This window comes from Phyllostomus discolor, chromosome 14, assembly GCF_004126475.2.
Source record: "Phyllostomus discolor isolate MPI-MPIP mPhyDis1 chromosome 14, mPhyDis1.pri.v3, whole genome shotgun sequence".
NCBI classification, from domain to species: domain Eukaryota; kingdom Metazoa; phylum Chordata; class Mammalia; order Chiroptera; family Phyllostomidae; genus Phyllostomus; species Phyllostomus discolor.
The window spans coordinates 14,718,621-14,944,057 of record NC_040916.2 but is presented as its reverse complement, the minus strand read 5'-3'; the positions used below and the strand labels follow the sequence as shown (position 1 = coordinate 14,944,057).

General features: G+C 43.8%; 2 protein-coding genes, 1 non-coding gene and 1 pseudogene across 11 annotated transcripts; 1 reads left to right on the top strand and 3 right to left on the bottom strand.

Annotated features, from left to right (window-relative positions):
• Positions 1 to 5,434: 5,434 nt before the first annotated feature.
• On the bottom strand, positions 5,435 to 59,334 carry EDEM3 (ER degradation enhancing alpha-mannosidase like protein 3). Of its 8 annotated transcripts, none has more exons than XM_036014990.1 (21): positions 58,948 to 59,334; positions 54,855 to 54,900; positions 44,263 to 44,363; positions 43,702 to 43,741; positions 43,094 to 43,206; positions 41,938 to 42,091; positions 38,933 to 39,067; positions 36,189 to 36,294; positions 32,940 to 33,037; positions 30,861 to 30,986; positions 30,591 to 30,674; positions 29,232 to 29,315; positions 28,585 to 28,709; positions 24,627 to 24,792; positions 24,220 to 24,374; positions 23,222 to 23,321; positions 20,995 to 21,186; positions 19,408 to 19,573; positions 15,768 to 15,953; positions 14,484 to 14,531; positions 5,435 to 9,215 (listed from the first exon to the last, which is right to left on the bottom strand). In XM_036014990.1, exons 1-21 carry the CDS (start codon positions 59,106 to 59,108, stop codon positions 8,794 to 8,796), a joined length of 2,808 nt encoding a protein of 935 aa, XP_035870883.1. In that variant the 5' UTR covers positions 59,109 to 59,334; the 3' UTR covers positions 5,435 to 8,793. The 8 variants fall into 8 exon arrangements, with proteins under 8 accessions (XP_035870883.1, XP_028386487.1, XP_035870884.1 ...); XM_028530686.2 differs by having other exon boundaries at positions 23,165 to 23,321; positions 58,948 to 59,333; XM_036014991.1 differs by having other exon boundaries at positions 23,222 to 23,318; positions 58,948 to 59,333.
• On the bottom strand, positions 53,396 to 53,527 carry LOC114512219. The gene has a single exon (XR_003685793.1). It is a non-coding gene; the product is annotated as a U11 spliceosomal RNA (small nuclear RNA).
• Positions 59,335 to 76,733: 17,399 nt separating the features above from the next.
• Positions 76,734 to 196,320, bottom strand: NIBAN1 (niban apoptosis regulator 1). Of its 2 annotated transcripts, XM_036014994.1 has the most exons (14): positions 196,082 to 196,320; positions 149,801 to 149,931; positions 146,824 to 146,955; positions 143,461 to 143,575; positions 138,850 to 139,017; positions 102,142 to 102,257; positions 95,890 to 95,994; positions 95,421 to 95,583; positions 93,418 to 93,605; positions 90,608 to 90,769; positions 88,890 to 89,000; positions 86,195 to 86,302; positions 82,384 to 82,495; positions 76,734 to 79,197 (listed from the first exon to the last, which is right to left on the bottom strand). In XM_036014994.1, exons 1-14 carry the CDS (start codon positions 196,134 to 196,136, stop codon positions 78,083 to 78,085), a joined length of 2,781 nt encoding a protein of 926 aa, XP_035870887.1. In that variant the 5' UTR covers positions 196,137 to 196,320; the 3' UTR covers positions 76,734 to 78,082. The 2 variants fall into 2 exon arrangements, with proteins under 2 accessions (XP_035870887.1, XP_035870888.1); XM_036014995.1 differs by lacking the exons at positions 138,850 to 139,017; positions 143,461 to 143,575; positions 146,824 to 146,955; positions 149,801 to 149,931; positions 196,082 to 196,320 and adding an exon at positions 106,639 to 106,852.
• An 18,260-nt stretch (positions 196,321 to 214,580) lies between these two features.
• On the top strand, positions 214,581 to 214,679 carry LOC114512194 (annotated as a pseudogene).
• The last annotated feature ends 10,758 nt before the right edge of the window (positions 214,680 to 225,437 follow it).

Genomic DNA, 225,437 nt, shown 5'->3' with positions numbered 1-225,437 from the left:
ACTGTTTCCACCGGTGAGATACTCCACATCCATCTCCACTCGGACCAGTGAGAAGTAGGGGATGAATCGCTCAGCCAGTGTTGCCACTAGTAATGGCCAGAATTTACTCCCACAGTTAGGATTTACAGATGCAGCTCAAGGACAGCAATCTGGTGGGGAGGGGGGCCACAGAACGGAGGGGCTCCAAAGCAGTTACATAGCATTTCAGCGGATGATGGCTGTTGTGTAGAGTTCCCGCCATGAGCGAGGCACTGAGCTCACCGCCTAGAGCACGGCCACCGTTTGAGATGCGTCCTGTTATTATCCCTACTTCACAGAGGAGGAAACAGAGGGACCAGTTCAAGGTCACACGAAGTAAGTCGTGGAGCCAGGATTGTAATCTCATCGGTCTGGCTCCAGGGTCTGTGCTCTTAACTTGCACACTATACATAATAAGGAAAAGATTGGGGGGGCGGGGGTTGGAAATGCCATCCCCAAGATCCCCTTGGTGCCACTGCTAGAACCTTCCAAGAGACTTTTCTCTCGCACCCTGCTTGGCTTGGCCAGAGTGTTTCTTTGAGTTAAGAACCACCGTGGGCTAGGCCTTGGTTTTCCCATGGGTAACACTGGAATAATAACGGTACCTGTTCGACGGTTTTCTAAACACTAAGCATATGGTGAACATCCAACAAGTAAACCTTATCCTGGCAGGCTATGAGAGAGTTTAACAGAGGTCTAAAAATACTGCCTTAAAGTGAGGTGTCTCTGGCTTTGTTAGTCCAGAATTCTCCGTTATTGCCTTACCAATACAAACAGGAAGCTCTCTTAGAATGTCAAATTTAGAAATTTCAAGTTCAGTGATTTGGATCTAAAAGAACCATTTCTGCCATCGCCACCAAGAAAGCCTGGGAATCCTTGGGTCTGAGACCCTCAGGATGGCCCACCCAGCCCTGGCTGGTGTAGCTCAGTGGATTGAGCACCAGCCTGGAACCAAAGGGTCGCCAGTTCTATTCCCAATCGGGGCACATGCCTAGGTTGCTGACCAGGTCCCCAGTGGCGGTCGGGGGTGGGGGAAGACATGAAAGAGGCAACCACATATTGATGTTTCTCTTCCTTGCTTTCTCCCTCCCTTCCCCTCTGTCTAAAAAATAAATAAATAAAATATATGTTTTTAAAAGATGTCCCGCCCACCCAGCAAAGGACCTGTATCTTGGTCACACCACTTGCGCTCTGCCCACACACGTTCATTCAGATAAATAACAGCACGAAAGAAAGTACACAGCACATTCCTGCATTCACGGGGCTATTCACGGGGAAAGGAAGAGAAGAATAAATGCCGCCAATGGGAACAGCCAGTTTTCAGAGAAATAAAAGACATTTTCGCTCCCATGTGCTGAAAGCTTAAATGAGGAACAATAAATTATCTAAATCAGTAGTTTTTAAACTGTGGTCGATGGAGCCCTGGGGTTTTGCAGAGGCACCCCAGGGGCAGCAGCGAGCTAGTCATTATCCCACTGGCTGAATGTTAACTTGCACAGGCGCGCATGCGCCACGGCTGTTCGGCGTGGGAGCTACGGCTGCGGCCGAGGCACCGGGACCGTCCTGCTTCCTAGAGGCATCGTCACTCCTGGATATGTGTGACCTTGGTCAAGTCGATTCCCACCTCGGCTTGACTTCTTTTATGTCCGATGCGGAGAACCAGTGACGTGGCGACCACAAAAACCTCTCGGCTCTACAACACTGAGGCCACTGCACGAGTTGCGTTCTTTTCAGTGTTTACTTCCCACGACAACAGTATTTTGGGATTACTTTCCATACACCTGTCTTTAAAGCTGGTCTTTGGCTTTCATCAATGATTACCAATCCTGGGTCTTTCAGGAGGAACGCGATTTTTCTCCAGTGTCTGTCTTCTGAATCTGACTGTAGAATCCATGAAACAAGACCCGGAACTATGACGTCATACACCCCAGAGCTTGATCCAGTGCAGGGCGCCAGGAAGGGCGGTCTATCTTTGCTCGATTGATCTGAATTCCAGAGTGTGCTCTCGGATATTAAACTTTTTATAGCATCATTTAATGCACGCACATTATATTTTTTATTGTGCCATCCTTTTCTCAACCACTCATAGACATCTGAATCATAGACACTCATAGATAATCAATATCAAGGTAAACCCTAGGATACGTGCAGGCAAATTTCTACCGTGATAAATTCAAATACAAGTCATGCAGCATGCAGATAGGTTGGTGGTTGAGGTCATTATCATCTGCATCCATTTTTTCAGTGCAATATGGGGTGAGGTAATCAGGTGAGTGCAGGGGAGGAGTGGGCGGTGTTTGAAAAGAAAGGGGGTATGGAAGTTGTCTCAGATCAGGAAAATAAATTAGCTAGAGAAATGTGGTTGGATTCGGGCAAGTACTACATCTCTCTGGAGATCTGTAGTCATGACTTACAGTGAGGCCGGTCAGCAGTAGTGTAACAGGGTACAGCCAAGAGGGGGGCCCCAAATAGGGATTTGGAATGGGGTCCAGAACTCAAGGTGTTCAGGAAATATTAGGATGTCCTCACCCCCTTCCTCCACAGGTGTGAGTTGGGGGAAGGGACACATGGAGCAGGGCGATTGAGAGCTGTTTTGCATAGCAACAGCTTTGCAGCTAACCTCTGGTGTGGTCATTTAACACATCTACAACCTTTAACTGGTTGCATAGATATGTTAAATAGCTGTGTCCATGCTATGAGCCAGGAGATGGGAGTGACTTCAACCCCGGTTGTAACTGGGGGCAGGTCCCCTGAGTTACAGCGCCTGCATTGGTGCTTGGAGATGATTGGCTCCATGACATGGGGCCATGCCTGCCCAGACTCAGGATGGCAGCCCAGTAAAGCTGGAAGGATATGAGAGTGCTAGCAAGTGTAACCAATTGTGGGGGGAGTGAGAAACAAGGCTGCAGAGGATGATTGGCTCGGGGATTTAAACCCAGACACGGCAGCCATTGTGGAGAGAATCACATGGCTTTGCCAGAGTGGGAACTCCCACGGCCCTGGGAGGGAGAACCATGCAGTTCTGGCAGAGTGGAGACTCCCACAGCCATAGTGCAGAGAGAGGACCACTCGGCTGTGGCAATAGAAAGGAGAGCCACAAGGCTTTGCCAGTGTGGGGACCCCCGCAGCTTTAGAAGAGGGAACCACCACCCAGCTTTAGCAGAGATCCCAGCGACACAGCTGATGGTACCGGGGACCGAGAGAGGCCTACCAGCTGAGCACGGATTACTGGAAAGAACTGGGGGCTGCCTGAGCCACGGACTTCTATTTCCTTTCCTGAGATACGGTACCCCAGACTGGGCAAAGGGGGGAAGGAAGGACTGTGTGTGTTTGTGGGTGTTTTAAGGGACTTTGGGATTTTGATGAAGACATTAGGTCACTACTTTAAGTTTGTACAGCATTAAATAAACATTTCCTTTCCTTTTCACGAATCTCTGGCATTGAGAGATGTCTTTCCTATAAGGTGGCAGACATAACGAACCTGGGGGATTCCTTTCGGTAGTAGTATATTGCCTTCGGCCCCCTTTAACACCCCGTCTATTCGGTAGCAGTAGCAGTGAGGGGGTATGATTTCACCCAGTTCCAGCAGATACTTAAATTTAGGTGCAGAATCAGTGAGTGGTGGCGTTTAAGAAGAGTTAAAGTTTTGCCAAATTAGCGCAACAGAGCACGAAAGGTTCATTAAAGGTGGCTGGGTGGGGAAGCAAGGCCCCCAGAAAGGGTGATGGGTCTGGAGAAAGTAGGATCAGTGGATTGGATGGAGGTGCTGAAAATTACGAGTGGACCAGTGGAGAGAATAGGAAGTGATGACTAGGGACTGAGACTACAGAAGTTTAGATTCGTTTTTTTAAATTGATGCATTAAATCAATCGGGGCCGGATGACAATTAGCATAATGCCTCGGGTCAGGCAGGAGAGTGGCTGGATGAGCAGATCGCAGCCTTCCTAAAGGTGACTTGAGAACTTGGTTTACTCTTCATGAGGAAGGTGCCGACCGGAGGGGGAACGAGGAAAGGGAGTATAAAGACTAAATGCTGGCAGTGGTCGTCAGATTGCCTCCTGGGCCTGAGGCCAATGGTTTTCCTAGTAGGTTCGGGAAAGACGAAGGTGGGGATTCCTATGAAAGATGTACCTGGCGTTGCTGTGAAACTCCAGCAGGGGGTGGTAGTGATGTCAGAGGGAGGGTAATAGCTGGCTCCTTAGAATAGAGATCTTCTACCTTTGACTAATCTTTTTAGGCCCTTTGGTTCTCTCCTCGGCCATGTGAGGGAGGTTTTCACTCTTTCTGATTTAAGAAATCCCATCTTATTCTGCCCAGATTATCTTTTTAACATGGCCCGTTGCTATTTCACCAAGATGGAGCCGAGGGCAGAAATGTGCTCTGTAACACACCATAGGGCTTTTGAACTTGAGCATTGCTCCTGTCCTTTGGGATGCCAAGTGCATTCTTCTAGGACTTAAAGACAGTCCCCAAGGGTCAGAGGCCTCCCTTAGGCATCACCAAAGAGAGTAGATAAAAACGGTGGACTCCAGGCTTAGAAGGCTCTGAGAAGTAAAAGCCTTACTAGCAGGCAGATGCTGACACACCCTTCTCAATGACCCCTTCACTTCTCTTAGCAGACAGACCTCGAGTTTGCTTCCCTCAGAAAAGCAGCCCCCGCCCCGTGAAATCTTCCAGGAGATACTATTGGATCCTAAGTCTTCCTGCAACAGTGGTGCTTTGTCCTAGAGGAACGGAGGCCACTGCCCAGGGAACCTATGACTGAAAGTTATCATTTCCAAATGTCAGTTCCTGCTGGGAAGGTAATGGCTGGGCAAAAAAAAAAAAAAAAAGGTGAGTCGAATCCAAACTGAAGGCGAAGGAAGGGGTGAGGACTGACAGGAGGGAGACAGCGGCACACTGGAAGGGGCGAGGGCCCTGCTCCACTGCCCGCTCGCCAGTTCGCTCTCCTTTAACGGAGGCAGTTCTGGGTGAGTAATGGCGGCCCGATGAGGTCCTTCGCCACGCCTGAGCTCAGGGGGCCTGGGACAGCGCAGACGGAGAGCATCGCAGGCTCTGCAAGCGGCTTCGGACAGAGGACGACCCCACTGGGGCTAGCGGGAGGGGTGCATGTGACTTTCGATGACGACACTGGAAGGATGACTGAGCTAATTAAATACGAGTGAACCCGGAGCATGAACATGCCGGCAGTACTGCCACTGTGGGCCACTCCCTCTACTCTGAGCGTCGCTGGCCCTTGCTGAGTTGGACAACTGTTGAGTGTAAGTTTATGCTTCTATTCCTGGAGATGCCCCCAAATTTCCTCCCCTGGAGTAAGGTGAAAATTAAAGGGAAGACGCAGTGGGAAAGTTTTGAGAGATATCGAAGTATAAACATACGCAAAGTGATGCTAAAAATTCAAAATGAAACTAGACGGGAATATTTACACGTTTTATTAAATCTTTACAATCAGTAATTATAATCAAATACACAATTATATACAAGGATTATATACATTTTGCCCAGACTTTTACATCACAGTACATAGCTCCCCTTAGAAATATTGTTTACATTTATCACCAAACAATAAAACCCGACGACAGCAGTGTTACAGCACCTGTTAGTACAGACGTCTTTTTCATAAATTACATCATAAGAAAATATACGGCTGTAAATTGGGCTTTTAAAAATGTCTTTTATAAAATCTGAACATACAATGTTTCATTCACAGAATGGTTTTTTCTATGTTCTGACGGAAGCCTTGCGCACAAAACGACGGGCTGGAGTATTTAGTGAATCTGCCCCCGCGACACCTGGGAACTGTAAGCCCTGTGTGAGTTACTTCTGCCGGGCTCCTCTCTGGCATGGAGTTTGGTGCGAGAACAAATGCTGGTTTTACTGTAACAACCACCGTGTTCTTGTTGGAAGCCTATTAAAGTTGAAAGGAGAAAAGAAAACCTGCCCAACGAAACAGCCTACCCCACACATGCCCAGTAAACCACAATTCTTTCACGCCTAAAACCTCACGGGAAAAGCGTTGCCCGTTAGGGTCTGTCACTTCAGTGGACTTTCATAAGCAGCAAAACTACAGCTGTTCTTAGTTGGTAAACAAGTTAAGTTTAAAACGTGAAAATACCTGAATTAAATCCTTGTTCTAATATCTCACTTTTAACTCTCGGGGAAAACCCTCCCTTGATTCCGGGCTTGTAAACATTGTAGAGATGCTTCTCAGTCACACAATGTCATGGCTGTGGTGGATACTTCAGCTCTATTTCTGTGCAGTCAACACTTAACTGAGGTAGACCAGATGTTTCTAAAATCCAGGGTTTCGCAGAATCCCCTGAATCTTTAGGAAGTAAGTAAAATCTCTATAGATGGTATTTAAAAAAGCAAAACATAAAAAAGCCCTAGTGCTTTGGAATTTTTGAATGAGCTCAGAAACAACTTCATGGCATTATGACAAATAAGAAATGTAGAGTCAATCTCAATGTTGCAGTTTTGAAGCCAAACCTTATACCTTCTTTTCTTAAACGGGGGGGAGGGGGGAAGAAGTCAAGTATAATTCCTTCTGGGTGCTGAGTATAATGTGTTAATTTTTTTCCTTCCCTTTAAAAATAAAATTTTTTTTAAGGATTCGCTTTTCTAAACAAGTGAGCAAGTTGCTTCTAGACCTCAATGAATGGCAACAGCTCCCCCTTATGGCCAAAGGAAGGGAGAGCAGCAGTAAGCTGGCTTCACCTTATATGCCACAAAACCTTTGCTGGGAAAAAAATTCCATTGTTTTGACAACTTTAGAAAAGTGAGATTTAGACAACAATGGCTCTGAGATATAAACAGGAACAAATCACTAAACATAAGGCTTCTCTAGTCAAAGTCTCTCAGAGGCACATTTGCTCCCTTTCTCCAAGCCCCAGTCCTATAAATCCAGGCAAGTCAAGTGATGAAGCTTCAGCTGTTTTGGCAGCTTTGTAATCGAGGTGAACAAAGCACTACGTCTACCCTTTTGCGTACTCTATGTATTGTAGTTCTATCTTCTTACACCAAATTTCACATGCAGCGACTAAAAATATCCATCCTGGTGTCAGGTTTAATTGAGGGCCAATGAAGTTCTTGTCTACGACTCTTCCCCCGCTGCCCACCCCCCTCCCGCGCCAAAGTGAATTCTCTGTGAGATTTGCTACTCGTTGACCCAGTAAGGTTTCGCTGGAATTTCTGGAAGCAGCTATTCACCCCCTTGTAAAAGAGTGTGTTTACCTGGACCTAAGACATACTGTACAGGAATATACATGGACTACAAGACAGCGCTGCTGCCCCTGTACCGGCTCCACACCCACTCGCGGGCCACCTGCACCTCACCGCCGTTTTAGGAGGAAGCCACCAGGTGATGTTGTGGCAAAGAGAGACAGTGAAGCCTCACAGACACCCTTTAGAACTGATTCAGGTAAGTTGTTAAAAATAAATAAACGGAATAAAGCCATTATTTCAACTACAGGGCTGTTTACAGATATCAACAACAAATTAAAAATTAAATGTGGCCAGCACCAGACTGCCACCAAAAAGAAAAATTTATTAAACAATATGGCTATATGTTAGTTGCTACTGTGTAAGGTTTTTACACAGGTTACCATAGACTAATTTTCAAGTCCACATCAGAAGAAATATTTGTTTAAAAAAAAAAAGCGAACTTAAAAACCATGATTCAACAGAAAATGTGACAGATTCCTTAGGTGCAACTTTAGAAATCATAGTTTAAAATGAGCAAAAAATATGTATTAGCCCAGGATTTTCAGGTGACTACCACAGTTCTACCCTAACTTGCTAAGACAGAACTGGAACAAAATGCACTTCCCGTCAGCTCCACGGCCGTGTGGCTCCAACGGCAACCTGGCCGTGGGAGGGAGTAAGGCTGCCGGCTGGAGGCGACCACCTCTCCGAGAAATGCACTGGACAGGCTCAGCACTTACCCTGCAAGGATACAGAACATCAAGTTCCTTCGCAGAGTAGTCACAGCTCTCCCTGTGGAAGGCCCAACGGCAAGTTCATATTGCAACATTAGTTTCTCCCTTGCTCCGCTTTTCAGGAGTAGTAAGTAACCAATTTCCACGATATATCATTATATGACCTTTTTACCTGGTCCCAATGATTAGTCATTATGCAGAGAACTCACTGCAGAGAAAGCACAATGGCTTCACCTTTGGTTTAAATGAAAAGGACATCGTTAAGAGGGAAGAAAAATCAAGTCACCTTCATCATTTGTTGTACAGCGAAGCAAGTGAAAGAGGTGAACGAAGACTGTTCTCACCGTCACCTGCCTCCTGACCGCTCGGGTCACGTCGAGTGTTTCCGTGAAGGCAGCACGCCCGGAACGCCCGGAACTCACACTCGTTCCCCCAAAGAGCCCGTGAGCCCGAGGCCGAGAGCACGGCGCTCCCTTCAATCAGAGAGCTGCACGAACTCCTGTCCCCCACGCCACCACCAGCCGCAGTTGCTTCTCGTCCCCCCAGAGCCTGTGGAACCCTGGTTCCCAGGCGAGTCCAGCAGTCTTCCCCTGGCCTGGGGTGCTGCCATCTGAGGGGGACTGTGAGTTTCCACTTCCCGTGGGACGGTCTGAAACAAGGTCGATGCTGACACAGCAAGCTCCAGGCTCCCATGACACCAGCTATCCCGGTCAGAACGTGGTCGCTCGTCACCGTCCTCAAAGCCTCCCTCCCACTGGAGAGCCTGCTTCGTCTGAGGTGTCTGTTAACCACAGTTCCCCTGCTCGTTCTAAATACCTACCGCCCCGTTCTCAGCGAGTCATAGTTCGTCCTTCTCCATCATTTCAAATGCTTCTATATCTTCACTCCAGTCTGCTAGTATGGAGTCTATGGGCTGGTCCTTGTTACCCCAGCTAACGTTGGGGTTGGAGTCTTCCTCAGTTTCCGATTGTTCCTGAAGCTGGTTATCTAAATCTGTACATTCACCATCAAGGCTCGTAGGTTCATGGTTTTCTAGGGGATCGGAATTCTGTTCAGAAGGAGAAACGTCTGTAGCCTCGTCTGCAGCCTCGCCTGCAGCCGCTGCAGGTGGTGACTCGGGGGGCGAGCCCAGAGAGCTGTCTTCAGGAGACTCTTGGTCAGCCAAGTCCACCTCCTGGGAGCCCGGCGCGAGCGGTTCGGTGCTCTGATTCTCAGAGTCACCGTCAGAGAATGGCTGCTCTTCACTTTCCATGTCAGGGTCTGTGTGCAAGAGAAACAAACTCCATGAAGCTTTTCCCCTTAAAAAATCTGTCACACTTTCAAAAGCATTCTGGTTCTTACAGTCAAATGAAGACATAAAAGTTAAATGCGATTATATTTTTCTGTACACTTATTTTGCAAAATGGAACATTAGAAAATAAACATTCTTCTGAACTGAATGTCTAATAAGTGATAAGACTGCCTTCAATGGAGATGAGTAAATACCAAGAAATACACTAAACAGTAATACTATTAAAATGCATATAAATTTGCATTATATGTCAAACACTTATTAAATATCTAAATTCAGGGAAGATTGCATATTAAATAGAATTTTAAATAGCACATACCATTGCTATATTTTAAGATAGTAGTCTTTTGGAAAATGAAAATTCCCACTTGGTAAGCCATAAAAATGCAGATACCATAAAATTCTGGGTGATTTAAGAGCATTAATGTGATTAAATAAAATACTTTCATAAAGATAACAGATTATATATACAACTTCTATTTCATTATTGTTGGGTTTATGAATTATTAGCTACAATCATTTAAAATCTCCTGGAAGGCTGAACAGTAAGTCAAACCCTCTCATAATGAATACACGGTGAACCCAGCAGAGGCGTTTCACGCAGGGTTCCAACAACGTGTCGCTTCGGCAGCAGCCACGCCCACAGGCGGCACCCTCCCAGGGTCTCTGCGGTCAGGGGGCCAACAGCTCCTGAGTGTCCGCTGTGTGGCATTGGGGTAGAACGAACTGAACCAACCACCAGACCTGCCTCTCTGGGTCTTGCAGCCCAGGGGCGGGAGAAGGACCCTTCCACAGCATCACACAGTAGGCGAAGCACTCTGTGGCAGTGTTCTGGGGTTAGAAAAGGGTAATGAGGGGCCCTGAAGGTTTCATCAGAGGCTGACACTAGAACTGAGATTTGAAAGGTAAGTGGATTAGTCTGTCAAACCAGGGAGGGGAGATGGGCCTCTTCTAAACCAGAGAGCGTGAAGGAAACACAGGCCTGCAGGTAGTGTAGGTGGGGGCGCGCATACACACCAACGGGTGAGGCAGGATTACCGGTCCTGTGTTGGGGCAGGGAGAGGTGGGGCGCGAGGATGTATTCTCCCCGCAGCTGTGAAAGGGCGCATGGCAATGACACAACCAGGAAGCCACGTGGGGGCCCGAGGAAGAGAAAGCGGGGAGCTGGAGGCTCACGGCTCCCTGACGCTAGGCTCCCGGAATTCGAGGGAGCGCAGCCACCAACAGAAACCTTCAGGTTTCTTCTCTCCAGATGGCATTCATCTAATTCAGAAGGACAGGAAAAGGTGTGGTGCCTTCTCATCTAGCAATCAAGACTGTCCTTAGGCCAAAACAAAAACAAAACAAAACAAAACAAACAACAAAAAACCCCACCCTGGGGTAACCTATCATACAACGTTATTTTAGAAATCTAGCTAATACAATAGGATAAGAAAATAGTCCATGTAAATATACAAAAAGGGAAAGAGCAAATTGTCTTTATTTTCAGGTTGTGTTGTGTATTTAAACTCGAAGCAACCCTTAATTTCTGAAAACACTATTAAAAGTATTTTATAAGGAAGGTAAAAAATAGGCATAAACCAATAAGTTACTATAAAATCTTAATGAAAATAAAAACAAGATCTGATTAAATTTGTAAGTGTATGTTCCTAAGAATGGAAAGTCTGAATATTTAACAAAATTTTCCCATTTATACATAAAGCATGCAATTATACATTCTAAAATAAATCCCATTTCTACTTATTTCTGTTTACTTTTGGGACCAGGTAAGAGTTATTTTTAAATTCCTGTGGAAGAATACGCATCAAAGGGAAGTCGAGAAGTTCTGAACAGAGTTAGTGAGAGGAGCGTTGCCTTATCAAATGTTTGAATTTATTCGGAACAGCAAAGCGTCTCATTATCGGCACAGGAATAAAGAGATCAGAGGGCAGGACGAGCGAGCGCAGCCTCAGATCGAGTGCGCAGGAATGAGTGCCCGATGACAGCAGACAGGCGGCGCAGGGCAAGCGAAGGCGAAGACCCGTTCAGAGTGGGGGGGGGACAGGGGCAGGTCACGCCGCCACACCCCTTCCTTCCCCGGGGCCTCTCCTCCCGGGAGGGAGTTTGAGGTCCTAAGAGCTAACAACTGCACTGTTAAGTTCAGGAACAGTGTATCAGAAACACTGGAGGCAAAGGAAGAATGAAGAAACTCTCAAGATGCAAGGAAGAGAAAATGAAGCTCCGGTCATGCAAGGCCAAGGGAACCGCGGGCCAAGACTCAGGGGCCGCTGTTCTGTAACCGCTCACTCACCCCCACAACCGGCGCTTACTGAACGCCAGGAGCCCAGAGGGGAGCAGCAGGTAAAAAAGCACCGTGTAATACGGGTGTCAAAGCGGGAACTGTATCAAATAGGCGCCCTTCACTTTTACCGACGAGAATGAGAGAAAACGTCATAAGGAAGATGGCATTTAAACTCGGCATTCAGAATGGCTAAACGCTGTCAGAGAGAAAAAGACTCAGGGGCTTGAAGGGACCATGCAGGCACCTCCGGAAAGAGGGAGGTGGCTTTGCCACTGCAGAAGTGCGAGAGAATACGTGACGTGGTTGGATCGCGGGCAGGTGACCATAGTTCTGCTACCGGGAAGGGTCCCGGCGCTAGTCTCCTGGCAGTGAGGCCATCTGCACATACACCAGACTTTCTCCTCAGAGTCAAACTCTTTGCAACAGCAACCTGACTCCCAGAGTTCAGCTGCAGGACACAGTTACCCCGACCGGCTTCAGCGGGGGAGGCTTAGGAGAGGTAACACGGCCAGTTCAGGCCCAGCCCCCGTGCCTTCTTTCCCCCACTTCCCCATCTGCCCCCACACTTCTCCATCTGCCCCCGGACCAGACAGATGCAAAGGCAGGAGCAGCCCTGCACACATCTGCCCGCGGCTCTTAAGGCCCCACGGGCCCGCCCCGCAAACTGCAGGCATAGACAGACCTGTGCTAAAATACAGACTATCTCTCCTTGAGAAATAATCCTGAGAAAAGGAAACTGAATCTTAATTGTAAACTGTTTCAGCTTGGAGCCAAAAGTAAAAACTGTCTTTCGCTCACGGGCACTGGATTAGGACTGGTATTGAGTACTATCATAAACTTCACATTCAGGAAAGATGGGACACGTGAAAGATACGGTATTCAAATTTCCACGGAGAACTTCACATTTTAGAAGTGTGGCTGTTAGACCTGAAGAGGCAACATTTCCCCTTGATAAAGGACTCAACTCTCGCTTCTCAAAAGAAAGTGCGTCCACTAGCCCACATTCTATTTACAAAGGGCACATCACAACCCCCCAGTGGGGGCCTGAAGCCAAGGACAGCACCGAACCCTCTTTGTACTTTCCTATACACAGACCTACAATCAAGTTCACTTTACAAATCAGACACAGTGAGGACTAACAACAATAACTAATAATTATACAGAACAAGTGTAACACTATCCTGCAGCAAAAGTTATGTGGATGTGGTCTCTCATTGTGGAACTGCCCTGGCTACTAAGTGATGAGTGGGCAGGGGAGAGGGCGAGTGCAGATGGACCTGTGGATGGCTCACAGTCAGAACTGCGGGTTTCTGAGACTTTCCCTTTACCGTTTCTGGACCGCGGCTGACCAGGGTGACTGAGGCCGTGGAGAAGGAAACTGCAGATCAGAAGGGACTGCCCCATGCGGTGTCTGAACACTCTTGCTGGGAGACCAGGTGACTGAGGATATTTCCACAGTAATGCTGGGCCTTACCATTGGAATGAGGGCGGGGGGGGGCTTGCTCTGGGCCTTCTCCTTCTGTACTACTGTGTGGGAAGGCCTGCCCAGTCAAACCCGTGTGCCTTTAGGAGGGAAGTGCGTGTCTGAGGAGTGAGGCGCTCTGGAGGGCACCGGGCTGCTCGGAGGTTAAGGAAGGTACTATCTGGTGCACTTACGACCCTCGATGGTACAGTATGTCCACATACAAGCTGGGAGATTAAAAGGGGTGCCTTCTTAGTCTTGTTCAGTGTTTCCCAAAGTGTGCAAGTGCCTGGGATGCTTGTTTACAATGTCAGATTCTGACTCTCTGCCTTCAGAAGGTCTGACTCAAGGGTCTGCAGTCGGACTCGGGAACTGACCCTTCCGACGAGCGGACTCGGATGCAGGGACAACATGACACGTGCAGCCACGGCGCGGGGCACGCTGACGGCGGCCACCGCGGACACTCGCTTCTTAGCAGACGTTCCCAACTGAATAAAGCACTCAGTTTCCTAACACCATCATCAATGATGTTTTACATGAATAAATATTAACAATTACACTGTAACTTGTTGCTGATTTAGTTACTATAGCTCTACAGTTCTTGAAATAGCTACACAAAGGGGAGTTTTTAAAGACTCGCTAAAAAGATCACTAATACAGAACCACAGTTCAATACATTTATAGACTAGTAAAACTTTAAAATACATGCTACAGTTTAAATAAAACCCCTTTACTGCCAGGTTCTTAAGGGAATACTGTTCAGATCATTTCTGTTGGTAATAACAGAATTCTTTTTTTTTTAAAGATTTTATTTATTTAATATTTTAGAGAGGGGAGGGAGGGAGAGAGAGAGAAAGAGAGAGAGAGAGAGAGAGAGAGAGAGAGAGAGAGAGAGAAACATCAATGTGCAGTTCCTGGGGGCCGTGGCCTGCAACCCAGGCATGTGACCTGACTGGGAATCGAACCTGCGACACTTGGGTTCGCAGCCCGTGCTCAATCCACTGAGCTACGCCAGCCAGAGCAGAATTGTTATTTTTGTATCATCTATCTCTGTTATGGGAAGCACATGCTTTTACATAATCTTATAGTCCTAAGCTCATGCACTCTTACAGACATATGCATTTTTAAAACAAGTCAATATTTTAAATATTTTACACTGTGTTCAAGTAAAAAGTGACCAAAAGTAATACATGCCAAAACAACCATGTTTTTGTTAGTGACTCTTGCATGAACATGGACTAGTGAATCCTTATTATACAGGACATTTAATGTAGACGTTTTAATATAACAGGATCCATAAAGAATTATCACAGAACACCTGACTAGTCATGAAAAAATTCAGATTGTATTAAACCAGATACTATCATGGTATCTGCTTAAACAAAATCATATATATGTACATGTACGTGTGCATATATATGTATGCGTATTTATACACATATACACATACATATATACATAGGTAATTTAAGGCTTATTAATTGAGATACTTACTACTGTTAATAATGTAGCTTGGAGTCATTTTACCTTTTAATATTGCTGCTGAAATTCCAATGGTAGCACAAAATAGGAGGGGAAAAGCAAAGGCATTAAAGAGTCGCATGGAATAGTAATTTGCCTGCGGGATGTGCCTAGATGCACACACGAGGAAAGGTCTGAGTTGAGAAAACGGGCGCATAACGAACACCAGGTACGCAGGAGGATCGGGGGAGACGAGGACCCTCTGCCATAGCGTCCACGCGTAGCACCTTTGCACACACACACCCTATTCATCGCACTGCTCTCCTGCAGCGGGCATTTGAAAGACTCTCAAAGGAGAAGAAAGCAACATGGAAAGACAAGAGCAAACACGGATTTGGATAGCAACAGATTACTGCAAAACTTTGTTTTCTTCTTTTTTTTACTGTTCCACGGGGAAGTTATAATGAATGGAATCAGTTTCCTTCATATCTGTCAAACACACACCCCAGGGACTCAACAGCCATATACAAATTGCACAGCTCCCGCCGTGGGTGTCTCTGGAGGGTCGGAGAGACTGCTGCCCTAGGCAGGGTCGCAGTCCGCGTCTGATGGCCCACCTCCCCTCAGCTCTCCCTGCTCCTGGGGGTGGAGCTATAAAGAACACTAGTAAGACCTTGCATTTACCCAATCATTTGGGTTTCAAGGATCATTCAAATCACTCACACACACTGTGGCCTCAGGCATGCACCCTCATGCGTTAGTAAGGCGTGCCATCTTGTTCTTCAGACAGCAGCCGCCTGCAGCTCCTGTGGCCTACACGCGGGTCTATCTCAGTGGGGAGAAGCCGCTGGGTTTCTACTGCCTGCACCACGGCCGTGGCCACGTGACCACAGGCAGCTGGTGAAGCCCAGTTTCCATTAGACTGGAGACAACACGGCTCTGCCCAGCCCCCTTCCCTCCTCACACAAGACACGCAAGACGCAGCGTCAGTGGGACTGAGTGCTGAATTCTGTGGGTGGTAAAATGACTCCGCTGAGGTTGTCATCTCTAGTATTTGTATCACCGGGCAGAATCAAAGCACAGATTGTAAATCACACATTAAAACAGAATTCTAAAAACATCCTCACTTTGCAAACAAAGCCAAATCAATGTTATTACTCTTATTTCCAAATGAAAAATTTATTTTGAAACCGTCTTCTAAAAATTGTGCTTATTTTACCAGTCAACCAAATTAAGTTTCTGTCACTCGCTTCTGTCATAAAACTAGTCAAGCTGAGGCTAAACTGCGTTAAAGAAAACAAACCACTTGACGCTCACCTCGGTCTTTCGCTTTGTCTGAAAGCAGCACCTCCACCTCCTCGTACTCCCGGAGAGCATCCAGAATGATGCTTCCTTCTTTGCTGAACAAGAACAGCATGGGGATCTTGATGTCATCGGTGTCCTTCCCGTCCCCGGCCATCTGGAACAGAGGGGCAGTGTCACTGCTGCTCCCCTCATTGTCATCTAGCCGGAGAAATGGAGAGAGCGACTAATGAAAACCGTCGTCCCCTGGAGAGGTCCATCTGCCCACCGTTCCTGCGCGGCACCTGCCGGCAGCACGCACTCTAGGCACCAAGAGCCAAACCGGCAGGCTCGCTGGGCCCGCGAGTTCTACCCCCAGAAGTTCATCCTGAGGAAGTGCTGCAAGAGCAGCACGTGGTCTGGGCCCACAGAGGTCTGCCACAGTGCCTACGGACTGCACTCGTGGACAACTGTGAGCCACCATACACACGTTACCACGGACTACTGGATGGAACACACGGAAGAACAAAATGTTACTTGAAAAAACGAGAACATAAAATTCTATGATATGATTAAAAATTTCATACACTTATGAAAAAGACTAGAAATGGGAAAAAATCAAAGGGTTAGATGAAAAAGATAGAACTATGAATGAGCCCTGGCTAGTATAGCTCAGTGGACTGAGTGTGGACTGCAAACCAAAGGGTCACTGGTTCGATTCGCAGTCAGGGCACGTGCCTAGGTTGCAGGCCAGGCCCCCACTAGGGAGGGCACGAGAGGCAACCACACATTGATATTTCTCTCTCTCTTTCTCCCTCCCTTCCCCTCTCTAAAAATAAATAAATAAAATCTTAAAAAAAAAAAGAACTATGAATGAAATTTTACTGCTGTTTAAGATTTCCTCTAATGGCATAATATTCTTTTACCAAATTACAAAATGATGACTGTGTTTTAAATACTAGTCACAAAGAACAGTTAGGACTGTAGCGGTTCTCCCGTGTGAGGAGGAGTGGGCACGTCTGTCACTGTGCACGGGTGAGAGCACCAGGCCCTGGCTGGTGCAGCTCAGTTGGCTGGGCACCATCCGCAGAGCGAAGGGTCACCAGTTTGAGTCCCGGCTGGGGCACGCGCCTGGGTCTCGGGTTCCTCCCCAGATAGGGTGTGGCATGAGAGGCAACAGACAGATGTTTCTCTCTCATATCAATATTTCTCTCCTTTTCTCCTTCAAAAAAAATAATAGTAGTAGAACAGCTAAATACTGTTTTTAAAAAATATTTTATTTAGGCTAGTAACCCTGGCAAGTGCCCTGACCAGGAATCGAACCAGCAACCTTTCGTTTCACAGGCCAGTGCTCAATCCACTGAGCTACATCAGCCAGAGCGCTGAATACTCTTTTACTGGTGACACCAGTCATGTCCACCCTTAATCTCACATGCCAGTCTCCCTGGAGAGCCTGCCCGCCCTTCTCAGAGGGCTTGCTGTGATGGGCCCTGCTGAGTGGAAAATATCATGTAGGACCCACCCCTTAGCAATCACTGATCAGACAACGGAGGGCTCCTGATCCTCGGTCTCTCTGGGGGACCCGCAAGTGGCACGAAGAAATCAGTGGGAGTGTTAGCAGTGGGAATGGCCATCTGGGAACTGGTGAGCAAAAGGGGAGCAGGCTGGGGAGAAGCTGGAGAGGGAAGCCACACTACAGAGGAATGCAGAGTTCTGCCCTCTGCGCCTCAGGCGGGACCCAGAGACAGCGAGATGAAAAACGTGACGTTTCCTGAGGACTTTTAGTGCCACTGCCACTTCCTCAGAATGTTCCGTTTCATTTCTTACTCTTGGTTCAATGACAATAATCCGCTTTCCATATCATAAACCAACCTCTCTTCCTAAACCAGCTTAAATAAACTGTGTCTTGCAGCCAGATGATTTCTAAGATAACCTGCACTTCTAGCACTTGCAATAAAAAATAACAAAGTCCTCATTTGCTCATTTATATTCAATTAAAACCACTAAAAACCAAATACCTTATCAGAAACAAACAAAAGATACTTAGGGAAAGTAAGTTACAACAGGGGCATGTTTCCCTTCAAAGATTAAGTTTTGAATAAGGATCATTGCCTCTTAACTTATTAACTCACAGAACTCAGTGGAGGATTCTGTAAGAAACAGAAAACGCCTGCCCTGACACACCCTGCGGAGCAGAGAATGCGTGAGAATCAGAAACTTCACCGCCAACAGGGGAACTCTCAAGTCTTCTACATATGTTCAGACTTTATTTTTAACACACCTTTCCTCTCAGTAAGAGATATTTGAAATGATAGTGTTGTCAAGCTATTAAATTCTTTAAAAAAGTCTCAGTGCGGAAAATAGTGAAGGATAAAAGAATGATTTAAGTCGGGCACCAGCAAACGTTTTGTGTAGTTTGCCAAGCAGAGAGTATTTGCAGCTTTCCAGGTCCCTGCCGCTGCAGCCACACCCCACCACCGCCACCACAGGGAGGCGGCACGGGTAAGACATAACGTACTGGCAGGCGCGTCCCAATAACCCTCTTTCCAGAAACAGGCAGTGAGCCGGAGCTGGCCTGCAGGCTGGAGTCTGCCAACCACTGACTTAAGTAAGGAAGCAGAACTCTCCCAATACTCACATAACTAATGGAATTTACGCATTCATTAAGTTACCAACACCGGAGTGTCCATATGTGATAAGCAAAAGGAATAGTAAACACCTTTCCACTGAAATAAATCCTAATGTTTTAAATGTCATAATTTTTACTTACCCTAAATTCAAAAAGGAAATCTCTACTGAACAGAGAAAAGATTCAAAGTGGATTTCCCCTGTGAGAGAAGCTGGCAAGAGAACCGACTTTGCGTTTAGGACGTGACGTCAGGTCTTTGGTTCTTTCTAAATGTGAACTCCTCCCGAGTTAAAGCACAGAAAAAGTTCTGTTTCCCTGACAGTCACAGCCTGCTGGTCATGCTATTAGGTGATTTTCTATGAAAAATAAAAAATCAAAGCACACTGGTTGAAATACACGAGTGCAATGATTGGAAGTTTGTGATTTCAGTGGGAAAAATTTTAGCCCAAGGAGCTAAAAATTTACTAGCAGCTAGCGCACATCCTTACAATATGACAGCTATTATACTAAGACATTTTATATATAGTATCTTCCAACCTTATAACCTCCTGAAAGATATTTATCACCATTTTCACTGCAGCTCAAAAAACACTCCACTGGAGACACAGACCAGTACAGCTGGGCTGATGCGACACCACGCTTTGGTGGCAGAGCCGGGCGCGCCGGGCGCTCCGTCCGCCACGGGCCGACTCCAGACCCAGGTGTGCATGGCAGAAGAGACACTCCCAGCGGCTCCCACTGGAGGCGGCGGCGGATGCACTTCTGCCCCTTGGGGGCTCTGGGTCTTGTGGGCACATTTTCTCATCCATGATGTTGGCTGTCTTTACCACCCACCTCTACCCACCTTCACACCTGTCCCTAAGTACCTTCAGAAAAGATAAGAGACCTACGGAGATCACTAAGAGTCTGTGGACTGCCTGTTCAGTATGCCGTCTAGTCAAGTAAAAATACGACACACTTTTTGTGCAATTTTGGGAAACAGAAGGACAAGTCCTGCAAACGACTCCCTTCCAGCCAGCGGATCGGGCGGCTGCGAGGACGACGTACCGATGACAATGCCGCCGATGGCTCCCGCGTTCTGGATGTGGCGAGCCTTCTCCGCAAACATGCACTGTCCTCTCTGTATCAAGGCGATCTTCCCCACCACTGCCTCGGGGTTGGTCAGCTCTGAACAACCATTGTATGGTTTGCTGCTTGCGACAAATCCTCTTGTCTGTCAAAATATAGATAACAAATATTCTTTTATCTTCTCAAATCACTACCTAGTCATTAAAATAGTTCCATATCTAGAGCTTTAGGTAGATCTCATTTTTTTAGTAACGCCATCACGTCCAATATATAGTTAACATTAACTTCTGCTTTGAACATTTTGCATGTCATAGCATACCGCCAATCTTTCTATCGTGCTTGGAAGTTTATAAAGCACTTTACGTAAATTACTAAACCTGATCCTTATAACAACCCTGAATGAAACGATACAGATAGCACCTAATTTTGCACATGCGGAAACTGAGCCTCGGGCTACATAATTTGCTCTAAGACACAATGGCAGTAAGTGGTGGCGCTGGAGCCTGAGGGCAGACTCACACGCGCCCACGCCCACACACAACACGGGTCTCAAGGTCAGTAGTGCTAAAGTGTTTTCATACTCCTCTGGAACAGCAGTTTTTAACCTTTTTCACCTCATGGCACACACAAACTAATTACGGAAATTCTGCAGCACACCAAAAAATATTTTTTTGCTGATCTGACAAAAAAATAGGTATAATTTTGATTCATTTACACTACATGGCTATTGTGGTGTTGGCCATTGTCGTTTATCTGACAGTCTAAGGGAAGAGAGGCCAGTGCCCCTGACTGAACAGTCAGGTGCTGTGTGTATTTTAAACACACTCGCAGCACGCCGGCTGAAAACTGCCGCGCTAGGATGGAAACGTGCTGGGGGAGGGCACGGGTCTGCACAGAGCCTGTAAACTGCACGGATGGCAAACATCTAACACAGTGCCTGGATGCAGCAGCAACTCAGTGAAGAGTCGCTGAATGGGTGAAGCAGTCTATGAACCTACCTAGCTTTAAAATGCACACAGACTTTGTCTAAATCAGGGGTAATAAGTTTTTAAAAGCATGTTTTTAGAAGTGTCCGACCTTTTGGAATCTCTGGGCCACAGTGGAAGAAGAGTTGTCTTGGGCCCCACATTAAATACACAAACACTAACAAAAACTGATGAGCAAAACAGGTCTTAAGCAGAGGTTTTAAGAGGTTTCACTTGAGCACCTTGGCACGAGGTGGAGCCTACGAGTCCAATTTTTGTCCAAAGAACGTTTTAGCAGTTGTTAAAAAACAAACCTGAAAACCATTTTAGATTCACGGTACTAATTTAGAGAAGAGACCAAGAATTGGAACAGTATCCAAACAATATTTTAAATAAAATTCTGAAAACATAATGTCTATATAAACTAAGACTCGAAAATTTCAAGATATGCTTTTAACTTTATTTTATTCTGGGATATTGAAGATTCGGGTCTTCAAAATGAATTTAAACTGCCAAGTCAGAAAGGAGACTAAGAAACTAGACAACACTCGAACAGCATCGTTAGCTCGGCTTCCGCAAGCGCGATCAGGAGTGCGCTCACCTCCTTGTGCTTGGACAGGTCGAGCCCGAACTGGGCCGGGCCGGCCGTGAGCACCACCCGGCCGAAGAACGGGCGGGACACGACCTGCACGGCCCGCGGGGGCAGCTGCTGCTCCTTCTGCTGCTGGCTGGACAGCTCGATCATCTCCTGCATGAACCGCAGCCCGTCTTCCGCGTCGATGGAGCTGGCAGCCTGCACAAGAAACACGGTTCATCCTTTCGGGGAACGGCCCACTTTTCTTTTCTTTTTTGTGTTTCTCTTCTGCAAACATTCAACTTTTTGATTTCTCAAGTCTTCCACTGTAAATCTTTTCTTTTCAGTTTTGGCCCCTACCAAATATTTATGGCCCAATTTGTTCTAAAAAATATTACTTCTAGAAACATTTCCTGAAAATTCCATCTGTCGTTTTTACCAATATCTTTCAATGTTCTATAAAAACTTTCGACACAAACTGAGAACTGACAGCCACCCAGTGACTGAATGCTCATTCTGCCGGTTTTCGCCACGGCCTCCCCTTTCAGGAAGCCAACCTCACACTTGATCCGTGCTTCCTTTCTTGGAAACTATGAACCAACTACCAGATTAAATTCAAAACATGTTTATCAGGCGACTATTCTATTCCAGCACTTGACCAGACACTGGGGAGACAACCTGTAAGAAGGTTATATCTAGAGGAGAGAGACATGTAAAATTAGCTACGTTAAATTTTTCAGGTGGGAAAGTGGACAAGGAAATGACCAGTGGTGCCAGTGTGGATCTGGAAAATACTTGGAATGACATTTGAATGGAGTTTTTACAGAGGAAAACCTGAAGAATGCCCGACTACGGTGGAAAAAAGATGGATTCCTGCCACTTGACAAGAAAAGCCAGGGGGGCCTGATCGGGGGGGGGGGGGGGGGGGGGGGGCTGGGAGACAGAGATGCTGAAGCCTGTCCTGAGATGTCCTATTCTGGTGACTCAGAGGAGGGTGGTGTGTCTGCTGAGATGGGGACACGGAGGAGGAGGGACGGACTGAGGCGGGGGCCGGAAGAGGTGATTCAGGTTGGCACAGGCTGAGGCTGGGGTGCAGAACGTATGACAGGGAGGTCCAAGCTGGCTTTAAGAGTAAAGTCAGGAGTCAGGGTTACTAAGACTATCTAAGCCGCCCAGTGTGCAGAGATGGCGGCTGAACCGCAGGGACAGGCGGGCTGCTGAACACCACCACAGAGAGAACACGGGGACCCGGGCCCGGCGGCTGTGCTGAGGGACAGCTACAGCGGCAGGAGCGGGCCGTGGGAAGATGTACGCTGCTGGGCGCCCCTGGGGGCCAAGGAAGGGGGATGCTCTAAAAGGGGGTCAGTCAACAGCTGCAGGACAGCTCCATCCTATGAGGATTAGGAGGCCACTGGGTGGCAATGATGTCACTGGTGGCCTAAATGTCACTGGAGATGCCACTCCTCCTGAGGAGTGGAAGGGTGAGTGACACATAAGGAAGCAGGCAGAATGTTCTTTGAAGAAAGGATGGACGTGGCAGGAACAAAGAGGAGACAGAAATCTGAGGGGTAGGGGGAGCTGTGGGAGGTGTGAGTGTAAGGTTTACAGATACCTGGTTATGGTTCTAGGTTGAAATTACTTAGCAAACTATGTCGTTTTCTCAGAAGTAATGTACCAATAAGATGAATGCTTTAAAGACCTCATGCTATAAATACTTTTAAAATCAATAAATCAATAAAAATTTCCCCAAAAGACATGTTAACTTTTTTATACATAGACAAATGAATGCAAATTTTGATTTCTATAGTGAATAAAATGCTTAGATTCAGTAGCTCTTTGGAAACTAAAACAATGTAAAATGTAGATATAAATATTAAACTAATTATTACACGATTATGCTGTAAATAAACATAGTGGAAAGACAAGAGATTGAGAAACAGAGAACTCAGACGTGAGTCCTGTATTTGACTTGATTGACTAAAGCGAACTACCCAGCCTATTCGAGATTCAGTTGCACTGCAGCATGCAGGGGCTGAATTAGATGGCTTTCCAACGTATTTTCAAGTCCTAAAACTTTGAGTCTATAACTTTAACCCATACTTTAAATGGTTTTTAAAAGCCCACTATCATTATCTTATTAAAGCAAACGAGACCAGAAACAGCAGAGTTGGACCTAGTTAGTACAGCAATGTCTTACTTGGATTGCATGTTGAACCAACTGGACTCTCCCATCTTTGAGGTGAATCAAACTCACCCCCATCTTCTTCAAGATTTCTAAGTGCTCGGGGTTAGTGGCCATGAAATCTCTGGCTCTCAGAGGGGGTTTAGCTCCACTCCTGAAACTCTCCTCTCTGCTAAAAGCAATTATAGGCAAGGCTTAAAAAACTACAAGTCAGAACTGGGGAAAAACATAAAGCAAATAAAAATAATGTTAGATACTTGCAAAATTGCTAGTTTTAGAACTAGTGAAAATGGACTAACTGGAAACAGGCATTAACCTATATATGTATCTTAGGATATTAATAAGTGGTATAGCTTTTAAATATAATTATTTTACAGTTGTAAGACCATGTATTATCCGTAAGGTAGTATTAGTAAACAGAATTATAACCACTTGAAAGCACAGAGTAGGTTGGCTTTGGGATGTGTTACTACTGATTTCTTCCTTAAAAAAGAGTTTTTTTCTCCCCATATTTTAAAAGCAAAACAATAGTTGTATCAGTGACAGATAACACTGACTAAAAGTTTTTAATTTTTATTTCCTATTAATGGCCTTTCTAATTTAACTACTTGGAATAAAATGAACTCATTAAGGCCAAAATCCTATTTAACAACTAAGAATAAGCACCTTGTGAAAAAACAAAATCAAACAAAGGAAAAGCTATATTTCCACTACACAAAAGCTACAGGTAAAAGGAAGAATATTTTCTACATATATGAGATATATGAAAATATTTGATGAAACTATTCTGTGTAAAAATGAGCTATACAAGCTGAAATTATATGCTGCCCACTGACTATTAAGTTCATTAAACAGCATAAACAGGAAATTTTCCTAATAATAAAACACACTGCAGAATAAGCTTTGCTATCTAACTTTACTAGCAGTTTTTGTTTGAGTCAGTGAGACCGCACACCTCAACACTTTTGGGCTGAGTGGTACCTGTCCGCCCTTACATGTCCCCTGTGTTCTCTGTCGCCTACTGAGAATAGCCCCGATAACGGTCGGAAACGTAAAACAAGACATCTTACACTCTGATGATGCCTCGGGGGCAGCTCTTATCCACCACATTTTTCAAGGGCTCGCGAATGCTCTGAGCGTACAGCGGGTCATTAGGGAAGAGAATCTGAGTGTTTGGACAAGTCCAGTCGAAATTGCTGTCATCCAGTTCTATATACTCTGAAGTCTACAATGTAAAAGAACGTTACGTGTGACTATTTCACCTAACATTATACTTTGTTCAAAGGAGATATTAAATAAAATGTAAGTGTACACAGGATGCAATAAAACAAAGTTAAGAAAACATCGAGTGTACTTTTCCTCCCACCACACTACAGTTATTGAATTCTAGTCATGGACTACTTTCCACTTGGAAAAATAAAACAAACACAGAGAAGTAAAAGATGAAATAAGACTGTGATCAAAAAACATAACCTACTGTGTTCTTCTTGGAGGTGCTTTGATTAGTAGTGGAGAGCCAAAGAGGTAAGAGGTGAGCTTCTGTTGTGAATATATAATCTTCTATGTCAAAAATAATATCTTCTTTATCCGCAAATAACAGGTAAAGATATTTAAACATTTCAGCCAAGAAGAAAGAATCCATCCTAAAATAAGAGGTCACAAATAAATTTAAGAGCATAAGAATACCCTAATGCCAACAATCTGAAGGCCAGAGTCCAGGGGCTGATCTGTCTACACCAATTCAGACGTCCACACAACAGAAGAACTCATCTATCCCTGGCGGTGACGGCCTGGGCTCCGAGTGTTTCCCAAGGAAATCAAGAACCCCAGTGCACCTGCCCCCCACACAGGCACACTGGGTCTTGCCTATACTGCAGGCCAGATTCTCCCACTGGCCTTCCAGCGAGGGAGAGCGCGCCACTTCCTCTACAGGGAGCCAGCAGCCGGGAGGTAATGCAGAGAAACGCTACTACTGAGAACCGTATAATCTTCAACTAATATTAACTGAACAGGATGAAGTAGTACAACTTTGATGGGGTTTACTGTGCAGCTATTCAAGTGATAAACAAAAAGGCTTTAAGGGCAAGATAATCAGGTACAAAAAGTTGCATGAAAAAAAGAATAACAAAATCACACAGAGTATAACTATAAATACCTGTGAAGAAAAATAAAAGCAATAAAAATATGTAACATTATGGACTAATGTCATAATGTTTTAATAAATAATTTTTTAAAGCTTTAATAAAATTCAAAGTGGCAGAAAACGAACATGGCTGTTAGATGGAGTGACAGTAATATGAAACTTAATTAAAGGACTGCCTCCCAAAGCATCTTGGCTTTTGACAGTAATAAATAACTTGCAGTTTGCTGGACAGGTTGAACAGTTTCATACCTCTGGCCAAGCACAACTCCTGGCACACAGTAGGCACTCAACAGACATTTAATGAATTGAATGCAAGTCTACACAGCATTACTAAAGAATGAACTGGAGAGGTGGTGAAACACAGTGGCAAAGAACATGGGTTTTGGAGACAGAAAAGACCTTCCCCTGACCGTGCCGATGTTATACAGGGACTGTGAACTTCAGCACATTCTTCTGTGAAGATCATCACTACACACCTGACACTTGTGTGAAGATGAAATGAGGTGCTCTGTGTCAGTTATGCAGCATAGTGCCCGGCGTATACACACGGGCTCAAAAGTAGAACCACCATTCTCCTCCCTACACATAAATGATGTTTCACTCTGAAACAACAACTCACCTGACATGCTTCAAAACCTTTTTGAACATTTCAGATGTCAGTCTCTACAGAACAGATAAAACACTTCCCTCTCCACCTGCCGTACACCTACAATGAGTTAACATTTTCCAAAGGACTGACAGTTATTATCATGAGCAAATGCTAGCTTGAGAACTGTAGACTCATGAGCAGGATGCTGATTTTTGACAAATTCTAGAACTGATTACAAAACAGAGAAACACCTGGAAATACTCGGGAAAGAATAAAGACATGGGTGGTCACTACGTATGAGTTTTGTAAAGCTGGCACGTTGGGTATCTTATCTACCCAATTTGTGTTAAAAGTCAATAAACACATACACACGTGCAAACACACGGGCATTAAAAATGTCTGGAAGACTGTCCATCAAATTTCCAGCAGTGGTTATCTTAGGGTGGTCAAGTAGGGAAAGTGTCTTAGGGAGGTCCTCATACTCTTTTTGCCATCTAAATTGTCTCCAGCGGTCACCTACTACTAGGAAAATACAGACACTGGGGAGCCAGACAACGGCACTGGAAGGCCCGCCGGGGAGGGGGCAGCCAAAGGCGGAGAGCCCATAACAGAAAGCCATGAAGTCGTGGTCCTGGCCAACATTCTTCCCAAAACTGTAGGTGGAAATTTTTAAGGCATGCTTATCTAAACTGCAGATCACCGAAAACAGGAAGCTGAGCTAATACATTAGATGACTGAGATGAGAATCAAGTTCTCTTTTTGGTCTAAAGCACTAAAAAACCCCCAAAACAAGAAACCATGAAATTTTGCTGGGATAAGTAAAAAGTTCTAAGTTTCCACTAAAAAAGAGTCCAGTAGCCCAGGAGCAGCGTGGGGAATGCCCCTTTGTCACCAGGTCGTAATGGAGTATCTGGGACCGGCTGGCCAGAAGTTCGCTGTGAGCTGAACATAATAAAGCTGCCTAAAAATCTAAAGCACGTCCAGTAGCACAGTATGACGAAGATCAGTGGTTCTCAGCCTTTTCCTGGGCCCAGTGCATCAGAGGGGTGCATGCTGCCGTAAGCTGATGACCCAGCGACCCTCAACTGCATGGAGTGTAAGCCCATCAGCCCCTCAGAAAATGAGCAACCTCGGGCCCGGATCCAGACGGCAACGGTGCTGATGTGCCAGGCATGCCTAGAGTGTGGTTAGTTCTGGACATGCTATTTTAAGAGACGCTGTATATGCTGGAATACAATCAGAATGGAGCGAAGGCAGTGGGTAAGAGGTCCCGAAACAATGCCATATAAGGAATACTCAGTGTGGGGGGGTATTACATTTAGAAAACTAGAACTTGTTGAACAAGTTCTCTAGTCCCTCAGCCTGCTACTCCTCTTTCTACTGCAGCACCTATCACAAGGCTGTGCTTCGTAGTGAATTCCTTACACACCTATTTTCACTGACTACAAGTCATGAGAGGACAGGGACTGATTCTAATTTATCTTTCCATCCTCAAGGTTAATGAAGTGCAGTGCCTCGCATACAGTAAGTGATTAATTAGCACTGTAGTCAAAAGCCAATCTGCCTTGATTAGAATGACTTAACCTTACCAATTGTGTGCCCCTGGGCACGTTCCCTAACCTCTCTGTGCCTTGGTCTCTCCGCGTGGAAAAGGGAGATTATACCAGGAATGCCACATCAGAAGGCTGTTGTACACACCGAAAGTGCTTCGTCAGAAGAGCGCCTAGGAGGACGCAGGGAGCAGTGTGGACTCACAGGCCGTCTGCTCTGTGTGCCCGCTTTCGGGAACCCATCCTTGCTCCTGCGTCAGCTGCGGTCAGGGAAGGAGGTGTCAGGACGAACAACTACCCAAACACTCTGAGGGAGGGGCCAAGGGACAACCGGGAGTAGATGAAGGACACAGGACCTTCCACAAACTGTTCAGGGACTACCACATCTCACTTTGCATTCCATGTCCCTTTAATATGCTTCATGGCACTTACACAATGTTTTAAAGCCCGTTTATCTGCCTGTCCTCAGCGATTCAATGACAGAAAAGACATGTCTCCATATCATTAATCCTCAAAAATACTACAACTCTGGCACATAAAACACCTGGGTAAATATTTGTGGAATGAACATTTGCTAACCAAATGAACAAAGAAGCTTTACTATTCTTTTAGAATAACTGAAATGCTACTGAACATCACCTTAACCAAAGCGCGTTTTTTGTATCTTGAGTAATTCGTGCGTCTACACCTATCCAGCGCCCAGTGACACAGAAACACCCACCATCTTTCCCAGCCTCCAGATCTGCAACAGAGTGAGTAATACACACACTGACCATGACATGGTTTTTGCGGAATTCTTGGCCGAACACAGATCATAATCCAGATTTTTCATCAGCACCTCGATAATTTCTAACATTTTATATAGCATAAAAGAACTATTGGCAAAGGAAAAATAAAACCTCAATATTCCTAGTACTCCTAATACCAAGGTTCTGACATTTAACAGTCATTTGTTCATCTTTTTAAAAATCGTCTGAGCATCTTCTCTATGCCAGGCACTATGATAAAAATACACTTTTCAAACAATTTAAAACAAGCCCATTCAGGAGAGTTAAAAATAAAACCAACAAACTACGGTTTGCACCTTCACACACCCTCTGCAGAGGATTAAGGTGTCCGAACTCGAACAGCCGAATTTTGGGGAATGCGTTACCTGTCCTCATGACTTCCAGTACGGACATCCTTCATGGCAGCAAATCCGCAAGGCACTCTAGCATATTTATTTAAATTTTCAATAAGTGTTTTCCCTACTTCAAGGTAGTAAGGGTCTCCTGTAGCCTATTAAAAAGGAGAATATATACACATATATAGCTTATATATTACCATACATTCATTTATCAAATATTTATTGAGTACCTACTAGGTGCCAGGCATTGTGTCAGGCACAGGAACACAAGTTACATAGAACCTAGCTCTGAAAATAAGCCGTGGAATCTGCTTTATATAATTACTTAAACACACCACTGGAAAGCCATCCAATTGTGTATCTTAACCTTGACAAAAGTTTCCAATGCCCAGAAGGTTTTCTGATTAAAGGAAGGCAAGAGGCATGCTGTAGAAAGCAGCTCTAGAATATAAAATTTCTCTTTAAAGAAATGATTACATGGCTATCGTGAAAAGGCATAAAACTCAGCTATCAGTTCTTGCCTCTCCCAATACCTCTAGGAGCTGGGTGAGTAAGACCCCTGATGTGTCCAACCAGCACAACACTGAACGAGGACTCTGAGAGCCCAATTACTCTTATAACAGAGAAGGGCGGTGGGGAGACAAAACAGTGAAAAGGAAGGCAGATCAGCTTACTTTATACAAGAAGTAGGTGCTTTCTGCAAATTCTGGTCTTAGAGGATGTTGAGCCCAATGTACTCTGAAATCTGTGGTAAATGCCTAGAGAAAAAATATTCAAATAGGAAAAAAAGTGATTAAAAAATAATAAACTAGGCCTAAAATATACAGTAGTATAGAAATTAGACCAAAACCAAGTAAAAATCATTAGAATACTGATAAAAATTTTCATCTGTACAATAAAAATTTTCACTGCTTAAAAACCACGATTCATCTTTGCTAAGGCTCCTATCAGTAACAATTAAATGAAATGTAAATAATCACTGTGGCCGCTGAGAAGCTCAGAAAAACTGTGAAACTGAGTAGTGACACCACATGGGGCCTGACAGTCCCACACAACTGTGTCTCCTTTCTCCCTGTCTCTGCTGTTCTCTTAATGAAGTCCCCAGTCCTCATATTTCTATTTTTGCTTATGCTTTCTTTTAAACAGCCTCACATTCTCTGTGGAATAAGGAAGGCATTATTTAAAAATAAAAGTAGTCTCGCTCGAAACCTACTCGGTAACAGAGCCAACTGATTTAAAGGCAAACGAAAACCCTTATGAGAACCAAATAAAATTCCAGTTGCGATAACATGTATTTAGTTGAAGCCTTAGTTTATGCTGAGGGAATATGAATTTTCTACAATGCTCAGTCCCACTCACCTGAAGGCTGATAAAATGCTACTTTCTAAAGCAAACCCTTGGGGAAGCATTCATTCCTAAGCACTTGGTGCAATGCTTGGGTTTCTCACAGGGGACAGTGAATAAGCAGGGACAGAATAAGGCTATACATGAATTTGGAGATTTTTAATGGTACATTTCTGGAAAGCCAAAAAGTATATTACTAAAATCTTGCCATATGAAGCTAGCAAGAATATCTATTACTGATACAGTGTATACAAAGCAGGGGGAGTAACCGTCAATTAGCATGAGGAAGAGCTGCATTCCCCGTATGTCCAGGGAACATGTGTGATTGGCAAGAGTATACTCAGGGTATATCGTTTCTATAAAATAAGCTTTAGAAAATAAAAAGTAAAAAGGTCTCCCTGGTGGGTATATGTAAAAGTTAGAATGAAATAATATGGAATGCTATGGATTAGCAAAGGTTGAGAAACACTAATTCAGGATTTTTTTTACATAAAATAAGTAAGTAAAGTGTCAGAATTACCATAAACCAGATTTTTCTGAACACATGAAGAAAAGAAAAAACATACAATACTCTGTAATCCAAAAATAAACTACATAACACAGAAAAAATAGAAAAAAATGGACATTTGGTCTTTAAATTAGAAATTTACTGTATATTTAAATTAGAATTCCAAAGATAATGTACTTACCTCTGGTAGAAAATTGTGTTTTTTAATCACCTGATACAACATTTCATGAGTTTCAATAGCAGGTCTAATATCCCCCTTTAAGACCTAAAAGTCAACATAACAACATTACCTGACTTTTTAATCTATAATCACTTTATAAACAAGAAAGTACACCTTAATACAATTTTAAAATGTGACTCTGTTGGTACTTCAATTTCAGAGATCACAAGGGCGCTCGGTTACAGTTATTTCACTTCAGTATCAGGACAGCAGAGCGTCTGGTCGTTTTACCTGCAGACCTGGAAAGAAGGCGAGCAGCGCGTCCATCCAGGTGCGCGCGTTCAGCATGGGCTTGTGGATGTGCACGTCGAGCAGAAGCGGGGGCTGGCTGATGTACCGCATGATGGCGTCGTAGTGCTGAAAGGGCACGGCAGGTGTTCAGCAAAGGAGACGGAAAGGGGTGAGCTATTCTAAGCACAGGATTTCATTAAACAGCCTTGTAAAGAAATTAAACCTGAATTCATGCACTATGAATAAATTTGCAACACCATTATTATGTAAATATTTAAATTATTTTAGACGCAAATCTTTCTAAAACATCCGGTATATGCACCCTGTGTCCTTGAACTCTGATGCAGAATATGGAAGACTGTCACTGATATGGGACCTTCCGGGGGAGCAGATGTATCACTGTCCTGTGGGATTAGCCCACGGTGATATACCCCTGTGGACCAAGGACGCTCTTACATCCTCTTGAAATGTAGCTACAGGCTTCTAGATTAACAGAATTAGTTTAGTTTTTTCCTGCATCTAGGAATTTTGGACCCTTGGCTAACAATATGCTGATGCTCACCATTACCCAAACTAATGCATCTAATTTCCATTGCTACTCTTATGGTCTGCTAGGTCTGCCACTTAGACTCCTAAAAACTCTTTTCCCCCTTCTTTTATCTTCTACTAGTTATTCCTCGACTGTAACAAGCTGAGCTGTTCGAGTCCATGAGTGATAATGAGCCAAAAAAAAATCTCTCGTCATTAACCTCAAGAAAATCTTGTTATATAATCCAACAGATGACTTATTACTACTCTTACCAGTTTTGTCTTCCTAACTCATCTACTATTTCATCACTCCATATGCATTAACTCATTTAATCCTCCCCAAACTCTATAAATGCAGAGTACTAGAACTCACATTTTGTGGAGGAGGAACAGAGGCAAACAGTGTAGAGTTATGTGACCAAAGTCAGAAAACCAGTGGTACAACCAGGATGGAACCCCAGGCAACAAAAGTGCTGTACAGTCGTCCCTCGCTCTATCGTGGTTCACTTGTTGCAGCTTCACTGTAGCGCGGGTTTTTTAAAAACCTCGACACAGTGAAGCCGCAATAAGTGGACTACAATATGGCGAGGGACGACTGTATACTTCACTGGTGAGTACCCATATAGAGTTTTATATGTTGCTAAAATTACGTAGGTTTAAGAGTGTAGAAAGTGTTTAAGAGCGTATGAAGTGTTTATAAGAGTGCGGGAAAGGTTAATAAGAGAGTAGGAAAGGTTTACAGGAGTGTGGGAAGGGTTTACAAAGCCTTAAAATATATATAAATAATAAAGTAAATATAACGCCACTGCTTCGAGGATTTCCACCTATCTCGGGGGTCTCTGGAACGTAATTCCCACGACAGGTGAGGGATCCCTGTACCTTTAACCACTGCATCACACTGTCTCACCGTGATGTGGGTGAACGGATGGGTGGGCAGAGAAATGGTAGATCACTTCAAAAAGGACAGTGATGTAGCTGATGAGTCTGCTGTATTAATTTCAGTTTCCTTCGATTACAGACAAAGGTGATCCAATCAGGTTCGATAACACTGCCTCATTCCCCTAAAAATATGCCTGTGGCTCCGACCCAGACTTCAGACTTACAGACCTCTTTTGAAATGAATACCCAGCAGATTCTCCAAGTTTCCACAGCCCTACATACCTGATATGATCAAGGACCATGCGAAAGTTCCAAAAAAAAAAAAAAAAAAAGAATCCAAAGGCAAAAGCTAACTAGTAATTTATTCCGATAAATTCTCTTCCTTGTCTGAAATATTAGGTAAAACTCAAATCTACATATTACTTACTGGCAGCTCTTGAAACCTCCTGATAAGAGATGACAATAAAACTATTTTGTGGACTAATTTTGGGGATGTATGTGGCTCTTCCCCTTCCCTGCCCAACACCACCAGGAAATACTAACCAAAAAAAACCTGCTACACATTTAAAAATAATTATTTTCAGAATGTCCCTCAGATCGCTGGGTTTCTACCAAAATCTGGCACTCACATGAAGTTGGCTCTAGAGTTAATACAAAACTGGATCAACTTACTGTATTAAATCTTTCCAGAAAACTGTCATCTCCAAGCAAGACATAGGCTTTCAATAGATATTCGTAATAGGAATCAATGCCCGCTCCAACTCCGCTATCTATGGAAAAATGCATATAAATGTGAGTCTTTATTAAACTAGTCAAAAATTCTTTTATAGAGTACAAAGGAGGGTACTAATACACTAAGAATGAAAAATCAGTCTAAACATGAAACTGTTTAAAGTAAAAATTACACACTTACGTAAGTATTAACACTACTATATGAATAATAGTTCCTTCACTAATAGTTTATATATTTAAAAATGCTACTTGGCAAAATTGCCTACAAAGGCCTTATTTAAAAGCAGGAAATACTAGCTTTATGAATTTTTTTAAGATCATTTTCTCAGTGAGGAATTCCAAAGAGGAAGCACTAAATTATGTATTTTTTTTTATGAGACCCTTAATCAGGAAGACATCAATCTTTAAAGTTACAACAGGTATGAAAACAAGAGTGCCACTATTTGGAGTTGTCAGTTCTAATTGCTAAAACTAGCACTGATTGTTGGCTTCTTCCTCCAAGATCATCACAGAGGTTCAAAGACAGAAACTAACAAGAAAATTACGGATCCTGGCGGCAGGGGGTGGGGATTGGGGGCGGGGAGGGGAGGGGAGGGGAGAGGGACGAGGGCTGCTTTGGCCTGCAGCAGAGGCAGCCAGGCACGGCTGTGAAGGATCAGACAGGAGGGACACTGCTGGAGCTCGGCTCCTGCCTCTCTCCCCCCCAGGCCCAGCCCGAGACACAGTGTCTCCTGTCACGCCTGCCACAACTCAGACCCACAGGCATTCTCAGGGGTAAGCCCTGCATGGGAAACCGAACAGATGAAGTCAGAACTAACTTCAGACCTTCTCTTCCCCACCGTTTCCCCTCCAAACTCCTAAGGCTGCTGAATTACAATCTAAATGATAATTATAGTAACAATCTCAGAAATCCCTACACCTAGGGCACCTTCCAGGGCAACCAAATCAGAATGTCCCGAGTTCCAGGCACTGACGTTTTTTTAAAATTTGGAATTCATTTCTAAAATCACTGGGCTGGAAAGGAGTTGGAGTGTGACTTTGCCACAAAGTACATGACAAGGAAACATGAACTTATTAGCCCAAAACACTTAAGCAGCATGCCTTTTTAAAAAGAAAAACACTAGAATAAGAGTTTATCAGAAGAAAAAAAACTCAGAATAGGCATGCTAAAAATTTAAATTGTCCTAATGGATATATTAAAGGCATAGGGAAGATATTAGCAATACAAAAAAAGAAAAAACTATTTTAACTGAGCAGAAATACATGGAGTAAGAAACACAACCGTTACAATAACATCACAGGGAGGAGCAAAAGCCGAGGAACATCCTAGCAAACTGAAGACCACAGGAGTCTTCTTCCAGAGGAAAAACAGGGCGGGGGGGGGGGGGGGGGGGAACAATCTGGATGTTAAGATATATGGAGGATAGAAATGGAAGCGATTTACATAATAGAAACTATAAAAAGAGACATAAATAAAAATGAAAAGGACAAAATATCTAAAAAATAAGGGCCAATTTCTTAGCAATTACAAACAAAGATTTTAAATAGAAAGGATTCAGAGAATACCAAAAGGAGAGATAAAGGTCCACAACTAAAATTGTGATAACACTTATGGAATTTTTTCTTTGGCTTTGATACTCTTAACCTTTCAGAGAGAAAGAGCAGATCATATACCAGGGCACAGAAATCAGAACCAATAGCAGATTTTTAATAGGATGTAAGAAGACAATAGACTGCACTTTCAAGAATGTGAAAGAAAAGAACTTAAAATCATATCCTGCCTAACTGTTGCTCAAACACGAAATCATAATAAAACTGCTGTCAGGCATGTAAGGCCTCAGAAACTACTAAAAGCCACTGAAAAAAGTTGGGGATAAATACTTAAATAAGAAGAGACAAATCTAAGAGATGTTGCAAGTAATATACAACATATAGGTGACCAAATACCTTAATAAAGCTTGTTATCTTTAAAGAAAGAGGGAGAAAGACCAAAAGGAAAGAGAGAAAACGTCTTCACAGTGAACAGAATGCAGTCACCGTCATGAGTCAAGGCAAAGGCAGATGGGGACTGGAGTGGGGCGGAGGGGACGGAGGGACAGGAGAGTGTGCTGAACTGAAGTCCCCGTCTCAGCAGGAGGCAAACGTAGGGCTCAGTTAAAAACACACACATCAGAGAGAAGCAGAAAAGATGGACGTGCTGAAAGAAAGGTGGTGTCAGTCCCTGCACACGTAATCGCAGAGGCGGGGGGGTCGAGGACCACGTGCAGAAGTAACGTGCTGACAAGCAGTTGCTTCTGTAGCAGAGGGTCCATTTGCGGGTGCTTGTCACAGATCAAACATGACCAAGTGAAATGGGCCATTCATGGGCCGGTGATGAGAGTGTCATAAGCCAACAATTAGAACTGATTTAATTATGATTAATTAATTTGCACCTGAGTTCCAAAGCAAGTTAAAAAAAAGAGAAAGAAAGAAAAATTGTAGAATTCTGAAGCCAGGATTCAGATTAGTTTCAGAAACCATTTAGATAAAACTTAGAAAAATTGTATACAATATTGAATAGAGGCAATAATTTTCATATGTTCAAATTAATAATTATATTTTTAATATATTTAATAGCAGGCAGTTCTTTTTTATTTATATATAACAACATAAGACTTTTGGGAAACAGAAAATTATGTAAGCAAGATAATGTCATCAGGAACATCTAGTATATTTCCATTCATCTCTGCTTGTTTTATAAGGTGTCCTATAAAGATGAAATTACATTCTTTATACAATCCTGTTTGTTCATATAACACTGTTACATGCTTTGTCTCAGGATGTGAATTCATATATAAGAACTGGTAATAACATTGTTGAACACAGAGTTCCACTTACACCTTCCTGTGAGACGGCTGAGGACGCAGATGGCTGAGGCCCTCGAAGAAATCCGTTCCACTGTCCCCTCTACGCCCTCTTTCTAGAAATGCTATACCCAGTAAGCTATGAAATAGTAGCACGCTAAGTTGTCTAGAAAAAGTGTGCTATTGTTTGGCACACCAAGGAAAAAAATCAGGCTATATCAGTTATAATTCTGGCAATCTTGTGAAAAATGTGCTTTATCTTGCCCCACAGGCTACTTGAACAAATGAAAATCCCAATCATTCTGAGGACGTGAAGGCCTGATTTAAAAAAACCCAACTTACATACCTTTTCGTACCCAGTCTCCAGTATGAATATTTATAGTCACACCCACTAAATTACTACTTCGCTGTCTTTTTTCCCAGAGAAAATCAAGAGCTTTTCTTGCATATTCCTATAATTAAAAAAAGGAAAAGCATACTTTAATAACTTTATGTCTCTGGCAAACAGGAAACAATGAAACAAATATCAAAGGCCCACAGAATATTTTAAGGAGTAACTAAAATTTCTAAGATAAGCATTAATAATATATGTTACATTTCCTCACAAGTCACATCTTGGCTCTTTTTCAGCCAATCAAATCTAGTTAAAAAGAATGACTCTGAAAATGCTATTTAGTGACCATGATCTCAGTTTGAAACCATCTGGATTCAGCTACTCTTGTAGCACAAGTTCACATTGACACACACATATTATTAAATTATGTTAATTGTTGGCATAATTAAATGCACTTGATAAAATAATTTGTCATTTAGATGCAAAGTGAAAATCTCCTCAGATATTCATATTTAGAAAATAGTAAGAGCTTTGAAAGTTTATACACCATCTTTGAAACACAAACAGGCATTTAAGATCCCACTTTTGCCCTGGCTGGTGTGGCTCAGTGGACTGAGTGCCGGCCTGTGAACCAAAGGGTTGATGATTCATTCCCCAGTCAGGGCACATGCCTGGGTTGCAGGCCAGGTCCCCAGCTGGGGGCACGTGAGAGGCAACCACACATTGATGTTTCTCTCCTCTTTTTCCCTCCCTTCCCCTTTCGCAGTAAATAAATAAATAAAATCTTTTAAAAAATCTTTCTATTTTTTTAAAGAGAGAGGTGAAGGAGGGGAGAAACAGAATTGTGCAAGAGATACATTGATCTGTTGCCTCTTGCATGCCCCCAACTAGAGAACTGGCCTGCAACCCACGTATGTGCCCTGACTGGGACTTGAACCAGTGACCTTTTGGTTCACAGGCTGGCGCCCAATCTACTGAGCCACACCAGCCAAGGCAAAGGTCCCATTTTCTGAACAACTCTTCTTAGTTAGAGAAGAGTCAGTAAATCAACTAGTGTTCATTTGACAACCAAACTTTTAACCTTATAACAGTTTCTTTTTGTTTTTCATTTATTTTTATCCATTGGACACTAAATTCCTGATCAAATTCTTGGTTTTGGACAGGTACTAGATAGTTTCTAAGTTCAAATTAATTTGAAAGCATAAATCAACTTAGCATTGCAGAGGTTCTAAAAAAGAAAGAAATCATAAACCAACATGTCACTTTGCAGATATTTAATTCTTGATTCAAACTATTTATGCTGATTTTTAAAACAAGGCAGATTACAGCTTTAATTACATGCTATAGTTTCAGACCTGGAAAGTTTCATCAAGACCATATTTCCCGATCCTATCCTACAGCTAAGAAAACAGTTCTAGTAAAGTCAAAGATTTAATAACCAAAGCTTAAAACTAAATTATAGGACAACTAAATGAGGTCTCTTTATAGATTAGCCCAAAAGTCGGCAAACTTTTTCTGACAAGGACCAGGGAGTAAGTCTTTGAGGCACTGTCACAATTTTTCAGCTGTGTCACTGTAGGACAAATGCAGCCACAGACAAAAACAAATAAATGAGCATGGCTGTGCTCCAGTAAAATTCCATTCACAGGAACAGGCCCTGGCCGAAGGCGGCTGAAGACCGTAGTCTGCCAATCCTGGGTCAGATCAGTGCTCTATCAATGGCCTTAGGTTGCTTATAATAAATTACTGACCATTCAAGAAGCTTAAGAAATCATGACTCTCGACAGAGTTACTCATAAACACGAAACAGCCCGGTGGGAGGTGTGCGGGCTTTGCCTTCAGGAAGGCAAGGCTTCTAACTCCACTTCCGTTCGGTCACCCACCAGCTGCGCATCCCACCCTCTGAGCCTCACTTTCCTCATCCGAGCCTCAGAGTCTGTGGTTCAGACTAGTGTGCCAAAGTGTCTCTACTCAACAGTTACCCAGGTGTAGAATGAAAACTAAACCGAGCATGACAAACCTGTCCGTGAGGCACTTTGGCACACATACACACACAATCTGACTTGTTTTATTTACACTCAGATCCAACATCTCTAAAGCAGATACATTTCCCCCTTTTTGCTTGTTTCATGTGCGCCATCTGATGAATTCATCTGATGAATTTTTTAAAAGACTCCCGCCGCACGTATTAAAAAAGAGGATGTTTTGTGTTAATATTGCTCTCCAATGCTGAGCTTAAACAATTAGATAAAAACAAAATTGAAGTGTGAGACATTGCTAGTCCACAATAAACGACGTGAGGGATATTAAGTTTCCCGGATAATTAATAACATTTCCCCTGAAGTAATCAAAGATAAGACTCTCAATCAAGACTTAAATGCAAAAAATTCATCATGTTTTAGATTAGCGAAGTTTTCAGAAATGCGTTAGAACATCTCAAAGTCTGACAAATACAAAACTTGGAGATGTCATATTTCCTGTAAGACATTTGTGGCATCAAATTCATAGTAAAATGTCTTTAAAAATCTGAGAATAAACCTGAATTTTATAGTTTGTGGAAAAAATGCAAAGTTGTAGTTCATGTATTTGCCTCACAATGACTTCTATGTTTCTGACAAAAACTGTGATGGGATTTACACAGTTCACTAAAATAACAGTGGTCCTCTGACCGTTATTCCTAATAACTGACCCAGGGAAAATGATACAAAGTTAGTTACGCCCAATGCCCAGGAGATCAAAGACTGTGAAAAGCAAACCTCGAATATTGTTGCTCCCGTGAATCGACTTAAAGCAGCAAACTCAAGGATCAAGGTACCTGCACACGCTGTACAGGTGTCGGTCTCAGTCCCTGTCCGAGCTTCTGGTTTCCTGATTCCAAACTTTAAATTAATCTAAATAAAATCAGAAGATGGTTATTAGCAATTAAACAGATAATGACTCCTGGATATTTTTCAATCAAAACTTCTTATCAGCCCTGGCTGATGTGGCTCAGTGGACAAGGGCGGGCCTGCGAACTGAAAGATCACCGGTTGTTTCCTAGTCAGGGCACGTGCCTGGGTTATAGGCCAGGTCCCCAGTAGGGGGCGTGAGAGAGGCAACTGATGGATGTATCTCTCGCACGTTGCTGTTTCTCTCCCTTTGTCCTTCCCTTCTCCTCTGAAAGTGAATAAAATCTTTAAAACAAACAAACAAAAACCTTTAAAAAAGACTTCTTATCAAAACGTGAACATAATTCACAAAATAACTAAATACTTGAATTCAATCTGATGATCTTTGTGACTTTCCAATTACGATTATCTGGGGGAATACATTCTATGCACACAAATAAGTTTTCATTTAGTTCCTTCCTCAATGATATTGAAATTCAGTATCATTATAAAAATTACTTAGAGAAAATAACTTCTATAACAATTCTGTTTGCAGGACAGTTTGAGCTAATTAGTACAAGAATTGGCAACTAGATAGACCAGCCCTAGAAGAAATTAGGTTTAATTGAGAATTTGTGAAAAACCAGTACTATATTAAATAGGTCTTCACAGAGAAAGCACTGATCAAGTTATGGTATGCATTTAAAAAGACATTAAAATTTTGTTTTCAGGTTTAAAAAGTTTTAAAATATAAAATACATTGCCTTGCTAATGGACTAACAAATAACACACAAAAAATTATTTTCAAAGGACTATTTTGTTTTATAATTCAAAGACAGTCAGACTGCCTTTTTATAATACCACAGTATAAACCTTCGTTAACCAAACTAAACTGACTAGAAACTGATTAAAAATAGAATGTTTTTCTGTAGTCCAAATAAATAACCAAAAACCAAGCATATGCCAAGGATTTTGCATAAAAACAAACAAAAAAAATCAAATGTTGAATATCATGAGTATGTTTCCAACTCAGTTATTATTCGAATTCTTATAAAGAGAAGCTCAAATAACTTTATTTCTACTGGTGTGCAGAACTCAGTAGCTGGGTATGCCTATGACCTTAACAGTGTCAGTCCACAGACTCCTGGGACATCTGAGCCCGGAGACAGGACACACCGGGAAAAAACGACGAAAGTGACGTGTAGGTGAGGCAGGGTCACTATGTGGGCTTCAGTACTGCACAAAATGATTCCATTTGTCCTTGTTAAACTGACAAAAGAATGGTAACACACTATTATAATGGCAACAGTACAGTGGCACGTGCTTTTATACAACACTCAGGAACTGCAAGTGTAGAAACTTTCTGGAGAACAATTGGGCAATAAGTACCTAAGAGGCATTCCCTACTTCTGTGACTTTATTTCTTCTTCTAGTACTGTATCCTAAGGAAGAAACAGGTAAAAAGATGTGTATAAAGAAGGACTATTTCAAATATCAAAAACTAGAAATTTAAATACGACACTTAATAGTAGTCCATTTCAGAAAAAAATAGTGTTGGTTACAACCCTCTAAATGGAGGGGTAAAGTCCATGGGCTGCGACCTCTGATTTGAAGAGCACTGTCATCTCCAGCCAGAAGTGTCCTGATGAAGGAGATGAGTCTTATTTTATTTACATTGGTAGAGAAGTTATTTCAGACTATAGAGATGATGCTTAAAGGCAGAGCAGTGAAAAAAATAATAATAAAACTAAAGCAAAAAAATAAAACCCTAGGTGCTCTGAGGGACACTAACAGCTTGTTTTGAAAAGGAGGGAATAGTCATGTCACTGGGATTCTGGGTAGGAGAGAAATCAGACAGGAAGCCGATTGCTAAACCATAAGGAATTCTGAAAGTTAAAAGGCACTTAGTACAACAGGAAGAGTCAGTAAAATTTCTGAGGGCATTTTGATAAAAATATTTTAGTAAGATTAATTTTTAAGGTTCTGAAACATAAACCAGAGAGAAAACAATAAGATAAGAATTTACAATGGCTTCAGAATGAAATTATATCAGTTTTAACTTGTGTAGTAGCAACAAGAGAGGAATAAAGAAGCTTGGTAATGGCTGAGGTGTCTGTCTGGAATGAGAGAGAGAGTAATAGTGTTAATAAAGAATGAAGTAAGTCAGAAGAGAGAGTTCTTTCTATCTTCAATGGCCTCTTCCCCTCCACTTTAAACATAACCTTTTTCTCTTGGGGGGAGAAACACGAAGCTCCTTCAGATGATTCTGCTGCCAACTCGCTTTAACCAGCAGAGAAAGAATCTCTAAACAAAGGGTCCTACACTTTCACGGCCTGAACGCCTCTTCCCCCTGTGTTCTACCACATTACTTCTGCAAGGCTCTCTCTGTGCACCTGGCACTAATGTTTTCTAGAACACCTCCTACCGAAGCTTTCTGTGTACGACTTTCTGACACCATGCACTACTTTGTGGTCTTCCTCCTCTATCTCTGCTCTCTCCTCCCAGCTCCGCTTCCTGCTCGCTCCCCTCCGTCCGGTGTCCTTCACTGCCCTCTCCCTGGACAGCCCACAGCTGCTCTCACTGCCTCAGCTGCATCTTCTGCACAGATCATTCTGCACCCAAACTGCAGTCCAGCAGTTTCTTCCTTCGGTGCCACAATCTAATGTGTCATGAGTGACACACAAAAGGCTTAAAACTCATCTAAATTCTCACACCACTCAAATCCAAATTAGCTGAAACGTCAATATAAACGTGTTATCTAGCTATGGGGCACTTCTCTCCAGCCTCGAGCGGGTGACGAAGAATGGCTGCAACCACAAAAATTCACTGCTGGTTTCCACTTTAGATAGCAAAGGAAGCGCTGAAACGCTTCCACATTTCTCGGGATCACTTACCCGTGGATAAGGAAGGCCACTGGTAGTATTGAAAGCTGGTAAAAGTTTGTAACCCAACTGCTTGGCCATCTGCAGGAGCTCACCGTTGTACCACTGCATGTACTCGCCCTTCTCCTTCAGCATGATCGCCAGCGAGTGTCCCCCCAACAGGCCCCTGCAATCACAGAGAGGAGACGCGGTCCACATCCACGGCACCTGCGCGTCACCACCCACACGGACGCAGGCGTCCTGTCGGCAACGACCTCGCACACACGGGGAAAGACCACAGAAGAGCTCCATCTTTCTCTTAACTCTGCCTACTCCTTTACGGCAGACCTTTATACTGGGCAGCCAGTATAAAAAAGAATACAGGTGTTCTACCTGCTGTAAAGGGTTTGGTATTCTTAAAAACCTTATGTTTTCCTAGAGAAAAGAATATCAAAGTAGTCACTTATTTTAACAAATTTGAAAAATTTAACTTCAACAAAACTTAAACTAACACCATCATGAAAGCTTTAATTCTTAGTGTAACATTAAAAAAATAAAAAACAACCCCCACTAACATTAAATGTAACAAACTCTGAAAAGCTACATAACTATTTAAATTTTTTAATTTAAAAAAATTATTTCTTAAATTTAATTGTAGACTCACTTTGACAAAAGGAAATGAGTTACAATAAAACAAGAGTAACTTTATTAAATATAAAAATTAATAATATTGAAATTTGAGTTAATAAATCCTATAATTCTGTATTTTTAAATGTTCCAAGAGTACTTTAAATTGTGTAGCTGAAAGATAATCCTATACATTTACTTTTATTTGGCTTGAAGAGGTGCTAGCAAAGGCTAGCAAACCCTACCGCTAGTGGAAAACCCGTAATGTAGCTAATATGCCAATGTTCAACCTATGGTCCTTTCGTAACAATATACAAAAATCAAAGGGATTACCTCTGATCTGAGTCTGCAGCTTTTCCCAAAGCCTGCTGCTGCCTGACCCTGATTTAATGCAGGGTCCCCCCACAGCCTCTGTTTCATAACATCCCTCTGTATCATAATTTCTACATTTTTAATATAAAAATAAAAACTGTCTTGCTTTCCTCATTAGCATCAAGAAATACACACTATACCCTGAGCCTTTCTGTTACTGAAGCTGTAGCCTTAGTGTCCTCACACTTACCCGAGAACTCTGATGTTTGTTTCAAAGACTGATACGACCACATCATTATCTAAGTTAACATCTCTTAACACTTTCCTCACTGCATCTTCAAATTCTTTAGTTTTATTTAATACCTAGAAGAAAAGAAAATAAACCATTAAAATTAGCTCTCCTTTCCTTGACTGTTTAATCTTTTCATTTGATAATATTTTATAGTGCTTTTCTTCACTTGATTTGACACTTTCACTAAAAATTCTACCTAGACAGAAAACATTCCATAAGAGTACCTGATTAAAATTCCAGTAAAATTCAGGGTAAGCTGCAAGTAAAATATAATATGAAACCCAATTTTAAATTGACTGCTTTCCCTTCTCAATCTCAGAGTCCATATAAATTCTGCAGCAACAATCTCCCTGACTAAGGTGCCATCATATAAGCTGACATACTATAAATTATTTGAGTATCTCCATGATTCTACATAATTTCAATTGGCATTCACGTGACATTATTCATTCAATACTGTGAAGGATTTATTTAGAAGCAAAGATTTGAAAAGCCTTCAGAATTTCAGACTGTGTGTCTATTATGAAATTTATAAAATAAGTAAATTCAAGAAAAATTAAACCTACCACGAGAGTGTCCAAAGAATCGATCAGTGTCAGGGAAAATCTAAGAAACAAGTACAAGACACAAAACATCAGAATTCTGAGTACTTTATCCATGAATGAATGCACAGGCAGGTGTGTCTACACCCTGCTGACCGGCAGCTCCTACTCCCTAGCACTCCACGCATCAATAGCACAACGGAACCCACAAAGCACTGGAAGAACCTGAAAAGCCTTAACATTACATTTATTTTCAGCTCCACATCCCTCAAAATGAATAGAAATATTCATTAGCCCTTTTTAAAGCAAATAAAAATGTTAAAGCCTCAAACCTTCTAACGTGTCGATGGGTTTACGTACATGTTAAAAGTGACATTCATCTTACTTCAACAACTCAGCTTTCCACTGATGGAAGAGCCAAACTGGTGCTTTTACAAGAGACAGCACAGGGAATGAGGAAACTTAACGTAATACTAAAGTAGCCCCTGAAATGCAGGCAATCCCCAGGAACACCACTGCCAACCGCCTCTGAGAACCGCAGGCCTGGGGGCTTGGTGACGCCATGCCAGGCGTGCTGACACTCACTTGCCCAGGGCGTCATCCACATCACCCCGACTCGGCTCCTGGCCTCTGACGCGGCCTCGGCAGGTCAAAGGCATGAGCTCATCCGCTGGGTAAGCATGTTCCTGCAAGGAGAAGCTGAGTGAGTCACTAGGAAAATAAGAGAAAGCATACATCACTTAGAGAACATAACTTTTTCAGTATTTTTATAAAAGTGAAATAAAGGTCAATCAAAAAATTCTACTATCCTTACAATCTATTGAATTTTTTTTTTTAACCAAAAAAGCTTGGTTGTAAATGTAATACATGCTTGAAAAATTATATAAGAAAGCATTTCTTTAAAATCTCATAATTGGCCCTGGCCAGTGAGGCACATTTGGTAGGAACATCGTCCCGTGGTCACGGGTTCAATTCCCAGTCAGGGCACGTACCCAGGTTATGGGTTTCATCCCCAGTTGGGGCACATACAAGAAGGCAGGGCTTTGATGTTTCTTTCTCACATCAATGTTTCTCTCTCTCCCCTTTTCCTCTCTCTAAAAGCAATAAAAAATATCCTTGGGTGAGGATAGAAAAGTTAAATTAAATTAAAAATCTAGTAATCTGCTTCCCCTCCACCCAATCCCACTCTCTCGAGATAACTACTGTTAGGACTGGAGTTTGCCCTCCCAGATTTACCAGCACATGTCAACATGCATGAGCATACGTCATGTTAAAATCTTATTCACAATAGGTGTGCACATCACACGAACGAACACAGTGCTCCACAATCTGTTTACTTAAATCACGGTTTTTCCATACGAGAATTTTATAGACGTCTTATTCCTCGGTACTCATCAGCTTCAGAACTCGTCAAACCCTGTACTCGTTGCATTTTGATAAGAAAATGCAGTATTTCCCACTACTATTTCCCACTCGGCACTTGCTCGGGACGCGTCGCACTTCTAGAACCAGCGTGAGTCATGGCACCACCGCGCACGAGAAAATGCTTCGTCGTCTGGTGCTCGCCGGTTTCAGCACTTGTCCGGAGTTCTGGGACGAATTAACTAGTGCCACGGTGCCACTCCAACTGCAGAGTCATACTTCTGCACGGGCTGATGTTATGCAGTACGTATGTTGTAAGCACTGTTCTGTACACTTCAGTTCATTTAACTGTCACACAACCCTCTGAAATAGATTCAATTACCTCTATTCTATAGACAAGAAAACCGAGGCCCGGAAGAGGGAAGTGAGCCCACGCCATGCAACGGGCAAAGGACAGATCCAGAATTCACACCTCACCACCTGACCCCAGAGTGTCCACACTTCTCAGTGCCTTCTCCTCACAGGAGTCCAAAGTACAGACGTGCTCACGTTTACTTGTTCCTCTACTGATAAACATGCAGGTTGAACTCAGCTTTTCACTACATCACAACACTGCAATAAACATCTATATGCATGTATATTTTGCACATATGCTTGTACTGCTATGGATTAAATCCTTAGGAACAGACCCCATGGGTCAAAGGTATGGCTATTTAATTTTTGGTAGCTACTATCAAACTGAAGACATCAATTTACACTCCTTCTTGTCCCTCTGATACTTGTGTACCTATATGATTCTTAAAGTTCAGCAAAAATATTCCTGATTTCATGTCCAATTCTAACTTACTACCTGTTATTAAACTCAGTTACGTTAATTCCAAACTTGCAGCACATTAGCAAAATGAGAATAAAAGATTAAGAATAAAAAGAAAACGAGAATCGAGGGCAAGAACACTGAACAGATGGTCAACAGAAAGGAAAAGACACCCTCCTCCCAAATAATCCCAATAACTGAAGTAGGATAAAGAATACAAAAAGCACTAAAGATTGCAACCCTTTAGGTATTTAAAAAAGTTCAGTGCTCTGTAATAATTCACTTCCCAATTTAAAGGTTCCAGGCAACAAACGTTTTGATATAATTAGAATCCACATGCAACTATTAAATTTTGAATTCAATATTTTGTCATTTTAATTACTACATTGATTTTCAGTATAAATTAATAATTATTTTAACATGTGTCTTTTACACGTCAAGTTGCTACTTTTTCAGTGTTAATTCCAATGGCACTGTGACTCCCAGAATATCCAGTATTTCCATTGCTCTGTAGTTTTGTACATAACACATAGAAAAACACTGAGAAGTAATTCAAGAAAAGTAATATTTTTTAAACTTGCTGATGTATTTTGAAAGATATCACTCAAATGTTAATTTGACTTTTAAAAGTTCCTTTAACATCCAGAGTTACGGAAGCCACTGTTTAGAAAGCTGCGTGCTGCTATTTTGGGGGTTTTGCAACACACACACCTAGATGGGCGGCGTGTCTGCAATTACATGTGAGACTCCAACCCTAAGCTTATCCAGATAAGAAAAATATAAATAGCAACTGCAAAGCAGAATAATCAAATCAGGGAGTTTTGAACCAGGTGTAAAAAATACTTCGTGTTCCTGTTTCAAGATTAAGAATAAAAAGAAAACCGCAGCCTTTTCTTTGGGTTAACCACAAAGCAAACTACAGTTGGTTTGCATAAATCCAGAATAACGCAGACGTGGCAAGCAAACAGCCATACTATGCTTCGAACATGCTGGCTATCTGAGGTGCAGTAATGCTTTCTCTCCACAATGTGATGCCAGAACTAGGGGTAAGTAATTCACATTGCTATGACTCAGAGTCATGAAGAACATTTAATAATTATCACTCAGGAACAAAACTCAGGTGATAAGGATTCAAAATGAACTAAACAGAGTATGTGTCTTGCTAAAAGCAAGACAGAAAACATAAAACAAAACGTGGCAGACTCTCCACACAGATTCTCAATTATTACTAGCACTTTGAGGTGATCAAACTCCGTCTGAAAACACCCGAGTCAAAGCAGCCTCAAAAACTGACTTTTTGTAACACCAACACCAAAAACTATACAAAGGGAAGAGACTTCATTCTACTAAAGCACTAAAACAAAAGTATAATTAAACTGAGTTACTGAAAATATCAAATCTATTTCATTTCCAATAAAGTTATGTATATTTTTAAATGTTTTATTCTAGATCAATAAGGACCTCCCTCCTTGAGGCAGATAAGATATTCCTTCCTGAAATAAACACCAAACGATATTTAATAAACTATCACACACCAATAGCACATGCTAATTAGTGAGTGAACTTGCATAATTTATCAGTTATCTTTTCATCCCAGGTCAAATCTCTCTATTCCCTTTTGTTCACTATTTATATTCACTTACCAAACTATTTTTCAGGTTTAAGATTGCATTTATTTGAATCTGATCAGTGATAAAATAAATCAACCTTATGAAATGTTATCTGAAATAAATGATAATAATAAAGTTATAATGAAATGAAGTCCTGCTATTAACAGATTTTTTTAGGAAGATTACATCAACAGATGCAGAAAATGCACTTGACAAAACTCAATACTCTGTAGTGATGCAAATGGTCAGCCAACTAGAAACAGAAAGGAACTAAATCTAGTACAGGGCGTCTAGAAAACCAACAGCCAACATCACACTTAATATATTGTGAAAGGCAACTGCTTTTTCCCTAAGATCTGAAGTAAGGCAAGGATTTCACGTCTTTTCAACATAATACTAAAAGTCCTAGGCACTGCAAGAAGAAGAAGAAATAAAAGGTGTATCGATGGAAGAGAAAGAAGGAAAAGTCTCTTTGTAGAGAACATGACTGACCATGTGGAAAATCCTGGGGAATCTACCGCCAGAAGCTACTAGAAATAATAAGTGAGTTTGGCAAGACTGCAGGACACAGAACTGACAGGTGAAAATGTTTTTGTATTTCTGTATGATATTGATGGACCACTGGAAATTAAAATGTGAAAAAACTGCAAGTTATAATATCAAAAATATGAAACATTGATGAATAAATTTAACACAAGATGTGCAAGACCCGTCTAATGAAAACCACAAACACGCTGACGCGAACGAGACGGACGGAGACCCTGAGCTGGAGTGGGAGGCTCACGAGCGCGGAGCCGACCTCCCAAAGCTGACCGGCAAGCAACAGGACCGGCAGGCAACAGAACCCCAGTCGATGGCTCGACACTTTTCCTTGTTTTTTAGAACTTGACTACATGATCTCAAGTTTACACGGAAATGCAGAGAACCTCACGTGTTCTAAACAATTTCAAAAAGAAAGCTGGAAGACGTAACATCACATTTAGGACACTGTGAGATTGGTATACAAGGAAGTACTTAGATCAGTGGGGGAAAAACTACAGAGTCTAGAAACAGACGCACGCATTCAAGGCTAGCTCATTTCACACAGGCGCCAAAGTAATTCAGCGGGGAAAGGGTATTCTTTCCAATGCTGGAACAAACAGTGCTGGAACAACTGGGCATCCACACAGGAAAAAAAAAATACATATAAATCAACTTTTACTTCACACCACATACAAACATAACTTAAAATGGGTGAGAGAGCTAAATAAACAAGCTGAAGTTATAAACACCTAGAAGGAAACGAGAAAATCTTTATGACTCTGGGCTAGGCAAGTATTATTTAGGTAGGATATAAAAGACATGAATCATAAACGAACAAAGGGTAAATGGGACTTGGTCACGATCGAGAACATTCGCATTTCACATGACATCGGTAAGAAAACTCAAAGGCAAAGCACAGGCCAGGGGTGATACAAAGACAGGCCAGGGGTGAGGGGTGAGCAAAAGTAGGTTTACGGTTGTTGAGTCCATAAAACAGTTTATTCTTGTATCATTACTGATTAGTTATGGAGTTATTATTTATTATTATTAACCTACTTTTGCCCACCCCTGTATATGTGATACAGGACTGACATCCAGAATATATAGCTCTTACGACTCAGTAGCAACAGGACAAATGACCTGATTTTAAAATAGATAAGAGATTTGAACACACACACTTCAAAAAAAAATAAATAAATAAAGGATACACAAAGCACACGGAAAGATTTTCAACATCATTAGTCATCAGAAAAAATCAAATTAAAATCACAACAAATATCTCTATACACTCACTAGAATGACTAAAATTAAAAGACTGAAAATGCCAAGCGCTGGAGAGGATGTGGAGTAACTGAAACTCTTACACACTGCTGACGGAAAATGCAACCTGTAGCAGCCACTTTAGAAAAGTTTGGCAGTTTCTTATAAACTTAAACTTACCCTTCCCATATGACCCAGCAAGCCCATTCCTAAGGGGTAAATACATGAAGAAAATGTGTGTCTACACAAAAATTCACATTCACAGGTTCATAGCAGTCTCTTTAATAACAGCCAAAGACCAGAAACAAGCCAAAAACACATCAAGTGTTGAATGGATAAGCAAATGGTATTCTATCAAATCAACTACATACTCCTGAGCAAAACAGAGAAGTGACAATATATCCAACAACACGGATAAATCTCAAAAGTGTCATGCTAAACCACAGAACCCAAATGGAAAGAGTACATCCACTATGGCGGCAATCAGATGGCATCCTAGAAAAGGGAAAGCTGCAGGGACAAAACAGCAGGTCACAGCGGTGCTGGAGGCTGGTCAGGTGGGGAGAACTACAGAGGAGGACAAGGGAGCTTTTTGGGGTGGCGGAAATGCTCCCTGCCACACCTGTGAGGGTCAACAACTGCATACGACAGTCAAAGTCAGCACTTAAAATCAGAAAATTCTTCTCTGTGAACTATACCCGATTAAGCAGAAAGATTTGGTTCTACTGAGTTAAAATCTACTTGGTTCTTCTGAGTTATATGGAGTATCAGAGTGTGATGATAAAACAATGTGAGAGGATACTACATAATTTTTTTTAAGATTTTGCTTATTTATTTTTAGAGAGGGGAAGGTAGGGAGAAAGAGAGGGAAATATCGATGTTTTTGAGAGAAACATCATCGATGGGCTGTTTCTAAGGCGCCCCCTACTGGGGACCTGGCCCACAACCCTGGCATGTGCCCTGACAGGGAATCAAACCAGCGACCCCTGGTTCACAGCCGGGAACTCAATCCACTGAGCCACACCAGCCGGGCCAGATTTTCTTATGTCATTTTGGCAGTTTCATGGTGTTCTAGAAGTACAGGCCAAGGAACAAGGAACAACAGTTAACAAAAAGTAGCCCCACAATCATCCACACACACAAAAATGGCAAATTTTTATCTTCCCTCCTCCGAGTCATCTGTACCACTTCTAGACTACTTCATTTACAGGATTACTCCTTTTAATGAACAAGCTATAAAAAGAAAACACTAGGTACAGATTATCAAATAGGGAATATGAAAAAATTCCGGAGACAATGATGGTCGCCTAATGCGAATGTACTAAATGCTACAAAACTGTACACTTAAAAATGGTTAAAATGGCAAATTTTGTTATGAACATTTTACCACAATAAAAATGGTTTAAAATAAACATTAGTAGGAAAAAAGCAGCTCTGAGAAACTGCACATAAATCCAGAAAGAAGACACATTTCAGAACAGTTCCTCTGGCTTGAAGGATGAAAAGACTCATCTGTTTCTGCAGAAGCGGTTGGTAGGTACGCTTCTCCTAGTCAAGGGAAGTGCGCATGCTCCTCTAGAGTCCATTTGAAATGCTCAGGGCTCCACCTGAGTCCAGCGTTCGCTCACCACAGCCTGACTGCGCTGTCTGCAGCGGACAGGGAAAATGCTGGAGGACAGGCATCAGACCAGAGCTCAGCTCCAGCACGGTTCTGCAGCTGGGAGCCTCAGCGCACGTCCTCCTGTCGTCTAAATTAGTCTGCAGGCTGACCTCAGCACAAACACTGAGAACGGGCGAACAGAAGACCTAAAGTGCCTGCCTGTAGTCTGGGGTTAAGGCAGGGCACACAAAGACTGCCAAAACAATCAAATTCCATGTTATTTAGGGAAAAGAGAAAGCCATCGGTGCAATTCACTGGGAATAAACTGCAGGCTGACTGGGGCTAGAGACTTGTCAGACATAGCTGTTCTAATGTTAACGTGTATGCCCGTCACTGATAAAATCAGAAAATTCCTGGATGCAACACCAGGGATGGCACAGACATAGCCATCTACCTAAGGCTGGCAGAGCACCGTTCCTGGGAAACAGTGTTAACAGAAGCTGGGGAACCGAAAAGGAAAAAAAACACCCTCAAAAAGTACATGCCTAGAACAGGGAAGGACGTGTACATTTTAAGGCAGTTCTGTGTACAATCTGGGGAATGAGGTGCTGAATGGTAAGAGGCAGTGTCAACCTCAGGCAGAGGATGACCCGTGACAGCAGCAGTGACAGAAGCAGCAGCGGTCGGTGGCAGCAGTCAATTCACACGGTGCTTCCTACTTGCCGGACACCAGCGGGAAGCACTCACATGCTGAGCCCTTACGACAACGCCGTGAGGCAAGCGGAGCATTTCAGAGAGATGGGGACAGTCTCGGGAGGCTGCGGCCCAGCTGGGAGGCGGCAGGGCCGCTTCCAGGTGTCCTGGTCCACGTCCAGGGTTCTCGCTCTTAGTCATCTCTACCGCCTGTCTCTGGAAAATACCACTGTTTTCCTGGGAGCCAAGAAGGTAAAAGGGATCTACTCTAATTGCAGACTAGATTGGAGAGTAATATGAAAAAAACTAGTGAAAGATGACAAGCTTTCAGCATTTACTAAAGGCCCACCATGAGTCAGGTGGCTTTGCGTTTTAGCACAATGGGCAACTGACTATTAAAAATCAAATTAAATTTAAAGCTTATATATATCCCCCAATTCACCATAAACTTATATTTTTAATGAAGTTTATAAAATGATTTCCTTGAATTTAAAAGGCAAAGATGTATCACAATAATTGAATGCACAAAATTAAGCATTATTTGACTGAATCTTCACAAGAATTCAATTTGGTTCTTTCAAAAAAAAAACAACTTAATAAGTATTTACATACCAGGCATGGTGCCAGGCACAGAACATATAAGAGATGAACTTATTAAATATTAAATAAAAGGGTCCCCGTCTCCAAAAAATCTTACACTCTATAATCTTACGCCCTCTGCAACCATGCCCCTTTCCCACAGAATAACGCTGCTCAGGGTTACATGGCCTGTGCAGGGTCCAGGCTACGAAACCACCGGGATGGGATTTGAACTCAAACCCGTCTCACCCCAAAACCCACACACTTTTACTCTAGAGCACGCTAGCAGCACTTCTGAGGGTGAGAACTAGAAAAAATTTTCCACTGACTTCAAATAACAAACACAGGGTACCTGCTCTGTGTTTAATATTTTAGAACTGTTTCATGTTAGTGGAGAACCTGAAAAGGGGAAGCGTAAATTCTAGACTAAATCTCGGGTCACAAAACTCACATAAAATGAGCATAACACAAGTACACTATAAGGATCACGCATGTTGTAAAACAGGTGAACGTTTTAAAATAAGTATTGCACCAACTGCAGTTGGGTGACCCTCTACCAGGAAAAGGGAGGAGAGGGTTAATTCCAGTAGTTGCCTGTCTTTGGAGACGAAATCCCTCTCCTTTAGGTCTTGTAAATGGGTAGCTGTAACAGGAAGTGACCCAGCCAGGGTCCAGCAAGCAGGAATTGGAAGAGGAAGTCCCCTCAGGGCTGCCCTCAACACCTGCTCTGCCACAAACCCATTTGTTAATTGCATTCTATACTAGGAAAAGTACATATGGTTTTAAGATTTTATTTATTCATTTTTAGAGAGAGGGGAAGGAAGGAAGAAAGAGAGGGAGAGAAACATCAATGCGTGGTTGCCTCTCACATGCCCCTCAATGGGGACCTGGCCCGAAACCCAGGCATGTGCCCTCACTGGGAGTAGAACTGGCGACCCTTTGGCTCGCAGGCCCACGCTCAATCCACTGAGCCCCACCTGCCAGGGCAGGAGAAGTACAGTGATAAACCTTTCTGCTGTTCACCCAGTAAGTGACAAGGTATTAAAGACACTGTGCTTCATTAAAAACAGACCCTCTTCACAGTGGGATGTATTGAACTGATGCAGCCATATAGCATTTTATTTAACTTTGGATCCAAAAGCAGGCATTTCTGAGATGGCTAAGATTTGAGGGTATGGTATGGACCCACTTGGCCACCTCAACACCATTAGCTGAGACTTGTTCAATTATGCTTTGCCCAAACTGAATTAATCAGGGATAAATGATTTCTTTATCCCCATGGGCACCAGGACCGACAACCGCCAGCTGCCCAGACACCAAAAATTACACTTCCAAAGCCTCTTGATGTCACCCCGCACGTACAGCAGGCTCGCGGCCCCACGAGTACCACTCACTGCAGAAGCCCCTTTTTTAAATAAGATATATGATTCTGAAAAAAAAAGCGTATGAAGGAAATGGCTGAGATCCTACAAAATAAATTTAAGCTTTCAATACGGCTAGAAGTACCTAAAACTTCATCACCATCATATTCTAAAAACATTAAGAAGTCAGTATATACTCTTAAAAAATGTGCAATATAAAAGGGAACAAGGACCAACAAATGTGTTAAAAAATACAAAAATGGAAAAAGTATATGTACTTGGATATTATGTTTATATATGAAGATATTTGAGTAATACATAATGAAAAATGAATTCACAAACTCACCTAAAAAATATTTAAAAGCAAACTACAGTTAGTTCTCCATCGAATCTCTCCCAATTACAGTTTTACAGGCCTTAGTCATAACAGAAAACACCCTGACATTTTAAGGAATAAAAACAAGGTCATAAGCAGTAATTATCAGAATAACTGGATTGAAGTCTTTACAAAATTACACATGAAATTTTCTTTTGAACTTTAAAATCTGCTTGTTATCTTTCTAAAAATTAAAAAAAAATTTTTTTTGCAGTCTACTGAAGGGAAGAAGCGGGGATAAATGGGGTGGGGGGCAGCTGTGGCGTCCCCCCAAGCCCCACCATGGGAAACAGACCCTCCTCCCCACCTCCCACCTTCCCTGTACAATGAGGGACTTACATTAATTGTGGTAAAAAATAAATAAATAAAATTTACCATTTTTAACTGTAACTTCAGCAGGTTTAAGTATATTAAGTGTTGTGCAACACATGTCCAGAACTTTTTCATCCTGAAAAGCTAAAACTGCTATTGCATCTCAAATTAGCCCTAAGACATTCTAAAACCGTATGGATCAGAAAGCAAAATATATCCAAATCTAAGCCCACCATGAGGACATAATTTGGGCAGAGAGGACAAGAATACAAAACAGTCTGTCTCTTTTAAGTAATGGTTTTCTTTATAGAGCATATAAAACATGACTGTAAATATATGTGTTTTTTTACTTAAGAAAGTAATCTCTCTTAATGCCAGAGACAACATCTTATGCATGTTTGCAGCCACAATGTCCAGCTACAGAAAGCACTCAATGAACACTGCTGACAGCATTAGGGGAAACTGTTCAGTTTCCTAATCTAATTCGACTTAGTCTTATCCATTCAATAAACTGGTCCTCTAACAACCACTCCCAGGAATACTCTGTTAGCCTATGTTTGCACCGGTTTTCAAAAACTTAAGTTTAAAAAAAAAAGTGCTATTAATTCAGGTTTCCAAATTCCCAGGACTGTGCTCACATAATAATCTGTTCACATGAATGGAGTATAAAGATAAGCTTTCTACTTACCATATAGTTACCGTAAGCATGATCAAACATTTCCAGTACTTGATTCCTAATTTTAAAAGAGCAGAAAGAGAAAAAAGTTCAGTATATTCCACTTATTGTCTTCCAAAAAGTAAATGTTCCTTCACAAGCACACACCAGTAGAAAAAAAAAATAAAAACATTTACTCGGGAAGGGACAGGAAGTGCACCAGGGCTAGTCAGTGAGCCTGCGTGACCCACCAGAGCTGGGCCAGGCCGTCAGTATTCCTCCCCAGCGACTCATGTAAAATTCATCTTATAATTTTTCCAAAGAAAATTGATGAATGATGCATACCACGCAGAAAGAAGGAAACCTGATACTGAGAAACAATTACCTCTTAACAAAATTATTTACCATCTGTCCAGAAAAGGGGAACGTTGCTCGAGCGCCCCCAGAAGAAAGTGCTACTGCTTACACTGTGTGTTCTACCAAAGACAGTTGTGGGTGAGTGTATACACTGACAGGAAACAGCGATACTATCAAGCCTCTGCCTCTCCTCTCAAACTGGATAAAATCACGAGTGTCTAGTCTGTCACGTTTTCAGAAGATACATTTGATGACTTTATGGTGTACTCTCACCTCCTTTAAAAAACTGTAAAAAAAACAAATAAAAAATATTCACCTCTAAAATGAGAGAACTTACCCTCAAAAAGAGATCTGCATGCTTTGGCTGTTGGTCAAAATCCCCAAACTGGCTGTTTAAAATGGTGATTTCTGATGTCCACACCAGATTTACTAAGTCAAATCTGCAAGGCTGGAAGCAAGGATCAGCCTCCAATTAAACTCTCTCAAGTTTGGGGACTTGAGAACTATCGGAAAAACTGTAAAAGTTAATGTTATGGCTAAAGTTTCTCAATAATTAGGAAGGGAAAAAATATTTAATAGTACCTTATTAACTCTTACTATGAGTCCCAAGTACCTAATGGCAAGAATTGCAGAAGTGTTAGAGAAGATGACCGGGTGTGTTATACTGCAACTGTCGGTTTAAAAACTGTAATCATGGATGATGAAATACTGGTGATAATAAAGTTAGCAAACAGAAAAGGACTAATTTCCAGATCCTATAGCCACAAAATCAAAAATCAAACTTGTGAAGTGAATAAACTAAGTCCTGACAACTTTTTATATTAATTGTTCAGCAACACTTACTCACCAAAAACAAGACTTTATCCCTTTACTAAAACATAATTCTTTGTGTTTATATGTATAACAAGATATGGCTTGACTTATCTAAGAAAATTACCAAGTATCTTAAAGAATCCTTCTCAACATTTATTGTCTTACAAGTGATAAAGATATCTCTAATCAGCTAATAAACCAAAAACATATAAGTTAAAATTTCCCTTTCAGGCAATGATATCAATAAATGGAATATAGGAATTCTTTTTCCTTCCCCTGAACTAAAATGCAAGACTGTTACCAAGAAGCGGAAATTCCTGTGTCAATGGCAGTGCCCAGGCATATGTACTACGGACAACATAAGCTTTAACCTGTTAACCCACTTTGCAAGCACTCAATTTTCAAGACTATGAGGATATTATAAATGCATACAAGGACACATTATTTTTCAGTCCTTACAGTTATACAGCACATGACCAGCAATTCCACAACACATACTTCAAACTGAAGATACTTAATGTCCAGTTAACCTTCTCTCTTACTTTAACATAAAAGTCATAACAAAGTCTATTTAAATACAGAATGGTAGGGTAATTACTATATTAAACAAAAAGTGTTTCTGTAAAGATGTATATCTATTTAACAAATCCAATTAAAATATACTGGAAATCAGATCCATAGTTCAAAAATTATGTCTCTTTCTTCATTTCTAAATAATTCCTATAAGTCAGCTTTTTCTAAAATTACATTGCCTGCCAACGTGCTACAGAAACTGGATTGTTTTATACTTCTTTTATATGAAAAGGTAGTACGAACTGCTGTAGCATTTAAAACACAAAAGCAAAAGATAAGTTGTTCCAGGAAGGTGAAGGCTACATAGGACTAGGTAAATAATTCCAGGAACTATTAACTTCAAGAAACTATTCAACCGCTTATTATTCTGGACAATTCCAGTATTTATCGCCAGTTTGATTCCAGGGGAGGAGAAAAGGGGTGGGGAATTTTGCTTTCTATCATAAATCATTCTTTGGGCTTTACGAATATCTCACAGGTAAACTTCATGAATCAAAGGTTCATTTGCTGAAAATTTCCAGAGGGAAAAGCAGTGAAGCAATTGTGTATTTGTAGTTTATAGCCCTAAACTCTTATTCCACACTTACCGTATTATAAGGAAATCTAAATCAACAAGCCTGAGTTATTGTAACTTTCCTTTCACAAATGATCTCAAAACTGATCTGAATTGGTTGGGTTTTTCCAGTTAAAAATTAACTCGGGTCAAAAGTGACATACTCGTCAACAAACAAGATACTCGCTTGAAGCTTCTTTCTCCAACTCTTACGGGGTTGAATACCGGCTCTACCATTTAGTAGCTCAATGACTTGGAACAAGTCAACCCTGAGCCTCCATTTCCAAATCTGCAACGTGGGGATCACATCCACCTCATTAAGAAACAGGGCGGATTACAGAGATAACACGGAAGTGCCTGGCACCACATACAGTTTTTAATACCAGTGACACATTCAATTCAAAAGAGAAAATTAAAGATGCTTATTAGAGGTTAGTGGTGATTTTAATAGCTGATATTTAATCTTTTTTTCACCAAGGTCTTTTATTGCTATTTTACTTAAAAATACAAGACCCTTGCAACAATATGAACAATAGGAAGTATATAAAGTAAAACCTGATGGTTTTACCTGACCTCCCAACCCCTAAAGGTAATCATCTTTCTACGTTTTTCTGAGCTTAGACAATTTCTTTCCTATTAAAAAAAAAAAAAAAAACATGGGAAGGTACTATACATATTATTCTACAACATTTTTTGTTGCTGTTGGTCTTGGGATAATACATCCTGGATAGCCTTCCAATGACCTACCTCCTCCTTAATGTCTAAACGTCATTCCATAATATGTCACCCCAAGGAACAATTTTGTTCTTTCAAAATGCACACCCTTGTATGCCTACCTCTACATTAACAGTGCTTTTATTTCTACAGGATAGAGTCCTGGAGGTGGGATTACTGAATCAGAGTACATACAATTTAAGTTTCAGCAGTTAACAGCAAATCACTCCCACCAAGGTTTACTTCTCACACCTCAACTAGCCAAGTGCTCTATCCATATGTTTTGTATTTATCAATCTGATGACTTAAAAAACCAGCTGTCTCACTGCTTCAAGATGCCTTTTTTACATTTATGAGGTTGAGTCACTTTTCATGTTTATTGATCATTTGCATTTCTTCTTGCATGAGTTAAATCTCCAAGCCTTTTTGCCCATTTTCTACAGGTTCTTGGCTTTTTCTTACATTCCTGGGACCCAGTGTATGTTGGGAATATTGACTCTGAAATGCTGTAATTCTAACTGATAAGTTTATGACACTTTCAGACTGATAAAACTACTTGAAGTAAAGTGAATAGGTATACTTAATTGGGGCTTTTGGAAACACCACCGAATATTGTTCTGTTGTGAATATGCAGCGCAAGAAACGGTAAAACGTGTCATGCCCAAGTGCCAATGACCGCCCTCTTTCTCCGTAACAGGTGCAAACGTATTTCCTCAACTACTGTAAGATCAGCAACATTTTCCCAGAGGGGAGCTCACCTGCGCGAGAAATCCGATCATATCTCACAGGACAAACAACCGCAGGATTCTCCCGCGCAGTAACAGGGGCTGTAGCCCACTTCGCGGGCCACTGACATGGCAGCCGCGTCGACACACGGCTGGCCTCAAGGAACCTACACATGTCACCGACGACCAAGGCGACACCCTTACAGTCCCCTGGGGTCAGGACGCAGGTGCCAGCCCCCACCTCCCCGGAACCTCTCCACCCCGCTGGGGTCCTCTGGAGGCCACAAACATCCCATCGCGACGCGAGGCCACTAAATGCCTGGCTCGAAATGACAGGCACCTGTGGTCAGGCACACAAGGAAACCCACCCCAGTCTGCCAAGCACCCTTACCCAAGCTTCTGTTTTTCCTCCCTACTCATGGGCGCGGCCGCAGCCGTCCACACGGACGTGGCCATCACTAGGTACAGCGCGGCCGTCGTCGCCACCAAGTTCCATGGTGCTCGCTGGGGGACCGCGGACCCACAGCCCCGGCCGCCACCGGCTTCGCTCATGGCCCCGTGGTTCCGCGCACGCGCAGCGGCTACGCCCGGCCGGTGGGACACATCGCCGGACGCAGGTGGCAAGAGGGCTGCGAGCCGTGCCGAGGGCGGGATGCGGAAGAAAGCGAGCTGTCGCCGTCGCCGGACGGTCTCACGAAGCCACCGAGCAGGTCCCCAGCGCCGGCGCCGCCAGCACCCTCCGCCCTTCCAGCCCGAGCACCTCCCCCAGCTTTCCGGTGTCGTAGTCTAGGAAACCGCCTCCCCCGGCGCTACTTCCGGGTGGGGCGCCTCGGGACCAATGGGGGCCGCATCGCGGAGGGGCTGGCTCCGGGGGCCGGGGGCCGCATTGGCCCCGAGACAGGAGACGTGGACAAAAGGCGGGACTGCGGACGCCTCTGGCGCTTGGGCCCTCCTCCGACCCGTGAACTTGGAGGCTGAAGACTACAGGTCCCAGCGTGCACTGCTTCTTCCCTGGAGGTCCGGCACCCCGACTCCGCCTAGCTGAGTTCCCACTCTGGGTGGGCGCTCCGCACCCTGGGTCGGGTGGCCCTCGGAGGGTCACGGGCAGTTCCTGGGATCCGCCTTTGCCCGGCTCCCTGCGGCCAGCCCTTCCTTCCCGGAGCTGGGCAGCTCTTTATCCGTCTTGCCGCGAATGACGTTTCCCTGACGGTTGGCCGGACGAAGCTCACATGTCCCTGGTTCGGTGCCACACACTTTAGGGAATAGCGTTGTTTGGAGTGATCCTCTGCCCTCAGGGAGATTACAAAACTGTAACAGCAATAAAGAATTGAGGCTTCCACGTCAGTATGCTGGGAGTTTTACTTGCAGTCTCTCATGCACTCTTCCCAACTGTGATAGGTAAGACCCTTTGCAACTTGCAAACGAGGAAGCTCAGGCTAGGGAAGATAGGGAACAAGCCTTGTCACACTGCTAGGTTAGATCGGAGTCCAGCCAGCCTTATGACCCTGGGAGCCCTTGCTTGGAACCACGGCGTAATACCACGAGAGTGAAGGAGAGCACGTGAGGCCTCAGACTTGATTAATAACGGTTATCTAAGAAGCTCACTGGAAGGACAGTGGTGTGAGCTGCAGAGAAAGTTTAATGCAGGAGATTGGAACCTGCAATTTATTTTTGATGACAGAGTCCTGTGTTAACCACTCATAAAGTGAGGCATAGGCTCCTCTTGAGAAACCACATAATTTTTAATCTGTGATAATTCAATAGGTATGTGCAGAGTTTGGGAGCTTGGAGGTGAGTTCTGCGACCGCAAGAAATCGCTTACTCACCCACTCAGACGCATTCAGCTCTCGTTCTGGAAACTTGTCTTCCTTGAATTCTGTCACCTTGCATCAGCCACTTCCCTCTGGGACTGGTGACATCAGTGACTCCTGTTCCTTTCCTGCCTCTCTTCTCTGCATGTTAAGGTTTTCTTTTTTTTTTTTCTCTTTATACTCTGATCCTTGGTGATTTCTTCCACTCAGGTGGATTCAACTGTCATATCCTTGAGGTTGATTTCTAAATCAGTATCTGTCCTGATCTCTGGACACACATCTCCACCTCCCTAGTAGAAAGTCCCTTCTGTCTGGCCCAAGGGTGACTCCAGTGTCACGGGTTCACTGGTTCAAATGAATGCATCAGAATCATCTTCAACCCATCTTCCTCCTTTGTGGTTCATGCCCAATCAGCTGCCAAATTAAATAGATTCTACATCTGCGATCACTGCCTTTCCACTCCTACTTCTGCTCAGTCCCAAGCTCCATCACCTGTTTCCTGAGCCATGGCAATGGCCTGCTAAATTATTTCCCTGCCAACCTACTTTTCTGTACATTGCTCCCAGAGTTAGCACTCGAGGACATCTGTAAACTCTCTGAACACATCATCTCCCTTCTACCCCTGCCCTGCCCTGTACCCCAATACGATAACTCATAGATTCTCATATTACATCTTTTCTATGCCTTTGCTCTTACTGTACCTTCATCCATCCTGCCGTCTCTGTAGAACACTCCCCACCCATTAAGTCTCAGACTCCATCTCCAAAAAACCCTTTCAAAACCTCCAGTCCTTACAAGGCATCCTGGCCCCTCTTCTTCCATTGTGCTCTGTGTCTTTATTATTGTTTCTCAGTCAGCCACATCCACTAGAATGTGACTGTTTGGAGGGTATTGACGTTAGCTTATTTACGTGTCTGTTCAAGGACTGAGCTGTGTGCCTCTCCTGTTACAGATTCTCCATAAGTGTTGGTGGACATGCTTGTTTCCTTACTCCTTCAGTTTCCTTATCTACTTACCGTGTGAAAACCCATGAGGTCATTGCTGTACGATATTTAATTTAGTCCTTCTTATGGACCTGCAACCCTATGTTGGTTCCGCCCTGGATCCTCTTTGGCAGCTTTAATGATGAAGTTAACTAAATAAATAATACCTGTGCATTGTTCTGGGTCCTGGCATTGAGAACAGGATGAGATGAAGGTCAACACCCACCATCCAGTATTTGAAAACTAAGAACAAAGGGAACAGCGAAATAGTCGGTGACATTTAATACTGGCCTTTCCTCTGTAGAATTTTCTCTTTTTTTCTCCTGTGGCCTATTTGTTTGTTTTCAAACTAACACTGCATTTTAGAAATGTATAATGAGAACCTAGAATATGTTCTTTGTTGACTTGCTAAATAACAAGCATCTTTTTCTCCCTCACTGAAATTCAATTTCTAGCCAATGATTGAGTCCATTTCCGCCTGATCTCTGCAAAACCCCAAGAGGGAATGTTGGGACTGCAGTTTGTCGTATCTGAAGTGGAGCCCCTGGAAGTGAAAGAAAAATATATTTGCACAGCACATTACAAAAGAGAATCCATTTTAACCCCTTAATGGAAAGAATAGAAATTCTCAGCGAATGGGCAGTTTGCAGACACTAGGAAAAATTTGTTTCTTCTTTAAAAACCTACACACATTGTTTTAGAACCTATACACTCAGTGATGAAAAGGATATGGGAGTTACACAAGAGAGACTTGGGCGCGTTACGCAGGGGGAGAAACGCTTGTGTGAAGCATTAAGGAGAAGAGGGATAAGGACTTTTAAAGAATATGGACTAGATTTTAGATGGGTAAAGCTCATTGAAAATGGCAAGAAATAAGAGTCATTAATAAGATGCCCTTTAACCAGTTAAGAGTTTGTTTGCATGGCCTTGTGGCTTATGTAAACACGCATGCTCACTTGGTGTTCCCTTTGTTTACTTGCCTGGATGGACCAGGAGTTGGGGCAGGGTGGGAGTCCTGATTAGAATCCTATGGATTCACACACAAGGGAGAGTCTCCACTTTAATATTGTGGCTCAGACAGAGTCCCTAGAGGCTGCGACCAGCTGCGGGACACTGACGATAGAGCAGCAGTTGCCGCTAAATGATTTGAATTCTTTAATAGGACAGATCTGTTTACTCCTCAACTCTGGGGTGGAATTTGGGAGTGGTGATTTTGTCATTCTTCAAATCACTTTTCCTATGATATGATAGCGTGTGGCATTTACAGAACACTTTTCTTTTTGAGAACCCAATCTTGCAAACACTAAAAAAAAAAAAAAAGACAGTACTTATTCTACATCCACAGCTTGAGACTGTATGGCGCTGGAAAAAGTATTTCATACGAAACGTACTCGGGGAGTGTCGTAGGCTGACTCCATGCCTGGCTGTCTGCTTGATTTATCCAAATGCAAAGACAGAGGGTGGGGAGTTTGGGCGATGTACTCCCCCTAATGATGTTTCCAGATCACGATTTGAGATCTTCACAATCACTTCAGCTCCAGATTACTGTTTCACTTCTCTCACTAACACCCGCGCCAGCTCTCTCAGGCGAGAGATTTTGCTCCTGAGTCATGTTTAACGTTAAGCTCACTCTTGTGGTTGGGTCTGTCGGTTAGTAGCCATTTTCCATTATGTATCAGAAAACAAAACAAAACAAAAAAAAAGTGACATGGCTCTTCACAAGCTGGTGCATCTTGCCCCCGGCCCCTCTCCTAAATCCTCATTTTGCACTATTCACGCAGATCTTACTTGACATGTCAGTGTGGGCACACAGGTGTTAAGTCTGCCCCATTCAACGGCATTCCACACAGGTAGCAGAGGCGGCACAGGGGCCAAGAACAAGCGTTCCCAGGGTTCCCAGCCAGCTCTGCCACTTCATAGCTGTGTTATCTTAAGCAGATTACTGAATTTCTTTGTGCCTTAGTTTCCTCATTTGTAAACAGGAATAAGAACACAGTGGGCCCTCTGTATCTCTGGATCCTGTATCCAGGATTCAACCATCCGAGGTCAGAAAATACTCCCTCGCGAACTTACATTGTTGCTGGCATGTGGTGCATGGTTAGACCAGACCTATAACGGTTGCCCCTGTAGTGAACATGCACAGACTGTTTTTTTCCTTGCCGTTATTCCCTAAACAATACAGCGCAACCATTCACATAGCGTTTGCATTGTATTAGGTGTTATAAGTAACCTAGAGATGATTTAAAGTGGACAGAAGGCTGTGCTTGGATGTATATGCAAATGCTATGCCATTTTACATGAGGGACACGGGCATCTGCCGATTTGGGTATATGTGGGAATCCCGGAACCAATCTCCTAACCATACCAAAGGCCAGCTGTAGTACCTCACTCAGTGTTTTTTTGTTATTGTTTTTTTCCAGGAAGATTAAATGGTTTAATTGTTGGAATACCTTCCTTACAGGGGTCTTGTCGAGATAATAAGATGATGTGTGTAAAATATCTAGCAGTTTGAAAGGGTTCAATAAATAGCAGCTATCAATACTCTCATTATAATGGACTAGAAAGTCACGGTTGAAAGGGAGATTCCAGGGCAGATGCAGCTGCCCCACAGCCCCCAGGGACCTGGTTTTACTCTCAGCCCTGAATCTTTTTCATCACTCGAGCCATTTATTGCGTGCTGGGGCCACTCACCAAGATGGAAACCACAGGATGGAGAGCAGTTGGGGAGAGGGGATAGATGATAAGTACGGTCGAGACTGCAGAAAAGAAGATCAGAAAGTTGAGAAGTGAACCAGAGAAAAGAGCCACAGAAGTCAAAGGATGAGGAAAATGTCCACAGGGGTGTGGCCCGGGGTGTCCTAAGCTGCAGGAAGTTCAAATAAGATAAGGACAGAAAGGTATTTATCTTACTTGCACATTCCCTCAGGGTGGGTTATGTAAGCCCTGAATGCTCAGTAAATGTTGACAGAATAATTAATCCATTAAGCAGTTGGAGAGGAGCAAAGTACAAGTAAAAATGGATATGTCAATGAAAGGATTAAGCAGATTTGCTTTTATATGAACAAATGAAACGTGAAATTCGACAGGACTTATGAGGCCACGTTATGAAGTCAACTGAACTACCTTTACACACAGGTAAAGTGAGCGGCCATTCCCATGAAGGAATCGAAAAGATGACATTTCGACGTACCTCCGTATCCATTCTTCTGCTACATTACAATGCCTGAAACGTTAGTTATTCTGGAAGCTTGTGCGTGTTGACTGGATAATGGTACCTGGGAGGGGGCCATGTTAGCTAGCTAAAATGTTTGCAGAAATACCGTGAACGTCCTACTGTCATGGATTGTTAGTTTAAGATTAAAATAATGACTTTTTCTTTGCAACCCTTTTAAGTTTATGAAGGTTTCATAAACACTGTATTGTATCATTTAATAAATAGCAACCAACAATTCCCTCAAGCACCTAGTCATGGAAGCCTTCTTTCTAAGTTAAAAAAAAAAAAGTCCTTCTGTCTTTTAAAGAGATACCGTCTCATATATGAAAATGCTTAAAAATAGACAAAAGGTTTGAATATAGCACAAATGATAGTGACAATAATGCTAAACCCTTTTATTAGTAATGTTGTTACAGAGCAAACTGGTGGGCAGTGAAGGAAATACTGTTACCAAAAGGACCCCCCTTTTTTCTCCAGGAATTCCCCCCACCGTACTAGGTTCACTTTGCCCACTACTAGAGGAAAGACATCTCTCAGTGCAAGAGATTGGTGAAAAGGAAAGGAATTATTTATTTAAAAGTTATACAGACTTAGAGTAATGACTTAATGTCTTCATTAAAATACTAAAGTCCTTTAGAACACCCACAAATGCACACAGTCCTTCCTTCTCCCTCTGCCCAGTCCAGGGTACCACATCTCAGGAAAAGAAGTAGAAGCCAGTGGTTCAGGCAGCCCCTCCAGTCTGGCAGCATCCCCGCTGTGTCACTGCTGTGATCTCCAGTTCATTCAGGAGCCATGCGGCACCTTCTCATGGCCCACCAGCAAGAGTCCTTTCTCCCCTTTTCTTCCAGGCAAAGTCTCTCCTACTACCTAAGCCACGTAGCAAAAGGGAGCACCCCAAAGCCAAGTGGTCCTAACTCTCACCAAAGCCGCATGATCCTCCTCGGTATGGCTGCTGCACCAGGATTTAAATCCCTGTGCCAATCTTCCTCTGCAGCCCCACTTCGCACTCCTCCCACAATCAGTTACACCTGCCAGCATTCTGGTCTTCTTCCAGCTTTATTGGGCTGCTGTAGTAAGTCCGGGCAGGCATGGCCCCATGGTGTGGAGCCAATCACCTCTAAGCTCTCACACAGGCTCTGTAACCAGGAGGGCAGATTGCATCCCAGTTACCACCTGGGTTGAAGTCACTCCCATCCCCCTGGCTCAACACATGGCCACAGCTATTTAATATATCTATGAAACCAGTTAAAGGTCATAGAGATGTTAAATGACCATGCCAGAGGTTAGCTGCAAAGCTGTTGTATTCAAAACAGCTCTCAATGGCCCTGCTCCATGTGTCCCATCCCCCAGCTCAGGCTGGTGGGGGTGAGGACATCATATATATATTTTTCTCTAATATTTCCTGAACACCCTGAGTTCTGGACCCCATTACAAATCCCTATTTGGGGACCCCCTTGGCTGCACCCTGTCACAGTATAAGCCAAGGTACTATAAGAAAGAGATCCCACATACAATGATTTATACAAGAAAGTTGTTTATCTCCCAGATAATATCAGAAACAGGAGGGTGGTTCAGGGCCAGTGGGTAATTCTACCCCTCAAAGTCATCCAGGACCTCAGGTGCTATTCTGTCCCTGGTAGGCATTTCTGTGGTAGAAGCGGGTTTGCCAGCATCCCATAAACCTGGACAGGAAAGAGAGAGGGCAAGGCAAGCAGTTTCCTTTATAAAGGATGTGACCAGGAAGGTCCACACCTCACTGATGCTCACGGCTCATTGGAAAGGAGTTAATCAACTGACATTTTTAGCTTCTAACTGGGAAGGTATATGCCCAACTTAAATGTCAAATATATAATTAGAAAGGAGAAGAGGATACCAAATATTAGGAGACCATTGTCATTCTATGCCAAAGCCTTGCTTTGGTATTTTTACAGTCATGGTTATATGTGGTGGAGCTTTGCCCGCAGAGCCCCCTGTCCACCACGGATGAGAATAAGTCTACCAAGACATGATCTGCTTGGGGAGGAAAGGTGGCCAATCTCCCAAAGGAGAAGGACTAGGAGCCTGTTCCTCAATGGGCTTTTATTGGGTTCATTTGCACAGGAATACAGGTAAAGCTCATTAGTCATTGCCAGGCAGTAAGGATCTAACAATAGATGACAAAGAACTCTGAGGGCCTACTTTGAGTCAGGGTCAGATAGCTAAAGAGCTATAAAACTTTGAGGAACGAACTCACTTCTTGCTTGGACCCTTATCATTTAACTGGGAGCATTCTAAACAAAGCAGGTCTCACAGGATTTTACATATTCTTTCTTAGGCCTGATTGCCCCAGGGAACCCGCCCTTTCCAGCACAGGGCTGCACCACCCTCTGTCATTGCTTCAGGCTTAAGTCAGGCAGGGGAAGTAAGGCAGCCAAGACATTAGGAGACTTCTTGCAGACAGAATGAGGACTCAGGCTTTGCCAAAGCCGAGGGGCAAGGGTCCATCACCCCCTTTTGCTGTAGCCCCCCAAGGTCCTTCCCTGGCAGCCTCCCATGTGACCATGCCTGTCTTAAGTTGTTCCCCCCTTAGGGAATTGTACCTGTCATTGTCTAACTGACCAAGCATTGGGGGCCAGTTATGGATGAAGTAAAAGGAGCAGAAGTGGTGCTCCTGCCAAGGAGATAAGCTTTTGTCTCCTTAGTGTCTTACAGTCCAAGGTTGCTCCCTCAGCCTTAGCCTTGGTGGGGGTTACATCTTCTGAAACCAGGCAGGGCGGTTCCCAACAGTTATACTCACAGTGAAGATGCAAATATGACTTTTTGATATGCTCATGGATTCCTAAAATGGGCTAACTGAAAAACCTGTGCCATTTTACTTTTAATTTTGCTTATTGTGTGTAGTTTATCTCTCAAATTCTTAAGTATTATCAACAAATAATAGGATCTCCTTGGAGAGGTGTTTAAAAAAAAATCATTACTTTGTCTGAGCCTTGGGTAGATTTTACAATTGCTTATCTGGAGGATTTGCCTTTTCCTTTCTCCTCTGTCTAAGATGCAAAGAGATAATGTGTTACTGGAAATACTTCCAGGCAGCTTCCCTTGAGAGTGCTTCAGTCTCTTGGTGATAAAAGATGCAGCTAGTAAACAGTAAAAGCAGTATTATGAGTCGCTGCAGTCGCTCCTGGAATAAAAGAATTAAATATAATAGGATTAACCAAAAGTACTAGAAGGTTGTTATTCACTGGTCTGCTTGGACAGGTGGAGTCTGTTAGAAGTTGATAAGAAATCTGAATGGTTTGCCAAGTTATTTAATTTGCTGGATATTAGGTTTTGGTGAGAAAGCAGGGACATTAGGAGGGAGGCACCCAAGGAAGTAGGAACGTACACTAGTTAAACAGAAGTGTTCTCTTAGCACTTCCACTCCTTCAGGGTGCCAGGGAAGCTGGAGTTTAGACACCATTTTCATGCATTTATGAAGTTTTCTTTGTTTTTCACTCCAGAAATCTGATTCATGATTTCATTAATGGCAGACTCTAGAACCACGCTGGTGAATATGGTAGCCACTTGCCACATTTGGCTCTTGAGCACATGAAACGTGGTTATTTCATCAACGTATACTGGATTTCAAAGATCTGTTATAAAAAAGTAATGGAGACTATGTGACAATTTTAACATTGATTACATTGTTTAAGTGAGCATATTTTAGATATGTTGGGTTAAATAAAACACATTATGAACTAATTTCACCTGTTTCTTTTCACTTTTTTAATGTCACCGAACCCCCTGGCTGTGGGGGGGGGGGCTCTGCCCGCAGGCCCCGCCCCCAGCCGCCATGAATGAGAATAAGTCTACCAAGACATGATTGGCTTGGGGAGGAAAGGTGGCCAATCTCCCAAAGGAGAAGGGCCAGGAGCCTTTTCCTCAGTGGGCTTTTATTGGGTTCAGTTTGCACAGGAATACAGGTAAAGCTCATTACTCATTGTCAGGCAGTAAGAATCAAACAATAGATAACATACAAAGAACTATGAGGGCTTATTCTGAGTCAGGGTCAGTTAGCTAAGGGGCTATAAAACTTTGGGAAACAAACTCATTTCCTGCTCGAACCCTTATCAGAAAATTGAACGCATTCTTAGCAAAGCAAGTTTCACAGGATTTTATGTAGTCTTTCTTAGGCCTGATTGCCCTAGGGAACCCGCCCTTTCCAGCACAGGGCTGCACCACCCTCTGACCTTGTTTCAAGCTTAAGTCAGTCAGGGGAAGTAAGGCAGCCAAGAGATTAGGAGACTTCTTGCAGACAGAATGAAGACTCAGGCTTTGTCAAAGCTGAGGGGCAAGGGTCCATCACCCCCTTTTTCTGTAGCCCCCAATTCCTTCCTTGGGGGGCCCCTTTGTGACGGTCTCTGTCTTAGGTTGTCCCTCCCTTGAGGAATCTTACCTGTCATTGGCTAACCTGTCAGGCTTGGGGCCAAGCAGGGTGAAGTAAAGGGGGCAGAGGTGGCGCCCCTACCAGGGAGATAAGCTTTGTCTCTTTAGGGGCTTAGAGTCCCAAGGTCTCTCACTCAGCCTTAGTCATGGGGACTTACAGCTTCTGAAACCAGACAAGGTGGTTCCCAACACCCGGCTACAGCTGGGGTAGACAGACGCCTAATCCAAAGTGGGTCTTACAGAGTCTCTTTCCCAGGAATTTGGAATCAAGATTCAGAAGTTATAGTCTTTGCCGGTTCCTGGATGTGGGAGTAAATAGAGTCAGGGGCTGTCAGTTAGTCACAGGCCTCCCTGTGCACAGGCGAGTAGAGAAAGCTACGCTGCGGAGAGGAGAATGGGACGGCTGTGCACAGGGAAGCAAAGACGGGAGACCGGGTCACCTGAGGCATAGAGACAGATGCGGAAATTACCTCCTGATGAATTTCAGGTTCTTTAGTTCCCACGAGATGCTTACTCCTCTTTTCGCCTAAGCCAGTTTGAGTAGGGTTTTGTCACTGGCATCCAAAACAGCATTTTCTGAGAGTAGCACTTGGTGACTAACATCTTACTGGTGCAGCTAAAATACGAGAACAAAGCACTGAGAAACAAATCCTAGCTGCAGGCCGAGGGATGGGAGGTAAAGGTAACCTCATCACTTACATCCCAGCACCGGTTTGGTTAGCAAGAGGTCTTCAGCACAAAATTTTAACGCATAATCCCATGGTCAAGGACTTTAGTATAGCCTTGCTAATTCCAAACTAGTATTTTTGAAAATAAATCTTGATAATGGCAGCTGGGTATAATTTATAAAGGGTCCACAGTTTTAATTAAGTGGAACGGAGCTTTGCTTTTATGATGACTGTTATGTAACTAAAAGTGAAAAAAATATATATTTCACTTAAAGGAGTGTCTCTCCAATTTTTATGGTTTCGTTAGATTTTATAGAGTAATTATGGGATTGTCTCGTTCATGGAGATTTGTTTAAAATGCTTTGTGTCCATATGTTTAATCTCATCCATTAACGGAGTCTAGCAATTTTATCTTCAGGTGTTTTTACCCACCTAGAGAAAGTTTCCCCTTGTGGTTTTGATCTAGGAATCACTATTTTTCAAAGAATCAAAAAAAAAAAAAAGAAAGAGAGGAAGGAAGGAAGGAAGGTAGGTTTATACATCAAAGGCTATTCAGAAGAAAAACTTAAACTTCAGGCTTTTCAGACTTCAAATAAACATCTGTTGTGTTTTCCACAGCATGCCTTGCTGTGCGTTAATGAGTGTGATCTCTTTCGTGTTTGTAATTTCTGAAAGCATATCAAGCAGGCGGGAATGGCCTTAAATAAATCGAGTTGTCTTTCATGTTAGACCTCTGGGGAGATTCATCAGTAACACGCAACTGAAAGTTGACCCTAGGAGTTCCTACCTCCCCACTGGGCCGTCTGTCAGAACTTGCCACGCCCCGGCGCCTGCGTCCCGGTGGTGGGAAGGCAGCGCCGGCAGGATGGTCTGGCAGATGCCAGGGCATCACCTAGGGATTCTGGGGAAGAGGAGTTGAGTCAAGAGCAGAACTTCAAAGAAGCAGCTCAGCCCTTCAGAACAGTACCCGTCAAAGAGTTATTTTAGGGAACCAATTTTACCCTGGCAACTGTGTTTTTTTCCTCCCCTTTCGCTTTATATATCACTCTCCATTACACGTGGTTGTTAACGGCCCTGAAGATAGGAGGAAATGCACCCAAAGAATTCCTCGAGGGATGGGATCCTGGGAAAACTGAGGAACCTTTGGCCAAATTTAGATTCCGGTTTAAAATATTTTTAAACATTCAAGTTTTCCTGGTTTTGACTGTAGTACATCTTCATTCTGGAATGTGAGGGGCAGGGAGAAGATTCAAAAGACAGTAATAACCATATAAACTCTCAGCAGCTCAAACCACATTTTCCATTTCATTCCATTTTCTTAGAGGCTTTTTTTTTTTTTTTTGGCCTATGCATGTATAGTAATCTTGTGATTTTTTAAGAACTCAAAACTGTAACTAAGCCTTTCCCACAGCATTGCAAACTGTTTGTAAACAATTCTTTTTGAGGTTGGCTGGTACACTCTGATATAGTGAAAATAAAATAGCTCAGCAGAAAGCTGTAGGTGGCTTTTCCTGGTGTTTTTACATTTTACGTTCAGGGCATCTATGAGTCGGGGGACCTGCAGGTAGAGAACATGGTTGGTTCTCCTCTCTCTTCTTCCTGCATTTAAAGTGGAGACTCCACTTCCACTTTGTTAGATGAGTGACTGGGGCTGTATCTTGTTGTAGAGCTTCTTGCTGGGCATGACAGCATTCATCTCTGCCATGTGCTCACGGTACAGATGTCATCGCCGATCACAAGTCACGTTGTGCGGTGACGGCCTCAGCCACCGTATCCATGATGCAGTCTTAGCTCATATTGGTGAGAATCTGGTCATACACATAATTTTTAATGACTGTTCTGTCACTCCAGGTTCTCGGTTGCAAACAACACTCTGGCTCATTCCGTGAGTTCATTTATCATTTAAATGAATGTAAATATGTTGAAATCTTGGAGGTCATGGCAGCCAGGCTTGAGGAATACATATCTCAAATCATAGCACCAGAATGCTCCAGGAATTCAACTCTACTGCTGACTTCGGAGGTGGGACACTCACTACTAGACCCTCTGTCACTGCCCCCTCAGACCTGAGGTCTCCCTGCAGGGGCCCACCACCACAGCAGAATGGATTTTTCATAGACACCTCCTTCTTCTTACCACTCTATTGAATCCAAATGTTGTAAGAGTGCGACTGACTGATGGGGCACACATCGTGTACCCATGCCCTGGCTACAAGGGAAAGTGGAAAAACACGTTGGCCACTTCTAATTAGAAACAGAAATTTCACCGATACGGTTGGGAACTTGGCAGAAGCTGTAACCTCCGCCAAGGCTAAGGCTGAGGGAGCGACCTTGGACCTTAAGCCAGCAAGGAGAGAAAAGCTTATCTCCCTGGCAGGAGTGCCACTTCTGCTCTTTTTACTTCATCCATAACTGGCCACCAATGCTTGGTCAGTTAGCCAATGATGGGTAAGATTCCCCAGGGGGGGAACAATCTAAGACAGGCACAGTCACATGGGAGGCTGCCAGGGAAGGACCTTGGGGGCTACAGCAAAAGGGGGTGATGGACCCTTGCTCCTCGGCTTTGACATAACCTGAGTCCTCATTTTGTCTGCCAGAAGTCTCCTAATCTCTTGGCTGCCTTACTTCCCCTGCCTGACTTAAGCCTGAAACAAGGACAGAGGGTGGTGCAGCCCTGCGCTGGAAAGGGCGGATTCCCTGGGGCAATCAGGCCTAAGAAAGAATATGTAAAATCCTGTAAAAACGGCTTTGTTTAGAATGCTCTCAATTAAATGACAAGGGTCCAAGCAAGAAGTGAGTTTGTTCCTCAAAGTTTTACAGCTCTTTAGCTATCTGACCCTGACTCAAAGTAGGCCCTCAGAGTTCTTTGTTATCTATTGTTAGATCCTTACTGCCTGACAATGAGTAATGAGCTTTACCTGTATTCCTGTGCAAACTGAATCCAACAAAAGCCCATTGAGGAAAAGGCTCCTGGCCCTTCTCCTTTGGGAGATTGGCCACCTTTCCTCCCCAAGCAGATCATGTCTTGGTAGACTTATTCTCAACTGTGGCAGGTGGGAAGCTGGGGGTGGGGGGGCCTGCGGGTGGGCCCTGCTGGCGGAGCCACCCCACACTATACACAAAGGATATTCATAACCTGCTAGGCAGAGAAAAAGTCTAACAAAGCCCAAAACAACTGTGTAATGCTTTACTGTATAAAGTTTCACAATATAGCTAGTAATTTCCTTATTGTTGAAAACTTGGGCCATTTAAGAAAATATATTTTTAGTCATGTTTATCAAGGTATAATTTACATAAGACTAACATGCACCCTTTCTGTATACAGTTACATGAGTATTAACAAATGCATATACAGGCCTGGAGCAACCGCTGTAATCAAGATATAGAACTGTAATCAAGCTATCAAGTCCCGGCTGGTGTGGCTCAGTGGATCGAGTGCCAGCCTCTGAACCAGAGGGTTGCCAGTTCGATTCCCAGTCAGGGCACATGCCTGGGTCATGGGCCAGGTCCCCAGTAGGGGGTGCTCGAGAGGCAACCATACATTAATGTTTCTCTCCTTCTCCTTCTCCTTCTCCTTCCCTTCCCCTCTCTCTAAAAATAAATAAATAAAATCTTTAAAGAAAGATATGAACAGTTCACCCCCAAAATTCCCTTACCTGCCACTTGGCAATCAATCCCTCCCATTACCCGCAACTGCAGGCAACCAATGATCTATTTTTAGTCTATAGTTTTTCCTTTCCCGGCATGTCGTATAAAAGGAAGCATATCGGACACATCCCTTTTTGTCTGACTTTCTTCACTCTAATCGTTCTGAGAGTCGTCCATGTTACCACCGTGTATGTCAGTGGAGCACTTCTTTTTATTGTTGAGTAGTAGCCTATCGGATGGATGTACCACAGTCTGTACATTCACCACCTAAAGGACATACAGGTTGTTTTCTAGTTTTTGACAATTGTTGATACCGCAACTAAAGAAGTGGCATACAAGTTTAGTGGACTCCTCTCAAGACCCCCATCCGCCTCATCCTAGCCACACCAAATAAACATGTGATCTAAGAAAAACTATGCAGAAGCAGTTTCACATCAACCTGCTTACCTCCGATTCCAATCTGATCATTGGCCCTCAATAGCATTTGCGGAGGAGCTGCTCTGGGAAGGGTTCTCGCATACTGGGTGCTTGTTATGGTGGGAAGACGCTGGTGGTGAGGTTTCCGCCACACCCACTGTCCCATCACCCCCTGCCTTGATTTCTCCAAAGTCCCTTCCTCTCTAGTCTGAAGCTGTTGATGCCATAGAACTAAGGCTGAGATTACAGACAACGTTTATGCCAGGCAGGGAAGCAGATGCCTCTTTTGGGCTCTCCCTGGCCATGGAGTTTGCCAATGTCGGGCCCGTGTCCACCCTGTGCACGTGTTTCTCCAGCACCCACTAGAGTGCTGGCACGTAATCGATCCGCCGTCATTACTTTTGGGATGAAGTGAACTCGTGGAGGAATGAGCAACTGTTGACATTGGCGAGTAAGTATTGTCTTATTTACAATTAGAGACAGAATGAATGTGTCACTCAGTGTTACCCACTGAGAATAAATGTGTTTGCACAGCCGTTCAATTACGTCAAGAGTAATTGCCCATGGCTGTAGTTAGACATAATCTAATTCCTAGCGAAACAAGCACATGCAGTTTCGAAGCGTAATTACATCTGACACGAAGGGACTTCCCTGTGGATTTCTTCCTGGTGACAGAAAATTAAAAGTTCCATAACTTGGAACAGAGACTCACCTTTTCATCACCGAGGGATGCTCCTCCCAGCTCCACTGACGACATTTGCTTAAGGGATGAAACGAGCCCCATTCCAAAGAAACAGGACATCTGGACGTCTCTTCGAGGGTGAACATTTTATTGGAATATAGGCACTTGGCAGAGTATATGCACAGTTACAAAGTGTTTTAAATTTATTTGCTTTACATAGTGACTAAACAAATATCCATCCACGCTGTTGATTTTTTTTCCTTGAAGTTGCAGACCTCAGAAGGCAAATCCCCAAACCCATTTGTTTACGGTGAAGAAGGTGTATGTAGCCAGCGCTTTACCGAATGAACCGTGTTTCTGTTTGAGTCAGGGGCACCCTCCCCTTCCCCATGTTAAAATTCATGTAGCATATATTGCCTAGCGCTTATTAGGAAGAAAGAAAGTCACCTGTCTGGGAGAATTGGGAAGCCCTTTGAAATCACTGGCTGCAGCCTGGAGAAGACCAGACTTGAGGATCTTCTTAATCAAATGTAGAAGATCAGGCCTTCCGACCTGCAAGGTTTTCACCCCCAGCCTCTTTAGAAAGCTTTTGGACAAACTGGAGTTGCATCCTTGGGGTCTCCAAAATACTATTTTTTTTGTAAAGGGAATTTACTCTCCCATAATGCAACACACTAGTCCAAGCTGCAAAGGAGAAGAGGACAAGTTAATTTCTTTAAGGAAAGAAATTTGTTTGTTTGTTTGTTTAAGGAAAGAAACATATTATTTATTTGTGGAAGGTCAACAATGACATAGCTCCTTTAAAGTCATGGGATTTTTGCCCGATAGCCTGTCGTGAGGTCTGCTGCCTTTCTAACAGACTTGCCCGCAGGGGAGGGCCCCGGGGCGGCCTGCAGAGGCTCGTCCGCACTGCTCGCTGGAACCACAGCGACCTCGCTCCAACCTGGAAATCACTGTGGCACCACAGAGAAGTCCGTGCGAGAAGCAACAAACTCGCGCTAATGTGAAGGTATTCCATGCAACACGTTAAAATGAGTAAGGAATATTTTTAATGCACTTTAGTTTCCTGTTCCATCTGCAAATGGGACAATCACCCTGCGTAGTCTACTGAACGTGTCTTCTGTGGAACACGTACAGAAAGGTGCTTTGCGTTCTCACGCGTGTCCTCCCGCTTCGTGCTCAGTCCCCTCGGGCCTGCAGGACGGGCCAAGGGAGGGCACTGATGTCCGTCCATCCGATGTAGTGAGGTGCCCTCTCTTTTAGGGTTGGAAAGAATCACTCCGCTTTCCGAGAGTTTGAGAAGCCCTGATGCGAGGAAAGGAAGAAAGCCGGGGAGCTCCGGAGTGGTGGCAGCCCAGGCTGTGACCTCCTCCCTCGCCACAACTCTCCTGGAGGGAAGGACAGCCCTGGGCAGGGCTGGGCACTGTTCCTTTGGCTCCTTGCCTTGCTGGGCACAGAATCGGACCACGTGGCCATCTGGGCTTGATTTAGGGGACGACTGGGCAAGGGCAGGAAGCCCAACTGGAAAACATCTCCCTGGCTGACAGCAGGCTCCGAAGAGCCGCGGCCCAGCGAAGTGGTGGGTGGTGGGTTCTCACATGCCCCGAGCAGCCGGGCACAGGCCAGTTCCTCGCTGGGCACTAGGGACGTTCATGTGACCCGAGGGGGCAGAGAGCCATTATTCAAGGCTGTGTGCTTCTCGCAGGAAGCACATCTAAAGGCTAAACCCTCATTTCTGCCCTGGAAGAGAAGAGCCCTTGGAAGAGGCAGGAAGTAGAGGGAACTTCAGTGTTTCATGCTAAGGGCAAGGATATCAGCGGGTATTGGTGTCACAGGGACCAGGGGGGAGTGGCATCTATCTTCTTCACCTGTCAGGAGATCCTTCCTCAGTGTGAGGAGGGAAGCACTGCTGATAAATCCTCTAAAGAGCTGACACAAACTTCCTTGTTGATGATGATCGAACACAGCTCTTGGGCAATATATTGGGATCTATTATTAAAATTTGAGGAAAGAAAGATGAAGCAGTGCTGGTTCTGAAGCTTTTAGGAAATAAACTGATATTTTCTTTGTTTTTTATATTTTATTTATTTTTAGAGAGAGGGGAAGGGCAAGAGAGAAAGGAAGAGAACCATGGATGTGTGAGAGACACATCAATCGGTTACCTCTTGCTCGTCCCCTACTGGGGACCTGGCCCACAACCTGAGTATGTGACCTGACTGGGAATTGAACCTGCAATCTTTTGGTTTGCAGGCTAGCACTCAATCCACTGAGACACACCAGGTAGGCAATAAACTGGTATTTTCTGAAGGACAACAGAATAGTTCTTCCTTTAATCTTTTGGAAGTGCATTCCACCTGTACCGTTAACAGGCATAGGTGGCAATCGATGTGGAAGATGTATTTGTGTCTATTTCTGCTAAAGTGTAGGTTCTGGAAGAAAGGAACAGATCTTTTAAAGCACAGGGCTCGAGTGCCTGGGACATAACAGACTCCATTAACCTGCTAACTGACTGAACAAGTCATCTCTGCCCTTGGTAACATCTTTGGAGCTTGATGCTATGGCTATATCTTGGCTTTTCTCTCTCTCTTCTTCTCTCTCTCTTTTTTAATTCACTTTATTCATTTATTCACTTTATTCCCTTCTGGGAGTGAACCAGGACTGCTTCAATAGAAAGACAGACAGCTTTCCTGGCAGCGCAGAAAGCTTATCATTTGAAAACTGACATTTTCTTAAATCCTTTTGAGCCTTTTAATTTATACTGAACAAAAGCACCTTATCTCTTTTTCTTCTTCTTCTTTTTTCTTTTTCTTTTCTTTTTTTTTTTTTTTTTTGGTATTATGCTTAACTCAGCATGAGGCAAAGAGTAGCTGTTTCAGTAACATTTGTTTAATTGGTAGGCTTCACACCCAATAATTTGGCTAAGCTCTTTCTCTGCATAGCCTAAGGCTAATTTGGAACGCTTCAATGAGCAAGGGAAATTTTCTTGCCTCGTTTGAATTTCCCCAAAAGGTGATTAATGAAGAAGAGTCCACAAGATCCACTGACAGGGCGTGGAGAGCAGAGTTAGTGACAGGCCCGGGCAGTCCCGCAGACCACAGCCTGCCTCGGTTTCTGCTCAGCGGCCTCTGCCCTCCCTCAGGCTCTGCGGGGGCTGCACCCAGCAGGGCACTGCCGATGGCCACCCTCGCTTTCTGGCAGCCGGGCCAGCCAGACCAGCCAGACCGTGAACAATGACTGAGTCCTTAAGGGACAGTGAGGTGGGTGTAGTAGACTCGGGAGCTGGATTTACAGCCCGTGTTTGCATCCTTACGAAGAACTGAAAAGCCCTAAAGTGCATTAGAAGAAAATGTGCAGAGTGTATTGACCACTGTGCTCCTGCTGCTTTCTGAGTCCCCAATGCGACACCCGCTCCCACCCTCGGGCACCCTCAGCTCCCTCTCATCCCAAGCACTGCATCACCTTTGTAATTCTGATTAAAATGAAAAAGCAATAATTCATGGCGGAGCCGTTTGATTCCACAAAGGTGTGCCTCTGTGCTCACGCCCTCTGTGCGTTCCATCTGATTTCAATACAAACTAAGGAAGCGCTTCACAAATTTTTGTTTGGTAACAACACACATGCCAACCCTAAATGTACCCGTGACTAACCCATTGGGGGTCAGTCTGTTCAAAGAAATGCTTCTGCCAAATCGTCCCTTTCACTCCTCTGAGGGCGGCTCTGGGGGACTCTCCCTCTCGTCCTCCTTCTGGGGACCTGGGATGTGGGTGTCGGGAGCATCCTCGACCACCCACTGACACTCGTGAACCCGGGCATCCTTGATCTCCTCTGCACCTGTGCTGGCAGCTGCCTGGGCCTTGCCGCCCTCCCCTCCCGCCACCTCCTCTTCCACAGAGCCCTGGCTCTCCCCGGGGCCGCTGGGCTCAGAACTTACATTGCAATCTCCTTGCGGTATGGCCATACCTCCTTCCTGGGCACCAGGACTGGAAGGCTCGCCTGGGGGCTCCCTCCCACTGGGCTCCCCTGCCTCTGCGTGCTTCTCTGTGGTGCCCGGGCCGCTGTCGCCCTGGCTGAGCTCTCTGCAGGCTGGCTGAGCCTCTGCACAGCCCCCCAACTCTGCCCCACCGGCCTCAGCCTCGGCCTCTGCAGCAGCAGGAGAAGAGGCCTCCCTCTCCCTGACTCCACCGTCCTCACAGGTGTCCTGGCTGGAGGCAGCTGTTTGATCGGCCTCTGGGCAGGCTGGGGTTGTTTCTTCTTCTTTTTCAATTTCTTGGGGCACAAGGGTCTCCTGAGGTGCATCTTTCTCGGTCTCAGGGGCCGCAGACTCCACTGGCACTTCGATGGTCACCGTCAACAGATCTCGGAGCTCCTTCAAGGAGCCTGAGGCAGAGATGGATTCCCGCTTTTCCCGGGCGGGTTCTCTGTTCTCAGGGGTCCCTCCAAGCTCCGGCGCTGGCGGGTGCGCGCCTGGGACTGCTGCCGTGTCCTCTGCAGCCACCAGAGTCACAACAGGGCCACCCATGCTTGCAGTGACCACCTGCCCGTCCCCACCTGGGAAAGAAAGGCTTTTCTCTTGGGCCAAGGGACTGGGGACCCCAGGCTGCTTCGCTTCCTCTGGTTCCTGGAATACTTCGTTGTTCGCGGCCTCACTGTCAGCAGCTCCAGGCAGCAGGGCGGAGGCTCTCCTGGCTGGGCTGGCCTGGTTTGACCCCGCGGGGGTCTTCAGATCTGTGAGGCTGGACACGCTTTCACTGGGCAAGGCCACGTTGTCTTCGAATAAGTTGTGTTTCTTCAGGACGGCAGCTTCCTTTATCACTGGGGCACCAGAAAACAAAACAGGGTGTTAGAGCTCCGCCCCGGCAGATTTGGCTGTTCTGGTTTTACCCAGAAGGCAAGCTCTCCTCTCAACTTTTCTGGCTATCCAAAGGTCTCAAGTTCAAGTTCCAGCTTACACTCCCTCTCTTCCGGGTAGCCTGCCATGAAGATGGAAGCCTGGAAACTCACACCCAACGCTGGACCTCCCCAGGGTTCCTCCATTCGCTCTTGCACACATTCGTGCACTCACACAGCACACACTTCCCGGGCACTGACTACGGGGCAGGCTCTGGGAACCCGAAGACGAAGAAAATACAGCCTTTGCTGTCAGGGGGCTCGCAATCCAGGACGGCGGCACTTGTGTTACTCCTACGGCCCCCATCGCCTTTTATTAGCGGCCGATCTGTGCGGCACCAGTTTGTGGCCGCGGTGCCTGAGACCCCTCGAGGGCAGGAGCTGGCCTGCTTTTCCTCGCTTTCCCCAAGTGCAGTCCTGAGCGTGTGACAGGTTCTTGGCCCGGAGCACCCGGAGACAGGAGCCCCGCTGACCTGCACTGTCGCCACAGCCTCTTTGCTGTAGCTGTACAGGCCTCTGCCGCAAGCAACTTTGCTGCAAGCGTCTTTTGCTGCATAACTAACTGGCCGTGAGGCTATTTTGTTCTAAAAAAGAATAAATAGCTGGTTGACTGTGGGTTTCTTTGTCTTTTTGGTTTCATTTCTTCATTGGTGAATCCATCACCATAAAAGATAATAAAATAACTGGTTGATAGTTTTTTTTTTTGCATTGGTTTATTTTTGTTTTTAGGGTTATTTATTTATTTTTAGTCAGGTTTGGTTTCATTTCTCCATTGACAAAGTAGTGGAGCAAATAAATAGTGGTGATCTTAAAAGAGTTAGCATTTTTTCCCAGATGATGATGATTGTTGCCCCAAGAGTTCGTCGGTTCCTTATTTTGAAACACTGTTTTAGGAAGAGAAGGAGAGGCACCCAAGGGCCTCTGAGGGTGCAGAGTTGAACCCTCGTGCCCCATAGAACGAAGGCAAGGCCTTAGGTATACTCTCCAGGAGAAAATCGGTTATTTGTGCAGTAAATTGCCATGCGTTGACACACATATTAAATGTATTCAAATATTTGCATTTGGCAATCAAGTCTTTTCACATTTTGTTATTCAGTTTTCATGTCCCTCTTTTATTTGACATAATTTTAATCTTTCTCATGGAAAAATTGCCTTTCGGCCAATTAGTTCTGGGCCACAAATGTTTGTGGCAAAAATGCCTGCAGCAAAGATGCTCCGGCAAAAATACCAGACACACCAAGACGGAGACCTACGTCCATCAGCTCAGCCTCGAGGCCTGGGGAGGAGGAACGGCGACACCAATAACGACAGCAGGGGACACTTCTGACAACGAGCCCCTGCTTATGGCCGTGCAGGCTGCACAGAGCGCAAGAGTGTCTCACCCCGGGGCAGGGGTTGGGGGCGGGCACCCTGGTCAGCAGAGGCAGCGCAGGTTCGAGCGCAGTTGCTTGCAGCAGCCGCAGAAGCGTGGCTGCTCTCACCCCATCCGCACGTCGTGGCCATTTTTGGACAGAGAGCAGTCACGGGTCTGCAGGAAAGGAGTCTTTTTCTTTTCTTTTTTTTTAAATAAGGAATTATTTTATTGCTGTTGCTAGCATTTCCCTCTCTAGATTAGACAAATTCTCTTTTTTTAATTAAAATGTTATTATTATTTTTAAAGATTTTATTTATTTTTATTTTTAGAGAGGGAAGGGAGGGAGGGAGGGAGGGAGAGGGAGAGGGAGAGAGAGAGAAACATCAATGTGCGGTTGCTGGGGGTTATGGCCTGCAACCCAGGAATGTTCCCTGGCTGGGAATCGAACCTGGGACACTTTGGTTCCCAGCCCGCGCTCAATCCACTGAGCTACGCCAGCCAGGGCTAAAATGTTATTTTTCAATTATCATTTGCATTCAGCCCTGGCCGGGCAGCTCAGTTGTTTGGAGCATTGTCCTGTACACCAAAAAAGGTTGCGGGTTCGATCCCCGGTCAGGGCACATATGGGAGACAACCGATCGATGTTTCTCTCAATTACAGTTTACATTCAGTATTATTCAGTGTTATTTTGCATTAGTTTCAGGTGCACAGGGTAGTGGTTAGACAATCATATATTTTACAAGGTGTTTCCCCCCAGTATTTCCACCACCCACCTGGCCTCGTACGTAGTCAAATTATTACAATATGTTTCCTGTGTTCTGCTACATCCTCGTGACTATTTTGTAACTTCTAATTTTTTAAAATTGAGTTTATTGGGGTAACATTGGTTAATAAAGTTATATAGGCTTCAGGTGAAGCAAGCTTTTTTCTAATTCTCCCCAGGTGCCGCGGTGGCCCGGCAGTGGCCTTGGCAGTGGCAGTGGGCCCGTCCTCTGTGCAGACACTGTGCGGACACCTTTCCATCCCTTATCTCATTAGACCCCCAGCCCTGAGCTGCTGGGACCCGGGGCTTGCGCTTGGCCAGTCTCCTTTGGGGCAGAGTTTTGGGATGCTCAACGCCTTCCCCTTGGAGACCAGCTTCGTGTCGGGCCTACAGTTTTGTGGGTGGCCCTCCCCATCTCTGCCCAAGCTTCCCCTGTCCACACCCTGTCCCCAGCAAGGCCTGCTTCCCCATGGGGAGCCCATATCCCAGCCAGCCTCCCAGTGCGCGGTGTCACCGCCCCGGTCTCTTCCGTGCAGCTGAGAGGAGGTGAGGAATGTGCTGGGAGGGCAGCTGCTCCGAGGTCGCCTCCTCCCGCTGCGGGCAGAGCTGTGGGCCTGTGACTAAGGGGAGCCCTTTGTCCTTTGTTCTGTCTGGAACAGCTGGAGGAAGACAGCTGGTCATGAGGCACCCTGCGTTTAATCTCTCCAAACCTCAGTCGTCTCATCTGAAAAATGAAGCTTAACACTCCATCCCACAGCGTCCTCATTTGTATGGAGAGAGAAAGGCTACCTAATGGTCCCGGTATAGCCTGTGTGCAGTCAGGGTTAGTGTCCCTCCCACCTCCTCCCCCTTCCTACTCCTCCATCTCCCCAGCAGCGCTGGCCCTGCCCCTTTCCTTTCTGCTGAGGAAACCCAGCTGGCCGCACTGGGTCCCATTTCTGGGGCGCTCCCCTCTACCCAGACCTCCCCCCAGCATCAGGTAAACCCCCCTCACCTTTCAGAGTTTCATCGAGGAGGATCTGGTATAAAATCTCCTCGTACACGTTTTCCACGTGGATCATGTTGGTGTGATCTGCGAAGATGAACTGCTCGTATTTCTGAAGTTCCTGCAGAGCGAGGGACAGAGAGGACCCGGCGTGAGATGCCAGTGCGTGGGGGAGGCACAGGAAGGACGAGTCCTGCTCCTGAGCCCCGGGATACCACCCCTCACCCCGGGAGCACCCCGCAAGCACTTAAGGGGTAGACCAGAGATTTGATCACCTCAGGGGGTGTGAGTGAGTCTGGGACCCTCCTTCTACCCCATCATAACCAAAGTATTTCCTTCTTCATTTTTCTAAGTGCCAACATTGCTTACCGAGGTATATGTTACACACAATAAAATGCAAACATGAAAAGTACAGCTCAATGATTTTAAATACATAAATGACCTCATGAAACCCCAACGCAAATCAAGACAGAGGACATCCCTTGCATGCCCGTTTCCTGTCCACATCCCCCCGGAGATAAGCACTGATTGGACATCTGTCACGGTGGCCTAGTTTCTCTTGTTCTTGAACTTCATGTAAGTGGAATTGGCTATTTGTTGGTGTTTGATTTCGAGAGTCATCCACGTTGCCACAGGTATCAGGGGCTTGTTCTTTGTTATTGATAAGATTTCCATCATATGGATCAACTAAAATTGTGAATCCACACTCCTATTGATGGATATTGAGGTTTTTCTCCCACTTTTGGACTGTGAAGAGCAGAGATGCTATGAGCATTCTTGTGCATGATTCCTGTAGATTTAAGGATTTTCTCGTCTTGAGTAGGTACCTGGAAATGAGACTGCTGGGTCCTGGAGTGGATGTGTGTTTGACTTTATTAAATGTGGCCCCTTTTTGGGTGTCACATTTCTAGAATCTCTAGTCAAGAACTATTCAGGAATTCAGGAATGTTCTCCTCCTTCTCTCCAGCTGGCCCTGGCATGCACTTCTTCCTCTAAGACAACCCGAGCAGGATGCAAAGTCCTTTAACCCTTCCTGCTTCCCGCGGGTTCCCAAACAGCTTGCCTGTTATCAGCATGAGGATGGAGCAGGGACTGAAAAGCACCCGATCCTATCCCCCAAGTTTAACTCAGCAACCCTTGCACCCGAGGGTGCTGGAAATGGCGCCTGGCACACGCCTCCTAGACAGCCAAGGGCTGAGCAGCGGGATTTGATGCCTTTGGCCTGGAGTGATGGTGTTGACAACAGGGGTCAGAGGCCACCACTTCAGACAGCTCTCGGTGCCAGGGCTGGGGGCTCTGCCGCAGCCCGGGACCAGGTCACAGAGGGCTCTCACGGGGTCCCTTTATATGTATGCACCTCGGAGGGAAGACCTGTCTGCGGGCGCCCCTCTCCTCCTCTGGGAAGTGAGGGGCACAGGCTCACGTCTGCAGCGCCCTGCGTGTTCCCGCCTGGTCTCCCGCCTGGTCTCCCATCCCACATTCGCCCAACAGTCATTCACCCTCAGGACTGGGCAAAAGCAGGACTCTGGGCGGCCCTCCCCGACCCCACCAGCCGAGCGGGGCAACCTCCTCGGAACTCCCGCAGGAGGAACTGCCCCCATAAGGCTCCTGCTGAGCTCGTCACATGGCGTCCTGTCCCCTGCCCGTAGGCTGTGAATGAACCCCGGGGGACAGACGGCAGGGCCATGGGCCGGGCCCAGGGCCTGGATCGCATCTGAGACATGTTCGATACACGTTTGCTGAATAAACAGGAGACCTTCAAAATTTCAACCAGCTGAACAATTCTGGGGAGAGAAATCATTTCTAGGGACATGTATACAGTTGTCACACGGCCGGCTTCACAAAACAGACCTTCTAGACGACATAGATTGAACTGCAACACTCCTATGTTGAATTCCCTGGGTCAATGACGTTGAATCCCTGAGGGAGGGTCTTGGGGAGTCAGACTTTTTCCAAAGCTTCCTCGGCAATTCTAGCGTGCACCTCGAGTTCAGGGCCACAGGTCTAGGGAGCTGCGACTTGAAGAGCCAAGAAGAACCACACCTCAATAAAAGAAAGGATTCTCCTCCGAAGCTGGAACTCCCCTAATTTATCTAGTCTGTAAATCCAGATGTTTAAAAATCTCTTGACACTGATACCACGTCCTTCAGTGCGGGAAATTCCGGGTCACGGGCTCCTTAGAAACCAGTCTCTCTTGATTAAAAGTCACGAGAGCTCCTTTCGAGTTGGGTGCAGCTCTGCCGGTGTTTGGAACGAGGAGGGCAGGAGGACAGAGGGCTTTCTTCCCCCTCCCCCTCTTCTGGGGGGAGGAGGGGGTCCCAAGGCCCCTGGGCTGCCTTCGGGATTGGAAGAGGAAAACGGGCTTAGTGGAGAGTCCGTGTGCCCACACGTCCCGAGGTGGCCTGAGTCATCCTCTCGGTGGCTGAACTTTTCCAACCACGAAGGCCAAGGGCCGTCCATGCAGACAGATTGCTCCCCTGGCATCATCCGATCCCTTCCTATAAAGGAAAGACACCCCCAGAAGCAAACGCCGGCGGACGAGACATGCTGATGCCACTTGGAAGAAAGACGGCATTGACAGAATGTGAACAGGACTGAAGACGCTGCCCCACTGCCCCGGCACAATGACTCCTGGGAAGGATTGTAAGCGTCCAATGCTTGGAGACTCTCTACGCTGCCAAAAAGCCCTTTTTAAATTCTACACGCTCCGTATTACTTGCTGCAAGAGCCTTGCACATGTCCGGGCTCACAGATCCTTTCTGAAATGCAGAAATAGTAAAAGCGGTGTTTACCACTCACTGCGAGCATCACATGCACCAGTGCGTGTGAGCGGGGTGCAGACTTGGCCAGGGGCCAGCTCTGTGATCTTGGGCCCACGACCTAAGCCCTCAGGGTTCCTCATTGCTACAGCGAGGATATAAATAGAGCCCCCTCATAGGGTTTCCTGAGAATCATTGAGTTAATCCAGGCACAGTGCTTAACACAGCGCCTGGCACGTGGTAAGCACTCATTGGATGTTAATTGCCTCCTTCTAGTCTTCTCCATCTTCACAAGGATACTGCAAGGCATTACTATCTCCATTTTCTGGAAAGTGAAATCTAGACCAAAAGAGAGCAAAAGTGCTTTGCCCAAGGCCCAAGAGCCGATACCTGTAGGAGCCAGGACTTGAACCCAGGTCTTGACCCAGCCTCCAGAGTCACCTCACTCGTCACTCTGCAGACTAAGTCACACTTCGTAATCATGGCTGTCCCTGGTCACCTGGGGTTTGTAACAGCTTTAAATGATCGGTTTCATTGATTTCACCAAACAAATGTTACTGGATTTAACAGAACAAATCTCCTGTAATCAATCACGTTACTTAAGATCTTTTCCTGGACGTGGTGGTCAAGTTTCAGAGACCATGTAGGAATTATGAGTCAGACTTTAATGAGGAACATCTGGCATTCGCTGGCGCTCTATGGCAACCCCTAGCTTGGCTCCAACTCACATCGTCACCCTCTGAGATTTCTGTCTGGTCCAGGGGTCGGCAAAGCTCGGCTGCTTGGTTTTGTAAATAAAGCTACGCTGAAACTCCGATCTGCCCATTTGTCTGTGCACATTCTATGCCTGCTTCGGGGCTGCAGCAACAGAACTGAGTAGTTGCATCAGAAATAGCATGGCCCATGAAGCCTAAAATATTTACTATTGGACCATTTACAGAAAAAGTTTGCCAACCCCTTCTACCGTTTGCAGGCACATCCTGGTCCTCCCCTCTCCCCCCAAAATTGCTTGGACTTTGCAGGCGATAAGAGCAGGCTCTCTGGAGTGACCCAGCCCTTACTGGTTTGCACGTGGACGCCAGGGCCTTCTGCACGGTGGGAAGTGTGATTTGAACCAGCGCCTCCTGAAATATCCTCTTCCGCATGGTGCTGCTGTCGTAATCGTATTGCTGTCAATACAGAGACAGAAAACATATGCTCAATAGCAACAGTGCAATCTGTTAACTTTCGCTTCAGCAAAAATCTCAGCCGCCCACTTCACTGCCTTTTCCCCTCTGATTTCTGAGTGCCCTATGGTGTCCCTGAGGTCTCGGAGATCTTTCTATGTGATTCCCTCACACTCTAGGTGGAGGTTATGACTGCTAATCACCCATCTCGCCCTCCCCTCTTACAGATACGGAAACTGAGACAAGATCAACACAGCAATTTCTGCATGATAGAGAAGCTGAGGCGGGGGGAACTGGGGGGGTGAATTTGTACTTTGTCCCCCCTGTCCTAGGTGGGTCCTGGGAGGGTCCTGGGAGCCACGGTTATCTCCTGCTTTCATTCTACATCCTAAAAGCAGGCTTTGTGGGCTGAAAGGATTTCTGCGAGGGAAGAGAGGCTCTGGCTCGTAGCTACACTGACACTGTGGCATGTTAATCGAAGGAGTTTCGCATCTAGAACAAGAAAGATGAGGATTCACTTTGTACCACATGGATCATCCACACCGAGAGACCAGAGTGTGATCCTCGGTGTCACGTTAAGGGGACCTCAGGCACAACAAAGCACAGTCACAGGCACGTGAGCAGAATGGTCAGGCCCCATAAAGAGTGGTCGAAGAGATGAAGCCATTTATACCAGAGGTAGCGATTTGGGGCTAGATTATAGCTGTGTTCCAACAACAGGAGGCTGCCACGTGGAAGAAGGACGTTAACAAAGAGGGTAGAACTGGATTGACAACCGCTGAGAACCTCGGCTTTAACATTGGGAGGCATGCACTTGCACTTGCCTGTGTCCGGAGAAGAAATGGGCTGTCCTGAGAGGGAGAAAGTGTCCTGACACTGGGGGTGGTATTGACATCGATATCTTTTCTTTCTCAGTTTCAAGTTCATTATTAGTTGTGTTACCGTGATAAGTATTAATTTTAATTCCTTTTTTAAAGACTTTATTTATATATTTTTTTAAGAGAGAGGAGAAGGGAGGGAGGAAAGAGGAACATCAACACATGAGAGATGCATTGATTGGTTGCCTCTCGTACGCCCCTTACTGGGGACCTGGCCAGCAACCCAGGCATGTGCCCTGACTGGGAATCGAACTGGCAACCCTTTGGTTCACAGGTTGGTGCTCAATCCATTGAGCCACACCAGCCAGGGCTGCTTTTCTTTTCACTAATTTGATTGCCAGAATTCCCTGCTGTCTGTGAGACCTCAAGAGCAGGTCTGAAACCCAGGGGCCCCCTTCCTGGCTCTGTGGAACTTTATCTTGTGCTCTAAGCACTGTGTAGGGCAGCGATTTTCAATGTTCCTCACCTTGTGGCACACATAAACTAATTACTAAAATTCTGTGCCACACCAAAATACTATTACATTTTTTTTTTTTTGCTGATCTGTCCCACCAAAATAGGTATGATTTTGATTCATTCACACCAGACAGGAATGGTTGTGTTGGCTGTTGTCATTTTTTAATTTGATAATCTAAGAGAAAAGAGGACAGTGGCCCTGACTAAATAGTCAGGTACTGCACGTTTTAAAAATTTCTTGTGCCACGCTTTTTTAAAATCATTGGTTTAGGGGCAGGAAGAAGTAAAAAATCAATGCATTACGTTTAAGTATAGTTTAAGCTCTAGTTCACCTTGACTAGCCCACTGAGCTTACAGAAGTCATTTTAGCTCTCAGAGAGTCAGTTTCCTCATATCGAAAATGGGGACATATTCTACTTATTTCACAAGTTCCAGTGAGGGTCAAATGAAACAGGATAAGCTTTTAAAAAGCTTAAAAAATATAGCATGTCTGTGCAAGCTCTTATTATTGAAATCATTTTTATAGATACTTAAGCAGGAAGCCTATTACAAATAAAACAATTTCACGTGGCAGGCATCTCTTGGTTTTTCTTTTAAAAAATGTTTGGCATTTACCTTTTACTTGGAGTATATTTCCTTTGCCATGATGTGTTGATTTTTTTAACATATGTTGGCTAATTTAAATGTAAACTATTTGAAGAAATAGGCTGTGCCTGGCCTATTTTTATATTCCATGCAATACCTATCACACTGCTTTGCTTATAGTGGCCAGCCAATACATACCAAGTGCAAGTGCTTTGAAATTAAACGGGGACATGTCACTTCAGGTGATGGGCAAGGATGCTGAGGACCCGTGGTCCCTAAAAAGGCCACTAGATGGCAGAAGAGGCCTGAGAGTCGTGCTGGGGAAACACACCTGCTAGTCCCAGGAACCTCGGGGAGGACCCAAGGGAAAGATGAGAAAAAAAAGGGGGCAAGTGAAAGACCTCGGTATTTCCCCCTTAAAAAGAAACAGCAGTCTTGTTCTTTTATTTTGCTTCTTTGTTACTGAATACGTTGGGGTGATATTGGCTAATAAAATTATGTAGGTTTCAGGCGTACAACTCTATGATACATCACCTGCATATTGTACTGTGTGCTCACCACCCCAAGTCAAGTGTCCTTCCATCACCATTTGTCCCCCCTTTACCCCTTCTACCTCCCCCTGGGGTCACGTCCTTGTTTTACACTTCCCACAAGTGAAAAAACGGTTTTACCTTTAAGACTCGGAGCTTAACCTTCTCCATGGCGACTGCTGTCTTGGAGGCCTCTGCCCCGAGATGTGGGGAGAGCAGCTGTGTGAAGGTGAATACCGCATTCCCCATGAGCTGCAGGCCAAAGCGACACAGAAACAGCACCGTCAGGGAGGGGGCACTGCCCTGGTCCGTCCGTCTAGGACGGTGGCAGCACAGAGGGAGGGCCGAGCATCCGAGAGGAGTCCCCTCAGGCACTACTCTGAGAGTGACCCAGGGTGACAGGTCCTCATCCCACTGCCTGAGCTGTGACTCACTGTGGGGTCAGTAAGAGACCGGGAATGCACATATATGTGTGCATACTTATGTATGCATGTATACCTATGTGCATCCTATGCATCCTTTCTTCGCATGTCTCCTCCTTCCACGCTGCACTGGAAAACCCCAGACCATGGGACTGAAAACACCATCGTCTCCTGTGGTCATCCCCTCCCTCCACCCTCTGGTACCTGCATCCAGGGCTTAACGGGATGAGGCGGGAGTCATCTCCAATTATTTCTGGCTGCCTTAATTCTGCACTCACACTTTCAGATGGAGGTAAATTACCCAGCATGTCTCTCTGTCCCTCTCCTACCCACCCGCTCACAACTCTGCCAGGTTGGAAAGGGGCAGGGTCGGGGCTCGGGGCAAACGTGCTCAGATTTCTCACTCTCTGCCCTTGCACCTGCATAAGCTTCGCCAGCGTTCGGTGTGCTCACAGGGACTCTGTGAAATGACTGCCCGGTATGGTTCCTCATCCCTCTTTAATCCCCACAACTCGGAGGTTAGATAGTAAGATGGGTCACTTAATCCTGCCTATAACATTTAAGAAAAAGAATGCGCCTTTCTTTCCCAAGCCTGTGATTCCAACACACACCTTCCTCGCCGCATTCTCAACGCGGGGGTGAATTTATCTGAGAGCCTGCCTCCCTCTCAGCTCCCCGAAGAGGGAGCGGGCACAGGGTCCAGCCCCGCAGTGGGCTCCCCTGGAGAATCTGTGAGACGGGACCGTGCTCTCACAGCTGCAGCGAGCACGCCCTGTCTGCACGTGTACACCGCCAGACTACGGAGAAGTCCGGGCTGTGCGCTCCTGCTCCTCGCGGGGGAAAGGAACCTACTAGGTAAACGCAAGAAATGCAAACACAAATTGGGGACTGAGGGCCCGATTCCTTCTAAACTGGGTCAGGGAACTAATTGTAGCCGGTGGACCTCAGTCCTGGACACGTATTAGAAGCAATGGGAACGAGTAGGAAAAATTTTTTAACTTATTAAAATATAATATTTTAAAATTACTAAATCATTTAAAACATCGTTTTAAATTATTAAAATTTTAAAAATGATTGAATTATAGATACATAATTTCAATAACTAAAAAATCATTTCAAAAAATGTATATGTGTAATCAGAATCACTGGAGGAGGGGCCTAGTATTTCTTAAAAGCCCCCAGACGATTCTCACGTGCACCTGCGGTTCAATGAAGCAGTTATTAATTAATGTCACGTTATTTCCTGGAGATGTCCCTACTGTAGGACATTCATCAGTACGGAGGGAAGATGAAGCCTGCTGGGAGGACGGATATGACGACAGAGGTGATGGCCACACACCTGAGCGACCAGGCCCGCGGGTCCCGTCCGCCGGCGCCTGCTTCCCCCGCCCCCACCCGGCTGCGTCCTCAGCCCCAGGACGCCCCTGTGGCGCCCACCTCTTGCATGCAGTTCTGTGTCTGCTGCACCACCAGGTCGACGTGGGGGAACCTGAAGCGGCTCTTGAGGTCCTGCAAGCGCTCCTGAAGCTGGTTGACTTGGACGTAACAAGGTTCCATCTTCACGGAATCCAGCGGGAGGTTCATAAGCCGGTCCAGATGCTGCATTTGGGGGAGGGGAAAAGTGAAACACCTTCAGACTCAGGAGCAGTGTTACTCACATATTACATACTCCGTAAATTCTCAACAATCCAATGGGTGTTGTTAGCGTGAATCACTTCCCAATCGCTACATCTGTGACTTCTTCAATTGTCTTCCTCCCTGCAGTGGGACCCCAGGTCAGCCCTGCGCTGGGACAGGGGCCGGGAGAAGAACCAGGGGGATGATGGGAAGACCCAGGGATGCATCCAGGGTTCCAGTCTTCATGCGCTCTTGAAGGACTGCCTCCCGGTTCCCACTTCCAGAACTCAAGAGCTCAGCAGGTAGGTCCTTTGGCACATGGGATGTTACTGGGCCCATGATCTCCCACAGCCTTTATAAAGGAGTGCCGTCCCTCTCAGAAAATCCCAGTGAGGTCAGGGTGACCCCAGACTCCTGGATGTGAGGCCAGGGTGATCCCTGACTCCTGGATGTGAGGCCAGAGACCCCAGAGCTCCCTGAGGCTCCGTCAGGGCTCACAGGGCTTCCCTCTGCTGCAGGCTGTCTATGGCACCAGCGGACAGGACGCAGGAGGTAGGAAGGGGCCTGGGCAGGGAGAGGTACCCAGTTTCAAAAGCCTGGGTCCCTGCTTCTCTAGTTTGCACAAATGCAGACTTGACCATGGAGGCTTCCAGCAAGGAGCCGTGACACACCTCATCTCCCAGTGACCCCAGGGGGCGCCGACACACTCAGACACTATGAATGCTGTCGCCAACAGTGTGTGTTTTACTGCCCACGCTTATTCTACAATAATGCTAAAACCGAGTATGGGAAAGCTGGAATACACGAGAGAGCGGGTGCAGACACACAGGAAGACGGGGTGAAAATGGAGGCCGGGGAGGACCGTAGAGTACAGGGGTGAGTGTGCGTTACACAGGATGTGCTGTTGCGTTTTCAGGGTGCAGAGCAGAGGTCAGTCTGCATTCCCAGACTGCTCTGAGCAGAAATTTAAAGGGGGCTCGTTCTCACTGTGTTTGTAATGGGAAAGTATCACTCCCTTTAAGAAGTGCTCCATCGACAGGCCCGCTACCGTGGAATTAATGATGCTTGAACTTGCCCCTCATCACAACACATGTCATGTGACTATTTTTAAGAAACACCAGTTAAGCAGACAAGAGAGGAAAAATGGGTTGCCACTTCTCTCCTGGCAGATTGGTGAAAGTTTAAACCACTGATAAGACTTATTTCTGATGCGAATACTGACCTGAGCAGTGGGGTGTGGGGGTTGGGGGTGGGGTGTCTTCTGCCATACACAGTTGGTGGAAATGTGGATTTTAAATCCCTTTTCTGGAGTGCAAATGGTAACATCTATTAACAAGAGGGATGAACCTACCTTTCAGCCTACCAAGCCTGTCCTATGACTCTATCCTGTAGAAATGGAAGCATCGGGTGTGAGAATCTACGTTACGAGGTTACCTGTCACAGCTTTGTTCTACGGTGGTGACATTAGGACGGTTGAATGAATCAGACATGCAATGTTACGCAGCCATTACAATGCATGATTTAGAGTTAGAACGGTCAACTCGGAAACAGTTCCATGGGGCACTTTCGAGTGAGAATACTGACAAGCACAGTAGTCTAGGTAATATAATCCCGATTTGCTAAGACCAGGCAATCTAAAACAATAGCCCGTGGATGTGTGTGTGTTACAGGCTCTATAAGCATGGGGCGTTACCGGCTGGCACAGGCCGGGGTGTGGACACTGATTACTTGAGGGGAGGTGGATGGCCTGTGGGGTAGAGAGAAAGTAAAGGCACGTTTATAAAGAAGGCTGCGGTAAGAAACCTCAAAGTAGATACAGATGATCTCGTTGATGACAGTGCCATTGTGGGTATGCACAGAGAAGTACAAAAGGAAAAGGAGCAGGCGCATCTGGTCCTATCCACTGACTGGTAGGAATGCCCATCCTGTGTCAAGTGTAAAACCCAGTCGGCAAGTTGTGTCCATCAGGGGTCCTCACACTTCAGCCTGCATTGAACCCTCTGGAAGTCTTGTTAGAACGCACTGCTGGGCCCACCCCCAGAGCTTCTGATTGGTTAGATCTTTGGGGGCGGGGCTAAGAATTTCCATGATTAACAGCCAGATGATGATGCGGCTGCTGGTCTAACGACCACACTTTGAGAAACATTGGTTTGTATCATGAGTCTATATTTTCAGAAACAAACAAACCAACAAACAAAACGTATATAAATGAGGCTATATGCTTGTATATTTGTACGAACGAGGAAAAAGTATGTGGAAACACATTCTAAGCTGCTTATGTTAGTTGATTCAGGGAGTTGGGAGGCGAGGTGGTCTAGGAGTTGGAGGTGGACGAGGGTCAGGTGGGTACAGGTGATTCATTTTGCATATATAGATATGCATGTGATTATTTTGCAACTTAAAACTATTAATAGGTGAAAGGGGGTAGATGGATGGATGAGCGAGTTGTGGGGTGAATGGGAGGCAGATTCGATGAATGGATGGAAGGCAGATGCACGAAAGGGAGGAAGGGAGGGGCAGTAGTGGGTGGATGGAAGGAAAGCAGAGATGAATGCAGATCAGATACGGCCCACGGAGAAGGCAGCCGCGGGCAGACCATTCACACGGAGCTCCTTGGCTTCACATCCCACCTCCTTTAGCTGGGCGCCGTCTTTGCTGGTCTGAAAGTTCTGGCTCAGTTCGTCCACTTCTTTCTCAAAGAGCGAGCGTACTTCACTGAATCCCGAGCTCATGGGCCCCATGAGCTCCTCGAGAATGGACGCCAGGAACGGCTGCACGCTCTCCGCACAGCTCTTCTCTGCGGGCTGGGCCGCCATCGCTGCGGGAGGGAAGAGCCGGAAAACCGTGACTTGGGGCAAGACCGGACTCCAGGGCGCTGGGGCCAGGCCGGAGCGGGCTGGTCGCCCCACAGCGCCACGGAACGGCAAGCTCAATCGGCACTGCGGACCGGCACAGCGAGGTCCGCACGGGAAAAGAAAACCATGAGGCTCCTTGAAAACGGGAACAAACAGAATCTTTCCACTCCCCCAGCTCTCCTCTGCTGGGGCGAAATGCATTTCCCTGCTTGGCCCTACAAACAGGCCCCGCCGAATGCAAAAAAGAAAATGCCAGCGACCCATCACTCATTGTCACTGTACACGCAGAGTTTGTCTCCTAAAAACACAATTCATTAAGTTTTTCTAAACTGAGGTATAATTGACACAGAGCATTATACTAGTTTCAGGTGCCTAAAATAATGATTAATCATTTGTATCCAACAATTTATTACGTTTTAATTCATTTCTCTAACAATCAATCAATCCAATTCAATTCCCCTCTCCCTTCCTCAAGAGACTTTTTTAAAACTCAAGTACAGTCTTTTCCTGGGCAAATGTAAGACAAATTCCTCTCAGTCTGTCACCCCACCTCCCACGCCCACCCCCAGTGTTTAAAAAACACTATTTTTGGTTCTGGTAATCGAGAACAGCATGAGCAGGGACAAAAAAAATGGGAAGAGCCCCAAAAATCAGAACGAGGGATGGAAACAAATGTAACCACGCCCCCTCTTCCCAGAGGCAAAACGGCCCTTTGCTCAGAAGAGGAGGAGCACAGCAAAGGCTCTGCTTCAGGAAGCCTGGCAAGGACATGGCAGCCTGTGTTGTTAGTGTTTTTGTCATTGTTGTCCAGTGCTAAGGTGACTCTGCGACTGGCCGGGTTTGGAAGCATTGATGCCACGAAGGAAGAAGTCTGAGGCTGGGCTGGGGGGCTGGCTTGGAGGAGCTACGAAAGTCACGTGGGCTCGTCAGAGCAGCGCCGAACTGAAAAGGGGGTTCACACTCATCTGGCTGTCCCGTCCTCCATTGCACAGATGGGAACACAGAGGCCCGGAGATGTTCGCCTGGCTGGGCCCAGGCCACATCCTAGTGCGCAGGAACGGAACTACACTTCAAGGGCACTTCTTAAGTTTTTATTGGTGAATAACTCGCCTACGGCGAGATGAATGGTCACATCCTTATGTCAACTCACAGATATATTTCACAGAGCGATAGAGGATCATACTGCCTTGTACTCTGACAATTGAAGATGATCAATACTATTAATATTATGTTTAGCTCATAAATATTTGGGATATGGAATATTAAGCAAGTCATAGAATTATCAGGAAAAAAAGCCCTTCAGTTGCATGATTCAAATAAGAAGCCATCTATGAGTTCTAAAAATGGCTTGCTTGCTACCCAAATACAACATTTTTTTTTTGCCAGGAGAATAATGAATTACTTTTATCAGTTGACTTTGAGAGAAGACCTATTTGAAAAGCATCTCATTGGAATTTCAGCACAATCATGAACCTGGGTCATAAGCTGTGACTATTCATTCAGTGCAAGAAGCGCTCCAACAGGGGAGGTGCAGGTGGCATCAGAGTACAGAGGCACTACCCAAGGCAAGAAGCAAAGCTTCCTCCAGCTGGTTTCACTGGAGCTGCCACGGGAGGGCCAGCCCTCAGCAGCTCCGGGCAAGCTCCTGTTACCACTGTTACCACTTCTTCCCCATTCCCTCGGCCCAGTTCTCCTCTGAAACCAGGGATTCTAGCCATGTGATGCAGCCCTGAGTGAACAGCTTGTTTGTTAGCAGAGCACGAATTATCGCCACTAACCTTTGATCTTCCCAGTCAGAAAGTTCTTTGAGTTCACGATCTGATCCATGTCGGAGCGGATGGTTCCTTCCAGGCCCTTCGTCAGGGCTCTGCATTCCTCCTTCAAGGCGCTGAGTCCCTCTGAAACCTGCTGCCGGACCAGGTTGTAGGCCTCCTCCAGGAGCTGCAACGGGGACCCACACGTAAATCGGGGCTCCGTCGCGTGTAAGAGCCTGACGGGGTCGCGTGCGGGGAGGAGGATTAATCCCTGGTAATTGTAACTTAAACAAAACTGCACACACCTTCTGATTTTTCTTTCAAAGTCAGCGTCTGTTTGGATTAGTCCTTACTTAGGTAAGACTGAGCAAACTCAAGACAGTCTGCTCTGTACCAGGGAAGGGATTCATTTTCTAAAAAGGTTACCCTAAAAGGAGAAGGGAAAGGGTGCTTATTCTGAGTAGCACAGACGCAGGGCAAAGCCATCACTTACGCCGAGCCAGGCCCTCTTCCTGTCATTCTTCTTCCCCTTCATCTTAGGCAGAAGGTCTGTCTGAAGGGTTGGCAGCAGCTCCTCCATCACCAGGTGGCTCAGGATCTGCCGAGCGGAAGAGGAAGAGAGCCCCCAAGTCTGTTAGTTGGTGACAGTGAAATCCAAGCATCACAGCGACTGACGACATCTGGCTGTGCCCACCCGGGCCACAGAAGACTGTCCTTAGCCACGTGAAACCTACTAGGCCAGTAGTTTTCCTCTGGGCCCCAGGCCACGGAAACCTCAACTAAGACAACCCTAGGGGCTAAACATTCCTCAACACCCACAAGCAGCAATAACATCTGCTAATGTCTTCCCGTCAGAAAGGACACATTCCTCAAATTCAAACTTCTCAGGTGTAAATGAGAAGAAGCTAGTGCCTTTAGGAACAGAGGGAAAACGTCAGTTCTGGTGGAGGGCATCCTTAGCCAAATGGTAAAGGGGGTGGGCGTGGTTGTGGCGCTTTGAGTCCTGGTCTGTGGCTCCAGAGACCACTGTTCCCTTGGGATCTGAGTGTCTTCACATCTTTGATGTGACTGCCCCCTGAACCCCACCTCCATTCTCTTGAACGTTCAGAAAAGTAGGAGTTAACAGATGCTTTGGAATAACTAGATCTTGTGGGGCAGGCGGCATATATGTGGGGGAGGTCTAAAGTGTTCAGGGTGATTTTTAAAACTGATCCTAAGTCTCTCCTAAAATTTTGCTTGGTTCAAGGAAAGTGTTTCCGCTGAATCAGCAGTATTCCACATGGCCCCGGATAACACTCCCAGTTACCCTGGCCCCTCCTTCTTCACCCCACCTGCACCCCAGCTGGAGCAGTCTTCTTGTTCAAAGTCACTTTGCCATGAGTCTTTCAGGGCTCACAGCTCAGCTTTCAAGGTCAGGCCGTAGACCAAGACTTACAAATAACGAGCGTCATTTGGGGGAATGGAGGCAGGCACAACGCTACAGGATCATTTGACATCTGCTCCATGCCCTTCCAATAATATTTGTGCACAATAATCGACCTCATAGAAATTCAAATGAAACTGGGGGAATTAAGAAAGATTTGCTCTGAGATCATCGGTCAGCCACCTGCTAGTGGAAATACCCATGAACTCATTAGATGTGGCCTTTCTTCAGGGTTTACCATGGCGGGGTGTAACGCCTGAGCTGAACTGAAGAGGAACACTCCCGTGTGGAGGTGGGCAAGCCATCCAGTCCCCCCTGTGCCTGTGGGGTCCTGGGAGAGACGGCTGTTCGGGTCAATGCGGCACGTTGCGGGGGCCTGTCCTCTGTGATGTGGAACTCTGTGGTGTGACCGGGTATAAGGGAGACCTGATTTCCACTGGTCCTGGTAGTGCGTTGGTGGGGATGTTTCTGACTCTCTTAACCATTTCCTGGGGGGAGCCAAGAGGTGAACCAGCATTTTGAGGAACTTAAGAACTTGACATGTGCAAATTCCACAGAAATCAGGAGGTCAGACAAAGTAGACTGAAGTGGGTAATTAATAATCCTGGGCCCCCACCCGGCTCAGTGCAGTCCGTTCTCCTTTGGAACACATCTGCCCAAGAGGGATGAGAGTGTGGTGTGGGGAGAGCGAGCTCAGAGCATACGGGGACCGAAGCCAGAACTTAAAACCAGTGGGAAATATTACCTCAGCTGAAAAGTGTGAAATTCAAGATAATTGCCCTACTAATATTAATTACGCTAATTCATCCATTTGCAGAGAGATTGGTTGGACTCTGAGCCTAAGCATGAAATGGGCTTGAAAAGATGAAAACGTTACAAAGGCCAAAGAAAGTAAGTGTTCCATTTGGGTGGGCTGATGGTTTTCTTTGAGTGTTTCCCATGCAATGTTCCAAGCGATTTTGTTCTATTTTTATAACTGAAGCGATTGAAAAGGAAACATACCTTCTAGGAACAAAAGGAGGGAATAAGAGTGGGCTGCAAGGATGGGGGCTGAGGATCAGCCACAGGGCGGGGCAGCGTGTGGTTTCCTCCAACCCTGAAACCTAGGGACGAGGCCTGAAAAATGGGGTCGTTTTCTTGGACTGAGGCCCCCTACTCTGTGGGGGTGCTTCTCTCTTGGCCCAGGGGGTTAATTTAAAGGCAAATAACAAATAACTAGATCTTCACATTTTGCAAAGTGCTTTCCAATGACACACTTATATTCACAAGTAGAAAAAAATATATATATAAATATATATATATTTCAAAGGTTTTATTTATTTAGTTTTAGAGAGAGGGGAAAGGAGGGAGAAAGAGAGGGAGGGAGAGAAACATCAATGTGTGGTTGCCTTTCGAACGCCCCCTACTGGGGGACCTGGTCTGCAACCCAGGCATGTGCCTTGACTTGGAATTGAACCAGTGATCTTGGTTCACAGGCCGGTGCTCAATCCACTGAGCCACACCAGCTAGGGCAAAAAATATATTTACTGGTGTACAAATACAGTCATCCCTCCTTATCTGTGAGGAATACCTTCCAAGACCCCCAGGGGATGCCCCAAACCGCAGATGATATATATGCACATCTGTGGTAAGCAAGTAATAAAATGGAACAATCATAACAGTGTACTGTAATAAAAGTTTATGTGAATGTGGTCTCTCTCTTTCTCTCTCTCTGGCAGCTGACCTGACAACGAAGACAGCTACTTCATGACTGATGGGGAACACAATGGGGACCCGGTGGGGACACACACAGTGGGGACACACACAGTGGGGACACAGTGGGCAAAAAGATGATTCACGTCCCAGGCAGAATGCAGCGGGACTGTGTGAGAGATTTCATCATGCTGCTCAGATCAATGCGCTATTCAAAACGTATGCCTTGTTTATTTCTGGAACTTTCCATTCAGTATTTTCAGACCATGGTTGACCAACGGGTGACTGAAACTGTGGAAAGCAAAGCTACAGATAAGGGGGGAACTATTGTGTTTTCACCCGTACGGATATTTTGTATTAACGGTCTGTCAGGCAAGTCAGTCTAGGACCTTTGCTTTGCCTGGACGTGTGCCTGCAATCGCCATACTTGCTGCGTGAGTCACGACTAAGAAGATGATAAAGTAACAATGACGAAAATCGAAATACAAGCCCCTCGGGTAAGAGGAGTTAGGACAGCTTTATGATTAAGTTCTTAGCAGAAACAGTGCACACAAGAGAGCAGTGCTTTAAACAAAAGATGTCATATTCTTACACCAGTAACGCCATGCCACATTCTTTAACTTCTTGGCAGCCACTCAGAGCCCCTCGCCTCTTTTCTGTGTGTGAGTCGGGGACAGACGTGCTTCAGCTCTGTGTGTATGAGGTTGCGGGGAAGCTCCCCCTCCCCAGGCCCCACCCAGGGAGAGTTCTGGAAGCCACTTCCTTCCACCGGTTTCTCCAAGGATGGCCTGACATGGCTCAAAACGCATTTCCATCACAGGCTGCCTTTGCGATTTCAACGTCAGCCAGCTAACTTCTCCGAAGGTTCTTTCTCTCCCCCGGAGGACGCTGGGCAAATGGTCCTGAAAGGCTACCCCCATGCCCACGGCCCACATTTTAGGAATCTATGATTTCACCAAAGATACTCAGGCTCCAGGAGGAGCAAAACATCTTGGGCCACTTGCTCACTCCAGCTTCACTGGTCTCTGGTGTGTGTTTTGCTTTCCCAGTTCAGGTCATGGGACACTGCCAAATTAGCACCTTCCCACACTCGCTTTGCGCTAAAGCTCTGAGAGGTCCGCGTGTGCACAGGCCCACTGTGCACCCACATGCACTTCTAATGCTGCCTTGTTCTCTGGATGTTTCTAGGCAGGCCTTGCTGCACCGAGGGCAGGGGATGAGTCATTTAGTTCTCTCACCTCAGAGCACTCACGCACGTCAGCCCAAAGCAGAGTGCAGAAAGTCAACAAAAGCAAACACAGCTGACTCAATACTCAACCCCCAAGAAGGACTGACTAAGCGCCTGCTTTCAACGGCAAGGTGAAGGAATGGGAACTGACATGCGATGTGGAATGGAGGGGAAAAATGAAGCAAGCGGCGCAGCTGGACTCAAGGGGCTGACGAATCGTGTAACCCAGGGCATCCCCACGGTTGGTGTGGAGCTTCCATGGGAGTAGGAGTCAGAAGCTTTCATTTCCTTTGCCATTCGTCCCTTTCGTATGGGGCCCTGAAACCATCAGCTCCCCAGCATAGGCACCCATGTGCCCTGCCCGCCTCTGGGTCACTGGCCCCCCACAGACAGCCTGGCGTAGGGTGGCTCAGTAAACAGTCATCGAATGAAGGAAACTGGGCAAGTTGCTTAACACCTCGATGCCTGCCTCAATTTTCTCGCTTGCCAAATGAGAATAACAATAACTGCTCTACCCACCTCATGAGATCGGTAAGATGAACAGACAGAATTAGGACATGAACACTAAACAGTATGGCACAGACGCAATTCTGGCAAATCTACCAAATACGTTTGTCCTATGGCAGAACACTCAGGGTTGAAACACTTCAGCCTTCCCCTATCCTTTTGTTTGCTTGTTGACATAAGCACGGTTAGCCATTAGTCCTCTCAGATTAACAAATGGAGGTGTTTCCCCAAAATATCAGAAACTGAGCATTGGTTAAAGTTCTTGCTTTGCCTAGTGTGGCTCAGTGGGTTGAGCTCCAGCCTGTGAACCAAAGAGTCACTGGTTTGACTCCCAGTCAGGGCACGTGCTTGGGTTGCAGGCCAGGCCCCCAGTAGGGGGCACACGAGAGGCAAAGACACATTGAAGCTTCTGTCCCTCTCTCCTTACCTTCCCCTCTCTCTAAAAACAAACAAATAAATAAATAAAATATTTTTTAAAAAGGCACTCACTCTTCCAACATCTAAAAATACTGCTTTAAAATAATTGGTTCAAGTTCTTGAATAAATCTCAAGGCAGGAAATAAAGGAGTTTAGAATCCACCGAAAAAGAATAAAAGGATTCTGAGTCACATGGTAAAACAATAAAGAACATCCCCATCATCCCAAGAGTGTCTGTCGCTGTAGCTGTTTAATAACCATCCACAGGCAAGGCACCATCTGGCATCTTCCGAATATTGTCCCCTAATAACAAATTTCACTGGCCCCCACAAGAGGCACTCTGGAAGATGAGGGGAAGTTAACGAACACCATTCCTGTGTGCCTCTAATTACACAACGGCCATGCCCAGCCTTCCTCCCTCCCTCCCGCCGGCCAAATCGGCTCGGTGACCGTCGTCCTCATGCAGGACGGGCTCACGTCATGAGACACGGTTTCATTAGAGATTCGTAACAAGGTCCCAGGGGCCCAGTCATGGCATTGAGCCTGTGACTGGCATTTCATTAAGGTCATAAAAAATTATACTGGGCCACAGAGAATGGAAAGCTAGAAAATGTAAATGAAAACTGTCTCATGCTCCTAAAATGTGTCTCCTTTCATGACTTCATTTATCCATCACTCAAAGGATAAAGACAACTGTGCGCCAGATTGTTTTCCCAAACATCTCATTTAATTCCCCCAAGCCTGCAAGCCGAGATGTGTCTTTCCTTCGGAGGAGTTACCTGAGCCTGAAAGAGGTGAAATCACTTGAGGAGATGTAACCTGAGGCCGCTGCCCCAAACCCCCACCACAGACTTCTCACTCAACCACGCTGTTCACATTTGCTTCCACCCTGGAAGCAGGAGGTCATCGGAGAGAATAATCACTTTCACAGGACAAGGAGAAGCAGCTCTCCTCATTGCCCATGCAGTGTCTGGCTGCCCTGCTTCGTGCCCGGCTGGCGGTCCTTGGAGTGGGTGCCCAGCTGTGGGGTGTAGACCCCATGCTTTTAGGCCAGCGATTGTTTGCCGGCGTGCTGCCCACACCGGTGTGTGCAAGACTATTTAGAACATGCAGTACCGACTATTCAGTCAGGGGCGCTGCCCTCTTTTCCCTGAGACTGTCAAAAAAAAAAAAAAATGACAACAGCCAACAGGACAATAGTCAAAAAATAGGTATAATTTTGATTTATTCAAATTATACCTATTTTTGTCTGATTGGCAAAAGATATATTTTTTGGCATGCTGCAGAATGTCAGCAATTAGCTTGTGTGTGCCATGAGGTGATAAAGGCTGACGATCACTTTCTAGACCACGAGAGAAACGGTCTTTGGTTCCGCATCTTCCATTCTTGCAACTTTGTCTGTTTGATTGTTTGTTATGACCCTGACCCCCTGCCTCCCAGGCAGAGAACGAGATCCAAAGCCCTGAGCCCCGTGTCACCTGGGTTTCATCTCCAGTCATCATCTCCCACGAGCCGTAGTGACCTTTCTCCTGCCGGAAGAACTGCACAGCTTCTAAAAAGGCCTGGGCTTCAAACGTGGTCTGCTTCATGTAATCTAAAAGAAAGAGGCAAGGGCATTTAGCAAAGAAAAACACTTTATTTTACATGTGTCTGTGGTTCTTCACGTGTACTGTTTCAGAAACCTAGCATTACCTGATCGTTACAAGGAGCAGAATTATGAGACAGAAAAATTAAGTGGATACTGAATTCATAGTTCATTTGCAGGTGTACACATCATGCCACTTGCTCACCGTACTAGCTGATTAAGTCTGTCAGTTACTTGCTAGGACTACAGGCGGATCCACCCCTCTTTCTCTCTTTCATAATTGTTTCCCTGACTCAGGCACCTGGTGGCTTTCCACGACCCACTGCAATCCCTCACACGGAGGCCAGCCCTTCCTCAACGAGGCCTCGTGTACCCATGGCCTCCATTCCTTCCCAGTTTCCTGAACAAAACTCCAGTTTCTCTGTGACACGACATCAGCTTACTGTCTAAAGGACATGCATACCATATGCTGATTTATGCAAACACAGAGCGATCATTGCAAACACGTACAGAGCAGGCTGTTGTTCTTTTAAGCTCATCACGTATTTCATTGCAGCCTCACAAAAACCTCGAAGAAGTTACCATCCCTGTTTTACAGATGATGAGATCCAAAACACAGAGAGATGAATTAATTGCCCAAGGTCAATCGACTAGTAAGGATGTGAATTCGGGAGGTCTGATGCACAGCCGCTGCTTCTAACAACCACACTATACTACCACACATACGAACTGTGTGGGTCCACCCCAGCAAGCATAGTGGGTTTTGAAAGGTGTCGTAGCTGAGAGGTAATATCCCACCACAAAGAAATTAATACTCTAATGATAGGATTTTAATTGTGGCTGAATGGCCTTCCTAGAATTCCACAAGTCACAGTGCGCATGCAAATGTCCTCATTTCTGCTATGGATTGAGTGTTTTTGCCCCCCCAGATTCACATGTTGAAATCTTAATCCTCAGTGTGAGGGCATCTGGAGATGGAGCGAAAGGCAGGTAGCTAGGTTATGATGGTGGAGCCCAGGTCAGTGCCCTCACACAAGGAAACGTGGTGTCTCTCTCCCTCCCTTCCCCTGTGCCCCTCTCTCCCTCCAAACACTGGATTTACCAGTGCCTCCATCTTGGACCTCCGAGACAATGGCATTTTTGTCACCACAGTCCAAACTGACCAAGACAATTTTCAACACAAAAAACTAGCTCTTGGAGGGTACAGTGATAACAGAATTATACATATCTTAGCAGAAAATGAATTATGACAACAATATCATCTAACAACAAAGAAATCAAATCGCAAAAAGGGCAAACAAAGTGGGCAGAGCAAAGTGATTCCAAGCCTTGTCTCGTGCCCCCTGCTGCTGCCCGCGTAGGGCACGCAGTTCTCTGGCCAGTCACCCAGGATCTGCATTTTTATGGCAAACTTCGCTTTGTCAGCTGACTCACTGGGCACCTTCGAGCTTGAGACAGTCAGGGGTTCAGTGGCTCATGCGGGGACTGAGCAGAACTAAATAAGGGTTGATCTGCTCTGAAATGCGACAATTAATAGGCTGTGGTTGACTCTTCTGAGATTGGTGTATTAGGTCACAGGAAAGAGAAAAAAATTCAAGGCATCGCCTCTGTGAGAGCCCAAGCAGAATTCTCCACAGTGAGGGTACCGAGAAGCCTGAAGCTCCATCTTCAAAAATGTGGGACAGTAACTGATAGTTCTAGTAACACCATAGAGATGTGGTCAGAATCTAAATCAGAGTTTTCAAAGCATGGCCCAAGACTCAAGTTTTTAAGTCGAAGCATTTTCTTCCTTGTTATTTTTTTCTGGTTTGGCAATTGATTTAGTCTTTAATCTTAGAGGCTTGGAAAACAAAAATTGAAGGTCTTCGTATAAAATTGACAGTAAGTGAGCTCACAACATTGGGAGGGGCTTTGCCCACCGAGATGGAAACTGTAATGATCACATTGAAGTTCAAGATGGACTCATGTGCTCTTATTCTTAACAGCTGTCTTCATTCCTGACCTCGGGAAATGGAGAGATGGGATAAAATGTGGCAGTTGGAGGGGTGAGTGGTGCCAGACCCTCTCGCGAACCTGGGAATGAAGTGTGAAATTCTCCCGTCCTTACAAGAAGCCTAAGTGTACTTAGTTCTTCCCCCACTGACCTCAGTAACTGGAGGAGGTATTTGAAATCCTGTACAACTTTTTATTTCTATAGCAAAACAAATGATGACACTCCCATTGCAGGTTGCATCACCAGAGGTCGATGGGAAAAAAACAACTGAAGGAAAGAGATTTGAGACGACGATGTGTGAGTCAGGGTCGCCAAAGAGAAACAGGAGTGCGGAAGGGAGTCGTGCGGGAGGGCAGGCCACCTTCACAGGGCCGGAGAAAAGTATGGGTAATCAGATGGACCCCAGAAGAAATGATAGTAGTTGAACAGCAGCAGTAATGGCTGAAAGAATGAGGGTGTGCATTCAAATTCTGAACTCCTTACCTGTAAAGACAGACTTTAATGTTTTAACTAATCCTTTTCCAGAGGGGAAGAAGACCTAATCTACTGATTCATCATTCGATTTTTCAGCTTATAAACACATTCAATTAATTTATATAAAACTTTAAGAACACTATCTGCCACGTGGTAAGTTGCCTTATGGATACTGGTTTTTATGATTATAAACACCGTTCAGCAGCAACAGCTAGATTATTGAGGACGTAAAGAACAAAGGCTTGCTTTGCAAAACGTACAACTATGTTGCAACGGCAATATGATCTCCATTTCTTCTGAGTTGTTTGCAAAGGCACTGCTGAGCTCAGCCAGAAAGCACAGGTGTTTGAGAGGAAGCGGATTACCAGTCATTCGATCAACTTCCTGCCTCATGTCTCGTGGGAGCAGGTTCTAGCCAGGGTCACAATCACCCACTCTCCTGCCAACAAACAATTGAGACTTCAGTTCAATGGCCCCAGAATCAACAATGGTGTTTGTTCTTTGAAAGCCTTCTGCCTGCGAGCAGGCCTAGGAAGAAATGCCAGGTATAGCTCAGTCTCCTTTCCAAACGTGCTGTCGTCGTGAGGATGCTTCAGGGGACAGACGTGCTGGGGAGAACTCGGACGTCATTACTAAATCCAGCTCCCTCGTTTTACGGTTGGGGAACTGGAAAAGAAATGGTTCATTTCTCAGCTGAAGGTCACACAGCTGGTCAGAATCAGAGCCAAGAGTTGAAAAAGTGGCTCTGGCGTCCATAAGTGACCTTGGCATTCATGCTTACTTCAATCATAAAGTACGGGAATTAGAAGTAACCTTCAAGGTCACCAACCCCAAGCTCTCCTTCAACGCCGGGGGCCTTTGGAACCCCAGACAGACCCTTGTCCGGCCTTAGCTGGAGTATTCCCAGGGACAAGGACCTCACAATTTAATGAAGTGGTCCTTTTAGTCACTGGACAGCTCCAATTATTTGAAAATTTTTCCTTCTAAGGAGCCAAAATCTGTTTCCATGACTCTCTCTGATTAATCCCATTTCCGCCTTTCAGAGCAAAATAGACGTTTATTTCTCTTCCATATGGTAACTGTAGAAGATAGCTAAATAGCCTTATTTTCCTTCAGCCATTCTTTAAAAGTGGAGTTTTTGGAGTTTTTGAACTTGGTCCTTCTTTTTCCTTCCTTCCTTTAGTGACCAATTCCAATGTATCAATATCTTTCTTAAACTTGGCCCCTAGCCTGAGTATATCGCTTTGAGTATTGTCTAACTAGTGCAAATTACGTAAGGTAGAAAGATTATTTTCTTTTTCCAGGTCCCTAACCTCTTTTTTTTTTACAGCCACATCACACCGCTGACTCATACCTTTCTGTAGCCAAATAAAATCCCTATACCTTTTCTCATGTAAAACCCTTCTTCATCTAAGCCTTTCCCAACTTGAACTTGGCTTTGGATTTTGAGGGGCAGGTTCTGACATTCCCCCTAGTAAATTACAACTTACTGTGATCAGCTGAGTGCCCCAGAACCTGCCAAAATCATTTAAAAAGGATAATTCTGTCCCCGAACCCCCTTTCGCCTCGGTGTCATTAAAAACGTCGGGGAGGCTGCCCTCTGCATTACTCCCCCTTTCACCGCTGCAAACGTTCGTCAGGTCAAGGGCAACGACAGAGCCCTGGGAAAGTCTAAACATTTCGGGAAACGTGTGGGAGACAGACACATCTTGGCCATTCCTTCAGTGGCCACATCCTGAGGACCAAGGCACGGCTCTTCTCCGCCATCTCTCCTCCCTCTCATCTGTGCAGCTGCCTGGAAAACTCATATTCAGGACATGTGATTACGGATTTTTCAAGGGAAGGAAAGCTGTTCCAGGCCCCTTGGGGACAGTCAGGCAGGGGATCAGCCAGAGAGAAATCACTTTTGTTTTTTCCACTCACACAGATTCACAGCACATCTGAGGCCAACGCAACCCCAAAGCTCTGAGGCCCATGCGGTCACTCCAGATTCGACTCTGGCTGCTCGGCCGGGACTCCCTGGCTGGGGCTGGGCTTGGAAGCCGCCCGGTTTCATCGGTCAGCCGCGCCAAACCATGTTAGCTGATCCGCCTGGCGATTTGCAAGCGTTATGTAACAGCATTACTCACTGCACTGCTATGAGGTTCAGCGTCCTAATGTTTGCTTCTAAACTGCCTTTAGCTTCAGGCCATGTGTCTGCCCTGGTTTCTTCCCTAAGACAAAGAGCAAGAAGCACAGGGGAGCGTAACCAGTGTACTGGAGGCCATCATGGAGTAGGAAGCACACGAGATGTCTACACACACTGTCTCACATAATCCTCCGACAATCCCATCAGGTAGGAATTCATACCCCACTTAGAGGCTGACAGAGCAACTGAGTCTCAGAAAGGTTCATTACTTCCAGAGTCCTGTCAGAACCCGCTATGGTTTAATTTTTAAGAGCTTTTTATCTTGAGAAAACTGTAGCTTCACAAGTTTTTGTGAGAAATAATACAGACATATCTAAGGCTTCTGCCATCACCCGTTTCTCTTCATGGGAATAGCTTGCAAAACTGTAATATAATGGCACAACCAAGACACTGACGTCGTCACGACCTAACCGCCACATTCAGATTCCATCACTGCAACGTGGGGCACATGCCACGAGTGTGTGTTTGTGTGGTTTTAAATGATCTTATATAGCCTTCCCTTCTCAAAGTTAGAATCATGTAATTCCAGAGTCTGAGTATTCCAGAGAGGCCACCCAGTCCAAATCACTCATTTAATGAGTGACAGCATGTGGCGTGACCTCATTAAAAATAAAAACAAAATAATGCCCCTCCCTGGAATTAAAAATGAATGATGTCCACTTTCTCAAAACGGTGATCCAAGTTCTGGTTTTTATTCGAGGTTTGTTTATTCATGACCAACCCGTGCAAATATTTATTGCCATTGATAAGTGATAACGCTTCTTAGAACTAGCTCCAGATCACTTAGAAGTGCCTGAACTGTCCCTTGTAAACTACTAGACTAAAGTGTCCACCCGCTGACCAGATCACATCTGTGTTAGTGGACACACACCGGCCAGGAAGAGAAAAGGCATAAGCCAAGAAAAAAAATATATACCTCAGGGAGAGACAGGGACCCCGGGATGGTTCTAAGGGTACTGCTCTGGGTGAAAATACTCTTGCTCTGGTCTCCCACAGAGAATATAAAAGGCTTCCCAAAGAATGGAAGTTTCTAGTGTGCATATTGTTTTGACTGAAATTTGAAAGCGTACAGAAAAATGCCGCACACCTCATCTGATGAAGAACAGGGCGGCTCACAATTCCCAGCTTGCCCACAAGCAGCCAAGGGTGGTTTGTCAGCAGGGAGAAGGAAGCGGCGATTACTAGCATGCGTGAGGACAGGCTGCGCTCACTTCCTTTAGACCCACGTATCAGGCTGGTGGGAGAGGGGGCCGTTGGAGGCATCCTGCATCTAGATTTTATCAAGGCAACAGTTAAAGCCTTGCGCGATTTTGATGGACATACTGAAAAAAGTTTAGAGTGGTTGGAAATGGCAATGAACGCAACCAAAGAACTAAGCAGCCTACATGGTAGGTGCTGTTTCAAAGGCTGAGGTTACTGATCCCCCACAGGATATCTCTAGGGCCTGCCCTTAAACATTTTCAGTTACTCGGGAAAGGTAACAGGCAGGCAGACAGATGACTCCAGGGTCTCACTTAGCTGTGCGGTCAGTGCAAGTCGGTGGGGGGACAGCGGGGTCGCACAGCAGGTGGGGATGGGCCACAGGCAGGTGGAGTATAAATGACAAGGACGGGGCAGTCGTAGATGGATTCGGAGCTTATTGTTTCATACTTCTAGCTCACGCTAAGCAGCAGAAGATTTTACAAACATTTTTCAAACAAAGGAAAAAAAAGGTGGAGTACTTCTGAAGACAACCAGATGAATGAGGAATCTCCCAGTCTCTTCCCAAGACACAGCCTGGAGGGAGGAGATTTTCATCGACGGGAAGATCTGCGATGTACAAGAGGAACGACTTGTTATATGTGGATTCAAGTACTAAGGTCTGGATTGAGTGAAGAAGGGTGAGGGACTCAGAAGCACACATTGCAGTTACAAAATAGTCCTAGGGATGCAAAGTACAGCACACGGAATAATGTGCTGTCAATAATATTGAAATACTATGCATGGTGCCAGGAGGGGACTGGACCTATTGGGGGGATCACTTTGTAAGTTATGCAAATGTCTAATCACTGTGCTATACCTCTGAAACAATACAATATTGAATGTCAACTGTAATTCAACATTTATTTAACCTAAAAATAAAAAAGGGGAGAAACAAGAAAAAGAAAATATGTTATTATTATCATTATGAACAATGGTGAAAAATTTAAAAAAATAAAGTAGAGAGTGGCAGACTTTGATTTGATACAAGGTAAAATACGCTCCAATAGGATGTCAAAGTTTCCCCCCGGGAGAGGAAATGCTTCATGAGCGCTATGGTGCACATTAACACTGTGATGCTTAACTTTGTGCCAGAGATTCTGATTCAGTAGGCCCAGGGTTGACCAAGGAATCTGCATTTAAAGACGCTCTTTTGGTGATTCGGTTGCAGGTGACTTACAGACCGTATTTTGAGAAAAAATATATGCCTAGAAAAGATACAACAGAAGACCATAGCTCTTGAAGTAGACTCTAAGCAGAGTCTTAAAAGACTTCACCCCCTCATTATCAGGTTAAGAAATACCCCCTCTAAATGCTCACCCACTTAACACAGATGAACCCTTAAACTTTCTCAAAGAGGCATATAAAAATAGTGCTATGATGAAGCTTTATCAAAAGGCCTGTGGATAAGGAGTCACCACCTCAGGCCGGTTTATAAGGACATTATTATGCCAAACAGCTAGAACTCTGCCCGTGGGAGGGAACGCCCACTTCCTTTAGAAGCAATCATCTTGTCTAGTCATAAATCCTCTTCCCTTTTGGGCACTCAGTGGCTATGTGGACTGTATTTTCTCTGTGGCACCCTTCTTTTCTCTAGCAGCTTCCTTTACTTAAAGTCTTTTTTCCAAAGCCTTAAAAACATAAAAATGACCCACGTTCCCATCTCTTCCAATATAAGGATGATGTCATCAGACTCCAAGTAAGGGATGAGAGAGGGGTTTCTCCTTTCCGAATACCATGAAGGTACTCGGCCCTGAAGCCGTGTCCACTAAATATGTGGCCCTTGGCCCCAAAGTCTTCTTCATCTGTCACCTTGCGCACCTTCGATCCCTGGGCAGCGTTGGACCAAGAGAACAAGGACACAATCATTTCCTATCAGCCCAGGACACATACATATGGCCTTTCATGGGGGAGACTTTGTATTCTAACACAGTGAGTGCAGAACTATCACTCAACCCCTTAATAACTACCAGTAGATGGTGCTGAAATGCCCTCAGGAGGGAAATAAATTATACCCCCAAATCCGAGCAAAACAAATGCAAATGATCGAATTTCCTCTTTAAAATGTAAATTGGAAAAAGCGGTAGCTGTGGAGTGGGACAAACGGCTGTGGGAGTGCAGAGGCTCAGGCGATCCTTCGGCCCCGACCACAGAAACTGGGTCATGTGCTACTTGGTGACATTGTGGCGAGTCGCGTGGCCGAGTCCCCACAGGCAGACACTGATCGCACAACCTGGACACCCTAGAAGGCAGCTTGAGTTTTCAAACAAACAGAGAAGATGCTCCGTTTAGCCACGGACACGTGCTTTATGTTTTCTGACACTTTCTCTTTTTCCTGGAAATGACTGTTCATGCACAAGTCTTGGTTTAATTTGTCACTGGAGCACATGAGCATATTGAGGAAATTCTTCCTGACGGATCTGTGGGCAACCTTCATCTCGTGAGCTCAGAACACCTTGCCTCGTGTCACGCTCACCCATGGGAGCGAGTTTCCCACGAATAAAGGCAGACAGTGGAGTGACGGGCGGGTGTGCCTCACAGAACACATTGCCAGTGTCGACTGGCATCATCAGCTCCCAGCCAGGCACACCCCCAGAGCACCGCGCTCTCTGATGGAGGTCTCGGGATTTTCTGCTCATCATCGCCCGCAGTGGTTAAGAAGGGCATCCAGTTGGTGCTTGTCAGAAGATTTTACTGTTTACATCTCACTGGATTCTCACAGCAGTCTCTCGAGACAGGTAAGCCAAGGTAATCGTTCCCAGGTAGAAAATGGAAAATAGTAACAACTGAAAATCAAAGAAGTGTGAGTCATTGCCCAGTGTCATAGCAATGTACCACTCATTTTACTGGGTCAGCAAGTGAGAGTAAGAAAATAACAGGATAAAACAAATGTCTGGTTTCATACAGACTCACTTTCCAAAAGGACTTAATCTCACTTAAAACGTGCAACTGCAGCAGAAGTTGTATCTACTTTTGTCTAGGATAAAACAGCTCAGTTTCCTGATTTGTGACATTTCCCCAAAGACCTAAACAATTAAATTGAACTCTGGCTGGCATAGCTCAGTGGATTGAGCGCGGGCTGCGAACCAAAGTATCGCAGGTTCGATTCCCAGTCAGGGCACATGCCTGGGTTGCAGGCCATGACCCCCAGCAACCGCACATTGATGTCTCTCTCTCTCTCTTTCTCCCTCCCTTCCCTCTTTAAAAATAAATAAATACAATCTTTAAAAAAAATTAAATTGACCCGTGCCCCATTCCCTTCCAAAGAGGCAGCCACGGACAACCCTGACTGGGCACGTGACCCCGCTAGATCTCTCAGGTTCGGGAGGCTGCACGCAACTCAGGCCTCGGGTCTTGGGGACCAGATCGTTTTGTAGAAACTTGAACAGTCATGCACCAATAAAAACAGTGTCTGCATTCCAGACCTATTACAGAAACGGCAGCACTGCCAACAGAATTCTTTTTAATTTCTGGGTTAGCTGAGCCCACAACGTGTACCAGCTTTGCGTGATTGCTTTAAGCCAAAAAAACACTGGGGGTGTTGAAGGCCTGTGACTCTGGATCAGCGTTAACTTGCCTCGCTATGGGGTCCACTGACTGTGGCTTTACAACCTAAAGTCAATGTGCAATTTGATTGTGAAAAGTCTCAGCATGCACAAGTATTTTCAGTGAAGTCCAAGGGGTAGCTTGGTTAATAACAAGTTTAAGTAACCCACAATAGAATTACTACATGCGGTATTACACAGCCCTTAAAATAATAATTACGATGATTTAGGCCCATCATGAAAAAGCGGTTTGGAGATCATTTTAATTGCAGAAACCAGATTATAAAAATTACGCATATATCCTGATTAAGCCAGGTAAGATCTTCGCCCTTATGAGCAATGATCGAAAAGGAATGCATGAGGAATGAAAAGTGAGTTATGGGGGATTTTGTATTTGTGGCTCAAACGTTATGAAATGTTATACTATTATTCTTAGGAAAATCCATGCTGAGCTAATGACTTTTTTTTTTAACCCATCTGCTCATGAACAATAGTTGCCTTTCCAGAGCTGAAACAGTCCTGTAGCAGCGAGCCTACGAGAGCCCCCAGAGAGTGCCTGAGCACCAGCAGCTGCCGAATTGTGGCCTGTTCCAGGTCCATACTGAGGTGCTCGTCAAGTGAATGCACAGACGAGAGTGGAACAGCCTTTCTCTCCCCCGGGAGGGGTGGACCTCGAGCCTGGCTCCTCCTCTCAGTCCACCGAGCAGTTGCCAGTGGGATTTCAATCGAAGAAGTCATTCCTTTTTTTCCTCTCCTTAAAGACACTGTTCAGTGCGGTGTACTCAGCTGCTGCCTCCTGCACGTGTTTTCTTCCCATCAATGGAGGGAAAACCCTTGCGCCTTGAAGCACCTGTGGGCTTGTCACAAGTGTCCTTTAAAGCAGTATTGGGATCCCCTGCTTGCCATGAACGCAGAGCAAGGTCAGGGGGAGGGTTCCAGGAGGTCCCTCTGAGACGCAACTGGGTGACTTGCAGGCCTTACACTATAATGTCCTTGAGGACAAAGGTTGTCGTGTGCATCGTTGAACCCTAAGGCCACAGCACAGCACCTGGCACCAAATGTTCTTTGGATAGGCCAGGGAGCAGAGAAATGAGTGACTCGATGACACGGAGGCAGCACACAGTAGCGGGGACGGCTGTCTGGTGGGCATGGAAACTGGGTGCTCTTGCTACTGCTGCCCCTTCGGCTGTGGGAACCGAGGTGAGCTGAGTTGCTCCTCTGGGCCCGATTTCTCGCATTGGACATGAGAGACTGGTGGTCGGGTCTCCCTTTCCGGCTCTGGAATAGTGTCATTCTGTGATGCGCTGCAAGTGCAGCTAGGTTATCGGCATTCGGATAGCACTTCCCGTGGCAGCGCTCCCAGCTGGGGGCGTGAAGCTCTAGCTGCAGGCCCACCTCACCTGTTCCTTCCCACTACCCTCTCTGGCTCCAATCTGCACCTTTCTCCGGGATGCAGGGAGTCATCAGTATGGCTACTGGGAAACCCGGAATTACATAGGCGGCTCTCAGCATAGTTCTATTCCATTCTGAGGCTCTTCATCCTCTCTTTTCCTTTTCCATTTCACCTGAATGACAGTTCAATTCATGGGTATCTCCCCTGGGCTCACCACATGTGCTGTTTAATTAACTGAGCTAACAAAAGAGTGAAAAGATTCAAGTTTGCCGTTTCATGGTCTATGACAAGATTACAATAGAACTGATTTGTCTCATCTAAAACACTAAATCATCAACTTAGGTGATCACATGGGCTTGGTCTCTAAAAGACCGATTCTTTCCTCTTGAAAAAGGAGAAACCGCCTGGTATCTCTTCATTTAACGTTTCCCAAAAGCATGGTGATTTTCAAAAACTCTTCCAGTTCTCCAGAAAAAACCACCATTTTTATCCTCTCAGGTGTTTATTTGAGTCTAAACTATAAGGCCACTAAAAATTAGACATCAGTGAGAAATTTCTCTTTTACGAAATGCAGCAGAACAAAACCGATCACGTCCTTTGTCCAAATCTGAACTACCCAATGGCGGACAAGCCAGTCCTTGATGATCTCTGTTGACTAAGGACAGCCACGACAATGATTCTTCAAACTCGGTGGGTGCTTTTCTGTGCTGCAGTTACAGAAGCTGTGCATGCATTTATTTTGCGATCAGATGAGTCCGACGTCCCAGTGATCCAGTCTGTTTTAAAACAAAGAGCAGAGCGGCCTTGGGGGGCACTGACTTGGCTCGGCCATTCCTCCTTCTTCGAGCGAGAGTGCGTGGCATCTCAGACCGACATGGATCAAAACTGCTCACTTCTCTTCCTCCCTTTGATCCTCCTCCTTCCCCCTGAACGTTCTCCGGTCTCCACTCCTGCCCCCAACACAGGCACAAGTATTGCCCTGGGCTGTAGACAGTAATCCATACTGGCTGTAAGGGCCTCCTCCAGGGGGAGGAAAGGGGAAGTGGGAGAGCAAAGATACTCTGGACCAGCTCTGTCCAATAGAAATGTGATAAAAGCCACATATACAACTTTAAATCTTATAGTAGCCACATCAGAAAAGTAAAAACAAACAGTTTAGATTAATTTTAATAGTGCATTTTATTTACACTAATGTACCTGAAATAGGCAAGCTCTATAAAATGATTGAGATATCTTCTAATCTTTTTTCAGTACTAAATTTTGAAATCTCGTGTATTTTACACTATGGCACGTTTCATTTCAAAGCAGCCTCATTTCAAGTGGTCAGCAGCCGTGTGGGGCTGGTGTCCACCACCCTGGACAGCACAGCTGTAAATGTCCATGGTTTAGGAGTTACACGGCTTACCTGCGTGGGGACAGAGGAGGGGGTGGTAAAAGTGGGTGTGCCACCAGACACCCAAACCGTGTTCAGACGGCATTATGACAAGGTGGCTCTGTCCAGACATGTTCCTACTCTAAATCAATAAAGAAGGAAGACCTCTGACTTTCTCTTTCATCATTGTACACACAGCACAGTTCATCTAACAGAACAAGCCCAGGGTGAAAATAACGCACAGAAATAAGCAATAAGACGACTTGTAACAAGTCCCTGTATGCACTAAGGTTAGGGTTTAAGAGCCCTGACAATGATATCTCACTCAGCAACCCTGCAGTATGGGCCGTGAGGAATCCTTGGGGCTTCAGCTTTCACAATGCCACGCTACCGCGGTCCTGTGTGGCAGAAAACTGCTAACCCCCAACCGGCAAGTTAGATGAAATCACTTCCAAACAGGATACAGCCTTACAACAATCTGCTATATTTATTGTAACAAACTGGTCACCCCTCTCTTACCCGCTGCCAGAAAGAAACAACTGAAATGCCTGATGGCCTTCGGTGCCTCCTGTTCCTACTGCAGACGACCTCCGCAGTTGCTGTAGACTCGACGCACATGATGCAAATAATTCATCCCGTGAAACTATTTGGAAGAATTGGCCCAATGATCTAATTCCCGTATGGTAAATCAGAGAAAGAGGAAATGAAAACAAAACCTTAATCCCTGTGTTGGAAGTGTCAGTGCTTCTGAATGTATGACAGGGTGGGGGGCAGGAAGGAGGGAGGGAGGAGTGGGGGAGGGAGGGAGAGAGACAGGGAGGATGTGTGTGCACATCCCCTCTGATAGACACGTTGCTTACAAGGAAATGTCTTTTGATTGTTCGCAGTTCTTAATGGAATTTTTACCATTAAGAAAGACATGATAGAGCCACAGAATTTGAATGGGCTTTTAATGTCTACTCATTTCTCTCCTAATAGTGTGGCATTTATTTATTAAATAAATGAAACAGCATATAATTAATTCCAGACCTATGCTCATTATTTAAAATTGCAAGAGCAAACATTTATTAAGTAACGCATTCCATGTGGGTTTACAAATTTAAATTCATCAAGTTTAACTCCTTCAGAAGACGTCCCCTTAATCCTTCCATAGACCACATTTTAAAGCACAGGAGTTCTCGTTATCAGGCAGTACTCTCTCGTGGGCGACCTACATTTCTCATGTTATTGACTACAATTAGGACATTTTTGCAAGGAGCATCTTCAGCGGCGTTAGAAGTGCCATTGCAAAATCATTGTGTCCCTCAGACCTCTTATTTCAAGCTGAGTAACACATGCATCTCTCACAGTCCTTACAGTGTTTCTTTTCCAATCCCGTGCCTTCGTTTTCGGATCTCCTCTGACAACACTGTACAACTCCATTTCTTACATTTCTATTTTTATTTCTTTTTTATTTTCATTTTTATTGTTGTTTAAGTATAGTTTTCTGCCTCCCCATCACTCCATCCCCTTAAAAATTTTTTTTCATTTCTTACATTTAAAAAAATATTTATTTATTTTTAGAGAGAGGGGAAAGGAGAGAGAAAGAGAGGGAGAGAAACATCAATGTGTGGCTGCCTTTCACACATCCCAGGCCTACAACCCAGGCATGTGCCCTGACTGGGAATTGAACTGGTAGCCCTTTGGTTCACAGGCTGACGTTCACGCTCATGCTCAATGTACTGAGACACACCAGCCAGACCTCCATCTCTTACATTTTAGGTGGGTTTATGTGGGGCATAGTTCTCCTTAATTCTGTGCATGTTTAAAATGACTTTATTATACACTGCAGCCTGTCCTCCCCCCTCCGCCTCCAGCTCTCTTGAACCCCCTTTATCTACTGTACTATTTTTCCATAGCACTCAGTGCCTTCTATCATGTCACATAATTTGTGTATTTATTATGTTTATGATTTACTTTCTGTCTCCACCATTGGTCTCTACCTAGAATGTAAGTGTCATGAGAGCAGGGATCTTTGTTCGGCTCACTGTTGTATCCTGAGAGCCCAGAACACTGTGTGGCCATGGTAGATGCTTGACAAATATTTGTTGAATAAATGAATGTAGATCTGATGAGTGTAAATCCACACAATTTCAAATTAAATGAATATATAGGTATTCATCCCAACCCATGTTGCTATTTGATTGATAAGTATATTGGGCAAGACAAAATTGAATGTCTAAATTCAAAATAAATGTTCATTTTATTACAATATAGAAGAAAGTGGGTTATACTGGTAGAATTCATTCTTTAAAAAGTTTGTTTCTTTAAAATGAAGAATTAGGAATACTGATTATTTCTAACTTATTGCAGTATTTTCCTAATAATAAATACTGAGTTGATAAGCCTACAATGTTCAGAATTATGCTCATTCATTTCTCAATTTATATATAGAAATAAAACATTAAATCTATTTTAGGCTCCTGACTGATATCTTTCTGTGTATTATGTTAGATTTCATGGTTTTAGATTTAAAAATATCATGCCTATATGTCATCTGGAGAAAACAGGCCGAACTTTTTAAAAAATCCTATTGATGTGAGTTTATTTTTGATTTAGATTTTATCCCCAAAGCTTATCTGATGCCTGAAATATAGTAAGGCTCTAAATTCATTTATTTATCTAGTGAAAAATTAATTCTGGCAAACTTAGAAAAATCTGACCAAGGACATTTGAGGGGAAAAAACCCCAATAAATACAGTAAATCCAAAACAAGGGTAAACATGTAAAAGCTAAGGAAAAAGTGATAGTTGACGTAGAACTGAGAAAACCAACCATATTTCAACCAGAATTATGGCTCTCACGGCCTAATCCCCATCACATACTCACTCACTGACCAAACACTGGTGGACATATTCCATGTCTGAGTCACTGTGGAGAGCGCTCTGAAGACAAGGGAATGAGCTTTGGCTCACTGTGGGAAACAATGATAAATCCACCACCTGTTCGCCATTGTATCTCCAGCACCCCAACACAACCACAAGGCAGATGCTCAGTCTGGTAAAAGTTTGGTGGAAAAGATGCTCCGTTATCCACAGTACAATAAAGCCTGGGATAAGTGCTACCGGAGAAGCAAAGGCCCCTGGGAGTTCAGAAGGGGTGGGCTCTCTCTGATGCGGAGGGGACATCGCCCCGGAGCAGGGAGCTAAGTCGACGGGGAGGCTGGACTGTGTCCAGAGCGAAATGGGGATCCCGACCCAAAGCACGAAGGTAAACCACACAGCATTTCCTGTTTTTAAACCCCCAAGCCATGCAATCTTCAAACCAACCTGCAGTTTTTAATTCATGTTAGGGGTGAGTGTAAGATTCTGCAGTTACAAAGGCTTCAGACAGACAGGGTGCAAGCCCGTGGGCTCTGGAGGCCGAGAGGCCCAGGGTCTTCCTGACGGGGACCCAGGTGCCAGTTGTGAGGACGTGAGACGCCGGGAGCTCACAGCCGGGCACCCGGCGGGGCCTCCAGGGCAGTTAGTGGCATTCTCTCCTGTCCTCCACTCAGCGTCCTGACTGCAGACTTGAGTTACTGCGTTTAGACCATCCCCATCAGTGTGAGTCTCGTCTTTAAAATGAATTTTTAGACTGAATGAAAGACCGCGAAGGGATTAGCCAAAGAGCACGTAGGCGTAACCCGTGGACGCCGACAACAGTGTGGGCGTGGCCAGAGGGCAGGGGGCGGGGCCTGGGGGAGGGCAGCAAAGGAGGGGAGGAGGAAACGGGACATCTGTAACAGTGTCAACAATAAAAATAAAGGAAAAAAATGAGTTTCTAAAATCTGCCACTGAGTAGAACATGAAATATGCTAATAATATTTTCTGAAGTAATTTATAAATTAATGCGATTGCAATTAGAATCCCAGTAGGCACTAGGGGATAATTAGCTACAATGAACATAAATTCACCAAAAATATATATACCTTAGAAGAGTTAAGAAAGTATACTATGAACGAATTATAAGGGGAAATTTTTCTTATCAGGTAAGAACATACAACAAAAATTTGCTATAATAGAATCAAAATGGCATTAACGTAGGAATAAGTAAATCAATGAAAAAGAAGATACTTAGACAACCTCTAGGTAACATATAATATTATATATTTTATACATGTAATTAAAATGGCAAAGATAGTAGCTTAATTCAATGGGGGAGGTTATAATTAATAAACGGTGCTGGCATAATTGCTCATTCATTAAAAGGGTAGGTTTTAGCCCTCTGACATATGTAGATACACATGACTTCCAGGCACACTAGAGACTTAAATGTTAAAAATAAAGCGACATAAAAACTTCAAGGAAAGCCCTGGCTGGCGTAGCTCAGTGGATTGAGCGCGGGCTGGGAACCAAAGTGTCCCAGGTTTGATTCCCAGCCAGAGTACATTCCTGGGTTGCAGGCCATAACCCCCAGCAACCACACATTGATGTCTCTCTCTCTCTCTACCTCCCTACCTCCCTCCCTTCCCTCTCTAAAAATAAATAAATAAAATCTTAAAAAAAAAAGCTACCCTGTTAAAGGAGCCAAAATTTTAAAATAAAAAAAACAAAAAAAAAAAACTTCAAGGAAAATAAAAATAATTACAAAAATGATCCAGGAGCAGAGAAATCTTAACAAAAGCAGGAAATTCAGAAGCCATAAAAAATGACCATATTTGGCTGCATAAAAATGAGATACCTTTGCACAGCAAAATATATTATAATTAAAGATTAATGACAATGTAATTCATCAATGATAAAGACAAATAATGAATTTGAGAAAGATGTTTTTAATGGAAATACAGAAAGGAGTTAATATCTAAATGTTTACAGAGTTCTTTGAAGAACAAGAGAATGGATAAGTGAAAATGGGCAAAGAGCACTGATGAACAATTCAAATGAAACGAAATCCCAGTGGTACTAAATACTGGGTGAGATGCTCAGACTGACTGGCTGTCGGGGAAAGGCATTCAAAGTGACAGGGAGACTCCCTCCTCCCCTATCAGCGTGTCAGGGAGGAAGAGCGGAGAGGCCGGGTGGCAGGGGTACAGCTCGGGGATGCTCTCCTACCCCGCAGCAATGCGAAACGTGCCGGTCCCCCTGAAAACTCATCTGGCAACATCCACTCGATCAAAAATAGATTTACCTTTAAACCTAGCAATCCCACTTCCTGGACACTGTCTCATAAAAGTAAGAACATGAAGATATACGCACCAGATATTTATTTTATGATGAATTGCAAAGCTGGAGAGAAAGTTAGGGCCATCAATAGGACAATGGTTGAATAAGGTAGGATACAAACCACAGGGTGTTACGTAGTCACTAATAAACGGTTTATAACTATGTCAGCTGACTTGAACAGATATCCATGAAGCCCTTCTGAGTAAGAACATCAGAAGGCAGAAAAGTATGTATCACACAGTTTGATTAAAAAAAAAAAAACGGTGACCAACCCCTCCTAACAAAACAACAAACCTATAATGTATAGATGTATATTGGGGAGAAATGGAAAGACTCAGAGTTTGTAATATTGTTTATGGAGGAATGAAGAGAATTGGAGGAGAGAACAAGAAAAAATAGCCTAGTGTTTGTAATATGATCCAAATGTACGCATTTATATAAAATTATGTGTGTATATTTTATAGATATCTATCAGTGGATGAATGGATGGATAGATAGATGACAGAATTTCTTTAAGATTTTATTTATTTATTTTTTAGAGAGGGAAGGGAGGGAGAAAGAGAGAGAGAGAGAAACATCAATGTGCGGTTGCTGGGGGCTGTGGCCTGCAACCCAGGCATGTGCCCTGACTGGGAATCGAACCTGTGACACTTGGGTTTGCAGCCCACGCTCAATCCACTGAGCTACACCAGCTAGGGCAGATGACAGAATTTTTAAATAAAGTAAAACAAAAGGAAACAAAATCTGGCTCTGAAAATCATTTGGCTCATTAAAACCTTCTCTGCTGCCGGCCAATGTGTCCGCTGCCCACCCACAGTGGTCCATGCTGCTCGCCCTCCATGTGACTCTGGGTGAGGTGCTCAACCTCCCGGGGTCCTCATCTGTCAAAGGGTGGCAAGGGTGCACTCGGTCTCTAAGGCTCTTGCCAGCTCTGACATCATTTGATGCTTCTACATCCCACGTCACTCAGTTCAGAGAACACAAGGCTACATTTTTATTGCCCCAGTCACCATGGAGCTTACGGCAACAAATCAAACAGGCTCAGAAAGCAGAAACAGAGGACGTTCCACTACCTGGTTTCTGTTTTACCCATTCTCATTTTTTTTTCTTGACCAGGCAATCAAGCCAATTGTTATTTTCATGATGCTATGGGGCCCTCCCTGTGGTGTGTACACACACTCACTTGCTGTGCACTGCTGGTGTGCTCCACAATGCTGACTACATTCCTGTTGGGTGACTGTTGGTCACGCAATAATCATTTTAAGGGAAAGCTGGGTGCCAGTTTCATGAGCAGCACGGTGAGAACTCCATGGCTCAGCAAGGGAACTGAGACCTGGAACAGGAAAGAGGACAGCTGACCAGGGTGGGTGGGAGGCAGTCAGCTTTCACCCTGGCCACCCATTCTCTTCCCAGCTTTTCTGATGACATTCATTCAGCACACATGTGCTCCTGCACATCAGAGACACAGGAACTAGGACTTCAGGGCAGAATGGGCTAGGGTGAGTTGGGGGGAGTGGATGGATCGGAACTGTAGATGACACAGAGAAAGAAAAAAATAAAAGGTTGGAAGAATAGGGCCTCTCATACCGAGCTAAAAGTAAACCCAAGGACTGCGGTGTTGTTCAATGGGGTTAGAATTAAACCTCTAGGATTAATATAGGTCAAGGCTGTAGACTGAGGAAGCAGTGAGAAGGAAGTTATGCACTGATGGGTATTTAGAGATATGCAAAGCCGTAGGCAGTCGAGGTAAGGATTGGAGTTCAGTAAAAAGTACACACCCACCCCTAAGTATGCACGTCAATGCGGGGGAGGGAAGAAGGTAGTGGGGGCATAGTAGGAAAATTCTTTAAATTTCCAGAGTAAAAGGAATTTAATTTTGTAAACACTGCTAGACATTTCAAAGTATTGTAAGATCAGCCTCATAATAAGATTATAAAATTGTGACTGAGTAGTCACCAATTTTATTTATCCTAGGCATCATCAAAATTTTTGCTTTAAAATAAAACAAAGAAAGCCCTGGCTGGTATGGCTCAGTGGATTGAGCACCAGCCTATAAACAGAAGGGTGGCTAGTTCAATTCCCAGTCAGGGCACATGCCTGGGTTGTGGGCCAGGTCTCCAGTAGGTGGCGTATGAGAGGCAACCACACATTGATGTTTCTCTCCCTCTCTTTCACCCTCCTTTCCCCCTCTCTGAAAATAAACAAATAAAATCTTTAAATAATAAATAAAACAAAGAAAAAACATGAGAATCATTTATGGGATGACATTACAAAATTGACATGTGATTTTATGAAAATAGTTATGTATAATAATAATAATATGTGATACGTATTCTGCATTACTGTGTGTCAATCATTGCCCTAAGTCCTCTCTTGCATTATCTCTGATAATTTTCATAATAAATAGGTCTCACAAAATAAGTATATTAATCCTACAGCTTTAATTTCAACGCAACTCAACACTACAGTTCTTGGGCCTGTTTTCAGAGCACCTCTGCCTGACAGATGAGAGGACTGAAGAGGAATGAGGAGAACCTCAGTGGTGGAGCCAGGACTCAAATCCAAAACTATCTGATTCCAAATGTAAAGCTTAGGACCACCATGGCCTAACACTCTCCACAAACAGAAAAGCCATTTGAAATAGGCGATGTCAGGTTTCAAAGACAGTTTCTTGTCTGCTCAAAGCCTTTCTCATGAAGAGACATACACTATTCTTGTCCAGATATACTACTGTGTGCGCACAAATGTTTCGGTCACGCCCTCTACGGGCCATGGTGCCTGAAAATGTATGGGTCACACTAAATATCACCGCTCTTATTTTCAAGCATGTTCTAGACCGAGCGTCAACAAACTTTTCCTGTTACACACAAAACAGGAAGTATTTTAGGTTCTGCAGCCACACAGTCTCTGCTGCAAGTACCCAATCAGTGCAGGAAAAGCAGCCAGAGGATGCCCAGGCAGAGGGTGTGGCCGGGTTTCACCCAGAAACAGGTGGCGGCCAGATGCGGCCTGCAGACCGCAGTCCGCCAGCTCTTCCCTAGAGTCCACATGTTCTTCAGGGCTGATTTGCATGTTGCTCCTTCACGTAATCCTGCCCTTCGACCAATCAAAATCAAGTCGTGCCATTATAATTTTTTGGTAATCTTTCATATATACATCTCAATTTTTCTTCATTATTACTAGTTTGCAACCTCTAAGAAGGCGGGGACCGTATCTGCTTTGTACACCACTGGATTCCAGCACCTGTCAAGTACTTGACCTACAAAAGGTGCTCAGGGAGTTGGCAGAAGGAACGGGGGTGGGGGTGGCAGTTCCTCCTACTTCACCTGGTTCTGTGTTCTGGATGGAATTAGTGCGTTCTCGACAGACCTTCCCGAGCGCCTCTGTGACTAGTGCTGAGCAGTTTTACAGGACCATGAAGAACCAAAGGACCCAGAGTCCTTTTCTGTAAATGAAAAACACATTTTCTACACTTCCTCCACAAGTACAAGGGCGCCCACTGTAAGATGCACCGGGTATCTCCCTGATACCAAGTCAGTATCAGACCACGCCCAAGTCTGTATTAGAAAACCACCTGTGGACCTGCCCTGGGCACTGCCTGTCTGTCCTTAAATGCTCCCCCTGACCTATTAGCATCAGCCACAGTACTGCGGTGGGAAGGGACTAGCCAGTTCTTGGGCTGTGCAGAGCTGGGTCCAGATCACCTTCACATCCCTTCCTGGTCAGCGCTCAGTGTCTCACCGGGTTTTATTAGTTTAACCTCACGTGCCTCCTCTAGGGAGCTCCGAGAATGTCACGGTTCGCAGCTGACTCTCACCTCGTAGCCACACTATTAGGGCGGGTGTCGTGGTTGCCTTGACCACTGCCCTCTGCCTGATGCAGGCTTAGAGCACTAAGGTGATTCCCCTCGTCTACCCCACCAGCTCCTTTGCAACTACTGACACCTCATTCCTAGAAGGACAAAAAGAAGAAAGGTGAGATGAATTTTGTTTTCATTGTGCAGATATGTAACAAACTTGGTTTTACCTCAGTTGGTACAGAAGCGTCCTTCCTTCGAACACAACAAGACGCATGTTTAGAAGATGCAGGTAACAGAAACCACTCTCGGGCTTGAACAGCCCTCAGTTTTAAATTGCAGAGTCAATGTCTGCAACCGCAGTTGTGATTTCAGAATCTGGATCATGCGAGAGAGACACTTTCACCTTTCAGAGCGTTGACAACATACGCCAAGCCCTCCGTCCCCCACCTAGCTTCCTGACCCCGCACATTCAGCACCCCTCCGAGCACACTCTGACACTGCAGCAGCGAGAATGGCAGACCTGTGCGGGAATCGGGCTGAGCTGAGAGCTGGTAACGATAAACACATTTTTAATTTCCATGCACCTCAGTTTCTTCATTTGCAAAATGGGGTTCAAGAGGAATCCTCCTTAGAACTGTCATGGGGATTAAAAGAGCCGTGTATCAAGAACCTAGTACCTTAGCTGTCTTAGCGGACATTCAATAACTGGGTGCTACGTTATTACTTTCAAAAATCCCTCTAAAATGTGGCCGGGAAAACTAAATATAAGTCTTCAGGTGCTGAGCTACTTATCACACAGCAGTTAGCAACACGGGCTTTGGAGTCAAAGGTTCAGGATTGAATTCTGTGAACTCTGAGGGCATCACTTGGTGACTGTCTACCTCTAGCAGGTTTGTTTACATGTCCAAGCCTCAAATTCATCAGGAGAACAGCAGTATCCACACAGTTGTCGTCAGCCTCAGCACAATGCCTGGCACATAGCAGGTGTGCAATAAACATTAGCCCGTGTTAACCGATATTTTACCATTATAATTGGCAATCTTATCTCTGACAAGCTATACTGTGTGAAACATTTCATTTCCATTTCCTTCCTCCATGAGTTACATAATAATACATAAACCTTCTATACATGTATTATTTTAGTGAACAAGTGTGAACTGCGTGTTTGAATAGGGTAGGACTGGAAGAAGGTATTGTCTTCCTTTGCATCATTCCGGTACAGCTTCACAGAAGGGGGGAGGTCTCAGGAGTCACTTCAACGTGAGAGGAAAAGGCTCAGGAAGGGAAGCAATATTGTTCGCATTCTTCTCTTCCTAAATTGCTTTTACCAAAGTGACAGTTAAGTTAACAATGTGACTGTAAAGAAGTATGTGTGAAATGAAAGCACATAAAAAATACTAAAGGAATTGTTAACTAAAATGAAGGGCTGTTTAATGGAGCAGAGCCAGCGAAGGGATTCATTTAAATAAATGGGTAATGCCACACATTTCCCTTTGCGGGGCCAGTCTCAGTAGTCAGAAATCTGACTAGTGGGATTGATTTTCACAAATCATCCAGAAAATAAGGCAAAAGTTTTGTTTTACATCAAGAAGAAAGCCTAAACAGAAATGACAGGAAGTGACAAAGAGAGTAAGAAAAAGTTGCAAAGTGGATGCACCTTTGGAGCAATGGAAAGCAAGCAAATTACCCCGTGGACAGTTGAGGAAAAAAGCAGAATCCTCCAAGGAAACTGTTTCACTATGATCATGAGTCAGTGGGACCCTTCTCGCAAACACGCTGGGTGGCTTTATTAACCAAGCATACTATTTCCAGGCGCTTCTTCAAATAACGACTTCCTCCTTTCTACACACATTCATTCAGTTATGAGACTAAAATAAAATGAGTTACAACAATAAAATAAAAGAAAGTAAAAACAAAGGAAAATGCTTTTTATATCATAGGCCTGGTGACAGGGGCTGAGATGAAAGAGTAGAAGGGCATTGGCCCAGCCTCAAAGGGTTTCCAGTTTTAGGAGTGAGATCAGCAAGCAGTCCATGAAAATAAAGCGTGGTAAGCACTGTGGTGGAAGCAAGAACAGGGAGGAAAGGTGAATGGACGGATAGAAAGAAGAAAATCAGAGGAGCTTTCATCAAGATTAAGAAACTCTTTCCAAGGGTAATTGCATGTAAGTTAAGGCCTTCAGAAAAATCAGACTAAGGAGCCCCAAGTGAGCCACTGGCCCAGGATTTATTTCTAAGGCAGAAAACGGCACAAAGTGGTAAAAATAGACCATAATCCAAGGATATGTTCTTTGGTGGAAACTTAAGAAGACGAAATATAATTTCAAGATTATAATGTGTAACAGTCCATTTAGCCCCAATTGTTAGCTCTCTTTTTTTAATATCTCAATTTCAAATCTGCTCTGTTCTCTCCAGTTATTAAATTCACATTTCTAGGAACATCTTAATCAGGCTGTAAGCGACTTAGATTCCCGACCTGGACCTGGTGCAAGGCCAAACAGTATGAATAGAATAGTACCGGATTCATTTAAAACCACGAAACATTATATAAAACTAGAATTCAGAAGAGAAACCAGAGACAGAAAAATTTTAGGCCACTTTCTCTGTTCAAGGGCAACTCACTATGCTGGATACTTCTGTACACTTCATCACAACCAAACCCAACCACAAATGTCAACCAGCCTATCTCAAAATCAAAGATATTTAAGACTTTCTGGCAATCTTAAGAAGCTTTTGTTTGCAAATTCCTTCGAGAAGAAACACTGGAAGTTTTGCCCCTGCTTCAGACAACCAGAAGTCAGTATCTCTTTTTCCTCCTATTGTTGCTCATTCATCAGCACACACGTGGGGAGGCTGGTTCGCTTTAAAGGCAAAAACCAAATATGATGACTCGCATGCGCACTAAGGATACGAAGTGCACACCTGCATGAATGGAGCGGCACCGGGAAGGCCAACCAGAAGTGGGGGCGTTCCTCCCCCGACACAACACAACCCACGCATGCGTGCACCCACACACAATACACCTATCAAAAGTGGCCCAGCTGGACGCCCTCACTGAGCGCCGAGTTGCAGAGCTGTGTGGTTTGTGAGTGGGGCACACCACGCCAGGAAGTGCAGCTCAGTCTGTGTAGGTGAGGCTCCTTCCGACGCAAAGTGCTAGACGGGGACCGGCTACCTGTGTTCTCGGCAAGAATGACTCATGGCTGTTATCAGAGGACTCCACAACTTCGTGCAAAGGCTTTCGATTCTCAGAATGTTGAAGACATCTGGTGTCTTAAAAAAGAAAAAAAGGGGGGCGACCCTCAGCTGTGATCTTCCTCCCAGGGACTGAAGGAGGACAGGACAGGACAGGACAAGATGCGTTGCCGGAGGGCATCTGGTCTGACTCACCGTGTTCTTTAGAACCGAGCCGCTTTGGTCTGGGCAAGAGCCGACTTGAAGGGAGATGGAATGGGGTGAGATGATGTTCCAGGTCTAATTTCAGATTCTTTTATCTCATGTCTCCTTGAAAGCCAGGAGAAGCTGATTCCCAAATATCTCTGTTACTGGTTGAACGGCGACCCTTACGCCTGAGTCTTGTTTACAAGCAGTGGCTGTACATTTCTAGTTTGTTTCCCACATCCAGCACCTAAGACAATGTTCTGGGTACAGTAGACACCGAATAAAGGTTTTTCTGTCCCACTTTTGCCTGCCTTGCCATTTAAGATATCATTTGCCCAGCGCATAGATGCAGGAAAAGGGGCATTTGGGCAGTCTGGGCAATCTTCTGCTTTCTGGGGGAAGCTGGGGAAGGAACAGGGCAGTATGAAGGAAGAGAAGTCTCAGCTCCTAGCCTTGCTCTCCATGCACAGCCCGTGCCCTGATCGCCCCCAGAAAAGGGAACTGGACAGGGAGTAGCAGGGCCTGAAAGTGGATGTTATGATGTCACTGTTCTGCTCCAACTTCCTTCTCTTTCACCTCCTGTTCTAAGTCCCTCAAAATAGCAAGGTCCCACCAACAGCCAGATGGCAGTCACTTGAAGTATCATGTGTGGTCTCCACTGAAAATTCAGGTCAAGTCAGAGCTTCCCCCCACCAGTAGCCACAGTAGGGATCCAGTCAGCGTACGAAAATGCTGGAAGGAAAAAATAATACTAAGGGCTAAGTACTTCAAGCATAAGGAAATGGTCATGCCTACAAAGTGCCATGAAGTCTCAATCCCACCTCTGCAACACACCCCACAAAATTATTCTCAGCAGCGTATTTACATAAGCCAGAACATTCTGACTTTGGAGAGCATTTTTGCAGTTCACGATTTACCATGGCAACACCCATCTGGGTTAAGGCACAACTTCACGTTTCCCAGCAGCGGAAAAACCTAAACTTCTATCTCTCAACTGCCACCTGGATTTCAACAAATGTGCAATATCTGACTTCCCTTTTAGACAGACATTATGAAACTAGCCATGCTGGGTCCAGTTCAGTAAGATGTGACTAACTCCAAATCATCTGGCCATGAATAAGAACTGGATTCAATTTTGTTTTTATAGTAGTTAGTCAAATGTACAGGGTACACAGTAGGTGCTTAATAAGTACTTGCTGATTAAAAAGTCACATGGTACAGAAGGCTGGACGGAGCATGGGCTTTAGAGTCCAGCTGCCTGGGTTTACAGCGCACTAATCACCAGCTGCCTCCGCAGCTGCCTCAGAATCCTCACCTGTAAAATGGAGAGGATGAGCAGCAGAGTGCCACCTCGCAGGGCTGCGGGGAAGAGCAAATAGGTGAATTCGGTGGTTTTGCAAGTACGGTTGCTAGTACAAGCATCAGAGTCATCAAACACCGTGTCAGAAATGCAAATTCTTAGTGCCAGACCAAGGCCTGCTGACTCAGAGATTCTGGGGACGGGCCCCCGGAGTCTGTGTTTTAAGAGGCCCTCCACAGGATTCTGATGCCCACAGGAGTCGGAGAATCATTGAGTTAATGCCTCTAGAGCAAACAGCACCGTTCCTTTGTAAAAAAAAATTATTTATTTTAGAGAGAGAGGAAGGCATAGAGAGGGGAGCTTCGATTTGTTGTTCCACTTATTTATGCATTCATTGGTTGATTCTAGTATGTGCCCCGGCCAAGGATCGAACCCACAACCTTGGGGTACAGGGACGATGCTTCAACCAACTGAGCCTCCTTTCCAGGACCACAGCACAGTTCTTTTTATTCCCATGCACACAGCAGCTCTCAAAGAGCCCTCACTGGCTGTTATCTCCTGTTACTATGACTACTGATCTGTATAACACTTAAAGGCAGTAGCTAGGTTAACTCAAATTTTTAAAACACAAGGTTCCTACCCTCATTAAGCACAGCTTCCAAGAGAGTGGAACAGAAAGGGGAACACAATGCATAACTTCTAGAGGTATATGTTTATTTCTGGGATTTTACAGCTATCTCTAAGGGAAAGGTGGTAGAGAGTAACAGGGTTCAGAACACACTACCCCAAAAGGGCTGATGATTAGTGAGTATATTAGTTTACTCTTGTTACAAAACAAACTACCTCGAAGGTGAATGGCTTAAAACAACAATCAGTATTTATCCCATCTCACAGTTCATGGGTGAGGGATTCAAAAGCCACGCAGCTGCGTGGTTCCAGCTTAAGGTTTTTGGTGGGGTTGTAGTCGCACGTTGGCCAAAGCTACTGTCATCAGAAGGCTTGACTGAAGCAGGAGCACCCACTTCCTAGGTCATTCCCTCCCGTGGCCGACAAGGCTTCCCTCCACAGGAGCCTCCGTAGAGGGTCGCTTGTGTGTTCCCACTAATGGCAGCGAGGTTCTCCCAAGTGAGTGGCCCAGAAGAGGAAAAGCTGCCGGGCAGAAGCTGTTGTTTTTGTGACCTATTCTTGAAAGTCATCTGCCATCACTTCTGCCACATTCAATTTGTAATAAGTGAGTCACCAAGCCTGGCCCACATTCAAGAGGAGGAAAACTGGGCCCCAACTTTCTGAAGGACAGCGTGTCCAAGAATTTGCAAGCATTTTAAAACAATCACAATGAGCTAAGCGGCTACCTTTAGAGGTGAGTGGGGAGAAACCTAGCAAAATAAGGCCCAGGGAAATAGAGGGCAAGCAATTAAAATGATAGCATCAGAAATCAGCACCACAGAAGACAAACAGGCAATAACCTGCAAAGCTGAAGTTTGGTTTTTAGAAAAGTTCACAATATTGACAAACTTCTGGGGAGACTGACCATTAAAAACAGAGGGGAGGTACAAGGAAGCACCATTAGAAATCAAGAGGGGACAACAACAGACTCCACAGAGAATAACAGGGGCTTAAAAATAAGAGGATATTATGCATAACTTGTGCCACTAAATTTTAAAATATAAACAAAGTGGATAAATTTCTAGAAACTGCAACCTACAGAGACTGACTTGAGAAATAGAAACACTAAATAACCCTCCAACAGTTTAAAAATCTAAGTCAGGAGTTTGACGTCTCCCCTCAAAAAAGAACGCCAGGCTAGGAGGACTTTATAGGTAACTCCCTCAAATATTAAAAATACAAGTAATTTCAGTTCTGCACAATCAAGGGCAGACCATTGAGAAAGAAAAAGGGATGGGGCAAACTCTCTAACTCGTGTTATGAAGCAAGATTGATCTTGACAACAAAATCTAAAGATGTCATTGCAAAATAGAACAACTGCAGGCAAAATGCACTCAAACACAGATGTAAACATTCCTTTAAATACAGGCAAACCAAATCCAAGTTATGTTTCTATAGACCAGCAACAAAGAAAAAGTGTTCATGGCAGCATTGTTATTAATAAATAATGGACACAGCCCAAGTGCCTGTCAACAGGAAAGTGGATATTACAAATTACGGTGTGTTAATAGAATAGATTATATTCTGCAATGAAATCAATGAAATACAGCTGCAAGGAATAACGGGCGCGAATCACTGGAGTATAGTATTGAAAGAGGAGGTCATAGAAGAAGACATGTAATTAAATTCCACAGGATAAAGTCTAAGGACATGCAAAATTGATTATATATACATAATACAGCTGTAAAAAAAATAAAAAGCAAAACACAAAATCCAGGATGGTGCTCTGTCAACGGCAAAAGGAGGTAATAGGATTGGGGAGGGGCACTGGGGAAATAACAGAAGTAGCAGTAACGCTCTCCATACTTCATAAGCATTCTTTTAGGATTACTCAATACTTAATGTAAAAACTCCAAACATCTCATAGAATGCACAAAAGCCAGCTTAGCATGGTTCTCTCCCATCTCCCATTCTCTAAGTTTGTTCTCAGTCTGAGGCGGGGAGCTGTGGCCCACCATTATATAACACTCGGTGAGAATTTTCTCCAAGCTCCCCTGACTGTTGATTTTTAAAACAAGTCCGGAAATGAAGGCCAAATAGAGTTATTTCATAATGTTGGTTATCTAGCCACATGTTAAAATAGCCATCCCACTTGCTCTGTCATTTTAAGAAGTGTGTCCAATCTCACTGTATTCCACCCACAACTAAAAAAAAAAACTTGAAAGCTATTTAAGCTTCGCAAAGTCCAGCCTAATAACATCACGAACTGTCCAGTGATTTGGGAATTTACCCAGTCCAAATTGCACAGACAAAAAAAAATCTGCTTGAATTAGCTTCAACTCTCTGTTTAGTCTTTTTTATTATTGTTGCAATTTGTCACCCTTAACTACCACAATAACACAACTTTTAGACCCTCCTACCGAGATAGCTATTGGTTCATGGGAAGTAGTGGGGGCGTGGGCAAGAATCAATGGTTTACTGAAATGATAACTGTGTTTCACAGGCCAAAAGAAGTATTGAGAAGTATTTCCATGACAACGTAGCTTTAGGCAACAAATAACTCTAAGTCTCTGCAAGTACTGGAGTTGATACATGCTAAAATGGCGAAGAGACAGCAGTTCTGTTTATTCCAGCTTCTGATGGAGACCTGTTCTGTCGGTTCTAACTCTTAGATTATTTTGAAGGCTTCAAGTGGTTAAAGTAAATCCATAAGGATAAATAATATGGCTGAATAAACCACGTTTGGATCTATTATTTCATCCTGATTGAGGTATACTTGACATATAAAATTAGAAGATATTTAAAATGTACATCATGGTGCTTTGAGAGAGATATATATATACACACACACATTGTGAAAAGATTCCCCCATCTAGTTAATGAACTTATCCATCATCATATGCATTTACTTTTTGTGGGGGTGAGAACATTTTGGTTCTACTCCCTTAGCAAATCTCAGTTAGATAGCACAGTGTTATCAATATAGTTGCCAACTTTGACCTGAGACCAGAGGACCTAATCGATCTCACAGCTGAAACTTCATGTCCTATTATCAGGCTCTCCCTAGTTTTCCCTCTCCCCATCCCCAGCAACCTCATTCTCCTGGGTTTCTCCAACTCCTCCTTTTCTTAGGCTCTGTATATAAGGGATTCCATGCAATATTGGTTTTCCTCTGTCTGGCTTATTTTAGACCTGTTATTTTTAAAGTATTCCAACCCATGTCCTTATAAGCAGTGTAATCCTCCTAAAAGCATAGTCATTTTTATTTACATATATGGTTTGCATTTTATACTGCACGAAATTTAACCAGTAAACAAGCTACATGATCAAATATTTTATCTTCAGAGCATATCTAAACTAGAAGATGTACTCATGCTTAGCTGGTGAACAAAATACTGACTTAAACTCCGTATTACTTATCAGGAAATCAGACCTATCCCACGTCTCACATGACCTGAGGTGACTACGCCCAGGTTTGCTTCTCTTTGGGTCATGGAAACGTACTGCAGGGGTAGTTTGATTTAATGGTGATGAGTTTTAAAAGACAAAGATGAGAAAGTCTTTTCAAAAGTAATGCTGAAGAGACACTATGATATGTACAATTGAAACTGATGTCAAGAACCAGGTGTTGAGGGACAACTGGCCCTATACCTCTAACTAGCTGTCACCTGGGGCAAGTAAGTCCCTATCTCAACCTTACCATAAATCAACCCGGAAAGGTTAGAATAGGTAACCTCTAAGTTTCCCTCCAAATTTAGAGTTTTATGAACAATAAGCAAGGGTCAGAGAGGGGAAGTGATAACTTAAGAGAAAATGCCATACTCACAAAGGGAAAGAGAGAAACATTTATAATTTGCCGAGGATTAACTGTGTGAGGCAAAGAGCACAGATTAAATTTAAGGAAAGAATGAAGTCTCCTTGCAAAGTGAGTCCTTTTAAGGAATTTCATTTAGGACAATCCTATGGAAATTGGAATTAAACAGTAATTTAGCAAGTATTATTGCTTATAATGCAAAGAAGTTTTTATGCATTGCGACCAAAGTACACCACAGAATACCTTATATAAGTAAAAGCATACAAAGGGATGTTTCTAAAAATTGTACTTTTCTTTATCTATGTCCAAACATTATTCATTTGCAGTGTCCCAAAGAGCCCAAGCATAGTTAGAATTTTCAGACTCACAGATGTGCCTGTAAATATAAGCATGTGCCACAGAATCAGAAATATGTTTTCAAATGTAACAAAATAAAACTCATCATACATTTTTAGTAAAATCCATTGATGCCCGCATCAGACACTTAGTCCCTCAAGTAATGAACTTGCTTCCTAGATGATACAGAGCCGAGTAGAAATTACGTTAGTGAAAATAGATTTCAGATCTGCTGTTGAGTACCAAGAGTACAGAACATTGTGCTCAAATAAACACACCAGAAAGGATTTGCTCTCATTTGAATCATAAGATTCTTTTGTGTTTTAAAAGTCAATTTGATTTAGCAATGCTGAACTAAAATGTGCAAGCCTCAACGTCAAATGTCATGAGGGCATTTGACTGGGCATGGGATTTCTGGGGTAGGAGCCCAGGCGTACAACCCCGCAGCAACCAATGCCGGAGTCGGTTCCATGTCCAGCCTGGCTCACTCCATCACCAGCACCCTCAAATGCCACACTTGTCGTGGATGATTGAAGAGTCAGCTGGAGGTTTGCAGAGTCTCATTTCATGACTGTGTTCTTTTCATCAGAATCCTCTGGGCTCTTCTATTATACTCATTTTTTTCAACTCGTGCGCCTTCATGCTTCCCAGACATTCTACTGTCCCCTCTTCCTCAGTGTTCATGGTGATGGGGACACTGGCATTTGTTTAGTGGCCGTCCTGGCTGTCCTTCAAGCTAGCGCAGTGCCGCTGGACCAGACTTCGCCCACATCCCATCTCCTTCCCAGAATCACCACTCATGCAGTGCCTGGCATAGTGACCAATTCCTCCACTCACTGACGCCAAAGTGAGTTTGCCCAAAAACCACAGTTATGATTGCCATTCCTAAAATGACACTTAAACTCTGAAATCGTTAGTGTCTTCAAACCATTTTAGAAAACAGAAGATATGTGAGCACTGCCGTGGACAAAGTGTGCCTGCCATGAGATCTCCCTTGAGGCAGTGGGGTAGAGCTAGAGAAGCAGGGTGACCAGACATGAGAATGAATAGTGGAAGGCGGGACGCAGTGAGTGTTCCGTCAGTGGGACAGATAAGAGGTGCTGGTGAAGTCCTCCCTGTGACCTCCATGGCTCGGGTCAGGCTGCCGCTTCTTCTTAAAGAGGCAAGAGAGAGTTGGAATGGGTGAGGAGTGGATGTTCCAGGTATATTAAAAGGCCAAAGATGGAAAAATTTGCATGGAAAAATTCCATGCAAATGGAATTTTGCATGGGCGGGTGGGAGAATGTGGCAAGGTTGGGGGCGAAGTAGGCTTATGCTTGAGGACAGTAGGAGATGAGACCCAGCCAGTCAGTGTCTTTAGAATGAAGTGTTTCCTCTTTCGGACCGTAGCAATGCCATTGAAAGATTGTAATAAAAAACTGTGCTTCAGGAGATGGTTCATCTGACCGTCACATGCAGAAGGAGGTGGCAGTAACTGGCAAAAGTAAGATCACCTAAAAGCCTCTGGACATGTTTTATATGAGTCCCAAAGTAGGGTGGTAGCAACGAACTTGAAATAAAGCACAGAAGAGACACTGGCAATTGAGTACAAAGAGGGTGAGTCAGGAAGCCTGAGTCACCGAATTTCACAAGGGCTTTGGATTCCTAATAAATATGCTGCTTAAACTTCCAAAGGTAAAATCATAGGTCCATGTAGTGAGTGAATAAGTTAGTGCTTAACACAAAAGCAGCATGTTTAAAGTTTGAGTACAAGCAGCTGTGAGGTGCACGAACATACATGCCCCACGCTTCTTCCCACATGGGCATGTTTGCAAGTCTAAGGATGGAGGGTGGGCATATTTGCAGAGCCTGTACCGGGTGCCAGGCCCTTAGCCATTTGCCGGGGATACAGAGATAAAAGAGAGCCTGTGCCTCTGAGGGAGGGAGCTTGCCAGCGACATCCTTCCTACAGGGTCAGCCCCACCCTCAACGACCATGCGAGGCAGCTGACCTCCCAGCTGTGTCTCCACATCAGTGTGTGCTCCTGCTCTCTCCAGCCTTGTTCATGCATCTGTGTAAGAGACCTTCTCACCTGGGTGTGCCCAGAGGTCTCCTTCACAACACCTGCAACACTGGACACCACCCCCTTTCCCTGGACACGGCTTAATGGCGGAAACGTGGGGGGCTCCTCTTGGGTTGTCCCACTGCTGCCCCACTCCCCACATTATCTACCCTTAATTTCTGTTGACTCTACTTCCTGGATAATTCTCTCACCCAGCCACCTCCTGCCATTTCCACAGTCACCTCCTCGGGGCAAGCTACCACCATCTGTTGCTGCCAAAACTTCCTAAGTGGCCTCCTGGCATGCAACCCTCCCCTCCACTGCCCGCACACCAGCCGGTGTGACCTTTCTAAAATGAATATAGGCTGAGTGGCTTATCTGCTTAAAACCCTTTAATGGTTTCCTGTTGCTGTTAGAATAAAGTGCAAATCCCTTAATATGCATTGCAAAGCCCTTTATGGCCTGAATCCTGCCCATCTTCCCATCCTCACTTGGCTGGGTCTCCTCTCTGAGCACCAGCCACACAAAATAGTCCTTTCAAGTTCCTCTAATGGTCCATGCTCGGACCCTTTCTTCCTGGCCGCTACATACCCTATTCTGCCTGCCAGAAACATTTTTCCCCTTCCCTGCAAATTCCCACGCTGAAAAAGGATTATCTTGAACTGCAAGGACAGACACACATTAATAACGATCATCACTCCGCATTGCCTGTGTACCGTCCTCTGCATTACTATGAGTTTCAGCCAGATCCCTGTAACTGCAGTGTAGTATAGATTCAATATTTCGAAAACAAAATTCTGAAGAATAGGCTGAACTTTGGGCAACAGAACCATCTTGGAATATCATGGCTTTATATAAATCCCATTTTGTGGTGTGGGACGTTTAGATCCTGGCCTTCCCTCATCTGGGACAAGGGATTACGGGGTTAGTTCCAAAGCTCACGGGTCAGCAGGTGCTCTAGGCACAGGTCACGCAGTGAGCTGGATATTTAGTCCAGTGTGCTGGAGGGGGGTGTTCTGCTAAAGGTTCATCATGGGGTTTTCTTATGCCTGTTCAGTGAGGAGGTACCAGAAACAAAACACACACACACATACACAACACGTGCCTCCATGCTCCTCAGAAGTGTAAAGAACCTTTGAGGCTCCCTGAAGCAGCTTCCTCTCTTGAAAGAAGGAGGAGCGGCGAGCCCTCTACTTGTCCTTCCCTCCCTTAGGGCATATTTTCCAAGAACAGGGTGTAATCAGGCCCTCTGTCAGGGTTAAATAGGAACTGAACCTAACCCATAAGGAAGAACAAGAGAAGCAGTTCTGGATTCAAAATGGACGTGGATAGCGAGACCAGTCGGAGCCCAGCACTCCCGGGGCAAGTGGGTTGGGCTCTGGTCGGATCTGAGCACTAAGGAACCATCCTGGAACCCCAAGTGACAGCCGTCCTCAACGGAACTCAGCCCAAAGGCAACAAAATGACCTTCCCTGGAACATCCCTTGAGGGCTTCAAGCTGAGTGGAATAAGCCAGGCAGAGAAAACCGATACTGTGCTATCTCATTGACACTTGATATCTTAAGAAACCAAACTCCTAGAAACAGAGCACAGATTGGTAGCTGCAGAGGCAGGGGGCAGGCGGTGGAAGAAATGAGTGAAAGGGGCCCAAAGGTATTCTGGGATGTCGCGCGCGATGGGGCAACTCCAGTTAACATTACTGTACTGTCCACTAAAAGCTGCCACGAGAGTAGATCTTAAAAGTTCTCATCACGAGAAAAAAATTGTAAGTATGTGAGTGACGAATGTTAACGAAAATTATTTTGGTGGTCATTTTGCAATATGTACATAAATCATTATATTATACCCCTTAAACTGCTACAATATTATATGTCCCTTCTAGCTCAGTAAGACTGGGGAGGGGAAGGACCCCTGAGGACTTGTGAGCGGATGGGGTCCACAGGGCCCAGCACCAGCTGATGCCTCACTCCTAGTTCTCAACAGGGGCACGCGGTGGCTGGAGTCCGCAGCGCAGGGAAGCAGGGGGCGGGGCTTACTCCAGTTACCTGGGGGTAGAAGTCAGCCACCTCCCCAAGTCCCCTCTGGGTTTCTGGCAGGTATCACAGCCCTAATTTCTAATCCCTTCTAGCAATTATGGAAAGAATAATGGGTAACTAGCTGTCTGAGAATTCTCTTACTAGTTTCCTCAAGATCCCACATTGAATAACAACAGGTAGAGACCGAGATGAAGGCGGGAGGGGCTGCGTTGTGCTCTCCAACACCCACAAACACAGGCGGGAAGGGAAAGACCCATGAGCTCATCACCGGGAGGGTCAGGGACTGTCCCCTGAGATGCTGTGATCGTCTCCAGCTCTGACTGGAGCTACTGGAAATTGTGCCAAATCACAGTAAGTCTGCATAAAGCCCCCGTCAGGAAAAGTGGTTTCGGGACAGAGGAATGTGACTCGGAAGCAGGGCCGTGCGACAGGACCTCACGATCTTACTGCCCGAGACAACACACTGGAGAGCAGAGCTGGGTTCCCAGCCGCCTGAACGCTTCCATAAATGGAGTCTGAACGCAGGCCACCCGCCATCCAACGACTCCCGGAGAAATTCCTATTATGTCCGTGGAAGGGGAGTGCAGCAAGTCCCATCTGGCTGGGCCGAGAATACTCCCTGCTTAGGAAACTGTGTGGCTGTCTGCTCCGAGTGCCAAGTGCATGCTTGTACTAGACCAAAGCCCCGGACCCAGAGGTGTGAGTGCGCTGAGAAGTGAGCCAGACAGTGCCGGCAGTGCTGGGCGATTCTGTCTCTAAAACACCGAAACCACAAGGCAAGATATTAACAAGGGTATCATTTTTATAAAGTCCCTAGCTGGTTATGAGCCAATATTATGACCCATGTTGTTCAGAGTTGCTATAGTGAAATCGAGTGACATTATCTTTTTCCACTTGGTCTATCAATACACAAGTGAAAAGCAAGAACGGGCTGACAGGCACCGCTAGTGACTCGTGCTCCCTTGGCCTGATGCCCTCGGGGAAACCCCAGAGCTTTAAAGTAAGTGCACAGTGAAATTAGCCTTATTAGGAAGTCAGGGCACAGAGATGGATGAGGCGGCAACTCCACTGCTACCTGCTCCAAGAGGCTGAAGCGCCGAGGCCCCTTCCTCCCTGGGTGGTAACCTCTAGTGACTCCCTAACACTCTGATAACTACCGAGTTCTCTCCTGCAGTGCCTGTAACTGAAGGCTCACGGGGGCCAGAAAACCAGCAGTCCCATCCATTCAGCAAAAACATGACGTATCGGAATGAAAACTTTTATTAGAAACACAAAGTTAATTGAATGCGTACCTCGAGGCACCGTGGTCTAAGGCCACGCCTCTGCAGCCTGGCCCCGGGGCCAACAGTGCCACCAGTGCTGGCAGTTTGTTAGAAGAGCAAAGTCGGGGACCTGCCGTAGACCCAGTGAGTCAGAATAGCTGAGAATTGGGCCCCAAAATCTGTGTTTAAGTTCTCTAGGTGATTCCTACGTACCTTAAGGTTTTGAGTAACTAGTGTTCAGAGGAAGGCAGGAATAAGCAAGAAACGTCATAAGGACTGGGATTTTGCCAGGGATACCCAATACATTTGTGCTGTCATGTAGATTTTAAACCATCAGTTACGAGGAGGAGGATGAATGATATGCAAAATTACGTGTGGAAGATGGTGCCTCAAATGCATGCCTATGTGTGGGGTCGAACACCCGCTCCGCATTCGGTCCCACAGAGGCCTCCAGACCAGACTAAACAACCGGCACATTCTCCACGCTCCCCGCGTGCAAGACTCACTCAGCACACCCGGGGGGGGGCGGGAGGGGGACGTAACGCCACCTGTGGCTCTTTCTAGGAAGCACTCTAACAGATGACTGAGCAGGTCAACTGAGAAAAAGCAGCCCAGCTGGGGGCAGGCGGGCGGGCCGTACCGTGGTTGACATGTCTGATGCAGTCGTTCAGGAGAGCGCTGAACTTCTTCTGGTCCGCGGCCTCGTGGAAGCAGAAGTAGCCGTGTCTGAGGAAGGGCAGCCACAGGTACACGGGGAATTCCTTTGGCAGGACCACAAAGGGCTGGGCGTTCTCCTTCTCAGCGGATGCTACAGAGATATTGAAGACACAAAGATGTCTCAAAACGTGCATCTTTTCTTAAACTACTTATGTCAGGCTGTGGAGGTAGTTCTCTAGGGTAGGCCACGGGGTGGAAGGGTGCTGTGAGATGTTTTGGGGGACTTGGGGGAATGAGAGTCCAGGTTCCTCCCATATCCCTCTGCCAGCTTCACCTGTCACACTCCAGCAGGTGGCCTCACCTGCTACCCCTGGGGGACCACCAAGGCCATCATCAGACACAATCTTCCCAGACTTCCCCAAATCCACGAAATGAGCAAACAGCTCCCTCTCCTCTAGTGGCTCTCCCCAAGCTGTCCTGACCACCCATGCAGGCGCTCACACTTCTCCCCCCAGGCTCCCGAGCAGGCACCACTGGGTCTGCTCTCTGCCCTGCACGCTCTCCCTCCTCCCTGCCCCCACTGTCTTCACGCCACCAACCCCCCTTCTCACCTCGGTCTTGTTCCTGCCCTGCCAGCCCAGAAACCAAATTGCTGAGGTCACTCATGTCACCCTGGCTGCCAGCCTGTGGCTTCCTCTTTATTATCTATGCTGTTAACCCGATCTGAAACATCTGTTGCTGCCGGCTACCCCTTCTTGTGACAACATTCCCTTGCCATGACTTCTAACAGCATGTCTCTCCTGGTGTCCTTCATGCTTTTAAACGAGTGTTTCTTCTTTGCCCCCTTTATTGGTTCTTCTGCCCCTTCTCTGCATCCCCCAGGTAAGTGTGGGCACTTGCTCCCTGTTCTGTCCTGGTATCCACTTCACTCCCGGTCTCCACTCTCCCCAGGTGCCACCATCCGCCCCAGGACTCTGCAGATTGCCTCTGCTGTTCGTGTCACCTCTCCTCCTCCCCTCCCATCACGATTTTGGACAGAGACGTCTCACATCCAGCAAAAGTCAATGCAAAAGCCACCTGCTCTGAGGTGCCTTTGCCGGCACCTCCCCTGCTACCAGAGACAGAGTTGGGTGCTCCCTGCCTTGTTCTCCCCAAATACAGGAGTGACCTGTTTCCATGTCCGGCACCCACACTGAGGGCGAGGGGCACAGACTGAGAGCAGCTCTTGCACTGACGCCCCCCCCAGGAAGCTGACCCGCTGCCCTGGGAGCCCCAGAAGAGGGAGGCTGCATCTGACATGTCTTTGCACCTTCCACTCACGGCACAGTCATGGAACTAGTGGATGCGGAACTACTGAATGAATGAATGAATGAATGCGCTACATTGTCCGAGGAAATTTTAAAAGGCGTAAACAATGGGAACTTTTACCTCTTTCCTCAAACTCAATTCCAAGAGACTCATGCTAAGCCGTACTAGTACTCAGATGCCCCACCTAAGCTCTACTCCCTCTCATGCATTACGATGATATGTCATTGATTAAATGAAACCCAGCTCCTCCCTTGAGTTGTGGAGAACAAGTAGATGAAAAATTATCCCTGTGCACCCTGCCTATGCCCTACGCTCTGATCGCAGGGCAAGGAAGAGAAGAAGGACCCTCCAAGAGGCCAAAGGAAGCTCTAGGGATACCAAGAAATGGATCACAGCATAAGGGTGGCTCCACACCCGAGCCTTGCTACTGGCAAGTTAATAAGTCAAGATTGGTTTAGACAAAGAATAGATTTCCCTGCGCACATGTGGGCAATGTGTCTGTGTCCTGAAACCTGTAGGTCACACAGTAAAATGCACTGGGACCACCAGTGAAATACCTGGCCCATAACAACCTAAGAATGAGTCAGTATGTGAATGAACAAACCAATGAATGAATGAATGAATGAATGAATGAATGAATGCTGTAGCAGAGACCTCTGCTAGTAACACGTGTCTATTTCCCCTTCTTTCTCAGGAACAAAATCTTTGATTTTTCATTGAGCAAATGCTGCATGTCCAGCCTTCACTTCAGCTTCGAGTGCCACAGCCGGTAAGTTTTGGCTAATGGGGTGGCAGGGGTGTCCAACCTTGTGGTGTCCCTGGGCCACACTGGAAGAAGAAGAGTTGTGTCGGGCCACACATTAAATACACAAACGCCAACGAAAACTGATGAGGCAAAAAAAAAAGGTTTCAAGTAAATTTACACTTTTGTGTTGGGCCATGTTCATTAGCCATCCTGGGCTGTATGCAGCCCACAGGGCGTGGGTTGGACACCCCGGGACTGGAAGAGGCAGCGGCACTTCCTGGAAGTATCCCTAAAGGGAGGGAATGTGTTTGTCTCCTCCCCTTCTCTCCTTCCTGCCACCTGGGAGGAGAAAGCCTGGCTGGCTCTCCAGCAGCCACCTTGGGCTATGTGAAAAGGGCCACAACTTAGAAATAAAGGGGGAGAAAGCTAAAATGAGTCCCTGATATTCATGGAACTGTCTCACCAGCCCTGGACTGCGAAAGTCAAATTTTTTTAGCAAGACAATAGAACTTTACGTATTTAATTTGAGTTTTTTCCTTGTGTGTGGCAAACTAGGTTCTAACTAATAAAATGCCAAATAAAGGAGTCACTTCAGCAAGACATGAGGGCACCTATAATGCATCATCTTAGCAAAAAGACATATTCATTGACAAGCCTCTAGTACTTTTTCTCAAGTGAGGTTAATTCCTTCCATCTTTCTTGTGCCTTTCCAGTCTGTAAAATCCTTTGCAGTAGAATTAGTGTCACACGGGGACTCCTTCTGTTAACATGGCTTCATGAAGCAATTCTTGCCCTTTCCAAGATGTCACAGTTTTATACAAACAACTGACAGAAACATGGACCTTCTGCATTTAAAAACTTCAGAGAGCCCCATAAAACGCACTCCTATTTAACCTTTTACAACAATTTTCCAGATGCCATTCGTCTGCATTTTTTCTGGGTTGAGTTACAAGACTTTCACAAATGATCTACTGTAGAATGGTTTATTTTTAAAACTGAGAAGGCCACACCACACAATCAGGAAAAAGTCATGAAATGCCCCAATCGGAAGTCCTGAGCCAAACGGCATTAGTCACACAGGACTTGTGTTTTTTATTCCTCTTCATGCCTTCTGACATGATTTCAGCAATTAACCAATCAATATATTGTCTGTTCTGACTGATTCCACTGGAAAGCCCTTTCGGAGAGATTCCGAAGAATCAGCATGTTGGTATTCCCGTTTCCAGCGGCAGCTCCAGAGCCAAGGTGACATGTAGGCAGATGTCAAAAGAAAATATAATAATATGTATAGTGCATATAAAGTGTTGTTTAGCTTGAGTTACTGCATATTTAATAATAGTTTGTTGATCTAGGTTTATGGTCCGTGTACTAATCTAATAATAGTGCCATTAAAAACACTATGCTGAGAATTCTGCACCAAAATAACAGTTGAAAACAATGACTCCATTTTCTCCATAAATTCTAATGAAATGATTATATCCATTAATAAGAACCAGCGCTCTCTTCAAGAAACCAAGTAATTACTGTGCAGTGTGATTTACACAAAGCCAGATGGAATTATTGCATTATCCACAGTTCATGAATCTCTATGAAATGCACTAGTTGGTCTATACACACGTGTTATCCATCACTTTCTCTACGTGAAAAAGGTAGAATGAATGAGAATCCAAGTACATCAGAGATGAAAAGATCCTTCTAGATTTTCAAAGTTCAAGGCCCTGGTGTTAGAGAAACAGTCATCACAGAGGTTTAGTAACACCAGGGTACACATTTGCTAAGGGTCACAGTTAGAACCAGATAAAAATCCGGTCTTCCAATTCTCAGTTCAACGTGCTTTCCATGGCAGCATTTGGCCATTATTTATAAAAATGCTAATTAACACAATGCTTTTTTACACCGTAGCTATGAGTTACTGTAACGCTTGTTAAAAAACATTTTGTCAAGTTAGGATATTCTATGGCATATCTTCATCAAATTAGAAAAGTGATACTCCCTTGACATGCTTACTGGAAGACAAGATTGAACATTTTGCAGACCGAGCCCCGCCTATGTATTTCTGCCATCCTGGGCAGTGCTGCCAAAGCCTCCAATGTATTCCAAAAGCCTTAAGACGCCAACCAGTGGCACGCTCTCGATGCACTAGAAACACAGGAATGGACTTACATATCACTGAACGTGACTTAAAATAATAGAAGTGGTACAATGTTCACCTAAATTAGGAAAATTACATCTCCCATTTGTCTGTGGAGCCTGTGTATCTAACCCAGAGTTTCTCAACTTCAGCAACTCCTGATATTTTCAGTCAGATAAGTCTCCATTTTCAGGGCTGGCTCTGTTCATTGCAGGGTGTTTAACAGCATCACGGGGCTCCGCCCGCCAAATGCCTGAAGCAGCATCCTTCCAAGCTGTGTCGACCAAAAATGTCTCCAGACCCTGCCCAATGTCCCCGGAGAGAGAGATCTCCCTCCCCCGTTGAGAACCACCAGCTAAACAAAGCAAGTCTAGGCATGTTGCCTTGGGAAAGAATGCTCAGCCACTCACCAAGAGGGTCTGGGAAATGCCGATCAGATAATAAATTGTATTCCCCTTCTGAGGTTAACACTTTGCCTCCCGCTGGAAGCAGGCGGCTTTTAGGAGCAGCTCCTCTCTGATAGGCCTGGGAAGGGAAAGGCATACGTGAGCGATTATTTTCCCCCATTTGGCATTTTGAAAAATATCAGGAATATTAGAAATAGACAGACCCAGACACTCCGAGATAAGCAATTCCCACCCTATGTTACTGAGTACGAGCCATGCATTTAATGAAATACATTTTGCCTAAGTGCTGTTTGCAAGATATTCCCTTAGTGCTTTTGTGTGATGGTGGCAACATGGTAGGTCAGAGTCCCTCATCTCGGGGAGATTCCCTGTAGGTATGTTTCTCAGATGAGGAAAACACCGCCTTAGTAACTTCCAGAAGTCCTGCACCATGCCATCGCAGGCACCGGCAGCCGAATCATTCTGATACCCACGAGGGTGACGTACACGCAGATGTTCACTACGCGGGATGCCGGCTGACTGGTGACTAATGAGACCGTGGGCCAGGTGACTGCAATCATGGTTGCCATGGATTTTCACCAAAAACAAAAAAAAAAACCACATTGCCATGACGAAGATGCCACCACTTGGCCCCAGGGCGTGAGACTGTTTTATAGTAACATGATCTGGGTGGAAGGGCATTATCATGATGTCGTAACACAGGCCAGCCAGCAGACAGAAAGCTCTGCGGTTCAGGAAATGTAAAAGAGGTTCAGAGCATTGCTAAGACACTGAAAAGCATTTGCAAAGCAGAGAAGCCCGCAAGCACACAGTTAAGGTACAGTTAGGTGGGTGCATCTGATGCTGATGGCAGGGCCTAAGTCAAGGCAAAAGTTTGAGAACGACAAACTAAAAGCCAGTTGGGAATTGACACCGAGGAACTGGGCAACCAGTTGTGGACTCCTGGGAAGTGGACTCCTGGGAATAACGGAAGGAATGTTGAGCAGGGGGCCACATAATCAGCATAAGAATAACACACTCTCCATCAACAAGGTAGTGACCGAAGAGATCCAAACAAAACAAACTCTCATATATCTAAGAAGGTCGTTTTCAACTGCTACTCAACTGCTTACGAGCATCAGGGACCCAGAGAGAATTGAAAGTTGTGTGATTGACCGACCTCAAATCTGAACTGTTATTTGTTATAACAGGCCCCAATCTGGGCTTTTATAAGCATTACTTAATCTTAAAAATGACACTATGAATTAGCTATTATCTCCATTTCATAAATGAGAAGAGGGGTTAAATAACCTGCCAACGGCCCACCGGTGAGTAGGTGACGAATCCTGGATTCGCACCTGGGCTTTCAGTCCAGCGCAGGTGCCCCAGTGAGATGCTTATCAGCTGAGACCGCTTATTTTTCCTGCTCAATTACCAGCCCAAACTGAACCCTCCATAAAATAGCCGGCAATTTGTAGGTACTTTGTGTATAACTCTCAGGTATGATTTTTAAGAACACATTCTACAAATGAAAAATAAGACATTAATAAAATTAGAGGAATTATGGCAAGCTGCATGGTACTTTTCTTAATTTCCAAGTTTTCTTTAATACTTGTTTATTATCAAATTCAGTAGCCATATCTTAAAAATCCAAACAGAAGCATTTGAAAATGATGATCAAAAAAATGTTTATACTTGGTTATTATCCAATTCAGTAACTATATCTTGGAAATCCAAACAGGTTCATTTGAAAATAAGGAGCAAATAAATTGAAAGTTGAGGGAGAAAGCTTTAAAAATGAAAAGAGGAAAAACACCCATTTTGATTCAAAATGAAACTTCGGTTAGTGCCAAATATGGCGACAACCATAATAAATCCAAGGGGAAGCTCTCTGAGTGTTTCCTCCCAACGACCAAGTGGTAATCGTACCAACCGCTGCCCTATATCTGTCTCTGCCAGCGCTCAGCCGCATGCTGAGTACTTCAATGCCCTCCTTTGTCTAATCCTCACAGCGACATTGTGAGCAAGGGAGCACGCTCACCATTTTACAGATGAGAAAGGTTAGGCTCAGGAAGATTTACAGCTAATGAAAGGACACATCTAGTGCCAGATAAAGGTGTGTTTCAAAGTCCACAATCTTAACCATTACCCCATCTTGCCTCTTTGCAAGCTTCCCTGAGAGGACAGCGTAGCGTGCCATACAAAATAAAAATGATTTGCTATTATTGTCATTGTTATTTGTAGTGCATTGGGAATTTGCTTGAGAGAGCATGTCAAGAGTTGCATAAAATCCTAACATAGATAAACAGAGAAAATATTAGTTAATGAGTGTTGAAAAGAATAGGGCTACTCAAGACGGCATTACCTGGCTGCCTGTGGAATAAGTTTGTATTGCATTTTATTTCTATTTCCCACCAGAAGTGGGAAGGAAACACCTTGGTCTGTCAGCCTGACACCTCCTCCTAAAGATTTAGCATCAGGGATATTGCTCAGAGTATCCATGGTGGTTGTCCTGGCTGCTCTTGAACTTAGGGTCAAGAGAGCAGAGTTTTCGACTGGTTACTACTTTTAATTGATAAATAATAGCTACTTATTTCAAAGGCAGCTTGAGAGTCTATGTAGATTTAAAATATGTACAGCAGGAGATGTGAATGGAATCGTTAGGATCATTCAGCCTAACTCTCCAGTTTCAATGAAACCCAAACTAAGCTTTAGTTTCCCAAGTTCACGGCCCAGTGTTCCTCCCTCTATAGCACTATACTCTCCGCGGGGGAAACAAACAGGAGCCCGTAAAAACTGACGTTCTCCCACATGCTGGGCACTTCACATACATTATCTCATTTTCTCCGCATTTCACAGACAAGAAAAAGAATGAGATAACGAAGAATTCGTTAAAAGGAAAAAATCCGTAAAATATAAGCAAAATAAGTATATGAAGTGTCCTGAATTCCTAGGAACTCATGCAAATTCAACCACAATCTTATTAAATAACTCCTCAGCCACCTGTCCTATAGGAGGCTTTAGAATGGGAAGACATGGAGACACAGAGCAAAAGGACAGATACCAGGACAGCGACCTTGAAGCCGAGGAATTGCAGGAAAGGCTCCTGCACTGGTCACCCGGCACGACCTATTTTCACACTCATTTGCAATGGCTTGTTCAAAGTCTCTCTGGCCCACCAGACCGCAAACATCTCTCTGCCCTGCTGTTCTATTCATGACATGGCACATAATAGGCACTCAATAAACATCCGTTACCTGATATGAGCACCTGCTCGAGAGAGAGGGCTTATTAAAACCATCAGTTCTGCGGAAGAGGGCATGAAAATCAATCCACCGGATTTTCAGGAATATTGCAAGAACCAAGGGTAACAAGGAAATAGCTCACCTCTTTGTTCTCATAGCTCTCCACAGCAAAATCATTTTTAACCACGACGTATCTCTCCTTCCATTTCTTTATGTCTTCAGCAAACTGTGATAGTTCTGCTTCATATAAAACAGTGCCAGGATCCAAGGGTGGCTAAAAGAAGATGAAAACAATTAATCACGATAATAGAAGTTGACATACCGTGCTACCACTAAGTCTGCCCATGCATGCCAAGGACTATTTTAGGAAACTGTCTTGGGCTGAGATCCTGGAGAAGTGGCTGCTTCTTCCCCTCCCTCCACACTTCCCTTTCCTACTCCTCCCGTCCAAACGCACATATGTGTCTTATCGATATTTTTGTGGCTTTCATTTCCCTCCATTATGCTATAGAAACAGCAGCAAATGGTGGATGGGGTTATGGTAATAAGGTTGTGCCTGGTATACATGTGGCACTTAATAAATCCCCGATAAACTCTGTGGAAGAGAGGGAGCAAAGCCGTTAAGTATAGGTTGTAGAATTCTATCCCGACACCAAGAATATGCCTCAGGTTTAATTCCCCAGAGACTGGAGAATTAACAGGCTGTTCTATTCACCACACCTCCAGGCAGCCTCAAGAGTCAGTCCTGAGTGGTTCTCCCGGGCCCAAGGCCACGGGGACTCAGGCTGCACACACTGAACCCGTGCCTGTTCTCAGGGAGAACACGTTGGCTTTCTGGTCAAAGAACAAGCAGGAAAACCAGCTCCGCTCTGCCTCTGGTGCTTACAAGTCTGAGGGTTTCTCGTGCACTCTGGTGGCCCGGGTGCTGCAGGGGAGTCTCTGGGCGACCCCCAGTTAGGTCTCCCACCTGGCTGACCGTGCACGGATCAGTCCCACCCTGCCTCCCGGTGCAATTCCTGTTTTATCTCAAAATACAGGAATGGACCTTCTGTCTTTCACGTGAATTTACATCTATTTTAACGTTATTTAAAAAAATCTTACCACCTTTAGAAACTCAACCCTCTGCTTCGAAAACAGCGCTGAGCGGGTAGATATGCTAATCTTTCTGAGAATGGTCTGAGGGATGAAATAAACTCCTTTCCCGACTCCAGGGCTTAATATTCTGTCCTCACAAATAATAAGGCAGTCTCTTATCTTGCCTCATTAACAGGTTGAGAGGACCTCATTTTTCTCTCTACAGGAGACTGAAACCATGTATAAGCGGAACTCTTTGCAGTCCTTATGTGTGACATTTCTTAAGCCTGGGCCACTGAAATCAATTGATACGCTCGTTTAGAATGCGGCTTCACCCTAGACTTACTATAACAGAATCTCTGGGAGTATGGGCCAGAATGTGTATCTTAACAGTCTCCCTGAATTTTGAGAATCACTGTTTTGTGGAGATGACAATCAGTTATCCCTACACACCCACGCTACTAAACCCATCGGTCACCTGACTCAACCTCTCGGCAGTACGTGACCCATTTCATACCCCCAACTTCCTGAAACTCCTTTTTCTTGCCCTCTGGAATATTCCACATCCATGGCTTTTCTCCTACTCTGCAGGCTATTTCTTCTCTGTCCACCTGGCAGGATTCTTCTTTTTCCAGTCCCAACTACTGAAGGGGCCAAAAGTTGGTCGTGAAACCTTTCTTTCCTCTATAGTGCCTCTCAGCTAGGTCCCATGGCTTTGCTACCAGTTACAAGCTAAGAAATCCCAAATTTCTATTCTCTAGCTTCACCCTCTCCACGGATCTCCAAATCACAGGATTCGACTGCCTCCTCAATATTTCCATGAGTATATGTTAAATAAGGGTCTTCAACTTAAGATGCCAAAAGTGAACTCATGTTTCCTGTCCACTTCCAACTCTTCCATCTGAAAGGCACCTCCATCCACTTATTTGCAAGAAGTCAACGCTGATTTCTCCCTTCTCTGTTCCCTCTTCTCTCCTTTCTCCAGGCCATCAGTGAGTCCTGTCAGCTCTGTCTCAACCACCTTGACCTGGACCTGTCCCCAAAACTCCCGCCATCACCACCCCAGTGCCATTTGCCATCATCCTTCTTCTGAGCTGCTATGTTGTCCTCCTCGCTGGTCCCCCATCTCCCCCCTTGTCCTTCCCCATCGTCTTTTCACTGTAGAGAGGCCAGAAAGATCACTTCAAATTAGAAGTCACTCTGTATTCAATACCTTTCAATAACTCTCTACCACACTGAAAATAAACACCCAATTGTAGTCCATGGGTCCCACATGGTCTAGTCCCTACCTGTCACTCTGCAGCCATTTCTCGTCCCTGCTCCCTTTGCTTATACCGCTCTCTGTACTCCAGCCTTCCTGGTGTGCCTGAGGCTGCTGCAGGGTCTCTGGACTGGTCATGTCACGTGTCTGGCACACTCTTCCCCCACAGACACGCACACAGCCTACGCTCACTTCACTCCCATTTCTGCTCCAATGTCGCCCCCACAGGGAGCTTCTCTGACGGTCTTCTCGAAAATAAGCCTCCTGCTTTATTTTGCTTTGTAGCATTTGCCCTCACCTGACATCCCCTGATATTCATTTGTTCGTTTATTGTCTGTCTCCTATATTTGACTATAAATAGGAAGACAGAGAATTTGACTTCTTCCCCAGTTGTTGGAATAAGGCCTGGCACATAGTAGGTGTCCATAGTTATTTGCTGAGATCATGGATAATCATTATAATGGAGCCAGAGAAAAAGAATAAGTGACTTTAAAAAATTGAACTTCACCATAGCAAGTCAAATTTCCTGATATCAAAGCATTAATGTGGGGAAAACATATTAAAAATGGATCATGCTGGGGGGGTGGTTTAAATATAGATTACACCATCAACAAAAATTCATATGTTCTAACTCTCAGGTAAATAGAGCGTTTTGAGCATGAAATGATTTGAGAGCATATTTTTAAAAATCAGCCATTCAAATGATTATTTCTTTCGGATCTATTATGAGTTATAAAGCCGTACGCAGGGGGAGAAATACACAAGCCAGGAGGCCATGGGTTACCTTGGTCTTCAAGAGCTGTGATGTCACATCCCTTTGCTGTTCCACTTCGCTGCGCACGTGATCGCAGAAAGCCACCGAGTACTGGCGGCTGTAGAAGGGGCTGAAGTTTTTGATAGCAGCCTCAGTTTTCCCTGGGGAAACATAAAAGTCAGAATTTAGAAATGTAGCCTTTCTCACAGAATAGACACGTGTCTACCTCATTCCGTAATCACTCCTCCCGTCTCCCTCACACCACTGTCCCCCAGGAAGGTCCACGCGCCCTGAGAACTATGATGTGTGTTGCACATGCCTTTATCTTGCCCCTCTTCTGAGACCATCCTGAGATACTTTGTTGTCCCTAGACAGCACCCATCCATCTGGGCACCAAGAGAGTTTTTCTTCATTTTACATCAACAACCCATTGCCATGGCCATAACTCAACATCCTTCTAATCCCCTGCAACTCCCACTCTCCCTCACCCTGTTCTCACTTCCACTGGCTCTTCATTCGCCTCTATCATTCAGCTCCTACACAGCAATCATTCCAGGGCCCACCCCACTGCTTCAGCTCTGCACTCTCCTCACTCCTTTTGTCTTCAGAGTCCTGAGGCTCCTCCCTCTCGTCCTGCTGATCCACAGCCCCGGATGCAGTATCAACAAACTACTTCTTCTAGCTCTGGTCCTATGTTTCGTTGTAATGCTTTGTGTGTGGTTCAAAGCATCATCTAATTACTGTGAGGTAGAGAGAAAAGCTTTACCAGTCCAGAGTCCTGAGTTCTGGTCCCAATTCTACTAAGAGAGAAACCTGCTACAGGGCCTCTGTCAAATCCTTTATTCTGCCCAGGTTCTCACATCCCCCTAACTCTAAAGGAAAATGCCAACTAGTCCATGCTGTTCTTGGAATCTATGTGAACTTGAAGTATAACCATGAATGTACAGTGGCCTCATAATAGTGACCAGTGACTACAATATGGTCTCTTAGCGCCAGCAGAAAATAAAGCTGAGAAACAGCCACGTGGCGGCAGCTCGAGGAGTCGAGATGGAGAGGAAGAGCCAGGCACTGGGAATATTCTTGAGCTTTTCCAACCTGTGCTTAGCTTTAGAGAATAGCGTAGTTGTAGGGGAAGGAGGAGAGAGGAGAAATAAGGGAGAGAAGGCAAAGGAGTATTCTAAAGCAGGTTAGAAATCTTCACAATCTTTCAAGCCCTTGCTACAGAGTATAGGAATAAATACAGGTCCTTTGGACTGTGCTTAAAAGCTCTCAGCCCTTGGAATAAGATATTAGCCCGAGAAAAAGTAAACCTGATACAACATTCCAAAGTATTTTGAAATACTTTCATGTGAATTTGGCATACTGTTTGTTTTCAAACTTGATGTCACCATCAACAGAGAAATATTAAAATATAACATACTGTCAAGATTTGCTTAGAGCTATTGCACATATAAAATTTTAAAAATAAGTAAAGAGTTCTAGCCGCATAGACTGAGATACTCAATACAAGAACCTTGGATCCATAGCTGTCAACTTCTAGCCGATAGCAATGCAGCCCCAAACCCATAGTGCATGAAAATTCTCTTTCTATAGAGAAGGTTACTTTAGCTCAGGCATTTAGATCTCACGGTATATGTGAGGCAAAGGGAACTTCTTGCTTATGCCCTCAATAAAAAGATATTTCCTGACCATATTTATGGGCTTTAATAGTTATTAATTGTAAGGTGCTTTGAGACCCACTAATAATAGTTTCTGTGGAAATGCAAACGAAAGCTCCTATAATTTGAACCAGGCATGCTTTTGCTTGCTCTATGAGTTTATGGTATTACTATTAATCAATATTTGCATAACACCTTAACACGCTTGGGCTTTATAACTGCCTAATTGGTTATTATTTTCATTAGCTTTTATGGAGTGCATAAGAAGTAAACTTCAATCTTCTTGCTTATAATTTGCTTACATAGGAATGGGACATCCTTAAGAATTCCTACAGTGAGAATGGGTCTCACCTCGCTGAAACACAAACTATTAACAAAATTTGCCCTTTGGATCCAAGTAACCACTATTTTGTCTGGCAGAAAAACAGCCTGTTAATTTCTGATACTAATTTTTGCGCTCCTGCAAGAACTTGGATTTAAATGAAAGGAGACGGCTGTTGTTTTACAATGAGCTCTACAAAGCCTTGAAAGTTGCTTTCCTGCTCCATCACCCAGCCCCTTAAAGGATGCCCGGCTCCTACTGAAGTGCGATGATGCCGCCACTCCCTCCCACTGCATGAGAAAAGTGCCTCTGTGATTTGAAAATTGTACATGGTACTGTCAACACATCATCCACCAGGCAACACTTATAAAAAAGGGGGATACAGCTTCCTTGGGTAATTAACCTAATGACTGGTTCAAAATGGGAATAAAACAGTTCAGAACATCACAAGTTCTAGGGGAAAGAAAACCTAAAACAATTTCCAAAATGCGTCTAGGTTTCAGATCAAGCCTCTCTAAGCCCAAATAAAGGAAAGCCCAATGTAGGGATCTTGACCCTTGGAGAAAAGCCTCGCGCTGGAGCAGCGTGCCACTGTGGTTAGGACGATGGACTCCGGAGTCAGACAGACGTAGGTTGGAGTCCCATCTCGGCTATTTACCAGCCGTGGCATCTCACGTGGCTTCCTCTTGTATAAAATGAAGACAAGAAGAGCCATCTCATAGTGTTATTGTAATGACAGGAAATAATGCGGGCAAGGGCTCGGCACTGTCGTTGGCACATAGAAAGTGTTCAATAATCCATAGTAATTAAATTGATGGCGATGGTGAGGATGGAGCACCAGAGCCAACACCAAGGGAATGTCCTTCAGCTGAACTAAGAAATCAAGGAGAAGCCAAGAGCAGGTTGTCCGCGACATCTCTGTACCTGGGGCCATCCTGCTCAGTTACACAGAGAACAGCGGTCCCGCTCATCACAGGCTCCAAACAAACGTAACCTACACCGTCACAGATGTTTCAGGAACACTCATCAGCACATCAGAGGCCCTCAGTGCATCCCTGAATTGAAACCAGTGAAATAAAACATTGGCATGAATGAGCCAAAGCAAAAGTGTGAGTTAGGAGCTGTGTTACATCAAGCACCTCTCTCTGTGCCTCAATTTTCTTGCCTGTAAAATGGGAGTAGTAAGACAGTCATTTTCACACTTTGTCTGGGTGAAATAAGATGGTGTTCAGGTAAAAGAGAGCCTAGACCAGCACCTGACACTTCAGTTGCTCAGTACATTTTGACTATCATTACTATTATTTAATATTCTGCTGAGAAAGCATTCAGATAAAGTGAACCGGCACACAGGCTGAGCCAGCTTGTTTTCAGTGTTCAGGATTCTTGGGTGTAGGACTGTCTTCATTCCCGCCCCTCTTCCCAATTTAGAATCGCGTTCCCTTTCCTGAACTGTTTGCAAAACGCAGGGCCAGGCCTCGCACTGAAAGGACGTTACTCCATAATACAAAGACTAGAACAATGGAAGGGCCGCACTTTGTCCACGCTTGGTCACAGCAGCATTTTTGGTGCATATTTCTCCAGTTCTCCCCACTTATTACTGCCTGTGCCGGACACGGTGTTGCTACAACCAACTCCACCAGGCTGCTCACGACACCCTTCGGGATAATCGTCCCTAAAGCTTAAAACAGCCTCTTCCAGAGCTCTGACCATAACACTTAGCTTCAGTTCAGCTCTGTCAAAGTTAAGGAAAGTGTCTTCTGGCCCTTTCACAACCATTCGAATTCAGAGAGATTGAAAAATCTCAGTACTGCTATTTGGTTCCTTCTCCCTGACGCCCAAATTGAATCATCAGGTCTTGCCACTTCTATTTGCACAGCATTTCTTGAATCCATCCCATTTCCCCCATCTCATACACCTTTAACCAAGTCTTTATCATCTTTTTAAGAATGCTGTAAGGTCTCTTCATCTGCCCTATGTCACTATCACAGCAGCGCCAAAACACTGGTAGCATCCAGTCCTAAAAGAGCAACGGAGAAGTCAAAACCCGCGTGGGAGAAGGAGCGATGCGGCTGTTACACGGACCCTGGAGGATTGTGGGAAATGAGCCACAGTGTGGTCAGGGTGGCAGACAGGCAGGTTCTGGGAAGCGTTGGACCGAGAAAGTGTTAGACCGAGGGCTGACAGAGCAGAACAGGGGAGGCTGCAGCCAAGCTGGCCACCGTCGTGCCACTCAAGGGAAAGCTGGCATGAGCCACCAAGGCCCGAGGTGAGAGTGGGGAGCTGTCCTTCAGAGCCAAGTCTTGCCATCGGTGTTCCCAGGGAACTTTTTTTTTAGATTTTATTTATTCATTTTTAAAGAGAGGGGAAGGGAAGGAGAAAGAGAAGGAGAAAAACATCAGTGTGTGGTTGCCTCTCATGTGGCCCCCACGGGGGACTTGACCTGCAGCCCAGGCATGGGCCCTGACTACAAATCAAACCGGCGACCCTTTGGTTTCCAGCCCACACTCAGTTCACTGAGCCACACCAGCCAGGACCCAGGAAACTCTTTGAATGCCATAAGAGTCACACCTCTAGTTGCAGAGGCACGATCTTCTGTGTCACGCTCTGACAAGTTTCATTTGTCACGTCGCTTCAAGACCATGTCACTACCTTTGTGAAAACCTCCAACAGCCCCCTATTGCTACTCCCCAAGGCAGTAACCACTTAGCCCAGCACCAAAGGCCCTGTGATCTGGCCCCCACTGCTCTCACCTCCTACCCCTCCTACTCCAACTCTACTCCTTGTCCCCTGGACATGCCCATCCTTCAGCCCTCCATCTCCCCAGAAGCGCCCTGCCAGCCGCTGCCAGACCCTTCCCACCCAGAGGGTGATCCCAGCCCAAGAAGAAGCCTTGTTGGCTCTCCCCAGCTGAAAGCACTCTCCTTCTCTCGTATTCTCCCGAAACTGTGTACCAATTTGCTACAGCTGTTTAAATACGGCTTATCTCTCCTGCAAGGGTACACCGTATTTATGGACCCAGCAAATATTTGTCGGATGAACAAAAGAGTGGCTGTGTAAATGTTTAAGAGGGAAGCACAGTACAATGCCTCATAATCGTGGGACCCACGGCAGTACCCCGTGAAAGGAGGGAGGCACAGTTCTCTGCTCGAATACTTATTATCACGAATATGCGCTCTTGAAGTTCAACGATGTGTTTTTGAGAAACGTCAGACTCTGATTAATTCCTTTCAAGTTTTTGAATGAATTTTGTCCGTGAAATTATAGGTGGGAAATTATTTACCCACAGAAGCTTTTCTTCCTTTTCCTTGAGCAGTCTGTAAACGTGGGAATTGTATAATATAAAGGTCTAGGTAAAACTACTGTGAAGTCTGAAGGGCCTAAAAGATTTGTATAGTGTCTCATTCTAGAAGGTTCTTTGTTAACCTGCCAGCTCTGTAGTGGTTCAACTCAAATCTAGTCTTTCTCATTGGTTCTCTTCCTTGAAAGAAACTGTCTATAGTGGATTATTCCTGGTTCCCCATTATTCCCGGTGTCAATGCAACTATATGATGTATTACAGAATCTTCCCTGAAATACACAGATTCTTTCCTTATTCAATCACTTTTAGAAAAGCAGCTCACAAGTACAGAAATATATCAAAAAATCCAAACACTATGTTGGCAGTACTTCCTTCTAATTCCTTTTACAATTATTTTTAAATAGTTGAATGTATTATATTTTACATCCAGTTTTATTTACGTAACATTTCACCTTTGGAGTTTTTCCTATGACATTACCAAAATAGATTAATATTCTAAAGATGTTACATTTTTATTGTTACTATGAAAGAGAAATATATGTTGTGAACCAAAGCATCTCAGGTTCAATTCCCAGTCAGGGCACATGCCTGGGTTGCAGGCCACGGCCCCCAGCAACCGCACATTGATGTTTCTCTCTCTCTCTCTCTCTCTCTCCCTTCCCTCTCAAAAAATAAATAAATAAAATCTTTTTAAAAATCTTTAAAAAAGAAAGGGAAATATATAATTTAAAAAGTAGGTTTATTTTAACAAAGTGGCTGTTTCCTGGGAACGCCGGCAAATCCGCCTGGGAGAGAGGATTAACTAGGCCTTTGGAACGTTTTCTTAAAACCTGTTGAGGTCTCAGGTGAAGATTCATTTGGGGAAACAAGGAAGTGGCTCTAAGACTGTTTTTAACCCAGTGTATTTATAAAATAGCATATACTATCCACTATTGTTTATTTTCCCTAGAGTTTCTCACCTCATAAAAGCTTAAAAGTCCTGATGAATTATAGCATCAGCTTTATCTTCAGGTTTCTAAGGGCCATCACTTTGCACCTTCGGGTGGAAAAAAACTGAAATCCGAATTCACGACACAAAGGTGCAAAAATCTAATTACGCAGAATAATGCCCAGGAGTTCTCTCTGTCTTCTAGTAAATGCCTTAGAGCAGCGATTTCCAACCTTTTTCATCTCATGGCACACATAAACTAATTACTTAAATTCTGCAGCACGTCAAAAAAAATATTTTTCCAATCTGACACACAAAAAAACAGGTATAATTCTGATTCACTCACACCAGTCAGCTATTGTTATGTTGGCTGTTGTCATTTTTAAAAAGGTTTATTTATTTATTTATTTATTTATTTTTCGAGAGGGAAGGGAGGGAGAAAGTGAGAGAGAGAGAGAAACATCAATGTGTGGTTGCTGGGGGTCGTGACCTGCAACCCAGGCATGTGCCCTGACTGGGAATCGAACCTGCGACACTTTGGTTCGCAGCCCGTGCTCAATCCACTGAGCTACGCCAGCCAGGGCCATCATTTTTTTTTTTTTTAATTTTACGATCTAAGGAAAAAGAGGTCAGTGCCCCTGACTAAACAGTCAGGTACTGCATGGTTTCAAAATTCTCGAGGCACACAGGTGTGCCCTGGCACACTAGTTGAAAATCTCTGCCTTTAGAGAATGGGAATAAATTTCATCGTAATTGAACTAAATGGTGTGTGTGTGTGTGTGTGTGTGTGTGTAAGCACATTTACTGCTGGTGCTTGAGTGGCAGACTTTTGCACAGCCTCTACTAGGCAGAGTCAGAAACTTTTCCTGGGCAGTAAGTCCCTGCATCGTGCCCAACAGAAACTTCACTTTGAGCTAAAAATAAGAGACACATAAATCAACTTGCATTCTCTGTGATTTACTTCAGATATGAATCCACAGAAGAGAAGCATAAACAGTTACACTCCCGGAGCTTATATTAAATACACCAAAGTCATTCCAGGACCCTCTCCAGATTCAGAAAGCATCTGGAGAGAAAGCAGACGCGTCTAGGGACAAACAACAGAACTGTTTCCTGGTTTCCAAAACTCACACTCGTGGGGATCCAAACTCTGAGTCAGGCTTGCAGCGTACTTGAGCCTGGACTGTGAGAGACCCTCAGTTTTTCCCTATTCCTATTCTAAAAGCGGGCCAGCATCTTTAATTCGGCCGCAAACTTAACCCGCGAAGGGCATTCAGTGAAGCCACACGCCCTTGCAGATGCTGCACCAGCTCCATCGGGAAGTTAAAGAGCTTTCTGCCAGCGATCGCAGCCACTGGAATAAGTTAAGGTTCCCATTTTCCACTATGGAGAAGGACAATACCTTCACAGCTCAATATAAGTGAGAGACATGGCAGGAGGCATTTAAAAAGGAAAAATACACTGCTATTTTATAAGCTACAGTTCCCTTTATCTTATTCTATGAACGAAAACCACAGCCTTCACTGTGGTCAGCTATTCCAGAGAACAGCTTTCTGGAACTGGGAGGCTTAAGTCTTGTCTCCTCTTTTGAGAGGAAGAAACCGACAGCATTGCTGGAAAAATATACATGCCCGTACTTTTATGCACGCGTCTTTCTTTAGCCATAATTAGATGGAAGCTAACTCGAAACTTCCTTGCATTTCGTTTGGAAGCAGTGCTTGGACATTTTCAAGAGAATTTTCCCATGACCTCGCAGCACACATCCAGTGCTTACGGCACAACTGACGAGACTGAGTCGTGCTCACCTTGCCCCTTCCCGAAGCTGCCTAGTGTCCTCCAGGGGAGCTGAAGATCGGCTGTCTTTTTCTTCACAGAGAAGAGGGGGAAGAGTGTGAAAAATAAAACGAAATCAAGCTGACACAGAGATTAATACATCGTCCAAAGGCATCACAAGAACTATGAATTCGGGAGGCATAATACTATTTTTGCCCATTATACAACCGTTTGGGGTTTTGAAGTTCATAGATCACTCCAATTCAGGAACTGAAATCATGAGGTTCCCTTTGATTTTTTTCCGTCTAATTATAGTCATTAAATTCTCTCTACACATGTTTTATCCGAGGCTCTCAGATTATTCCAAAATCCTGAAAACACGCTTTGCTTTAGGACGGCGGCTGTGCAAACGAACACAGCAGGCACATTCAGAGAAATCAGGCCAGACTTAAACCAGGCAACGAGCCTAGGAATTTTACTAAGCGATTCTCCTTCCAAACCAATGAGTTCTTCCAGGCCTCTCTTTTTTATTTTCCTAACTGTATCCTTTCTTTTTCTTCATTCCACTTTCCACTTTTCTTCTCTCCATACAGAAGGATATCCATCTGAAACGCTTTCTCTTATAGTTTCTACTTCTCTCTCAAGAATATATACCATGAATGTAAAAAAAAAATTTTCTGGAGAACTGCGCTTGGGGCCCAGCTACGCCTGTGCTGTGTTATTCTGGGGCTACAGACACCAAGAGAAAAGTGGGCCTGGCTGGGAAAATGAGAGGTGACCTTGCTAGGCTTGGGGGTGGGGGGCCGGGGAGTCCAGGAAAGCGTTCATACGCTGTTCCACATATACGCAGGCCAACTGACTTTCGGAAACGACTTATAAGGCAGACGAGGTACTCATTAGGGAAAATTATCTTAACAGGCACTGACTTCTCCTCACAAGAATGCAAGAACTGCCAAAGTGACTCTGACTCGCATCCACTGGATGTGGTCAGGCTCTGTGTCCTCCGACTGTGGCTTTCTTGATAACAAACCAAACATCTCCAATAAGAAAGTCTGACCTAGCACTGTCCAAAGTTCAGCTTATCACACAGTCAAATTTTGCTTTTTTGACAACGTGAGGACTGCCGGTCAGTGGATCAGTTAATCACTACATTTAAAAATTCATGGGTAATGCACGAGGTCTACCCAGAGGAAGTCCAGCCATTGATAATATAACGAGAATGGTTTGTGAGACATTGACGTAACCTGGCAGCCAAGGAGAGTGGACTGGAATGTGCATGCGTGAATAGTGACAACTTCACTATTCTAGTCAGTGGGGGCGATAGACACTGTTGAGTGAGCATGTGCACTGTGCGGCTGTCACATAAAAATGACTGAGCAAGTAGAACAATGAATCTGCATCAAAGTTTGCATTAAGTTTGAACATTCCTCTGCAGAAACTATTCGGATGATTCAGAAGGCTGCAGTTATGGGCAACTGGTGATTCACAGCTTCATCACAACAACGTGCCTATTAATGCATCACGTCCCGCACAGTTGTTTTTGTGAAACATCAAATTACCTAGGTGACTCAGGCCTCCTGCAGCCCAGATTTGACACCCTGCAACTTCTGGCTTTTCCCAAAATTAAAATCACCTTTGAAAGGGAAGAGATTTCAGATCACTGATGAGATTCAGGAAAATACGATGGGGCAGCTGATGGCATTTGGAAAAACTGTGTGAGGTCCCCCAGTGCCTACTTTGAAGGGCACTGAGGTGTCATTGTCCTCTGTACAATGTTCCTTGCATCTTGTATCTTCTTCCATAAATGTCTCTATTTTTCATATTACATGGCTGGATACCTTCTGGACAGACCTCGTACACTAGTGAAAAATTATCCAAAAGCTATGTGATGCTCTAAAAACAGAGAGAAAGAGAGAGACGGAGACAGAGGGTGGGGGGAGAGAGGGAGAGAGAGAGAGAGAGAGAGAGAGAGAAGAGCGAGAGAGAGCACCAACTATTTAGATATTCCCAAGTCCTTTAAAATCACCCCTTTTATTTCTATAGAAATTGCTCTTCTATAAAGTGCATCCACATGGCACTTGATAAGTGTGCTAGCAGCTCATAAGATTAACTCCGCTTGGAGTCCAAGCCTCACGAGTGAGATTCAATTACTCTAACTAGTCGTGACACGCACCAAGCAAGTAGGACCGTAAGTAACTGGGAACACCTTCCACCGTGCCCCTAAGAAAGCAGCCTGAGTCCTCCGGATGGGAGCACAGACAGGCCGATGGCAGTCCCGTTCCAGCTTCCCCATACCGACGAAAAGACCACAGATGACAGACTTCTGGAGCCGGATGGGATGGTGGTGCTTATTTCCATCCCAGCATCCTCCTGTTTTCAGATCAAGAAATTAATTGGCCCCTGGTCACAAGTCAGTAATGGAATATGTATGAAAAGAAAAAACAATATTAGCGTTTTTAACAGTTTTTATCTCTACGAATACTACATTGATTTTTGTGGAAGAATCTAAGCACTCCTTTTTATGGGCAGAGATCATCCACTGGAATACATATTGAGTCCCAGCATAATTATCAACTTATTTAATGGATATTAAACTATTGGATCAATGACAAGTTAAAAGCAATACACATGTTTAGTGCTTCAATGCGATGAGCTCTCACTTTATCAGCCGAACCAGCCCGTGACTGCACTTCAGAAAGCACCCTGCAGTACAGGCAAAAACATTTGGCTCGGGTTCCTCCCAACTGGCAGACGTGGCCAGCAAGAAGGCAGAGGCCCAGCAGAGCTCTGGGCACGGGAGAAACGAGCTGCCCTTCTCTGTGTGCCCCTTAATCTCATCATGTGCTCCAATTAAGTGGCGTCTCCATCTCTATCAAAGCTGAGGTCTTTGCTGGCTGATAGAAGACTCCCTGGGAAATGCACTAAGTAGATTTTCTTATCTACTGGTTAAGAATCAGTTTTGCACCAAATTAAGGTTAAAAGGTACTGCTATGAACCAGCCCAGTCACCTGCATGATACTGGAAATGTGTTTAATAAAACGTCTCTAGTTTCTTCTCTCTGTGCTAATTTATATGAGTCAAGAGATATGTTGATCATAGACAACTAATAACAAGGGTTCTGTATGATGTGTTGTTTAAAATTAGGAACTATTTCAAACATACAGGACAATAAGGGAAGTAACATACATTTCCAGTATCCAGCCGAATACATCTTGACATTAGGCCATACTTGCCTCAAAAATGTTTAAACAAAACACAGCAGCTACATTTGTAGACCCCCACCCTGCCCCACATCACTAATGCTCAGAGTGATATCTATTCCTATAAATTACTTTAGACCCTTACCACATGCATATGTGTCCATACATAATCAATAGCATTGTTAAGCATATTTTCAGACTTGACTCTTCCTGTCATTCTGTTGCTCATTTTATTTTTTACCCATATTGTTACAGATAGAGAGATATCATGCATCTCATATATGGGATATTTAATTCTAGTTTACTAATGTAAGCTGCTATCTATACTTCTGATATATACCACAACTTATTTAATTCCTTCTGGATGGACCTCCCATGTGTTTCTTCTCTCCTTGCTCTTACACTCAATACTGATGCGAACGTATGTGGTATGTAAATGGGAGAGTTTTCCCACAGTGTGTGTCTGGAATAGCAGGGCGAAGAGTGGGCATCCTCACCTGCCCCTAATCCCCTAAATTTCTCCCCAAAGTAGCTTGAAAGTCACATGCCGAGTACGAGAGTTTCCTCCTCCCACACGTTTAGAAACTCTAGGTACTGTCCTACTTACACGTTTGTGTCTATTTTGATGGATTTTTAAAAAATGGTGCCTTCATTTACATTTATTCGATTACCAGTGAGTTGGGCATCTTTTCCTATATTTATTGGCTATTTGGGTTTCTTACTCTGTGGGTCCAGCCTCTCGCTACCCAGTCTTCTCCCTACTGATGTGTGGGCATCGTCTGTCCATTTTGGGCATGTGCGCTTCTCGGCTATAAACATGGTGGTTGCCTCTTCCCTTTGATCACAGCGCCGCACGAAAGTTTTAAAATTCAGTGGCGGAGTCAGATTTAACTACCCTATTCTCCCTAGTTTGTGTGTTAGGATATGGCTTAGAATTTCCTTCCTTACTATTTTTTCATAAGAATATTCTCCTATATTTTCTTCGAAAAAGTGCTTTAGCATTACAGCTTTTTACAACCTAGCATTAATTTTTGTGTAGAGTATGATTTAGGAATACATAATTTCCACACAGATAACTAATTCTTCTGGAACTATTTATTGAATAGCCCGAAAAGAAGACTGGTAAATGGCAATTAAGTATAACTAACACTGTGTCGATACCTCCATATCATAATTTAAGTGATCATTTCTCTTACATACATGGCAGACTTTTTGTAGGCCAGCCTGGAAACCAGCCAACAGTTATAACCATGTCTCTATGGGGAAAGGCATTGCAAAATCCCAGCCACTCACATAATCAAATCATCTGAAGTCCACGGAGGGCTATCTAGATAGGAGAAGAGAAACTGTTATTATACTGAGTTACAAAAGGGAAGCATTTCCAAAGTAGACCCTCTCTTCCCGTGAACTTCCAGATGCTGACTGAATGTGCACCAGAGGCAGGCTGCTCGCGTGGACGCAAGTTCGCTTGTTGTTCATTCCCATCCGTGGCTGCCATCTATCTGCACGGCCCCAGCTATTGAGGTTCACACCAAGCAGTGTCAGGGGGCCCATCTGGTTTCAAAACTAACACCCCCAAAGGGGGAAGTCTATGGTTTCAGACACCTCTGAAGATGGAGGTTCAGTCTGAGCACAGAGCAATTTCTCAAGCCTGTCCCTTGGACAGATCCATCCTCTGCTGAACCCAGTCAGACATCCAGGGGCAAAAGATTCTGCTTCCAAGAGGTGTTAAGTCCAAATGCCCGTTAAGTTGTCCTCACCACTCGTTATTCTATGACCCGTGGCAAGTTACTTCATCTCTAGGACAGTGTTGTTTAGTAGAAGGTTCTGTTGTGCTGAAGACATTCTACACCCGTTCTTTGTAGAAGGGCTACTGAAAGGTGGTTAGTGGGATGGAGACACTGATTTAATATTTTAGCCAGTTTCAGTTAACTTGAATTTTAATAACCACATGGGGGTTAATGGCTGCCATGCTAAGTCGTGAAGCTCTAGAAAACGTCCATGTCTTCATCTTAAAATGGGGATAAAAATCTCAGTGTTTTCCTTCATTTTACTGGTCAAAATTCTCCTAGGCTGCCTGGTAAAAAATAGATAAAATTCCATTCCCTACATCAGACCCACTGAGTCAGAATGTACGAGGAGAGACTAGAAGTCCTGTATTTTCAATATGTTGCTCCAGTTGGTTATTGTGATATTTAAGTCACAGCACTGAAATGAAGACTAGATACCGATATGTGTAAGTATTTGCAAGTTGCCGAGCACACAACACACCCCAGAGCAAGAAGGCACATGCTCTGCAGAAGTCTGAGAGTTGGGCTAACACAGGGCTCGCTAGGATCTAAAGTACTGAAGGGGATCAGAAAATGCAACCCCAAACTATGCCACTTTCACATAAGGCTTATCTTGAGCTGAAGGCAATTAAGGAGCAGCAGATGCAGAAAGAGCTTTATGCCCCCCCTAATAGTCACAAAGCAGAGTATACATTTCCCTTTGTGAGTGTGTCCCCCACCCCACACCAGGAGGAAGAAAACCACCATTATTGCTGGGGACGGAAAGTTGGCATCCAGATGGGTCTGCACAGACAAATCTTACGAAACTACCCCTTAACTTTCATTCATTTCCTCCACACATTTACCGACACAATCTACTTCCCTAAAGCCCACACCCCTTTTCCTTTGTCTTGTCATTCCTCCACAAACGTGTCACTCTTGGTTAACACGATCTACAAGTCCCCGACGGTAACCACTCCTTTGAGATGTACTGATGGCTCCTGTGTGTATTTGTGCTGTGTGCATAAGAAAATGTTTGTTTTCTCCTGTTATTTTACCTTTTATCAGTTTAAATCACAGGCCACAGCCACTGATTTTAAGAGGGCAGAGGGAAGTACACCAACCAAAGGTCTCTGATGTACGGTAAGATAGTCTAGTTTTAAAACGTCTGAGTGTCAGGGTGTTCAGAAGGCTGAGAGCACATGCCCAGTCTTCCTTTGTTCTGTTGCAATGAGAAGAAATAGAACAATACAAGGTATGAAGCTGATAATGAGTAGTTTGAAGACTGGATGATCTCAGCTCTATTGGAAGGGGTACATTTTATTGGGAAATCTGGTGAGGGGATTTGGAAATCTGGGAGGAAGTAGAAAACTCCGATTTAACATGTAACTACACCATCGAGGTAATTTGAAAAACAGAAGTAAAAGAGAGAAAGAGAGGGGAAGGTAGAAAAAAATTTTTTTGCATAGTGAAGGCTTTGTTAATGTCAAAGTTGTTAACTTTATGAACTAGGGAAAAGAAAGATCTCAATAGGATTTAAAAAATGGCTTTTGGGGGAAGCAGGGTGGGGCGGGGGGCAAATGGCCTGCATTCTAGTCCATTCCTGAATTTGCTGTTGTTTCAAGGAACATATTATACAACCACCAGAGGGAATTCTAAAATTTCAGTGTAGTTCCAGAATCCATGAGCACCCCCGTTTTGTGGATGTGGAAACCATCTGCTTCTCTACTTTCTTGAAGAGAATGTATAATGAGATTCTTTGAGAGTACTTGAAGCTCTCCAAATAAAAGACACAAACATTAAACAGTAAGGGTGTTCCTCGCAGAAGCAGAAACATCACCAGCTAAAAAGTGTCTATTATGGCTTCTCTGGGCTCTTCTCATCAAGAAAACGGATCTGAAATCGTATAGATGCCATTGGGTCTCTTTGTAGCAGAGATATCAAAACCAGGGAATCCAAGGATGATCAGGAGGGGAAGAAGAAAACCACAATGAGGTAAAAAAAAGTATATGCCAGTAAAGCTAAAAGAAGTGTGGGCTGGGAATTTCACTCGAGTTTACATTTTAAATTTCACTTTCTTTCATTGTATGTATATTATGTTTGGCTAACTGCAAAATTTAACTTTTATTTTACTACTACAGCAGATGGAAGATAACTCAGCTATGTTCGGAAATGTAAAATAATTCATTAATTCTTCCTTATCCCCTTTGAATAATTGATTATGTTAAGAAAACGAAATAAATTACATATAACTTGGCCAAAGCTTTAATGTAAGAGGTTTTTAAAATCCTTTTTTTTTATTTACTGATTTTAGGGAGGGATGAAGTGAGGGAAGGAGAGAGGGAGAGAAAGGGGTGGGGGGAAGAGAAACATTGATTTGTTGTTCCACTTATCTATGTGCCCTGACTGGGGATCAAACCCACAACCTTGGTGGATGAGGACAACATTCAAATGAACTGAGCTACCTGACCAGGGCTATAATGAGGTTTTTTTTTAAAGAAGTAACATGTTTCATTTTCTGAGATAAGACTGGAAGTTGTTTGTTCCATTCAATGTAATGAAATATGAAATATTTATAATAGAACAAAAATAAATATTTTTACTGAACAAACGAATGTATGAAGGAAAGAACTGGGTGTGCATGAAAACACCACTCCGTGCCTACCACATTCTCTCCTCCTTCTATCTAATTCATATTTATAGCCTCCCTCTCCCTCCATTTAAACTGGCACCTCTATAATCCTTTAAAACTGTTATTCTCAACCTGGCTGGCGTAGCTCAGTGGATTGAGCTCGGGCTTTGAACCAAAGTACCGCAGGTTCGATCCCCAGTCAGGGCACATGCCTGGGTTGCAGGCCATGACCCCCAGCAACCGCACATTGATGTTTTTCTCTCTCTTTCTCCCTCCCTTCCCTCTCTAAAAATAGATAAATAAAATATTTTTTTAAAAAACTGTTATTCTCTATAATTTCAAAACTGTTATTTCTTACATACTGTGAACTTATTTTCCCTTCATTAGATGACCGGAAAGACTTCAAATAAATAGTCATGTGTCAGAAAGACTTGCCCTAAAGCAACATGTTTAGCTATGTGGTGATTTGGTACAAACTGGACACCCCTGGATTGTTGATGAATCAAGGTGACCAGCTCCCAGCCTGGGGCTGCAGGGGAGGACCTCACACAGGAGGAGCCTTTTATCCCTTTTCTCCCAATCTGATCTGAAGTTCACTGGTTTGCGGGGAGCCAATCACCACAACTACCTCTATAAAGCAAGCCATGAGGTGAAAATTTAGATTAAGACCATGTTTATGTGGCACAAAAAAACCTCTTGGTTGATTTAATCCAATGTAGCAAGAAGGGGAGAAGAATTTAGTTTAAACAGTCTAAATATTAAAAATTCACTACTTTTAGAAAAATGAAACAGACCCAGATTTATGCTGGGAATGACGTTAAAAGAGAGACCCTTAGGAGAAGAGAAGTGAACTCCGTTGTCATGTGTGTCGCCATTTTCCAGGAAGGGTCTCTGTTCCAGGAAGGGTCTGTAGACTCCTCCGTGTCCGGGTAATGGCAACAGGCGGGGAACAAAAAGCTGCTGCATGTTAACCGGGGGGAGGGGACGTTCTGCAAACATGCAGGTAATGAGTGCAAAATACGCTTGAATACACAGTGCCTTCTATCTCCAGGTAAACAAGCAAACAAAACAATAATAAAAAAATGTAACCACACATTCTCAAAAATCTCTCCAGATTGAGGAGGCTTCCTTTACAAGGGAAAGAAATGAAAAATCTTGCCTCATTCAGTTACCCCAGGGTAGAAAGAGGGGGGAATATATATATACACACACGTATGTTATCTTAGTTGTTATGGTTGTCAGTAAATAAGACCTGCCAACCAAAACCAGCGGAATGAATGACAGGAAATGAGGCAAACTTTTAAGAGGAAGTGGCTTTGCATCAGCAACGGAGGAGAGTGAGGAGTAGGAAACCCACAAGAAGTGTAAAAATGGAAAATCAAGGGTCCCATCTTAAGAAAGAAACTCAGAGCCCATGACTAAACTATCACAAAGATGTGCATAATCCAACCAAACAGCCTTTTATGGTTATTTGAAGATATAAAAAGATAATCAAGAGAGATCAAAAAGACAGAAGGTGTATTACATGCAAAACCTTCAAAATTTTCCATGCAAATCATTTAATCCTTAAAAATCTAAAGAAAACATTTTAAATGTGAAATAAGAATAGCTCTTTTTAAATTATATACACATCTGAGATAATTTAAAATGTGTTAGTTTGACCTCAGGTATCTTAATTGTTATACAATTTGTTTGTTTATTGACACTAAAATTTCAATATAAAATTTGAAGCAAATAGAGATTTTCTTCCATCAAAAAGGAAATGTATTTTCTTACTTAATTATGTAAATAAAGTATAAGAAAGTGGTAAGATCAAGGGAGTAAATACGGTATATTTTCAGTTGAATGCTACCATTAAAAATACATTTATGAAAAGAAATTAGCATGTAAAAATGAAGGTCATCAAAGTAAGCAACAACACCCAAAAAGTGAGCACAGACTTAACAGGAGAGACGAACACAAAGATATAAAAGAAACAAGACCAGCTGGGCAGAGAAAAAAGACTGAAGGAACAAAATGGAGGCAATAACAGTGGTTCTCCCTGAGTAATAGGTCCACGGATGAATTTTTTTCCTTCTGTTTTTACAAGGGCCATACTTTGTAGACATATTTCATTTTAAAATGGGAATAACAACAACAACCAAAAACCCTTTATCCAGAGAAACAGTACAGAAAAAGTAATAACCTGCTTAGTTAAGGTCCAAAAAACCTACCTAGCCAGCCCAAATAAAAACATTACATATTATTAAATTAGTATTTAAAAATTAAGGTAAATGGTGTCCCATTGACTGCCAAAACACAGCAAAATCCATCCAATCATTGTAAGAGTAAAAATAATCAATAATAATCTCTCAGACAGCATCAATTCTGCCATCATTTTCAGGCATATTTACCCAGTTAAAGAAAATAAGCAATTGGTTTAGCTAAAATATGATTCTGTGTTCTGGTTATTTTAACCATGTGGCCCAACTTTAAAGAACCAGTGATTATATAATAAGAGCAATTTTGGCTTAGCTGTTTCTTTTCTTGCTTTTGCTTTTACGTCCCAATTTTGAAGTGACTCTTTCACTATATATTAAATGTTTGCTATAAGCACAAAATTTTAGTAAGTGAATTGACAGGGGCAGAGCTAAAAGAAGGAACTCTCCCCACTGGGCAGTTGCCACGGATTCCCTTCTTCCTTCCTTTCAACCTCAGGTGAGGCACCCCACCCCTGCCCCATCACCCCCTCCTACTCCACCTCCACACAGAAACAGTTGTAATATCCCTGGGCAAAGAGCTCAAATACCCGGGAAGTGTAATAAGCAGATAAAACACAATGACCCTCAATCATTCCTCTTAAGTTTTACTACTTTCAGCTTCTGATTAAAACAATCATTTCTGTTCCTAGCTATGATCTTGGTGTCATTGTTTGTTCACAGACACACCCTTCCTTGGAGTCCCAGCCTGTCTTTCTCTAAATCCCCAAATATTTTTTGTCACTGCTATGGAAGTATAACTTACACATAATAAAACTAATTTGAAGAGTGCAATTCAATGAGTTTTGACAAATGTTTATAATTTTACAACTACCACATCATCATGATATAAAACATCTTTATCACTCCCCAAAACCCAGTTTTAAAAAAACAATTTAAGTATCCTAAAGTCATAATATTTAAAATGCTTCCAGATAGTGTTACCCTTGACATATTGAGACTGAGTAAGTCTGGTTTCTAAAAGTTCGAAAGGAAGGCTGATGCCACTTAGTGTTTGTAAATAACAACTTCCTAGAAGATATTTTTTACCTCCAAAAATGAAGAAATATAAGTTTTAAGGCATTCATTTAGTTTTGAAGAAACAAAGCTCACCTGTAATAGGAATTTCCCTCTAAAAGTATGTCCTTTTTTCCTCCACCAAATATATGCACACTTAAAAAGACTTCTTTCTTTCTTTTTTAAAGATTTTATTTATTTATTTTTAGAGAGGGAAGGAAGGGAGAGAGAGAAACATCAATGTGTGGTTGCTGGGGGTCATGGCCTGCAACCCAGGCATGTACCCTGACTGGGAATCGAACCTGCGACACTTTGGTTCTCAGCCTGCGCTCAATCCACTGAGCTACGCCAGCCAGGGCTAAAAAAAACTTGTTTCTTAATATAACAATAAAACAAGGGATGGCTCATTGTGTCAGCTTCGTCCGTGCCCAACAGGTTAAATTATGATGAAATGCTCACAGGAAGATTTGTCAAACTTTTACTGAACCATGTGCCTGGTGCTTTAAACGTGGTCCCCTGTCACCACCTAAGCAGCCACAGGCTAGCAGATCAGGACAAAAGCTACGCTCCGAAGAGAGTGATAGGAGAAAGATCAAACACAGGACTCAAGAAGGCTTTCACCCTGAGAGAACGCCCAGAGAATCGGCGCCCCCTGCTCGAAGCTGAAGGTGTCCTCTTCATCCTCCGAGGAACTTGGCTGCCAAACCACAAAGCCCCCACTGGCTCCTTTACGTGTCGTCTGTCACAGACGTCTCAGCGCTCTCCAGTTTGCTGGGTGTTGCTTTATCCTCTTGCACAACTTCCTACTCAGGGTTTCTTTTAACAGTAAATAACTGGGGGATAAAAGGATAGGGTGAAACGCAAATCTATTCCATTTTTTAAAGGATCAGCAATGAAATAAATGTCTTCAGAGATTAAATCTAGGTAGACTAACTGACAGGAAAGTTTGAAATCTCCTCAATGCAGAGTGAAGGCTGCCAAAACAGGTATGTCTGTCAATCCTCAGCCTGGGAGATAGAGAGACTGACAGTTCAATTTCTTTCGGCAGGTTTCCCACATCTCAATTGGTGGGGCGCACTCCAAGGTGCACCGATGCCTGAAATGAGCATGCTCAAAGTGCTAAAAAATGAAACTGACTCAGAGATATGTTATGTGATTTCATCCTGCACTTCCTGTGTGTACACAAAAATATGCTTCACTAAGTGAAGACCATCAAGAAGAAAATCGGATAAGACACGCACAAAAGCATCCATGAAATACACATTTTCATTTTTATTTTTATTACATTTCTTGGGGTGACACTGAGTGTCAGAATTATGCAGATTTTGGGTGCACAACTCTACAACATGTCATCTGGACGCTGTATTGTGTGTTCACCCCAACTCACGTTTCTGTCCATCATCATTTATCACCCCATCCACTCCTCCACTGTCTCTCCCCACCTCCCCCGAGCAATCACCACACTTTGGCCATGTAAATAAACACATCTTTAAAGACTAAATAAACCTAAGCGGCGCACGCATATTATAGATGGAAGGGAGCAAGAGTGAATAGGTCTACAGTACCCCCACACATAAATACAACCACCAACTTGGGAAGCGGAGTCCGGGAGTTCGGACATTCAGTGTTTCAGCGTCCTTCCTGGCAGACCCCTTTGATACAATGGCTGTGGTCACCCAATACGCATTATGGTTTTAGGACACATGTCAGTGCACAACAAGAAACCACAAAGGGATGTGGCTCAGCCCGTGTAGTGTTTAGTGACAAAGGCAATACTTCAGCCAGTGGTCGGTGAGTCCCTGGGCATGTTTTAAGGCAAGTGCATTTCACTGCTCTTCAAATGCATAGTTTCTTCACGTCTTGATGTCTCTAAACTGGGAGTGCGTCTTCTAATCAATAGGGCCTTATAACTGTCTTCCACGAAGTGGCTATTGTGACATGGTGGCATCTGCACAAACCCGGATCACAGCTGTTCGGTCTGCTGCCACATTAACTGGGCTTTGCTTATAGGTGGCACTGAGTTGAATCGCCATTTTAATGCATCTTTAAAAGACTATCCGGATTCAATGTCAAAACAAAAATTATTGTGGGGATAAAAAGGCATGGAAAGGGAGTTGTAGGGTAAACTTGGGGTTAGTGGAATAACAATTCCTTATTTGATTGCAAAGCAACAATCAGCCGTTTTGGGGGGATCTAAACAAGTGACAGAAGAATCGAAGTTGCATTTTGTTACGAAGATAGATGCAAAGGACTGTTTACTTTGTGCTAAATAATACAGTCCAAAGCAGGCTAAAGAGCTAAATATCTCAGAAGAGACACCAGAAGCAGCAAAGCAACACTGGGCCAGTACGGCCAACTCACGTGCAGTGCGAGATGATCCGTAAACCTAATTGGTCACATTTTTTTCCTTAACAATACGTGAAAGAGTGAATTAAGTACAACCCCCCGAGTCTAACACTGGGAGCCCTCTCAGGGTCCACATAATACTCCCAGCGTACATTCACTCTCACGTCTTGTCCTTCCCTGCAGTCCAGGCAAACCGTTGTCCTGCCAGCACGCCATGCTCTCTGCCTGGAACGCCCTTCCTCCAAGTCCAGTTCCACCCGCCAGAATCCTAGGCATCCTTCACAGTCCATTTGTGCAACACAGATTCAGCACAGTCTAGTGCAGAACAAGAAGGATTTTCAAAAGGTCATTCGGAAGGTGCCTGCCCCGAGGAGCCACGCGCCTGACCTGTCTTCAAAGCGGCATCTCCCACAAAGCCTTTTGTATCGACTCAGCTGTGATCGCTCCCTCCTTGGAGTCCTCCTCTCTTTTATTATTTCAACTCCAGAATCTGTTACTGACCTCCTGCTATATGCCAGGGATAATCCCGGGCACTTTCACACACACTTACGTCATCTAATCCTCACAACGGCTTCACTGGGCAGACTCTCCACGGACCCACTGGGCACATGGGAAAACCTGGGCTTGTCGATTCCCATTCATAGCAAGTTGGGGGCCGAGACTAGGTTTATCTCCATCACTATTTCAGCAGCATTCACCTGACCTTATTATGTGTGTGGTTATCTAACCTTCTCTGTTAGGATGGAATTTTAAAACATTCTGATGTGTACTTTGAACACTAACTATATGAAAAGTCTGGCTTATAATAGGTGCTCATAATGTATATACAAAGCAAGTTGAGTTCCGAGCATTCTGGTGAATACAAGGCTGGTTCATGATAATGCGGAGATGAGGGTCTGAGCACCAGCTGACCCTCCTGACACTGCGGGATGTGGGCACGTACGGGCCCCTTGTTGGAACTGGGGGTGAGAGCTGCGAAGGCTGCCAGAAGGTACATGAGAAAATCCCTGGTCCCAGAAAGGGGAAATAACTTACGTTGGCCTGATAGAGACTGGGAAGTCTAAAGTAAACAACAAACTAGAAACGCATGAGAAGAAAAGAGAAGCAAGTGTACAAGAATTCAGACTGGCCTGACGAAACTCTCTTCCCAGACCCCAGGTGAAACGGAAGGACCTGCGACCAAGGAAAGCCTAGCCGGGTACTTTCCCACCCCCGAATCCAGGAAGGCCAAGTGAGTCAAGAATCCAGTTATTTTCTGAAGCTTGGACCAGGATCTGGGATCCAGAAAGAAAAACAATCCTCCTTCTCTAGGAACTCACTAGCTGAGAGAGAGCCCAGCTGGGGTCTAACCGTAGAGGATAAAGCTGTACAATGACAAAAAGCGACAGGCCCGAGGTTGAGAGCAAATACAGACAAGTGAGAGCGCGACAGGATTTCAGAGCTGGAAGGAACTGCAGCTATTATCTAATCAAACCTATTCTTGTGACAGACCCAACGGCAGGGGAAAGTTGAGCCTATTTAAAGGTTCACATGTATGCTAAACTAATTAAGTAACAGGAGCCTGCCCACTTGTAACTGACCTCATCCAAATAGAGCTGTGTTCCCGGATTCCATCACCAGCCAGTGAAAGCCTTCTGTACTCCGTGCACATAAGCCCCGCCCAACCTGGGATGGGCACGGGATCAGAGGACCCTGGAAAAGGAAAGAACTACTGGAGAGCCCGAGAATTCCAGGAACACAGTTCAAGAGGTAGGAACTCTATTCTTGCCCCCCCTGGAAAGGGAAAATAGAAAGCTTTCCAGGGGAAGAGGGATGAAGAGCCATCCACAGAAGTATGGTGGGGCCTCACGCTCATCCTATCCCCAGACTGTCGCCTCCCAGTGTGCATTAGTTTCCTGTGCTTGCTGAAACAAATTATCACAAGCTAAAAATAATGGAAATGTACTACAGTTCACAGTTCTGCAGGCCAGAAGTCTAAAATCAGTATCAGGAGGATGAAATCAAAGTGTCAGCCGGCCCCCACCCGCTGCTGGCAGGCCCGCTCTCCCTCCAGAGGGTCTAGGAGAGAACCGTGCCTTGCCTCCTCCAGCTGCTGGCATTCCGTGCTTTGTAGCGACACCACTGCCATCTCTGCCTCCGTCTTCACACTGCCATCTCTGTGTGTATGCGTGTGTACACACATGTGTGTGATCTCCCTCCACCCCTCTTATAAGAATCCATGTGGCTGCATTTAAGGACCTTGTCTCAAGATCCTTAAACTCAATCACATCTGCAAATAGCCTTTTCCCAAATACGGTAACATGTACAGGTTCCAGGTATTCAGACCTGATACCTTTAGGGAACATTCTTTGGCCTGCTACCCCATGTTAACAAGTCGTGAGTACAAGAGGCAACTGGTTGATGTTTCTCCCCTTCTCTTTCTCCGTTCCTTCCCCTCTCTCTAAGAATAAACACATTACATCTTTAAAAATAAAGGGAATCATTTCCCACTAGCTGGGCTGTGCTGTCCTCTGGGGCCGGGGCTCTGACAGCGACACTGCCCTCAGATGACAAAGCCCTTTTAGAAAGAAGACCAGCAGGTTCCTGGTTTCTTTCAGAATCCAGGATAAAGGTCAGGGGCAATAGTCAGGGCCAGGAATCCTGGGACAGGCTCTATATACTAAATTAGTTTTGACATTGCTTTCTAAAAGGGGAAGGGTCAAGTCAAGGAACATATATAACGGACCCATGGACAAAGAAAATGGGGGGAAGATTGAAAGTGGAAGATGGGGGATAAGTGGGGGAGGTTAAAAACAATAAAAAAGAAATAAAATTTTAAAAAATAACAGTTTCATTAGTTTTTAATCCCCCCCCCGACAAAAAATGCAGTAATACTCTCTCCCTTCTTTCTAGGTCCCTGGGCGCTCACTCAGCATTTGTAAGAACCGCCACCTTTGAAAGGCTCACGTTTCTCCGGGACACTGTCTGCTGACAACTTTGAGTAACTAACTGCCCACATGCAGCACCGAGGTCGTGACTGGTGGGCAGTCTCTCACTCCCATCTCTGGGTACAAACCAGAAAACTAGCCCCTGTGACCTGTCACATCAAATACCTCCAGGGGACTTGAAAATTAATGATGTTTCAGAAAAACCCTCAACCCAGAACAAGAAAAAGAAACGTACAAAGATAAGGACACCAATGAGAAGGTGAGCCTAAGTGTTTTGCTTGTTTTGGAAAGGGATACATTTTCTCATAACCTATGATGTCTAGCAAAATGGTTTGGCTTTTTCGTCATAGGCCCCTTTAAGAATAAAGGGGCTGATAGTTTTGGGTGCCAGAAAAATACATGAAACCACAAAATTCTGCCACGTCAAATTCCCTGATCCCAAATGAAAAGATTTTGGTTTAGATGTCTCTGAAGCATCCTTCCGAGGCTTGCAAGAACAAGATTCTGTTAGAAAGTCAGATGAGCATGAGCTAAGTTCTGTGGGAAGTCCGCATGGGCCCACAAATGAAAAACCAATGGGCTCGTCCTGAAAGAGTCGAGGAAAAGAGGAAATTACACCTAACATTGTTTCACGTTTTTGTTCAGACTTTAAATTCAATTTTTAAAATGATGACTCTTCGGAATTAATAGGTCCACAGTCACAGCAAACTTAATATACCAATGCATCAATGCCATTTCTTAGAGAGAAATTTCTATTTTACTAGTAGACACAACAGAGAGCTTGTGTCTGATTTAGTTATAAAGCCAGCACACGTTCATACTGAGTGACAAAAAAACAAAAAACTAAACAACAACCAAACTATTTATAAGTCGACCACATCTCTTGCTGCTTATTTGCAGCTTGCTAAGGAAATGCAGCGTAGCAGGTCAAAGCCAATAGCTCAGCAAACTGCAAACTGCTGTTCAAAAATGACTTCCCAAACCTTTGCTTTTATGTGAATTAACCTTAAAAATCTTTCCTTAGTGCTAAACTCTCAAGCACACTCTACTAGACACAGTGGGTGATATAAAAGGGTATACAGTTCACTATGGGAGAATATGACCCAGAGCGGGGAAAGAAAGGTCAGGATTTGAAGCTTATGACCAAATCAGAGGTAGAGTGAGTAGGATGATCTTCAAAAAAAAATTGAAAAACTCATGTACTACTCTTATCCCTGCCTCGCTGTCCAGCCATCGCTACCCAGTTACCTCTGTGGACACTACTGCGTGCTGTCTTTGTGTACGTGGAGCATCAGCAGTCAGATGCAGAACATCCGGGCACCCCTGTAATAAAGGAACCTGCTATAGCCCTGGGCCGAAAAGGATGGGTAACGGTCACCACTCCTAGCAGGCAGTGAGAAGGACTCTGTGCAGATAAGATTTGGTCAGTCGTGCTTGCTGTCCATCTTTCTGGGGCCTAGTTCTGAAATATAATAGTCTACAGGAATATTCTAGGCCCCACTAACCCGTGATTCAGACCTTGCATCTTCATGGGAATGGATCACATCACTAGGACGCACAAAGAGCATCATTGGCACCGAAGAAGTCACAGGCTAGAGACTACAAGACCCAGGAACACAAGCAGGGTTCTGATGCCTCTTTCTGTCAATGGTTAGGACTTAGGAAAAGTGGAAATACTGAGGCAGCAGCGAACAGCAGACCGTGAAGAGGTGACTGGAGCATAGGATGTCATTTTCTGTTTGATGCCTTAAAGTACCGTGAGGATGGACTTAGGGTCGGGTTACAATACATCTCACGAAGACAGGGAAGAAAATCTTGAGGATGACTAGTTAGTCTTTATATTAAATATGGAAGAAAAAAGAAAGCAATGTGCATGTAAAACCGTGAAACCAGTTACCAGATAGGTCTGCAGTCATATCATGGGAAAACCAAGAAGACTAGTTAAGGAAGAGCCATAATACTAGTTAGGGAAGAGCCATAATACTAGTTAAGAAGAGCCATAATGCTCCTGTTAGAAAACAACTGGGAAAAGTTCCCAAAAATGATATTCCCAAGGGTCTCAACGGTTGTGTGGGACCAGCACAAAGCATGGTAACTTGAGAATAAGATAGTAAACACAGTCGCATTGTAATTGCTGAGAATTGGTAGTATTCCAAAGAAATACCTGTAAGGAAGGGAGGTAAAGAAATATCACTCACCGTCTGTGTGAAAAATCCATAAACCTGGGTAGTAAGGATGATGAAGAGGCATTTGAATAAGGATTCAATGAGAGGAGAAGATACCATGCTGTAGCTGAAACTGACATTAACAGACTAGATGGCCCAATGGGAGAAAGGGATGATGTGTTCCTGAGTTAGTTCACAATGTCGGCATGGAGGCGCAAAACAGACGAGATGGGAAACGTCAATGACCAAACGTTCGATTGGAGACGCTCAACTAAAAGCAGAATGTCTCACAAATTACTGCCTGTGCTGCAACTTTATTTCTCTGTACAGAGAGGAAGTAAAACCAAGGGAACTGCTACTTGGATCTAATTCTAAACAGCTAGTGAAATGAAATAAACTTTGGGTGAAAGTAATGATGTCATGGTAGCATATGACAGAGCCTTCTTAGGCCATCCTCCACTCACCCAAGGCTTTTCACTCTGTCTGTAAAATGAACTTGCTGATGCACAGGGACCTGGGGTTCAAGTTCAATAGACTACTCTCTACTACCTCTGCTTCACCTCTAAGCTGTGTGCCTATCTGTTGCGCTTCCTTCCAAACCTATTCATCCCAGTTGCAATTATTGTGGATAAGTAATTTAAATTTAATATTATACAAACTGACTATTAGTGCAAGAAGAAAAGAACTGTTGTTAACTAAGTTAAGCATTTTGGAAGGTTTTGATAAAGAGTTCTAAAAAGGATTGCTAAATAAGGTATAGGCAATTCAACAGTGAACATCATTTGAAAAACCATGAAATGTATAGATGTGCTTGGATGCTGTGACCAGATTTTTTAAAACAAGACTCACCCAACTTGAAATAAAAACTGAAAATTATAGATAATACCAAAAAATGGCAGTGGGGAACTCTAATCAATTTTTTAAAAGATCTTTGCTGTATGCCAAATGACTGGGAATGAATAAATTTGTTTCATTAATATGGTTTAAGTTAAAATATTCAAGACATATGATCCTTTTATAATATGCTAATTTGTCTCTTTTATTAATTGTCAAACTTCATTCCAATAGCAATAGATAAAAGGTTCGTATCTCGGCAATTTTGATAGTCAGGCAGGGGGTGGTCGAAACTGTGATGGTAACACCTGAACTTCCTTCCAGGAGGCGGAATTCACGAGGCTCAGCACAAGCAGGACCATGACCCTGTGGCAACAGACTCAGGGAGAGGGTTGAGTGGTGCCCACCTGCCCACACAGTCTGCGATTCTGTCTGCACAATCACGTATTGTGATTCCACCACGGGACAGTGACGGGGGTTCCTGTACGTAGTTTTATCGTGACCTCTGATTTCAACAGGGCTAGCATAAAAAAATTAGAAAAGGGCGTTCCCCAAGAGAAAACGTAAGGGAGTGCTCAGGCTCTCCAAAAACAGTGACAGATAGATAGAGTGTCTTTTAGTTATGTTAGAGACAAGAGGAATGTGAGGATGAGATAAATGAGATGCATGGCACCCGTGACATGATGTTGGTGGAATAACAGAGAGAAAGAAAAACGGCTCCATTATTATTTTTATCCTTGTCTTCTCTTCCCGTGAAGAATGCTTTTTTAGCCCTGGCCTAGTAGTTCAGTTAGGTGGAGCATCGTCCTGATATAGCAAGCTTGCCGTTTATGTTAAGGTTGCAACTCGATTCCCAGTCAGGGAGCATACAAGAATCAATGAATGAGTGCATGGATGAGTGGAAGCACAGATTGCTCTCTCTCTAAAGTCAATAAATCAAAAACAAATGATTTTTGTCCCTGGCTGATGTGGCTCAGAGGGTTGAGTGCCAGTCTGTGAACCAACGGGTAGCCGGTTCGATTCCTAGTCAGAACACAAGACTGGGTTGCAAGCCAGGTCCCCAGTAGGCAGCGCGTGAGAGGCAACCACACATTGATGTTTCTCTCCCTCTCTTTCTCCCTCCCTTCCCTTCTTCCTAAAAATAAAATAAAATATTTTTAAAATTATTTTTGTACTTAAAATAGAAGATTAAGTATGATAAGAGAAAAAGAAAATCCAAAATTGATAAAGAGCTTTAAAGTGAGCAGCAGGACACTGTAAAGTAACTACAACCTGTGTGCTGAGAAAATTCACAAGTAAGATTGCTAAGCTATTGCCAACCAGTAAAGGTTCTGGGAGAGCTGAGTAGACAAATGTAGACCTGATTCTTAAAGAACAAATAAATAAAAAGGAGAAGTGAATGCAGATTTTGCAACTACGGGCCTTGAATTTAATTGCAATAATACCAGGAAAGAGGATAGAGTTGCTATTAATGGGATGATTTGAAATTTCAAAATAAAAAATAGATCATAAATAGTATCTGTTTCAAACTAAAAGCATCAAATCTATTAGAGAAAAAATAGAGCCACTTCTTTAAAAAAAAAAAAAAAACTACGCAGGATCAAAACCAGACCGATTGCTACCGGGGATGCAGGGAACAATATCCTCCATTCTCCATATATTCATAAAAGCAACTCTGGTACAACAGAACGGAGAAAGTGCCCGAAGAGGAGCTCAGAGTTTAAGACAAAGGAATGCACTGTGTCTCCTGCCTTGCTTTCTTGTCAAGCAAATGACGTTCAGGCAAAGCATCTGAGATCCTCGTAGAAGTGTGGCAGTTTTTGGAACCAGCCTAGCTGAGGAAGCTACATAGGCAACATGCATCAGTGATGGAGAACAATACCGTGCAGGTAGGGTGCTGTAGGAAAAAGAAGTCCAGCTTCAGACACAGGAGGATAAATCATACATCTTGTTTAATTCCACTTATATGAAGCGAATAGACAAATTCATAGGCAGAAAGTAAAATAAAGGTTATTATTTAATGCTACATGCATTTATAGTGGAAATGCTGCAAAAATTTTGCATATAGATAGTGGTGATGGTTACACAAGATTGTGAATATTTTAATGCCACCAAACTGTACACTTACAAAAGATCAAAATGATAAGTACTATGTTATATATATTTTGCCACAATAAAAAAGAGGTCTGGCTTTGACCAGACAGACCTGGGTTTGAGTCCCAGAATCATAGGTTGAGCCCCTTCCCTACACGCACAGGACCCTGGGAGCTGACTGGGGACTAGAGACGAGGAGAACTGGCTGGTGCGGAGCCAGAGCGGGCGGCAGAAGGCCTGGGCCAGAAGCTTGGAGCGAGACAAGAAGCAGGGGTGGAAATGAGGAATAATTCAGTTCTGGCACAGTTCACTCACAAAATAAGCTGTTGAGACGCAGATTGACTGACTCTAGGTATGGGGGTGTCTGACCTTTTGGCCTCTCTGGGCCACACTGGAAGAGGAAGAGTTATCTCAGGCCACACATCAAATACACAAACACTAATGAAAACAAAAAAAGTATCATAATGTTTTAAGTACATTTCTGATTTTGTGTTGGGCCATATTCATAGCCACCCTGGGCCGCATGCAGCCCATTGGACACCCCTGCTAGGAGATAATGAGTCTCCCAATGGACATACTATATTGAAAACTGCCCACGGGTTTAGTAAGGGCATTCAAGCTAAACTGACCTTTAACTTCCTTTAAATTCCCTTCCTGAGCGGTGAGCAAGTGATGTTTGTTCCTTTAACAAAATCTCCTTAAACTATGAGGCTTATAGAGTGATAACCCCAAATAGTGATGAAGTGGAAAAATAATGGGGATGAAAACAATTTCTTAGATTAATTAGTTGTTCTACTACTCCCAGCTAAGCACAATCAAGATATTCAAAAATATGTAGCCAGAAGAAAAAATCCTTAGGAATAAGAATTGTCAAATAAGATGATTATCATTGCATATGTTTATGGATTTTTTCCCAAGGGATCCATAGGTGAACATGGTGCTGAGACAGGACTAATTCAGATACATTTCCATTGAGGTTTAGATTCAGTCACCTCCAGTTCAAAGCATCTATTTATTGATGTATTCATTCATTCAACAAACAAGTACTGAGGACAGATCATGGAATACAAAATGGGTAGGAAAACAAGACACATTTTCTATTACCAAGAGCTCAGATTAGTTACCGTGTTCCAGGAGGTTCAGAAACAGTGTGAGTGATAGATTGCACTTCCATTGTGCCTTTCATTTTAAAGCTGTAATTTTAAAAATTGTTCACACTCTTTGACATCTAAGCAGTGCTTCTAAGAAAATAATCACGGAGGCACATAAATATTTATGCATTAGGATGCACACCAAAATATTATTTATAATAATAAAAATCTGAAAATGACCTTCAAGTCTAACAAGAGGAGAATGGGTAAGTAAATTATAGGCTGTGTGGAAGCTGGAGTACTCCACAGCCAATAAAACCTAAGCTTTAGAAGAATATTTAGTGAAGTAGTGATAAGGGAATTGTTTGTGATAAAGTGTGCAGCAGCTGTGTACAGACTTGTATAAAAATATGATCCAAGGAGATAACACACTGCACTTTCCTCTCAAAACAAAGCAGTTATTAAACTTGTGATAATGCTTTTCCTAGAATAACTATCAAAACTGAGCTAGGGCAATGCTAAGGGGCATAAATCACACATATTCAAGTGTGAAGTCCCAAACTGGAATTTAAGTCTCAATTCCTAATCTGGAAATTGAGGATGATAATATTTATAGAAAATTATGTAGCACTGGGATGGGGTCCCTGCTTTGCCACAGACCTGCCATAAATAAGGCTCTCGGGCCAGGAGGCAGACAGCAAAAATCACCATCCACTATCACCATCATCACTGTTGAGTGGAGGCCAAGAAAGATGCAATAAAGAGATCATTCTATGGAGTGCTGACTTAAAACAACTCAATCAAGATAATGATTTTTTTATCTGCTTTATCTCCAAACCAGTTTTTTGAATCAAGGGTTGCAAAGTCAGGAGCCTACCCACCCCCAACCAGAGTGACTGTATTAGTCCCATTCACTAGAGTGGAGAAGTCTTCCTTAATTTAGAAGTTGATTGTCTCATGATTGACCACTTATAAGTACAGGTGGCAAACACAAGGCCCATGGGCCAAATTCAGCCCTCCACCTTGGCCTGGCACCTTGTTCCTACCCAGTGGCAGCACCGAGCTCCTTGCCCCTAATTAAGGAGTAGTTACGTATACACAGTCTTACAATTACATTCCCCCCTTTGAAGGCAACTGTGAGGCTGATGGGCCCCCAGTGAAAATGAGTTGACACCCTTGAATTAGCTTGACACTGGACAAGGAATCTGAGCCTGTTGGTGACAAGGTACACAAATGTGTTTTTTCTAGGCCATCCCCGAATGTTGAACCTGGTGAGGGGGAATTTGCAAAAGGTACCTGACTAATGAGAAAGAGCTAATGTAAGTGATTCTCCACTGTGATGTACTCCATATTCTCAGGCAGGCAAGCCCTGGACACACTGCCTTTCCACCCCATCATTCTCCTGATATGTAACAGGGGCCATTAAACTAAGCAAGAAGACGAATTGCTGGGGATGTTTATGCACGCCTTCAGCAGCCCATGAAATGTACCCAAGAACAATAAAGATATCTGATGACCTGTCAGGGAGATGCCTATGCAAATGAGAACATCATGATTATACTTCTGCTTCGTCTAGAGGCTATCATGATATACAGAGGGAAAATTTTCACTTGCTCATAGCATCACAAATAAGGAGCTGGTTTCAGAGTAGGACAGGCTGGAAATGAAAATTCATGGCCCAATGCCTAATGCAGCTATAAAAGAGGACAATAATGGACATAGATCAGCATCCAAGCTTATTTCCTTTGAAAACAATAATTTCATCAGATGACAGTCCTTACGGCTCTCCTGAAATTATAGTATTTGGCAGTAAAAATCATTTGCATTCCTCAGAAGTGAAATATGTTGTAAATGCTATGTCATCAGCATCTTTCCGCTCTTAAATAATAAATGATGCTCCTGACCAGAATTCCACAACCTCCAAGGTGCCAAAAAGAATTAAGACACCAAGAGGTCAAAGCAACCGACACAGAGCCATTCAGCCAACTCCTCTGGAAAGGAGGGGGTCAGCTCAGGTATTCTGAGTCCTGTCTCTGCCTCTTGTGGCTGCACAGTGACGTGGTACTTAAGGCCAGGACTGGCTTCAGGGAGAATGTCATCTGTTTAGGATTCCACGTGTGGCCTTAACCATAGATTTAACCTCCCTGGGCCTCTCTCGCCATTTGCAAAATGAGCATGAAAGTTGTACCCATTTCAGAGGATTATTGTGGGGACTCAAATGGGGTAACACATAAAAAGTTTTCAACATAGTGCCGGGCAGGTGATTAAAAGCCTTGCTTAACAAAAAAAAAAACAGTTCTCATCATCATTACTATTATTTTCATTATTATTGTTATGCCATCTGCCTATCTGATATCTCCATTCAGGTATCCACCTTAGCATGTCTGAAAGTGAAATCTTCATTTTCACACACACCCCCACCCCCAGCCCTCTCTGTTTCAATAAGTGGCAAGTCCACTCTTTCCATTGCTCCTGTCAGAAACCTTGGAGTTGTGTTGAAGTCACCAACTTCTTCCTGCCCCACAGACATGTTAGCTCTGCCTCCAAAATACATTGATAACCCAACCACTTCCACTACCTCCAGCAACCCCCTAGCCCTAGCCACCCCTGACCTGGATTACAGCTCCAGCTTCCTGACTGGCCTCCTGTTTCCTCCTTTGCCCCTCCGAGAAATCAGATTGTGTCATTCCTGTGCCCAGAACTCCCCAGGATTTCTCAAGCCCAAGTCTTTACAATGACCTGCGAGTCCCTCTGTGATGTGGCCCCACCTACCTCCCTGCCATCTTTATTAGCACACACAGCGTGCGTGAGCCTCCTCAGAACAGCCAGAATGCTATTCCTAAGACAAGACAAGCTCCGTTCCAAATTCAGAGACTTTGAACTTCCTATTTCCTCTACCTGGGGTGTACCTCCCCGAGATGTTCCCGTATCCCACTCTGGCATTTCACGCAGATGTTAGAGAGGAATTCTCTGACCCTGGTCTGAAGTGGTAGCTTTCACCAGACTCTTTTCTCTTCCCTGCTCTCATGTATCTTCATAATTTTATTACCACACACCATCTAATTATTTGTCTCCTTCTTTCTTCCCGTTACCACCTCCATAAGGAAGTCCCTCAAGAGTGGTTCAGTCTGTTCTATGCATCTCAGTTCACAGAACGGCACATTCTACCTGATGGCTGGAATGAAAGGTATGACATGAATGCCTTGCCATTAGAAATAGATGTGTTCCATGAAGTTGTACATGCTCCTCCTCAGTAAGATTCTTTGGAGAGTCTTAATCAATTAAACAACCTTTTCACTAAGAAGAAAACTGAGGCCTAAACACAAGCCCAGTTACATGGTAAGTATTGGATTAGAATTTATCCAAGCTTCAAACAACCGCTTCTGTACGGAATTTCATGTAGTTGTCCCAAAAGCCCATGCTTTCTAATGGATCTAATGAATCTATATAGTCTTACCTCCACAAATTATAGAAAATGTATATCACCTCAGTCCCAGTTCCAGGCAGTACCATGAACCCCATTTTGCAGGGGCAGAAACCAAGGTTAGAGGAGATTAGAGAACTTCAAAAGGTTGCCGCACTAGCGAGCCACTGGTACTAGCGTACCTGAACTTGGGGGTGTGCCTGCAGAGCCAACGGTCTGACGAATGAAGAAAGCTGCACATTTAACATTTATGATGAATGTTTGATAAGGACCAATCTGCTCGGTAAGTTCTTTTTATTTTGTCCCCTTTTCTGAAAATGGGATAGACATATCGTAAGTCTCCTTTTGAAAGCTTTTACTATAAACCTTAATGTCTTACACTCATTTGCAAAATATATCATATGTATATATTTCTCCTTTTAATGAAGAATGCAAATATTAAAACTATCCTCAGAGAAATGCTGAGTTTGGCTATCATCACCTCTCATGGTATCCTGCATTTTCATAAAAAAACACGTGGAAACACCAAGAGCTTGCATTCTTTCTTGGACATCCATCAACGCCCACAGCTGTGGTGATCTGAAGTAAGCAAAGTCGTTGTGCTATGCCTCGAGATTCTCTCTTATAATACTGGAGAAGGAAATACCAAACACGAAACGTGTTGGAAGGTGGGCCACTAACGTTGTCATAGGGCAGGAGGCATTCCTACGGTTCCTCTCAGAACTTAGCATTCTGTAGACCACTGAAAATGCGGAGAAATGCCAGGACAGAGAACATGGAACATCCCAGAATGCAGAGGACATACAATCTTTCCCAAAGAGTCTGAGTAAGGTACTAGGTTATTTCAATTTCAATAGCAAGGTATATGATTCAAAATCACTTACATTATTAAAAAGTCCTCCAAGGGGAAACAGTGGCAATATATCATTTAAAGTAGGGCTTTTAAAAATCTTAACTCTTATCGTAAATATAATGTAAATACATAATGGCCCAAAATTAATAACTGCATTGTCATAAAATTGGTTTCTTTTGTACATCTGTTTCTTTTTTCATTTAAAAATGTCACTCTGAGAAGGGATCCATAGGGCTCACCAGACTGCCTGGTGGCCCACGCCACGACGCACTAGACACAAGGAGTCTGGGGCCCTGGATGACCCCACCCTGTCTCTGTCCCACGGAGAATCACATTGGATTGTGTAATGAGTGAGATAGAAATCATTATCACGTCCAGCTCCCGAGGTCTGGGGAGTGTTCGTTTCGGCAGTCAGCCCAGTGCAAGCTGCGACGGAAATATGGCTCCTGGCTGCCAGCAACCGCTTCTCACAGCAACCGATTCCGTGCCCTGAAGAGAGGGGCACTAGCAGTGCCGTGCTGGTAAGCTGGGTCTCAAGACAAAACAAAACAAAACAAAACAAAACAAAACAACCTGGCGAGGCTGATTGCAAGGCTCCCAACATGATGTCCCTAAACTCTGAATCAGGAAGGGATGCCCAGATTCAGTGCTTGCCAGCCAGTGGGAGCCCATTCCTGGCACCCCACGGGGCCCGCTCTTTCCCGTGACCCTGCTTAGAAAGCTGTGTTGCCACTGCCCTCACCTGATTTGAGGGGAGCAGTATGGTAGAATCTTGAGAATAATTGTTTAAAGACTCCTGTTTAAGCAACTGTGCCTGACTCTTTCATAATGAATAAATAAAGCAAAATACCTCCGATGCAGTAATTTGTAAATGCCACAAGCTGCTGAAAAGAATCTAATTAGTACTAATTACAATCTGAGAGTGTCCCAACAAATTATAATGCCGTTGCTTCTGTAGAGGCATTGTGTTTAAACACACTGAAACATTAATTAGTCTGCGTGCAGAACCAATGTGTGAGATAGGTATTATTTGGCAGCATCTGAAAGCCAATTATTTACTCTGGGAAGGCCGGGTACCATTTCTGATAGTAAAAACAAATTTATTAGCATAACAGTAGGATTGGGAGATCAGCAAATCGTATTACCTTCATTCCTGAGCTCTTTCCATCCCACTGGGCATTCCTGTCCTCACTTTACATCCAAGAAATTGAAGCCAGCCCGGCAGCAGATGCAGTACCTACAGAGAATCTGGCTTCGGATTCAGTGAGTCCTCGGGAGGTTACTGTCACGCCTGTTTTTCAAGTTTGAAAGCTCCACTTACGAGTCTTTTGTGGCTTTCTTCACAAACGTAAATGTTTTCTTCTATAAGGAAGAAGGTACCTAAAGCAACCATTTTACTTCAAGTTTTAAGGTAACACAGTAGACCTGCTTGCGCCTGTTTGTAAATTCCGTATTATGTTTTGCTAACATTTAGATCAGTTTTAATTTCTGGATTAAGCTATTTATAATCTCATCCTCTGAAAATATTCACTTCGAACAATAGTCCAATTATTTAGAAGGAAGATACAGAAGCAAGGGTTTAGTAAATGTTTCAATTTAGACCAAGGGATACATTACTGGTTCAGTTCATAAAGTAAATACATCACTGTTCAAATCCTATCGAGCTGATATTTCTTTCCACGAAAGAAAAGGTTACGTGGACAAGCTCTGGTTATTTCTGAAAGAACATTTAAGATCCTGTTAACTTTTTTCTGAGACAGTTCCTTCCTGGCACTTCGTAAGTGTTCGATAAATACTAGTGTTTATTCTTATAATTATCACCATTCCACAGACTGGGAGTTATCATTTTTCATGAAAATCTGACATCCCATGTAAAGTACAGCATAAGAAATACAGTCAACAATATTGTAATCTCTCTGTATGGTGCCAATTGGGTACTGGAAATACTGGGGGGGGGGGGACATTTGTAAAGCATATGACTGTCTAACCACTATTCTATACACCTGAAACTAAACCAAAATAATATGGAATGTAAACTGTAATTGAAAAGCAATTTTTAATAAATCAAAAGATCAACATAAAAAACAAGAATTGACATCCCAGTCATATTCTTAGGTCTTCGTCATGCTATAAAATTCTTAATTACTTTAAGTTTAAACAGTGCCTTTTAATAAATGTTACTAATAATCCTCTCCGATGAAACCATGTGAGGTGTTTATACTGCAGATATCAGTATTTTTCCATTGTTGCTCAGAAAATTTATCTTAACCTCACTCCAAGCCCGTGTCCGTTTTGTTCAGGCAACCACTCAGTCTCAGCTTTCTAACTCATTCAGCATAACGTACGTAGGAAATAACTTTTTAAAACAAATGCATTCAATTGAAATTGGGGCAAATCTCTGAACTCTTTTGAGCTAATCGCAGAAATTAACACTGGTCCTGTGTGACCCCCAAAGATAATGGCACAGGACCGTTCCCGACACTGTCCCTTGTGAAAGAACGCCCCCAGCTTTGCTGCTGAGTCGATCCTGCTCATTGGTTCTGGCCCCGGACCAGCAGGCGTCAGCAGCTCCACGTGCGGATCCGCTCGCTGCCCTCCCGGACCTACTGAGAATGCAGGTGACAGGGGTGCCCTGCGCTCTCGGACAGACGCTCCAACAGACTGCGAAAGCACAGTAGTCGTATTGTTCCTTCCTCAAGACTGGAGAGGAGAATCATTTTTCATATCTTCCATTTCTCTCCTCATCGTGTCCACGTCTTTCCCTTTAGCATGTGGAACATATTTCTAAAAACTGTCTTAACATCCTCGTCTGCTCATTGCCTCATGTCTGTAATTCCTGTTTCTGTAGGTGGGTCTTTTCCCTTAGAGTTACGGATCTTTTACTGCTTCCTCATGTGCCTGGTGATTGTTGATTGGATACTAGATATTGTGAATGTTGCATTGCTGGATGCGTATTTTGTTGTGTTCCTGTAAAGAATGTTGGACTTCATTCAGGCATGCAGTTAAGTTATTTAGGATCAGTTTGGTCTTGCTGAGGTTTGTTTTTACATCTTTTTTTTTATGAGAGCAGGTCCAGGGCAGTCTTGCAGTCAAGGGCTAATTTCTGTTCACTACTACTGTGGACTCTATACAATGTCCTGTGTATTACAAGGTCTTTCTATTTTGGATGCTGGGAACATGGACTATTCTCAGCTCTGGATGAGTGCCAGGAATTGTTTGGCTCTATAGATCCAGACACACACCATCTGCTGTTCTAGGAAAGGCTTTGTATTATTTCTTTGATAATGTTCTCCCTTTCATTTTCTATGTTCTCTGTTTTCTGGGACTTCTGTGAGTCAGATATTAAAATTTTTAGATTGACCCTTTAATTGCTTTTAATATCAACTCTTCTATTTTCCATCTTTTGATTTTTTTTCTTCTGTTTTCTACAAGATTTCTTCAATTTTATTTTCCAAAGCAACACTTGGGTTTTGTAAAACATTCATCATTAGATATTTAATCTCCAAGAGCTATTTCTTATTCTATTATTGTCATTTCTTCACTGCATCCTGAACTTGTTTTACAAGCTCAATGCTTCTTTTATATTTTAGAATATTCATTATCGTTTTAAAATTTGTTTTCCTTTCATTCATTTATTAATCCAGTATTTATTGGTAACGAACCATGCACCATGCAGTGATCTATTTGTTGAGAACAAACAGCAATGCATCTTGTTTTCATGGAGCTTGTATGCTAGAAGTGGTAGACAGGGAGTAAAAATTTAACAAGTAAACATATCACATCACCTGTCTCTTGGCAACAGTGCTATGAGGATCCCCTCCCATCAAAGTCCTCTCTCTCTTGCTCACTATGCTCCTACACTCCAGCCGTACCTCCCTTTCTTTGGTTCCTTCAAGTTTCACCCCCTCTTTTCCCTTCTACATGCTGTTCTCTCTACTCAGAATGTTCTTCCCCTGGTTCTTCATGTGAATAGTCACTTACTGTCCCCCTGAGCACCCCAGGCTAAGTACACCTCTTCTCCTTGCCCTATCATTACCATTGGTTTACTGTCTCAGTCCCCTTTTTATCCCCTACATGACATTTATTAAAACCTGTAATGTTGGGTATCTACCTACTAGCCATTCATGCTTTTTCCTTGCTAACTGAACCTGATTTGCTCAGGTATCCATGATACTCCATACAGCCAAATGCTTCAGAAAAGGCCACCCTTGGCCCCAGCCCTGGGGTGAATCTGGATCCATCTAACCAAATTGTGATATTTCCACACTCTTGCCAGGGATGGATTAGCTTGAAGGCATGTGTGGCCCAGTTCTGGTCGGCGGGAGTCTGCTAGTGAGGCATCTGGGAACAGTGTGCTCGCATGAAGAGACTCAAAGGAGAGAGAGTCCTCTTTCCAGCCTCTGAGATGCCGTTTTACCTAAGAATGTGATACTTCGAGCCATCTCTCAACCATAAGAGAAGCCAGTCTTAGTAGAAAGAGGGTAGAAAGATTAAAAATAAGCTGACCTTTGGCGATAACGCTGTACCACCAAATTAGCCTATTTTCCTACTTTTTTCTGTTCCCATGAGCTCTTCTTGAGGAAGCTACTAGACCCTGAGCTTCAAACACCAGAGAGAGAGCACCATAAGGACTGAGGTATTAAATAAGACCTACTTCTAAAAATGAGTAGGGAAGGGAAGATACATAATATGATGGTTACTTCTCTGACATAGTAAAATCATAAAACAAAATTGGCAGAGAATGGAGACAGCATATACAAAAATTTTGTTACTCCTTCTTAAAACAGTTCAATAGTTTTCTACAACCGTAACTGATGGTCGTAGTATTCATGTTGTTGCCAGATCCTCTTGTAGGTATTAGGTGGGTTAAAGCAAATAGAATTTGGGGATTCTTTCATTCTGTGTTTTGAGAACCAAGAAAAATGAAATATAAATATAATGTAAGAAATATAAACTTTTTCCTAGTTTTGTCCACCAGAAAGGTCCCGAAACAATGGCCAACCCAGTCATGGCAATGAGCCTCCTGAGGCCCAAACTGTCATCTTAGAATAGCATTTCCCACTGAGAGAAAGAGTCATCTTAAAATACTATTTCTCTTTTGTAGAGATAGGATAGGAAATACGCAAGATGAGCCTCAGATACACCCTGACCTACCAGATGGCAAGGAAGCTACCAAATACGGTTAGGGGTATTTCAAAAGGACTCGGAAGCCAACTTGAAGAGTTTTCATTGCCAATGGAAAATTTGAGCTTCAGTGAGGATAAGAATTACAGTGGCATTCATGAATTCATAATGATATTTCTTAAGTTACTCAATCACCTTCAGAGGATGACAGGAAAGCAATAAATTACCTGGAAAACTGGTAAATAAAAGGAAAGGATAACGGTTGAATCCTGTCTTTCCTATATGAACTATAACACAGAGGAACCAAACATAGCGAAGGAAAGTAGCACTCTATAAAATTATTCTGGCTAATAAGTGAAAATGAAATGACATAATTAGAACAGCACCATAATCTAACACCCCCCCCCAGTGAAGTGTTGGGCCCTGGCAATGACCTTCAATGGTTGCTAACACCACAAAAAGAGACAACCAGATGCCATGTGCCCCCAGGTGAAGGACATAGCACCATCTGTGGTCTTCTCAAAACTATGAATCCCCAGTCTAATCAAGTCTCACTGTCACGCTGTCAATTTGCAGGAAATCCAAGAGAAATATGTGGCATTTGCATCACTAGCAAATTCCAGACTGTGGAAAACCCTGCCTGCCAAATGGCCCAGATCCTTCCACAGATAATAAGCAAGTAAGAGACAGAGATGGAAGGGAAAACTGTAGATTAAAAGAAAGTTAAAACAGATATTTTTTAAATGGGCAAGACTACACTACAGTGCTTAAAGATGCATTGCTGGGTGATAGAACCATAGGGTAACATAAGGATGCCATTCCTATAAAATCTCGGATGAGTGCGTGGTGTGGTGGTTGGCTACCACAGCCACCTCCAAGGAGCCTTAACTCGTGGTGTCTTTGACTTTGCAGAGTCCCCTCCCCTTGCATCAGGGCTGGCCTCAGACTTGATTTAACAATCAAATGTAGCGAGTAATGCTGAACCGTTCCGGGGCTAAAACATAAGAAACCCTGGCAGCTTCTAGAAACTTTTGCACTCTTGTAAATCCTGACCTATCACTTTAAAAGTCCAGTATCCTACTAGACAGACAGATAAAAAGACCACCCAGACCAAGGGGGACAGAAAGCCCTCCGAGTTGAGGACAGCGTGACAGTGAGACTTCTGCCAGCCAATCTGCCAGCAGAAAGCAGCCACAGGAATGGATGCCCACCGGGCAGTACAAAGTGTAAAACTGCCCAGCTGGACCTAGGACAGGTAGCAGAATTGTGGGCAAATAAGTAGTTGTAAGAGCAGTGATCTTTTGGGGAGCTGGGGGGCAGCAAGAGATAACTGAAGACAGTGGTTATTTGGGGAGAGACAAAAAGGTCCAGGATTGGGAACAGAGCCCTCAGTGAAGGCGTCTGCCACGGCTGGCTCGGGAAGCCCTTCCATTTCTTGACCTGGGTGATGGTGCAAGGATACGTGCCTGAAAATGACTCACTAAGCTCAGCATTTGTATCATGTGGTTTTCCAAACCTATATTTTATTTGAAAAAAAAAAAGAAGGAAAAATCCACATGATTTGGCATAGGGACATTTAGTCTTTTTCCAAAATTCCTTCAGGCTATGGACTTTTTCTAAATCACTGCGGGGCCCCTAGTAAAAACTATTAATTTATTCTAATCCCGCAGACATCAAGATCCAAACAACATCAAGCACGAACACATAAACTTCAGGTCCTAGACCTTGCCATGTCCCGAACGGAATTAATTGCTTTCACATCCCTAAACCTTTCCCTCTCTCCTCTAAGTGAGAAAAAACATGTAGGACCAAGAAAAAATAATAGGCACTTTTATAAGCTGGCTTGCATTTTCCTATTGGCAGCAACTTGCTAGTGTCTTTTTAAAATGAATTTTCATTTTCCAAGGAGAAAATCTGTATTGCATTTGCAGTTTTGTGTGGTGGTGATGGTGGTGGTGGTGGTGGTGGTGGTGTGTGTGTGTGTTAGTTCGCAACTGTTAGAATTTTAGCCCTCAAGTCCTAAGCGTTACTCAAGTGGCTTAAATAGACTGAAACAGATTAATCATGCCCTTTTATTCCTTTGTCTTCCTTTCCATTATTCTTTTACCTTCTCTCCACCTCCATTTTGCATTTCACAATGCAAATTGCTTTGTGTTACAGGAACAAATTTAAAGGACACATGGACAAAAACTAGGGGGGGGTGGTAATGGGAGGGAAGTGGGGAAGGATGGGTGGGTGGGCTGGAATGGGAGTAAAAGTCAGAAAACTGTACCTGAACAATGATTAAAATAAAATTTTAAAAAATTGCTATGTGTATCTTTTTTCTTTAAATGGTATCACCTAGCTTTACCGACAAAAAAAATTAAAATTTCCCTTTAGGAGATTAAAATTCACCACCACAATGCACACTGCATATTTTCTAAAACTTTCACGGTGCATTTATTTTAGTTATATTAGAAACTACTGTTACAAATTGAGCTCCTGCTCTTGCACTTTCTCCCTGGGAACCCAGTTCAGCCCTGCCCAAAGGTTACAATGGAGTGAGCCTACAGTCAGTTCAGTAGTCCACAGCAAAAGGAAACTTCAACGTCCAGACAGGAAAATCACTACTGCCACGTTAGGACTTACTGCCCCTAAAGGAGCTTTGGGAATGTGGTCCCCTTGCAGCCAATGCTTACAGCAAAAAGATGTGTTTCATCGAGAGCAGATCGGGACTTACTGTCTGACTGTAGGAGTTCAGCAAAGCATGAATAGGGACCCAAGAAAGAAGGTCACAGTTTCTTCCCCAAGTACAGGAGAAAATGTTAATCCGTCTCAGTTCTGTGTCTTTATTTCAGCTGAACCTAAGAAATTCTCAATTCACACTATGTTTCCAAACTCTTGGTTTCCAGTCACAAAAACTAAAGGTGGGAGAAAGTAATTATTGCCACCAGAAATTCTCAATCTGCCATCATTTTCATAATTTTAAATTCCTGCTAGTTTCATCAGTAGTTTGGCATGCTTGAAGGCATTTTTTAAATCAAAATACACCGGGGTCGATATATGTTTGTGCATTGTTTGTACTGGGTCCTCTCCTTCTTTCGCCTATCCCTGCCCCTCCCACCTGGACAGCTGCAAGTCCCCATTTTTTAGGAGAATCCACTCCTTTCTACAAATTAGGAACTGAGATAAATAGCAGTGGTGTAATCTTTACCCACTTCCTACTACCATTGTTAGTTAGCCAGATAAATTGAGCTCTAAGATCACCTTATCACAATTATCCAGATAAATCAGATCAGGTCTTCTGCCCCCCTCCGACCAGCAAACCCTGGCAGGAGAATAAGCAAATGTGTGGACAGCTACCACACTTCCAGACTGAGAAGCCTACCTCGTCTATGGAGACTTCACGTTAGACACTGTTACCTGCACAAGTTTCTTATACAGTCACCTAAGTTAACCTTTACCGTATAAATCTGATAAAATTCCCCTGAGAGAAATACATGCTGTGTTTAAGCAGAAACTCATTTCTCACTTTAAAGCATCAGATCACTGATGAGCATTTCAGAGGGAGCCAATGGGCTCTTTATATGATACGTGTGGCTGACTATGAGTAAGTCCAGGAAAAGAACAGTTTCCCTAACTGCTATTTGTTGCTACCAGGCCTAGAAGTGTCCACCAGCCCCCACCCATTGAATTGCAATTCAATGGTAATTTTTAAAAGAAAAAAAAAGATTGTTTAAACAGGAAAGCATTGTATTTTTGAAGCTAGAATTCACTTTCAGGCATGCCAAAGGTTTAGAAAGAAAAAGGAAACAAGGCATAAAAAAAGAAAAGTGCCCTAGCTGGTGTGGCTCAGTGGATTGAGCGCCAGCCTGTGAACCAAAGGGTCGCTGGTTTGATTCCCAGTCAAGGTACATGCCTAGGTTTTGGGCCAGGTCCCCAGTTGGGGGCATGTGACAGGCAACCACACATTGATGTTTCTCTCCCTCTCTTCCTCTCTCTCTAAAAATAGATTAAATCTTTGAAAAAAAAGAGACAGAGACAGAAAAGTGTCCTAAATTGGCCCCTGAGCTTTCTTTCTCATTAGAGAAGGACACATTCAGGTCCTCACTGAAAGCCAACAGATTATACTGCCCATATGATCACAGGTTGGTCTCTGTCGTTCATTAATAAAAGCACCTTATCGAGGGAAATTACTGAAAGTCTTCTAGGAACATTCCTGAAACTTTATTTTGTTGTAAGAAACACGAGTGTTGAAATAATTTGCAAAACTAATATCTTTAGACATGAAGTAAGTCCATAACAGCTCTGATAACCCTTTACCCATCCACGTGACAACAGTCCCTATTAAAACAAGTTTCAAGGCACACAAACCAAATGGCAGCTGTCAAATGATTCATCTAAAAGTAAATGTTGATTCAGACAGCTGCTTCTAACACATACAAGATTAAGTTAACAAAACGCACTCCAAGTACTCATCCACTGACAAGTTATTCTCCATATGTTAGCAAGTTTATCAAGCTTGAAAGGAAGTTATTGTCTCAGCTAAAAGAGCTTTCAAATCTAAAATATTTCACTGGCAGCTACTTTATGAAAAACGGGTCATAAAAATGTATTTAAACTTTACTATCATACTTTCAATCATTCTGCTTACAATTGAATCCTAGCTTGAGAAATGCATGGGCTGAAGGATGGGCAAAGAGGTGAAGGTAGGGTTATGGTTTGCCTCATTCTTTTCCCCCAGGATCTGGGGCTTCAAAGCCATCAGGAAATCATAGTCCCATGACCTTTATTTGCTCATCCGCTAACAATTCACAACCCCATGCATTTTTCCAACACACTTTTCTTCTTTGGCAAGACTTGTGCGCTCAAATCAGGCAACATCTCTTTTTCTCTGGAGGTATTCTAACGTTAACTCTTCCCTCTGTCCCTACACCCCCTGAAAGTGCCCTCCCAGACAAAGAATGAGGAGATAAAGTTGAACAAAACTAGAAGATGCGGTGACTGTCCTGTAAGTCCTTCCTGGGTGCTAGCTATCTCATCCTTCTGTACGTAGAATAATCTAATTTCAGGAATAAGGAGATCATACATTCTCTTATCATGAGTACGACGTTAGCATCACGGATAGTCAGGACCATGAAGTCTTCTCAAGCTAGTTAACTCTCTCATTGCTGACTTCCATTGATGACTACAGATGGCCAAGCTCCAACTTCCGGTGTTTCTAGGCTTTGCGGTGAGACAAAATCTTATAAAAGAAGTGCCAGAAACTTGCTTTGCTAATAGCTCCATGCAAGCCCCTTCTCACGTGCTCTATTACGTACATTATTTCAGTGCCCTGTACCACAAGACTGGAGCCAAACATGTACGGCTAAGGCCAGCTTACTTTATGCTCTTTTGCTAATGTAAACAGGCCATCCGTCTTTTTCCCATTTTAAATAAACAACAGCAAAGGGATCCTTGACCAACTTTTATCCCCTGACCATATGGGATGTGGATGACCTTCAAGTGCCAAAAACACTACCGCAGAAATCCACAGAATCAATTACACGGCGCTGAAGTGCCCTGACTTTCCAAGTGGGTTTAGGTGCTATGGTGCTAAAAAAAAATATACGGATTATAAGAACACAAATAAATGCCTTCTTCTTAGCACAAGGCTCAGGGGCCAGAGAGAGGTATCAGGAAGAACGTAACCATTTCTTTACAGAATTAGGGTGTCATGCCCCATTGAGAAGGTATTCCGAGGGCCAGAGACACACTAACTTCTCAAGACAACCAAGTGTCAGGTGGCGGTTGTGGGCAAGGCTATGCGCAGGGGAGACGGGGAGGCCGAACGTGCTCAGGAGCTCGAGAGTCATGATTTCCTGCAGTTTCAGTTTAGTCTGGGTTTTTTTTTTTCTTCTTCTGCCTCACACTCTTTTCTGAATCACCACATCTCTGAAAGTTTCTCAAAATGAGTTTCTCCCCATCTATGACTTTTGCAACAGTTACAAACTATGTTCGTGTTCCTCTTTTGCTTCCTCCCCCCCTCTCCGAAGGGAGGGAAGGGGACCCTACAACCTGGGAGCATGATGACACTGTCCCTCCTGCCTCTGATGAAATCATCCCCCCAAGCGACACTCTGAAGTTCAAGTGAAGCTGTGGCCGAGGCTGCGTTTCACAAAACCAGACCCGAAGGACCAGGAGGGAAATTCTGCTCGCTAGGTCAGGAATCCCCAGGGAAATCTCCAGAAGCCAGGGATATCCCCTGCGGTGTTCTGCGGCAAGTTCAGAAACAGCTCAGAACCACTAAGTCCAGAGACAGGAAAGCCAGGTGTTTCTGGCCTGGGTGGGCCGGCGGTTGGGGGCGCCGAGCCCCCGGCGGCTGCAGAGGAGGGAAGGAGGTCCTGCCCCACCCCGCAGCCTGCACCTGTCTCTCCCAGCCCTCCCGCAGCGCCTCCCCGAGCATCCCCGGCCCCACCCGACCGGCGCGCGCCGTCCAGCTGCACCCGCCCTGGGTGGAACACAGGGACCCCCGCGCCGGCAGGTAGAGAGCGGAGGGGCGTGGAGGCCGGGCCGGGCCGCGGGCACCTGCTCAGGACGTCCCCCCTGGGGCCGGTGCACAGGCGGCCCTTCCGTCCCAAGAGTCCCCCGGGAGGCGTACCTCGGATGTAGACGCACTTGCCCTCGTCCAGCTGGCTGGAGGCCGAGGCGCCCATGGCTGCGGGGAGCGCGGGTGCTGAGCGCAGTGGCGGGCCGGCCCACACGTCAGGCGGCACTGGCGACTCCGGTGCGTGCCCGCCGCTCGCTTCTGGAGGCTGAAGCGACGGGTAGCGGGCTCTGCAGTTAAAGGACCAACTTCCTCCGAGAGGCGCCGCCTTCTGGGACGCCTCCTCCAGGTCCGCGCCCTCCGAGGAGCTGTGGGCTGGCCCCGGGCCTTCCTCCCGCCCTCGCCTCTCCGCTCAGCTGCAAGGGGATGTCTAGTCTGGAAGGACCTTCTGCTCCTTCTCTTCGGCGGCTTCTGCTTCTTACTCTCAGAAGTTAAGGGCCGCCCAGAAACACCTTGGGGTAAATGGACCATTTCCCTGGTGACTGGAGACATCTGTGAGCTGGGACCTTCCCCGCTTAACATCCCACCAGGTGGAGTTCTAGGTCTCTTGGCTTTGCACACCTTCTGGTACAATCAGCAAGAGCTCTTCCCAAGCATGACCCAAGAACCGGTTAGAAATGCAAAATTTCGGCTCCCTCCCGTCTCAGGCCCTCCCGTCCCCACCACATGCTGCCCCGGTTAGAAACTCCGGGAGCAGACCCAGTAATCTGTGTTTCCACAGGCCCCCCAGCTAATTCTGACACCTGCCAAAGTTTGAGAACCAAGGGTAAACTGTACCTTCCTGCAGGCAAGAAGTTGGGCCAGGGAGGAAGTGGCGAATGAAAGGAAAAAAAGAATGAGAAATCGAAACACTTAGGGAAAACCCAGGGCTGGGTCCTACCGTGTGCTCCCAGCCCCAAGGCTTAGACTCGATCAGTCTGTTCTTAGACCTCTAGGTGCCGTTTATCTCCTTGACAGATCGAAAACATTTCGTTAGAAAGGGCATCTGTTCTTTTCCCACGGCCACGATTTAGCTTGGCAGCCTCTCCCAAGTAAGGACCAGCTTGGGCAGAAGGGACACCACTCATGTCTTCCTATTCTTAGTAGTGAGGGTTTTAATGACTCCTGTTGACTTAACCTCCAAGGTCAAATGGCCTGGGCACACAGAGCCGGACTTCGAAGGCCCTTCCCTCCACGGTTAACCCGCCAGGACGTTCACGTGAAGATTTCTCACGTCTCACACCCGGTCTCTGCCACCCTACACTCCAGTTCGTCCAGAAATCCTCTCAGTTCTACAGTGGACGCTTCAACGTCATGGGTTCGAACCTTGCGGGTCCACTTATATGCAGGGTTTTTTCAATAAATATAAAGTCAGATTTGGGTATCCCCCAGTTTCAAATTCGTGGCTTTTGGTATCTGTGGGGATACTGTGACTAGTCCCCTGGGGATACTGAGTACTGGGGGATTCCAAAGTCATTGGTGAGTTTTTCGATTGGGAGGGTTGATATTGCTAATCAATCCCCTATACGGTTCAAGGGTCAAGTGCACTTTCAAAATAGCTTCAATACCCAATCATTTCTCATCCCCTGCACTGCTGTCACCCCCACTGTTTCTCACCTGGACAATCACAATAGCCTCCTGACTAACTGTTCTCCCTTCTTCAGAGAGAAAGCCAGTCTGTCACCGACACTAGGCCCACATTCTCCTCTGCCCTGACCATGACAACTCTCCCCTTCCTCTCTCTGTTCCAGGCCTGGTGGCCGATTTGCCCTGCTAGGACCACAGCAGGTGCCTTTGCACAAGCTCTTCCTTTGCCTGGGAATCCCTTCCTCTTCCCTCAGACATTCACACGGTTCACTCGCGAAGCCTCCCACTTCTTTTAAACCTCCCCGGAAACACTAACACCTCGGAGAGGGTTCTCTTGACCCCCTGTTTAAACACCGGCCCTCATCTCTCTGCGCCTTGTGCTTCATACGTCTGTACGCATCACTTAGTTACGTATCACTTAGTATCACCTGACATATATTTCTCCGTTCGCCACTGCCCACTGAGATGGAAACTCCATAAGGTCAGGGATTTTCTTTGGTGATGCTATTTCTTTTGTTTGTTTTATTATTATTTTTCTTTAAGGGCGGGATTTGAATTCATTATGCTCTCCGATGTATCTCAAATGCCTAATACAGGACCTGGCACATAGTAGGTACTCAGTACATAGCCACTGAGTAAGTGAATGAATGACATATAAAATATAAGAATCTGGACTCCATACAAGCTGTGATCTCAGTGACTGAAGAGCATCTCCAGATCATTACCTACACAATGATCTAAACTATTCAGTGTTCACTTCTTTTCTCAATATTGGCTTTTACAATTAAGCACATCTTCTCAGAGTAGTAATTCCTTTCATTATATAAATTGCTATAATTGTGTCTCAGAATACTGCTATTATTAAAGAAAACTAATTTGGCTCTTCTGCCAGAACATAGTTTCAGCTTGTCACCTTTTGTTTGGGAACACGTGAAGAAAAGACTGATTATTCCGACCTACCATTCTTTGCTCATTTGCAGTGTGCACCGATGGGACGAGGTACCAGGACGGATTTGCGTGCCGTAGGGTTAACAAGCTTTGTAACCCGACAGCCTTGGCTTCAAAAGCCTAACCTGATAACTTAATAGCCATTGGACCTGGGCAAGCTGCTTAACTTACTTCTCTCAGTCTCCTCATCTGTTAAACAGAGCTACTAACACGTCATGGGCTATTGTCAAAATTGAACTTGATCTGGACTGTGAGGCACGTCCCATATTCCTGGGAACACAGTGTTCAGTAGATGGAAGCTGGGACTATTATGATCAATAATGACACCGGTGGTCCAGGAAGAGATTTTCTAGAGAGAGTGGAATTTTAATTAGACCTTGAAAATCAGAAGGACTTCTGTTCCCTTTTTCACCCAAACAAATAAAGCACTTTTTTTCCCAATCGGTTTACAGGAAAAATTAAGGAATTCATTATTTGAGTCATAGTATTTAACATTCGCAAATCCTATGTGGGCATCATTTTATTAATCACACACTAAAAATGAGTCTCCAAGCAATTCAATAATTTTATGAACCAGATTCAACTTCGGATGGCTCAAATCAGCTAGCTTAGAAAATGTCTTATGCAATGTTCGGTTTCGTATTGTATCCGTGTATTTTGTATTGAAACATTCTTAGGACCATTTCTTTCAGGTAAGGAACACATACTAAAATCATTGCCTTTTAAAAGCATCTTCATTGAGAGGTATTTATATACATAAAATTCACCATTTAGATGACCTTTTTTTAAGGAGAAAATTAGTTAAATAGACATTTATTACCTTTCAAATGTGTGTTTTGGGATTCCCTTGCATGTCATAGAATCACGACTCTCTTGGTTGCCACATTCTCATTGGACTCAGTGACATCTGCCTATCTGGGCAGCGAGCACCCTTGTCTGTTTAGCTGCCTGCGGAGGAGGGACCATCTCCAACGTCTCTGCACTGCCCCAGGCACCTTGCACTGCCCGGTAACGCAGAAGCAGGAACTTGGTAACGGCTGGACTGATTAATAAGCACACAGAGAGTTACACATTTACCTAATACACCCTGCACGAAAACCCGCTGAGGTAGGCGTCATCATTGTCATCAGTTTACAGAGGAGGAAACCAAGGTTAATACGTTTAAGGGGTTTGTCTGAGGCCACCTGCCCCTTGGGGTTATCTGACCCCAGAGTTCATCCTCTCAACCACCGCCCTACTGCTTTTACCTTAAATCTTGCTTTTGTTTATTTACATAAGAAATCTAGGTTTTACTATAGGAAATTAGAAACTATTGACAAACAAACTATTGATAAACAAGATGAAAAAGGGGACCATCACCCAAATCTCACCATCAATATCTTTAGATAACCCCAATTACCAATAACTCCAAGCTTGATTTATAGTCTTACAGATTTACATATGTGCAATTATATTTTATAATTATATATAAACTTATTTATAATTATTTGTTTATCAAAACAAACTGATGCTTTATGTATGTATTCTATAATTTGTGTCATAATTTTTCATTTGGAATGTTTCCATTTAAATAAGTATTTAGACCCAGGTCAGTGATAGTTCATTGAATAAATGTGGCTTAATTCACTTATCTACCAGCAATGTACACACACCTCTTCCCCTGTTCTTCAACCACATCTTCATCTCTTTCACTGTTTTCTTATCATCATTATTTTCATTATCCCTCTTAATATTTGACAATTAGGGAGTTCACTTTATTGTTTAATTTTCTATTGTTCAATTTAGAGAAAGAATTGGTTTTTCTGTGGGTTTTCTGGCTATACTTGTTCCCTGTGAATTGACTGTTCTTGTACTTGGCTTTCTTCTATTTATTTCTTATTATTGATCTGGAAGAGCTTTCTCTATATTGAAGACATTGACCCATTTACTGTGACACACATTGCAAATTAACACATTTTGCCTATTAAAATGTATATTCCTATGTTCTTTATTGAATTATCTTCTTTGAAGATTGTGCCAACCATCAGGAAACTATAAAATCAATTAAATTAGTCTCTGCCCCACTCCTACCTTTCCTCTCCTTAACACTTCCTTCTTTGTACAGTTTCTAAAGAACGCCTCACCTTATCAACAATATCTTTAATAGGTTGTTCTACAAAGTAAGTCAACTATAAAATTGAAAGTCATTTTATAATTTTCCTTAGTGAAGCTCCTTCACTTACTAGCAAGATTGTTGGAATAATCTAATATGTTCTATCTTTCTCGGGGGAATAAGCTTTAGAAGCTCTAGTCCTCATTCTGATATTAACTTGCCACATGGTTTGGGAAAAATAACGTAAGTGTTCGAAGACTTATAGTCCTCATTTTTTAAATGGGTATCCGTGAAAATTAAATGAGGTCATATATGTAATTCATTATATGTATATTACTATGCATAGTATATACTTAGTATTCTCTAAATGAAGCTAGCGTGACAAGAATACATGAAAAGATGTCTGTTTATTAATTATTTTACTAGCATTTTAATAATTGTTCTTTTTCTTCTTCTGCTTACCATAGTACCTTTGTTTTGTGACCACCAAATCACACTTTACAGGAGGCAAGGCACCAGGGCCAATTTTGAAAAGGAAAAACATGTCTGCCTTATATTTAAAGTGTAGATTTGAAAGACATAAAAAGCTGTTTTCATAATACAAACAATAGAAAACTAAGCTGGATAAAATCATCTTTAGGGAGAAAGGGTAGGAGGTGGAATCCAACTTCTGTTCATCAATGATTCTTTTTTTAAAAAATCACACCCAAGGACATTTTTTTATTCCTTTGAGAGAGAGAGAGAGAGAGAGAGAGAGAGAGAGAGAGAGGGAGGAGGGAGAAAGGAAGGGAGGGAGGGAGAGAGAGAGAGAGGAACATCGACCTTCTCGTGTGTGCCTTGACCCGGGATTGAACCCCATGGGTCCACTGGATGGTGTTTCAACCAGCTGAGCCTCACTGGCCAGTGCTCATCAATGATTCTTTAGGGGAAGTTTTCAGGAGGTCCAGGAGGATATGGAATTTTTATTAGAAAAAGATAGATTTTTTTAAATTGAGAAGCATTGCTTTTGCTCAATGTAATTTTCAAATATGAGTTGTCACAATTTTATATGGGTCTGTAGCATTGCATAAGACCCTAGACACCGAGTCCAAGTATTTTAACAAAAACCAGTAAAGGCTTAGAACTAAGAAAGACAAACTCTAGAACCAAAGGGGCATTTAGATTCATAGATACCAATCCTCAGACTTGACAAAGACCAGATCAGCACAGTTGCCCTTATAAAAGTTATAACCACGTTATTGCCATAGATAAACAGACTCTACGGGTTCTCCTGACGGCAAGACTCTAAACTCGAAACTACCTTGTACACAGCAAGTGGTTAGTTTAGTACTAGTGCACAAAGGGAAGAGTGCCACCTGCTGGACTAGCAGCGATACTCCATGCAGGGGCAGGACTTAACCAGGTCATGAGGGAAATGGCACAGCCTCTGGTCCAAATCAAATTCATATGCTTGCTCTCAAATTAGTTTAACAGTTATTTAACATTATTCAGCTATTTGTCACAACTTTCTTTTGCTCATCTGAATTAATTTGGGTGTCTAATTCTATTATTTTATGATCCAAGCTTGTATTTACTGATTATAACACATTTTTAAAAGATTTTATTTATGTGGTTTTTAGAAAGGGGAAGGGAGGAAAAAAGAGAGGGAGAGAAATATCAATGTGTGGTTGCCTCTCATGCGCCCCCTACTGGGGATCTCTCCCACAAGCCAGGCATGTGCCCAGACTGGGAATCGAACTAGCAGCCGTTTGGTTCGCAGGCCAGTGCTCAATCCACTGAGTCACACCAGCCAGGGCAGTTTATAACATACTCTGACAGTTATTATAATCCATTTTATGAAGCACAGTCTTTGCATTAATTTTTTTGGAATTACAGTTCACTCTTTTCCTTGTACTGCAAGTCACCAACACATCAGTTCTCTTAGTCGGGTGTCAATAGTTGTGGAAAACAGTATGCCAGGGCTCTGACTTCTATTCTGGTATGCTGGAATGGGGACATGGAAGTATTGGCAAGAAACCCCAAGGGGATGCAGGGACAGTGGGCCTGGTCCATCAAGGTGGAGAGGGAGATTGTATCACTGACAATGTTTAGAATTTCTCTACATGGTGATAAAAATAAGGCAAGCTGACTTAGTTTTGTCATTGCTTTTCTGTTCTCTACGGACAGTGTACCCTTATGGCCTGAATCAAGGGTAGACCACTTCCACAGCATTCCCCAGTACACCTCCAAATATTCGCTCTCACCAGTGTTGTGGGTAGTCGGGCAGAGATGGCCAGATTGGCATGCCGTGTGTATGGAAAGACTACAACATCTTCTACATTGAGTTAACTTCTTGCACCTGCTTACAACGGTCTTCATCCACACTACCTTAAATTCCCTTTCTTGTTTTGATGTTATACCAATTTTCAGTTCATTCAGGTTCCAAATGATAAAGCTATCACAGTAAATATCTTAAGGTGAATCCATTTAGTCAGATTACAGCCTCCTAAAATTTACCTAAAATTCAGCTGACTACAGGAATAGCAGTTTTGAAGGAGAAAAGCAAAAGCTATGAGAAGCGCCTTTAAATACATTTGGCTAGTCTTTCCAAACAGGCCAGTTGGGATCTTGCCTAGGATTTCTTTACTGGAGCTACTGCAGTAGACTTTCTGAGTTTGATAAGCTGGCAGGGTGTGAATGCTGAGCTGCCACCAGAAGGAGAGCCCTTCTGATTAGAAGGAAATAATTCACTGATGACATCACATTAGTTGTTATTGGCTTGTCCAGTTACATGAAAAAAATAAATGCTCCCCATTTTTGTTTATTAAGTAAATTTGTATTGGATTTCTGTTTTCCTTCCCAACTGCAAGCATTTTGACCAATATAAGGCTTTAAATACAGGGCTTATAGACAAGATTAAAGCATTCTATAACTATATTGTATCCTTTTATATGATTGATTAAAGCAAATGTAAGCACACATTGCTTTCTATGAGTGATTTGCAGCCTATGCCAGCAAATGGCAGTGACAATGCCATTTGCAAATGGCAGCAAATGACAATGTATTACAATTCACTTTTCTTAGCTATTTTTCATTCTCTGTAGTCAGTTCTGAAAGTGATTTATTTTCATTGTAGACACTTGATTAAGTATTCTCTCTACCCACACACTCATTCCAATTCAGATTTTAAATCGGCTCAAATTTTGACAAGAGAATTAGCAGTTCTTCCGCCCATCATGACCTGAATGTATATAAATAGAGTCCCTTTTTACTCTCATTTTATTCATTTTTTAAACCATTAGATTCATAAAATTCAAATTTTCTTATTTCAAGTCATGCTGAAATTAAATTAGGAAGCATGGCAGAGTTTGGATTAGAACTAAATCAGATTTGCAGAAATTTTGCAGCCTTAATGGCTAAGTTTTACATGGTTTCACTAAAGTTATAGCCACATAAATTATATCCATTGACCTAGAATTCTTGGCAATTAACTACTGTAAGAGTAATAGCTGACCTAGAGAGAGCCCAGTGTGGATAATATCGAGAAAGCTGCCCTGAAAATGCAGCATCAGTAAATAACCGCCTGGAGAACAAGAATAGCATCGTCCTCTGCGTTTCTGTTGGTGTGTTTGTTAAGACTGATGCACTGTCATCCTGACGGCTATGAGTTGGCCTCTGATACCTAGAACAGCACCAGGCTTACGGTCAGCACTCAGAAAGGCTTACTGAATGAACGAAAGGTCTACAATAGATACAAACCTTTGGTGGAACAAGATTTTTCTTGTAATAGGACATAGTCATTGAGGTGACTGAGCCAGAAGGCATTTCAGGTATCCTTTTTTTTTTAAGCTTCCTCATCTTCATATTGAATAAAATGAGATCAGCAGAGGTAAAGTGACTGCACAAAACAGAGATGGGGGCCCTGGCTGGCATAGCTCAGTGGATTGAGCAAGGGCTGTAAACCAAAGTGTCGCAGGTTCAATTCCCAGTCAGGGTACGTGCCTGGGTTGCAGGTCATGACCCCCAGCAACCACACATTGATGTTTCTCTCTCTTTCTCCCTTCCTTCCCTCCCTAAAAGTAAATAGATAAAATCTTAAAAAAAAACAGAGATGGGGGAGTAAATCAGTTAACAAACACGTATGGGATGCCCACTACTGAATGCACGCTCGGCACTGTCTCAGGTAACAGGGCTACAACAGAGCATAACAGGGCCACTGTCCCTGCCTTCAAAAGAGCCTACCTTCCAGTGGGGAGAGATGATTAACATGTCAATAAGTAAGATAATTTCAGGTCCTATGCAACAATGCTGTGTAAATACTGACATGGAATTTTGTGGTGGGGAAAGATGGAGGGTAGGGAGAGACACAATGAATCAGTAGATTACCAAGCACAGGATTCGCTGAGAACTCTCACCTGAGCTGAGCCCCGATAATGAGGACACACCCATGCAAACGTATGGAGGAAGAGTATCCCCAGTGTATGCGCCAAGGTCCTCAGATGGCAACAAGCTCGGCGTGCTTGATGGAAAGAAAAACAATACGAGTGCTTCACCTGGAAGGAGGAGGAGAGAAAACGACAGAGATGAGGTTAGGCAGGTGACACCGCACACTGTAGAGTCCTGTGTATCGGGAAAAGGAGCTGGGTTTTGTTTCAGGGGGTGATGATGTAACCAGAAAAGACACTGGCGTTCGGCTGCCTGTCACTACCAAATCCAATAAGCAATGACACCAATTGAATCTTTTATAGGTGCTTTGTTCAGATGGCCGGCGATCCGAGAAGATGGCTGGCTCATACCCTAACAAACCATCTTCCCCTTTCTTTCCTGGCTAGATCTTTTTATAAGGGGGGTGGGGGAGGACAAACGGGTTGGCAAAAGCCTTGAAATTCCAAGGGGAGGCGTGGTCGCTTGGTACAGACATCTCCATGCGGTATCTCCAGCCAGCACCCCAGAAGGTCAGCTGTTTTTTCTCCCTCAGGCACCAGATGGGCCTTATCTGTAGTTTCTGAAACAAAAAGCTTAACATACACATTACTTGCTAGATTTATGGCTATTTGCCTTAAGCTAAAATTTTCCAAGTTTTGAGTCCCCTATCAATGAGACACCATTGAAAAGGTTTTGAGAAGAGGGGGAAGTAGAACTCAGTTTTCTCTGTAGAAAAACACACCGACTGCTGTGCGGAGAAGAGAGGGGACGGAGGGAGAGAGGAGGCTGTGGGGCGGGATGAGACTGCCCGAGTAACCCAGGCTGCGTGGCACTCACTTCAACCAGGGGGTAGCAGTAACTGGACTCAAGACCCGTTCTGTTAGTACCTGTAAGACTTGCTGGTAAATGCACATAAGCGTTTGGGTAAGTGAAGATGCCATTTGAGGTCATGAGGAAGACTCTGGGAGGAATCACTTGTTAGGACAGGAGAAATGATTGGTTCTCCTTTGGACATGTTAATTTTGACACCCAAGTGGAAATGCCTAAAGGTAGTTGTAAAAATTAGCATTAACTTCTGGCTACAGGACAGGAGAGGGGGCGTGGATTTGGACGTGATCTATAAATGGAACACATTCAAGGCCCTGGTGCCAGGAGAGAGTGCTAATAGTAAAGGGGAGAACTGAGGCCGGAGCTTGGAGCGCAAGAGGTATGCTGGGGGCGGAGAGGCCAGAACAGGGCTGAGAAAGAGCCAGCAGGCAGCAAGTCAGAGGAAAATCAGAGGGGCCTGACTTCATGGATGTCTCCACAGGCAACCTTAATAGGAATTGTTTCTTATTAGTGTGGGGGTGGGAGAAAGCCTGACTGAAGCTGGAGGAGGTGAGAATGGGAGGGGAGGACAAACAGTAGCTTTCAGAAATGTTTCCACTGCAGGAGGAAGAAAGATGGAGCAGTGGTGGGAGGGAGGTGGGGGGCCAGGAGAGATACATTAGACTGCTCATGGGAACAGTCCAGCAGGGGGAAAGGACTGGGTGATAAAGGAGAGCAAGGGAGTGACGAAGTTCCCCAGCCAAGTGGAAGGGTTGGACTTGGGCCTTGACAGAGCAGAGACGTATCTTCTACTATGACTCTAGGGAAAGACAGGGGCCTGGGTTCACACGCAGGTGGGCTGCGGGGTTTGGTGAGGAGCCGACGTAGTTCATGGCTGATTCCGTGGTAGTTGAGTCCAATTTTCCCAAATTCCGCTCCAGGGTGTAAGCACATAGCCTCCATGAGAATAATAAAGTCACATTTGTTGTATTGGGCTCAATACCTGAAACTTTTGAAAGATGTGGTTTGATTGATTTACAGTGTGAAAGGATTCTGCAAACCTGGCCGTCTAAGTTTAGTGGTACAAACATTTTGTTATCTTGTTAAATGACATAGCACCAAGCTTGTTTTGAGTACATTGTCAAAGAGACACAGCCTTTCAGTTTGAGTAAAGGAATGAAGTCAACACCCTGAAAAAGTGGAACGAACCAGGGTCGTTGCTGAACCCCTGAGTTAACTCTGGGATGACCCTAGCCCACACTTTTTTGTTATGTGAGTCAGTAAACATATTGAATTTTTAAACTGTTTTTTGTTGTTGTTGGCTTTTGTCACTTGTAGCCAACAGCATTTTAACTGGTTTATAATATTTTATTGCAACAACTGGTAGCCACCTGGGGAAAAAACCCTCAAACTTTACATAAAAATAGATTCTTGAGACATGAAAGTATAATTTAAAAAGTACTGCACAAAACTATGGGAAGATTCTTCTATAATCTTGAATTAGTGAAAGACTTTCCAAGTTCAACACAAAAGATTTGAGGTCCCATCTAGATGGAATAATTGTTGAATAAACCATTACACTTTAAGTCACGTTGCAATGTTCATGTAAGACAAAAAAAAAGAGGATATCCAACCTGTACACCCTTAAAGGTACCTCGTATAAGAACATAACTTTATGTCCATTGGGTTACTTTTTACTTTACTATAAAATTTCTTAGATGTCTGATTTGTTTTAAAGATGTCAATTTCATTATCACTATAATGCAACATTAAAAAAATCTGGAGGCCCCATAAGGAAACGCTGATAAATCCATATAAATATTTAAAATTCTCCATTAAAAAGTATCACAAGTCAAAAGATAAACGAAAAGCTGGAAAAATTTGCAATTTGAACCAGAGGCGAACCTCATACATAAAGGATTCCTTTAAGTCTGTGAAAAAACACCACCACCAAAATAGGAAATGATAAAGCACATTAATAGGTGTGTTGGCAAACAAGTGGCTCTTAAGTATAAGAAAAGATGCATAATTTTCATAAAAAGGGAACTTCACATTGAAACTATACTGAGGTACTATCCCTGGATCCCATCTCCTGTTGAGGAAAGTGTGGAAAAAAGGCTTCTCATACATTGCTGGCCAGAGTGGAAATTATCATGATTTGCATACCCATCAGCATTAAAACGTGCATCCTCCCAGAGAAAGCCATTCCACTTTTGCAATGTATCATATAAAACTATTTGTATACTTGTAAAATGACCTTTGTACAAGGTTATTCTTTTTGCATTATTAGTAAAAGGATGTTTTACTATTCTCAAAATGATTCTAGTCTTTTTTTTTAACATCAATGTGTGGTTGCCTCTCACACACCCCCTACTGGGGACCTGTCCTGCAACCCAGGACTGTGCCCTGACTCGCAATCGAACCAGGGGTCATTTGCTTCACAGGTCAGTGTGACCACTGAGCCACAGAGGTCAGGGCCAAAATGATTATAGTCTTTATTCCTAACCCTCACCTGAGAAAAAAGAGGGCTTGTCAAGAATGAATGAATATGAACATAACTCCTGTGGCTTTTCTGTTGGACGTGACTTATCGACAGGTTTCCTACCATCTTGGAATCTCAGGGTCCAAGTTTGGCCTTGGCACTGCTCAAGTAGTGACAATGAGTAAAAGAGACAGTGATGTAAAATCTAACCAGAATCATTAACAGAACGGCCCGCTGAGCTACTAATGCCCGGCAGAGATCTTTCGATTCTCCAGCCTGGGTAGTCCTCAACAACAGAATCGCCTTAGACCATTGGCCGGCAGCCCAGGGAAGCAAAACCATCGACAGACAGGGGAGAGATTTCACTGAATGAAGGACACGTCCTACTGGCAATTAACAAGTACATCGCTTCACATATCAAAAAGCACTTAAATAGCCATTTATTTTGCTGCATAAAATACATAAAAATAACAATCACTTAGCTACTTAACAGACTACAAGGTCATGAAATGTATGAAAGCCTTTAGCACTGGCCATTTCAGCTCAAAACACAAAATTCACTACACAGATCTAATGCTAATTCTTATTTTTGAATGTATTGTCTGCCTTGAAACTATCCATTTCCTCAGCGTTGTCCAAGAGTTGTTTTTCATTGTCTCGCCCTCGGATCTTGCATCTCCGTTTTCTGGTTTTCATCATCTGGACCCTGGCTGGAATGACTGCTTGCCGAAAATAGCGGACTACAGATTATTTACTTCCCGTCTAACAGGGCTCTCAGTGAGGATGACAAGTTGTTACATATAACTAAGCAAATTCTATTACTCTCAAGTCAAATCCTGATGAGGACAGAATAGCGAGACAATTACAGATCAGGGCACTGGTCTATCTACCAAGAACACACTGAATAATAAAACGAGTTACACTCGTTAGCCATCTATCATGTCTAGTCATTCCGGATGCACGTTATCTAAGCCTCAGGACCTGGCTGCAGGTGAATATATACACCGCTACTGCGGCCCAGGATGGCTGTGAAGGTGGCCCAACGCAGAATCGTAAATTTACTTAAAATGTTATGAGATTTTTATGTGATTATGTGCCACAACATATTCAATGTGTGACCCAAGACACCTCTTCTTCTTCCAGTGGGGTGCAGAGACGCCAAAAGGTTGGACACCCCTGGTTCAGGATATGAAGCTGTTGTCCCTCACTCCAAATTAAACAGCAGCTAGAACTTCACATCAACTCAATTTTTCTGGCTCAAAAGCCTATGCTCTTAATACACTGAGACTGTCACGCACCACTGCTTTTCACTTTAATATACACATTTGCACGGTGGTGTTTTATCTGAAATTAGGAATTAAGGCAGCTTCTTTGTTGACACTGAGGCTCAGGGAGCTGAACGGATACAATTAAGGTAGCTTTAGCCTACTTAACAAAAAAAAGCATGCCACTAGTTTTAAGTAGTTTTAATACTTGCAAGGAACATTTAAATTATTTTTCAAAGAACAACCTTACTTATGTTTTAGTTGATGACCTATACAGATTTCCCAGACATTATTTTTTGAATTGTGGCTGGTTTTCATTTTCCCTGAAACAAAGAGCTATGCACACTCATTTAAAAAACTCATTTCCTAACAGTTAGCATTAAGAAAAATTTGAGTTTCCATCATCACTCCTTTGTTTGCCTAATCCTATTCATACCGCAGAGCAGCACTCCCAGCTTTGGCTCCTGCTCGTCCACCTGTGAATGCAAACCAGGACAAGGGTCGCCGACAGTGCCCTGACCACAGGTGAAAGGACAGAGCTTTTCTCTGTCTGTGTCCTTCATAGACAGGATTTCAGACATGGATTAGTTAGAAGTCTCCTGACCTGCGGAATGCGTGTCTTTGGTTGACCAATGCTGCTGACCTCAATTAAATAAATTTCAGCGACTCAACACAACATTTTTTTTTAAGATTTTATTTATTTATTTATTTTTTAGAGAGGGAAGGGAGGGGGGAGAGAGAGAGAGAGAGAGAGAGAGAGAGAGAGAGAGAGAGAGAGAGAGAGAGAGAAACATTAATGTGCGGTTGCTGGGGGTTATGGCCTGCAACCCAGGAATGTACCCTGGCTGGGAATCGAACCTGGGACACTTTGGTTCCCAGCCCGCGCTCAATCCACTGAGCTATGCCAGCCAGGGCTTTCAACACAACATTTTTAATGTAAATTTCTTTTTTTTATTTTAATCATTGTTCAAGTACAGTTTTCTCCCTTTTACTCCCAATCCAGCCCATCCGTCCAACCCTCCCCACTTCCCTCCCATTACCACCCTCCCCCTAGTTTTTGTCCATGTGTCCTTTAAATTTGTTCCTGTAAACCCTTCCCATTCTCCTGTAAATGTCTTATTATGGTCCAAGAGAGGCTATGTGCTAAATATGCAATGAATTACGATTAATGCAACATCTGTTATTGTATTAAAGACTAATGCCACATGAGGAACACCAAGGGTTGCTAACACACCACAAATCCAGGTACTCTGGTGGGACTCTTAAGCTTTGAATGTTTTGCTGTTAGATTGACAAAAAGTTTTAAATTTTCGGTATCCACCATGGGGGAGGTTTTAAGGGAAGTCACTTTTATATACTATAAAGTTCATGGGGGAGATGAACTTATAGTTAATAAAACTTTTCAGTTGGAAAAGTTGATAATATAAAAAACATTAAAATGATTAAACTCTGAGGAGCAGGATCTTCTCTGTAAGGAGCTCATCCTCCAGAATATGCACTGTTAAAGGGATTTGCATATAAGGGTGTACATAAAGCTTGTACACACAAGATTGATGTGCAAGAATGGTTACCATAAGTTACTGGTACTAAAAAAAACCCTTGAAACAACGTACATATTCAACAAGAGGGGATCTGTTTAACAGTGGCACGGCAACACGGCAGCACACGACAGGTAGTATAATACACCAGTTAGAAGACAGGCTTTCAAACTAAGGTTTCACCCCAGTGCAATCGGGTACTTGCTATGTGCCTTTAATAGCTCCTAGCCTCAGATCAGATTTTGCATCTGTACAGGAGTGATGATAGCGCCTACTTCACGTTGATATTATAAAAATCAAAGGAAAGAATGTATGTTTCTAAACACATGCTATCTAATGCTTGAGAAATATTATTTTCCTTCCATTACAAATTATATTTTAAGGATTATTTCAGAATATGGGAAAATGATTACAATATAATGAGATTGAAACCATATACCAATCATGATTGAAATGGTAGCATAACTCAGAGAGTCCTCTAACTTGCGGGTATGAATATGTTAATGCCCAACTCTTCTTTCTCATTAGGCCCTTGCTGGGCAACTGCAAGGCCTCAGCTGCGTCTCCCAGTCTTCCCCGGCATTCGTGGGGAGCCCCAGGGGAATGCTCATGTGCATTCCATTCCCACAGATTCAAGTTTGTCCACAGAAACTGGGTGGAAATTTCTTCAGCCTCCTCGATCATCCTTGGTGTTAAATGGGATCTGAAGTTCTCTGCACTTCCTAGCTTTGGCACTTGAACTTAAACTGAAATATTTCTTAACTGCCCTTGGAGAATCATTGCTGCCTGACTTCTACTACGTTTTCTAGTAATTATTCTCTCTTTTCATTCTTTTTTTTTTTTTGGCCATTTGTGCCTCAAGATTAACATATTATATACTGCCCTATTTTTTAATTTTCTTTGTTAGGTATAGTATATAGGTATGTTTCTTCACCACTTATCAATGGGCTTATTTACTGCTAGTGACTTCATCTCTTCAATTAGATTATAAATTCCTTAGGAGAAGAGGCTAGGTTTTTCCTTTAGCATCCCCTACAGTGTCCAGTGTAATTCTACTATGGACATAAAGTATGAACTCAGGGAATTATTAATGCAGTCTTAACAATGCAATAAGGGATAAACCATGTAATAGGCAACTATGACTCCAGCAGGAAATTCTTGTACCCTGATAGGGTGGGCCCTGCGTGTGGACTTCTCCCCATCATACCCTACACCGCCACTATCGCCCAGCCTAGCAGAGTGGCAATTATTTATCCTGGGCTCCTCTGACCTGGCCAGTTCCTCCCCCAGGTGTCCTACTCTGATTGCTGCCTGCTGAACCTGAGACTTGATTCCTTAAGGAGCAAGGCAGATGGGGGCATTGGGGTGCCGCTTTCAACATGCACTGCCCTGAAATTTTAGTTAATTCTGTGTGTACCCTTCCTTTTGTTTCTTTGCTGATTTCAGGTACAAGTGAAAATAATCTCAACCAACTTGTCATCCACACCAAGACTTCAACCTGGATCGGCCATTGTGGTGTGACCTAGTTCATCAGGTACAATTATAAATCCTTTGTATACATTTCATCTCATCCTCACAAAACAAGAGGTGATGTAGCAAAGACAGTTAGTGCTCAGCAATGACTCTGTAACCTCCTCTACATTTCCCAGGCTCCCTTGCAGATAGGTTGGGGCCATGTGGCTAGTGCTGGCCAATGGGCTGAGTAGAAATCACAGTTGTTTCTTTCTGGCCAAGGAAATTTTAAAAAGCTGATATGCCTCCTCATCTACATCCCTTTCCTGCTATAACACCTTGGACTGGAAACTGTCAGTCACAAGAGGCAGGACAGTTGCTAGACCCACACGGGACTCTATGAAAGCAAGAAAATATATAATCTCACTGTGTTAAACCACTGAGATGTCAGAAATTATTACTGTAGTGTAGCCCATCCTGTCCTAATTGACACAGATGATATTCAGAAAATTTAATACCTTGTACAGAGCGGGCACCGGCCTGCTGGAATGAGTGCGATGACCAACAGGAGCAGACATTGGCTATAAATTACTGATACGAGTCCATGCCAGTGAAATAGCCTAGAAAACATCCCTACAAATTTATTCCAATTATATGCTTGATGAAACTGGAGTTCAAAGAAGGGCAAGTAGCCTGTCTGAAGTCAATACTTGTGAGTGATATTTAATCCAGCTCAGTCTGATACAAAGCCCACTGTGTTTCTGCCTCAGCACTCTGCTCCCTACCTGTCGAAGGACGCCTGCATCACCTCAACGACTCATCAAAAGTCAGTCACACACATAGCTTAATTATGTATCTAAACCATGGTACTACGGCCCGATGGTGTATGTTTATTATTGTCGAGTGTTCCTTAGCTCGAACTCACTCTTGCTTCTGTATGGAGTGTCAGCATTATAGTGTGCCTTTTCTTTTCAATTTTTCCCTTTGTCATCATTTAGCATTAAACCTGAAACTGTATTTTTTTAAGTTGATATACCCAACTTTATAATATAATATATATTTAACAGGCAGGAGGAAATGAAATGGGATGGGATGTTTGGCTTTTGGCATAGTTCCTTTGCTCCTGCCACTCATTCTTCATTTAAATTCATGAGACTCTTTTCTCCATGACAGGATAATCATTTCCACAGTAAGTAGTATATCACAAAGGACATGCCTGTGAGTGAGAACGGATCAGCAGGAGCTGAGCAACACTTAAGCAACAGAGATGCTATTTTCATACAAATATCTCTAATTATAATAAGCTAAGGAAGAAACGTACCCTTCTCCCCTTTGCCACCCCCGCCATACAAGCAGAGCTATTGCAGAGTTTCTCATAAAAATGGGGTACCTTCAACCACAGACAGCAAATTCCTATGTAGAGATGATACCACCTGTTATTGCAAAGCAAGCCAGATTTTACTGAAGGATCAGAGATAATACAGTGAAAATATAATGCTATGAGTAACTGATCACAGGCTACCAGATAATGGCTGCTCTCAGGGCCTACAAACCCAGCCAAGGCTCTTAGAGGACATTTCAGAAGCCTCTTCACCTCGATTCTGACGAGGCTACATGTGCGGGAGCAAGCCTTGTCCCTAAAAGGGCCAATTGTCCTCAGGCACAGTGCCTAAAGCCCACAGTACTTTCAGGGACCCGTGAAAATGTTTTAATTTTTATTTTTAAGTGACAATTTTAAAAATGAATGTAATTATAATAAATATAGTATATGTACATTATAATAATGGGTCAAGCCTTGATTATATGCAGAGCCATAAAATAAAGTGTGTGTATGTGCATAGAGCAGAATAATCAAATAAAAAAATATAGCCAACATGCACAGTTAATTGATTATTTACCGAGATGCCAAATCAGGTCAATGGGATAGGGAAGTCTTTCAAACAGATGGTGTTGGAACAACTGGAAAAATGCGCAGAACACAATGAAACCTTGAGCATTGGCTTTGGCAGCACACGTCCTAATTGGAACGGTACAGAGAAGAATAGTGTGGCCCTTGCACAAGGACGACATGCAGGTTCGTGGAGTGGTCCATATTTTTCAGAAAGTTATCTTAAGTGTTTTTACCACACAAAGAAGAATAACTATGTGAAGCGGTGGGCATGGTAATTAGCTTGATTGTGTTGACATGTATACAATGTAATCATGAAATTTTTAATTAGAGAAATAAAATTAAATAATAGGCAAAAACCTGAAGATGTACAATTGGCAAAAAAGCCTATGAAAAGATTATCAATATCATGTCATTGAGAAAGTGCAAATTAAAACAAAAGTGAAATACTATTACTACCTATTAGAATGACCAGAATCCAAAACACTAACACCAAACACTGGTGAAGATGTGAGGCAATGGGAACTCTCGTTCATTGCTGATGGACATGCAAGATGGTGCAGTCATGTTAGAAGACAATTTGACAGTTTCCCTTAAAACTAAACATATTCTACCATGTGATCCAGCAGTGGTACTCCTTGGTATTTGCCTAAATGAGCTGAAAAGTTATGTCGACACAAAATCTGCACAAGGATAGTTATAGCAGCTTTATCTACTAATTGCAAAAACATGGAAGCAACCAAGATGCCCTTCAACAGGTGACTGGATAAGTGAACTGCAGTGTATCCAGACAATGGACTGCTACTCAGTGCTAACTAGAAATGAACTGTCGAGTCTTGAGAAAGCATTGAAGAACCTTAAGTGCATATTGCTAAGTGAAAGAACCAATCTAAAAGGGGTACATATTATATGATTCCAACTGTATGACGTTCTGGAAAAGACAAAACTACAGGGACAGTGGTAGTCAGAGGTTGTGGCCAGGGAGGGGTGAAGAGGAAGAGCAGGGAGGAATTTTAGGACATTGAAACTACTCTGTATGACACTGCAATGGTAGGTAACTGTCATTATGTATTTGTTTAAACCCATTGGATGCACAACATTTAGAAAGAACCCTGATGTAAACTATGGATGTTGGTTGATAACAATGTGTTCATTCACTGTGGCAAAAAGGCCACACTGGTGCAGGATGTTGATAGTGGGGGAGGATACATGTAGGTAGTGGTGGTGGGGGGGATACAGGAATTCTCTGTACCTTCTGTTCAATTTTCTGTTAACCTAAAACTGCTTGTAAAAAGTCTATTTAAAAATGCAAATCAATATGGTGTCAGGAGGGAGCTGGAAATATTGGGGGGAATTCTTTGTAGAGTATGTGATTGTCTAACCACTATACTGTACACCTGAAACTAATACAGAAGAATATAATCTAAACTGTAATTGAAAACTAAAATTAATCTAGAAGTTAAAAAATTAGGGGGATCTTACCTTAACAATCAACACAACAAAAGAATGCAAATCATAAACTGAGAGGAAAATACTCTTAATACATATGTCTGATAAAGAACTTACAATATATAAAGGACTCCTAGAAATCAAAAATAAAAGGATAAAAAGCAATTAAAAATAATGGTGACCAGACATTTCACCAAAGTAGACATAGAAGTGTCTAATAAATACATGAAAAGATACTCAACATCATTAGTCATCAGGGAAATATTAATGAAAACCCCATTGAAATTCCACTTCACGCCCACTAAAATGGCTAAACCTAAGTAGACTGACAACAGTTGGTGCTGAGTGTGTAGCACAAGTGGGTCTGTCATACACAGCTGGGGGTTATATAAAATGATACAGCCTCTTTGCACAACTGGTGGGAGCTTCTTATAAAATTACACACCCACCTAGTGATTGAGCAATTCCACTCCTAGCTGTTTATCCAAGAGAATAAAAATATACGTTCACAAAAACTTAACCAAGAATGTTAACAGCAGCCTTATTTCTAACAACCAAAAACTGGAAACAAATACAAATGTCCACCAACAGGATTATGGATTTTTAAAAAATGTACATTTATACAAAGGAATGTTAATCAGTAATAAAATGGAATCAACTACTAATACAACAATATGGATGGATGTTTAAAACAGCCCAGAGTAAATGAATCAGACAGAAAGGAATACTTATTATATAATTTTGCTTACATGGCTTCAAGAGCAAACTCACCCATGATGACAGAAATTAGGACACAAGTGTATATTTGGGAAGGGAGGGTGACTAAAGGAGGACAGAAGGGACTTTCTAGGGGTGTGGAAGTATCTTACATCTTCATTTGGATGTTGGTTACATGAATACATACACTTGTTAAAACTCACCCAATTATATACTTAATAGATACTTCTTTTTGTTACAGGTTAATTTTATCTCCATAAGAAGAAATGCCACCGTATAACTACCTGAAGTTGGTTAAACAAGACATATCATTTGTGAGTCTTTTCCATTTCCTTTCCCTCTGTTGCCTAGAAGAGTGTAGAGAACACAGTGAGTGCTCAATACATGTTTGAGCAAAGTTAAACAAATGAACAGATTCTTTAGGGCCTCAAGGACACCTACTCCATTAGGCCACTCTACCAAGCCTGGGAGATGTAGCAACTCTACATAATACATAGAAACAGACACAGGGAGGCTGCCAAAGTGAGGAGACAAAGAAACGTGGCCCAAATGAAAGAACAGAACAAAATGCCAGCAAAAGAACTAAACAAAATGGAGACAAGCAAGCCACTATATGCAGAGTTCAAAACACTGGTTATAAGGATGCTCGAGGAACTTAGTGAGAACCTCAAGAGCATAAAAAAGATCCAGTCAGAAATGAAGGACACAATAATTAAAATAAAGAACAATGTACAGGGAATCAACAATAGAGTGGATGAAGCCAAGAATCAAACCAGCAATTTGGAATATAAGGAAGCAAAAAACAACTAATCATAACAGCAAGAACAAAAAAGAATCCAAAAAAATGAGGACAGTGTAAGGAGCCTCTGGGACAATTTCAAGCACACCAACATTCACATCATGGTGGTGTTGGAGGGAGAAAAGAGAGAGAAAGAAATTGGAAACCTATTTGAAAAAACAATGACAGAAAACTTCCTTAATTTGGTGAAGGAAATAGACATACAAGTCCAGGAAGGGCAGAGTCGTAAACAAGGTGAACCCAAAGAGGCCCACACCAAGACACATCATAACTAAAATGCAAAATGTTAAGGACAAATGGGGAATCTTAAAAGCAGCAAGAGAAAAGAAATTAGTTACCTACAAGGGAGCCACCATAAGACTGTCAGCTGATTTATAAAAAAAAATTTGCAGGCTAGAAAGGATTGGCAAGAAATATTCAAAGTAATGAAAAGCAAGGACCTAAAACGAAGATTACTCTACCCAGCAAAGCTATCATTTAGAATAAAAGGACAGATAAAGAGCTTCCCAGAGAAGAGAAAGCTAAAGGAGTTCATCACCACCAAACCAGTAATACATGAAATGTAAGAGGGTTTTCTTTAAGAAGAAGAAGATCAAAACTATGAACAACAAAATGGCAATAAATACATATCCATCCACAATTGAATCTAAAAAACAAAATAAACAAACAAGCAGAACAAAGACAGAAGCATAGATACAGAGAAGGTTTTGATGGTTGCCAGATAGGAGAGGGATTGGGAAGGTGGAGAAAAAGCTGAAGGGATTAAGAAGTGCAAATTAATAGTTACAGAATATTCATGGGGATGTCAAGTACAATATAGCAAATAGAGTAGCCAAGGAACCTATATGCATGACCCATGGATCTGGACAACGGTGTGGGGATTGCCTGAAGGGAATGGTGAGTGGCTGGGTGGAGGGGGGGGCAAGGGGGAAAAAATGGGACAACTGTAATAGCATCATCAGTAAAATATAATTTAAAAAAGAAACTGAATTGACTAATTATATTGAAAACAGATTTTCTTATCATATAAATAGTCAGTAAAAATAAACTGAAAACTAAATCACAAGTACTTTTGAGAAAGATGTCTTTGCTCAATTAATTAATGATTTTCAAGAGAACTTCCCCTCAAAAATAGAGGAATGCCTGCAAAGTTATTCCATATTGTATATTGTTGTTCATTTCAAGACTGTTTTAAAACTATAGCATTTATTATGAAAAATATTTTCTCCACTAATAATTTCAAAGTTTTGAAAAGAAATGTATAGCTATAGATTGAGAACTTATGTTAGGCCAGTGTAGAAAAATATTTTTTTCTTAGATCCTCATCCTTAAAATACAATTACTTTCAATACTGAAATGTGACTTGAAAGATAGAGTTTTTTAAAGCTTAAGTTAAAAAATAAAACAGATGGCAGACAAAGATGTGTTACTGAAGTCTAACTATTAAAATGGGATGTCTAGATTCCAGGTAAAAATAAACAAATGGGGGTGTGTGGATATTAATATTTACATATCAGAGCTGCATTTTCCAAGAATGTTTTGCTTTAGGTTAAGTAAAAGTTACTCTGAAAATATTAGATCTTTCTCAAAATGAACATAATTGCATTTCAGAAGGCAGACATTTCAACAACTCCTGGATTAAGACATGAAGTCCTAGTTGATTTGAAAGGGCAATCGGAGAGCTTTTACTCTATTATATAACTAACACAAAAGGAAGCTTCTGAGCCACCTATAAATTCTCATTCTCTGCTTTCGAGATGAGGTTGCCTTCTGTCCCTCTCCCCTGTCTGTCATTGGATGGTCTCCCCCATTAAGCATGCATCTGGTTTCAATTCCCACCATATGTGATAAATCAATGCAAAGCAGGTAATAAATCTGAAAGACTATCTTCCTATAGGCTGTGGCTTCTATTCTCTCAGTCTTTACAAGTCTGATGATTTTTCCATCTCAGCTTGTCTATGTTATAGTAATAAGAGAAGGCCTGAAACAGAGAGCATACTTTAGAACTAAGGGCTTGTCTCCAAAGGCGATCAGCAGGAAACTTGAAATAATATCCCTGATGCTGCCGTGTCTTTATGAGCTTTGAAAACTGAACCTACCATTTCACAGCTACCTATACTATAGTACCTTTTATCCAATTATGTCTAGCAAGTGGGGATTATTACTAGTATAATGGATATGCATTATTTGGATTACTCATACATTTGTTATTTAACTTTAGTAAGGTAGTCAAAAAACCCAGCATCATTTTTATTAAAATATCAGTTATAAAAAAGCAATTTAGAATAATGGTTAAGGATATGGATTTGCTCACCCTATTACTTGAGTTGATTTGGGCAAGTATTGAAATGCTTTAAACCTTCTATTTTCTAATCGAATAAAATGGTATTAGTGATGGTAACTTCTTCATAGGTTGTTGTAAAGATTCAATGATATGATGCTTATAAAATAGCACTATCTGACACCTACAGAGTTTGTGAGGTTGTTGGCTATTAGTGCAGTTGTGAATTTACCTACAACTCTTTTAATTTCCAGGATTAAAGTTAATGTTGCCAAGACTGGAGGGAGTCCTGTGAGAAATGCTGTTCCATGGTGTGTAATTAAAAATGGGCCTCAAGGGAGAGTTTTTCCTATTTCCTTTCTCTTATCTGCCTCACCACGTTTGGTGTGTGTCTGACTCCCCTACTGGATGCTGGGTTCTGTGAGGAGACGTTCTGTGTCTTAGGCCTCTGAATTACTGAGTCTGGCTAATTGTAGACTCTTGCTAAGGGGATATATAAATCAACATGCATGCAAATAGACTTGAAACATTAATTTTAAATGTGCATTGTTCATATGGTTGTAAGTAATTATCTAAAGAATAATTTATTGTACCTGGGTCTAGTACAGCAATACAGATATTATAGTTACAAATAACAGTTAACAATTATATAGTCATTTATTTTCAAAGAGGGTGTCTAGTTTAGGGATGTTATATCTGAGATAATTATTAGATACCCAAGTGGAGGGTCTGATTAGGAAGTTGGACATACATTTGGGGAGCTCCTGAAGTCTCTGATAATTTATAGAAGTTCCTGATAACTTATAGAGGTTCATAAGTTTGGAGAAAATTAGGAGTTGTCAACGTATGGATAGTATTGTACTTGGAGCCATGTGACAAAAAAGGACCATCCAGGGAAAGGATATAAATTAAGACAGAGAAAGGTTATAAGAGTAAATCCTGGGAAATTCCCAAACTTAGAGTTTTGGGTGATGGTGAGAAATCACAAAGAGACTAAGCCGGATGGGGTCAGAAGGTCAGAGAAATTAGGAGAACCAAGAAAGAGCCAGTCATCGTAGGTTCAGCTCTCATTGTCCCTGGCTCTCTTCATCTCACTCCTTGATTCCTACAGCGTATCTCAGGCATCTTTCCAGTTCTGGTGCTCTCTTTGGATCCATGTCTCTAGTTTTCCTATGTGACTCTCTCTCATGACCCTCATTCTGTAATTGTGTTTTGCATGTGTCTTCAAATTTGGCCCACCTGAAACTTTAGGATCTGGGGTCAAGGTCGGGGTGTCCCATGCCAGCCTCAGCTCACACGTTGTGCCTCTCCCTTGTTTCTCATCTTACTTGTCATCTTCTCGGCTGGAGGAGGAGAGAGAGCTACTCTCAATGTCCTCAATTGGCTTCAGATCCCCTGGTTCAGCTTTCAGGTGGGAAACTTGCCCTCGCTTAACTTATCCTGGATCCTGTTTTTCTGGACTTCCCCCTTGTCTTTGTGTGGTATTCTTGCTCCAGCTCTGGGTATTTGGCCACTTTGGACCAATAGCCTGTTCTTTTTAGCCAGTTCTTGAGTCCCCTTTACCTCTGCACAATCCCAGCACCCACCGCAGCCCCCATCTTCAGTGTCTATTTCTCTTGCTGTGAGCCCTTGGAACGTTTGAGCTACATTTGGAGGAAGGTCAATTCTCTTAAACCCAGCCAAACATATTACCCACATTTTTTACCACAATGGTAATCACAAAGAGTCTGGAAAATAAAAATTCCCTGGAATAGAGGTATATAACATGGCAAATATAAAATTTGATTCTCAACCTACAAGCAGTACTTGCTTTCAGCAATCATGTGCTAAATCAGTAGGAATTTCTTGAGGGAGCACCAGGGAGTCTAATCAACAACAACACCTGATATTTCCCCTAGAGATTATGGGACATAAATTAGTGGGACATAAATTAGGAGACCAGAATCCCAACATAATGACATAGGTCCTAAGAATTATTCTAAAGGATTGCTATTTGAGGGATATGTAATCATTAATTGGTTCCTATGCAGCCGAAATTCTTACTAAGCAGGGCTAGGAATGCTTATGAAAATGTAATTGAGGTCTGGTAATAAGCTATTGGAATTTCTGATTTTCAAGGCCACTGTACAACTAGATCTCTGGAAACAAGGTAAAAAAATTCCCCAGTTCTAGTTTTTTTCTGTTTTGGCTAATGATGCTTGATCTGGAACAGCTGTATTCTGTTTTCTCAGTCCTTCAGTTAACAATAGGTAGACATTGCTGAAATTTTCACTCATTTTTATTAGACTTTTACATGCAATTATGTCTTTGCTGCTTTCATAATAATCATGTTTTACTCCATTGTAAAACATTTGAACCATACAGAAATTAAGAAATAACTTAAAATTAGAAGTCCTCACAAGTTTTCCTTTCCTTAAATGCAACTCTTCTTAACAGTTTGGTGTAAATTCTTGTGAATATTTTTGTATGACAGAAATGGAATATATGGTACATATTGCTGAGAAACTTGATTTTTTTCTTGATAATATATCTTTGTTATTTTTCTATATTAGTACTTGCATTTTCATTATTTTTAAGTTATATGTATAAATATACCACATTTTTAGCTAAAAAATGTGGGTTATATACGGTTTTTTAATGAACACAAGCAATGCAAAAATTAACATCCATATATATATTTCTTTGCACAGTTGTGTGAGTATTCTGTGGGATACATTCCTGGAATTGGATTTCTTAGAAATTTGAGAGACATCTACCAAATTGCCCTCCTAAAAGCCTGTGTCATTTTTCCTGCACATCATTAATGTATGTATATCCGTGTTCATAACCGTTGAACAATAAGTCAACGGTTATGCAATAAGTCAATAAGTTTATGCAATTTTGATTGCATAAACATGGTAGGTAGAAAATTATATCTATTCACATTTGCATTTTCTGATGATATGTGATTAAATTAGATGCTATTTTTATAGGAAGAATTTTTATATATATATTTGTTTATTTTTAGATAGGGAAGGGAGGGAGAGAGAGAGAGAGAAACATCAATGTGCGGTTGCTGGGGGTTATGGCCTGCAACCCAGGCATGTACCCTGGCTGGGAATCGAACCTGCGACACTTTGGTTCGCAGCCCGCGCTCAATCCACTGAGCTACTCCGGGCAGGGCACTAGATGCTATTTTTTAAAAATATAAGGCAAATGTTTTTAGTGACTGCTTTTTAAAAATTGCAATTATTATCAGGGCTAAAGGCATAACACATCTGTCTTAGGAGCAAGGCAAACAGTAACAGGTATATATACATATATCTAATACGTACATATTATATTGTGTCAATTGCTAGGGCCCATGTAAAGATGGATAATGACTGATGGTGAAACATGAATACAAACAACAAATGTTGGAGAGGTTGTGGAGAAAAGGGAACCCTAGTGCACTGTTGGTGGGATTGCATACTGGTGAAACCACTATGGAAAACAGTATGGAATTTCCTCAGAAAACTAAAAATGGAACTGCTTTTTGACCCGGCAATTCCACTGCTAGGATGATATCCTAAGAACCATGAAACACTGATCCAAAAGAACCTCTGCACCCCAGTGTTCATAGCAGCACAATTTACAATAGCCAAGTGCTGGAAGCAACCTAGGTGCTCATAAGTAAATGAATGGATCAAAAACAATGGTACATTTACACAATGGAATTCTATGCAGCAGAAAGAAAGAAGGAGCTCCTACCCTTTCCAGCGTGGATGGAACTGGAGAGCATTATGTTAAGTGAAACAAGCCAGGCAGTGAAAGACAAATACCACATGATCTCACCTTTAACAAGAACCTAATCAACAAAACGAACAAGCAAGCAAAATGTAACCAAAGACACTGAAATTGAGAACAGGCTAACAGTGACCAGAGGTGGGAGGGAAGGGATTATAGGGGGACAAGGGTGAAGGGTTTGCAGGAAGAATTATAAAGGATACATGGACAATAACAAGGGGGATGGAAACAGGAGGGAAGTAGAGGATGCTGAGGGGGCTGGGAGGTGTGGTAGGAAAAGGCAGAAAAGTGTACTTGAACAACAATAAAAATGTTAAAAAAAGAAAGATGAATAAAGACAGGGTGCACACTGATAATATAAGCAAATACATAGGAGAGAAAGATGTTAAACATAGTTTGAGGACCAGTCGAATTTCAAGTTCTAGTTGGAATATTAGGATTACTGTACTGCATTTGAACTTTTATTCTTGGTATGAAATGTTAGTGTGTTTTGACAACAGTTTGTAAAATCAATATCCAAGTAACAGTTCTTTTTGAAAGCACACCAATAATGAACTCCCCTGTTTGCCATTATTTTACGGTGGGTAGCTGCAACAATACCACATGGCAGTCCCACCATGAGGGCTCTCCTGACCCAAGGCCACCCCTGGAGTGTGCAAAGACAGACATCTCATTGCTTCTCTGTTCTTTTCCACATGGGTGCTCTGTGTCTCCTGTGTTTGTTGATGGAGATGAATGGCATGGTGTCTACGAGGTATGTTCGTGACATCTTCTTGTCATGCAGTTGGTTTTGTCAAGCTCCAGCTACAGGCCGGGTGAAAATATGGCCAAGCCTAATGGAAGAGCTAAGTCCGGAAATGAATAGGTTGGCAAATAGCTAAGAGCTGGATCATGTGGAAGAAGACACAGTGGTGTTGAGGTCAGGCCCACTGGTAGTCTTTGAAATTATGGGAAGGGTCTATCCAGAGGGGCTAATGGGATGAAGTCCACGAGTGCAGACCAGAGACTAAGGATGTGGAAATATCAAGAAGTGGAGTTGAAATTCGACTACCTGTGTGTTCACAGGTAGGACAAACTGTTGTAGGACAGTTCATCTGCAGATGCGTTCATCCCATCTTTCTCCTACGTGGCAGACTTTAGAATTCTTAACAAAGCATAGTCAATTCAGATCTTATAAGCATGATGTAGGAAATGTGTTTATTTTTAAAATGATAAAACAAAGATTTTCTACAGAGAGACTAAAATCCTTAGAAAATCTCTCTTCCCAGATGTAACACATAAAATCTCCATTTTCTGGGTTTACAGGAAGAACTATAAAGGACACATGGACAATAACGGGGGGGGGTATGCAAACAGGGGAGGGAGGGGGAGAGGGATGGGGTGCTGGGGAAGGGTTGGGGGAAAAGGCAGAAAACTGTACTTGAACAACAATAAAAAATGTTTAAAAACCAAACCAAACCTCCATTTTCTAGGTTGACCAGAATGATTTTCAGACTTAACCTAAATCAGTGATCTTGCACTTTTTTCGTCTCATAGCACACATAAACTAGATACTGAAACTCTGCAGCACACCGAAATAAAATATTTTTTGCCAGCCTGACCCCACCCCCCAAAACCCAGCAGGTATAATTTTCATTCATTCATTCCAGGCAGCTATTTTTGTGTTGGCTGTTACCATTTTTTTTTTATCTGATGATCTAAAGGAAAAGAGGTCAGTGCCCCTGACTGGTCAGTTATTACACATTTTAAGAAGTCTTTAGGCTCACCAGTGTGCCGTGGCACACCGGTTGAAAATCGCTGACCTAAATTATAACCTACTTCAGTGTGTTATTCAATGTGCACTCAAATGGTTTGCTTTTGTAGAGAACAAAGGCTAACGAGTCAGTAGAGGGAGACTGCAGAGGTTTCCAGTTCTGGACGTAGCCTCAAATAAAATAAAACTTTCTTTGTATGGGTG

Coding starts and splice junctions, on each gene's coding strand:
- EDEM3 (XM_028530686.2), bottom strand. CDS start 59,108: ATGAGCGAAGCCGGTGGCGGCCGGGGCTGTGGGTCCGCGGTCCCCCAG. Junction 15,954..19,407: donor CATCGGCGGCATTGTCATCG/GTACGTCGTCCT, acceptor TTCTCCGGCTAG/ATGACAATGAGGGGAGCAGC. Junction 9,216..14,483: donor AAGCTACATTATTAACAGTA/GTAAGTATCTCA, acceptor TCTTGCACACAG/ACCCTGACATGGAAAGTGAA.
- NIBAN1 (XM_036014994.1), bottom strand. CDS start 196,136: ATGGGCGCCTCGGCCTCCAGCCAGCTGGACGAGGGCAAGTGCGTCTAC. Junction 89,001..90,607: donor CACAGAACTGCATGCAAGAG/GTGGGCGCCACA, acceptor TTTGGCCTGCAG/CTCATGGGGAATGCGGTATT. Junction 79,198..82,383: donor CCTCGATGAAACTCTGAAAG/GTGAGGGGGGTT, acceptor CTGGTGCCCCAG/TGATAAAGGAAGCTGCCGTC.